This window comes from Atractosteus spatula, chromosome 4 (genome assembly GCF_055471065.1).
Source record: "Atractosteus spatula isolate fAtrSpa1 chromosome 4, fAtrSpa1.hap1, whole genome shotgun sequence".
NCBI classification, from domain to species: Eukaryota; Metazoa; Chordata; class Actinopteri; order Semionotiformes; family Lepisosteidae; genus Atractosteus; species Atractosteus spatula.
In genome coordinates this window covers 57,164,451-57,432,799 of record NC_142709.1, presented here as the reverse complement: position 1 = coordinate 57,432,799, position 268,349 = coordinate 57,164,451, and the positions used below count along the sequence as shown (strand labels likewise).

The 268,349-nt window shown below is 46.5% G+C and overlaps 14 protein-coding genes across 34 annotated transcripts in view; 4 read left to right on the top strand and 10 right to left on the bottom strand.

Annotated features, from left to right (window-relative positions):
- Positions 1-3,293: 3,293 nt before the first annotated feature.
- On the bottom strand, positions 3,294-26,223 carry ap2m1b (adaptor related protein complex 2 subunit mu 1b). Its single transcript, XM_088912894.1, has 12 exons — positions 26,021-26,223; positions 20,903-21,021; positions 15,137-15,402; positions 12,985-13,067; positions 11,217-11,222; positions 10,212-10,347; positions 9,776-9,917; positions 6,844-6,963; positions 6,351-6,486; positions 5,942-6,039; positions 5,428-5,539; positions 3,294-5,309 (listed from the first exon to the last, which is right to left on the bottom strand). The coding sequence occupies exons 2-12, from the start codon at positions 20,974-20,976 to the stop codon at positions 5,175-5,177; spliced, it is 1,308 nt and encodes a 435-aa protein (XP_088769020.1). The 5' UTR covers positions 20,977-21,021; positions 26,021-26,223; the 3' UTR covers positions 3,294-5,174.
- Positions 26,224-29,267: 3,044 nt separating this feature from the next.
- Positions 29,268-57,985, bottom strand: dvl3b (dishevelled segment polarity protein 3b). Of its 2 annotated transcripts, XM_088913221.1 has the most exons (16): positions 57,464-57,985; positions 43,845-43,914; positions 41,080-41,201; positions 39,545-39,651; positions 39,043-39,178; positions 38,254-38,347; positions 37,967-38,036; positions 37,738-37,877; positions 37,378-37,454; positions 37,115-37,182; positions 36,906-36,941; positions 36,209-36,358; positions 34,356-34,487; positions 32,887-33,054; positions 32,497-32,712; positions 29,268-32,061 (listed from the first exon to the last, which is right to left on the bottom strand). In XM_088913221.1, exons 1-16 carry the CDS (start codon positions 57,622-57,624, stop codon positions 31,604-31,606), a joined length of 2,205 nt encoding a protein of 734 aa, XP_088769347.1. In that variant the 5' UTR covers positions 57,625-57,985; the 3' UTR covers positions 29,268-31,603. The 2 variants fall into 2 exon arrangements, with proteins under 2 accessions (XP_088769347.1, XP_088769348.1); XM_088913222.1 differs by lacking the exon at positions 36,906-36,941.
- A 3,941-nt stretch (positions 57,986-61,926) lies between these two features.
- Positions 61,927-76,609, bottom strand: rnpepl1 (arginyl aminopeptidase like 1). The gene is made up of 11 exons (XM_088913220.1): positions 75,712-76,609; positions 72,686-72,826; positions 71,528-71,679; positions 71,221-71,337; positions 70,680-70,915; positions 69,800-69,913; positions 69,037-69,149; positions 68,293-68,401; positions 67,008-67,232; positions 65,316-65,458; positions 61,927-64,548 (listed from the first exon to the last, which is right to left on the bottom strand). The coding sequence occupies exons 1-11, from the start codon at positions 76,171-76,173 to the stop codon at positions 64,300-64,302; spliced, it is 2,061 nt and encodes a 686-aa protein (XP_088769346.1). The 5' UTR covers positions 76,174-76,609; the 3' UTR covers positions 61,927-64,299.
- Positions 76,610-79,746: 3,137 nt separating this feature from the next.
- abcc5 (ATP binding cassette subfamily C member 5) lies at positions 79,747-109,311 on the bottom strand. The gene is made up of 30 exons (XM_088913219.1): positions 109,275-109,311; positions 107,632-107,796; positions 102,115-102,275; positions 101,791-101,946; positions 100,248-100,392; positions 95,570-95,803; positions 94,612-94,785; positions 93,866-94,013; positions 93,381-93,529; positions 92,140-92,247; positions 90,715-91,050; positions 90,250-90,321; positions 89,669-89,793; positions 89,513-89,585; positions 88,986-89,189; positions 88,251-88,394; positions 87,923-88,022; positions 86,750-86,934; positions 86,451-86,597; positions 85,576-85,705; positions 84,954-85,107; positions 84,424-84,552; positions 83,942-84,128; positions 83,486-83,575; positions 83,189-83,378; positions 82,786-82,945; positions 82,262-82,340; positions 82,031-82,144; positions 81,202-81,366; positions 79,747-81,076 (listed from the first exon to the last, which is right to left on the bottom strand). The coding sequence occupies exons 2-30, from the start codon at positions 107,749-107,751 to the stop codon at positions 80,975-80,977; spliced, it is 4,281 nt and encodes a 1,426-aa protein (XP_088769345.1). The 5' UTR covers positions 107,752-107,796; positions 109,275-109,311; the 3' UTR covers positions 79,747-80,974.
- Positions 109,312-113,467: 4,156 nt separating this feature from the next.
- On the bottom strand, positions 113,468-117,928 carry rpl35a (ribosomal protein L35a). Its single transcript, XM_088913217.1, has 5 exons — positions 117,867-117,928; positions 116,796-116,838; positions 115,704-115,856; positions 114,167-114,311; positions 113,468-113,537 (listed from the first exon to the last, which is right to left on the bottom strand). The coding sequence occupies exons 2-5, from the start codon at positions 116,804-116,806 to the stop codon at positions 113,514-113,516; spliced, it is 333 nt and encodes a 110-aa protein (XP_088769343.1). The 5' UTR covers positions 116,807-116,838; positions 117,867-117,928; the 3' UTR covers positions 113,468-113,513.
- Positions 117,929-118,874: 946 nt separating this feature from the next.
- Positions 118,875-122,899, top strand: drc9 (dynein regulatory complex subunit 9). Its single transcript, XM_088913216.1, has 9 exons — positions 118,875-119,000; positions 119,337-119,461; positions 120,183-120,311; positions 120,425-120,506; positions 120,700-120,861; positions 121,076-121,150; positions 121,647-121,778; positions 122,308-122,409; positions 122,666-122,899. Exons 1-9 carry the CDS (start codon positions 118,875-118,877, stop codon positions 122,780-122,782), a joined length of 1,050 nt encoding a protein of 349 aa, XP_088769342.1. The 3' UTR covers positions 122,783-122,899.
- A 1,237-nt stretch (positions 122,900-124,136) lies between these two features.
- Positions 124,137-160,411, bottom strand: lrch3 (leucine-rich repeats and calponin homology (CH) domain containing 3). Of its 11 annotated transcripts, none has more exons than XM_088913205.1 (22): positions 160,166-160,406; positions 149,098-149,242; positions 147,701-147,827; positions 146,533-146,638; positions 146,096-146,232; positions 145,896-146,005; positions 142,536-142,629; positions 140,550-140,670; positions 140,064-140,206; positions 138,809-138,888; positions 138,481-138,529; positions 138,254-138,373; positions 137,836-137,883; positions 136,952-137,005; positions 135,708-135,788; positions 134,757-134,855; positions 134,204-134,357; positions 133,753-133,866; positions 132,105-132,205; positions 131,344-131,481; positions 130,901-130,978; positions 124,137-126,749 (listed from the first exon to the last, which is right to left on the bottom strand). In XM_088913205.1, the coding sequence occupies exons 1-22, from the start codon at positions 160,386-160,388 to the stop codon at positions 126,630-126,632; spliced, it is 2,442 nt and encodes an 813-aa protein (XP_088769331.1). In that variant the 5' UTR covers positions 160,389-160,406; the 3' UTR covers positions 124,137-126,629. The 11 variants fall into 11 exon arrangements, with proteins under 11 accessions (XP_088769331.1, XP_088769333.1, XP_088769335.1 ...); XM_088913207.1 differs by having other exon boundaries at positions 134,309-134,357; XM_088913215.1 differs by lacking the exon at positions 124,137-126,749 and adding an exon at positions 129,960-130,154 and having other exon boundaries at positions 134,309-134,357.
- Positions 160,412-160,662: 251 nt separating this feature from the next.
- On the bottom strand, positions 160,663-167,409 carry LOC148836647 (UAP56-interacting factor-like). The gene is made up of 9 exons (XM_088914493.1): positions 167,184-167,409; positions 166,077-166,211; positions 165,568-165,716; positions 164,680-164,843; positions 164,452-164,539; positions 164,178-164,233; positions 163,846-163,920; positions 162,704-162,830; positions 160,663-162,168 (listed from the first exon to the last, which is right to left on the bottom strand). The coding sequence occupies exons 1-9, from the start codon at positions 167,284-167,286 to the stop codon at positions 162,070-162,072; spliced, it is 996 nt and encodes a 331-aa protein (XP_088770619.1). The 5' UTR covers positions 167,287-167,409; the 3' UTR covers positions 160,663-162,069.
- A 1,724-nt stretch (positions 167,410-169,133) lies between these two features.
- rubcn (rubicon autophagy regulator) lies at positions 169,134-189,340 on the top strand. 7 transcript variants are annotated; one of them, XM_088914395.1, is made up of 22 exons: positions 169,219-169,365; positions 173,453-173,606; positions 174,169-174,252; positions 174,370-174,523; positions 176,347-176,453; positions 176,795-176,951; positions 177,507-177,926; positions 178,193-178,237; positions 179,302-179,397; positions 179,499-179,614; positions 179,817-180,012; positions 180,166-180,270; positions 181,148-181,222; positions 183,021-183,087; positions 183,284-183,416; positions 184,105-184,250; positions 184,985-185,049; positions 185,529-185,767; positions 186,447-186,508; positions 186,599-186,752; positions 187,016-187,109; positions 187,976-189,340. In XM_088914395.1, exons 1-22 carry the CDS (start codon positions 169,331-169,333, stop codon positions 188,122-188,124), a joined length of 2,853 nt encoding a protein of 950 aa, XP_088770521.1. In that variant the 5' UTR covers positions 169,219-169,330; the 3' UTR covers positions 188,125-189,340. The 7 variants fall into 7 exon arrangements, with proteins under 7 accessions (XP_088770522.1, XP_088770518.1, XP_088770521.1 ...); XM_088914394.1 differs by having other exon boundaries at positions 178,190-178,237; XM_088914396.1 differs by lacking the exon at positions 178,193-178,237 and having other exon boundaries at positions 169,134-169,365.
- A 934-nt stretch (positions 189,341-190,274) lies between these two features.
- Positions 190,275-206,216, bottom strand: LOC148836645 (uncharacterized). The gene is made up of 18 exons (XM_088914195.1): positions 205,862-206,216; positions 205,101-205,270; positions 204,967-205,011; positions 203,998-204,104; positions 202,476-202,645; positions 201,546-201,706; positions 199,638-199,848; positions 198,944-199,156; positions 198,215-198,477; positions 197,457-197,463; positions 195,425-195,555; positions 194,463-194,507; positions 193,956-194,065; positions 193,438-193,607; positions 192,422-192,582; positions 191,359-191,569; positions 190,808-191,107; positions 190,275-190,489 (listed from the first exon to the last, which is right to left on the bottom strand). The coding sequence occupies exons 1-18, from the start codon at positions 206,214-206,216 to the stop codon at positions 190,275-190,277; spliced, it is 3,045 nt and encodes a 1,014-aa protein (XP_088770321.1).
- Positions 206,217-208,073: 1,857 nt separating this feature from the next.
- Positions 208,074-217,366, top strand: cpdp (CPD photolyase). Its single transcript, XM_088914374.1, has 10 exons — positions 208,074-208,325; positions 209,026-209,447; positions 209,713-209,858; positions 210,367-210,549; positions 211,172-211,330; positions 211,697-211,895; positions 212,709-212,861; positions 213,119-213,240; positions 215,120-215,279; positions 216,386-217,366. The coding sequence occupies exons 1-10, from the start codon at positions 208,312-208,314 to the stop codon at positions 216,568-216,570; spliced, it is 1,743 nt and encodes a 580-aa protein (XP_088770500.1). The 5' UTR covers positions 208,074-208,311; the 3' UTR covers positions 216,571-217,366.
- Positions 217,367-218,178: 812 nt separating this feature from the next.
- Positions 218,179-219,847, bottom strand: LOC148836643 (receptor-transporting protein 3-like). Its single transcript, XM_088914021.1, has 2 exons — positions 219,600-219,847; positions 218,179-219,108 (listed from the first exon to the last, which is right to left on the bottom strand). Exons 1-2 carry the CDS (start codon positions 219,746-219,748, stop codon positions 218,766-218,768), a joined length of 492 nt encoding a protein of 163 aa, XP_088770147.1. The 5' UTR covers positions 219,749-219,847; the 3' UTR covers positions 218,179-218,765.
- An 8,367-nt stretch (positions 219,848-228,214) lies between these two features.
- LOC148836642 (uncharacterized) lies at positions 228,215-244,155 on the bottom strand. 2 transcript variants are annotated; one of them, XM_088913487.1, is made up of 5 exons: positions 244,004-244,155; positions 233,806-234,150; positions 233,072-233,206; positions 230,291-230,337; positions 228,215-230,015 (listed from the first exon to the last, which is right to left on the bottom strand). In XM_088913487.1, exons 1-5 carry the CDS (start codon positions 244,059-244,061, stop codon positions 229,809-229,811), a joined length of 792 nt encoding a protein of 263 aa, XP_088769613.1. In that variant the 5' UTR covers positions 244,062-244,155; the 3' UTR covers positions 228,215-229,808. The 2 variants fall into 2 exon arrangements, with proteins under 2 accessions (XP_088769613.1, XP_088769611.1); XM_088913485.1 differs by lacking the exon at positions 244,004-244,155 and adding an exon at positions 242,422-242,699.
- A 20,966-nt stretch (positions 244,156-265,121) lies between these two features.
- Positions 265,122-268,349, top strand: part of dynlt2b (dynein light chain Tctex-type 2B) — a 3,674-nt gene continuing 446 nt past the window's right edge. For 2 of the 3 annotated variants that reach the window (XM_088913773.1, XM_088913774.1), the window contains exons 1-4: positions 265,122-265,365; positions 266,308-266,441; positions 267,619-267,688; positions 268,114-268,177. In XM_088913773.1, coding sequence (XP_088769899.1) covers positions 265,298-265,365; positions 266,308-266,441; positions 267,619-267,688; positions 268,114-268,177 — 336 coding nt within the window. In that variant the 5' untranslated portion in view covers positions 265,122-265,297. The remainder of the gene's footprint in view (positions 265,366-266,307; positions 266,442-267,618; positions 267,689-268,113; positions 268,178-268,349) is intronic. The other variant, XM_088913775.1, reaches the window with a different exon arrangement.

Below are 268,349 nucleotides of genomic sequence, written 5' to 3'. Positions count from 1 at the left end.
TCGCTGGCGGCGTCTCAAGCTCGCGTCCGCGGGCGGCCGAGTCTGTCGCCCTGGTAACGGCGGAGCGCCCTCCCGCCCTGCTCCCGGGAGCGGTCCTCATTAAAGACACTCACGCGCAAGCACGCGCGCCCCTGCGCTTCTGTCTCTGGGGCAACTTCACTCTAGTTCTCTGCCAGACGTGGAAAAAAAAAGTTTGGGGCACTTTTTACATTTGAAAAGAGAATGAATAATGGATGTCCTAACCCTTTTTGTCAATTAGGAGCTGTTTTTTTGTGGGGACATCTCAAGTATTGTTTATTTGAGATAGTAACATGTGTCCAGAGAAACGTAAACTCTCTCTCCCACACCTTCCTAGAAGCGCAAACAAACTTGTGTATACATACAGGAGGTGATAAAGTACACTAGGTATTCCACAAAAGTTGAACTTGACAAACTACAATGTGAAGGATGAGAGGAAGCAATTTTTGCTCATCTGCCTTACATGAGCTATTTTTCGACAGGTTTCCCAGGCAGTAAAGGCCAGCCCCTGCAGGACATGGGAAAGTCCACTTTCTCCTATAGGTGAGTCCAGTTCTGCTCAGTTCATTGCTCGCTGCTTTGAAGAGGGCAGTCCTTTGCTGACCCCTCCCCACAATGTGATGGTATAGCCCCGAGCACACTCAGCATGTGGGATCTAGGTTTGATACATCTGGATTCCATAGAACAGGACTCCAGATGTTCTTATTTTCCTTGGAAAAGGAAGCTATTCCTAACATATGTTGAAACTGCTCACTTGTTCTCTTGAACTCTCACCCCCATCTCCTCACCCATGTCAAAAGCAACACTCCCTTTGCTGCTAAAAATGGTGCTAATTTTTCATAGAAACTTAACAGTCTACATGCCACTTAAGTCATTATCCTGCATTTTAGGATTAAACAGAGAGCGCAGTGGAGTCCCGATGGTAGGAGATATTTTCAGTGTTCCTGTACAACACTAGTAGGGATATTTTTGGCTGTCTTGATTTTGTCAAGGTATGTGATGTCTGCACTGAGTTCACTCAGTGATTAAAATTAGCGATGTTAATCTAGGAAAACCTAGAATTTCATCTGAATGCAAAACACCATAATACAACACTGACTTTCCAGCTAAGGGGGTGTGTAAGTCTGCTTATTTTAACCTGCTGGCCATCCATAAACACTTGCAATTTATAACACATTTTTTCACAAGTACATGAAGACGTGCAAATATTCGTCAGTTGAGGCAAAGTGGATGTGGTTTCCGTTTTCATCTCTAATTTGTAGTTTTGGGCTGTGATTTTCTTCCCCTTGGACAGACTACAACAGGCAGGATACTTTCTTACTCTCTATTAGAGTCACTCTCTCCCAGCATTCCCAGTGTCTGCCTCCCGGTCTCTTGTCTCTCACCATTCCCAGTCTCCCTGCCTCCCTGTCCCTATGTGCCTTCTCTTCTCTGTACGTCATCAGCTGAGTGACGATAACAGGCTCCAGCTGTGTGGCTGCTCACCCAGGGGACCAGGGCACGGGGCTCTTACTCACTGTTACTGAGGTGTGAGCTCAAGTTCAGTTCGTTCACTGGCACGACCAGCCCAGCCTGCAACACCGAAGACGCGTGAGCCTGCGGCTCGACCCGGTGGACTCTGCAGGTCAGCCTTTTCAGTCTGTTCCCTGTCAGACCTGCGGCTGGACCCGTCTCGCACTGCTCTTGATGAACTGAAAGATACGAGGCTTTCTGTCTTCTGTAAGTTGCTGTAAGAGCAAACCTATCAAGAGGCCCCGCAGGTGAAACCGAGCATAAAGAGCCCGCCAGTTTCTTCCCACAAGCTGTCAGATTAACTCTACCCCTACCACTGGCGCACACTGATGTTTTTTTTTCCTCAAACTGCTTGTCTGACTTTTTTTTTAAAGCTGTATGTTATTTGACTTGTTGCCGTTGCTGCTGTTCTGTGTTTGTTTTTGGTGATTCCTTTAATGTCTTTTATTGGAGCATATGTGCAAATAAGCATTTCATTGCATGTGACCAATAAACTGAACTGAGTAAGTTCTCTTTCCCTTTTGCAAGTGGAACAAGAGCAGCACACCTTCGCCTCAGTGCCCACCCCTCTGTCAGGGAGATTACCCCAGCTGCCCTCCCCCCACTGTGGAGGACTGTATTTGGATTGGGGGGCCCTGAATGTCCCGTGACTGGGGCTCCTTGCCAGATCACACTTCCCTGGCTACCAGGTCACTCCTCCGGTTCTCCCAGCATGTGAGCGGAGACCAGGTGCCCTTAGCCCAGCGTGGGTGAGGAGAGGCTGCAGTGCCGCTGGCAACGCAGGCCAGCAGGAGAGACACAGAGAAGAGCCGCCCAGAGCCGACAGCTGCCTGCGGAAACTGAGACGCCCTTCACAGTATGGAACTCCAGTCTCACAGCTCAGCCTCAACAGAACGAGCCCTTCGATTAAACAGACCTTTCTTCATCTCAGATTTCAGACTCAAGAAACTTTGCGACCAGGAACTAAGCTGGAATAGGAAATGGGCTTGCAAATCCCTAGTTTAGGTCTGTGCTCAGAAAGCCCTGAGGAGCAGGAGGAATGTGCATGACCTGTTAGTGCGTGTGTGCTTCAAGCTTCATGTAATAAAATGTATTGCCGATAATATATTCAACTTGTTTTAATCACATTAAAAATGCAGTGTAAAAAATTGCCTAGATGGTGAACTAATCATGAGAAGACGATCCACTCCATTTCTACACACATGTACAATTTATACTGTACATGGTACAATGTAATGGCAAACGTTTGTGGAAGTTTCATGGAAAACCAATCACTTCCATACAAAAGCAACCAAAGCTAAAAGGAACCTGTGCAGTTTGAGAAGAGTCAAAGGAGGCTGAGGCTGAGGCTCAGCAATAGTAGCTGTGGGTCTAGAGAAACCATCACTCAGAATTGACCAGCAACTCCTGCCTCATGTTACTGTACTAAGAGCACATGATTGAGTTTAGTGATTTAGAGCTAGTATGGAAGAGCTTGTGGATTTCCAGGACCAGGGCTGGACAGGTTTGGTGCAGAGAACTGACAGCACATTCACACCAGTCTTCACCCTTTCAAACCTAGTGCATGAAACAGAGGCCAAATAGAAAACCCATAATGGATGTGAACCATCACTGGCCGGCACCCCCATTTCAGATAGGTCCTAAATACATCAATTCCGAGACTCATGCAACGACAGACACACAGACAGAACTATATTTTCCTATCATCTGCATCAAAGGAAAAACATCTGCAAAATAAAATACAAATGAAAGCACACTAGAGTGGTTCTATAATGTTTTATTAGGATTAACTGGACGATCACAAAGTTACCAAATGGAGATCAAACACGGAAGCAAAGGGAGCTGGTGCAGGCAGCACACTGACAATCTCTCACAGAGGGATGGTACGTAGCATGACCGCAGGGCAAAGAGCTGCAGTGGGAGAGTGGGCAACTGAGATCCATTCTGGGGTCGAGAGAGTGTATTTGCAAGCATACAGGGAGTAAGGACTGTTGTGAGCAAGAGGCATGTAGTGTTAAACCATGTGAAACAAGAATGGAGTTTTGCTACCACTCTCATACAGAAGAGTATAGTCAGACTGGGTGGCAAATAAGCTACTTGGATCAATGCAGCAAATCCTCTGAATATTTCCAGGGTAGTAACCCCTTAGCAGCACTCTGTGAATGCTGTTAAATGGCTGTGAAATGACTGGCTGGGAAAACTGTGATAGTGTCTCCACCACTCACTTGACTGTTTCTGCAGTGGCTGCAATTCCTGCCCTGGCAAGAGGGAGGAGAGATCCAGTGCATTGCCAGGTGGATTGCTGGGTGGAGCACCACAGGGAGGTGAACAACCTGGTCAGCTGTGACTGAAACACAGGCTAGTGCCTCTTGGCACGCAAACCCCACAACACTCAACAGACTAAGCCTACACACACAGCAAGAAGTGGGAGAGGACCTAAGGGATTTAGGTGAATGATAACCAGGGGGGCTGGGGTAGTGTTCTGCAGTGATCAAGATTTTAGAACAGTCCTTTTGGTCGGGCAGGCAGTGTGGGGGGAGACCCTGTCCATAGCTCAGATGAGAGATGGCCAGAGAGCTGCCACAGCTGATGCCTGCACACACGTACATACCAGGCCGACTGGAACTGTCACACGGAAACGAGAAAACTCCCACCATAGCGCTGCTGCTCAGCTTTTTTTTAAAAAAAAACAGATACAGATTTTTATTTCTTTTTCCTTAATATTCTGAGAATTTGGTCACGAGAGTGAAACACTGTAGCACTGAAAACTGAAAACCACAGTATATAAGTACTAGACAATCATAATATTGAGAGAAATAGGCTTAAGATAGGGGGAGAAGGAAAAAAACACGGAATGAGGGATTCCGAGAAGGGGGAATTACCCTTCTCTGCGCAGAATGTGCTACTTTGCCATCACATTGCGACTATCCCTAAATGTCACGCTTGTAGAGGGAAGAGAATAAAAAAAATCCAGAACAGCTACTTAAAAAAAATATAACTCCATACTGATGCGTCCAGTTGCTGACTAAACACTAGATCTACGATACGGTTACACAGAGATGGGGAGAGCAGGTTGGCAGGGGAGACAGGAAGAGAGAAAGTTATACTTCAATAAGACACAGATGGAGAGAGAGGACAGGCTGGGGGAGGGGGAGGGATGACTGCATCCTATAACAGCAGCAGGCCAGGGGCAGGGTAACTGTTCGCTGGGAAAGAGGGAATTGGGGCATTAAAAAATTAAAATAAACAAAATCAGGATTAACGCAGAGAGATGATGAGGGCAGGGTGGGCATGTGTCTGTGAAGCCCCTTTCTCTGGTTTACAGATTGGAAGGTGGGGGATGGGAAGGGGGGTTTGCATCTCTCCTGGTACACACCCCCTGGCATAGAGAGAGTCCTGATCTGTCATTCAGAATTCTTCAGTGATGGAACATTTTCCACAGGACCAGTTTTGCATTTATATATCATTTCTGTGTAAAACTTGTTGCCAGCACTCAAGGACAGAGGGTAAAGGTGTGAGGGAGGAAGGGATCTGGAGAGCAGAGGACATGATGTGATGGGAACAGGGAACCCTGCTGCCTTCCCCTCCCTCCCCCAGATCTCTCCTTCTCCCTCACTCCTTCCCTCTCTCTCCCTCTCGAGCTGTTAGCAGCGTGTCTCATAGATGCCGCTGCGCCCAATGTAGCGCACCCATTTGATGACGTCATGGTCGCTGTAGTTAAGCTTTGGCTCGAACACCTTCAGGTAGCGCACCTTGAGCCCTGAGGGAGCGAAGGGGACCTGTGTGAAAGACCAGGGGAGGAAACCGTTAATAAATGCAGGAAATACCTAACTGGCCTGACCCACAGAGTGACAGATGCAACTCTCACGGACAGCATAAGACAAAAAAGGCACACACCTCAAAGTTCATAGAGATGGGGGGACGAGCCCACTTCTTCTTGTCGTTGGTAGGCAGCAGCTCGATCTCTGCACTGATCTGGGATTCCTTCATGCCTGCCATCCGCTTAATCCTGGAGTGGGAGAGGAAGAGTGGGGGGAAAAATCACTATTCCACGTAGATCAACACAGTGTAAACACAAACTCTACAGTTGTCTCCTGAAATAGGCTCTCGTACACTGAATCCACACAGCCAACAAAATTAACCACAGCCCTGGAGAAAGTCTTAGTGATGACACTGAGGCCACAGGGCCAGGCCAAACTCCAAAGGCCCTTGGTTGGTTTTTGTGGTACCAGTTTGGGAATCAGTGATTGGAGTATCCCTATATAAGCGTAAGGAATTATTATTATTAATAATTAATATTAGTCCTACTCTAAGCTATTTTGTTAGTTCATCAACCTTAAAGTAGAAGGCCACCTCAGATATCTTGCCGTGTACAAGTACTGAACTAGTACTAGGTGTTCAGAGCACTCACTTCCAGACGATGGCATTCTCACTGGCCTTGTACTTGGCTTTGCCCTTCATGCAGATCACTTGCACTCCACTGGTGTTGAGAGGGGTGGGGATGCGCACCTGGGGGTAAAAAAAAAAACAAGTTGGGGGGCAGAGAGGGAGAGATAAGTTTCAGGATCTAATAGGGGTCTCAAAGACCTGCCATTCACTAGACTGACTTCTTGCCTTTAAAATTCCTGGTTAATAAGCTGTATAGCTTTGGGAATGGAATATGTCTATTACAAAGTTACTATAGGCTGCTACTGTAACAGAATTGTTCTACATAATTAAGACAGGCCTCTATGGTAAAGGGACTATTTTATTGCACTGTTACTATAGCACATAGTGGAACATGCAGCACTGTGAAGCAATTTAATAAGCTAGGCACACACCTCAATCTTCTGGGCCAGCAGGGAGGGCTTAAAGTTCGACTTGATGACGACCTTGACCTCCAGCTTGGTGCGGCCAACCTCTCTGACTAATGGGATGACCCGGAAGGGCAGGATAATGTCCTTGGTAGTGCGATACCTGTAGCCCAAATACACACACGGGTCAGATTTAGACTTTTGTCTGTAAGCGAAAAGCTGTTGGTAACACTGTTAATTTAAACAAATATGAGTAGACAGACATGAAGACATGAAAATCCTAAACAGCTGCAATTCTGCTTTGGCAATGTTATATTTGACAGACCTTGTGCAAGAAGGCAATAAAGAAATGTAGTAAAGTAGGGAGGGATAGGAAGTAGGAACCTGCTCCCCACCTCCAGCTATATATATTTCAGGCCTGGTCAACAGAAATCAGTTCATAGAAATGCACTAAAACGGGGCAGGCTGAGGCCAAACATTATGCCAGCAAAGGCAAACGACATCAAAGGAGGAGACAAACCTCATGAGCTCAAACTCGCCATCAGGGGGAATGAAGCTGATGCTCCTCTCAGAGTCAAACTTACTGAGACGAACACACTGGTGGAACGTGCAGTCGTCGATTGCAATAGACTGCTTCCCGCTGCAGGGAGAGGGAAGGAGAGAAAGAAAAGTAGCATGAGAGAGAAAATGGAAGGAGGGGGGGGGAGAGAAAGAGAATGTTACAAACCTTCAGATCATAATTCTCTGTACCCTATGTCTCTGCAGTAGAAGACAAAACAGCTCAGTGATACGAGAGGAAAAGGAAATTACAGTCACAACACCAGACACCCTCACATCACACAGCAGGACCACTGTGTGATGGGACAAGGCTCCTGATAAATGCTGCGCACAAAGTTAATGGGTCTTGTCTGTTTCAGCCTAAGAGGAAATGCAAAGACTGAAACACAGCCCTGATTACGGAAAGCACCCGAGTCTGTGAGCAGCAGAGCATGAGTTTTTTCAACATGCTCTGGGGTCTTCACAGTTAATAAGAACTGTCTTGGGAACTGGATACCCACTCTACCGCCAAATAAATCATCAGTGTTTATCTTAACATACGTGAAAGTGCAGCCTTTGCTCAGTTGAGGAAAAATGTGCTAAAAAAATCAACACACAGGATCATTTACAGGAGATGCATCAAGACACCGATGTGGCATCAAGGTTGCCTGTGGAAAAACTTTTGAAATCGGTCTGAAGATGGACACGCCAACATTAGAAACCTTTCTCAAGCAAATACCATGTGAATCGAGGCCACAATCATCCAATATGAGCTCTTCTGGACCAATCACATTGCCAAGACATCCAGCTCTAGACTCTCAAAGCAAGTTATGTTCTCCCAGATCATACAAGGGAAAGGAGCAAAAGAAGGGCAGAGAACAAGCTAAAGGTTTTCAAGGCTAAAATGCGGAAATGAAACACCAATTTATGGGAGATCGTTGGGCGTGTCCCCCCAGTGGGGGAAAGTGTACAAGGACCTCAGCAATTGGAAAACCTATAAATAAAAAAGCAGAAAAGTGGGAGCAGCAGACACCACATATGACTGACCAAACCAACAACCCAGGGCTGCCTACAATGTTCAAAAACACACCACAGCCAAGCCTGACAATCCCAGATTAGCCTCAACAGCCATCTACAGGCCCAGTGATTAAACAGCCATGGAAGTCAACCTCCCTTGATTGAGATTCATTCTGTCCTCAGCTACTTGTGTGTGTCCCCAAGTCAGTGAAATACTTAAGCTCCATCTCTCAAACCTGATGTCAAGCTGATATCCTGTCAGTGCCAGAAGCCGTTGTTGATCCCATGGTTTGCTACTTTGCAAGTGGCTTTAGATAATGTACCTGCTAAATATCATATAAAAGCTACACTACATTAATTGGTTTTTATTCCTTTCATCCTGATACAAGTACAATTAAGGTATCTTGCCTAGTGCAGCTCTTAAAGTCAGGATGATCTATTATTGAAAAATGTTTGATGGAATCAAATCTGAATCTTGAGCACAAACCTTGAGGACAGAGCAGGCTGACAAAGGACTAAAGACCAGGAAAGTCCAAAAACTGAGCACAGATAAATCACCATATATGGTAGCTCAGCTTTGTGTATCAATGGAGGCCTGAAACATATGTTTATGCACTAAACATGTCACGTGTGGAAGGATCATGGGAAAGTGTTTTGGGTGAGATCAGTTTGTCTGATTAGACAAGGGATAACTTGCACCAACCTCTGTCCTGCTCTAAAAGCAACCTACAGGTGTGTCCATTCAGGTTAAGCTTAAGGGACAAGCATAATGAAGCCAAGGAGTGAAGGGGAGGCAATCAAGCAGACCAACACTGATCACAGCTGCAGGGCAACAAAAATGGTTTACTCTAAAATATGCAGAAGGAACTCAAATGTGAGAAGATGTGAGCTGAGGTGGGTTTGTTCACATGCACAAAAACAGCACAACAAGAATGAATGCACACATGCGCGCACACCCAACACACACACACACCCTGACACGCGTACACCCACACACAGAGAGGTACGCTACCTGCCCCCCAACTCACTGCGGTCCAGCACACAGAGAGAGGGGAGAAAACAAAATAAACAATAACAGAAAAATCAAAAGAACCTGAATTCGCCACACAATAAAATGCACCCAGCATTGCTGAAAATAAAACAGCTTTACAACTCTACACAGCAAACTACAGCACGGCATATTCCACAGGGTGAGAACGTTAGCAGAAATAAAAATCATAACAGCCTGCCAAAGAGAGGGTGAATGGAAACCAACATTTAGAACAGCAGAGGGGCTGGCATTGCAGTCAGATGTGCTGCTGAAATAAACTTCACATGCGGCACCAGACAAGGAGTACCTGCAACAGGGCTATTCACAAATTCAGCAACTGCAACAGTTAAAGTACTCCAACTGGTCAGTGATGACACAAGATAAATAGTAAATCATTCATTCTGCTAACATTAAAAAATACTTTAAATAAAAACCTTAAAGGTAATAAAAAATGGGAACAGTACAACTTAAACTGGAAACAATAACAGAAATGCAAAGAGAATTGTGTCAGAGCTGACACCAGACACTGAGATACTTTGAGAGACAGGGTTAAGTGAGTCTTTCAACTGCATAGAAAGAAATGTGTAAATGAAGCCATAAGCCCAAATAAACCTTTCCCCTTATTACTGAGGCTTAGTTCCATGTAACAGAGTATCACGCCTATTCTCTATGACAGGTGTTGGCACAAAGTGAAAATCTACAGGTTCTGATGTGACGCTGTGCCCTGCTGACCACAGTGCTGCGAGTGTGCTGATCCAGCAGAGACATGAGACTACATGTGCTGCGAGTGATGTGTCTGCATTCACGGTGTAATCAAGGTGATCAAGGTGTCATCAGTCCTTAGGCCACCGTATGCGTGCCCTCTCACCTCTTGCCAGTCTCATCTGCGGTGCCCTTGCCCTGTTTGTCGATGACAATCTTGTCGTTCATCCCGAACTTACACTCCGGCATGCCGCTCAGGTAGCTCTTCATCACCACCCGGCCGGACACATGGGCACTCAGGACTTGACCTGGGGAGGGGCGACACGGAAGAGAAGATAGGGCAGGACAGGAGGGGGAGGTCAAGGGGACGAGAGAAAAGAGGGGAACAGGGAAAGGGGCATTAACATACAGGTCAAGTTATGACACTTGGCTTCTGCAGTTCTGCTACTGAAGCCAAGGGAAAAACAGGATGTGACGACTGGAACAGCAGCAAAGAGAACAGAGTGATGGGGCACAGGGCATGTAACACTGTATGGAAGGCAACAGGAGGCGCAGGACGTTAAACACCCTGTGGGGGGTGACAGGGGAGCACTGAGTTTTACCTTGTGGTGACATGAGCAGATTAACACTCTCCAACACATCCAGGAAGAGCTCGTTGCGGCGGTACTTGATTCCCTCACGGCGCCAACCAATCTGCCCAGTCACCTGACTGGTGATCTGAGACTGCTCCTCCTTTGTCTGAAAGAGGGAACAGGAGGAAAGGAGGAAATTAGTTGAGCCCCTACGCTGCGGTGTGGTATCAGTCTTTTTTTTTAGGGTAGTGTAGGTTAGTGTACCTTAAATTAGTAATGCTGTTCTGGCCAAAAGCCACAGTGACATCATGTGAAGGCTAGATAGCATGAACCAACAATATCAGATTTAATATAATCAGTAAAAAATCCAACATCCCATTTTATGGGCATTAACTATGAATGAACTGTTCAGGTTGTTTCAGTGCAGCATTACAGCAAATAGACCAAACAGCACCACCTACTGGGTATATATTGAAATACATAACCAGCAAAGCCACTTTCCTGACCAACTGAAGAACCTCAGTAACAAGCATGCACTATTCTGAATCTTCAAGCAATTTCTTAACTGTGGTGAGCTGGAACAGGTGGAGTACCTCAAGCTCTGGAGAACATGCCCCACCAAATTGCTATTCTCTGAGCCAGTTAAAGCAAATGAGTCACTCCATTGGAGAAAAGGGCTTCAGTACCAGAGTCTGAAGTGTAGCTCCTCAGAACACTCATGTGGCTTTTCACTTAAAGCCACACACACTGGTTATGGTTTGCTCAGCTGTACTTTTTGCAAAACATGTTCACAAGAAATGTGTCATCAGAAAGGCCTTCAGTTTGTACTAATAATGTGCTGTCGTTGCGGTGAAAAATCCAATTTCTCTGCTTGAGACAAATGTGAAAAGATGGAACAATATAAAGCAAAGCACAGATAATACGATTGACTACTGCTCTTTTGTTAGAGGACATAAGCGTTATTCTTAGCCAAGCTGGTATTGGAATTGGTGATTGCCAGGTTAGGTGTACATACAGCACGAAGGCTGATCTTACCTGGTGCTGGAGTCCATGTCATTCCCAACAGGCAGGAAGGATCCACACAGCATGGAGGAGTACAGAAAGGAGATAAAGAGGGAAGAGGATCAAAACCTTCAAGAAGCACAAATGTCAGTTGCTTGTTGGTCCCCAGGGAGGATGGGTGTACCAATAGTTCACTGAAACTCAACCTTTAAATTTACAGGTTAAAAAAACTATTACCGAGTGTGATACTACAGTGCCCTCCAGAATTATTGGCACCCTTGGTAAAGATGAGCAAAAAAGGCTATGAAAAAATGTCTTTATCAGCTTGATCTTACACTGAAAATAAGAGAAACCTAACCTTTCAGTGAGGTAAAATTAAATGAAAAAATAATCCTCATTAAAAAATATTTTTTACAAAAACACATCACAATTATTGGCTCCCCTGCATTTAGTAGATGGTGCACCCTCCCTTTGCCAAGATAACAGCACTGAGTCTTCTCTAATAATGCTGGATGAGGTGGGAGAACATGTATAAAGCGATCCAAGACCATTCCTCCATACAAAATCTCTCCAGATCCTTTAGAGTCCTTGGTCCTCGCTTGTGGACTCTCCTCTTCAGCTCACCCCACAGGTTTTCAATGGGGTTCAGGTCAGGGGACTGGGATGGCCACTACAAAAGCTTGATTCTGTGGTCAGTGAACCATTTTTGTGTGGATTTGGATCATTGTCCTGCTGGAAGATCCAACCATGACCCAGTCTTAGCCTCCTGGCAGAGGCAGACAGTTTTTGATCTAAAATCTCCTGGTATTTGATGGAGTCCATGATTCCATGTATCCTAACAAGATTCCTAGGGCCTTTGGAAGAAAAACAGCCCTACCACCATACTTCACAGTGAGGATTAGGTTCTTTTCTGCATGACCTTGACTCTTTTTAAGCCAAACCCACCTCTGGCATTTGTTGCCAAAAAGCTCTCTGTCTCATCTGACCATAGAACCCAGTGTGTCACCTCATATTTATACCCCAGTGAAACAGGAAGTCATGGATGACCACTTAGGAGTTCCTCAAGACTCAGGTGTGCTTAAAAAAGGTCAAATATGAAGGGAATATATGTCAATTAGATTTTGTTCATAGAAATTGCCAATAATTGTGATGTGTTTTTGAGAAAAAATGTTTATTTTTTTATGAAGATTTTTTTCTTTGAACAATTTTACCTCATTGAAAGGTTAGATTTCTCTCATATTTCCAGTTTCAGATCAAGCTGATAGACATTTCTTCATAGCCTTTTTTGGTCATCTTTACCGAGGGTGCCAATAATTCTGAAGGGCACAGTAGGTTTTACTTCTATCTTTTAATTTTTTCCCTTATTATTGTGGACAGCATTGATGTAATAAACATGCATGTGGTTAACCCATATTTGGTTATTTCTCCTTGTATTCACAGACATTCTGAGTTTGCAATCTTTCAGTAATTTCTCAAGCTCTTAGAAATCATGCTGAAGATCCAAAACTGAACTGCATTGCCACTGATTACGTCAACAAATACAATTCTTAAAAGCAACACCCATGATAACAAAAGTGTCCTGTTCATTGTGTAGGAGGGGAATGAGAGGTCAATCTGCATGAAAGGAAACCAAAATAAATGAGATGGAGGCAAGGACAAAGCAGGCACTGAAAGAACTGAACGAGGACCAGAAAGTAAGGAGGGGGGACTGCGCTGAGAGAAGTAACACAACAGAGGCTAAAGCTACTTGTCTTTTGTATTGAATATCACTAACTGCTTCTCTGCCCCTCCCAGCTCTTACCTGGCTCTTGATTCCCTGCTGCGTGATGAACGTCTTCAGGGCTCCAGTCTCAGAGTTCTGGGGATATCCAAAATCCAAGATTTCTGAGGACAAAGAGAAAAAATGCAGTTACACTGAAGCTGTCTAAAGCAAGCAAGCCCCTGCCATAACGCCAGAGCTTACACAGGCTCTTCCAAGTCTCTCCAATTGAGCCTTACACCCTATTCCCTGTACACCACCCCGCCATTCTCCCTGTTGTATAAAACAGACAGCACTGATGAAGGATTACTTCTGAGATACCAGTTCAATGTGAAGTAATTTTCATTATGACGAATGTTCAAGACACTCAGTGATCCCATTCCTCTTGAGAGGTATCAATCCTTCACAATAGGATAGGGTACCAGGAGACATTTCTGCAGCATGGCTGATGGCAGGGTGAAAGGTTAGGATACACAGGGGTGCAATCTGTCACACATATACACATATTCCTCATTGGCACACCAATACTAATCCCACACTCAACACACTACACCTCTAGGGCACTTATGAGCGCAGACATCCAACCTCACAAACTTTACACCCATTAAAACACCAACCATCAGACTTTCAAACACAGGATAGCACACAAACTAGAAAGGCACACAATACAAACACCAGCACAGCCAACGCAGATGCAGATGTGCACACATTCGTATTCATATAATCGCGAGGACTTCACAATTCCTTTATTTACGATTCTGAACTCCACTCAAAAAAAGCACTGCATGAAAACAAACCAAGAGCAAATACTTTTTGCACGTTCAGATTCAGAACACTGCTTGTTTTATTAAATAAAAGTTATGACCATTTTGGGGGATGTCCTCCCTGTTCAGCAGGAGCTTCCATACAGATAGCAACACAGCAGACCCACACACAGACCGGAGATCCATCAGACAGAAGAACGCTCTCAACTGAGGACTGGAATTTCAGTCCCTTGAGTGACTCAGAGCTGCAGGATCAATTTGCACCACTTTTCACAGCAAAATAAGCACAGAACTATAAGGTAAAATTAAAAGGGTCCCTCTCCTATAAATGTGTAATGTGACTGGAAAACACAAAGGCTGAAAGCAGAGGCGGCTATGTTCAGGACAGGATGCCTGTTCAAAGCCCCCTATTCCCCACTCCCTTCCACTCTTAGCCCTACATTGAACAAACCCACTTGACTGAAATCCTTCAAAAAGCACCCTGACGAGGTCTTCAGAGCAACAAGCTACTAGCTGACTGAACGAGCTAGAGGAGCCAAAAGGAGATCTTTCATGTGGGACCAACCTTGTGTTCTGTCAATACCTCCCAGAGACTCCACTTTAACAACACAGTAACAAACAATGCCAAAAAAGGAAATCTGAAATCCCTCTCTACCAGAGCCTAATGGGCCAACCATGTAACACAACAATGCTGGCCAGTGGAAGAGCCCTCCTTGTTCAATGAGAAACCTACAGCAATTCAAAAAAACGACTTGTAGCGAGGAGTATGACAAGAAAAAAATACTGGAAGTGGGGGAGGGAATGGGTGGTGATTTGAAAGAGAGTCTAAGAGTAATAAAGGGTACAAATTAATAAAAACCAATAAAAAGTATAATGATCTCCTTCAGATGGCCACTGATGGACAGTCTGGCTGTGCAATATTTTCTTTAGGTTTTGATTTTCTCATCTGAATTCAATAAAAATCAAAACCTAAAAAAACTACAGCAAAGCAGAAACACTTGACGCATCCTATAATAATGCTTTTAAAAAGTGGACAAAAAGCAGGCCTCTCCTCACCCCCTGGGAGAGAGCAGGCTATCCAACCACAGAGTACAGGCACCACAATACCAGCCTCTCTCACTGCAGCTGAACTACCACTACTGACAAGCCACAGAAGCTTGGCAACTTAAAGGCAAAACAGAGACAGTGAGATGACCCAAGAGACACCCTCAGAATGGCATACTTACAAAGACAAGAGTGCCCACATAGACAGACCTACAAGCCACAGAGTGATAGAGACCCTATACAGAGATAAGGGCCCAAAGACACACCTATAGAGAGGGGTATCTTCACTAAGACAAAACCACGTACATAGGGACAGTGACATGTAAAAAAGACAGCGCGAGACCTACACAGAGACCCAGAAAGAGGAAAAAGGAGCACTACGTTACCATCCAGCAGCTCATAGATGAGGACGAAATTGTTCTTGATGTTCTCCTCACTGATCTTTCCAAAATAGGCAGTCATGACGTCGCACATCTTGTAGAGGAACTCGAACACCATGGCGGCATTGACATTCTGCTTGGTGACGGCCGCCAGCCAGATGTTGGAGCGCTTGACATGGAAGAAGCTGGTGCGCGCAATGTTGGTGACGGGGGAGCGCACCTGCTGCCGGGCGTGGATGACATTGACGCGGAACGCATCCACAGCGTTCCGTCTGGGAAAGAGAGGAGGGAGGGAAAACAAGGACAAAGAAAGAAGGATGAAGAAAGAAAAGGTGAGAGAGAAAAAAAGACCAAGTCAAAACCCCAGCGGTCACTCACGTCCATAATCAAACCACAGCTTGCATTTCCTGATATGGACTGGGTAGCTGGAGGGCTGAGTCATGCACATCTCCACTAGAAAATGAGGATAGATCAATGCAAAAAAAAAAGTGATTAAATTCAGAATTTTGAGAACAGGAGTGTGAAGTACCAGTATGTTAGATCTCACACATACTCTTACAGCAGTCTTGCTCTCACCTCTCCTCTCTCTTATTCACACAGGGTCTTTTTCACCTTAGTGACCACGGTCTTCAAACCAGAATCTGCTGACTTGTAAGCATCTGATCGGATATGACCAAGAGCTGAACTGTAACAAATGGCTGTCCAGTAAATAATTAAAAAGAGGAAGTGCTCCCCCCTGCCTCCGTTATGCTCCGATCGCAAGGAGCAGTCTGCACCGTGAACAGCTGTCATTACTGCCGAGTACTGCAGTAGTGTGAGTCAATCCACGAACACTGCCACCCCCTTGCTCAACAATTCCAGTTAACATGCTGTGCAGACAGATGAGACCCAGCCCCAAAACCAGGTGGAAAGATGTCAATGTAAACGCATAAATCTTTTTATGCGTGTAGCGTCTTCAAACTTGGTTTCCCAATTCATAATTATTGTTTATGTTTCTGCTACCTACATGAAACACACTGCTCTTTATTTAATGTTGTCTGCCAGGTGCTTTCCCCAGTCTCGAATTTTATTGAACTTTTTAAATTTCCTTTGTAGCTTCTACAGTATTTGCAAATCCTATCACAGCATTGTCTGCAAACCTGACTAGCTTCCAACATCAGAATCTAGAACAGGGGTGGTCAACCCTGGTTCTGGAAAGCCATAATGCAGCAGGTTTTATAGGTCACCCTCACCCCCCACATCACTTATTAGTATGTATCAAGTGGACTCAATTGGTTAGGTCAAATTAGTAAATTAAGTGATCCAATTAAGACCACATTTGGCCAGTCTCTGTCCTTAAGAGCTATAGGATATGGATATTCTAATTTAGTCTTGATACAATGCTTACACAAACCACCTAACTTGCATGTTTAGAAATTGATTTAAGAGTGGTAAATGAAACCAATCGAACCCTGGCTCTCTGGGACAAGGATTGGTCAACCCAATCTAGATGGATTATATAAATTAAGAGCAGCATTGGTCCTAGAGGTGCTCCAATAATATTGCCATAATCTGAGCCCTTAACTGTACTGTTTTCCAACCATTAACTATCATTAAGTGGAAACATTTTTTAAGTTTTGTGCTACAATTGATGTTTATTATTTGAAGCAATTTCCCAAATCAGGTCTCCACTCACACACCATTGAGAAGCCTTGGTCTAGAGATCTAGTAAAATCGCCCTCTCTGCCTGCAGCCTTTCAGGAGTGGAGCTGGATACTCCTGACAGAACTGAATGCATGAGCCAACTGAGCTGGATCAAGGATGGTGAACCAGAATACTGATACACAAGTCCTCACACACAGCCTTCTGTTGTCACTTTACAGACAAAAAGGAAAAAAAATAATTATAGTTTAATAGCAGCAGGAGAGAGTCATCAAAAACAGAAATAGTTCTGGGAGGGGGTCACCCTGCCCCTTACAGTGCCTAGGGAGCACAATAGTGTGACCAATCCAAAGCTGCAACAGTGTTACAATGAACAGTTACCAGGGGAGGAAATAATGACCCTCTGCACATCAGCCAGATCCATTCCAGTCCAGATTCACCAGCCACTGACTACACAGGCTGTCAAAACTAAAAGGAACTGCCCAACAAGTACCATGTTGAGCATCGGCAAACAGAAGGCATAATTTGAAGGGGGTGTACCGAGTAGCTTCAACAAGGTTTCAGTGTACCCGGAGCTGAATATCATTCCATGATGGCCTTCAGGGAGTGCTGTGATGAGGGTAACTGGGTGTGGCACGGACATTTCAATTCTGCAAGTTTTCAACGGAAGTTCCAAAACATTCTGAACACATTTGCAAGGGCGCTTGTGGTTAAAAAAAATGAATATTTGCATGTGTTCAAATCAGGACAAAAGGCTATGCTGGTGAGAATCCCAAAATGGACAAGGCTGCTGTGCTATGGGGTCTCTCTTCGTTTTCCGTGTGACCATTTGTAAAACGCTGAAAACAAGTGTCAGTCATTCCGTGGCACCATGCCATGACACAGGGAGGGGGAACGCACTGCCTTCCTAAAGCTGTGCCCAGGAGGTGGTGGGGGGGGGGGGGGGAGAGGGGCACTGCAGTGGGCATGCTTTAGGCAATCATCAGATGCCATGTGGCTCTTACCTATTCCTACAGCAGCCAATGGAGAGATGGAGATGGACAGAAATGGCACCAGCGAAGGGAAGGAAGGAGGGAGAGGAGTAACAGATCAAGAGAGAGGGTTAGAGAAAACCACAAGCACGCACACATGTATGCAAGGCTATTACACACACCCACGTAGGCTCACAAAAAGCAAAGCGACATCACCCTTAAAAAAAAATAAAAGAAAGACCGCCATCTTCATGACAGAAGACGGCAACAGCTCACTACAAGGCAGCACAAAAACGAACAGATCCAACGCTGTGAGGATCGGGAACAGAAAAGGAAGTGCGCAGCGCTGCACTGCAGCACAGATCAGTGTCTAAGCACAGGACAACAGAAACAGCTCACTACAGAAAACAGCTTCAGTTCATTTTTTGTGGGGGAGAAGCTCACAGTGCTGATTAACATACAGTGTGTACTATGCTAAAAGATCCACATTTAAGACTGAAGGAGGCCCATGCAGCCAGCACCTGACTTGCAGAGTAGACTCCAGGTTTTAACGTCTGTAGCCTTCTTAAATCGGCACTGATGAAACATAAGTAAATATACTGATCGTGTTTTAAGATGAAATCTTTGTATGTCTATTTCCTTAAGCTAAGGAAACAAAAAGGATTCACCCAGCACCTCGTGGCACCTCACATACAGAAGCCTGCAGCTGGAAAAAGCTGGAGTAGATCGGATTGCTGTGCAATATGAGTCCTATCAGTTTATCCACAGCTGTTAGTGCAGGACTGCTCAGCGCAGAGCACCAGTCTTCAGACAAAAAGAGAGTGAGATATTTCCACACATACTGAAACTGATATGGCTATTCTACTGTATACTATGTAGCTGGAGAGGAGCTTAATTTTAATTTCTAACGACTATCTTTTTTGCAGAGAACCAGATGCAAAGAGTTGAGCCCACCCATGTTGATAAGAACTGTACATTATCCAACAGTAACAACCACAGATAATGAGCCAGAAAAACAGAGGGAAGCAGTACTCGGTCATAGTTCCATGGGGAGTCACGACTACTTCTCTGAGTCTCTAAAGTTCCTTTTTGCCACCAAAAAGAAAACTTTAAATGTGAATGCTCAAGCAAGTTTTCATGTTACATCTTGTCACTTCAAAGTTGTAGTTTTGAAGAATTAATACACAAAGAACTACAATCCAGCCCCTGGCCCACCAGCCCAAAACAGTAAACGGAGAAAGATGTCAGCACAATTCACAGAGTCACCCCTGTTCCCGTCTGCAGTGTCATACCCTAGGACTGTTGCTGAAGCTCCAAAATAACACTGTTACCAGAGCGCTGCAGACATTGTTCGGGGATGATACGGACTACAGCTCTCTAGACCCATTACATTATTTGAATTCTTTCAGAACATGTGAGGAATAATAGATTTTAAACTGGGAAGTCATTTGACTTTTAACAGATTCTTGCCTCCCCATGCACTCTAACAGTGACAACTGTGATTAATCAAATGTCACAATGGACCACAGTCTTGACACTTTTAGACAAAGACTTCATGAATGCATCTGTAATTGTCAAAGTACAAGTGTCAATCAAAATGCATGGAAAGCTTAGGTCTGTCACAAAAGTTAAAAAACAAAACAAAAAGCTTTGTCAAAACAAACTCTGGAACCAGCTCCTTCAAGACCTTACAATTATCTGGCCCCAGACAAAACATCTGACTGGCTCTTCTGCTAAAGATATTCTGATTACCCACTCACTGCTCCTATACTGCACTACATCCTCTGCATCCTTTGTAAATCCTTATTGAAAAGTCCTTTTTAAATGTCTTTTTAAGCAGATATACAAATGAGAGTAAGTTTGTTTGAAATGTGAATTTTTAACATGTTCTTACTGTTTCAGAGTTATTTTTCTACATTATTTCCATATTTAATTTTTTTTAAATCCATCATGTGACCACTGTATATGTTGTAAAGAATGCAAGGTAGAATAGCTTAGGGCACTGCTGCACAGAGGGGAAACAATAAAAAGAGGCTGGAGCAAGAGGGGTGGAGAAGCTCTTAACAGGGAAAAGCCAGCCCCCCCACAGCCAGACAGTCTTCCTGGCCCGCGTGCCCCGACCTGCACACGGCAGCTTCGCTCTATAAATGCAGGTTGCTAATACGACAACATGAGAAAGGTCAGAAAAGAGGAGCGGGCCATTCTGTCCATCATGATTGTTTGGTTACTAACAACTAACTGATGTGAGAAACTGATCCAGGTATTTCTTGAAAGCAGCCAAGTACAAGCTTTGACAACGTGGCTGGGAAGCTTGTACATGTTCCCCACATCTTTGAGTAAATAAAAACTGCTTCAAGTTCTTTTAAATGCACTGTTTCCTCTACTTCATTCAAATATTGGTAGAGGAAACGGATAAGACACTGCACTGCAAAGGGCACCGATCCTGATCGAGTTACGTGCTGTGGGACTCTACGTGCTGACTGTGCCAATGAAGCAGAAAAAGGAAACATTTTAAACAGTGAACCTGTAGTAAGGTTAACAACTATAACCTTACTGTAACCGCTTCTAAATCTGTTACGAACACTCCAGAGCTGTATGGACATAAATAGGAGATCCCTGCAGCTGATAATAGGTGGATTCAATCAAACTGAGGCAAAATAGGAGGGTTTCTACCATTAACACCACACCTTGCTTGAGAAAGAGAGAGCCTCTCCATTTATGGCTGGGAGAGGTCTTGTACAAATGCGACTGCTGGAGTTTTACAGGAGTGAAGGACAAAGTATAGTTAGCAGAAGGTTCACAGTTCAGATACTACCCCAGTAACTGCTGATAAACAGTTCTAGCAGATTTGGATAAATGTCTATGCCTACAACCTGACTGACCAGAAGCAGGGACTGGAGGAGGTCTGTACGAGATGGACATCCACATACTGCAGAACTAAACACTATACAGAACACCAGAAATGGGTCATCTGGTTCTGCAAGACTGCAGAGATCAAAACAGATGTTACACCCACGTCAAATATTTCTCAAAATATGCTCTGTTAATATTACTAGAGAATATTATTTTCATTTCAGAACAGGATAAATTCTACAACAGGTCTTAACAATGAAGGCCCTCTGCATCACAGTGCCCCCCACCTCACAGGCCTCCCACTCACCCGATGTCATCGCGGTACACCCGGGAGATCAGTACCTCCCCCTTGTGGTTGTAGATGAACAGTCCTCCGATCATGGTGAGACTGCCTCAGTCCTCAAGGCCCATGATTATCACAGCAGCCTGAAGACAGGAAATGGAGGAACAATATGCCAGAACATGGAGAGTGCAATTTATGAAGGGGGGGGGGGGGGGGGAGAGAGAAGTGAAAAGAGACAAAAGGGAAAAAAAAATTAATTGCATTGTTTAAAAGGAAGCTTCCGCCTGGGTCCCAGGCAGACTGGCAAGAGTGACATACAGTACACCAATGTAATAAGACCCCAAGAACAACAGACTACTTAAATCGATAAGATATTTTTATGGACACACATTTTTATGTACATTTAAATAGAATGCAAACAAAAAAAAAAGAAGAAAACCACTGATATAAACAGCTACAAGCATAAGAAGGCCAATAGGCACATTCTGCTCACTTGGCTGGCAACTGCAAAGTGCAATAGTCTACACTAACACTGTCACAGGAAAGATCAGTAAGGTGGGAGAGTACCTTTAATTGGTTTAATTCAATTTTCCAGAATCTCATTCTAAAGCAACACGTGAACTTCTACCCCTCCCTATCAAGGATTATGCCTTGTCTGATTCCATAATCCAGCTCCCGGAAAAACAGAAGACAGGCCACATATACACATTGATTCGATTACAACACCTACGTTGCACCAAAGAAGGTGAAAGTGTAACAAAAGCAAGAAAGAGGGGCTACAAATGGGAAGACAATACCGGGTAAAGGAGAGAAGAACCAGACAATGGTGTGTAATGGCAGAAGACAGGCATGAGCTGTGAAAGAGAACAGGAGACTGCATGCAAAGGAAAAAAGAACAAGAGGCAGGAGAACTGCAGGGCAGTGGCTGGAGAGAGGAAGGGAGCCACCCTCTCCACTGTCAGTTCTTAGAAAAAGGAAGATCAACGGCCATCTCCGATTACTCAGAAGACACACCAGTCAGGACACACCTCGCAGACGCTGGCAGGAGAGGGAAAGCTGCACACGACACACACACACCACTGGTGTTCATATGAAACGCAACATTTTGTTATTAATGTTTTTAGAAAGAAATCACTGGATTGGTAATATTACCAATAGACTATTTTCATTAACAACCTTATGTTACCTGTATTTGGCTCAATGCAGCTGAGCCTTATGCTTGACAGCACGGCGCTGAACAGTCAGCGACAATCCGTTTTGTAATTAAGCAAACAAGGACAGTGACGGGGAGAGAAAGGGAAACAGTTCAGACCGTCACAGTTCAGAGCTTTGACCCATTTCAGGTCTTACTATCTGTTGGCTCCTATTGCTAATGCAGAATATCAACAGATTTTATGTTGCGTTAACCTCACAGACCCAAATGTGAAAATTCACCCAGAATAAGGTCATGTATTTGAAGAAGGCAGTCTGGGGAAAGCCTGAAATAGAACAAACTAAGCAAGATGTTTTGTTCCAGTGTTAATCCTCACATCAGCCACAAATGTATCTTTTTGAACCCATTCAATCTGGCTTCAGACAGTTACACAGCACTTGAACACTGCAAATGGGTCAGGTGCACTACTAATCAATCCTCTTAGATGTCAGCATTATATTCAATATTTTAAATCATGACATCCCATTTTCTTGGCATCTATGGGCAGAGCCATTAAATGGCTTAAGTCCTACCTTGCTGAGAGTCAATACTACTTGTCAATGGTCTTAGTTACAATGTTGAGCTGTATGCTGCGGGGCTCAAAAATGGATCCTCTGCTACTTAGGATCTGAACAAGAGGAAACAAGGTTACACAGTCTGAGTGATCACTTCACACCATGTAAATCTATGTCTGCACAAAAGCCGATACATATGCAGTTTTAATGCACACTGGTTGCATTCCTGACATAAAAGCAATCATGAGCAATCTGTACTGAAAGTTTTCAAAGGATAGCTATTTGGACATTAATTCATTAACAGTCTTTATTTTGTGCCATTAATCCCAACCACCTCAAAGCTCTAAAAAACACCGGAGAGATAGGCCCTTTTGCATGAACAGTATCATCCTCACAAACAGCTTAAGGATAGCAGGGCAGTAAGGGACTGTGGCTGACAGCTCAACTCACTCAAAAGGTTCTTTTAGTTTACCAACTCCTGCTTTAACAATGTTTAATAGCTCAGCAACAGTCCCAATGTCTGTTTCTGAATAGGCCTGTTCACATATTCGGGATATACGTCTATGGAGAAAGGGTAACAGATCCACTCCATGTTTCACTAGCAGCAGGTTCTTGTACAAACTATACTGGTGGAGCAGAAAAGGCAAACATTTAATTTTTACTCCGCATCTATGCAATATTAAGAAAAACAAAAACATCCGGGTCTCCTGCACTGCTTCCCAGACCTGTAAGGCAACTGACAGAATTTGCCCAGGGTCTATGTGATTAAGGACAAACAGATGGAAGATAAAGACTTTTACAAGAATGAAAATAATTCAGAAACTTTCTTGCGGAGACCCTCACAGAGAGCCTGTATCCGGGATCACGGATCTTAGCATGCAGTTGGGACCAGTGCTGATCCCAGACGAAGTCCATGCCAGGATGGTGCAGGGCTCTGAACTGAGAGAGCTGCACAAGTCTGCTATACCACTAACCCTAGAGTCTCACACCCATGTAGCACTGTCTGTGAGGCATCTATATAGAACATTTCATGAGGATCAGGCCAGCAGCAGTCAAATTAAACATCCTAGAGAGAGACCGCCAGGAAACATCAACACCAGCATGTCTGCTGCCTCAGCAGAATTAATATCCTGTGTTGCTGGGGCCTCTCTCACATTCAGAAGCTCAATTTCAGATGATTTAAGAATACGAAAACGTGCGTATCCTGGGGGTGTTCGATACACAAATTGCTTGCTGCACAAGAGCTAAATGACAGCACTCATCGTATGTCCTCTAGACAGATAATATCAGAGCTGGGAAAACATCCAAATTAACACTATGACATGCTGTAAGACAACACTAGGGTGTTCGAGATGATTAGAATTATCTGTGAACAGAAACGACGCATGATAAGGGGACAGATCATTGCATCGTAGCACTTTGCCAGGAACAGCTGATGCTGAAGAAAGGTGGACTGTTCGTGTGATGATATACCCCCCTGCTTGCAGGAGCTACTGCAGAGCACAGAAAATTCCAGTGAAACAATGAACATCCTGAATGTTCTAAAATCTTGAAGACCACTTCTGAAACAAATACTGTGCATTTTGTCCGGTGCCAAGATGGACAACTCAACACGAACCACTCAGCTGAGGGGCCCCATCCCTTGGACCTCACACACCTGATAAGGGCCCAGCCAGCCCACACGGGATCAAGCTCAGGCTCCCATACGGCTCCAAACCACCAGGAGAGAGACTCGAGGTGCAGGAAGAGGGCAAATCAGCTTCATTACAGCAAGCAGAGGGATGGGCAGCAGAACACCATGGAGTCAAGGTCACACCTTAGTTTCTTCTGGATTTGAATCCATCTCCGCTCTTAATTACATAATTGAACAAACATTTATATGCTATGCTTTCCTGGTATGCAGTACCAAACAGAACTTGAGGATGCACAGCTTTAGGGGTGAAAAGGATTCTCCTGTTTTTAGAAGTGAACAAGTCAGAGACAGCCGTTCATGCAACCATTCACTGCGGACTGCAATCGCCAATCTCCAGTTGGTTAATTCCATAGAAAACCTACATACCCACTGGTTAGATGAAGGCATGGAGCATCTGAAGTTCAAATATGCACAGCCTGTACAGTGCTGACAGCAGGGGAGGAGCTTGCCCTGGCACTGAAGGCACAGTTACTCATTCTTACCTCCACAGAGAAGCAGCAGCAGAAGAATTACACAACCTCTTCACACCCTGAACCCCACACAGGGTGATACAGGAAATTGAAGACCAGGCTGGAAATATAGGATATCCATACCCACATACACAGAGCTGTGCACCAGCTCAAATCCATCTCATAGACTACCGCTCCAGACCAACGGAGACACTGACAGACTCCTCAACAATTCTGTTAAGAGCATGAATCTCCTTGTAAATTACAGATTTGATACGAAGTCAAAGTACATTACCTCTGCTTCCTGTGCAGTCACTGCACCGACTGCGGCGCAACGTGCCTCGCAGACATCACGATTCAAGTCAGTGCTACGAGGAGGATAATGCGCAAAGAGCCTCACTGTACTAAATATATAAATATCCCGCGATAGTCAATTCCAAAATGTCTGCTCCCGCTACCTCTGCCTTCGATTTCAAAGCACGATCCGAAGGTTGAGTTTTACTGCTGATTACGTCCATGATTATGCTACTGACACACAGGTCGTGATACACACGTACAGCAAAAGGCCTCGTCCGGGGCTGCACGGACAGGGGCTTTAAATACAGACTGTGTGCGTGTTATTGGGGGCGGACGGGAGGGCAGGGGCTTTGGGGAGACATCGCCGAATGGCGGGGGAATCGGCATCGCATTTAGACCAACGCAGCACGCCACACAGCCTCGGATGGCCACCTGCAACATTAAATCGCTAGGGAGCCGTGGCTAGGGAAGAACATTTGTAATCAGGATCCCCGCGTGAAAACCACCCCCCGAGAGATACGAGTCACCCCGAATCCGTTACTAACATGTCCGCTACAGAGCCCGAGAGCCGCCGCCGCCGGCTCCCCCCTCCTCCCCACCACCCCGCCGCACAGGGCTGCACCCGGACACCCCGACAGCATCGCCGCCCCAGCATCGCCCTGGCTCGGCGCTGACAATCTCATCTCAACGCCTTTTTTGTATCAGGGCGAAGCTGATCTAAGCACTATAGCGGCGAGAATGACAGACCAAGATGTCTGCCTCGCCGGAAAACACCCTCCTACCGACGCCGTGGTCTGTGCGCTTTCACTGTACTCATCTTTCAGTTCCTCAGCTGCCTTCCCCGGCTCAGTGAAGGAAAAACAATCCCTTCAAATACAATCCCACTCCCTTTTGAGATTACCGCTTTTCCCCTCGGACCGTTACATCAACTAAAATAATGTCCCGGCTCGCCCGATACTGTTGGTCTTTCTACCGTGTGGCAAGCACTGCTCTTACCTTTCTCTCTCTCTATTTGCCTTCCTCGGCACAGAGCCGTTGCTCTTTCACCCAAGGTGCGAGGTACGACTTCCCTTTCGCCGCCGGGGCTCCTCAGCTCTCTGCCTCTCGTCACTCGTTCCCTCCCTCTCCCTTTCTCCAATCCAAGATGTCCGCCGCTCCTTCCTCCTTCAGAGAGCCGCTCCGTCAGCTGACCGGCGTCACGACGTCGTGACGTCACGGGCTGAAATAAAGGGGGAGGGGCTGGAGGTGTCAGTAACGCCCCGCCTCGAAGACGCGACCAACTTGATCTGAATTGAACATTAAAAGGGTAAATACGTTTTCTTCGTTCCTTAATGAAAGATTGTGGTAGGGCCCTTAGGGCGTGAACTGCGAAATAGAGAAGTGTAAAAACGAGAGATTGCACAAAGTGTAAATCAAATATATGCCCTTAAAACCTTAAAAAAACGTTTAACATGAAAAATAACAAAATAAGTTGCCTGTCCCCGTGCTAGAGCCTTCGCGGTTCCAAACAATTTGTATGGAGTGAACTTCCTAACAGGTGAGTGATACCTGATTCTTTGCTTCCTACTGGCCTTAACAGTGCGGAAGAGATCTCTGGCCTACCGCTCGCTCCTGAATTAGGGCAGCCCAGATTCCTGGCAAGACAGCAGGTGTTGTTTCTGGCGGGTACCCCATTAGCCCGTGGGCATGATTAGGGTGACCTGAGCCTCACCAAATTCCCTCTAGAGCAGAGCAGGTCTGCTAAGCACTGAAGTCCTGTTACACTTATCAGCGGGCTGGTCGTATAAAACTGCTGCTGAGCGGGATTCTGCCAAGGTTTAGTAACATTAGTTTGGAAGTCAGCGGAAAACCCCCAACACCACTTACAGTGACAGCCTTTACCATTTTTCATTCAGCATTCCTTCATGTCTGTATAAGCTCTGTATGAGATTAGTACCGGTACCCGTTCCTCTGTGTCTGTAGCAAGACCTGCACAATCCTGCCAAATGAAGTTCACTTGATTTGACCCGTGTTCAGCTCACAGGCCACAGGTGAGCCTCTCTCAGGAGAGATTCGGAGTTCAAAGCCGTCAGTCCTGATCCCGCAGACAGCAACTCCACTCTCATGGCTCCTCAGCCAAGCACAGCGACTGTGTCTGGACCTGCCATTTCTCTCACGCCGAGCAGGATTACCGGTGCAAGAACTCGTCTCATGAGGGTCTAAACCAAGTTCATGTTCCCTTTGAGTGGGCGAACAATCCAAACTTCGACGAATTCTTCTTCACCATGACGTTGAAAGGCAGAGGTGCTATGACTCAGTGGCAGCAGCGTCAGCACAGTTGTCGAAGTTGTGCTAGTAAAGTAAAGTCATTGGTGGGCCTTTGAGACCCCTGGCACAGCTTTATGTCCAGCAGATCCTGATGAAGGCCTGTGCCATCACTGAAGACCCACCTCATAGCCTTCACTCTTCTGAACTTGTGCCTCCAGGCAGAAGGTTTTGCTGAGCACAGTACCAGACAAATCAAATAAAATTAAGCTTTGTTCCAGAGCACAAACAGCAACTGTAATGGTTTATCAATACAATGTCTATTAGAGTCCCCTCTACAAAAATGCACGTACATTAATACCTTCTTAAATGTTACTTTCAATCATTATACTCTGTTGCTGTTTTTATGTATATTTTTTAGTAATGTTTTGTTATTGTAAGTTGTGCCACTTGCTTCTTAAATTGCCCCCCCCAGGGGTGAATAAGATGCATGAGATTATCGGACAGAATGTGCCTCTTCCTCAGGCCAGCCAGCGCACACCGCAAGTCAACCCGATGGCCGGTGCCAGGGCCTTCCTCTCCGCCGGCCTCCAGTTCTGTGTGCTCAGCAGGAAGGCCGGCAGCGCTGCACCCCGATAACCCCGCCGTCTTCCTGCGTCCTTCCTGGCTGAGCTCTGCTGACTCCGCGCAGCCTCCTGCTGCACAAGCGCATCGCCACTCTCCTAGTGTCGGAGTCCCGCCGGCCTCTCTCGTGTCCCATGGAGCAGGGGGTACAGAGCTGGGGGTCTCCATCTTGTTAGATCGGTGCCGCTCGGCCGGTAGGCACAGCTGACGTCACCTCAACCAGCCGAGGGATGGCATCCATTTCTAACCCCTGGACGCCCAACAGGAATAAAACCTGCACATGGATTGGTGAATAGATTGAGGCATGATTTAATCCAGACTTTCCTGATTACTAATCTTGAAATCCTTAATTTCTACAACAGGCTCTGTATATATATATAAAAAAAGGAATGCAGTCTGTCCTGGTTTTCCCAGTCTGTTTTTACAGCAATGGGAGACAGAGCTGTTTTGCATGTTTCTGGAGTTTTAGAAGCCATGCAGAGAGGACACTCACGGCAGGACAGCACGGAGACATTTCATCTCCGCAGCATGTCTCTGTGAGGTCGTAAAAAGGTGGGGTACCTACTCAAGACCTTTCCAAACTCCCATAAATAATATCCCAGGCTAATCGAACCCACAAGTTTAATACTCTACATTTTTTTATAAAACCCCTACGATGGGCACCTCCCTCCAAACTTTAACGTGCTAGAAGCGGAGAAGAACGGTGGATCTGCGCCTGTCGCTGGAAGGTTGCTGGTTCAAATCCCGTGGCTGGCAGAGGAAATCCTACTCCCTTGGGCCCCTGAGCAAGGCCCTTAATGCCAGCTGCTCCAGGGGCGCTGTACAATGGCAGACCCTGCGCTCTTACCCTTCTCTCTCCCCGTCCGTGTACCTGTGTAGGGTATGCGAAAACACAAATTCCTAATGCACGAAATTGTATATGGCCAATAAAGTGATCTCTCTTAGAAGCATTTGTCCCACCGCTGTGACATCACACAGCAGCTTTGAGTAGTTAACTGGCTGCAGACCTCCTCTGGGCACAGCTGAGCTACACCGTCTGGAGGAAGAAGTGCTAAACACAGCTGCTTCCACGTCCCCTGCATTGCTCATGGGGTTCAATGGGTTGAGCATGGAGCAGGATTAAACAGTATAAAACAGTATAAGTATAAAACTGCTGTGGAAACACACCCCTCTCCACCTCTACTCAGCTGCCCAGAGCCAGATGTGCATGGAAAATGGAGTCAGAGGCACCTCTGTACAGCTTCAAATTTGTTGAAGCTGCTAAAGAAAAGTAGGTTTTGGTGAGATTTGTGGACTTATTAGCTGCTAGCATTATGGGCTCAATGCACTGGTTTGTGACCCTTTTTAAGTTCTCAGGACACGAGACAACAGACACTTTAGGCAATAAAACTATGTTTATAAATAAAAACAATTTTTCATAAAACCGCGTACAGTACAGCGTGTATGAAACTGAACCGTTCATCACTATACATTATCAGTTGCTAATTAAAAACTGTAGGTATAAAGGTACTCGGAGAAAAAAAATTAAAAATGAAAATAAGTTTACAAAGTTACAATGAAACATTAAGCCTTGTAAAGTATACAGGGTGTTAACGTTAGAAAAGAGAAAAATAAAAAATAAAAAAACGCTGAAATGTAAAGGAGAGAAAGAGACCCTCAGACAGGGTCTTTTTTTCCAGCATCGGACCTCAAGCACAAGCCTCCCTCACAGACGCCGCTTAACAAGGATCCTGGATCCCAGCCGAGAGGAAACGAGTTGGACACACTGCGCTGCCTTCCGCAGGGAAGGGGTTGCAGGAACGTCTCCTGTTATTTAAAGGGACAATCCGATTCAAATGGAGAAGCAGCCCGCCCTGGACGAAACCAGGAGTCCAGCAGGCGCAGGGACGAGCACTCAGCGTCGCCCGTCCGCTCCGAGCCGAAATGGCGAATAAGGCTGAAAGGTATCAGCAGCTCAAGGAGGGTACAGAGAGGCAGCTAGGTTCGTTGCAGATTCTTGTGCTTACAGCTCAGAAACCACACCACCGGGTCGAAGCAGGCGCGAAGGGAACGCGGCACAATCGAAAACGAGAATCAATCTCCGGCGAACCGCAGGCGACAGCCGGTCGCGCTGCGAGGCGCTGAGGGCGTGTGCTCCCGACGGGAGCTCCAGCCGCCCCACGCTGACCTACAGGCCGCCGCGGTCACCCCGGAACTCCGGAACATCCATCACCTGCTCGACTGATGACGCCCGGAATCCGTGCACCGCCGTTCCCATGGCAGCCGGCCCGACGGGGTGTCTCTGCTGGTGCCGGGCAGCAAGAGAACACCTGGGACTGAGATTCAGGGATCCAGGGAAAAACTACAAATCGGAGAGTGAGAGTACTGGAAAGAGCACCTGACCACCGCCCATCTCAGGTCGCAGAAGCACATTCTCACGAGCCCAGCCTCCAGTATAACAAGAGCAAAAAGCTTTAATTCACTCCGACATGACTGTCATTTATGAAATTGTACCTGGATACAGAAAACTGAACTCGATACCACTATTTTCAGACTACACCAAACCAGAAATCGTCGTCCAGGGGCCAAAAGCTCATACTAATTCTGTCCTCTTAACGCAACAGGTTAATGCGAGTAACAGATCTGGGGTGGAAAAAAACCAAAGCCCTAGAGTTTTCAAGGAGTAACAGCAGAGACCCTGGCTCTGCAGTAACCCAATCAGGGCGAATCGTTCAGGTGAAAACGCTGCACCCCCTTTCATGGAAAAAACACTAAAACTCTCTGCTTGCCAGGTGGTTAGCCTGTCAGAAAATAATTCTGGGACCCCCCCCATCTTAAGAGCCCATGTCCATCTGGGACTCTCTCTTTCTCCCCTTCAATAATGAAAACCAAAGTAAAAACACCTTCTCTCAGTCTCTGCGTTAGTGTACTTTGTTTTTGTTTGTTACGCAGTTAGTTCATCCAGACAGTACGAGACCACGAGGGAAGCAGTGGGGGGGAACAGTTTCTCCTCCTCCTCAGGGTCCTGCAGCTACTGGTTCAGTTCATTCTGAAAGAGAAGGGAAATCCGGACCGGAGAGGAGCCCAGAGCTGCAGGAAGTGATGATTCGCACGCCAGGAAGAGTCGGGCCATTGATCAGCTGCTGGGTTCTTGCAATCCAACAAATCAAGTGAACATTACCATCTTAATTCAAACCGGTTTTTCATTTAATGAGGAACAACAAGGGCAGTTTAAAACACAGTCCTCCTCTGTCTTTATCAGGCAAATTGGCTTCACTACAGAGTCTGGCAACTGCTCCTCCAGGGTGTCAGAGTCATTCCTACCCCCTCCCAAAAACACTATCCCAACAACGGAATAATGGAATGATCAGTTCCTGCAGCCCCCGGAAACGTGGGACCTATAAGCAGAGCGTTGGTGTTGTCGGAGCCCCGTCTCCAACAACAGAAAACAGCAAGCAAGCGGTTTCAGGTTCGAGTTCCTTCCTCTCCCCCTTCCCATGAGCACTTGAGGCCTCAGTTAATGCGTTAAGGCAGAACCGACCGGCAGGCGTCAAGAAAGCCAGCGCCTACCTTCTTCACTGAAGAAACGAGCTGGCGCCGGCGTGCCTGGAGGGGAGGAGGAAGAGGAAGGAGAGAAAACCTTTCCTCGTCTCGTTAACTAATCAGCCCCCCCACCCCACTCTCCCCCAGCGTGGCAGTCTGCTGCTGTCTGGGCGTTTGGACGGCGTGCGGTCACATGACGTCGACGAAGAACTCGCTGGGGTTGCCCATGGCCATGCGGAAGGACTGGCGGCTGGCGGTCAGCTCGGGCGGCACGGAGCCCAGGTCGCGGCTGGGAGGGGCGCCAGGGGGAGCGGCGGAAGATCCCATCAGGCCCATGGGGGGCTGGGGGAAGGGCGGGGGCGGCAGGCCAGGGGGGCCGTAGGCATGGCTGTGCGAACTGCGCAGGCTGTGGCCGCTGCGCACGCTGTGCTCGCTGCGCACGCTGTGCTCGCTGGGGGGCGCCGCCGAGCGCTCGCTGGGCGCCCTCTCCCGCCGGACCGTCGTGCTGCGCGTGGTGTGATCCGACTCGCTCCCGCTGCCTCCTGACTTCGGCTCGCTGGCCCCGCCTGCCTTCACCGGCCCCGCCCCCTCCTTCTCCTTGCGGCGCTGCTCGCTGCCACTACGGTTAGAGCCGCTGCTGCGACTCCCTGCGGACAACAGCACAGGACAGGCAAGACGTGAGCGGCAGCACGTGACAGACCTGCAGTGCGCACGGCCTGCAGAGAACACAAGGGTGTGCAGTGTGCACAGAGCACGAGGGTGTGCAGTGTGCACAGAGCACGAGGGTGTGCAGTGTGCGCGTGCATGTGAGAGTGCGTGAGCACGAGGGTGTATGTGTGCGCGTGCATGTGAGAGTGCGTGAGCACGAGGGTGTATGTGTGTGTGTGTGTGTGCGCGCATGTGTGCACAGAACACGAAGCTGTGCAGTGTGCATATAGCGCAAGGGTGCGTGCACTGAAAAATGTCTCCTGCCCAGCTAGTGACCTTTGGTCTGCACAATAACCGCACACTTAGTGTCTCAGTGCGCCCGCATGTCTGTGGCTCTGTCTATCCAGCAGTCCGTGTGCCTCCAGAGCACTCACCTTCGCTGTGCTGGGAGCCGGCGCTACCCCCTCCGCCCCCATAGCTGAAGGCTGGGTCATGCAGGGGGTGAGGGTTGTAGGGATGGGGGACGGGGTACTGGTAAGGGAAGGCCAGGGGCCACGGGGCTGCCCCGGGATGGGGCAGGGGGGCCAGGGTGTCCTGGTCCGACGCCCCGCTGGAGCCATCGTGGTCGTGGAGAGAGAGATTGGCCATGTCTGTGAAAGAGGAAGGGGTGGGGGGGGGGAGACGGAGAAGACAGCGAGAGGGAGAGGAGGGCGTTACTCACTGGCTCACTGAAAACCAACAGAATTAAGAGCCTCTTCGAGGAGAGTGCAGGCACAAGTAGGGAGAGAGAAGACGAGGACAGAGAGAGGGAGGGGGAGACTCACTGCCACACAGATCCCCGAAGATGTAGTAGCACTGCTCAGAGAAGGTGATCTTGTTGACAGTGTGCCGGATGTAGCCGGCCTTCAGCAGGTTGCTGGCGTATTTCCTCGCCTCCCGTCGGTCTGTGAAACCCTCCACATGGTGATAGAGCCAGTCTACCACATCGGAGCCTGGAAAGAGAGACAGGACGAATGACTTAGGGGGTATCTAACCTAGGGGGTCTTCTTTGTTTACCTCTGCACCAGGACTCAGAGAAATACTTCCTCAGACGTCTGAAAAGTGGACAGATATTGCGAATGACACTTATATAATGAAAATGGTAACATTCTCTTAATTTAGGAAGGTTAAGCAAATACTAGTTGACCTAAAAAAATGTATGTCCCATTATACAAGTCCACCCTTCTACCATCACAATGTACTACGGTGTATAGTATGCATGGTTAAAAGACACAAGTACCCTTCCCTTATAGAATAATTAAAGTATTAATCCATTGGCTTTAAGTTAATTTAAATAACGCTGATCAGGTAAAAGCAGGAGTAATCACAAAACTTGCAGAAATCAGCTAAAATTAACAACATCTCTCCCTCCTCTGCCTCCAGCCCGCACTTTCTCTCTCTGCCTGTGTGATAAGCATGCCCCGCTGTAATTAAAAGGGCACTAAAACTGTCAGGAAGCCTGTAAAATCATCTCCCCAACGCTGCAGACACAGAACCTGGAGCATTCGTTACCACATAAAAACAAGACCCTGTTAAGAAAGGATGCTGGGTAGTGGGTACTGGGGCAGACGGCAGAGAGGGGCTCACTCCTAGCGAGATTCATCTTGCTAGTCTACTGCGCCGCCAATTCGCCAATTGGTTAGTTGAGCTTAACACCCTTCAGCTCGGTTTCACCCCCCTCTGCTCTTCTTTGATAGCAGACCCCGTCGGCCAGAACGAAATCACCAGTTATCAAATTCACCATGTTAAATTCGCAAGACTTCAAGACCGTGCTCTAGAATTCTGAAGTGTTACTGTACATTAAACCGAAATGATGACGGAGGAAAAAAACCCCAAGAAACCCCGTATGCACATCTTACACGGAGAAGTAAGTTAAAAAGAAGAGCTCCTCAGACGGGGCTCCAGCCTGGGCGGGGCCAGTAGTCCTCGCTGGCCAGGGCTCTCCGAGCGGTGCTCGCCATGAGGGAACCCCAGGGCCTGCCAGGAGCCACACCTCTCCTCCCTCCTCCGGGCCACGGCACTTCTCCTGCAAGAGCAGCGGGACTCGCGGCAGGAAGGGGGGCGTCCCCGTGAGTGTAGCTCCCTCAGCACTCGTGGGGAGGACCGACGCACTTCCCACTGGCAATGCCGGCTGAGGAAGGCGCTACTGTGCCACAAGAGAGGATACCCTGGGCTGACCCCACCAACCTGGCAGCACTCCCAGGGAGGGCGAGTCACAGAGACAGAGGGAAGCAAAGCGAAGAGAGACAAGTACCTATGAAGGCGTTGGGGATGGTGATCTTCAGCCACATCCTGTCTCGCACCTCCAGGCCGGACTCGGGAGAGGCCATCGCCTTGGCAACAGTGGCCATGTCGCTGTGGATGGACAGGTGGAAATCGTCGAAGCCTGCGGAACGGGGGACAGGGGTCAGACGGGCTCGCGGGTACCGTGAGACTGGAGCACTGTCCCCCAGCACCGCACTGTGCTGCAACTTACAGTCAGTTGTACATCTTATAGGGATGTTCAGTAAGGGCTCCAACACAAAGAACACTGCCAGGATGGTCAGTAGCAAGTTGTAGCAAGCAGTTGTGGATGAGTAGAAACAATGTTATAATGTGAATGACTAACCACACTCAGCCCCAGTGCAGCATGAAGCTCTTCTTGATGAAGGATTTAACCCTTGTGACCAAGCATGCAGAGTGGGTGGGGTTTGTCGAACCCTCTACTGTCATCTTGACTACAGGGATAGCCGGACACCCTTTCTCAAAAGCAGCATCACTCGGATAATATATTAAAGATTAATTAAAGGGCAACTTTAATCCTTAGCTGACATTTACTAGTGAAAGACATAAGGTTTGGTGATCTCACATTTCTGCAAAATTTTAAGGTGGCCAGGCATGGTGCAAAACACCCTGGCCAGACAACGCTGAGAAGAGGCAGGCCGACGTGCTGAACAGCACCATACAGCCAGACTGGCCACTAGAATGGCCGGGATCTGTGAAAATGACCAGAGATCACTTGTGGGGGTTGGGGGCAGAGGTGTTTGAGACAAATCAGGAGGCACATTTTTGCACAGAATTGCAGGCAGCAGGAACAGACTGACCTGAAACTGTTGAAATCCGATTCATCCATCCATTATTCAAATGATCTCGGTGATTTTCTGTGATCAGTAACTGGGCTGTGATCAGGCCAGCGCGCTCAATGAGCTAGATGGGCAGACGGCCCCCTATCCACACAAACCCTTCTCATGCTGCGAAGGGGGATGGAGGGTATGAGGGGCACAGCAGGTCACGGTGACAGCAGGGAAACAGGAAGCAGCACAGAAACCCGGCATGGACAGGAGAGCGGGTCTATGTGTCAGCGTGTGCAATTAACAGGGTGGTCAAGTGTAACTGGGCGAATGTGTGTTCATGTATCGGTGTCCGCAATTAGTGGTGCGATTGAGCGTTTTAACAGGGAGAAGGAGTGTTAATGAATCAGTACCTGCAATTAACAGAGTGTACAATTGTTCCCAGGTGTGTTAAAGGGAAACTGCAGTCCCAATTTCTCAGCGATATGTAATGCGATACGCGAGTGAGTAAGTACAGGTTGTGCAGCAGACATTTCACCGCAGAAATGTTAACTCTGCATGCAGATCACGCTGGAACAAGTAAGTTGTATTTGTCTCAAAATCGAGAGAGACAGCTTCAAAAGCCTGCTTGTTTACAATTTCACATCACGCCACCGCAGGTTTAGTTGTCTCATTCCGAATTGCAGAACATGGCACTGCGCAGACCTGGAAATCACACCGGTTTTGTGACATAAATTGGAGGCCTGTACAAGTTACTGTACAGATTATACTTCTACTGTGGTTTGAAATGCATTCAATGCCGATTCCTTCTAACCCCGGAATATAAAAACAATGTTGCAGTTCCCTGCTAGTGACGGAGTGTATAAACGTGTGTTCCTGAATCGGTGTTGGCGGGTGAACGAGTGTGTTAACCAGTCTTACCAGGTCTGTTGGTAAGTGAACAAGAGGGTGTCGGAGTGGAAGTGTGAGGGGCGAGCGAGCCCTCGACGGGGGACAGAAGCGCGGCGCTCTCTCGGCCGCGGGGAGCCAGGCAGCGCGGGGACGCCACGACACTTACGCTCGGTCTCTGGGATGGAGCTGGTGATGGAGGAGCTGGTGGAGGTGATGGTGCTCATGGAAGGGCTCATACCGTACACCGGGTACCCCCCCGTCATCGCCGCCGTGTGGGACACCCAGGCTGCAGGGTCTATGGGCCGGATCGGCTCGCCTGAGGAGAGGGTGAGGGAGACCCGTTGGAGGGACGCAGAGGCTGGTAGAGGCAGACAGGAGGACAAGGGAGATGGATACCGATTTCACTGGGGCAGACAGAGCCAGTGAGCTGACATTTCTTGGGCCGGGGGAGGAGCAAGGTGCACTGCACACCCACCACACAAGCATGTGCCTAAAGACCTCCACAGTCTATCTGCACAAATACAGAAGCTTGTGTCTTCCTGAAAACGCATGCAGATGCATGGGCAAACACAAACTGGCAACCTTGGTCAGATTTTCTTACTACCAAAGCAGCACCACAATCACATCAACACAACACTATTAAACGAGTAGTGAGAAAAAACGCTTCAGCTCAGCCACTCCCGGCTTAGAAACCAAACGGGGCGATCTGTATCGCCCAGAAGATCCTGAGAGCACCAAGTATAGCAGCTCTCAGCACAACGCTCAGTCAGACTAGATCTCAGTTGATTAATATCTCTAGATTCCAGACTAGATCCCTGTGCTGCAGCCAAGCAGTGCAGGAAGCACAGGAGGCAGCGGGGTACCTGTGTGGGGGGAGCAGTACACCACATAGCCGACCACTGTGGGGGGGAAAGATCGGTCAGCACTGCCCAGTCAGGGCCTCCCACAGTCCCCAACACACATCACAATCATCCCAGCTCCACCCACAATCACACACCACACGAGCGCGTGTTCACAAGTGTGGGCGCTGCGTGTGCAATACGTGTTAAAGGCGAGGGTGTCTTGCACTCACTCCTGGGCAGGGTGAAGCAGCCTCTTGGATTGGGGTCCCAGCACTTGGCCACAGTCAGAGTGATGGGTCTGTGAACAGACAGCACGGAAAGTGACAGAGGGCCAGAACCGAGGCCTGACACCTCCTTCACTCACACATAGACCAGGGCCATTCGAGCCCTCACTCGACACAGAACAAACCACAGAATAATCAAGACTCCTGGCTGTGCCAGCCTCACCCCGAGTGTGCATGTCTGGGTGTGGGTGTCAGTGTGGTGATCTCACCCTGGTTTGTGCACGATCTCCCGCAGCACTCTCACTGCATCATCGTTACTCATGTTCTCGAAGTTGATATCGTTCACCTGGAGGCCACAAAGATAAATACATATATCACCACCAAAAGACCTTCACTCGACTCTCAGCTCCCCCGCCTGACCTGTCTCTCACATGCAGCCAGTCTCACTTGCATTTAGGCCACACCCACTCCCTCACAGCCCCTCCTCTACCCTTACAGTACAGTCGTAGAACCCCATCCCTCCCTTTAAGACACATTCGCCTTGGAGCCCCACCTACACTCTCTCACCCACCTTGGAGTCCTGCCCACACTCATCTCCAGCTCTCTATATCCCAGCCCCTGGCCCTCACCTGCAACAGCATGTCTCCCGGCTCTATCCTCCCATCCGCCGCCACAGCGCCCCCCTTCATGATGGAGCCGATGTAGATGCCCCCATCTCCACGCTCGTTACTCTGGCCCACAATGCTGATGCCCAGGAAATTGTATTTCTCTGCAGACAAAGAGACAGCTCAGACAAGTCCGCCTGGTAAGCAAAATATGAAATACCAACCAGCACACAGATGTGTGTAATGTACTCACCCATGTTTAAAGTGACAGTGATGATGTTGAGAGACATGGTGGAGTCCGTGATACTGCTGAACGACGAGGACTGGAGGGGGAGAGAGAGGGCGAGAGAAAATCAAATTTCATTTTTGAATTTCTCACCCAGAATGTGTCTGAATATCTGACCACCTGACAACAGACACACCCTCCATCACAGCATCTGAACACATGTCCGAGAGTCTGTCCAAATGTCTGAGTCTCTGTTCGTCAGTTCATCAAAGCATTTTTCCCCAAGTCCTTGCCCGTGTATCCATCTTTCCTACCCTCTCCATGCGTGGTGCCTTGGGTTTCCGGCGCCGGCGGCGGTGTCGTCTCATGAGCCGTGAGGAGCTACTCTGCTCTGTGGAGCTGCTGAACCTGGGGAGGCAGTCAAAGGTGACATCAATGCTGTGACATCACACAACGCTATGACATCACTAACTGTGCAAATGACAACTCGGCAGGTGAGCGTTTTAGGTTAACCAGGAGGGAACTGCACCAAAAACTGAATTACAGTAAGTTGGCAGCGAACTAGAATTAGACTCCGCGCCACGGTAATAATGCAGCCAAGGGGACAATTGAAAAGCCACAGGAATCCAAAGTAATGCAGATGCATAGATGGAGAGCTGATCAACAAACAGGAAACAGAACAGCACCACAAGGCTCCCCTTTGGTCCCTTTGTCCTCAAACCAATCCCAGTTGCGACAACATTCTTCACAACCAGCATTGCACAGAATGCATGTGTGCAGGTTTAAATCTACTCAAAGAAAAGGAATGATCCGCCTGCGAACCAGCTTCGGGACCCTTGTGCCACCGGCGCAGAAGAGAGGAAGACACTGCACCCGACTCCGGGAGACACACGCTCAAGCGATCTCCTCCAGATCCTTCCGCCAGCCCCAGAGCGAGGGCACTCGAGCTCTCCCCAATAACGCCGACCGTCACAGCAAACCCACTCGCCTACAGCAAGAATAACTGACCAATGCCCCCGGGGAACCCCGCTCCCCAGCCAGCAGCGATGGAAGGCCCTGCACTCCCAGCCCTGGGCTGTGTCACCGGGGCAGAGCAGCCTTACCGGCTGGCCGAGTCGTCTTCCTCGGAGTCGAAGAAGCTGGTGGTCTCCAGTTCACTGCTCATCAGCGTGGAGGAGCTCTCGTACCCGCCCAGCTCCTGCCGCCTCTCCGGCCGCGTGTGCCCGTTCACCCGCGGCCCTGCAGGGGGCGACAGAGACAATGCAAAGCTCAGAGGAGAGCATAAGAGTGAGCTCTGATCAATTACTTCCTGCACATAGAAGACAAAGGTCATACCGCTGAGTGATCTACAGTCCCAGTACAGGAGTTCAGTCTCGTCACAGAAAGGGCTACAGTCCCAGTACAGGAGACCAGTCCTGTTACAGAAGGGGCTACAGTCCCAGTACAGGAGATCAGTCCTGTTACAGAAGGGGCTACAGTCCCAGTACAGGCCAGCAGTAACAGGTGTGTGAATCTGGTATGTTATCTACAGTGCTGGGTAATGCAGTGAACTCGCTGGACGCTGGCGATCGCGGGCTGGAGGGCGGAACAGAGCACTTCGCTTACCGTGGTCGTGCACATCTCTCCGCCGGGGCCTCTCCTTCCGCAGGGACACCACTGACTCGGTCTCCGTCTCATTGTCCAGATTGTCCTGACTGCCCACAGCATTCGCACTGAGAGAGAGAAAAGAGCACCAGGACAGGGATCAGAGCGCAGGACTGGGCCACGTTTGTGCACACGGGAACACCAGCCTGCTGGATAACTCCCTGCAGACCTTCCGGACAACAGAAATAAAGAGACGTGTGGAAAAGAAACCAAGGTTATGGCCTTCAGCTCAGAAGCCTCAAGAGGGAGGATAATAAATCACTTTCATCAAAAACTACAACTACAATTCCACATGAACATACAGAAACATAAAAAGTAACAAAAATCCTCATCTTTACTGCACAGCCCGGGAAAGCATGTACAGGATGTGTTCTGCAGCGGGAGATATTTGTGGGTGTTTTCTAGGTTTTCCAACTCTGAGCCTCTGCTGTCAGGGGCTGTATTCTCCCCGATGGTCTTCGCAGATGTGTAACCATGGAAACGCAGCTCTGCTGCAGCAGTGTGGAAGGAGATGTTTCTGCAGTAGCTGCACGCAATAAAAGCCACAGAGCAACAGAGTTCATAGATTGTTTTTACTGTCCTGACATCGTGCCCTGTTTTGACTGAAGAGCCCTAGACAGGGTGTTCCAGGAATGTGTGTAGGGAGGGGCTGTTTGTTCCCAGGACACTCGTAACTACAGCCTCCAGGGGGTCTGAGTGTGATTGCTGTACAGTGACACAGCCTGCCACTAGAGGGAGACAAACACCACACGCGTAGCCCCGCACAGAGGCCAGGAGGGCACAGCTGCCAGCTCAGCGGCTCAGGTGGCTCACAAGTCTGTCTAACCCACAGCCAACCAGGCAGCGACCAGCTGCCAGCCAAAACGCCAGCCACACAGATAGCCACAGAAGAGCAGACAGGGAAAACAGCGCCATTGAGGCTCCTGACTACAGGTTGAAACACTCCAGGTCAGCTTCCAGACACTGCCTCATGTAGGGCTAAGCAGAGCACAGAATATGAGCCTGAGGAATATAACTGGAAATCCCAATTTTTTCCCCAAGATCTATCCAGATCAAGCAATCTGAACCTCGTAATCTAAGCAAGGGCCACCAGCACTGGGATGTTGCAACCCCTGATGAAAACCAGGTCGCTTCTGTAGGTGTGTTGGTGGACCAGTTGGTGGTGCTCTTCCCTCTAGACTAGAACTCCCTAGCATGGTGAATGGGGACCAGTGTGCTGTGGGACAGCATCCTTCAGATGAGTAGTGAAACCACAGTCATTAGAGATCAGATGGTATTGATCATAAGAGCATGTCTATCCCCAGTGTGCTAACCCAGAGTTTCGTGAAATCAGTCTGGCTTCCCCAAGTTTCCTCCTGAACTCCACTGGAGAAGCCATTTGCCAGCCCTCCACCTGCTCTGCTGTGCAGTGGGACTGCAGGTGCAGAAAGGCAGGGAACCCAGGCTGCTGCAGACACATGCGGGTGAGCGCAGCACGTACACAGACAACTACTCACTGGAAAGACGGGGGTCTGGAGTCTCCGATGCCCCCGGTCCTCTCGATCGGAGGGGGAAGGTCCGATTGGCTGTCGGCACAGACCGAGCCCCCATCTGAGTGTGACCCATCAGCCGACACCAGCTGCGGACAGAAAGACAGGCAGACCATCAGACTAACACATCCAGAGACTGGGGGACAGGGAGCCCCAGAGCTTCGACTGCACCTGGCTTGTCCTGTCCTTCCTAACGGCTCGTTCAGCCCTGCGCTGCAGCCTGCTCACCAGTAGACACCCTGGGGGACACCAGCGGCCCACGGAGAGGAGCTGTGCACACACAGCACCCCCCCCCCTCACCCAGGAATGTGCCATTTGCCTGTTTGTTTTCCTGCACAGATTCAATGTTCTCATTAGCCTGCGATATTCTGGGAGCGGCATCGGCGTCCTGTGACTCCAGTTAGCTAACTCAATCAGGCGGCTCTGCTGGGGGGGGTCATCCGCCCCCCCCTCTGTTCTGACCACTCTGCAGACAGGCTAGTTACAAAGTTCTCTGGTTTGCAAACAGACTGATGCAATTTCACATTGTGGCCACCAGGGGTCTCCTTCTCCCTGGTTGCTCATCACCCTTGTCAGGCAGCATGTTCAGCATTTTTGAAACCCCCAGCAGTGCTCTAGTATGCGTGTTTGAGAGTGTCCCAGTGGGTAAGGTAGTGCTGTCAGGCTTGTGCTGGGGCTTGTGGGTTTTAGCAGTGCTGTCCTGAGGGAGGCTGGTGGCACTGTGGCTCAGGGCCGAGAGCTTCAGGACCAGCCAGCTGTGGGAGCTCTTCTTAGGCTCAGCAGGGCTGTACAGTGGTGGGAGTAACCACTACTTCATTTTTCTCTTCTGTATGTTTACCAGTGGGTATTTACCTAATTCAGCCCTTCACAATGGTTCAGAAAGGAAATGGAAGGAGAGAAACTACTTCTGTCTTCCTGCCCTGGTCCTGCAAGAACCAGATGGAAAAGATCCTTGGAACAACAAGCCAGGAGCTCCCTGAAGTCCGACAGGTCTAATGGCCTTCTGTAGTTCACACGCCACGGCCTGCACTCTCCTTCAAGGTGCACCCAGTCCCCCCAGTGCTCTGTGGGGTGTCCGGCCACACACAGGCACTGGAAAAGGGGGACACAGCAAGGGTCCGAGACTCGGAACACAAGGCAACACTGCTCAGCAAAAAATACGACACGGGTCTCTAGAAGAAAAATTCTATGTATGAAACACAGTATCATCAGTCTTACAGGATGTTTTGTCTCTTCAGATACTTGCGCAAGTGGTGGTCAGTTCTCAAAGAAATCCAGCATGAGGGCTTCACTGCAAGATTACACAACACTACAAGACGGAGACACCGCGCGGGCCTGCTGGAGAGGCGAGCTGGTCGTGCTGCAGCAGCACGGGGGACAGGAACAAAAATGGGACACGCCAGCTCATCGTGACCGTCCATCTGATCCAGACAGCCCATGTTAAAAGCTCAGAAAATGCGAGCAGGAAGGGTTTTGATTCGTCTGCAATATTAGCGCTTGCAGATAGGTGACTTTAGTTTGTATCAGCCTGTGTGCGTTTACAGTCTGGATAACGCACATTTCCAGACTCCAAGACTCGTCCTGTTCTTCTTCAGGGAGTACCTGGCAGCTGGAAATTAAAAAAAGGTCTGAAAAGCAGGACTCCATCTGGGATACATGTCAGGAGTGGGCTAACACAATTAACACACTCACAGTACAGAGGAGCGTGCAGAAACTTGTACATACAACAGTCTGCCACAGCCCCTGCCTGGCCCTCTGTCCAGCGTGCGAGAGAGAGAGAGAGATGCGGACCAGCTGCACTGTAATTGAAAAAAACTCTCATGCAAGCAATTAACCCAGAAATGCCAAGCTCAGGACAAACAGAGACCGTGCCATGACATAGGGGGAGAAGTTAAGAGAGAAAGGGGACATTAAACTCACCATGTAACCCATCTAATTCGTTTGCTTTTTCAGTAACTCGTTAATCTGAAGCTCCTACTTATCTGCTTCTTAAAATAATATAGGGTGCGCCCGTCAACAACAGGGCTGGGCAACACTCCCACAACCCTTTACTAAAAAGTACTAAATTCAAAGTGAGCGTGGATGTTCTTGACCTCATCCAGGAAATTGCTGGCTCAGTCTGATCCTCCACATTTTATACAACCCTGTTAGATGTTCTAGGTCCTGTTGAGCTTCATTCAGCAGAGAATGTGCACCCTGTTTCATTGTCTCTGACACCCTCAGCCAACCTGCAGTTAACCTGTAACAAAGGAATTCTGGGAGAGGCCGCTCCCTGTTCTGGTGCAACTCCATGACCAAGGGTTAGAGTCCTGCAGGGTCTACAAGCAGTTTTCAATTAGCAACTGATTAAAAGCTAAAAAAAGAGTGTCTGACTTCCCATCCAGATAATTAGTTTGATTAAGTAAGATCAGAGGGCCCCTCGAGGTCTGGAGCTGCCTGTCTCTAGACTAATGACCGACCTATCAGACAGGCAGCTATTAAACACGGGGGAGGCACGACGATGCACCCATCACCAGCCTTCGCACGTGCTGAGAAGCAGCTGTGAAAGCATCAGGATAGTTTCGACAGGATAAAACAAACATGGTGTCCAGTTCAGCTGGGCCGGACAGGTGGGTTTTCAAAATGTCAACCTCCCCACCCCCCCCAAAGTGGCAGCGGAAGAGGGGCTGCAGGGTCATCCCGCTGCGAGCGGACAGGACCCCAGAGAGGAGGGGGTGGGGCACGCCACTCACCCAGGACACAACCCGGCCGTTGAAACAGGGCAGCTTGGCGTTGTCATCCGAGATCTCCTCCTTCACCACCCTGAAAGAGAGAGAGAGAGGGAGCGAGAGCACAGGTCAGGTCAGCCATCACAGCCACCCGCACGGAGGGGGTTGCCAAAATGTTTTCACGCAGCAAGAGGAGGCTCGGGCATCACTTGCGGTTTGGCAGGAGGGACGCGGCTGGCTGATGGCGAGCCGGGGCCGGGTAAGACGCAGCAGAAAGAACACAAGCCAAGTGGGTCCGCAAGAACTCCACATCGCCGCGCGCCGGGTGGCTCTATCTCGTCACATGACGGGAGGGGTTCGCAAAGGTTCTGCACCAGGATCCACAACAAGCAGGCATTCGCCAAGATCAAAGAGACTTGATCACTGTCCAGGAGGCAAAAGCTTCTTGCTTCCGTTTCCTCATCTTCACAGCACTGTCAGCTCTTCCCAAACACGCCAGCCCGGCAAAAATGATCAAGAGGCACCTAGCTTTCCTTGTTTATTTTGTTACCAAAAACGGTTTGAAACAGATTCCTTCTTTTTATTTATGTGGGATCTTTTGCCAGTTCATTTACAAGAAATTCCCCCCCGCCCCCCCCAATCATCCAAGGAAAATTTAGTTTTTTCTCATGAAGGGCCTGCGACAAAATGCAAAATCCACTGAGCACCCATTGTGTTGCTGGAAATGACTCTGGTTAAATTAACGACCCGCATCGGCACACACAGGTTACCGCAGCACAGCTCCGCACGCGCTGCACACGCACACAGCAGTGCAGGGGAACAATACAGCACAGCCCCAAGCGCACAGGCCCCGCCACTTGAAAGCGGGACCAGCGGAGCAGTATTTGACAGCAGTGCAAAGCAAACAGCGAGGAACCCCCCGCCGCCCCCCCTCTTAACGACCCTCACAGCTGCTTCGTGAAAAGGTGGTGACCCCACGTGACCCCCCCCCCCGTTCCCATGGAAACCCGCTGCAGCCTGTCAGCCGGGCCTACAGGGACAGCTGTGTAGCACAGAGCAGTCAGGGGACCGGGCAGGGGGGAGGAACAATAAAAACACAATGCACGACACGCTCTCTGTGGGGAAGCAGACCAGAGCAGGGTGCGCAGACCAGCCCGAGGTCAGCCTCTGTGCTGTGACCCCCCCAGCCCTGGGCTGGGAGTGGATCCTGTGTCCCGGTTCCAGTTCCTTTCCTGTTCAAATCCGACTCCCAGGTCAGTGGTACAGACTGAAGGCTCTGGACTCTTTAGATGTCCAAATGGACCTACATATAGGCAGAACCACCTGGAATCCTTGACTTCTGCTCACTGACTTCCCTTGAATGTGTGGAGCTTACCAAGAGCTAGACACAGGCCTGTCTTCATATCAAGAACTCCAGCTGCAGGGCTTCTTGGACTTTTATCAATATTGCTTTGAGACAACAAAAGCCACTGCAGAACAATCCCATTACAATAGGAGCTACAGTCCCAGTACAGTCCTTTTAGAATAAGACATTATACCGAAAGCCCAGAGGAAGATTCAGGAAGCAATGAACAAAAACTACAAGACTATCACACTAGTGATAAAGGCTCAATTCAAAATAAGTCCTTGGAGTATTTCCTCCACAGGGTCATGTTTATAGAAGCCAGCAGCAAGATGGCGTCAGCGTGAGTGTGTCAACACAGCACCCTGCGCCACTGCGGACTGAGCAAACACTGAAGGACCAGCGGGCCACACAGACGCAGATCAACACTCGCGTCAGTTACACACACCTGAACACCGAAGCCAACTCAGAAACTGAACACACTGCCAATTCAAACCCGACGGAAGTGGAGGGTAGTGGCCCGGGGTCACGCTGAAGCCCCCGCCTCTGTCTTCTGGCGAACAGCGACACCTGCCCGAGCTCTCAGACCTGGGACGCCGGGGCGCTATTGTATCAACACACCGAGACGTGCGAACTCACCCACACGTCAGCGGCCTGAGAAACACAGACGTTTCTAAGCCGTTACATGTGTAAATAAACAATATGAAGAAAGCACTTAGAAGTAACTGTCATCAGCCAAACTAAACACTACAACTGGCTCCATTTCCAGGCAATTTACCAAACACCCAGCACCACCCTCCCCACCGGCACACACACTGCAGGGAGGGGTAAGAGAGAGAAACAGACAGGACTCCAGCAGGAGAGGGGGGGTGGTAAGAGAGATAGACAGGGCCCAAGCAGGGGTGGGGGGCAAGAGAGAGACAGACAGGACCCCAGCAGGAGGGGGGGTGGTAAGAGAGATAGACACGGCCCCAGCAGGGGTGGGGGGCAAGAGAGAGAGAGAGACAGGATCCCCGCGGGAGGGGGGGGTGGTAAGAGAGATAGACAATGCCCCAGCAGGGGTGGGGGGCAAGAGAGAGAGAGAGAGACAGGACCCCGGCAGGAGGGGGGAATGGGGGTAAGAGAGACAGAGTCCAAGGGAACATGGTGACAGGACAATGGTCTACTCCAGCTTCTACCAGCTGTGCTCCTTTATTTTTTCATCTTTCCACCCAACCCCCCCCCACAACCAGGGGGCTGCCAAACTTCACGCAAGCAAGCAGATGCAGCTCTCACAAACAGGGGCTCCACAGAGCAGCACACTCGTACCCACAGCACTGCCCCCAGACCCTTCCTGGACTCACTTCAAAGACTGTGAAAACCCACAGGAGCCTGTGCTGCAGCCGGTAAAACCTGGAGTGGACTGAACTGCTGCACAGTGGGAGTCTCAACCACCAGCTTTGTGGCTTTGCTGCTTAGGGGAATCTTCACATTTCGGGCGGAGATTAACAAACAAAACTATTTATAAAGTCATCAATAATGCACCTTCCGCAGAGAAGCACGCTGTTAGCATCTGGCACTCTGGTGGAAGGAGGCGGGAGAGAGGCTCAATCAGAGCGCAGACGTGTTAAAAGAAGTGGTGTCACCACCGTGGAGGAGACAGGAGAGGTGTGGATCACATCAGAGGGATGAACCCGTCGCCGTCAATACCGGGATAGGTTATGTATCATTACTTAAAGCTCCACTGGTCTCTAAGCAAAGCAGTTAAGCCGTGACCTTGGGCACACAGGCATGCTGAGACCCTCCACCTAATCTGGACTCAGACCAGACAGTTCCCGACCGAGCAGGACACGTTTGTATACCTACACGTGCCTGCAGACCCTCACATGCCTCACACGTCATTTCCTCATCACGCCTAACTGAAACGCCAAGCTGGCCGGAAACAGATCCGGCAATTTAGATTATTAAAGATTCGATTTTATACTCCTCCCCCCCCCCCCCAAAACAAAAAACAGTCTTCCCCAGTGCTTACACAGAGCCCCTTCTCAAATATAGTAGCTCTGGAGGGGACACCTTCTCCAGTCCGGTCATCCCAAATATAGGCATACCTGCACGCGCACAGCCCGGAGCGCAGGCAGCTGCCGCCTGATGCGTTTTCCACGTGTGGCTGGAATGCGCGTGAGGGGCGGAGGGGAGGAGGAGGAGGGGGATTTCCAGATACGTCTTGGCCCCAGCATCTCCGATCTCAGTTCATTCGCAAAAACAAACTCCAGGACGGACTCCCAGCAACTCACTGTGTCCTGCTTCCTAAATGAACAAACCGCAAGGGTATTCCGGACAGGAAGCGCCCGGCTGAAGGCCTTGCGGAGGCAGTTTCCACAGAGCCGGGAGGGACGAGGGCTTGACGTCCAGGACTCGCGAGGAGAGGGAAAGCTGAGCTCTGCTCCGCCTGTTCTGGCGGCACCCGAGATGAGCTCTATTAACCCAGACGGAGGGAAAAAGTGCCCAGCTGACCACAGGGGAGCGCCCGCACCCACCCCTGCCCCCAACGGGTACCAATAACCTGCGGGTACACGGGACGCCCCCCTGTGCTCCAAACAGAAGGCTGGTTAACCCATGGGGCACTGAAACTGGCGGACAGCGCACGCCTGGAATTCCACTCGGCGCCCAGTTCTTTCAAGCAGCCTTGCAGGACGTTAGTTATTATTCCTTTTCCTGGCCGGTTCTACCTCGTGAAACTGGATCTGTATCCCAGTCACGCCGCTGTGTGTGCCTGGGCTGTCCGAGCCCCACCGCGGAGGAACAGCTGCCTCAGCACCCCGGCATGCCGACGCCACCAGCTAGCTGAAGGGCCTGGGCCGGGGCTCGGCTCAGGCGATGCGTGATCCCTCTGCATCGGGCACGCTGCCGCGGCACAGCGTGGCTCTGCGCCACAGGTTGATTCAGCTGCAGGGCAGAGGAGGGCTGGTTGCACAAGACCTGGCCCGACCGAAGGAAGAGAGAGGGGTCTACCCCTGTCCCGCTGGAAATCCAACGAGAGAAACAGCTGGCGGAGAAGGGGCTCGGCCCACGCACTGGACGGAAACGGCCCAGAGCAGGCTCGCTGCATGGAAACACACCAGACTCCTGCTGTGCAGCAGTCTGAGCCGCTCCAAGCTTTAGCAGCTGCAGAGCTCTTGTAAGCAAGCTAATGCCAGGTGCAGATTTGGAGCCTGGAAGCTGATTTTGAATAAATCTGCACAGACGCACACGAGATAAAATAAACTAAATAGTCACCTTTTTTACTTGATCCATACAGGTTGCAGATTGGCCCAGAGTAAAACCTGGAGTGGATCAGACTGAAGTGCAATGGGAGTCTGACCTTCCTTTGCACAAATATCACAAAGAGGAGCTTCTGTTATAAGGGACATCGCTCACCTTAAGACCACAGTGGATTTGACTGTGGAAATGAATGCCCGATGAAAGAACATGATTTTCAGTTTACTGGGAAGAATTTTTTTGAGGGAGTACCAAGGTGCTCATTTCTCCAGTCTCTTCCCATTGCCAATGAAAACTGAATGGCTTTAACTGCAGTTTTCCCTGGTGTTTTGTTAAAACCCGAACACATGATTGAGAAGACCTGCCGGTTCTCCAAAGTGCTGACTGATCGGTACAATTCGAGGGTCACCCTAACACCCCGTCCCAATAACAGCAGGTCTGGTGGGAGGTATCTGATTGGGCCAGGTCCAGTATTTATGACGCGCTCACTCGCAGTGAAAGGCAGTCGGACCGAGACGACGTCACCACACTGACCGATAGCAGCCAGTCATTGAGCAGAGGCTGGCCCAGGGTGGGGAGACGAGCTGGGGGACAGGTGCTGCTCTGGCTCTAGACTCCCGATTCAGGGGCTCAGAGCGCAGCAAGTCACCCTCCCAGCAGCCCCCACTGGGTCAGCCCACCCTGCGCAAAACCCTGGACCGCAGTCCTGTGAGGAACGCTGAGCCCCGGGCCTCTGCACGTCCTGTAGGTCACCAGGGCACCAGTTTTATTCTTCAGTCCCTCTACAGGGCCAGGCCACTCTGGGAAGACACGTTTTTCTTACATAGAGAGCAGCCAAATGCCTTGATAACTCTTTCCCTGAGAGGGAAACGACCCCCTCTCGTCTGCCCTCCCTCTTGGCATAGAGACAACCACTTCTCTCGGCTGCCCCCTCCAAGCAAACACTACCGCCCCATCGCCTACCCTCTCCCAGACAACTACCCCCTCAGTACACCACAGTGCTAGGAGAGCGAGTGTACTAGAGCTCTTTCTGGTTCCTGTTCTGCGTAAGCATGGTAGTTAGGGGCTCACTCTAACTAACATCTCCGTCTCCATAATCCTCTCGCTGGGCAATCCAGTTATCCCCCCCCCCACCCCCAAGACAGCTCGTTAACACTGCCACCTTCAGACTAGCACTGCACTGCAGCCACTAACATCGTCACATTACAGAAACGGTTCTGCTGCAAGGGTCCAGTACTGACAACACCTTTCGTTTTTTTACCGCTTTTTTATTCGATCCTGCTGCTGCTGGGGTTCAGAAGAAGGCGTTCCACTGCTCTGTGCCACACGGTTTTCACAACACCCCGGCTAACTTCACAAGCAGCCTGTACTGACATCCTCAGGGCTAGCGCAGACAGCCATTTTACACCCCCCCTTGGTGTCTAGAAACAAGGCACTACCCAAGTGCCTCTCCTTCAGGGCTGCCCTGTCTGCGCACTCCTCAGGCTTGGGCAGGTGGCTGCACTAAGGATTGCTTCCACCCCCCCCACCCCCACACACAGTCTGGCTCTGCTCTAGATGCCCTTATAAGTCTACCCTTTGCCCCCTCTGGGCAGGTATAGTGCTGTGCCAACCTCCCCTGCTCCATTAGCGCCACCACGAGGCACTGCTGTGCCAGTATCCCAGAACTCCCCCTGGGCTCCTCTCTTCTTCATCAGCACTTCCCCTCTCACCATCTACATCTGGGGCACGCTGTCAGGGTGACACCTGAACGACTGGCAAGGGTGGCGATATACAAAGGAGGACAGATAACAGCCGTGGGTCTGTCCTGCCCCCCGGAGAGTTCCCACGTCAAACAGAGGTGGGCATCTTGGGGCTGACCCGCTGAACGGAAGGGCAATGGGAACAAATGCCCCCTGTACCCCCACACAGGGCCCAGCAAGGCTGACCTTCGGAGAAGAGGCAGGCTCCCCCAGTCCTCTCTCTTTCTGCAGATGTTCTGCTTGACCAGTGAGCCCAAACACTCCCTGTCGACTTCAACACAGAACTGTCACAACAAAGAGGGTCAGGCGTGCTCACAGGCACCGGAGAATTAATCGCCAACACTTCACTCAGAGCAGGACTGGATAAGAGGCGCAGCGCAGAGAAACCAACATGGCCGCCGAAAGAGGGACAGGGCGCGCCAGCCCTCAGGACAGACGAGCAAGGACGCAGGGATGGAGGTGTGGGTGCAGCTCGTCACAGGAGCAGCCCGCAGGTCTCTCGCTAACACACTCGCTCGCGTCAGGCAGATGAAAGCGGAGAAGAGAAGGAGCAGAAAGTAGGTCAGCCTCTTTTTTTTTTTTTAACGTCCCTGATTCAGAGGCCGAAAGCAAAACCGCATTTAAGTGCGGATCCTCCAGGACCTCAACTCCACCGGTGACCAGCTCCGGTTACACAGCCCCTCACACTCCTGCATCGCCGAGCTCGTGAGCACCTTCCACCGGCTCCCTACCGTCATTCACTGCTTTCTCTGCCGGCCAAACGAAACAATACAAGCAAACTCAAACCAGTACGGGCGTTTTTCAGGTTTTAAATATGCCGCCAAGGTGCCAATAGCACTCTGAAGCCTGATCTCATCAGAGGTTCATCAGGGCTCTCTGGCTCAGCAGAACGCCAGGTTAACGCAGTGAGTGGTTGTTGGTGGACCAGCAGTCAGCGCTCTTGCCTCTGGACCAGAGCTCCCCACCCCAATGCCCCAGAAAGTCACCGGGGACGCTGGGCTGTAAGAAGTGCAGTCCTCCAGATGAGACAGACAACTGAAATGGACCAAACTGAGGTCCATACTACATGGTCACTAAAGGATCCCTTGGCACTGTTCATAGACAGACGGGTGTAGGTGTGGACACCCCAATGTCCTGACGTAAGTCCGTGCTGGGCCTGAACAACATGACCTAGCTCCAGCTCCCACACTCAAACTGAAGAAGACCCCAGGGGCTGCAGTATTTAAGAGTGGGAAGGTGTAAAACACTTGGGGTTCCTCTGACATGAGAAGCGCTACGTAACGGCAATTCATTTCCCCTGCGAGGGCTTCCTGCTCGCCTCCCAGGAGTTCCCGTCTTCCCCCGCAAGCCTGCTGTGGGAAGACTGTCGAACACGGCACAGGCCAGCCTCACTACCCCCTCGGCCCCAGGCAGCACAGCCGGCAGGACCCAGGACGCCGGAGAAAAGAGCCGCGGCTGAGGTGGGACCTGCCGGCGCGCTGTCGCCAGCCGAACCGGTCAAATTCCAGAGCGCTCCCCCCTGTCCCGTCAGCAGCGGAGGCTGGAAATCCAGCATGGCCCCACACAGGCCACAGATGCCAACCAGCAAAGTCACCGCACTTCCCATAATTCCCTTTCGCTCTGAGAGGGAGAGCGTGAGGAAGCAGGGCGAGAAGGCCGGGCGGACGCAGGCAGCCCTGCCAGGAGCACAGGGGAGGTTGTGGGCACTCAGGTTGCCTTGAGCTTCCTGCCACAGTGAGTCTCTCCCAGCTGTTTCCTAGACAATGGCAGGAGCCGGCAGCAACACCACGACCAGCTGCCAGGCCAGCCCTCACCGCTCCGACAGCCGCAGGCACCAGGAGAGGAAGGAGAGAGGAAAAGATCTGAAAGGGAAGCCGTCACAGAAGAAGCAAAGCCAGACCTTTTCGTTCCAGTCCCTGGCATCTCATCCCATAACCCCCCCCTCCCTCCCTCCCTCTGCCGGGTGATTAAGAGGAGGTGTCGGATTACAGGCTAACAAGATCAGGGCCAGGAGCTCAGGGAGTTGCAGACGCGGGGGTTCACTTTGCAGGTTCACCGGGAGGCAAAGGGAGGTTGACCCCAGGAGGGGTCAGCAGCAGAACTCAAGGACTCGGACTCATTAAAAGCCAATTTCCTTCTCGACCCGGAGAATTTTCCACCTCCGAGTCGGCTGCCAGGGTACCGCGCAGAGGAAGAGGGACTGGGATCTCTCCCGGCTCTGCCAGGATGGTACACAAGCCACGAGCTCTCGTTGGCTGAAGAGCCGTTTAACTTCTGTGTTACTACGTTCAAGGACACACTAAAAGCAAGTCAGTTGATCAAGCAGTCCTTATAAAAAAAAAAGCTCATTTTTAGTTGAAATTCCCCTGAACGTGTCAATGACAAAACACTTGAGCAGTGCTTGATGCTGGCAGCAGCGTGGAGCAGTTAGACTGGCAGTCCTCACTACTCTGAGCTCTGGCACTGTCCCTCTGCCTTCCTCCAGCTCACGATCTGGCACAGAGCAGCTCAGCACATGGAAGTCGAAAGCCTGATTAAAGGAAAAGGATCCTTCCTAATTATTTCTATATTATTTAATTGGGGCCTGGTGCAGAGTAGCCTGAGGCTCTCTGGTTTTCCGAGCTCTTAATTACTTAATTGGATGCATTACCGACTTCAGTGGCTTAATCCACCCCTGCATCCAAGCCTGCAGCTCGGCTGGGGAATTTCACTTCGAGAAGCCAGAGTTCATGGGGGCCACAGCGTCTGGCTACTGACCACACCTGGTCTCAGGGACATCACTGGTCATTTCTCTAATTACATAAAAAAACCATTTCTCCTGCTCCTGGATTGAACAGCACATGACTGACCAACATATGTAAATTCACTTATATTTGCTTTATGCCAACGAAGAATTCGAAAGCTCTTTAGACGGTTCAGCTCAGCATTGTGAACAGCCTCAATTAATATTCATTCCCATAATCTGTTGCGACTGCAAGCTCTTAGAAGATAACATGTCCAGCGCTGTGTCCAGGGACAGGCCAGCAGACTGCGACAGCTCTGCTGTCCGTCGACGTCGAGAGTGTGACAGCATGCTGCTCTGATGGACGCGTGTAGCAGCTTTGCATGATGGGCCTGTGGTCAACGCTGTGCCCAGGAGTCAAGGCTAAAGAACTGTACAGGTACACACATTTTGTGAACGACACACTCACTCCAGGACGTTTTTTTCTGGAAAGCCTGAATTCTGTTATCATTTAGTGCTTCTTTCACATCGTGAAGCTTGTTATTTTGCCACTGATCTTCTTCATTAAGCAAGCAAAGAATCTGACACCTCATTAAACCCTTCAGGGCACACCCTGCCCACAAGCATGACCATTTCACAGGCCTGACTGAGCCCAGTGCGGGTCCTGAGAGTCAACATGCTGAACACCACTTCTGGGAAGGTTTACCTGCTTCTGAAAGGGAGCATAAACAGAAGTAAATACTGCAGTGTGTACAATTCTTATTGGAGTTTATGTATGTGGTGGAAGAGTGGGTCCCTTTGTTAAATATGTAAATGGGTTTGGGATCTTAAATGCCATATAAATGCAAGAAATGACTTCTTTGCCTGACATAGTATTCAAGGCTGAAGCTGTCCTCCAGCATGTTGCTTTTCTCTGCTGCTCTCAGCTGTGGGATGTTAAGAATAAGAAAAATATCAGGGGAAATATTCAAGGTGCTGACTGCCAAGTGTTCACTTTCCTCCCACACACCCCTCAGTAAGGGCTGGACGATCAGAAATAGGGTCACTCCTACAGCGGCAGCACTGTGTCAATCAGTGTGGCATGCATGGTTTGGCACATGCTGGGTTACAGGTACTATCCAGTCACCTCTAGTCTGGCAGAGCTTGAAATGACCAAGCTGCCTTCACAGTGGCAGTGTGGTCAGAGAGGCATCTTTAAAGATTCTGGGCTTGAGTCCATATGTGTGGAGTCTGCATACTCAGTCCTGCTCAATTATATACTGTACGATATAGTCAATTCGTAAAGACACTGACACAGGACACCATCTGTATCCATAACGGAACAGAGGACATGGAAATGAAGAGCATTTATTTTGAAGTCTGAACAAGAGGTATTTCTTTACATCAAGGGGTCTGGAACATGCGATCCAGAAGTAAAATAGATTGCCCTATGTCTTCTCGACTGAAGTTTGGATGAGATCTTTAGGTCAGACAGGCATGACTTCATGACAGTCCAATTCCAGATCAGACATGACCCACCATTCTCCATTGCTGTAAATGCAGTTGTTGAAAACATACTTACCCTAAAAGAAAAAAAACACACAGCTGCCCCAGACCACAACTGAGAAAGGATGTGGTTTAGCACCAGACCTGGGCTGCCCAAGCCAGACTGTCAGCCGGGGCTGGAGAAAGACAGTCTTGAGAAAGTGATGTGTGCGACCAGAGTCTGAAATCTGACCAGGGCAGCACAGACCGCCTAAGCCTCTTAAAGAGAGAAACAGGGGGAGAGAGACTTCACAGACCCCCCTGAAATCACGGGAGCCCCAGACCATCGCAGGACTGCAACCTGGAGAGACTCTTCTCTGCCCTAGCATGGTCATCTGGCAGCCCTTCAATACCAACATCTCAGCAGGCTGCTTCCTGATGACCTCCCAGTAAAAATAAAATACACAGAGAACCAGCAGTCTTAGTCATTTCATTACGTGCTGCAGTCCAAGCAAACTTTGTACAGTTTTCAGAGCTTATCGCCATGGTATGAGCACATCTGGACAGTGAAACAATTTTTTTAGCTCAAGCGGTTGGCAAGACCTGCCATAGGTCAGTTTCCCCCCCCCCCCTCACAGGCTCAAAATCCGAAGGAGTTGTAGAAACAGGCCTGAAAACCCAACTGACAAATTGTTCTGCTCTCTCACTTGGATCAGAAAACTGTCACGGCTTTCAGACAGGCCTGCTTCAAGACGTCTTTTGACAAGCTTTTCACGTACACTCCTAAGCCTTCGGGCTCCCAGCAGGCTCTCCTGAGGAAAGGACTCTTTCCACCACACCCAGCTGCTGCTCCGGCTTCTCTTCAGTGTGACTCTTAGCTCCACTCTACTCATCGTTTAAAAAAACAAACAGTGCATACGAGCAACGGCGTGGGTCTGCTGGAACAGGCCATGAACAACACTCTATAGACAAGAGCAGAAGGGACAGTTCACTGTGGAAACACACGGGATAGGAGCTTTTCAGACTACTGATTCTCAACGGCCCCCCAGCCAGCACCTACCAGACCAGGGGAAGAGAACAGCTCTTGAAAGAGACAGCCCTGCAGGGTTACAGGCAACCATGGCTCCACACAGAGCCTCCTGCCAGATCCCAGACAAATCACAAACCCACAGCCTGGTGTGGAGCAGGTCAGATCCACCCAGAAAAGGGGGCATTTTGGACCAATTAGGCCAATTATAGAGTCATTAAGCTACAAAGATCTAAGGTTTAATATAAACCAGTGTCTCTTGAGGAAAGTGCTGGTTTGCCTCCTGTTTAGCTCAAGTAAGACACAAAGCAGGTCCACTTCCCTGACCTCCTCCTGCACAGCACCTGACACCAACCAGCCTTATTAAACACCCTCTTAACCAATGGGGCAGGACAGTCAACAACAAAAACACAAAGACCGCTCTTCGCTGGCTGGACTACCTAGTCACCTAACTCTCAGAATCCTATTTTGTAAAAAGTAACGTGAAAGAATTCCACATCTGGGTTCGCCTGCTTTTTCCCCCCCACCAAACTTCTGCGTCTTGATACTAACACTCTCTTTCTCTCTGTGATTATGCAGGAGGCCTGCTGGCAGCGGTGTGAGGTAAAAGGCCTGGTCAGCCAGGTAGTGAGAGCTGTGTCAAAGACCAGCCTGAGCGGTCAGACAATGGAACTGAGACAACGTCACCTAAAGACCTCTGAGGCGGCCGCCCGGCCTGCCCTGCATGTGTCAAACAGCTGATGTTCGGCGTTCAGTGCGTGCTGCGCTGAATTTGGAAGACATCCGAAGATGCCAGGCACCTCTTTGTTTCAGTCTGAGCCCGGCCTCATATGTGTGCAGATCAAGGGCAGAGAGGGTGAGCGGCGCGGAGCTGACAGCGAGCTGCTGTGCGGACTGCGGCTCCTCCGGGTTCACAGTTTTCCCAAAACCCACATTCCAGGCCGGCGAGGCAGCCCGACCTCGCCGGGCAGAGAAGCTGCGCCGCGCACACAACGCAGGCCAAGGCCCCCGAGAGAGGGAGGAGAGAGCGGCTCCGTGTGTGAGAAACTAATGGGGGACAAAAGATTTTTTTTCCTCGTTCTTTTCTTTTCACAACAAAAGAGTCCCGTCCGTCAAAACCAGGACCAGCCACCCCCACCTCTCCACACTCGTATCCGCCATTTTCACTCCCGAGTGCAGAGAGACGCCGCACAAAACGCACGGCAAGCGGCAAGCGCTCGGGGTAGTAAAATTCCCCTCCTTTTTAACGTTAGGGTGCAAGAGCAAGAAATTGAATCAATAATCGCGCGTAATGCTGAAACAAAAACCTTCCTGCATTCAAATTGAAAAGGTACTCGGCTGTAGTTATGTGAAACATGACTGTTGTTGCCTTTAAAACTAATCCTTCCCCTCTGCTTTCTGATTTAAGATTGAAGGTGATGTCACCGGCCCCCTACTGAACTTGTGGCGAGATTGTTGGGATTTCTTTCGTGTAGGACCTTCCCACCATCTCTCTCTTTCGCTCACTCCCTCGATTCTTGTTGGACTTTATTTTCCACCAAAAATGCACCACCAGCTCCGTCTGACCTCAGTCCTGCAACCCCCACCCCCGCCAGAACCAAACCCCCTTCCAGAGCCTGTAACTGAATCCCAGGCTCCGGCCACACAGAGAGCTGCTCACTCCCCCTATCCAGGCGCTCTCCTGCGCTCACCCCCCCTGCCAGCGCAGGCAATAACCTTATATAGGGCTCCTCCATTTCCAAAATGGACGCTGTCGATATGGAAAAAAAAATCTGGCTTCCGCGACATTTTTTAAAATCCTTTCTGCAAACCGCACCAAGCACCGAGTGTCCAAGCGCTCCCATCTCTCTCCTTCCCTCCCTCCCCAGCTCCAGCTCCGGGACCGGGGGTCAGTCTCTCCCCGCACACCGGGGAGGGGAGCCGGGAGCGGCGGCGGCGGCGGCGGCGGGGTTGGAAGAGGAGGGGGTGAGGGGACGGGCAAGAACAGAAGTAGTTGGATTGCAAAGAAAAATAAAGGAGGAAAAAAAACAATAACACGGACAATTGTCACCCAGAGTTGAAACAATTAACAACAACAAAACAAACCGTGCAGGTGTCCTGCCGCCTTACCCAAAATCGTCGTCCATAGATTTGAAGAAAAACTTGTAGCTGGGTTTATTGAGGACATTTTTGAAGTCTGCCAAAGTGACCCTGTCGGCGGGGATGGGCAGCTTGACCAGGTACGGGGTCTCCTGGTCGTCGATGTGGTAGATGATCTTGGTCTCCCCCATAGCGAGCCGCTGGGGAGGGGCAGGCCAGGCGCATCCAGCCCGGGGGCCGCCGGCTCTCCGCTGCGCTTCTCCGGGTCCCCCCCGAACACCGACCGGCGAGCTCTAATCCTCTGGCTCGGCAAGCCGGAGAGACCGCGGCGGCGTCTTGCCCCCACACACAAACACAGAAAAACGCAACAGCTCCGGTGCGAGAATAAACCAATCCCTTCTGGTTCAATCCCCTCTTCTTTTCTCCGAATTAAAAAAAAAAATACAGAAAAAGTTTTCCTTCTTTCCAAACCTACTGTTTATACGGGATCTCCAGATCCGTGCTCTCCGATCCCTTTCTCTCTCGCTCGCCCCCCCCTTTTCTCTCCCAGTAGCAGCTGTCCGTCTTTCTCTCGTTATTCCAGGATACTCCCTCTGCAGGAGGAGGGGAAAAAAGAATGGAGAAAAAATCAATGGAAATGCACACTGGTCGATCAGCGCCCCCCAGCGTCACTAGGCAAACTATTCCCCGGAACAATACATTTTCCCATTCTTCCTCAATTAAAGCTTCAGCATAAGCGGACCTGCATCAGGGTCAGGCTGGATCAGATACAGAGGGTGCTCCGTTCTGTGCGTGTGTCGGCTAGTGTACAGGCCACAACACGGCTTGTTCTCATGACAGAATAGACGAGGAGGAGTTGAGAGCGATTGATCCCATCAACTGATCGATGTTGATCAATTATGAGATTTATTAATACAATTTGGGGAACTGCGTGGAATTAGTTGGTTACTTATGTGTCGCCAATAGTAACGTTTTAATGTTTGAAACCTGGCGAATAGTGCTATTTTTTTTTATTACCAAAAAGCTGCTTAATCCTGGCACAGGACACATGGACTTCCATCGCAGGCCAGACACTCAGGGATAATTTATGGTACAATAATACTTTATTGTCTGATTCCTCCGAAATTTGTCTTGCATTAAATCAGCTGTCTGTCTACCACAGACAGAAACGTGCAAATAGTACATGTAAACATTACATAAAAGACATCTACCCATATTCATCCCACACCGCTCCCACAGGAATCCACACAGCTACTCCAGAACCGATCATTTCTATCCGCTTAATACTGTGGCTGTGGGGGAGCCGGAGCCTGTCCTGGCCAGGCAGGGCACACCCTGGACAGGACGCCAGTCCACCACATAGCAGCTGTACAGACACACTCACACCAGGGCCAGTTTTCCAGAAGCCATTTAACCTACCAGCATGTCTTTGGACTGAGGGAAGAAACCAGAAGGAAAGGGAGGAAACCCACATAATCATGGGGAGAACATACAACCTCCACATAGATAGCACCCCAGGAATTGAACCCAGAACCCCAGCACTGCGAGGCAGCAAGGCTAAGTACTGCACCACCAAGCTGCCCTATACCTTAACCCTGAAAATACATTCCTCCCATGGTTACACTAAGCCTGTGTGATTACACATTACCCCTTCACTTCTGTACACTTCCCCCTGATTGCATTTGCCCGTAGCTCATTTATAGTGAATTCATTGATTGATTCAGTATGGCTCGATTGAGCGTAGGACTGATCCAGTTATTTCTTGAAAAAACTGGGTTTCTGAATGCTATAATCGGGTCCTCTTGAAATCTTCTCTGCTGGAGAGTATAATATGGCCAGCAGCTATATCACTCTGCAACTCACAACTGGCTCACACCTGAAGCTAAGCAGGTGTGAGCCTGGTCAGTACCTGGATGGGAGACCTCCTGGGAAAAACTAAGGTTGCTGCTGGAAGAGGTGTTAGTGGGGCCAGCAGGGGGCGCTCACCCTGTGGTCTGTGTGGGTCCTAATGCCCCCAGTATAGTGACAGGGATGCTATACTATAAAAAGGTGCTGTCCTTCGAAAGAGACGTAAAACCAAGGTCCTGACTCTCTGTAGTCATTAGAAATCCCAGGGTGTTTCTCAAAAAGAGTAGGGGTGTAACCCCGGCGTCCTGGCTGAATTTCCCATTGGCCCTTACCAATCATGGCCTCCTAATAATCCCCCTCTATGAATTGGCTTCATCACTCTGCCCTCCTCCCCACTGATAGCTGGTGTGTGGTGAGCGTTCTGGCACACTATGGCTGCTGTCGCATCATCCAGATGGTGGTGGAGGGGAGTCCCCATTACCTGTAAAGCGCTTTGAGGGGAGTGTCCTATATTATATTACACTATATAAGTGTAAGCAACTATTTTTATTATAATAATATTCAGTTCCTTCAGCCTGTCAGTGCCCAGCTGTGTCTGGTTACTCTAATCTGGACTGATTTCTGAGCAGATATTCCTGATTTGCATGTGGAGTCAAGTTGTACACACTATTCTAATGGAGACCTGAAGACCTGAATGCACACCTGAAGAAGGCTCCACGGCCGAAACGTTTCTTCTTTTTTTCAGCATGGAATAAACCTATTACTTGTTCCTTTGCAGCCTACGCATGCTGACGCAGCTCCCCACCTGAACTACTATTCTAATGGAGGTCTAACTAGTGCATTGCACAATTTTAACAACCTCTCCAGCTATTTTTTATATTAAACTAACTTGTTTGCCCAGCTATTGCTTTGTCTACATTGTCAGGAAGATTAAAATGATGTGTCAGTATAACCTATTGTTACCTACACCTACAATTGCTGAAAACTGTAAAAGCAATTTGTGAATTAGCATGTGCTGCTGAGGGGCAGCTGTGCAGGTCAATGAAAAACAGACTTCACCTGGCAGGGGTCAGTACTGTCCAATACACACAACCAGAGAGAGAGAGAGATTTCCTTTGCTCCGTCCCGTAAAATAATTTAACTCCTTTCTGTTCATGAAAAAGACCTTTCAAACCAGTCATACCATTCTGGAATCTTTAAAGAACTTATCTGGGATGCAGGAGAAGGACCCCTTGCAAATAACTGTAACCCCAATTAAAGCAGGCACTTATTTTCTTTTATGCTGAAAAGCTTGTAGTGGCTGCTGACTCACCTGCTACCCTGCTGAAGACCAGACAGGGATGTGTGGGAACCTGGATTGTTAGAAAGTGTGGAGCCCTTCCGCAATGAAAGACGCAGCCGACTCAATTCACTTTAAAAAGTGCCCATACTGACCCGTTAATGTGCCACTCATCTCTTGGCGGACCAATCTCACCCTCTAGTGGACAGAGCTGGTTACTGCAGCTTTGTCTAGGAGCATCTCTGGACCTGCTCTTCTCCAGAGCTCACCCTGCGGGCTGCTGTGTCTCTGTGCCGGGGTCACACAGCTCCAGAGCTCTCCCTGTAGTTCGCCGTGTCTCTGTGTGGGTGTCACACAGCTCCAGAGCTCACCCTGCGGTGCCACTGTGTCTCTGTGCTGGTGTGACACAGCTCCAGAGCTCACCCTGTAGTTCGCCGTGTCTCTGTGCCGGTGTCACACAGCTCCAGAGCTCACCCTGTAGTTCGCCGTGTCTCTGTGCCGGTGTCACACAGCTCCAGAGCTCACCCTGCGGACTGCTGTGTTTCTGTGCCGGGGTCACACAGCTCCAGAGCTCACCCTGTAGTTCGCCGTGTCTCTGTGCCGGTGTCACACAGCTCCAGACCACTCTCTACTGGTATTGCACAGGTTCTGTGCTGGTGTTTTAACCCCTGCCTCAGCTATTTCCAGGTATTGGCTTAACTGCATCAGTAGAGCACAGCTGAGGTTTAAGCTAGCGCTTCACAGAGACCAGCTGGATCTGATGGACTATGGGCCTCCAGGACAAGGCTTGTCCAGCTGGGGACCCGGTCAATCTAGCTTAACTCTTGACTTCTCTGAAATAATGACTAATTCTTAAAAGTCTTGGACATAAGTTAATTTGTGAAATTATATACGGTATATGACTTAAACTTTAAGAGATTAGGCACGTAAAAGCAAAACCTGGAGGCCTAAGGCCAATTCCGATCTTAATTAAGGGCATCGACGCATTTGAGTAAGAGTTTGGCAGGGATGGCAGCTTCCAGACATCGGGGTCGCAGGCCTTGGGTATGGGAAAGCTGGATGGCATCCCTCTCTCTACTTGGCCGATTCTTCCGGTCACTCCAAGTGGTTGCTTCAGTATTGAGTCGCTGGCTTTAAAGCACTGCGGTGGGGTGGGATGGAAGAGTGTGTGTCTGTGGACAGACAGACGTTTGTGCTGGTGGCAGGGTGCAAGATCTGCAAGTGATCGACACCTGCAGGGTGTACAGGGCGGCTTTCTGTGTACAGACACCGAGAGACTGAGTGTGCCAGACAGACAAGGCGAAAAGAGACGACAGCTACACATTCCCCAAAGAGTGTGTAAAAAACTCAAACCATCCCGGACAGCTTTCTTCAGAGCAGGACACTCCCTGCGTTTATTTCAAATATAAAGAATTAAAATACACTAGTGTTTCATTTTGTGCAAAATCAGTAAGGCTTCTGACAAGGCCTCATATTGGTAAATTACACCACGCCAACCCCCCCATCCCCTGCTACCTCGACAATACAGCCTGTTAAAACACAAACATTGTATATCTTTTTTCTAAACTTCCATCAGAATCGTTAAGGCAGGCTGTGAGGTCCATTATCATCCATGAACTCAGTGACGATAAACAAATTCCACAAAATTAACGTAAATTACTATATTCTGAAATTCTCCCATTAATTAGGTTGCTTGCTTTTTTTAAAAAAAAAGTTTTTTCTTTCTCCAATCAGGGAAACACAGGCAGACAGGTGGAGCCAATCAGGAAGAGAGTCTGTCCGGACCGGGGGGGGGGGGGGGCGGGCTCATTTCATAAATGGGTGTGGCTGAAGCAGCAATTGGCCAGTCACGCTCCAAACTAGTAGCTGAAGGACTGCATGGCACCAGTGTGGCTCAGCCCCCTCCTGCTGAGCGGCAGGCTGGAGAATAAGGTGGGAGGAGCTACTTTAGCACCAGGAATTAAGGCAAGACCATCCAGTCCAAACGCTACGAAAGTTGCAGTGTCCTCTATTTATAGATCCATCCCCAAGCACTTCATTAACTCAATTTGTTTTATTACAAAACATTAGAAAGAATAGCCCATGAGGGGCTCTCAACCCGCAAAGGTCTGCTTAGGACACCCCCACAAGGAGCTATGTCATCAGCCAGCTGTGGTCAGGATTCCCCAAGCAGAGCGACACAGCTGACTGGGGGCTTTTAAAACAAGCAGGCTGTGTGGTCTGGACCCCTGTGACCTCGCGAGTCACCCGGGAGAGCTGCCCAGGCCCCCTGTCCCATGTTAACTCTGACTAGCTACAACATGTCCTTTCTCAAGAGACCATCCCACAAGCCAACAGAGCTCTGCTGGCATCCACCTGGACAAGGCACAGCTCCTGTCCTTTGAATCGCACACGCCCACAGCAACCCACGCTCCAGGAGGCCTTGACCAAGCCACGTGCCCACGAGGGCTGGGCACTAAGACCCAGCGGACGCTGTCGGGTCTGTGGGAGCTCAGCCCAAACCCCCAGCAGTCTGCTGGTCTCCCATTCCTGTTCCCTGAGTCTCTTAGGAAAATCGCTGTCAAATCCATTCTGTTAACATTCCACAGCAATGATTAATGACCAGCAGCGACTGTGGATTAAAAGTACCAGGAGGTGCGTGATCGCGCCAGACGCAACGTTTCGGAAGCGTTTCTGGCACAGCACAGTGGAGGAGGACACGGCGAGGACAGGAAGGGTCTACGGCTGTAGCACCAGGGAACTTGTGTCTGAAGGACTGGAGCCTGGAGCTGCGCAGGGACTGGTCAGCTGGTCTGTGTGCTGGGGGGTTCACACACACCACAAACTCTCACACACTAGTATTTCTAGACTTTCTAGACTCTTTATCTTGTTATTCACTGCTACACTCAAATCAATCTCCACAGGTGGAGAAAAGAGACCCCAAATAAATATTTTCGGCACTTTTAGACTTAAAAATAAAACACTGTATTATGATTTTTCTTTTTTTAAAAAAAAAGTCATTTATATTTTGTGGACATCCTTATGTTGTTACTATCAAAGGGGACACATTTTCTCAAACTTTGTCCCCACCTTGTTAGTAATGCGCACAGCAAAAAGTGCCACTGCACTGCAGGCTCCCGTCTCTCACTCACACTCATCCCGGTCTTGTGAGCCAGGATCTGGGTCGCAGAGTGCGAACGGAGAGCCCCTTTACAGCCAGGTGCCTTTACAAAAGAAGACAGGTGGCACACAAGCCTCCACACTGCAGAAATTCACAACTCGAGACCTTGAAGCCCACCGTCTCTTCAGGTTTTTATTTATTACATAATTGAATTAATTTTTGACTTAACTGAATCACTGCAGCCCTTTTTCCCAGGTTCTAAACTGTTGAGATTTAAAGAGGCCTATCAGCCTCCCAGGCCCCGAGCTGTGCATCCCTGTTGTACAGAGCAGTCAGTGGAGAAAAAAAAATCAAACATTATGACACATTTCAATAAATAATGGGCTTTGTGCGGGTTCTGTTAATGCTCCTTCAAGCGGTTCTCTCTCTACAAAGCTCCTGTGCAGTTTAGGCCTGTCCAGCACAGTCACGTCCTGTGTACTCAGTCAGCGGCTCGTCCTGCCAGCCTCGCGCGCTGTTGTTACCTTCCACCTGGTTTTCTACACCCCTTTCTTCCGATGCTCTTCTCCTACGCTCTGGTGGGCCTGTCAGCCTGTCCGTGGTTCCGGCTCTGCCCGTTTCCGCGCCCTCTTCTGGGCGTCAGGCCGACACGTTGACGTCTCGCAGCGCGATGGTGCTGCCGGGAGGGGCGTCGGTGGGGCGGTCGGGCGCCGGGGTTGGCGGGGCCAGCAGTGGGGGTGCGCTGCTCTGGGACAGGATCTGCTGCAGCGTGCGCCGCAGGTTGGGGTGCAGGCGGCCCTGGGTCTGGTAGAACACCTCCACCGCGAAGGACTTCATCACGCCGGAGCACAGGTCCTCGTACAGCGGCACCGTGTACATCCGAGAGGTCTGGGAGAGGGCCAGTGGGATGGAGCAGGAGAGGTTTAGAGAGGGAGAGGGAAAAAGATCGGCATTGTCATTTCCTTACCCCAATAACTGTCCTCCTCCTCCTCCCCCATCCCCCCTTTCCTTTTACCTCATTTCAATTCAAGATGCTTTACTGGCATGACCAATGAATAAAATAATTGTTTCCAAAGCAATACAAACACAATTAACATAAAATCTACAGACACATCATAATATATTTACAAACATATGGAGTATTATTGGGAGACAGTTGAACTGGCATCCCAGTATGTGATCTCCTTTCACAGCGTGAGGAACAGTGAGCCTGAGTTCCCTCCTCCCCCTCCCACTAGGATTGGGAGTTGTTGTGATTCTGGCAGGTTTGGGAATTTTGGGATTAGATTTGTAAATTTAGAGAAGAGTGTTTGTCTTATCCCAGAATATCTGTCACAGTGCAGCATCTCTGTCTCCGTTTCTCCCCGCTGGCAGTGGGAGCACAGCCTGTCCTCTCTGGGCAGCCAGGTCTGCCTGTGTCACCCAGTTTCTATGGCCTGGCTGTGGTCACTGAGCCTGTACTTCGTCAGGGTCTGTTTCTTTTCGCTGTTTCTTACTTTGGTCGCATATTCGGTTAGTGTGTAGTGCGTGTTTACTTTCACAATCTCTGCCCTCTATTCCTCTCCTCCTCTTCCCATCTTCATCTTGCTTTCTGTCCCCCTTCTGTCCCCACGCTCCCTCTCCAGTGTCCCGCCCTCTTACTCCCCCCTGCTCACATGTGTGTGTAGAAAGCTCCGCACTTGGGACAGGTCCGGATAGAAGCCATTCCGCACCACGATCTGCAGCCAGCGGATCCGCACCTCGGCGTTCATCCCGTCCAGCAGCACGGAGTAACAGCGGGACAGGCGGGACATCACCTCTGGGAGACGCACAGATAACTCCGTCACAGAGAGTTCGATTTCTCTCCCCCTCCACCCCCAACATGCCGCAAGGTCACTGGGGCGTCTCAGAGAAACACCTTACCTTCAGGGAGGCGATTTACAACGCCTGCCGCCAAGAAAAATGTAAAGAAGAAATCCTTTGTTGCCTGTGCGATGGGTATAGCACAGCTAAGCGACTATTCCCTGTACGCAGCTGTCGGGTTAGTGTGACGGGACTGTAATATGGGCAGAGCAAGATTTGTGTATATGTACTGTTGCATCTCTGAGAACAGCATCTGTTTTTAATATGTATTTATCTTGCTTTGAGCGTTGCTTTTTGTAGTTTTCTATGGTGATACCAAAGACAAATTTCCACCCTTCTGGGTGGACAATAAAGTTCGATCTTAATGAACAGCTCCTCTGTCCGTGTCGCCTTCGCAGTGTATCTAAAGACGGACCCTTACAGGTGGGGGTGTCAGAGGAGCACGTGTTTCTTTCCTGAGCATGTGATGGAGTCGCTGCTGGAGAGCCACTCTCTTGTTCAAAACAATCGGTGATCCCCAGATGGGAGTGCGTGTGCAGTAACTAAAAAAGAGAATATTCCCTGAAGGCCATCAGGAGGTAGAATTCACAGGTCACTTGTCTGGTGCAAAAACTGCACCCAGTTGGTTACCCCACCATTCACCCCCTGGCATGCTTGCTCACTCAATATCAGTGGAAAACACACTGAATTGTTATGGGCTATTGAGTCTGTGAACCAGCCATAAGCCCACCTGTTCAGACAGCAGTGTGGAAGCACAGGGTCAGGAGCTAGCTAGGGCCAGGACAGAGTACGCCAGAGCGAAAAGAACACAAATGGTGAAAGCAGGCTGCATCAGCCTTAGTGTGATTTAGTGTACTTAATAAGGCTCTCTAGATGACCGACAAGCAAAAGCATCGATTGCAAAGAGGTGATGGAGTCATAAGTGCTCTGTGGCCATCAAATCAAAGGTCACTCACAGCACTGCTCTTAGATTGTTCTTTAGAGTTAGAGAGACTGCGGGGAGCAATTAAAAACATTTTTTTTCCCAGATGGTGCACCTTCTAGGCACAAAGTTGGAGATTTGTTTTTAAAACAGTTTTACTCACTGGCAGTGAGTATTGTATTAAACAACGCACCCCTTTAAATCACTTCAGCACAGGTACGTCTCTCACCTGCTTATCAACAGCGACACGTTGTTTGGTTTCAGGTGTTTTTCAAGCCAAGAGACTGGATCTCCATGTCACTGTGACTATCAGTTACTTATCCAATGAAATGGCAGCAGACTCGAGCTCTGTTAATGTTGTGCCTGTGATGCTGCAGTAGCAGCGCACACACACAGCCCACTGCTGCTTCCAAACTGGCAGGCTTCGGCGACAGCCGGAGACACTATTTATTTATGACAGCAGGTTGCGGATGTACTTTTCATGGACCCGTTTACCTGCTGCACGAGCCCCAGCTTCAAGCCTTACCTATGACCCTGCCCCCCACTGCACGGTGCCCCCAGTTTGCCCCCCCCCCACAGGTACCGTGTGGCAGGGGTGAGCGGTCCAGCAGTCGGTCCAGGAACAGCACGATTTGGAAGGTGCTCCAGGTTGAGAGGTCGAAAGTCGCAATCGTCAGGAGGTCGAGAGGGTCTACGCTCCACAGCTCACAGAGCTGCTTGACCGGACCGGTCAGGACCGACCCAGCGGACAGATCCGGCTCAGACAGGGGGGGGCCACAGCCATTCAGCCAGCGCTCAAACTCCAGACCTGAGAGACGGGGGAAGAGGGAGAGGGGAAGGTGATCTTCTTTGACATCCATCACTCAGGGCATCCATCACTCTGGCTACTGGTGCTAAGTGGGATATGTTGTACTGATCGGACATGTCACACACGCCCCAAAGAGGAAGCAACTGCTGCTTCACAATCTATTTGAGTAATCTGTGCCAAGGGGATAAACTGGATGACCCCCCCCCCCCATCAACCCCCCTGGCACAGCTTGCTCACTCAATATCTGTGCAGATTCTGCAACAGCTGCTTCCTCTGTGAGATCTCTGATATATTTAGGGGAACTGAAGTCCCAATTTAGGGAAACTGAAGTCCCAATTTCTCAGACCGGTTATAAAAATTGTGGTAACAAAGTAAATTTGTTAACGTTATAGAAAAAAATTATACATTTTGTATTAAGCACAATATTGTGAACTTTGTGAGAGTACTGTAAGTTCCCATGTTGTCGCAAATTTGCATTCGAGGTTCCACGGATTGCGACATGATTAGGCCCTTCCTGCTCACTAGTCTCCATAAAGAATACTGTAATGTGATGTGATGTACGAGTGTATAAATACAGGTTGTGCAGCAGACATATTACCGCAGAAATGTTCCAGTGTGATCTGCATGCAGAGTTAACAAATAAGTAGTATTTGTCAGCAGAACTGTATCGAAATCAAAAGCAATATTTCTATTGGATTGAAAGAGACATATTCACAAGCCTGCTTCTGTGCAATGGCACAAGGCTGCATACATCACCAGAAGTTTTGTTACCGCGTTCTGAATCGAAGAACATTGCGCTGCGCATACCTGCAAATTGTGGTCTGAAACGCACTCATCGCTGCCAATTCTTTCTAACCCCGAAATATAAAAAAAGATTTGCATTTCCCCTTTACATAGTAAAAACATAAACTTAACAAGTGCCTTGTGTTCTTTCAAGAGACTCCTCTTACGCTGCTGAAACACACACTCCCACTGCTCACCCCCTCCCCACCCTTACTCATTCTCCTCTCCCACTTCTTTCACCCTCGCCCTCGCCCCTGCCCCCGCCCCCGCCTCTCACCCTCTCTCTGGGCCACAGAGCTTTCCTTCAGCTCCGGGAAGAATCCCAGGAAGAACTCCAGGAGGTCGTGCGCCACCACGCTGGTGAACTTGAACTTCTCGGTGTAGGCCTGGGGAGAGGAGGAGGCTCGGTGAGGCGGACCGGAAGACCGACAGGAGCCAGAGAGAGGGCGGGGGAGAACCCAGAGAGTCAGAGCTAAACCATGAGTCCAGCGCCCAGCTGAAGGGTGAGAGGCAACAAGCTTGACAATGAGCTGTACACTTAACAGGCTTTGCAGCCGATGACAAACGAGTCGTAGAGCTATCTGGACCTTGAGGGCAGGTCAGATCCCACCCGAAGCCCAATCTCCCTTCGGTTGTTTTCTCCCCAGTTAAGATATGACATAATAAACTGCACTAACTTCTACTGAACTAGCCAACATCAAAAGCATCCCCAGATGACAGCTAGGCATAAATAAAGAAACTAAACCTAAAACTGAATTGCTGTAACCAACCAAGCAGTTGGCCAAGCTGTGGTTATTATTGCAGAGGCAGCCCAATAGAAAATCTGTAATTGATTAATGGGCCTGATAGGGAAATCATTAACAAGCCTAGGAATATTTCATCAATGATGCCGAGTAATAAATGATCAAGATGCTTCAAAAAATAATTGATTAAGGAATCTCACTGCTACTGGCTTAATAAAGTTACAAATAACAGAATAATGAATATATGGGTTGCAGAGATCAGTGCATGTCTATCTCACCCGCAGGAAGGCATCAAAGCGCTGGGTGTCCCCACACAACTGCGACAGGTAGGAGACAAAGCAGTAGCCCTTCTCATAGGTGAAGAGGTTCATCAGGCTGCTGGGATTTACACCTGGACAGCACACGCACAGAGTCAGACACAGCCGGACAGCACACGCGCAGCGCCCAGACACAGCCGGACAGCACACGCGCAGCGCCCAGACACAGCCGGACAGCACACGCGCAGCGCCCAGACACAGCGTCCAGACACAGCTGGTGCCTGCTGGACAACATACACAAAGGTTTTCTGGGTTTTCTATTGAGTCCTAATCTAATATATTTTACAACTCTCTACTCAGCTGAAATTAAACCACATACTCAACCATCACACAAGCAGAACAGAACCAAATGTTTAGGTATTTTTGGATTTAAAATGAAATGCCATTTGGGTGGTAAAAAAGTAATCTCCTTTGTGCAGATGTCCACACTGTCAGAAGTTACTGTGTTTTTGTGGACATTTTCATAATCTTGAGCTGCTCCACACTGAACAGCAGCTTGACCAATTTGTTGCACACCCCTGAAAGTATTATACAGAAAAGCAGACACAAACGAAAATGGTAACATTGTTCTTGAACTGAGAGGCCTGTGCAAATCTACTAAAAGTCAGGAGCAAAGTCCAAAATGACCAACAGCTAGTTAACTAGCCAATAGCCAGACAGTTTGAAATGCACACTGTCATCACACATTGCCAAAGCACAGGCAGTGCAGGTGTGCTCAGTGTACCTGGCTCGAATTTGACCTGCAGTTTGCTGACAGGATTGTTGTCTCCCAGCAGCCTCATCTGCCTGTGAAGAGCATCCAGGCGGAACACTGTCTCAAGACAGGTGAATGCAGCACCTGAGGGGAAGAGAAAGGGAACTGAAGAGGGAGCTAGTCTGTAAGATAGCAGATGAGGAACATAGTGTCAGTGACTGAGTGTGACATTCACATTAGGCCTCAGCTGTGTGTCTCTGTTACAGATCAACATGCCTGTGATTGTGTCAGTGCCCTGCCTCTGTGTACAGGTCAGCATGCCTGTGATTGTGTCAGTGCCCTGTCTCAATAAACAGCTCTGAATGCCTGTGATTATGCGAGTGCCCTGTCTCTATGCACAGCTCAGCATGCCTGTGATTGTGTAAGTGTGTCAGTCTCCTGCCTCTGTGCACAGATCAGCTTGCCTGTGATTGTGTCAGTGGCCTGTCTCTATGCACGGCTCAGCATGCCTGTGATTGTGTCAGTGGCCTGTCTCTATGCACAGCTCAACATGCCTGTGAGTGTGTGAGTGTGTCAGTGTCCTGCCTCTGTGCACAGCTCAGCATGTCTGTGATTGTGCGTCAGTGCCCTGTCTCTATACACAGCTCTTAATGCCTGTGATTGTGAGTCAGTACCCTGCCTCTGTGTACAGGTCAGCATGCCTGCGATTGTGTCAGTGCCCTGTCTCAATAAACAGCTCTGAATGCCTGTGATTGTGCAAGTGCCCTGTCTCTATGCACAGCTCAGCATGCCTGTGATTGCGTAAGTGTGTCAGTCTCCTGCCTCTGTGCACAGCTCAGCATGCCTGTGAGTGTGTGAGTGTTTCAGTGTCCTGCCTCTGTGCACAGCTCAGGTGCCTCAGTGTTCTCACCATAGGCCTCAGTAGTGATGCGTCTCTGTGCGTATGTGGCCAGCCCCTCGCTCAGCCACATCTCCTCCCAGGTGGCATTAGTAACAGCGTTGCCGAACCAGCCGTGCGCAATCTCGTGAATCACGTCAATCACCAGGAACTCTCGGCTCTCGAGGATCGAGGAGATGATGAATGTCAGACACGGGTTTTCCATGGCAACGATGGGGAAGGAGGGGGGAAGGAATACTATGTCGTACCTGCAGGGGAAGCCAACACAGCAGTGCAGTGAAGTACCACGGTCTAATACAGTAGTGCTATATTAGTGCTGCAGTGTCTTACACTAGTATAACAAAGGAAAGAAGTACAGTACTACAAGCCCTAAAATGTATAGTAGAGTGCAGTAAAATACAATGTAGTGCAGTGGTGTGCAAAACAGTGAAGAGCCAAACTGTACAATATGGTTCAACGGTGAGCAGTGTATTATGTGCACCGTTGACCCATATATAGTACAGCAACTTTATTATATGTGCAGATATATAACAGAGATGGGTTGGTCTCTCACCTGCCCCAGACATACGGTCCAAACAGCCCCTCCGCCACTGCCAGCCAGCGCTCCACACTGCCCCCCAGCTTATTGACAGCAGAACTCAGCACACAGGGCTCTGCCCACACTCGGCTCCTGACGGAGAGCGACAGGGGTCAACACACTGCCCGGCGGAGAGGCAGAGGGGTTAACACACACAGTGCACCAAGAGAAAACCCCGCCATCAGACGCAAGGCTTCAGAGGCTGGACAGCAAGCTCCAGTGTAATTAAAATAAATACATAAAACTGTGATGATAAAATCAACTTCCCTCCCTGCTAACTCACCGGGGGCCAATGTCGGCGGGCTGCAGGTCTCCTGCCACCAGAGCCACCAGGTAGGCTGGCACAGGGAACTCCATGGAGAACTGATAGGCCTGCTCCTGCTGACTGAAAACACTGTGCGTGGCGCTCATCAGCACCGTCACTCCCTCGGGCACCTGGGCACAGCACACACCGTCAATACACACGGCAACCAACACAAAAACACCGCCCTCAGCACACCAACTGCCATCAACATCACACGCCTTCACACAGTGCCCAAACACTGTACACGATGATACACTCAGCATACACACGGTCAATACACACTAAACCACACTGTCAACACAACACACGCTCCATCAGTGCCGTGCTCCTGTGAAAATACTGACAGTCACTGTGAAATGGTATTGACAGTGAGCCTGTCAATATATGAAGTAATACTGACCTGAAGTGTGCGAGTGATTCTGTGTTTATACGTGAGGCACTGCTGTCAGTGGGAGCGAGGGAGAGTGAGAAACATGAGTGTTCACTCACTTTGTCCCCAGGTTATTTACACAGAGTGATCAAGGGGCTGTTCAGCCAGAACCCACTGCCCTGAAACTACTGACACATGCAGCGACTGTCCAAACAGTCTGTGTCTACACAGGGAGGAGAGAGGGAGTCCTACACATGGAGGAGACAGACCAGGTCAGGGAATGTAGAGTGAGATAGACTATGGGATAGACTGTTACACATACAAGAAACTGACGAGGTCAGAAGGTGGAGAGCATGAGACATTGAGGGACATGGAGTCTCATACTTAAAGAGACAGAGCAGATCAGGGAATGGACAGTAAGAGACACTGAGGGACATGAACGTGTACACATACAGGAGACAGAGCAGACTAGGAAATGGACAGTGAGAGACACTGAGGGGTCATGAACGTGTACACATACAGGAGACAGAGCAGATCAGGAAATGGACAGTGAGAGACACTGAGGGACATGGACACGTACACATATAGGAGACAGATCAGTTCAGAGAATGGACAGTGAGAGACACTGAGGGACATGGACACGTACACATACAGGAGACAGAGCAGATCAGGGAATAGACAGTGAGAGACACTGAGGGAGGAGGAGTCTTACACAGACCAGGACAGGGGATGGGGAGTGAGAGACAGTGAGGGAGCAAGAGACTCACGCGGATAGTGGCGGAATAGGTGCTCTTGACAGCGGGCGTGTCGAAGCAGGGGAAGAAGGACCGGTTGCACACGGAGTGACCCTGAGTGAAGACCAGCGGCCGCGTCTGGCCACACGTCAGCTCCGAGTCCAGCCACCAGATCTGTGGGACAGACAGAGACGAGGTAAGCAGAGAGAAGGAGAGAAGGCCGGAAGAGAAAGACAGGGAAAAGTGGTATGATCGCAGCACTGAGACACTCCCATTGACACACAGCTGGCATCCTGGATTACTGTGGTAAGAAGACAATCTCTTGCCACTGCAGTGTGGGTGCAGCACGGACCAGAGCTGAGGCGGGGTCCATAATATAATAACTACACAAGCAGCCGTCAGGCACTGAGCAGGGCAGAGGTACTGTGTGGCAGTTCACAGCCGACAGAGAGATGCCATCTGCACCAGCCTAACACATGGACTGCTTGTGCCTCTAACCAGCCAGGGGAAAAACAGAGGGGTACCGAAATAAGCCGCAGATGAATCCAAGTGCACAAATAGAATGTTCCTTGAAAATGACAGCTGTCAGAAACGTAAAGCTCATGTCGCAGCGAGGACCGCAGATATACACCACCTGGACTGATTTATCGAAGGAGGAGGAATGATGATGGGTTGTGTGGAAACAGCCCCAGTCCCCCAGAGACCAGCCCCCTGCGGCAGGGGAGACCGCGAGAGAGGTGCCCCCAAACAGCAACCTGCTTTCACAACTTTTGGCAAACCGATGACTAACCGGAAGGATAGGATTTCCCTGAATGAACACGTGTAACACCTGCATCTCCCGAGTCCCGGCTGGTCCAAAACCTTGGTTCTCCAGTCCAGGTCCGCTGTGTCCCGGGTGACATCAGAGCCCACAGCGCCAGCCACCGGCCTGGACCACCCCACCAGCCCTGAGGGCATGCCCCTTCCCCCCTGCCAGTGCCCCCAACAGGGCCCTGGCATCACAGCACAACCCGGCCTCTGCTTTGAGAGACAAATGTATGGAAATCAGGCTGAGAGACAGAAGAAACCCTGTCGCTGAAAAGAGAGTTTATGCTGAGAGAGCACAAACGGATCCTTCATCAGCACCTGGGGGGAGAGAGACACTGCGGCACTGTTAACCTCTGTGCTCCCCCTCTCCGTGAAGACGCCTGGTGCTGAGCTTGATCAAACGTCTTCTGTTTCCAATCCAGGCTGCAGGAAATGGGCCCAGCACAGGCACATCAGTAGGCCGTCCAGACCGCAGACAACATCGAGGAAGAAAGCAGAGACCAGCGTCGCCCTTCCGCAGGCCCGGCGCAGGAGCCAAGCACAGGACCCACTGCCCTGACACTACTGGGTGCCCTGAGTTGATGCCTCCTCCTCACCCAGACACCCTCCACCTCTGGAACAGCAGTTACCCCCGTGGGTGGACTGACATATCAGGGAAGACCAGCTGAGCCCTGAAACACACCATGGGCCCCAGAGTCAACACCCCCAGAAACCTGCAGCACCTGCACAGAACACAAACTACAGTTCATTTGCACCTCTGCCTAAAGCTTCATAGCTGGCAGACAGCGGAACCCAGGGACAAAAAGACAGCGTCTGGGGCCCTTTCTTTGATAAGCAAGTCAGAACACTGACAGAAGCAAACCTCTTTCTAACCCCTAATAACGGCTACAGGCATGAATCTCCAAGGACCTGACACACTGCGCCAGGGTTTCGTAGATCCCGAGTCGCTTCTGAAAAAAGTTATTTCTTAAGATGCAGCTCAGGCACAAACAGCAATCGAGCACGTTGCCACCGTGACCAACGAAACCGACTGACAGCCTGGCACTCTTTCGTTCTTTTTCTCATCCCCGATGTTAAAGGCATGGGGAGACAGAAAGCCTGGGGCGGACTGGCGTCACTGGCCCTGTCAGCGCTGGGAGTGTCCCCCGATTCCCACAGGGGGCTTTACCTCAGCTGGGTTTCAGGTCCTTAACTGGACTGATCACTGGGTCAGCGGCCTGCATGTAATAACGACTGACGCATTTAAAAGAGGCACAGCTGCTGATTATCACAGCTATGGCTGCAGGGACTTAACTGAACCGATTGCTTCATCATCTGGCTATGTCTGACTCTAGGTCTTCAGCAACAAAGGAATTAAGAGCAATGAGGAAGCTTAATGCCCAGGACTGAACGCGGGCGGACTCCTCAGCACAGCCCCTCCTGCCCCAGGCTACAGTTTCTCCTGACTCCCCTGTCCTGACCTGAGGCACAGCCCCTGTTAATAAAGTTTTCAGTGGCTGACCCCCCCCCCCCTCCAGGAGTGCAGGAGTGGTAACAGCCCTGTGACAGGACCCTTCCCATGCTGGGCTGTTCAGCACACCGCCTGCACAGAAAGAGTTCAGACAGCCAGGGCTTCCAAAGTAATTCAGAAATACTGCCTCTGGCAAACAAGGCAGACACTTAGAAAAACAAGCGGCTGTTGTTGTCCTTAACCATATTAGTTGAAGAGACTGCTTATCACTCTAACAAAAAAAGAACAAAAAATATTCATGAGACCTTTTTAGGACTTGATGAGGACACTAAGAAGAATAGAATAAATGGATATCACTTACTGTATATACCTATACCTGACACTGCAGGGTGATGATGACACGTCCCGGAGGGGGGAAAAAAGGAAACTCCAGGGTAGAAATAACTGGAGTGTAAAACAGGCCGGCAAGCCGACCCGTTGAACAGCGTGCACACCATCATCATCCTCATACAGCTGTCATCACTGCTACTGTGATTACTCGTCTCCGTTGCTAACATTACTACACACGCAGGGAGGTGCATATTAATAAACTATGACTAAAGACTATGAGCAGCTGTGAGGCAGCTGAAGATACTTCCCTAAAGTTGCACAGTGCGCTGGGAGTTTTTTCCTGACATTCCAACCATCCAGATGAGTGCAAAAACCGTACACAAGCACTACAACACCGTTCACACATACGCTCCGCGTACTTACAGGCTACTACGACCAGAGCTACTGCTGCCGGTACGGGCGGCTGTCTTACCGCCGGGCCGTCGGTCGTGGTGTAGCGCACGGTGATCTGGAAGGCTTGGTGCGGCCGGAGCGCGGCGGCCGGCAGGCAGATGTTGAGCGAGGAGCCGTAGTCGGTGAACGGGTCGACCCGGTAGGTGAGAGAGGTGCTGGTGTCCGGGGCGCCGCCGGTACCGAACACCTTGCAGTCAATGGAATGGATGAGCAGAGACGGGTGGGTGTCCAGAACCAGGGTCTGGATCCCGGGCTGGACCGACACCAGCTCCAAGACCTGCCAGCCCGTCATCTCCTTGTCGACGAAGCTGAGGCGCAGGTCGAGGTGGAAGTGGCGGAGCTTGAAGCTGTGGAAGTTGGACGCCGAGGCGATGTCGACCCGCTGGCAGTGACCCGGCGCCGGGCCGCCGTCACAGGACTTGCTGGGCACCGTCAGAACTTTCCGGCAACAGCACAGCGTCGGCCGCTGGAAGTCAGACATGGCTCCGGAGTTGTAAAATAAATTAAAAGACTAATAAAAGTTATTTAAACACAGGGAAATAAAAAAAAAAGATCAATAATAAAACACGCTGGCAGCCGACGAGACCAGAGGTAGCTGTGGGGGGCGATGAAGACGCAAAGCTGCTGAAAACTGAGGTTGAAAAAAAGAGAAAATATTCAGGGGAAAAGTGAATAAAAGTGATCCTGGCTACGTGAAATCCATCAGGGCCGGAGAGAAAAGCGAGTCCAGCATTTTCCACTGCCCACCGAAACGGACGGAGGGAGAGCAAAGAAGTTGTTTTGTTTTAGAGTTTAGTTAAAACAAACGGAAAATAAAGTCCAATAAAACAAAAGGGAAACAGGACGCGCAGAGGAGAATTAAAAGTTAAAATGAAAGAGGCTGAGCTGTGACTCCCTTTGAAAACAGGAAGTAAAACGGGAGGAAATCGGTTTCGGAGGAAAGTTTGGGAGCCACAGGGGGGCGCTGGAGAGCCGGGAGCAGGCCGAGGAGATAGCGGCGCCCTCACGCTGTCCGTCCCTGGGGCGGGCGCTCTTGCTGGGGTACTGTCTCACAGTCAACAGCTGGCGTCGTGTTGGAGCAGCATCATCTGAAGTAAGTTTACTCTGATTCCAGCTCATACTGGAGTTTTCACTTCGTCGACATGACTCCAGCTGTGCCCAAACCATTGTAGACGCCGCATACAAAGGGTTCCCACATACAAAAAATATGTTTACAAATCCGAAGCACGAAATTCCATGTTACTCCCGTGGGGCATTAGGACCATAATGTATTCCAATGCATGTAAAGAGAAAATTGACCTAACAGAGTAACAGAAAACCTAAAAATTTGCCGTAGTTTCCAGTTTACACGTGTTGGCCAAGCGCGAGTTTAGCCCGAGCTCAGTCCAGAGGATTGAGAATCGTGTCCTTTGCAGGACAATTGCACAGCCCCGTCCCGAAGTAAAAGCCTGGTACCCGGCTCAGTGCAGTAACGGGAGCGCTGGCTGTAACCCCGGGCTGCTCACGAAGGGGTTGGTTTTAAAATCACCTACCGGAGAACGAGCCCCCCGGGCAGCCGGTCTAGCTCGACGGCTCACACTGGGGACCGGCCAGAGAGGACGAGCAGGCGGATCGCATGAGTGTTACTGCTACACTTCAGTAGCACCTTCCATGATTCCCGTGTAGAAGATTTAGAACCATTACTCGCTACACTCTGCCCGTAACAGCTCCAGATGTATTTAGAAGTGAGAAATCTGGCGTATAAATACCTCAAATATTCCAAAGCCTGGATGCTACCAACACAGCCCTCAGGACTAAGTGTGAAACAAAGACTTGAAGATACCAGCAGTAATTAATTGGATGTACATTTAAAACATGTGGAACAATAATTAAAGCAGTTGTTTGGAACTCTTTGGAAGTTGTTTGGAACAAGTTGCAAATCCACAATGTTAAATGATCTCCTGGCATCCTTTAAGAAAAGACTAGATGAGATCTCCAAGACACCAACAGCTGCTAGCTCTGGTCAGCAGGTTTAGAACGAGAGTTTTTAACAAGCACAATTCCCCGCCTGTGCTCCAACAGTATATGTCCAGGTCAGATGAGCTCCTGGCAACTTTAAATGAACCCAGGAAGAGCTACTGGGCACTGAATCCTAAATTTACAGTAGCTTTAACATCAGACTCCATTTATCCTGGTATTAAATGCACAGTTATTGTTGGTTTTGTCTTTTGCAATTCAGACCTCTATTTGTAACTTTTAAGAAATAGAAAATTGGCCACCAGTTGAGACTATGTTCATGTTGAGAAGATCAGCCTGTTGATGTCGCCATCAGAACACAACATAGAGCCGTTTGACCCCACCACCACCCCTAGCACACAGAGTTTACAGGGTAAGTGCTTATTATATCAGGGAAGAACACAGGGATGTTGCTAATGGTTATGGGCAGTAAATAACATTGGTTTGTTGTTCTGATCATTACTATCATTCCTATAATCTTGAATATAGAGGAGAATGTTTTTGAGAGCTGGTGACACTGCTACACAGGATGCTACCCTTGAGCTACTTTGGTATTTCCTTTACCTCTTAAGCCATTTTCATATTCAGACCCTGCGCTCTGACCCCAAGCTTCTCTCCCTGTCTGTGTGTCTGTGTCTCCATGGAGAAAAGCTGGGGTATGCGAAAAGACGAATTCCTAATGCAAGAAATTGTATAGGGCTAATAAAGAAACATTATTATTATTATATTATTATTATTATTCCTCGACCATTAGAAATAAACACCCAGAGTACAATGCAGTAAGCAAATGGCATCACTGCTCTATGTAAAAATTCAAGACGTTCACATTCAGATTTTAAGTTTTAGGACATAGGGCTATGAAGACCCTTAATTGGCCTGCTAACTTGTCAAGAGCAGTTCCCCAAAAATCATATGATAATAAATTGCAGATTTAAAATTGTAAAGGTTTGTAGGTAGCAAGGTTCCAAGGAGCAGACTTGGCTGTATCCCGGGTTCAGTTGGTCACAGAGCACCCCTGGAACAGAAGACCCTGCACAAGAAGAAGGGCACTCCTGCACCCACAGAGGGCAGAGAGACCCGGGCTGTTCTGGGTGGCACTAGGGAGGGGTCCCAGGAAGATTATCTGAGCAGTAGATTTCAAGTGCCTGTATTATCCAAGTACAGGCAAAAAGCATGGAAAGAAAATGAACACAAGGGTCCATCAAAAGCAGCATGGGCTCTTGGTTAACCTTGCTTCAAAATATTTACACACCCAAGTGTTCAGAAATTGCTTTGCCCATACTAACAGTATTAAAACACCAGTTTTAATTGCTGAACATTCTTTTGATTTCCCTCAACTCAGCCTTCCCACGTTTTAGCATCTCCATTTCTCTACAACATTTTTTACATTTAGTACGCATCTTAAGTTGAAAACATTTAAGTTCTGGAAAGATGGATTAACTTCTTGTTGGCTAGTGTATTATAGGTGTTGATGTGGAAGATGACATCCACTACAGCCTTAATCAAGAGTGAAAACCTAGATAATTGGACTGAATTGGCCTTTGCACCTGGGTGAATGCAAATGCAAAAGAAGTCTCAGTATTTTCTTATCTTATTACCCTCCATTTGGCTTCTAAGACACTGAAAGAATGTAGTTCCTGCACACAAGTCCAGATGCCAGTTTTCACATCACAGAACTCAAACAATTGTCTCATCCAACAACTATGTGCATAATCTTAAACGCATGCAAATAATTAAAAAGATGCAGTTTTGTATAGTTTTAACTTATAAACAAGTAGCCCCCAAAGCTTGCTCACAAGGGCTACAATCCAAAAATTTCCAGGCATCTCATTTACAGTATTAGCTTGAGTATGGATCAAAGGTTTAACTTGACCCAGTCAGGCCCCATTAGTATAGAGCCTCAGATGTTAAAAAGAGACCTAGGAAACTGGTGAATTAATGAACAGAAGGACATACTGCATTGAGGGCTCTCGTGGCACAAGTGGCCACAAACTGAAGCAGATTAACAATCTAGTTACTAACGCCAGTCATGATAATTAAGACTTCCAACACAGAATAAACTCCCAAAATAATTTTAATATTTTGTTCTCATCTCTCCTCTTTCTCTCACAAGGCAATAATGTAGTCATGCTAAGGCTATAAAAAGTCAAAAAAAACAAAACAAACAACAAACAGACATTCAGCCGGGCCTCCTGGGAAGCCACTACAGTTACAGTACGAACCCATGAAAGGGTACAGAACCTTAAGACAACTTCCATGGGAACAGCACACACCTGACTCTCTGATGTTACAGCACAGCTGTGGTTACGCTATACAGCGAGACTGCCCCCAGCAGGCAGAAGAGTATTACTACAGTCTAGAAAGGGCTCTGGGATGTGAACAATCCCGCTATTGAGCCTTGATTGGATCCTGCAAGCACACCGCCTGAGTGGCGGACGGCTGGGATCCCACACTCCTTGACAGGGAGGAGACAATTACGACACTGTAATCAACGGGTCAATAAGACACTCAACAACAAAGGACGATTTCCTGAAGACTAAACACAGAAGGTTAAAACAATCTGTCCGCAGACAAGGCCTCTCGTAGAGGTCGCACCTCAGCAAGACTTGAGTCATTGGCCCTGAAACAGCACAGACCTGCAGTGCTGAAAGCCTGGTGCAGACTTGGAGAACCGCTCCCAGTCTAACAGTGCAATGACAAGTCACATACCTTCTCAAAAAAAAAAAAAAGACCACCTCAGAGCCTGGGGCAGAGACAGGTTGGAGAGAGCAGCTCTACCCAGCAGTAGAAGTGGGTGGAAAAGCATTTCATCAGGTGCTGGATACCAGATGACAAGCACATAATTATACATTTTATAAGATGTTAAAATTCTAAATACAAATATCAGACTACAAGGCTGAAACATAAAAATATGAAATCAAGAACATGTTACATCCAGTGAATATGTACATATAAAGTCAGTACAAAATAAACTTAGCTTACATTTACATTTCACTGTAAATATATATATTCTATAAAACAGACCTGTGTAAATATAGCTACACATGTAAAGCTTTGTTTTGATAGAAACTCAAACATTACAGTATCGCTGGTTCCCTGACTGGATCAGTTCAGAGTGCGTTTCAGATCAACGGCAGAGGAGGCAGTTCAGTCAGGACCGTGTCCAGAGGCAACATTTATGTGCCACTCGGGTCCCTGTACTGGCGGAGCACAGCGCCCCCTGCAGTGTGTGGTGTGAACATCGGGCAGGATGCTCTTCTCCCCTCGTGGGCGTGGGCGCACGACCTTCAGCCTCTCACGGTGATCTTGTTTTCCACAGCAGCCAGCATGGCACCGAAGCGCGAGTTCTCATTCAGCAGGAGCTTGGATGGCTCGTCAAACTCCACCACCTGAAGAGACCAGATTCAGGCTCAGTCAGGCGAAGGGACGAATGGACTTGTGAAAGCAGGAGGGGGGAGTCTGTGAGGTGGGGGCATGCGGCAGGAGTGATGCAAGGCGAGGAATGTGCGAGTACCTGTCCCTGGTTGAGCACCATGATGCGATCACAGTTCAGCACGGTGTGCAGCCGGTGCGCAATGGTGAGCATGGTGCAGTCCTCGAACGCCTCGCGGATTGTCTCCTGGATCAGGGAATCCGTCTCCGTGTCCATCGCTGCCGTGGCCTCATCCAGGATCAGGATCTAGGGAACAGTCGACACCGAATTACACAGACGCTGCGCTAAGGGTCAGACGCCCACAACTGGGTGAGGTTTGAGTCTCTTGGTGGTTAACCTGGATGCATTTTTACACAGATTTTACTTGTATCCATTTCTTTTGTCAAGTTAAAAAATAATAAGAGTAGGCATAGCTCTACCTATAAAAACGAGAAATTCTTAGCATCTTGTAAGTGGTGGCTTAAGAATAGCTTTCTGAACTCATCTCATCTTTAATGAGATGGCTGCTTTGTTGCAGATGAAACAACGTGATTAAAGGTCATTATTTTGCTATGCTGGAGGTGCGCAAGAGTTTCTGAAACTCTTTAATCATGCAAGAGTTTCAGAAGAACAGAAACACGTACACAATTGGATTGTAACCGATCACTTCTATAACACAAGAATAATTTTGGGGGGGGAACAGAATTTAGCTTTATGTTATATTTATCTTTCTGATATTCAGCGAATCTTCCAACAAACTGATTTTCATAAACCCTTTTTACAGACATTCAGACTGGTATAACCAATATCCAGTCTTTATAACAATGGTATAATATTCATCTAATAGTGACCAACAAGTTTCACCTTGGCGTTCAACCCAGCGTTGCCCTGCGTGTGAGCACTGTGCAGAGCGGTTTGGAAAAGCGCTTACTTTGCAGCGACGCAGCAGGGCCCGGGCCACACACAGCAGCTGTCGCTCCCCCACGGAGAAGTTCTCTCCATTCTCCACCACCTCCGACTCCAGCTTCAGGGGCAGCTGAGTGATCTGGAAGGAAAACTACGAGTCAGCAAGCTGCTTTAACATGTCTGGCTTGAAAGCGAACACCTGAGTCAGAGCGCATCCCGCTCTCGCGCTCCCCCCTCGCTAACACCAGACACTCACACACTCCTTCATGTGCGTCCTCTCCAGTGCGTCCCAGATCTGCTGCTCCTCGTACTGATTGAAGGGGTCCAGGTTTGACCTGCGGGAGGGGGGGGGAAGAGCTGAGCAAACCCCACAAGGAGATAAAACACCTCTGCGATCAGACACTTTGAAATGAACTAGAGGCAAAAAACAATTAAAAATGACCATCAAGCAACAAATTGTAACCAAAGCTTATTTTAGAACACCACAGATTAAAGCCAACCTGTCTCAGACAGCAGGGGCTCATCCACACAGCAGTGAGAACATGTGATTGCTGAAACATGCTGGACTGGAGCTTCGGAGTCGCTCAATGACTGCTTTTAAATAGTGGTTTAGACTCAGTTTTTGGGCTTGGGTTTTAATAATGTGTGACTTGCAGAATGAAGTGGATCCTCCTCTGCACTGTGAAGTTCTCTGTGATGCTTGACGAAGGAGCCACAGCTGGGGTTTAAGAAGCTGCTGTTACTCTGTTCTGCAATGGCAGTGCCCCTCGGCGCCCCCACCTGACAGTGCCGCTGAACAGCACGGGCTCCTGCGGCATGATGGACAGCTTGCTGCGCAGGTCCGCCAGGCCGATGTCGCAGATATTCACACCATCGATCTTGATGGAGCCGCCACAGGGTTCCACTAACCGGAACAGCACCATGCCGAGAGAGGACTTCCCTGCAAACACACACAGGAACAATGACACCGCTACCTGCCTGAATCACAGGCCTTTTTCACTCTCTTTGCTACACTATTGAAAGATATCCAAATGAGCCAACACAAAAAAGGGGGCTTTCAGAGTAACAGAGGCAGATCTCTATGTTTTCAATGAAATGTTCACCAGAGTTCACCGATTCCAAATATTTAGATGACATTCCTCTTTCACAAGCAGAGAGTTGGACCATGAAGATTAATACAGACCTGACCCAGTCCTGCCCACAATGCCAATCTTCTCCTTAGGCCGGATAGTGCAGCAGATCTTCTTTAGCACCAGGGGCAGGTTCTCTCGGTACCTCATCTCTGTGTTGTCAAACACAATCTCGCCCTCCTGCGGCCATTCCTTTGGAGGGGCCTTGTTTTTAATGCGGGCAGGAGCTTCAAGGTCCAGAGACTGCAGAGAGATAAACAATGAAGGCAAAAGTTCAGAGGTTAGGGGACTGGTCTATGCCTTATACAGGACTGGGCTGATCTATTTGAAGAAAGATGTCCGCTCTGTACCTTGATGTAATGGTTTATTCTCTGCACGGAGGTGAAGCGAGCTTCGGTCTCAGAGGCCAGACGCACAGTGAACTGGAAGAGCCCCGTGAGCTGAGATAAACAGACAAAGGAAGGAGAGTTTCAGATGTCTTACATTGTCAGTCAACTAAAGCACAGGGCCATAATCGTTCTGAACATTCACTGGAGATCTCAAGTTAACAGCAGAAAAATGTTACATTACACAAAGCTATATAAGCACCCAATGATTAGAATTTACCCTGGTTTAAATTCACCCAGAAAACACATTAAAACAGTTTGTCGATATTTAGGCTTTTGTTTAAAATCACACCGCAATCCCTTCTGAATGAAGCAATGGCGAGTGCTCTTAACAAGGGGGATCGCAATAGAGTGAGCAAAATAAACCGCTACTGGGGCTCAGAGCGCAAGAGATACCCCTGATGCAAAACCAGGACACACCTGCACAGCATAGGAGATGGCCAGACCAGCGTAGGCAGGGGGGATCTGGCCGTGCATGAGAACAATCATGAGGCCGGTGATGCTGATGAGAGCCACACTGATGACATCCAGACGCACAGCCAGCCAGCGCATCGCGCAGTTGAATAGGTAGACGGGTGCCTGGTTCTCATCCAGCAGCTCCTGGTACCTGAAAATACACGTTACAGTCGGAGTGCTGGGACTGTCACATTCCTGAAGGAGGCTACACCATATTCTGGTCACAAAACAGACCACGGATGTGCAGCTGCTCAATACACCTAACAAGACTGAGCCTACACAGCACTTTTAGCAGCTGGCACAAACTAAATATCCAGTAACCTTTTATAAAAAAATGCAGTAGCTTTTATCAAAGCTCAAAGTGGGTAAACCTTGCTGGGCTGTGGGTGTCTGTTTTGTTACCTGCTCTAGCCATCATTTGCCAAATGCCGAAGTGCAGCACTCACCTGTACAAGAACTCCTCGCCCTTGTTGTAGGCGTGCACCGTGGTCAGGCCCTGGATGCTGGAGGTGATGTGGGAGAGGAAGGGAGACTGGGTGATGTTGTCCAGGCGCTTCAGCTCTCTGATGAACACCCTGTGAGGAGCCAGACATCACACCTCATCAGTACCGACACACAACCTTGGTCTTGGTTTCCCCGGGAACAGCTCTGCATCGCTCAAAGAGCACAGGCAGCCGGCAGAACCTGACAGCGCTAATGGCACCATCTGGATACAGTAACCAGTCAGCCAAACAGCAGAATCCCAGGACCAGTTTAAAACACTGCATTAAATGAGTAATAAACACATTGTGAATCTGAATGTTGGGTAGAGGTTTAATGAGAAAAGCATCAGATGAGTGCAGAAATCTATTAATTCTACTCATTTCATCCAATGAAAAACGGCAAAAAGCTTTTAGAAAACAGATAATGGAGTTTAATGAGCATTCTATATTCAAAACAGAATGAGAGGGACAGTTTAAATCTCAAGGCTGTGTACCTGGAAACCATGTGCAGGACGGTGAAAAGGATGACCAGAGGACCCACTGCAACCAGGAACCACGGGAACACGCAGGAAATCACCCCCAGGCAGAAGAACACCAGGATCACGTTCTGAATAAACATCTCTGCCTGGAAGGGCAGCCGGGTGTCCACTGTGCAGAGAGAGAGGGCAGGAGTGAGACTTCATACAGGTAGTTAGCATAACCTGCGCTAAACCAAACGTCCACTCTTATTAAGAAACGACACTCCAGGACTGTGATAGCAACCAGGGTTTCAGCTGTCAGCAGAACATCAACTTTGTGTGGCATCTCATAAAAAAAAAACATGGGAGGAACCAGAAAAATCCTTTTAAAAGGATTTTTTCTTAAGATTATAGTTGCAATTTAAGGCAATAATAACAAATAGGTTAAGTGCTTTAAGACATATCCCCCTTCATTAAGTCTGCTGCAACATTCCTGTGCAATGCTTTTTCAAGCTGCATGCTGTGTAAGCTCAGGTACTCTACATTTGTGCAACATCATGTTTCCCAGTGGTCATGGAGCACTTCTGTTTAGGCAATGGCAGGGTAGTGCCAGCCAGCTGAACGCAGCTCTAGAGCAGAGAGGGGCGGAGGTCTTCACCTTCGTCCATGTCCTTGGAGAAGCGGTTGAGAATGCGCCCAGTGGGGGTCGTGTCGAAGAACTTCATGGGGCTGCGCAGGATCTTGCGGAAGAGTTCGTCATGCAGCCTGGAGGAAGCACGCAGGGTACCCTGTCCAGAAACAGGGAGATGGGACTCAGACCAGATGCTTCAATTTGGTCAGAATCACCAAATCACCCTCCCACAACACAAATACATTAAGACACACTTGTAGTGTGTTTGAGGTATCAAGACAATCTAAAAGATCAATTGTTCTTCCCCTTGAGTTAAGTCAGGACTATGATGGGAGAAGCCAGTTTAGGCAAGAATATCAGCATCAAAGTTTACTAGTAGTCAGCTATAGCCTTTCAGGAATAAGAAGTTAGAGATCCCAAAGGAAGGTTCCTCTAGACCAAAGAATTTTACCAAGTGTTAGATATTTATACGGCAGCAATTGGGGACAATAATCATTGATCAGTTAGACCTAGAGAATTTGTTTTAATACAGAAGTAAGAGCATGGATTAAGGGACATCATCCAGCAATGACAGCTGAGACCTATCAGTAGACAGATTCTTTCCTGGTCACCCATGAGAAGTGAAGGGTGGCAATTCCAAAGCTACCACTTCTCTACAACAGACCATTGCCTCTAAGACTTCTGGCTTTTGGAAGGAGTTGGGTCAGCCAATCTTGAGCCATCACTAAATATCCTAGGAGAGGTAGTCAGATGTAGACTGATCAGATGTTAATGGTCTTATCACTGGCACAACTCAGCCTGTGTTGAGAGATCCAGTTGTTGAAGTCCCTTAACCCAACAAATTGAACAGGGCAGCAGACAGTACTGCTGTTGTGAACCTGAAGGGGTTTGGAGGACCTTACCTTCACAAATGCTATCCCGCGCACAAACTTGAAAATGAGCATGATGGCCATAGAGAGAGCGTAGATGCCGGCATAGTATTGCATCAGAGGGTTATCCTTCATGCTGTCACTCACCACTGTGTCATTACCCAGAAACACAGAGGTGTTCTACCAGAGAATAAGAAACATACACTGGGTTAGGAAACAGCAACTCTTCTATCATGTATTTTGAAGTTCATCTAAACAGAACTTCATAAAGCAATGGTTTACATGCAGCACCATGTCATTTCTGAGTGTTCTTTGTCCGAGACGTGATTTACCCCACTGCCTTGCTTGATCCAGTAGCTGAGCCACCAGTTGCTGAAGGCTGTACTGCCCACATTGAGCATGAAAAGAGACAGGAGGATAAAGAAGACCAGGGGGCCACCAGCAGCCTGGATATAAATGCCATACACTGACCAGGGCACAGAACCCTTCCCCTTCTCCTCCACCTGCATCAGCTGGCCTGGGGAGACAGGGTAGGAACAGTCAACAGCAGCAAAGACAGACTCCTGCAGTGCAACCGGTCACATGCGTGTGCAGCTACAAGCTTGTAAAAGATGACTGAAAACAAAACATGTTAAATAAAACACCTGTAACAATCATAAACACCATCATGAATAGCTTCGGCAATGTAGATCTATGGTGCTCGTTGTCAGGTATCTAATTAACCTTACTTTAATGCTGTTGTAGATTGTAAATGATCTACAGAGGCAATCAAAATGCCCTGCCTACACACAAAAACTAAGACCAGTTCCTTTGAGAATCAAGTCCCAAGATGAACGCACAAGGTGCTGATGCTTTTATAGCTAATTATAACTGTGCCAGCTAGCAACAAGCTTGGAGGGGGAAAAACCTTTTTAAACAAAACATTTAAAATCAGAGCACTAAGTTTCTCTATAACAGTTTTGTTTAAAACTTGCTTCAGATGTTGTAAAGATATAAGTTAAGCTAAAAATAAGCACATTATAGAAACGTTTTGTGATTTTTCAAAAATTAAAGCGTAGAAAAGTAAAATCTCTTTTGTTCTATACCTGGTTTCAGCACATAGCCCTGACCATGATCTTCTCTAATAATCTATTCAAATATATTCCACACCTCGGACTTCAAACTCAATACACGACTTCTATGTCCACTGGCTTTTAACAGCCGAGCTCTCAATTTTGGGGCTCCAGCCCTCAAAGTCCATACACATCTTTTAAGTCATTTTTAAATATCTTCATTCTACTTTCCAGCTGAGTAAAAAATCAGTGACCAAGACCTACAGTTGGCACAACTCCCGAAAGACAGTGCATTTCCTGAGGACTGGAGTTCAAGAACCCTACACGAAATGATCCGAGTGCAGAGACAACAGGCACAGATGAACAAAGGGCTTATTTCAAGCTTTGGACAAAAGAAGTAAGTGAATCCAGACAACATAATAGTTCAGCTCTCCCACAACCTGAAGAACTTACCGTCATCCTTGCTGACAGGCTTGTCCTTCTTTACAGAGCTAGCCTTAGCTACTTTCTCAGAAGGCTTCTTCAAGGAGTTGCTTGTGTTCTTGTTACTCATCTGCTCACAGAAAAAGCATTAACACACAACTGCTATGGAGATTTTCCTTTAAAGGAAAGGTTGTAAGATAGCAATAAATTGCAGCATTTTTAATGTGAGATTCATGTCATACATTATGGATGCCCTTCAAAATAGAGTGAACACGAATGATCAACTTCATGGCAAAACATCCAGCACCCATCTTCACTCTACCCACACAGGATGTGCAGATGAAGTGGTGGAACTGACCTCAATGCAGGGGGCGTCCCCCAGCTGCAGGTTGTTGAACATGGCAGCATAGTCTCCATTGAGCTGCATCAGGTCCTCGTGGCTGCCCTTCTCCGTGATACAGCCATCCTTCATGAAGAGCACATCGTCACAGTCCACCAGGTACTGCACACAGACAGGACACATAGAGGGAAAAAAAGAGTGGTTACTCTGCATATTACCCTTTCTTCTCCATTTCAACAACCCCTTGTTATAATGGATCTCATTATGTCACAGTATCAAGATTTATACCAGATCCTCACATAAGGGGGAGGCTTATAGAAATTAAAAAGTTCCAAGTCATATGGTTTATATTAATATATTAATATTGTTTGTAAACATGGAGGCTGGCTCTGCAGACCCATTGCCTCTTTCCTTACACACACTCCCCACAGTCAACTCCACAGATTGTCTGGTAACACTGTGTGGCACTCTAGCAAACTGGACCAAACAGGAAAGTCTGCACAGTGCCATGCTTATGAATACAAAGATGTCTTGCGTATTTCTTCAAAGAAGAGAAAAAAGGTTTGAAGAAAACATAAAAACATCAAACATATTCAAGAGACTTTAGATTCAGATTAGCAAGTCTGTGCTATTTTAATCTCCATTTGTCTATAGAAACGGCCGAGGAGGGTTTTAGAGTTTTAACTGTGATCAGTGCCTTGGGGAACGAGGTTCGAGTTGCAGGGAGAAAATGAGGAGCTGTGGAGTGGGTACCTGCAGTTGGTGGGTGACGAACAAGATGGTCTTCTGCTTGAGCTGTTTCTTGATGGCATGGTTGAAGATGTGGTTGCCCACATGTGCGTCCAGAGCACTGAGGGGGTCATCCAGGATGTAGATGGCCCTATTGCTGTACAAAGCCCGTGCCAGGCTGATTCTCTGACGCTGACCCCCACTCAGGTTAGCACCGCGCTCCCCAATCTACAGGGAAGATGAAAGCAGAACCTGGCATCGGTCTCCATGCTCCTTCGTGCATATAGTTTATTTTCCTCTCCCATTCCAAATTTTTGATGCAATACTCCATTTTGACCAGTTAGATTTTTAACTGGGCAAGAAAAGGAAGCCACTGTGTGATGCACGTTTGTATGTGCTCAAATTGGAGTTCCAAGATTGGTGTATGGGAACATCATACGTAATGTGCATGTCAATGTGCGCTTTTAGCAGGAAAATTGTGCAACCAAGCAACAGGGTTAACAGACGTTCTGGGCATTATTTCTTAACCAGCCTTAGTACAGCTTACTAACCTCTGTCATGTCACCATTGGGGAGAATAGCCAGGTCAGGCCTCAGGCAGCACGCATTCAGCACAGCATTGAACCTGAAAAACAGTGCTGGTATTAGTTACTGCTGCAGAAATAGAGGTACCAATGAGTTACTGCAGTTATACTGTGTTTACTACACCTCTCCTCCTCGTATTCTTTCCCAAACAGGATGTTGTCTCTCAAGGTGGCGTTCAGTATCCAGGCCTGTTGTGCCACATAGGCAAAGTCCCCATTTACTGCAATACTGCCCTCCTGCAGTGTCATCTAGGGAGGGAAAGACAGCCCAAGAGGGGAGTCAGCCTTTACAAGCCCCAATTCTTCACACGTAATACATAGTAAAGAACCATTCCAAAAGAAAACTGCTTTTCTCTTCATTTGGATACAGTAGAAATCACTACCAACTGCAGGACAATTAATCCAATTGGGTTTGTGGTCCTGGTATTTGAACAAGTGTAACCTAGTTCATTTTCAAAGAACAGAATTTTCTCTCTAGTAAACTGGGACACGCAAACAGACAACTAGCTAGTGTTTTTCCAGTCATTCTGATCTCACTGCCAATAGATTATTTTCCTCTTCAAAACAGCTGCAGTGTCCTTCCTTATTACATTGGATTGCAGTTAAGCCCATGATTGTAAACATAGGTTTTTTATCGCCTTAGAAACTATGACTTGTGACCCTTGGTGGGCATGAAGACCAACAGATTACTAACAGGACTCTTACCTGTCCCAGAATAGCAGAGATCAGGGAGGTCTTTCCACTCCCCACACTTCCACAGATTCCAACCAGTTTGCCCTGATCAGAAACACAAAAGATAACACACATCATCACAAGTGCAAAGACAGGGGCAGAGTCTATCAAACCTACTGCTTCAGACTTCGCTACTGCTTACATTTTGCACTGCAACTACATCTTTAAGACAAACAACCAAAATTAGTACCATTGAGACAAACATACGTACTTTAAAAAAGCTTCCCTTACCCTCTCTACCTCAAACTCACATGGCAAAATTACACTGATCACGAACACTTGACACTCACCCCTAGCCTGGTCTGAAACGCACATCCCTCTGGACCCACAGACACACACATACAACTCTCACCCCATTACCCCCAGACTGGACCCACAGACACACACACAACTCTCACCCCAGTGCCCCCCAGTCTGGCTCTGACAGTTTCAGTTCACCTGCTGCACTGTGAGGTCAATGCAGTGCAGAATCGTATGCAGTCGCAGGCTGATGGTCGGGATGGCTCGGCCCTCATCCTCAGGACTGGACGGCTCCTCGTTTTCCATCAGTAACTGGCCTCTCTGCTCCGCTAGCGCCGCCTGCTCCACCTTCTCCTCCTCCCTGTGCGGCCTCTTGCGCTTGCCTGCGCTAACCTTGGGGGTGCCCCGGGGCGAGGGTTGGACACTGGAGCTGACCGAGTCCCACGCGAAACTTGTGCCTATCAGCTCGATGACATTGTGGGGGCTCGCTGGTTTAGCCCTAATCATTTGAACCTCCTCCATTAGAAATAAACTCTAAAGAGAGTTGTGAAAAAGGTGCAAACATGAAAGCTAGTCAAGAGAGGGCACAAGCCATAGACACAAGCAGCAACAACAACACTGGGCCTGAGGTGTGAGCTGAAGACTTCCTGCAGTACTGACGCTCCAAGCCCCTGTGGCCTGCCCTCACACAGCTCCGTGACAGTGCTTCTCCTGCAACTACACAACTGATTGTTCCCGTTAAGTTGTTCCAGTCCAGAGTCATTTTTAGTAACCTTACAATCACAGCCCCTCAACATAACAGGCATCAATATTGTAAAACACGGTCATGTATTAAGTCTGCATGTCCTGCTCCTTGCAGTATCTGATGCTTCTCATTTTAACTAAACACTGAGACAAAGATATCTTCAGATGTTTTTTTCAACAAACAGAGGAGTTTTTTTAGTTTTTAATTAATTAAGGGCTGAAAGTCAGAACTTAGCTGGAAAAAAACAGATGGTAGGGTATAAATGACAAGGATTAGGACGAACCAGAATGTTTTGAAACATTAGCAAAACCCGTTTGGTTTTAAAACATTTTGCCTTAATCCATATTTGCATGCAATGCACTTTATTAATTGCATTTCCCCTTTTTTTTCTGAGCAGTTGTTTAGTTCCTTAAAGTGTGATGAATCTTCAGTACTTAAAGAGACTAGAAACAATAACTCATCATATGAAGCAATGCTGGCAATGTGACTCTCTGGCTGACCAGTCAACCCCAGCAAAAACAAGACCAGTGTGGTACACTACAACAATGAGTAGCATGACTCTGCACTGCACTGGAGACATTCCAAGCATTCCCTGTGTTAAGAGGTCCTTGAATAGTGCATATACTCTGCTCAGTGTCCTTCTTAGTGATAAAAGTCCTTAAACAATGAAGCACTTGTAAGGAATAGTACACGTCAGTAGTTCTATAAGTTACAGAAGCTTATAGTCATGACAAAGACTGTGCATAAATAAACCCCGAAGGCTCTTCTTGCCCAGCGCAGAAAAGCTGAAAAAGAGAATTGCCAGGCATAGCGTGTATTTTAGAGCACTAGAATAGAAGGCTGCATCTCAGCTCAGCAGTGGTTGAGTGATCTCTCACCTTAAACCGCTCCATAGCCACAGAGGCCTCTGAGAGGGACTTCACTGAGAATGGGGTGACTTTGAGAGCGAAGGTCATGGCGTTGAAGACTGTGACCACTGTGAAGGCCTGAAGGCAAGAAAAAATATCTTTAATTAAAACATGCTGAGCACCACCACTCTGTTAAAATAATAACAAAACCAGCACATCATAACCGAGTGGGTTCATCCCCACAATTTAAGCAACATTTGAAACTTGGGAGTCTTTTGAGGGATATCCATGGACTGGGGAATTGCTAAAGCAGTGCCCAACCATAAAATCAAGCAATTACAGAGCTAAGACAATATGGTTTATTATAAATGATAGAAATTACACTTTTAGTTTGTTTGTTTAGCAATAGGAGACAGTCAACATGGATTAAAAAAATCTCAATCTTGTTTTGACTTGGAACAAACCACAGTCATAATGGATACATATAGAGCATAAGGTTTCTGACAAACGTAGTAGACATTAAGAAAACTGGCCAAATTACAGGGAACTAAAGACATAAATAGCAAGTGAATGCTCAAATTGGCATGATGTCATTACTGGGGTACCACAGGGATCTATATTATAACCACTAATTTAGACTGTAGACAAGTCCACAGACCATACCGTAATGGTAAGTTTAACAAATACTACAGAAGCTGAAATTAATTACAACAACCAAAAAGACTGGGAAAACTGCTATATATTACATATTCTACTCTTTTAATTATGTCATCCTAAAATTGTTCAATACGTTAATAAAGCATCATTTAGAATATAGTGCGAAATGTTCTAAAACAAGATATTGCTGAGATAGAATCAGTCCAGATAACATCTGCCAGAATTTACTGGTCTCAAAGAAACATCTTCAACTGGTAGGAGAAAGAAAAGAAGCGTTTTTGTGTTGAATGGAGATGGCCAGTGGGGGGCCAGTTTCAAGTATTCAGAATACTTAAAGGCACTAATAAAGCCAACACTGTGGACTGACAACAAACTACAGGAGACGCTCACAAACGGACACAAAGCAAACTACCAAGGTGTTCTTGAAGCCACTACCATGGCTTGTTTTCAGGAAAAGGCTGGAGGAGAGCCTTGTACTAATTAGCTAGGTGGTCTGAATGGGCTCCTCCCTTTAGTGATTTCCCTTCTGTTTACGAGTATTGAATAGTCAAAAACTGAATGAGGGTTAACAGGAAATCCCCACAAAGAGCAATACAAGCTGGCGTGTGCTGTACCTGAGCAGCAGTTAGGTCGTAGCCCAGCAGCATGTGTATGGAGAAGGTGGCCACACTGGCGATGACCACTACAATAGGCGCTACACCCACAGTGATGCTCTGGAAGTAACCAGCACGCTCCAAGATCCTGCGCTCCTCCTCACGAACTCCTGTATCGCACAGCATAGTCAGATATTACACTGTGCACAAGAACCCGAACAGCACCAACAGTCAGCTTGGGGACAGACATCACACAGATTGTAGCCTTGACGGCAATGGCCCCGTTTATGGTCTTGAAAGTGGCTGTGCCTGGTAATATGGAAATATTACAGGTACATTACATAAAGCTGCAGCACAACTGTTCAGAACCTTATTACGAGCTCCTGAAGAGACGACCTGTGTAGTTCTAATTGTTACAAAAAAACAGAGGCAATTCACAGGGGCAGTGATTACTCAGACAGAGTAGTGCTCTGCAAAGCAGCGGAGGACCAGAAGCAAGCACTTACTCTGTACTCCATGAGAGAAGGCCTTCACCCAGGCGTACATCTTTATAAACTTGATGTAGTTGAGAATTTCGTTCATCTTCTGAACCCGTATATCAGTCACAGACACTCCCTTCCTTCTGAAATAAGCTGTAAGCCTACAGACAAACATCTGAAGAGCAGGCAGGACAGGTTACATGAGCCAGGAACATTTAGCTGTAAAGTCTTACATGTGCCACACTGAAACCTGTTCACATTTTCGAAAACTACAGAATTCCGGATTAAGTGGTTTGCTGCAAAATAAATAGTGATTTTCTGGTTTACATTCTTCAGTTAACCAAAGACATTAAATAAGATCTTTACAAATAATTTTTTAATTCAGATTTAAACTTGCATCGAAACAGAGGGAGAACTGGTTTTGGTCTCTTGAAACATGCAGGAAGCCCACTACTGGAATTACAGTCCTAAACACACCAGTATCTTATTTAAAGATGCAAAAATCTATCTGTTCTAACACAATTAATTTAATCAAAGGCAAGAAGAATATATCAAAGTCTTTTTTCTGAATTAAAAGAAACACCTTGTATGTTTTCATAGAAAGAAGGCAGTAAAAAATATCCAAATATGTGCTTAACACAGAAAGAATCACTGATTCATTAAATAGCCTGGAAAGTAGATAATAATGTGTTCAACATAACATTAAGTGCTTAAACTGCACTTTTAAAGTGGTCTCTATGTAAGAGAAAAGACGACAGGCCGTGGCCTCTCACCATAGCAGGGTAGAAGAGAATGAAGACTGCAGAGCCCAGCAGTGAGGTGGGCCCCAGGATGATCATGTTGTACACCATGCCCAGGATGGCAATAAGAGGGCCACCAGCCAGCAGACTGCCAACTGCTGCCGCCTCGAACATCCTCTGCCCGTCGCTCGAGCACATGTTGATCAGCTGTTGGCGATAACCAGTTCAGTCCAGTTAATAACGCTTTAGTATGTCATGCAAGCCGTGACTATTTAGGATGTAAAACTCTTTGAAGGGGGGAGCAACCGTCAGGCCTGGTACCCACACAGGTACCAGAGAGGCTTTTGTTTTCCTCTCCGGTGCTGTTGTTGCTATACAATCCTGTCAAATGCTCTGTGGCAAACTATTGCTAAGGCAATGTAGCAAAAAAAAAACCCCATCCCAGTTGTTATTAGGCACGCACTGGTTTTACTTGGTTATTTCAGCTGGCCAGGTTTTTGGAAACAATGTTGTTTTCTTTAATCGTACAAAATGCAATATACTCTTGTACTTTTCTGTGTGAAGAAGACTTTAATGATTTTGCAGTTTTGCAAATGAGATTTGTCCCCTTCTGAACACTTACCACAGATGGACCAGCTTCACATCTAGACAACTCCAAGTCTTCCCATAATCAAAGACTTAAACTGCATTCTGCAGATCTACTTCCCCATTATCTGAAGATCAGAAGGTGCTGTGTTCATGGTTTGGACAGCCTGACCCTCTTCACAAAAACAAGCTCCAGAAAGGAGAAGTGGGGATTTCGAGTGTGACTATGACATAGTGAACTGCAGTTGTGCTGACAAGGCCCTGAAATCTCACATAGAGCTGACTGGGTAGAAAAATGTTTTTGCCGCATTTCTGAAGACATGCTTCTTTGGGGTATCTGGCAGAGTCCCGTGTCTGGGACTGAGAAGCCACAGGACAGTGTCACTGCCACCAGCGCGTGCCTCACCTCGCCCATGGACTTGTCCCTGATGTTCTTGAGCCGCAGGATCTTGTGGAAGGCCATGGTGAGGATGGCACCTCGCAGCCGGGTGGCGGTGCGGTAGTTGAGAGCCCAGGTGAGCGCCAGGGACCAGGAGCGCACGACCTCGGTGGTGAGCAGGCCCAGGACCAGGAGCAAGCCGTAGGGCAGGTCGGGCTGGCTCTGCTGCGTGTACTCCAGCAGGCGCTTCACCACAAAGGCCTGTGGGAAGGGGGGAGACAACACGCAGGGCGTGAGCAGCCATCCCCAGACGCCAGTCACTGCAACACCAGCTTGTACGTTTCAAATGAGTAAAGAAATGAATAAACAAAGGATGGAACCCTATTCAACAACAGCAGTACTGAGTACTGGTTAAAGTCTACACACTACCCTTTTTTGAGGTAAAAAGAAAAGGAAAAAATAAGAAAATACAACCTCTTTGGAAATATACAGTGAAGAGTTACCTTTGGGTAAATTGCTTCTCTATTAAGATCTTTAAAGAGAACAAAGAAACAATGAAAATACTGACATGACTATTTGTAACAAAGGCAAGACAAGGCACATTCCACTACGTGACTGAGTACAGTTTTTCTGTTCTGTTTGTGCGGATATAAAGACATTGTACCTACAGTCAGACTGGGGAAGAGGGAGAGGGCGCAGTTTTTTTATGCCTGAAAATAAACATCAGCAGTTTAATGATACAGAGACAATACGAGCAGAAAGAAAGAGAAAACGACAGCTCAGCAACAGTCAAGAATCTCACGGAAAAGGCTCTCTTTTCAATGTGCTTCTCACCTCTAAGTGCAGAGGACCTGAGGAATCTGGGGAAACAGCCTCCCCTTTCGCGCCTGCGAAACAGTTCTGTATTTCTAGAATACAATTACCGAGATGCACACAGACAGGCATCGCCACCAGCTCACAGCTAACAGGCATTACCCAAGGAAGGGAAGTGCCATCAAACCATACATACACAGTTCAGGACAACAGCATGCTTTTATTGCTTTCAGATTTTTTTTAAAAAAGCAAAATAAAGAGTGCATCAAAACCATCTCTACCATTTGCGAAAAAATGTGCATTGAGTACAAACACTTGGTACACGGTTATATAAAAAAAAAAGCAGAAAAGACAAAACAAATGCTGAGGACACAGCTTATAGACACAAACGCTGTCCCTCCAAGTGTGACATTAGCAATGCCATGAAGTGAAGACAGGACTCTGCTGAAAATATGACTTCAGTCTCCCGACATTCATTTCTATACTATTCTGGTGTTTCTGGACAGCAACAGCACTATATAAGTTGTTCAAGTCCAGCTTCATCGCTTCCAGGAGAGCGAGCGCGACGAATTTAACCCCAGGGTGCCGATGTCGAATAACTGTTCTTTCAGCCTCCCAGAAGTGCGGAACCTCAAAACTAAACAAAGGAGGAGCCACAGAGAGAACTGGCTTGCAGAAACAGCCAAGGCACCGGGGTGGCAACATGATGGCACAGCACTGGCACAGGTCCTGAGCCTGGTAGAGCAGGGTGGCTCCTCATCACTCCCAGCTTGTCCCTCTTCCCTTATGCCTCAGGCATGTCTTACAACCAAGCAAACTGCTGCATGAGTCCCATGATCCCTCAGTTACATTGCTAAAGAGAGGAAGCCCTTTCCCAGAAGTCTGTTGGAGGACAGGAGCTGATGCGTTTTTAGTCTTTTGCAGTTGTCCTTTGGCAGTTAAGTGTCCAGTATCCATAAGAAAATGTATTGCATCCCCCCCCCAAAATTAAAAACCAAGACCATGAGCCTCTCTTATAAAGCAACAAACATCTTCATTTTTAAAATGGAAACTGACCAGCAGTGCTTTACAAAGAAATCAAACAGGCTAGAAAAAAGTAGGATTAGTGGATAAAACATCTGTCATGGCTTTTCGGCTATGAATTATTTCTATGCAGAGAAAAACATACATTAAAAAAAAACAAGACCCTGTTAGCTGTAGGCATTCCTGGGTAATAAATATGCCCTTACCTCTCAGGCTTTTGGCAGTGGTTTCTGCGCGGTTCGCCCTCTATTTCTCTCCACAGTATAGGGACAGCCTGTGAATTCTAAAGAACAGCTTCTGTCACTTGCTCCACTGTTGGGATAGTAGTGAATCTCTCCTCCTGTGCCTTTCCACCCCCAGCCTGTTCAGCCGGCACGGAGACTGGGCCCCATGCAGGCCTCAGACAAACCTGGAACAATGAAGGCCGTCGCCATCGCCAAGGCACTGAGTCAGCCATCAGGCCTTAATTCAGGGGGTAGCTGTTCCTCTGCACACTAGCTCCAGCCATCTACCAGGACTTTGGACTACTGTACACAGCCGACTCTTGCAGAAAGAGCTCACAAACGTATGCTTGTTGCTTGGGAGATGGCCCTAGAGTTTCAAGTAGCCGTGTTGGCCAAGAGACCATCTTCGTGGGCACTTCTACAAGAAACTTCTGAATGTCGCTACCTAACCTCTGCAATACAGCATCTTTGTGGGCTTCTTTGCATCCTGAAACTCAGTTTGTATGATTTTGACATGCAAATACACAAACAAAGGCACTTAAGACTTACGGGGTAACTTGAAATGGTATAGAACACCTGTAAGCTTTTAAAATGATAATAAACATAACTGGGTTGTACATCCTCCACTCTTAATGTCTTATGAAGAGACCAGTCTGGGTCAGATTTGGTTCTCATTTGCCTGAAAAACTCCAAAATGAAGTGACAAGCCTATAAACAGACACTGGTAGCGTGTTAATCTACACATCAGAGGCTCTAAGGAAGAAACAGGGATTAACATTTAGGACACATGGCTAGTCTCCTTACCCTTACCTCTAAACTGAGGACAGCTCCTTCTTACGCTTAAATTTTAAAAGTTTCCTTGAACACATTCTGCTCGCCTTACATATGCCAAAAAGCAATAAATGAAGTACCCATAGAATAAAGGACACTGCCTTCTTGAGCATATAAGCTAATACACAGGCCGACATACCTTCATTTTTCCAGATTTTTTCACAGCCCTACTGCAGATCAAATAGGGCCTCCTGAGGTGAACTCTACAGAGCGAGCTCAGCTCCAATGCCTTTCAAAGTCATTCACACACCCGAGAGGGCTTGGCTGTGGGACTGACGCACCCATGGGTGTTAATTGTGTAGTTTTTCATAGGAGGGACTGGGTCAGGAGGAGGTGGGGCACATTAGTAGGATTGCTCCTGGCAGAAAGATTAACACAAGAAGCCATGTCTGGAAACCACACTATAGTTAATGCTAACCAGAGAGCAACTCCTAATTTCTACACCCTGACAGCCTGCTGACACAGGGGAGGGAAACACTGGTGTAGGGCTATGATCTTGGACTCCTGATACTTTAAGGCTCTGGCCCTGCACCAAGGTGTTAATAAAGACAATGAAGGAAATAAACTCACTACGTACCCCGCAGTGGAGCAGTGACAGAAGCTCTTCTTGGCAAAGATGGTGTGTTAACCCTGACACCCGCAGAGAGAACTCTAGATCTGAAAAAAGTCTTGCACTTTTGCAGTTTTCACAGTATCAAGAACAACAACAACAACAAATACCTATTCAATACATATGTACAAAAATAAACGTATTATGTGCAATTAAATAAAAGGGGATAGATTTCCATCAGTGGAAGGAAATTAAAGGAAATAGGGTGCTGAAAACAAATGAAAGAAGCAAAAGGTGTGGCTTTATTTTAAAAAGGTTACTATTTGTCAAAATAAAGTGGCTTCTAAGGTTCTACCTGATCCCAGATAAGACAGAAGTTAACAAGAATTACCCTAGCTTCTTGACTAGTCTAAATTACAAGAATTAGTTCAAAATACTTTAAGATGAAATGTTACCTATAGACAACCTTGATCTACCAAGCTCAATTTACTTACCCAGGACCAGAACCCTTGAGATAATTTACAAGGGGTTTCCTGGCAGAATGTAAAGTTACAGGAATAGAGGTTACAAGTCACATTCAAGCAGGTGCTTTTGCAAAGAAGGTCAATATCACTCTGCAATTAAACATGCTGAAAGCCGTAAAGTTAAGGCCAGGTCTTAAACAGTCAGCATGGTTCTGAACACCCAGAGAAATTAAACAAAATGGGTTTATTTCAGACTGAAGCTCTAGTTAACCTGGTCAGCCTCTAATCCAGACTGACCTCACCTCGTTGTCAAACAAGTCAGAGTTCAAGTGATTTCCACATAATGACATAGATCTCCCACTACTCTAACATAAGGAGCACTTCAATAGTATCCAGCCCAAGTCCAGAATCACTGAAGGAGAAACGCTATTAATTTAACAATCGCTGTTCTGCTTTAGTTAAGATCTGAAAATAAAATAAAAAAGTCAAGCTGACTACAGCATGGTATCGTCTTCCATTACCCTTACCAAAAATACATGCATCCAATTGTAGTCATGCAACCATTTATCCAGTTCATAGCCTCCCAGTAAGGTCAGATGCTTTGCTTTTGGCATATGGAGTGCGAAAGCCCAGCACGCGCAGCCCAGGTGGTGCAGATGTGCGTTTTGGTAAAGGTAAGTGTAGTCGATGTCAGGCTCACCACTCACCTTTCACCCCTCACCTTGGCGCTCTTGCAAGGGTGAGCCGCCAGGGGGCAGTGTGAGTACAGTTAGTGGAGAGATGGGGATGGTATTACTTACTGGTCCACTGAAGCCCGCGAGCTGCGTGATCATGAGGCACACTATAGACAGGAGCAGCCTGGTGCGGCAGAAACTCCAGGCCACGGCGTGCAGGGAGGCCTCGTCCCCGCGGCTCTTCAGCTCCACCTGCCACAGTGCCGCCAGCCTGCGCACACAGAGCACTGGGAACTCAGGACAACCACTGAAATTGTTTGGGGTGGAGGCTTCTATTTTGTGGGCTGCTGACGGGAAGTATTTTCAGCCCGTGTTCAGTAAATTACTTTGTTTCAAATGCAATACATACCATCTGACTTTTATATTGTAAGACAGCTTGGCAAACCCACCCTCAAACTGATAATTAGCCAAGACCTGAAAACGGGGCCCAGAGGAGAGAGACCCCATAGTTCTGCCACTCATGATCAGGGAAGGGGAACCCAGCTAGACCTTTACTAAATTAAAGGTTACACCAAACTGATTTTATGACATTATAAGTTGGTAAGGGGCTTCCTGCAGGAAAATCTTCCACACAACAGGCTCTAGTCGGGTAATGGGAAAAGTCAGTGTTAGATCCTCTAGAAAGTCCACGTTCCAAGAGAGTGAAATTGTAACGGGGACACATCCACCCATTTTCTATCTGCTTCATCCAATTCAGGGTCCCGGGGGAGCCGAAGCCCATCTCGGCAAGCAAAGAACACAAGTCAGAGTACACCTTGGATGGGACGCCAGTCCATCGCAGGGCAGATTGGCACAGACAAGCACACACTCACAACAGGGCCAATTTTCCCAGAAGCTAATCAATCTACCAGCATCTCTTTGGACTCCTGCGTAAGGAGACCAGAACATCCAGAGGAAACCAAAACAAATGCAGGGAGAACATACAAACTCCACACAGATTGAATTGAACCAGGGCCCCGGCGCTGCAAGGCAGCAGTGCTAACCACCGAGCCCCCATGCCTCTCTGTAACAGAGATGGTAGTCTGGAACTCTAGCCTGATCTCACCAGATCTCAGAAGCTCAACAAGGCTGCAAGCCCTCCAGGAAAACCCACATTGCTACCGTAAGTGCAAGTGTAGAAGCAGTAGGTGGTGTTCTTTCCCCTAGATCACAATTTTTAAAAAACAATGCTTCAGTACAGTTAGCAGGGACAGTGCTGTACCATCTTTGTTTAATGTTTTTAAGCCAAAAGACCCTGACTACTTGTTTATTAAAAAGCCAAAGGTACCATCCCTAATAATTGAGGCTATAATCCTGGTGTTTAACCAACTTTTCCCTTAATTCAGTTAGTACAACAATTTTTCACTTCTCCACTTTTATCAGCTGTGTAGTGGCACAGATACCTTAAGTGGATGCTGCACAGCAGTGAAGAAAGTGGATCCCTCACTTAAGGAAAGCATCATATAAATACAATTGTAATAGGTTAATGGCTGACTTAACTGAAGTACAGCAGTTTCCATGAGAAAGTTAGCATTAGAGACTTTTCTGGTATGTTGTTGCTTGTGTGCTTGTAAACATAGTGTAAAGAATGATCAATGGGTCAAATCCACAGTCTGCCCTGACTACTGACCTCCTGCTGTTGTGCTCCGAACTCTCCCACTTGGACAATGCCCAGATGTCATCCATGAAGAGCTGCCCTTTCTTATGAGCTTTGGAGGCCAGAGGAGTGAGCCAGTTGAAGGTCATAAAAGAAAATAGACCAGCATTGTCTACAGGATGTTGGTGTCTAGAAAACAAAGAAGAGAATATCTTGGTCACTGACATCTATTACAATTTATCAGATCCTGATGACCATGTGCTAGAGGAAGTGCTCAAGGCAGAGAGAGGAGCAAGAACATTACTGGGATACGGTGAAGGACCGGGCATGCTCTTAACTGCTGCAGTGCTGGCTTACTTGTTAGTGGAGCGGATGGGCTTGAGGAGGCTGAGGCTGTGGTGGTACTTGCTCCTGTGCCTGTCTTCCTCCAGCTCTTTCAGGTGAGGAAGGGTCATGGTATCCAGAGGCAGACCCTCAGCCCGTGCTGCTGTCTCCAAGGCATCCTGGCACAAAGGGCGCTGCAGAAGACACACACATTTATTCAGGAAAGCATTCATTCACTTAACACACAAAGGAGGTAGTTTGTATAAAGCAATGCACTTTGCTAAACAAATAAAATGTCCCAGGTTCACAGAAGCAGTCAGAATCTCCTTTTAAATTCAAACTTTCGCTCAGTTCTATTTTAAAAAAATGTTGCAAATCCATACCACAGCTGTCTTTTTGGCAATAGGAGCAGAGCTTAGAAAATAAATGCGGGTTATTTCTCCAGGGGTAAAAGTCATATTTTAGGATGAGGTTAGCTTACTCATTGCTGGGATCACGTGCAGGTCCCTTACGAACAGGGAGAACTTGTTCACCAAACCAGAACAACCAGATTGGACCCTTCTGTCGTGCCACCTAAGGAAAGTTCTTGCCTGCAGCTCAAAAGACACTCGATCAGACATTTCTGATGCCTGGAGGAAAGACGAGTGTGGTGCATTGAAAACGAAGGCAGCTAAATGGCTTCCTCACCAAAAGCACCCATTCTTGTAAAACAGCTCAGTGACATTTCACTTTAGTTTAAAACCTACATGCTGCATCAAAAAAGCTCATTGAAAAAACTCCTCATTGCTCAAGCACCAAATTCCCTTCAGTTAAATGCAACATGGTTTGTGAACCCCTTAGGATTTTCACAGAATTGAAAGCTAAAATATTATTACACCTTCATTTGCGTTCTAACAATAGATGAAGTTAACCAGATGAAACAAATGACAAAAACAAATGTTCTGTCAACATTTATTGACTCTGAAATAATATGATTCTCAATTTCAAAGTGTGACAAAGAATGTGAATCTTCAGATTCAGTAACTGGTGGTTCCTCCTTGAGCAGCAATAACCACAACTAAATGTTTCCTGGAACCACTGATCCAAACAGGTTTTGAACAACTTTGGCCCATTACTCCATACAGATCTTCTTCAGCTGGATGACATCTGGGAGCTGCCCTGCTTGGACAGTGCGCTTCAGGTCCTGCCATAGCTTGGCATCAGCAATATATCCCCCCCCCCAACCCACAACTAGCAGCTCACTGAAGCTAAGCAAGTGTGAGCCTGGCCTGTACCTGGATGGAAGACCTCCTGGGAAAGCTAAGGTTGCTGCTGGAAGAATAATTATAAGGTAAAAGGGTATAATAATGACCCTGTATAGTGGCAGTATACTGTAAAAAGGTGATATCTTTTGGATGTGCCGTAAAACCGAGGTCCTGATTCTCTGTGGTCATTAAAAATCCTAAGATGTTTCTTGAAAAGAGCAGAGGTGTTATCCTAGTGTCCTGGCCAAATTTCCCATTGGCCTTCACCAATCATGGCCTCCTAATAAACCCCATCTCTTCATTACTCTGGTATATCCCCCACTAGTAGCTGATGTGTGATCAGCATAGTGGTGCACTTTGTCTGTCATCACATCATCCAGGTAGGTGCTGCACATTGGTGGTGGTGGAGGAGAGGAGTCCCCATTACCTTTAAAGTGGTATGTAAGTGTAAGGATGATATTATGTAAGTGGGGGTTTTAGTCCAGCCTTTGCCTAGGCCATTGTAAAACACAGAATTCCTCTTCTGCAGCCATCCATTTATAGAGCCGCTTATATGTTGAGGATTATGGTCTTGCTGCAAAGCCCACTTTCTCTTCAGCTTCAGACAGACAGTCTCATTCTCTACAATCTCCTGCTGAAATGCAGAATTCATGGTTGTGTGAATGTTAGCAAGTTGTCCAGGGCCTTAGGCAGCAAAGCAGCCCCAAATCATCACACTCCCACCACCATGTGTGGAGCAGAGCAGTGGCTCTGGGGCTAAGGCTCTGCGCCTGTGGCTGGAAGGTTGCCAGTTCAAATCCCGGAGCCGGCAGAGGAATTCTACTCCGTTGGGCCCCTGCGCAAGGCCCTTAACTCCAACTGCTCCAGGGGTGCTGTACAATGGCTGACCCTGTGCTCTGACCCCAAGCTTCTCTCTCCCTGTGTCTCATGGAGAGCAAGCTGGGGTATGCAAAAAGACTAATTCCTAATGCAAGACATTGTAAAGGGGCTAATAAAGTGATGTTATGTTAGACAGCTGGAATGTGGCTCTTCTGTTGAAAAGCAGCATTGCATTTTTCCCCAAAGAAAACATTTCTCATTGAGGTCCAAGACTTGACCTTTGACCCATCTGTCCTGAGAAAACTCTCTAGTAAGCCTTGTGGATCTTTTACATGCTCTCTGCAAAAGCTTCGGAGGGGCAGTAATGTTCTTTCTCCTTGCGATCTGTCGATGAGCATCATTCTTGTTCAGTCATTTTGCCACATTAGCCCAGGGAAGAGGGGCCTACAGTTCTTCGGATGTAACTTTGTTTCAGCGACTGGATTGTAGAGGCCCAAAACATTTTTTCCCCCCAAGGTCCTCAGCCATTAAAGATCATGACATTTTCACAGTGAAGACTAAACTCCCTTGGCATCTGATCTTAATATTTTCCAAACTCAGCCTCCAACATCTACCCAATTATTTAAATACCTGATTGAGCTTAGGAGTTTAGTTACTTTTTCACATGTCCTGTACCTTACTCAATTTAATTTTTTACATTTTGTTTCAAAAGACATGGAATTGGTTACTCTAAACCCTATTGGATATTAACAAAGATGGGTTTAGATTCAAGAAGGCTATTGCGGTAAAACTATAACATTTCCACACTTTCTTTGGGGGTTTACAAACTTTTTCTTGGCACTTGTAGACCTCATTAGATAGATTAGGCAGGATGTTTTCAGCTTATGATTGTTTGAATGTTGTTTGCGTGTGGCCTGGGAAATAGCTAATTAAGACCAGTTTTTTTCCATGCTTTATACTACACAAATATTCTAGTGGACCAGTGAAACATTGCTCTACATTAAAAACCATCCCTTACAAGAGAAAAATTGTAAGATGGTAGTATATGGGTCAACACCAACACCTTTATATGCAAATGAAACTGGAATTCACTCCACCCTGTAAGTTAGGGCTATAAAAGGTATTCATTATATTACTCGTTATTGGCAATTTGGGCATGTAGCTTACAAGCGTATATAGGTTCTTTAATCGGCCAAGTGACTGAGGGTACACAAGGAGTTAATCCAAAGGTTGACAAAAGATAAATAATTCAGTACATCTCATTTCTTCGCAAACAATGCATTATACTATACACGCATACATATAAACATTAGCTGTATTTAAATATACACAATTTGAGTATATACGCATGCATATCTACCATGACAACAGGACAGCAGAGGGATAAATGTTCCCGAAAGCTTTTACTGTAATAAATCTTTCAAGTATCTTCCAGACAAAGCAAATGGTTTCTCAGAGAGACCGAGATAAGCCGTAGACGTCTTCCTGGACTTGGGACATCCTGGTAGTCAGTTCAGCAGGCAGTGCAGCATGAGAAAAATTCGCGACCACTGTTCAATATGAAAATAAAACACTGCGTGCGACTTTTGCCGATTAGATACCACTGCACAGCAAGTTCTGAAGAAAATGGATTCCTAGTTTTAGCAGATCCTAATGGTTTGGATGAAAGCCCATGTCCTCCCTGCACATTTCAACCAGCGCTGCCAAAAAGCAGGTTGGATTATCAGTGTCCTCTGCACATGCTGCACTGCGAAACAGTTCTTTAGGAACGAAAGCAGCTTCTCAAGGATAAAGTTCCAATCCTTCCTCAGGATTGAAAGCAGAAGGCATAGGTTTGCTTTCCCCCCCCCCCTGTGTGGGCTCATCAAATCCATATGTCTGCCAGAACAATGCCTCAGTCAAGAAATGCAAACCTTGAGAATTACCCTTGAAGAGTCTGATTTTGGTGGCGAGGTTAAAAAAAAAACTCCAAACTAGATAGCACTTAAAGGAACAATTTCTAGAATGCCATAGCAACAAGCTGTAACAGAACAAAGGAAGTGTTGAAAGGAGGGTCTAGCAGAGCCAGCCTTGAGTGAGGAGGGGGCCCTATAAAGCCCATGTGCAAACAAAATAAAAACAGGGAGGGACAAGTCCACGTTGAAGTCTTGCCTCTAACAAAGGGATGGTGCAATGCTGTAAAGCACCTTTGAAAATCCCGATTCAAGCAGGACTTTCATCCTGCTTCGCAGCAGCACACCGAACAGTGGCACTGCACAGCATGTGCAGGGCTGGCAGCCCACAGTCACGTTTTGCTAATGCTCTCACGTTGCACATACAGACAGCAAGACCGAACCCTGAAGTGCCAGACAGCCAATTGGGCCGTCAGCGAGACGCTCCATCTCGTCTACCTGCAGCGCCACTGGCTGCGCTGACAGGCTGAGAGCCAATGGGAAGGCAGCTGTTATGTAAATAATTCAACCCAGGCGGGGCAGGCAGCAATTGGTGGGCCGGCTGCTGGTCTGGTAGCCAATGGGCACACAGCAGTGTGGAGAGGACCTCCAGGGAAGAGGCAGCAGAGCAGCGCAGTCCCAGCCCCATCCTGCTGACTCAATGTAACACAGACCAGGGGGGGAAAAGCCTCCCAGCACTCCCACTCCAGATGCAACTCTGAACAGGCATCAGCTGAGGGCCTGCTGGAACTGTTCGAGTGGAGGTCTCTGCGCCGCAGCACAAGACCGGTTAATACTAAAACTCAATTTAGACATTGCTTCAGTCCCCATGTTCCACGAGTTTCCTCATCCTGCCTTCAGCACATTCAGCTCTCTCTACTTTTGCTGCTGGCTGTGAAGTCGAGGAAAAGCACGTCCTGCGTTGCCCCCAGACACAAGCAGCCAGAAATACCGCAGTAAGCCGGCACTGCGCTTAAACACTCAACGCACTGCAATACAGCCCCCCCCCAGTACAAACACCTAGACCACGTTCCCCCCCCCCCCCCAACATCACACCTCCAGCCAAGACAAAAGGCTTCAAGGCCTGGCTTTGTGAGACTTTCTAGGTCTTCTTAAATACTGGCAAGGATTACAGACTGTTAGAGGACTGAACCAGGCATTCCTGCCTAAACTCGTTTAGAGCTCACATGGTTGGCTTGTTTAATTCCGAGTTTGGGTGCCTGACAATCAAAAACGTTCGGTACGCTGGTCAAATCACAGCTGCCCGCCCTCCTCATCTCACTTTCCTCCCATAGCCCAGAGACCCCTCATCCCCGAGATGTCCACAGATTCCCAGACAGGGGGGGGACCCACAAAGAGCAGAAGGACTCAAGGGAAAACTCCAGCAACGCCCAGCACCCCAAGCAGCTACGCTCAATAATAAACAGACCCGATTCCAAGAGAAGATCTAAGCACGAAGGCCGGCATGGACCTGTCAGTTTCCAGCGAGTCAGCACCAGAACCTCAATCAGCCAGATCCGCTGCTCAGGCTGAACAGCAGCTACGGGCACACTCACCTGCACCTTGGGTAAGTGGTACTTGCTGCAGTCCTTGGGCTGCTGCGCGTCCCTGCAGGAAACTCCCCTGTACCCAGGGCTCGGGAGCACATAGTCCTTTCCCAGCTCAAGGTCTTTCATAGTCTCTTGCCAACAGCCCAGACCTGCGGACAGTTCTCAGGGACACTGCAAGGAAAAACAGATACCACAGCACATAATCATTAAGCACTTTCCCTTCTCTATAAAGATGCCTTTCAGCTTCCCACAGGACACTCTCGGCAGTTCTCAGGGTCAAGGCCTGATAAAGATAAATTAGTCAGAACCCCATGACCCATCACGGAAAAAAAACAAACCAACTTAACCGTAAGAGGGATACCAGAAGGTAAAGCCTTTAACTAGAGACTACTGGTGTTCGCCCCTGCAAAACATATTGAATTAGCTCGTCTCTACGAATAGGAATCTTAAGGCGGCTGCCTTTTACAATGATCCCAGTGCCGCGATCTTGAGCGTTTCTTCCCCAAATATATCCAGGCGGACCGTTTCTGCGAAATGGCGAGAGGCAGCCGTGAGACACCACTGTCCCAGGACGGTGTCCCCTCTTCCGCACCCCTGCTGTCTCAGTCCTAACAGAGACTCCCCACGGTCTCTTCCAACATCCTTCACTGGACGGGAAGCGTGCCGTTTTAAGCCAGTTAGGTACTGGAGACGAGAGACCCGGATGAGCTGTTAGTTAGCCGGTACAAGTTCCCCAACTTGCCTTGATCCTTTTACTAGCTCACCGCTATCGAGAACGGGGCTAGCCCCACACTGACAACCGGGGTGTACAGAGCTCCCCAGCATCACCGAGACCTGCTTCCTTTCACGACGGCTACACGGAGAACAGGTCCGTTCCCACAAGGAAGAAACGAGCAGAAAATGCCGCCCCACAACGAGTAATGAATAATAACCCCAGCCCCCACACCCTCTCTTCCGAGAACCGGAGATATTCAGTCCCCCGGCTTTCATCTGAAACCAACAGGTCCGCGGTATGAAACCTGCACATCGACGTCTTCGTGCGGATTCAAGTTTTCAGCTATTTCATTGTCATCCGTGGTAACGGCTACTTTTAATATTTAATTTCAGTTCTAGTATTGAACATTGGTGCATAACGTTAAAAGCCTATAAAACGATATAATTGGGCAAACTAACGGCGTTATTAAGTTAAAATTTAGCGTCAGTTTCATAATGATCATATTGATACGATGAAAATCAGGTCGTCATACTCCTGCTCATTAAAATCAAGATATCCACCATGACGAAGCCAAAACAGGAAACATAACCACACATACGTAAGTGTAGTTTAAAAAAAAGTATAGTTATATAACGGTGTACAGTGAACTACATGTAATGTTAGCAATTGCTTTGTTAAGTACAATAAAGCATACGATAAATTCATATCAATAAAGAATATGACTGAAGCATCCGGGGGCTTTATATTTCCGATGTACCGCAAATCGCTTCCCAGTCGGATTTTTATCCAAAACAGTTTTTCTTTTGACAATATATGTTTTTTAATTTTGATCTTTAATAACCGTCGTTCAATGAACCAGAAGACTTTCAATGCAAACATAAATTCCAGATTATCAATTTTTATCCCCCACCCGCCGCAGCCTAGCAACAGATACCTGCTCTTCTGCCTTCCAACGCAGATCCCAGATCATCTACCACAGCCAAAACAAACGCCTTATAAAGGAGCTGCCGAGACCTATTGAGCCGATAAGACTCTTCGGGAAATGTAGTTCACTAAAAACCCCGCTCACTACGAATCCGTGGAGCAAGACCTAAAAGAAAAACTACAACTCCCGCAAAACCCTTCGATCAAGACAAGGGTGTGGTTAAGTGTAAACGTCATCAGCGTTACGGGCACGCGAGGTCCGAGTCGTGCTCGCTCCTTCAGCTAGAAAAGTCTTCAGAATAAAGACCGCGTGCACGCGAGTGCGGGGTCGAGCGGTATTTTTTTTTACCTTTTGCGTGAATGAATACAGCATTTTATTTATATAAAATAAATGTACATATTCTAAAGGTATTCGTCCGAAAAACATATCATCATATTACAACAATTACGCAGAAAAAAATTATGTTTTCCTGTGCAATTTTCTGTGTTGTCGGTTACGTACTTTTCAACATTTATATTTCTGAAATACACTTAATAACGTATAAATAATTAGCCTTTTAGTATATGAGGTTGTGTTAATTTGCTTGACATCTTGATTAACAGTCCTGAAGATGTCAGCGCTTGGCAAATAAAATGTCGTTAGTCCACCTTTGACGAGGCGATTTAATTTCGCGATTACTCTCCACTAAAAAAGCATTAAGAGCTCGTTAATTGTCCGTACCCTAAAACAGAGAAGCCTCTGCTGACAATCAGTTAACATGGTTAAAGGTGTTTTACTTCGGTGTTTGCGTAAATGTTTCATAGGGGCTATTTTTGTGCTTGTAATGAGGTAGCAAAAATGCATATTAAAATTAATTCTGAAGACGAATCTATCTAAAGCGTCATTCGCTATTGTGTTACTTTAGATAGGTATAAAAGAAAATCACTTTTTATTAGCAATTAAGACAAAATTGCATGTCCGTTACAATTGTTTCTTTGCAATGATGATATGCCAGTTACATTTCTCGTCACACGTCACGTATGATCAAATGTTCCATCTTCTGAACAGTCTTCACAGCGGAATCACTGAAACAGGCGACTGAATTCGCTTCCTTCGGGCACAGAGAAAGAACGGGTTTAACGACACGCTGGCAGGACGGCTTGAACGCTGTTATTTGCGGTGAAAATGACCTATGAATCGAAACAGAGGGAAGAGGCCTGCGGCCTGCCTTCCGCCGAGGTGCCGTAAAGGTAGTAGCAGCGCTGCTGCTGCAGCTGCGCCTCAGATCGCAGATGGGCGGCCTGCGCGCGCCGGCCCGGCTGCGCATTGTCGTGCACGGAGCTGGGAGCCGAGGGCCGCAGTCTCGCCGCCGCAGAGACTCGGTACTTTTCCACTCACTGCGGCGCCTCCTGCTCTTCCACAGGCGGAACAGAGCGCTGGAGGACTAGGCCGCCGAGCTGCTGCACACCTATAAATCTATACTTGCAAAATATGTTTCTAACAGAACCAACGACACAGCTTTATTTCTGTTTAATATCAGTTACGGTACTATACATATTAAATAGTATCGTATAGTGCTTTAGAAAAAATAGACTGCAAGGAAAAAATGTTCATCTGTAGTTCAATTGACTTGAACCGAACTGCAGATGAACATTTTTCATGTTAGCACTTGCTAACATGATGCTCCACAACTTGCTAACTTTCATGTTAGCAGTTACTAGGTTTGCCACAGTTCGAAGACCTACAGCAGCAAGGGTGCCTATCTTGTGTATTCTTATGATTAGAAAAATATTTAAAACACTTAAGTGTGTATTTGAGTGAGTATGTAGTTACAGAATAGGAACAGCTGTTGTGCAGAAATATTACTGCAAAATAAAATGGTTAAGGCCAATGTTAGACTACAACTGGATGTGGAATATAGTAGATAGATAAGACTTTATTGATCCCAAGTGAAATTGAGGTGTTACAGCAGCCCAGCCCAAGACAAGCAAAAACAGACATCAGAGTAGACTAAAAATTAAAATATGTACAGTAATACAAAATAAATATAAAATAGGTGTGTGCAAAATATGCTCCTAGTCACTGTAAAAATAAAATAAAATGTGCAAAGTGTGCATAGGTATATACCGATTGAGTGTCCAAAAAGTACAATAGTGCAACATGCTGTCCATAGACGAGCAGATGAAGGGATAGCAGTCCTAGCCTAGGGCAGTGTTAAACATCCCGACAGCCGCCCTGATAGTAACACCCTGACAGTAACGCCTATATATAACTTTGCTAATTAATTTTAAGCCCCCAGTTATAATCCTCAATTACACAAGGATTGCAAAAATGAAGTTACTTAATTGATACACTTTGAAAATGTGTGAAACTACACAATAATGTAATTCTCCCCCAATATAACTGGGTTATCTGCCCACAGTAGCTGAAGAGAGCCCCCTAGTGGACAACGACTTCACTGCAGTTCTGAAACGACAAGCCAAGGCCTCCAAACGTGAGTTTAACATAATAATTGCTTACACTTATATAGGGCTTTTCTGGACACTCCACTCAAAGCGCTTTACAAGTAATAGGGACTCCCCTCCCCCACCACCAATGTGCAGCATCCACCTGGATGATGCGACGGCAGCCATAGTGCGCCAGAACGCTCACCACACACCAGCTATCAGTGGGGAGGAGAGCAGAGTAATGAAGCCAATTCATATAGGGGGATTATTAGGAGGCCATGATTGGTAAGGGCTAATGGGAAATTTGGCCAGGACGCTGGGGTTACACCCCTACTCTTTTCGAGAAACGCCCTGGGATTTTTAATGACCACAGAGTCAAGACCTCGGTTTTACATCTCATCCGAAGGACGGCGCCTGTTTACAGTATAGTGTCCCCGTCACTATACTGGGGCATTAGGACCCACATGGACCGCAGGGTAAGCGCCCCCTGCTGGCCCCACTAACACCTCTTCCAGGTGTTATACATAAAATACACGGGAAGTCCATTCTTCACCAGTCCAGAGGCTGGAATCCATTAGGTCCTTAAAACCAGAAATAGCTTCAGATTTCTGGGTAAGCAATGACCTGGTGAAATCTGAACCTTTGCCACAGGCCTTGGGATTGTACATAATTTTCAAAGGCCTGCTGGTTTTGTTGTCCTTCCAGGACCAAGACAGGGGAATGCTGTGACAGACTCTGATTAAAAAACTGGAGCTGCTGAGTTCCTGGGTTACTGTAAGATTTTAGTCATCTGAAGTACTCCTAATTAGCATGTAAATGGCTCTTACAAAAACCAGAATAACCTTCATATCTTACTCCTAAACAAGTCCATCTCAACCAAGACACTCCCCGAGTCAGGCAAGGAGAAATCTGAAAAGTTATTTCGGTTGTTGCAGTTAAATCCTTCATAATGCTGCTGGCATCTCCCTGCAACAAAAGTCAAATGTAACAGAAATGTCTGCGCATCAGAAACCTGGTGAAAACATCCACTGCTCACTTCTGACAGTGAACACCTTTTTTCAGTCATATCGGACAATCCCTTTTGTTCAAGTGTCTAAAAACTTTCCACTGCTTTTCAGTGTTATGGGAGAAAACTGCACCAAACGTGCCTTTTTATGAATGCTTATAGTGGTCAAAAAATAAAAATGCTCTCTAATAAACATGGGCAAATTGGATAAATCAGGATTTTATGTTCCAAAGCTCTAGTCCCACTGGGGGGTGTGAATTTCATGTTACCTCATTGATTCAGTGATTTAAACAAGTGTTTCATCGAGTTTCCCAGCTTTCCCAGCTTCCCAGGGAAAGCTTTCCCAGCCAAGTCTTCTGCACCTCATTAGAGACACCACAGCAGAGCTAACCCGTGGTCTACCTCAGAGAATTACAAAGAACTAGAGGCAAAATCAGGAAAAAAAGCGAGAATCAAACATCAGGCACTCTGTCCAAAACAGAAATAAGGCCAAGCCACCGCCATCTTAACCAAGATGCAAGATACAAGCCCGGTTTGTAACAGATACTGTATCTCGAGAAACCCAGTAAAATGAAACTGCAGGTGTAAAAGGAAGCCACGGAAAATCAGCCCCACAATTGATAGTGATGCCCCTGCTTGTCTAAGACAGCCCCAGTCTACGGGCACACAGATACATTCCTCGAGGAAGTGCTCTCTACTGCAGCTTCTCAGCACATCAGACCTGCACAGCAGCAGACAGCTCCTTCAGAAAGAAACACTGCAGACACCACTTGATTTGGACCAGTCCTTTTATTGTATGTACACAACCACAGCACATTACACCCGTGATGGATACAGCATCTGCAAGAGAAGGAAAGGGATTAACAGTGACAGTGCAGTGTGATGCCGCAGGTCTTGGAGCTACATGGGGGAAGTACAGCTGTCAAGCAGGAAGAAGATGGCTGCCTGCGACAGGTGAGCTGCATGTTGGTCAAATGCTTTAGCAAACTTGCCTTACAGTGTCCAATTACTGTAAATTACAGCTGCTTAACCAACAGCCCATGCAATCCATTTTAATAACATACTCATCTCCAATCATGTCCCTAATTGATTATTTAAAGGATTAATATAATAACAGTGGAGGTCGCCAGAAAGACTGGCTGGAAAAATTTTAAGCAACAAAATCTACACTTCTTTCTCACTCACCCTGCGTTACAGTGGTATTACCGGGAAGAGGTGGGTGCATGGAAAGGGACAGGCAGAAAAGGGGAGAATCTGAGTCTGATGTCATTTCAGATGGGCGACAGAATGACAACACAAAGTTAAGGAGCGATGAAGGAGGCTGACCAGTGTATAAGTGACCGCAGCTTTGGAAGGAGGGATGAAGAGGGTGTCGTTCACCCTCCCTCCTGTAGCTCACCCGGTGGTTGTAATGATGAAGAGGCGAGAGACAGACGCAAGTAAGAGCACAGCAAAGGCTGGACACTCACCACTCTGATCCTGTGCCCAATGGCCTTGGCGGGCAGGTTGCTGCTGAACTTGGCGCGGATCATGCCGCTGTTTCCGTGAGCGCGCATCACCTTGCCCCAGATCACGCGCGTCTTGCTGGGCTTGCCACCAGGAGTCACTGTGTTCCTTGAGACAGAGGGAGAGCGAGAGAAGCCTCGGTCAAACAGCAATTATTCAGGCAGCTCCAAAACTGCAGATATCTTCAAACACGTAATGAAAACGAGCACAGACATAATCAAGCAAACGTGACCCCCGCTAACACAAAACTATATAAGCTACAACTCTTTAATTTGAATGAGCAACGGAGGGTGTATGAAGTGATCTGAAGACAGTGACAGGAAAGAGAGAAGAGCTGTGAGGGACAGCGAGAAGGCTAATGTCAATCTTGATAAAAAAGGCATCTGTTTCTATGCAAACGATAATCTGATAACAAGGGAACAAAAGCCAACCCACCACTAAATGCAGCTACACATCCCCTAACTAACGGTCTTTGACAGAAATGATTTTATTCTTTATTTGAAAGCTGCTCTTCCTTGCTGCCTGTAATCAGTCATATTCAATACACCACAATTCTGTGTGACACAGGGCTATAAACAAAAACAAGAACCATATTTTAAGCAAGAGAAAAAAGGCAGTTTGCAAGGGAAACTGCACTGACACACAAACACATTCAATGAAAAATTTAGTACTGGCCCTGTCTACGAAACAGTGGTAAGTAAATTAAATGTTAAATGTTAATTGCATTATTACACATCCCTTATATGTCAGGAACACCTATTCCTTTAATATTTAATGCCTTTTTTGCAATAACAAGTGGCAGGCAAGATGATCAAGTGCCTGCAGGTACAGAGACAAGACAGTTCTACATGCAGATGTGTATTACCGAGCTGCTAGCAGTATGCCACATATGTAAATAAGTTTAACCTTCTCCAATTATTAAACACATCATACAGATAAAAAAATCTTAACACTGTTCCAGCTGTGCTTTGTTTCAACAACGCCAGTTCAATCCTCCTGAAACAGACGCCAGACACAAAATCTGTGTTTGCTGCTGCACTTAGAGGGCCAGCAGGACTTGGCAGCACATCCACTTCAAGTCCAGCAGCAAAAAAACAAATATGGACGATGCCATAAAACTATAGAGCATAGCAGCACCATAACTGTGTTTGGTTTTTCAGAACAGATCTCTAAACAAAGAAGCATGTTTCCTGTTACCAAATGCCTAAACCTTACCGTCCACTAACTGGATTCAATAACTGAAACTGGAAGACTGGAAATCTGTCTGCTTAAAGAAAACGAAATAGAGAGCACTAAAGCAGCTGGACGAGGCCTTCTATATACAACATATATACACACATGAGGACTTCCCACTATCCACTAGTAAATGTGGACCCAGGTTGGGGAACTGGCTTAAGAGAGCTTATCGGCTTCTCTCTGCAACACTGAAATGGCATACCAAGAAGAAACTTCACAGGCGCACCCAGTTTAACACTGGCGTGCCGGCAGCGTCGGACTCACTTCTTGGCCTTGTAGACATAGGCGCAGCGCTTGCCCAGGTAGAACTCGGTCTCCTCGCGCGTGTACACACCCTCGATCTTCAGCAGCGCCGTGTGCTCGCGCTGGTTCCGGAGGCCTCGCTTGTACCCTGTGAAGATCGCCTTGCACCACAGTCTGGGGGGGAAAGAGACCAAGAGCTCTTGTCAGAAGACAATCACAGCCCCAACAAGAGACTGTCCACCCTGCAGCACGATCCACACTCTTCATTGCCCCTTGCAGACACTGTTTGCATATTTTTTTAATTGTATTAGATAAGATCACGGTTTTGATACAAACTAGGTATCTTAAGTGAAGAGCCAACTGGCAGAGGTCACTACTGACTGCAAGGAGAAAAGACAGCACTCTGATCCGTGTCAGGTTTTTAACTGCAGCCTCCTATACAAAGTGGGAAAGCGATGCTTATCGCACAGTACTGCTGAAGGATAAGCAATCTAGGAACTGAAGACTGAACCTGAAATCACTGCACTGCATTGCAGTGGCCAAGCTAGGGACACCAGAATCACTTACCGAAGGAGTAATTAGCAACCAAAGGCTCCCACTTGGATATTAAACTTCACATCTACTTTCTTCAAATACTTGAATCTGCATTGCACTTTTCATCCTATTTTGCATATAGCAGGGGATCTATTTCATCCATCAACTGAGACAGCTGCAACTTTCTGCAACCCCACCTCACTGTAGATCAGGTGGAAAAGTCAGAAGAGCATGTGGAAGTTAAAAATCACTGAAATGCATCACACCGGGTAATACAGGCAATCACTCAATTCAGAACTGAGCTCTGCTTGTGTGTAAAATAGCCTGCTGTTTTAAAGGGTATATCCCAAGAAATAAAGCACATTGGAGAAGTGTTAGTTTAAACCAGAGATAACCCACCAGTTTGCCACAGTACAGTACCGATCAAACACAAACCCTTCTGCTTCCAAAAAGAACTGATTCTGTTCCTGTTACACTCCCACTGCAGGAAGGTCGATTTTTTAATGTATTATTCAGCAATGCTCACTAATAAAAAGGCAGCTCCAAGAATACCTGATTAGTGAAAAACAAAGGACTCACCTTCCTGGCATTGTGAAGCTTGAGTATTCAGTCACAGCCAAGCCTGGAGATGGACAGGGAGCACATAATCAGCACACAATACAAACATGTTATTCTAAAACACAAGGAGCTATACACAGATGACCACTTCTAGGTACGAAAGTTACTTTGGGGGAAAAAACAACACAACCCAGCTAAGAGAGCTGGACCACGGCTGAGGATTTTAGCTCTACATCACCGTAACGCACACTGTATCAATAGTGACAGCTCCTGTGGGAAATCGCAAAGAACATCGGTTTTCTTTGAACACGTACACATTTGCACGAGGAAACACTATCTACGCGAAACACATGTAAATTACTTCAAAAGACACTCATGCTGAAGGTTCAAGGTCCGGGCAACACTGTGCACTTTCACGATTCTACCTATCTGAGCTGTGAGGGACATGTAACTGTGCTTGGAAAAACTGGAACAAGTTTAGCCATGATATTACATTTATGAAAAGGGCCTGACCGCCACAGTTCCGGTTAGACACAATCGGAAGCAAATAAGGTATCGGAGTCGGCAGTCGAGATACGAGAATTCATACATGCACCCAAAACAGCAGCAACCGGGGACGTATATGATTTCGGGGTACAAATACCGTGTATATGACTACACACTGGATAACAGCTCCCACCATTAACACTCACTGACCATACAGCAAAACTTTAGTCAGCAAGGCAGAAATGAATAAAGCCACCATTTTATAAGAAAGATAAATGGTTTCTAATTTTAAAAATCACACCAGGGTTTTGACAGTTACAGGGATCGGAGACATTCTTGTATTTTTAAATGGGAATCCAATGAATAAAATTGAGTTTGAACGGCCGAGGCTCAGCTCCTGCGAAGCCGGGGCATTTTCATTTCACCCGAGGGATTCCAAGCTAAATCCACTGAGTATCTCTGCCATCTTCAGCTCAAAGGCTACGGCACTGGTAAAACAAGCCGTATAAGACTCACGGCTGTTTAAGAGAAGTAATATTATAGTTACTATACTTTTAAAAACTATTTAAAAACCGGTTGATTCTAAACGCTGTTTATCTCTCTCACCTGTACTGATATCCAAGATGGAGGAAAAAGGGGGGTCCTTAGGGCATGCTGGGAAATCAACACCATCGTCGCACGAGTCGTGACTGAAACAGCGCCTGACTAGAAATGTGCTTTTAAAAGACGTACACTAGTTTCTTAAAAACATTTTTTCATTTTAAAAAATCTCAGAAAATATTTAAGTTCCATATGTCCTAAACTAAGCATTCGCTTTGCGTTTACAATTTGTTGTAACAGGCAATTTTATAGACTAGCCTTTTTACTTCGCTTCCTTGCATTTGTTACTCAGAAACAAAATAAAGTTTCTTGTCCACTAAAATAAACTAAACATTAAGCTTAAAATATATAATTGTATTTACTAATTTAACATAAACATAAAAAGTACATACAACTGTTAAGCTTGCTCACCACGGTTGTGCGGTTGCCATGGTGATCGGTGTCAACATCGAGCAATTTTCACGAGTTGGAAAAGTAACCTGACTGAAACGGTGATTAATCTTTGCGACAGTATTATTATTTTGTCTTTGAAGTTTTAGGAAAGTTATTGATCGGCAGTTACAGACATCTATTTTAACATATCGGATGGATTCATTTCATTTTTCTTTCAGCAGAATTTCGATTTTGAGATTGGTAGAAATTGGTAACCTATTTGAAAGTGTTAAAAGACTCTATTTGAAGTCGCTAATGGGGAATGGGAAGTATCTATTGGACCTGCAATGCTTACTGACCTTTCCAGCGTGCACACTGTTAATATTACAACTTTGATTAGATTCCGGTTTTTAGTGCCGAGTGGGCTTTAGACGGGACGCCCTGAGACAAACTGTACTGTCAGTTACATTGATATTGACTTTGTCAGTCACACCGACTGTACAGTATTAACGTATAATATCATTCAATCTGAGTTTACAGTATCTGCGTAAGTGACAACATCATTGAAGCAAACTGCATAATTGTACAATCTGCACACAGATCATTTGTACTTAGTTCTCAGTTGCATTTGCAGTGCACACGATGTCTCTCCAGTCGTATGTGGAGCAAATCCGGCTGTGCACGGTTCTAGAAGACGGCGCAGATCAGCTGGCCGTGCTGGGTCACATCATGCCTGCCACGTACGAGGGGCGGCCTGACGCTGGCTTGGTACTCTCTCACCCACAAGTTTGTATCTGTCTCAATGTGTCATGTCTGTCAATGCGTCTCTCGGTGTGTCTCGATGTGTTTTCCTTTCTGACATGTTGTCTTCGTGTACCAATATACAGTATGTCTCAGAACCTGTAACCATTGTGTGAGTCATTGTGTGAGTCTCTCAGATTATGCTAGGTCAGGTGTCTCAGTTTCTCTCTCTAGCTTTATGTTGTTCTTTATGTTGTCTAGGTGTCTCAGTGTGTTTGTCTATCAGATTGTGTCTGCTCACTTTGGGCAGGTGTTGCAGCAGCAGGGGCAGAGCTGTATTTCACGGAGATGATGTAATTGCAGTTGCAGGAGAGGGCAAAGCTGGCACAGGTCACAGGGGCGCTGCAGAGGACCAAGGTGGAGCTGAGCCGCATGCTTGAGCACGACCCCCTGACCCCCGAGCACCTGGTCAAAGTGCAAAGAGACAGGTCAGTTTTGCAGTGAATGGGCTCTCTCTCTCCTGCTGTCCTACTGTCTCTCTAATTCCTCTCAATTTCTGGCTCTCTAGCTCTGCAAAAATCCCACATGCGTTACGGAATTGCATATAACCATAATCCACTGACCTACTCCTCTGCGCGGCATTCCTGTAGGTCAGAAGTCTGACAAATACAAATAAAAAATATATATGATAAAATGTTGAAATGGCAATTTATTTTTGACCCTTCCCAATCTGTTATTGACAGTTGTGAATGAATGTGGCACACACCATTTGATATGCTCTCTATCCCATCTAGATGTGCTGCTTGCAAGCTCTCTAGTGCCTTACAGGAGTACTGGCACTGATTGAACAAACATTATGACTCTCATTGATGGTGCTGTAGGGTCTCCTGCTCGGCCAGCTCAAACCCACCGAATGCTACTGGCATCTAGCATGCTGGGAATCCAGGCATTGAAGAAAATCAAGATTCTAGCCCGAATTGTATTGGATACAGGACTTAATCTATGATTCAGGATGGTGTTTTTGCAATTAAGCCACCTGTGAGATGAAATTAAAGTTAAATTTAAACATTGAACAATCAAATCCCTTTGCTTCTCTCTCCCTTTTCTTTCCTTACTGTAATTGTCTGTCCGTCTCCATCTCACTCCTCTCTCTGCCTTTTGCTCTCTGTCCCTCTTTCTCCTCTCTCTGTCTTTCTGTTCCTGTCTCAGGCAGTTTGCAGCACAGGTGATCTCCGATGCCCTGGCTGAGCTGCAGGAAAAGGGCACATTCCAGAGCTTGCTTTTGGCTGTCCAAGCAGAAAAGGAGAGGAAGGCACACCTCCATGACATCATAGTGAGGTCAGCCTCTCAGTTCTAGTCTTCAGCAAGCTTTGGTCTCAGTACCAGGCAAAGTGGACATCGGACATTGACAATGACTTCGTGTGGGCGTGTCTGCATGCGCTTTTTGGCAGGGAAGAGGAGGGCAGACGCAGAACCAGAGCTCTGCAGAGACAGCTTTTGGATATCCGCAAAGAGAAAGAGCTTGAGCTGCAGGTATAAAAACACATTCCAATGAGTGACATACACTATTACAGTATAATAACTCAAACATGCCCTTGCAAGGATGTACCATATTATAGTGTAATAACATGGGCATGCCATCATTACATACAGTAATAGCTATGCTTTATAACTTATCTGCTCTGTGTCTGACATGTCTCTCTCTCTCCTCACCCCTCACCCCCAGAAGCGAGAGGAGATGATCGCCCACATGAAGGACCAGCTGCAGGAGATGAAGGCCAAAACTGGGCTGGAGGGGAAGTATGTGAAGAGCAGCGCGGAGCTGCAGGTGTACCAGGGCCAGAAGGTCAATGGACATGCTGAGCAGCAACTGCAGGAGCAGATTCAGGTCTGCGCACAGTGCGTGTGGGTCTTGGCGTGTGCATGTGTCAGTGTGTCGGTCAGAAGATTAATACAGTCACTGCTCCAACAGATCCGGTAGCAGCTAATCACAACGTGTTCTTATCCGAACACAGTGAAGGAGTCAAAAAAAAAGACCAACACAGTGCTGAAATACAAAGTCATTGTCAAACAGACAGTAACCCCCTTTGTTCTGGTGTTAGCGGCTGCAGGATAAGATTGACCAGGAGACCCGCGTTCACATTGAGATGGAGAGCTTCCTGAAGGAACACCAGAGCGTGAGTGTCCTGTGTCTTTATACAGTGCCTTTCACGCTCACTCACACCGACTACTGCATTAGTCCCTGTCTCCTAGCTGATCTTTTCCAAGTTCTTGAAGCCCTTTCCTCCAGAGCTAACCCCCAGTCTCACAGAGGAGCTTGCATACCCAGACACTGCAGTCCTTCTTAGGGAATGAAACTACAAGCTCACAAGACATATGTGATGACATAAAGAAACAGTTTTTGCTGTAACCTTGATACCTTTTCATGCTAAAAACAAGTGTTTTTGACACTTGGAACTTCCTGATTGCACTATACAGGAATTTGAAGATGAGTGCTGGACAGATCTTTGGTTTGAAAGCTTATTGATAAAACAGTCAAGAGTTGGGTGCTGACAAGCTGCACTGTGTATGAAGCAATAAGAATGGATTTTCTGTGAATGTGACAGTGCAGCTGAATGGCAGGTTTAAGTATGATGTGAGGTTGGACTGGGCGTATCCTGGTGTGCCTTGCAGAGACTGGAGGAGAAGCTAGAGGTGTGGATGGAGCGGTACGAGAGAGACATGGAGGCCAAACAGCAGGAGCTCAACCTGCTGAAAAGCAACAAGACCAGCAACCTGACCCGCCTGCAGGAGCTCGCCAAGCAGGTACACACTACATACATACTACACACTGTAGACGTAGAAGCTACATACAGCACTGTACATACTGTAGATGTAGACTGGACACTCTACAGAAACATGTACCCATTACTGATGCACTATAGAAACACTACACACTAGAAAAACACTACATACTTCACATTTAACATACAGTCTTCACCACAAACTATCTATATACAAATTACACAAAAATACAGCAAAAGAGAAACACAGCATACTATTCACACCACTATAAACTGCAGATACACATGACACGCTGTAAATATACACACTAATATCTACATGATACATTCACAAAACCTGAGGCAGGAGTTCAGCAAATCCTATAACTCTCCTGCAGGATTCTCTGAGTTTGAAGAGTTTGAAGGAGTCCTACAGGGCTACTGCAGTAAACCATGAAGATGTCAAGCCCTGAACACCACTTCTGGGTTGTTTTGAAAGGAGTTCACACTAGAAGCATCTTGACTATACAATGTAGACACTGTGCACACTGACCTGGCTGTGTGTGTGTCAGTACAGGGAGTGTGAGCAAGTGGTGATCGAGGACCGTGTGGAGAAAGAGAAAGCTCGGAAACAGAGGGAGCAAGAGGAGACGGAGCACAGGGCTGCAGTCAAGGTCGGTACACATTTCACACCACCTTTCACTTTAATGCCACATAAGGTAACAGCACTCTCTGAGAACAGTAATACCACTGTGATTAAATTAATACTTCACTGATCACATTAATAGCACTGCGATGAAACTGATCTCACTCTGTATTCTTACCCAGTGTTTTTATTACTGTCTCCCTAGGTATCCGTATCTGTCTTTCTAATACCTCTCTCTCTAGGTATTAACATGCTTCCTTCTCTATATGAATGCCACTCTGCAGATCCAGTCATGGTGGCGTGGCACACTGGTGCGGCGGGGTCTGGGCCCCTTCCAGAAGGGCAAAAAGGGGAAGGGCAAGGAGAAGGGTAGAGGCAAGAAGAAGAGTAAGAAGAAGTGAGGAGGACGACGAGGACAAGGACTAAGGAGACGCCAGGCATGCCCACTGTGGTTCATCTCACTCCAGGGGAGGATGTGTGTGTGTGGGGGGGCATAAAGCATTGCTGTTCACTGAGAGTCAAAATTAAAACTGCACTAATACATCTTCATTTCCCTGGTCTGTGTGTGGGCAGATGGTCACTGATTGCAGTGCACAGTGTGTCACATTAAGCCCTGAATTGCCTGGATAAGAAAACAACAGTGGGAATAGGCGAATTCCCAGATTTACTGGATGTTTGTTACTGCTGCTGGCACACACCTGTATTATAATTGGGAAGCCAGGTACATCAGCAGAATTCACAGGATATGTAATTCAAGAAGTACAAGAAGAACTGCAAGCAAAGTTCACAAAATATTAAGACCAAGAAAAAGGCCAGAGGCATTCATCGCATTGGGGGTTAAAATAGTTTTTTCAGCACTATAACAGCAAGAAACAATGAAGGATGAAGTGATTTGGGATACTTTATGGAAAACAAATTGTAAAGAACAAACAACATTCCTGGAAAATGTTCTAAATTATATGTACTTTTAATATTCATGATCTGTATTCTGGCATTATGAGTAAAGTACTTTTTTTGGTGAAAAAGATGACAAATGATACCAAATTGGAAGAGATTAGTAAACACTGCTGAAGATGCAAATGCAATTTAAAATGACTTGACAAAATCTGTATCTTGGCAAACACCTGGCACATTTAATGTAGTGAAGGAGAGTACAAATAAAAGCTCCTTTCATTTATATAGTGCTTTTCATGCCAAAAGATCTTGTAATGCTTTACAGAAAGGCTAAAAAAGTAATAGAATGTTAGCATGGTGAAAGTGCCCTTTTTTAACTAGGGATATTGCATTGCAATTGTAAAGTGCACTAGTAATACATGATTTTAGAATATTTTTGTAGAATTTAGTCACCATTACACTTGCTCCTGAATCAGAGAAGAATGATCAAATACATTCCCAGGCTCAAAGGAATGTTCCAGAGAACTCAATTTTTTTTATCATGAAAATAGAAGACCATGAGGGAAAGTGATTCATGCATTCAAAACTCTCCATGGCATTACCCACAATACCCAGCCGTGGTGTCAATATAGCTAAATTAGGTCTTTACTTTGATATGTTCTAATGATGTGTACATGAGTTCTTATGATAATTCTGTGATTAGGTTTGAATGTGACAGACAGACTGACACTGTCAGTGCACCTAGCGAGAGGAAGATCAGCTTCAGAGGTCACAGTCTGATGTGGGCTTGTAACACAGCAGGATGCTGGAGGGTCAGATCCCCAGAACCTGAAAGAAAGCATCACGGGACAAACCTCTACATAGGCTTGGAAAACTTATTTTATTTCTTTTTAAATTACACTGAATATTAATTTCAAAAGTCATAAAAATGTTTTCGACTGGTTATATACTTATGTTTTTTTTCTCTAAATTCTAAAAAAACTCAAAATAACCAAAGGGGATTTTAAAATAACATAATATATATAATAAGCAGTACATACTTGTAAACGTATGGAATGTATTTATTTACTGTACAGAGTCACGCAGGGGACGAGCCCTGCACCAGGGACATCGCATGATCACCAACCTCACACCCAGATTAGCTAAAACAGCTGAAAATATATATACAGGAAGAAAATAACATTTAGAACAATAATAGGAAGAGATGACAGCTGTAACATCCCTTTTTAAAAACCCTGCCAATTAAAAAGGTAATAAATGGTTAAAAACTGTAATTCTTGCAAAATTTAAACACTTGAAAAGACTTGCTCTGCCTGGACAGCGGTGTTCCCATTAACACAGAGGAACCTGGGTGGGGTGGGGTGGAGCACACATGATCTGTGAGTTACACATGCATGATTCCCAACATGTATGTGGTTGAGCCACAAACACAAAAAAGCCCATTTGTGTTACTGGCCATTCCTCCCAGGTCATTCACAAGTCCTACCTGTCTTGTGCACAGCGAACGAACTTAGACTAGAAAGTAGACACCGTTTCAATGATAAAAATTGCCAACAATTTGCTGTAAACTTTTGGTTGCAGCCTTGACATGGCAACAAAGTGAGAAAGTCAGCCTGTTGCAGTAATGTCTGTGGAGACAAGTCAGCATATGGGTCAGTAACAAGTTTCATCTGAGCAGCCAGCACATGCACATACGCTGATCTCATCTTCGTGCTGTCACGTGTCAGATCTTTAACAGCTCTGTAAACATTCATTCATTTTTTTTAAATGACGAAAGTTTATATACATTGCATATTCAAAATTGAAAACCAGAGTTCTCTTTAAAGACAGAGACTCTGAGAACTCTGTCTTTAACTTTAAAGACAAGTCTCGCTTATCTGGTTTCCACTAGTCAGAACAAAGTGAGTCTGGTTCGGACTTGTGGACACCTCAGGCAGCCCTGAGGTCCTACAGGGTTCCCCACATGCAAACATGCAACCACCCTGAGACCCCCCACCTGAGAGTGGGTGGTGACAGTCACTAGGTATCCTAAAGGACTCCCTTTAGAAAGTCTTGAATCAACACATCTTAGAGCTGGGGAGAAGATGGCTGCCCTGTGCTCTTGCAACAACAGCAGGCTAGACGTGCACCTACCGACGCTGGTTCAGGATTTCAAATGAATATAAAATCCAGTTTAAGTGCTCCCTGTATTTTTCCCTTCATCTCCAGGGATTGTCTGATCCTGATTTCACTCCCTGGAGCTGTGGGACATCCTAATGCCAAGATCAGGAAGGGAAAATGAAAGCTTAATTTTAAAAAAAATAACCGTGCTGGATTTGCTTTGTGTTTCAAACAGTGAGCTCTGTGCAGAAGTCTGTATCCCCCTCTCACCCCAGGGTTACCTAGCTGGGTAAGGGGGGGAAAACCCAGCAGGTACAAACCTTTGCAAAGCAAAGGAGCATGGTCATTAGGAAAGGCTGGCTTCCTTTTTAAATGCAGCCACCATTAGTATCATGAGCTGCAGCAGTAACTGTTCAATGCAGTGGTCACTCCATAGTGCTGCCGTTATTGCAAAGTACTAACCTTCCCCTGTGGTCCTGCACCTCTGTAGCTCCTAAAGAAGCTAGGGTCTGTGCGGTGATGTAACCCCATCGTTGTGTCAGTCCTGCAATAGTGTCTTTAGCTCTATGTGAAGGGTTACTTGCTGGCTGAGCGTGAGAACTGCAACTCATCTCAAAAGCCAGTAATCTCACAGCTAGCAGCAGAGGGAACTACATGAATGTAATAGAATACAAAAACCCTAGAATATAAAGAATACCCACCAACCCATATCCCCTACAACACACAAGGCACTGATCACTAGAAAATACTTTAAAATAATGTTAATCTTAATATAATACAAAAAACAACAGTGCCAAAAGTCATCCTTGAGAGAGAGAGTGGGGGAGCGAGCAGAGAGATGTGGTGTAAATATAAAGATAAAACCGTATCGTAAAGGGACTAACTGGGCCTCCCTCCCTTCTGTTCTCTCACCCTCTCTCTCCTTTTACAGTTCCATCTCCGTTAGCATCTGTCTGTCCACCCTGGCGCAGGTCACACAGACAAGAGTGGAGCCTCCACATCCCCTCTATCGCTCAGCAGGAGGTGTCAGGCAATCCCCCCATCTGCTGTACCTCTCTGGCTGTGTAGCTGCAGGACCAGAGACTCTGCAGGGTGGCGGGGCAGCAGGGGTGTGCCGTAAGGGGAATTTGGTGCCTCTCTGTTCCAGTCTTGGGGGTGTCAGTGTGAGTCCGGCAGAAGTGAGGGAGGGGTGTGTTGCCGTCAGTCTCTCTAGGTTCATGAGTTGGGCTGATCGGGGTCGGCAGGGAGGAAGTCCTAGATGGGTGAGGTGGGGGGATGTTTCGGGGGGGCCAGCTCCAACAATGCTTGGACTGTTCCAGCCACCTGGGCCAAACCACGCTCCTCCAGGATGTGCAGTGGCAGACACAGCTGGGCCTACAGACAGACACAGGAGGGACAGACCCACACAAAACAGGCAGAGAAACAGGGGCACACATGGGAAAGACAACACAGGAGCACAGGCACACGCAGAGAAGGACAGACACAGACAGATGCACAGGGTGATGGGATGGGGATAGGGAACAAAAATTAAACAGAAAAAACAAAACAAAATGCCAGGTCAATGGATAAATAAAAGTTAAAACAACAATAACAAAAGCTGCAAAAAGTGAATCAACTCTAATGGAAATGAAAGAAATTATATGGAAAAAGAGGAAGGAGTAGGGGTGAAGCCAGCTGCTCAGCCCTGAGCCACTTCAGGGTGCTCATGTCAGATGAGGCCAGGCCATCACTCAGCCCATATAATACTGGTTGTGATTTCTAACTGGAGCCCCAACTCATCACTACGTGCATCATGTTAAAATACAGGCCTACAATCCTATCACAGGGGGCTGAAGTAGAGGTGCAGTAGAACAATTGGAAACAAATAAACAGCACAGTAATTCTGTTTTGGTAGATTCCCTTACTGCTCAATAGAATAGGCCTGAGTTTAAGTCTGTGCCCAGAGCTTAGGGTGGCAGCCTAGGGTTAGCATAAAGAAAGAAGAATGCAGGAAGAGGGATGAAAAAACAGCAGGAGTGAAGAGAAATCAAGTCAGTGTCACAAACCAGAATTCAGCCAGGCAGAGTTTGAGAGGTCAGAGAGCCTGTAGGCATTGTGTTTATGAACTGCATCAGTGTTGGACCCCTAACAGTATGTGAAAAACAGATGCTGCGAGAATCAGATTTGATTTGATTTTTTTATTTTTATTTTTTTAGGAAAAAGGGCAGAGCCCTGGGAAGAGAGACTGTTAGGTAAACCTTACACAGGAGAAGAGGCACATAGTAGAGAACCAGAGGCACACAGACAGATGGACAGGTCAAGATTATGACAAGCATAAACAGAACAAGCAGTCAGTGACACAGAGGGAAAGGGTATGTAAGCCTATTTAATCCATTTACCTCCCTCTGTTTTTCACACACACACTGCAACACTGTTTCACTGGACCTGTCTGACACACTCTCGCTTGCAGCGCAATCAAACTCATTCCCTGATTTCTTCATTTAGTTAAAAAAAAACGCTGCACATCATAACTGTGAAGATACGTTGCACATTCTATAGCAGGCATACTGTGAGCACACCAGTGTGTTAGTGGAATCAACGTGTGCACAGAGTCAAAGTTTGGGAGTCATATAAGCAGTGTGTAGTGGTCAAGGGGCATTGGGGACTGTCAGCTCTCTGCTGGTCAGGGTCTGACCCCCTGTATCACTGTGGAGAGGAAGGGCAGAAGAGAGCTGGTTGGTGGTCAGGTTTGAGGCAGCTAGCAGGGCCTCTTCTCCAAACAACTTTCTGAACGCCCAAAAGGAGAAATACCAGTACAACATGCACCTGCAAGACTTCTCACTCACAGAGACTCACAAGAAGAAATAAAGAAATAAAACTGAACAGGTCTTCGCAGAAGAATCCACACTGGTATTTGCTCCCACATAAAAAATCTGTTGGAGAGCAGCTGACCTTCTTTGAGAAAACACTGCCAGTCCTCTGTGCACAGCAGTGTCCTGAACTGACCAGCACCCCAGCTGCATTTACACACGATAAGGCACAGGGGGCAGCAGGGAGCGGGTGACAGGGGCCGCAGGGAGAACACTACTTGTGAAAAGTCTCCACACACCAAAGCCAGGGACTGGGGCCTGGGAAATATTACTATTTCCATCATCCTTCTTAGGGAAAATAGTGATAACAGTCAACGAGAAGATCTGCCACTTCAAAACAAACACTCCCAAAATTAGTGCAATTCTCTTATTTTCGAGAACACTTCCAAAACTGCTTTTTTGTAAAATACCAGCCTTCCTCTTTGAATGTCTGTCAGGCACAAGATGCACAAGGCTGAGTTTCCAGACACTTGTGTGTGCAGCGGAGCAGTCTGCCCAGAGGTCTGGAAGAGGTTTGTGACTAGATGCTGCTCTTTGCATCACGGCGCTCTTTCTAGCTCGCAAAAACATCACCCAGTTGAGTCCCACAGATGGAGTCTCCAAAGAGCTAGAGGCTAGCAAAAGATTCAGCAAGTGCAGGCAGGTCAAATAATTCACACCACATGTCAATGGCATCAGTGCCCTTCTATAAATCTTTCTGAAACCTTGTCTTGAACAAGAATGGGAAAGCGTGATCCATCAGTGCAAAGGAATAAAGGTACAAGACATATTATAGCTGAGTAACAAGGGACCAGAAGAGTCTTAGTGTCCTGTTTCAGTTAGGAGTGTTGTAAATACTGTCACCCTGACGGTGCTGGTTGCTGCGATTGCTGGGGGTCAGGGTTCACCATAATAGTGACAAGAAGAGAGACAGAGAAGAGTGACAGCAGTGGTCCCGTCAAAGCACAGTCCAACTTGTGGTGGGGGCTACAGGGTTGCCTTTTCAGGATGGGACAGGCTGTAGTGTAGGCCAGGCAGAGTTCACGGGAGACTGCAGATGTGCACAGGGGTTGAATGGGGGCGTTTTCAGTATGGTATATGTGTGATGTGTCTTTGTGTGGTGGTTTGAAAGACATAATCTAATACAGTATATCTAAGGTGCATAAAACTGGAATGGGTGCACAGCTGTTTGTGCAAATAGAGGTGTCTGCATTAGGCGCAGTGCTATACAAATATGTTTATCTCTCCCCACAAGTCTAATTTGTTGTGCTTGTAACAGATCCTGTCTGAGGACATGATACTAGGATGCCGTGTGCTCAGTGCACAGGGAAACAGTCTCATGGAAGGAGTCTTGGGGACACATTTTCATGTTTGCCTGTATCGGCACTCTGTAACTGAATGAGGGTCAGGAGGTCCACACACTACTTGTGAAACTCCAAAAAGACATTAGGATGGAACCGTTTTTTTTTTTAAAAGTGCACATAAAACAAGTGAGAGTGAATGCTATATGCCCATGAATGCCCTCTGCTTTAAAACTTCAGGCTGCGATGGGCCATACACAAGCTATGTGTTATGCTTGAGAAAAATCCCTTACTTTCCAGCCTGTGTCTGTGTGTCCACCTGCTGGGCAGGAATGATGCATGATTGGCTTTTGTGCTTTGTGCTTGCCTGATTTCTAGACAAGTAAGAATGTGTGTGTGCGCAACTGTGCATATCGTGCACATATACCGTGTGACAGAGCACAGTGCGTGCCAGTTCAGAAGCGTGGCACCAGGTGGCAGTAGAGGGCACACAGCAGCGACATGACGGAGAGGTAGAAGAGGGCAAAGCAGGCCAGCTGGCCAGGGGGGGCTGCTGAGGGGGGTGTGCTGAGAGACAGAAGAGCCTCTAGTGTATGATACACGCAGCCCCCCTCACCTCCCAACACTGCACCCACCGAGCACAGTTGTTCCTGGCCCACAGAGGAAGGAGAGAGAGTGGGTGTGAGAGAACAGGAGTGGAAGGGAGAAATGGGATGAGAGATGGAATATTCACACATGTTGGTAGGGATGATGAAGAATGACAATTTGGAAAAGATGGGAGAGGATGAAGAGGAGGAGAGATAAGAGTGGCAGAATCAGACAAAATCAGGGCAGCAGAGAAAACACAGGGACAGGAAAGGGGGGAAAAAGTGAGAGAGGGTCCGGGACAGACAGAGCAGAGCAGAGAGGGTGAGACAGTAAGAGGGAGGAATGGAGAAAGACAGAGCAGGTGAGATGGAGAATGAAGTAAAAAGGAGGAGGAAGAAAAGGGGTTAGAGAAGGGGAGAGAGAAAGAGAGAAAGCCTGTTAGTAGCATACAGCAGGCCACGGTTAATACAATAAATCTCTATATTCACTACAACTACAAGAGTCAAACAGTGTTGGTATACAGACCTGTCACGTACACGTACACACTCAATCAACATATTTCATTTCAGACCTTCGCAAGTCTGGATGTGTACTACAGAATCAACAACTGCCAGCGCAGGGTCTCTGACAACAGGACCTGACCTGTAATGTCTGTGTTCATCGCATCAGTGCCTGTCAGTCAGGCAGTGTGTTTGCCAGTTTCAGTGTCTGTCAGTCAGATCAAGTGTGAATCTGTCAGTCAGCTATCAGTCAGGAGGTGTGTCTGGTTCGTCAGCCAGGGAGAGCATCTGTTCCTCTTTGCCCTTACCTGTGGCACTCCAATCCTCCGACACGCTTCTAAGAAGTTTTCGACGTTCCGCCGACACTTCGCCATTGTCAGTTTGGGCTGCAGAGTCAGAGACAGGCATTTTGACAAGGTTACACAGAGGCTGGCAAAGACAACGCAGGTGGAGAGACAGGGCAAGATGTGTAGAGGTGGAGAGCAGGAGATGGTCACAGCAAAGAGCCAGAAAAACTGATGATGAGATGACAAAAAGAGAGGTCAGCTGACAGAGGAAACTGACCACATACTCCCAAAATGACAGACTTGCAAAGATGTTACTGGTGGACAAAGGCATGAACAGGTAGAAATGGAGACAAACAGATCTATGAGCAAATGACACTGGCTGCCAAGAAAGACAAAACTGATACACAGCCAGTTAGAAGGGCTGAAACGGACAGAAAGACTCTTAAGGAGACGGAAGTACTGACCACAGCAGGCGAGGGCACGTGGATACTGGGCACAGAACGAGGCCGGACATGGTTGGCCAGGTGGCAGAGCACCACGCCGTCCGTCAATGCTGCCCCCAGGTCGCTGGGCAGTGACACCTTCAGCCGGGACTCGATGCTCTGGGGGACACAACACGGCTGTGAGAGGGTATCTCTCTGCAGTTCTGTGCACAACTGTGGGATTGGCCATCAGGCACGTACTTGAGCTGCATCACCCACCACACCAGAGCCGCCCAGGCCAATTCTGCAGCAGGCTTGCAGATGGCAAAGCTGAGGCTAATGTGTGGAGTGATGATGTAGTGGGAGCAACAGCATCATTTTTAATTTAAAACAAAAATTTAAGGTCTCATACAACCAACGTTAACGTGGTCAAGATATTAAATATGCATTATTTTAACCTATTAGTTTCGTTGGAGTACTTTAACGAATTAACAGTTCAGAGGGAATGCTTTCTTGGACTTACAGAAGAGCAGTGGTTGAGCTGTTTCTAAGATCAAAACTAAATACCCAATTTAATTTCATCTACAGCAACTACTATTTCTATGGGTGACCAAATTATCTTTACATGAATGGTCATGCTGAGGATTGTAACTTTTATTTTCTCCCTCGTATAAACCTCACCTATTATCATCGCATCACTGCAGCTTTCACGGGTGATCACAAGCAGAAGAAAAACAAACGTTTAATCTTAAGATGACAGAATCATGACCAGCACAGAGTCTGAGCAGAACGGAGAAACACACCTTGCGCAGCTGCTCCACTAGCTCAGCCTCCTCCCCCTGCGCAGCACTGCTGGGAGGGCTCACGCTGCCTGACTCTGGCCTGGCGGCCGCTGACGCTGCCACTAGGAGCAAGAGAGAGAGAGACGCTCAGACTTGGAGCCTCCGAGAGACCCTACACAACACACAAATTCAATTCCTGCTCTACACAGACATCCAGGTCCCGCTGTCACCCACACAGTGGGGCTGAGACAGAGACAACATTTAAAAACCAACAAAGGTCATGGTCTTCCAAAAAAAAAAGGCCAGGAGCTAGGAAAACCAGTACCACGTTATCCTGGGTAACACCACCTTAGAGCACTTCAAGAGTTACAACTTGACCTGATGATGATGTAATCTTTAGTGTTATCCTGCCTACTGCGCAATACAGAAATGAGGTTTGAGGTGCATTCAGTCAGCAGGACTACACACAAAGGGACAAGCGCTCAGCACAAACGCTGTTCACAGAAGTCTACCAAATCACTGTAAGCAAAAAGTGAAGCAAAAAAAATACTTAAGGCACGCAGAGCTGAATTAGGCCATCACCCACATACAAGTAACCCAAATTACTCCTGTTTAAAACGAAGAACTCAGTCTCAAGAGTCCTCTCAGATAGCAGGCCCTGAACCCCACTGCAGCCTGTCACAGCCTGAGGGACACAGTGAGACCCTCTACACACACAAATCCCAGGGGTTAAACATGTCACGTCTGAGAGACACAGTGAGAAACTCCACACAGAGACACCCCTGGGGTTCAAAGTGTCATAGTCTGAAGGACAGAGTGGGGACTCTGCACAGAGACACCTCTGTGGTTCATACTCAATGTTAAGGGTTACTGCTGGTAACACATTTTTATTTTACATTACTACAGAATATTGTTGATTCTTCAGTCATTGCTATTATATCCTTACTTTGTATTTGCCTATTTGCTCTGGCATGTAATTTTGTATTTTATTGTTATAATGAACAAATCTCTTTAACACTTTTATGTATGTTATGCTTGTAAGGCATTTCTGAATCTGAGAATTTAAAAACTCAGAAGAGACTGAGAAAAGCACACAGACACAGTTAGAATGGACTTACTTTCCCTCTTACATACAAGTTTATATTGCTATGTACTGGTTTATAAAAAAGTCATTTGCATTTAAAATGAAGTCTCCACCGTCATATGTTTATCAGGAGTTCTGATCTTTGTGGGGATATCTGCTGCAATTTTATCTCCACATTGACAGATACACTGTATATACACACAATGAGGCTACATGCACTGGCTATTCAGACAAACAGTTTGAATAACTATGCTCAACTCCATTTTGCAGTGCTGATGTTCCATGTAGGCAGATTGTTCTCATGGTGTGAATTTTTTGTCCCGTGTACAAATCTAACAATAACCACTTTGTTGCTCTACTCCTATGTTTGGCGACTTTGAAACAAATGCAGCCCTGGCACCAACCTTTGTTTAAGTTCACCAGCATAAAGTTCATTTACAGCTCATCAAATGGGAATACAAAGGATGGCACCTGGTTGGACTACATCGCAAGTTCTGGTACTGGAGGCAAATGCAGGGTTACACATAATACCTCCCATACAAAAGCTTGCATGCAGAGGTCAGAGGTCATGACCTCCAGACCTACCTCTCCTACTCTCCTCTCTCTTGCTGAGGCGGAACAGGAAACTGTCAGGTCGGAGGGCGGGACCTCGGAAAGGGGGCGGGGCAGCAGAGCCAGGGTAGGAAGGTGATTGGAGGGCTGCAGGAAGACAGGAAGCAGATGCACAGGAAAGGGGCAGGGTAACAGCAGGGTGATCGACACAAGAAGGCTAGGGAGAAAATGCTAGAGCAGCTGGGCAGCGCAGCTGGGGAACAAATTAAAACATACAGGCTCACAAACACACACAATCCCCCTACAGGCCCATCATTGAATCTGCAGACAGTGCTTTATCCCATATAGAACATGCTGAAACATCTTACTCTTAATCAGCGCTGCGACCATTACATAAACCAAAACTAAAGAACAGATTAGAGTAAATCTTTAAAAAAAACAACAAAGATTGTGAATAAATCCAAAAAGGAAAATTATAAAGTACATAGTAATAGACGTGTGTGCAGCAGAGGGTCCTGGCTCAGAGATGTGGTGTCTGTGTCCACACAATCCTCTTCCTCTCTGGGGCTGCAGTGTCTGGCACTCTTACCTGAGGGTGGAAGAGACGAGCTGGGAGACAGGGGAGAGCGGTCTTCACTCTACAGGGAGAGGTAGAGAACAGCAGACAGTTATTCAACCAGGATTGAATGACAGTGTAAGTGTTTCAAAACCCAAGCAGATGAGAAAGAGATAGAGAGACAATAACAAAAAATGAATGTCTGAATAAAGATCAGTTTCAAAAAAGCACAAAGTCTGTAAAGACTGTGTACAAAGTGTAAAAATGTCTGCATGGTGTCCAATGAATGTGTAATGTGTTGTATGTATAGTGTTGTGTCATTGATTTATTTTGGTATGCTGTGTGTGAAAAAATGTGCTTTGTGTATGGTGTGCAGTGTGGTTTTGCTGTGTCGTGTGTGTCTGTGATGCGGTGTGCGTACACTGACTGCAGTATGTTCGTCCTGTAACAAGTATGCCATGATTGACACTAGGTGCAATACCTGCAACGAACAGGAGAGGGCAGCCTGCGGAAGCTTAGCAGCAGAAACATCAGGAGGAGAATGCGGAGTACAGCCATCATGGGATGTCCCAGAGAGAGACTGAAGAACAGAAGGTAGCAAAGATCAAAGTGAGAAACAAAAACAAAATGACAGAATCTGAATGGGAAGAAAAGAGTAGAAGATAAGAACAAAAGAAAAAGGAGAGAGAAGAAAAAGGGCCAGCCACAACCAAAGAGTAGGCAGGTACAGAACAAGGGTGTCACAGTAACAGCAAGAAATAACACTGTATGAGCACAGTGCGGGCAACCATGGCACAGTATATTACTTTTTACACAAGCAGTGTGTATTGTGTACAAACACAGGCAGAAGTATACATGTGTCACAGTGTACAGACGCAAGCAATGTGTATGTCACTGGCACAGGCAGAAGTGCATGCGTGTCACTATACAGACACAGGCAGTAAGTGTGAGCACATCTGCACATCTATGTACAGATGCAAGCAGTGTGTGTCACTGAGTATAGGCACAGGCAGTGTGAATGGAACTGTACAGATGCAGGCAGTGTGTGTAACTGTACAGACACAGGCAGTGTGAGCACATCACTATGTACAGACACAAAAAGTGTGTGTCACTGAGTACAGACAGTGGCAGTATGAGTGTAAATGTACAGATGCAGAGAGTGTGTGTAACTATGTACAGACAGGCAGTAAGTGTGAGCACTTCACTGTGTACAGATGCAGGCAGTGTGTGTGCCACTGTGTAAAGTTGCTGGCAGTGTATGTGTTACTGTACAGACACAAGCAGTAGTGTGCTCATGTCACTGTGTACAGTCACAGGAAGTGTGTAACTGTGTAGAGACGAGGGCAGTAAGTGTGAGCACATCACTGTCTAGAGATGCAGCCAGTGTGTGTGTCACTACATACAGATGCAGGCAGTGAGTAACTCAAGTCACCTGCTTGTGGGTGCCCGGTCTCCTCTTTATGGTGTTGGTGTTATTGTCTATCTCAAACACCATGAGGGGCTGATAGCCGTTCTGCGCAGAGTCAAGGTCAGAGGAACAACAGACAGAAACAGAAGAACAGAGAGGCTCTGAAAGGCAGTACAGACCGAAAAGCAGATGTACAGAGCAGAGAGGACAGGGCAGCTGTCATTCAAGTCAGTCAGGCGATGGGTGAAGGCCCAGCACAGAGCCAGCACAGCTGTGGGGAGCTGCGCTGCAGAGACACTGACGATATAACAGGACATTTATATTTTTCCCCCGAGTCATGCAAGCTGCATTCTCTTAGATCAGGACATCTGTAACAGAGAGAGATGGGTTTGTCTGGTCGGGCTAGAAACATAGCTGTGGCAAGACAAATTGGAGCGCTGTCAATCATAAAAAATATGTTGATTTCTTTTGTGTTGAACAGATGTGTGATAACAGATACTTCCACAATTCTGCACGCACTCCACACCTCAAGCAGAGCAGTTTGTGAACCAAGCACACAAGCACCTGTGAGTCAGATTGGGTTAGCCCTCAGAGACACATGCTTATGTTTCACAGTGGGCTAACTGTCCACTCCAGAGAACTTGAATCAGATGACTAATTTGCCCACAACAGAAATGGGAACCTCTCAGTGCCTGACCCCACTAACACACTGGGCAGTGGGGTTTAGGCTGGTACAAGCCACTGCCCTGGGCTTTTAAAATCCAGATATGCCATCCTGGGGCAATAAGTACACACAACACGAAGAAGAGGGAGGGAAAAATGGAGGGTGACAGAGGGAGATGTTGAAAGAATGAAAGGGGAAGGGCTGTGGCTTTGTGGTGCTCAGGTTTCAAGACAAAAGAGAGGGTAGAGTTGCTGCATGCAGAGTCAGGGCTGGACATGCAACGAGAGCCCCAGTCTCCAGGATAGTCACGTGGGCAGAGGGATAAGCAACCAGCCAATCAGACACAGGGGCTACAGCTGCAGCCCCCTTCTCTGCGCACAAGCTGGACAGTCAATGAGAGCTCCTCGGCACTACACTGGAGACAAGAGTGACTGTTGGCCAGACAGAGAGACCAACATACAGATACAAAGACTCTCTGATCAATTTATTGATTGTTCCATCGATATGCATGCAAATTTTAATCACTATGTTGGTGGCAGAGGCAACTACAAGCTAAAGACTGAGAGAGATGGATTGGCATCACTCTGTGGAGGCATGCTCTTACCATGAAGAGGGCGGAGTCGTCCGTGTGTGTGGAGCGCCTGGAGGGGAATGAGCTCTGGGGGGGGAGGGGAGACAGGGAGTGAGGTCATATAGAGGGAGGGACAGTCAGGTGGGCAGAAGAGGTAATGCAGGGGAGCCTGGGACACGTACAGTCATATTCACAAAATAAGTCCTGCTACTACAGGATCTCTTTTTCCCTTCACCAGTGTGAAACGCCTCTGCCCCACAGTAGGAACCCCCCACCCATCAGATGGATGCACTAAGAGCTCTGCAAGCGCAGGAAGAGTAGCACGTCTCTCACCGACCTCACTGCATGCCTGCAGGCGCCCACCAAGAAGCTGCACTATTTATTGGAAAACTGAGAGAGCCCAGCATGAGTAATTCCAACCCAACAGAAATGTTACCACTTTCTCACAGCTGTGTTACCACCTTAGAGCCCAACTCAGTGTTACTCCCGGTCAGCACTGGGCAGGGAGACCTCAAAGGAAAACCCAGCTGCTGCTGTAATTAGTGGACCTTCTGGAGAAAGTCTAAACCATTATGCATACCATGGGTCGACAGTACAGGTGTTGTCAGAGATACTGTCCTTTGGCTGACACATTAAACCATGGCTCTGACTACTTGGCTATTAAAGATCCCATGGCACTGTTCATAAAAGTAGGGGTGTTAATCACCATGCCCTGGCCAAATTCCACTCTGAGCTTATAAAATCTGGCCTCCCAAAAAGTTCTGAGGTCCCCAGGAGTGAATTCCCTCCCTCAGGCACTCTTGGAAAGAAGCATTTAAAAAAAGAAGTATGAAAAAGGGAAATGGTATGAGAGTGCGGGAGATGGAAAGAGTGAATATGAATACGAGACAGCAAGACAGCAGTCTAGAGCAACTCACCTCGCTATCTGTGGGACTCTGCTTTGAGGGACTCTGAACTGCTTTGTGCTGAAGAGTAGAAAAACAAAACCATTATGTCACAGTGGAGTGCGACCAGCGCCCTGTAATGTGTCAGAGGGGATAGGGCCCCCTTTAAATCACTGGCATAAGCTGGGGGCCAGTTTAAACCAGTGTTGCATAGACCCGATGTGTAACTTGTAATTATTTGTAATCTTCAGATATTTGAGAAAATGGTATTTGATCAATATCTGCTTCTAATCAAGTGACCTGCTTGTTTCACACTGTGACCCCTCCCTTCTGCTTTAGCTCGTACAAAATGTTTCTCAGCACTAGTTTAGACTCTTCTCCACGGGTGTCTTGTGTTTTAGTGCTAGTGGTATAGCACATCTGTGTTTCTTGGTGTCAGTGCGTCTCTGACCTTGACATAGCTGAGCATGGCGTCTCTCTGCAGGTGCCGTGTTCGTTGCCTCTCCTCCTCGTACTGCAGCGCAGCAATCTGGGCCTCCCGTCGCACCCTCTCCACCCCTCCTGACATCCGCTGAGACGGAGGGACAGGGGAGAGCAAAGAAATGGGCATGGAATTCACCGACCCATGGGAACCCAATTATTGTCACACATGTACACACACCAAGAATTTTGCAGTACCTGGCTCTGAGCAGTAGAGGGCGATGTACTCCCACTGTCCACTAGGCTTCTGGGAAAGACCGAAAAAGGATGAGAGAAGTTAGGCAAGAGCCCACAGCTCTGAGCTTTATGAGACGTGCTCTTTGTGTTCAGTACTGGCACAGTGAGTGCACAGTATACTGTCTGCACAGGTGTAGGGTGTTCTCTGTGTGTATAGTATCAGTGTAGTGTCTGGTGTGCTCTATACATACAATATTAATACAGCATGGAGTGCGTCTTTCCCTGCTGTGCAGTATGGGAGGAGCTCTTAGAACAGTGTTAGTACAGTTGAACGGTATGGTTTCTGCACCTGCTGTGGAGTATAGGGTGTCTCCGGGGGTCATCTGTCCGCACTGGGTCTCTGGTTGGACTGGACTTTACTGGAGAGCCCTGGAACCACATAAGAGGGTCAGCTCAATGTTTCACTACCCCATCCTGTTCTTACACACTCCATCTCACTTAAACGCCACAGACCTCTTAAGGTTTTTTTTAGCGCTAGCCACTCACAACTAAACAAAAGTTAAGGTTGTAATTTCAAATCTTTATGGTCCAATAAAAAATACGAGCTTCAAGTTCTCTTCTCTGTAATAATGTAACCAGCTGCATTCTTTCAGCCAGGGTGGCTAGGATTAACACTATGGTTCTGGTGAAGGTGCAGGAGTTCTACTGCTTACAGCAGCTGTTGCCTTGTGTATATATGATAACTGTGCATGCCATTAGCTCAGAATGTATGGAACTCAGCTGCTTAGAAAGTCAATTAAGATGCACTCTTCCAATGAGTCAGAAGATATTGCACTACAGTTCCCAAGACAATCTGATATGAGATGTTTAAGATGCACTTTCTGCACAGATACTTATTCTCACAGCCTATACAGTCAAAACAAAATCCTCCCACAATATAACTATGGTTCTCTGGAATTTTCTTAAATATTTCTATTGGCCTTTTGATGTAGGTTACATTTGTAAGCTACTGATTATTTTTACTAACCAAGATGAAAGATTTGTTTGTAGGGCTTCATCGCCTCTCACTCACTCCCAGTCATCCTCAAACTTTCTCTCCACTAACACCTCTCACCTACACACCTCGCCACCTTACTTAGCTTACTACATACTAATTTATTTGGATGACCTTTATATCCCAGATGATTTACGCTTGCACCTCTTAATACAGCTTGGTATATTAGTGGAACAGTTCAGGTTTCAGTAATTCCTTGCTCTCACCTGGGATTTGAACCCACCACCTTCCGGTTACAACTCAGGAATCCTAACCCTATACCCCTTTCAGTGCAAAGCAGGCTTTCTCCCCTGCAGTGCCTCCTGTACTGCCTTTTTCTGCACCACACTCACTGTATCATTCCTTTCATGTGCTTGTTCTCCTAGCTTTCAAGTTCACAAACATCCGCTTAACGCTCCTTTCTTTCCATCTCTCCCGCTACCTTCTCCAAACCCCTCCCTTGTTTTTCCCATTCTCCTCCCCCCTACCCCCTCCCTCTTCCACCTGCGGCTCCCTCTCTTACTTCATCTCACACACATCCTCTCATGTCTCCACTCCCCCTTCTCTCTACCTCTCTGGTAATCCTCCTCTCTATGTAAGCCATGAACTGTGAGCTGAGGCTGGCTGGCTCCGCCCCTCTGTGCCGAGACTCCTCCTCCTCGTCCTCCCCTGCGCAGCTGTCAATGAAGTCTATCTGTTCCAGCTCCGCCTCCACTGGGACACATGGACAAACCAACACAGTGAGACATTCTGACACAAAGACTGAGAGACAGACGCAGAGAACCGACGGTAAGACATAGACATGTGAAACTGATTATAAAATGAGACAAGCAGATATACATGGGGTGGAAAGATGCAGTAAGACAAAACACAATGAAATCAGCTGATGAACAGATAAATGATGAGACAGTTACACTGAAGCACAGACAATGGTATAGTTGGACACTGAGACGGTCAATCACAGAGACAGAAGGGTAACCAGCCCAAACACATACAGATAATTAGAGATAGAGGTGCAGAGAGTTAGGTGCAAATTCCCCCAATCACTTTTTCTCACCTGTACCATTGGATACCAGTGCCCCAGTCCTACTCTCCTCCCTTTCCCTCTCTCTCCGCTGTCTCTGCTCTTTTGTGATCTCCGCCACTCGCAAGGGAAGGTCTGTCAGCTCATCTGTGGGCTGGGGAGACGAGGAGAGGGAAACGGAGGAAAGGTGGAAAGAGTGAATGAGATGACTAAGAAAGGAAAAGCAGAGTGAAGACAGGGCAGATCTCATATAGGAGTTAAGAGAAAGAAAGAGGAAACCTGACACCTCACCAGTGGGACACACAAACAGTGCTGTGAAAAAGTATACCCCATGAAAAGGTGTGTGTTTTTCAACATATTTGCATGTATGGATATTTGATATTCATTTCAACAATATTGATAGATAAAGGTGATCTAATTTAACAAATAACATTCTTTGCAATCATTTATTCAACAAAAAAGTCAGACATGCAATTGTGCATGTACTGCCCCATTTCAAGTGCCCCCACAGCATTTCTATGTGGTTAAGATCTGGGCTTTGACTTGACCATTCCATAACCCTCCATTTCGTCTTTTTGAGCCATTCTTCTGTGGATTTGCTTGAGTGTTTTGGGTCATTGTCTTGCTGCAAGGTCCACTTATGGTTCAGCTTCAGCTTTTTGACATATGGACTTGCCTGTAAATCCCTCAATGTTATCCTGGGGTTCTTAGAGACTTCCTGCAGCATCTTTCGGTCAGCTCTTGGGCTGAATTTGGTGGGGCGACCTGGCCTGAATATATTGCCATTGAAATTGTCTCCATTTGTAGATGATCTTTTGGACAGTGGAGTGATTGACTACAAATTGCTTGGAAATGGCTTTAAAACCCTTCCCAGACTCACAGGCATCAACAATCTTTCTTGTGGGGGCCTTAGAAAGCTCTTTTGATCTTGACATGATGTAGCCACACACCTCAATTGCTAAGACCAAACCAGACCACAGGTTTCGGATGTTTATATAAGGCAGTGCCCTCCAAGTTACTCTCTAATGATTTTCTATTCATTTGCACCTGTTTTGGTGCACCTGATCCTAATTTTAGGCATCTGATGCAATGATACAGGTAGGGGTGTACTAACTTTTTCAGCACAAGGAAATTTAATTTCTGTTTATTTAAATAGTACAAATGAGTGCAAAATGTGATTTTTCAATGCTATTTTTAATACTAAGTCACCTTTATCTATCAGTATTGTTGAAATGACGATCAAATATCCTTTTGTCTAAAAATGTAAAAAAAAGACAAACCTTTTCATTGGGTGTACTTACCTTTTCACACCACTGTACATAAACATAACACAAACTGGAATTCTACAAGGACCTAAAATGAACATACATGCTGGCTGAGCATCTGACCAAGATGAGAGACGACAAGGAGAACAAGACCCAGACAAAGTACAAGCTAAGTAACTACAGCCTGGACACAGAAACCAAGTGGCACAAGCAGATCTGTGTGTGCAGAGAAGGGCAGGCTGTACTCTGCCAGCAGAGGAAAGCAGAGAGAGAGCTGCACTTTCTGCTACACAGCAAGAAATATCATGGGATTAGACAATGTTTTCTCAAAATAACCACCCATCCCAGAATTTCCAGACATGCCACAATCAGAAGATTTTCCACTCCTATCGGGGGAGGAAGGAGGAAACTCAATACAGCTGGCAGTCCAGCATGTGATCTCCTGTCACCACCAGAGGAACAGACAGTGAGCCTTTTAATAATTATTATTATTACGGGGGACAAGGTAATGGGAGAGGAAAAGGGGAGGGAGTTACACACAGAAGACAAAAACAGGCCAGTAAAGGCAGATAGTAAATGAGGACAGTGTGAGGGATATGACCAACTGCTTTAAGCATTCGAACTGTTAATAAGTGTAGTTCAGAACATCATTTTTACTCCTCAGTTTGTGTTTGCATTATGGAGTGTACTCTCAGCCTGCAGCTGTCTTACAGGATGTATCCTCAGACAGTGTATGTGCTTGTGGTCCTCTCACCTCGTTCCCTGACCACCGCTTGTCCCCACTGTCCACACTGTTGAACCCGGAGTCCAATGCTCCATATAGCCGGCCAGGATAGAGATCCTCCATGCTGAACGAGAGAGGGGGGCATAAATGTAAACTACACTCGTTATCAGGAGGTTCCTACAACTGTGAACATTCACTATGTCATGCAATGCAAATATAAAGCAACGTTTGTCAGAACAGCATTTAAAGTGGTACACTAGTGTGCTGAACAACATGTGTATTGTTATAATTGATTTGTGATAGGATGGTGTTTAAACTGGGGAAAAATGTTTTTTAGATTTTAATTTGATTTTAAAATTAAATGTTGTTATACTGGTTTTATACTAATATTTGAACCCTGTTTGTGCAGTATATGTGCATTTTCAGTACATAAATCAGCAGTTATTACATTATTCTCACACACATATACTCGTTTAAGGACATGGGACCAGCATTGAACAACTTAAGTAAAAATCACCCTTATTGTTTACTGTGATACTCTCAAAACAGGAAAAAAAAACAGACCAAGCAGTTCCAGGCAGGTAAATAATGATGGTCAGCCCTGCAATCTGATTAGCAGCAGAATCAGCTTGTCTTAAACTTAAGACACACTAAATTGTACAATTCTGTGTTCCCTTAAGCTAAAGCATTTTGTTTAAAGAATGCTGCACTTCCAAGTATTGTAAGTCCTCCATCAATTAAAAGAAACAAATTAAAGGGTAACCCAGTGGCATTTATGTCAAGAATTACGATAAGGCAGTTTTTGTCTTCATGGGAATGCCTTCGGGTTCCTGTACTGCTGGCCTGCCTTGTGCCAGACTGACTCAATCTGGCTTTACTCTGTAGTTTTGAGAATCAGGCCTTTGTTCGGCCCTGAGTGTAAACTCTATGAAATCATGCACATGCTCCTCTGGAGACACTGCCTGTCTGTGAGGCAGCATGCTGATGCCCTCCCCGCAGAAGTGCAGCTGCACTGTGCTGACTGCAGACTTTCAGTTCATTGCTTAACACTTTCTGTGGACCCAAGATATTTTAAGCTGGGCCTGTGTGACCTAGAGAACCTGGCACTTTTAAATATTTGCATCAAACACCTGAAGATAATGTCCCCTCAGCTCTTGGAGCTGTTAGGTGTTGCACAGGGCAGCTGAACACACTGAAACTAACAACGTAGTGAAGAAAAGACCCAGGTATTTTTATAAATTTGAGACTACCTTTATTTTAGTTTTTACTCCCAACCATTTTGGAATGGCCTGGCTCTGGACTCCTGACCTGAGAAAGGTGCTGTACCCTTCGGTAGGGTGCTTTGCCCAAATTGTTCCAGCTACTTTGGAGAAAAGCAGCAGATAACTCGGCAAAATATTCATCATGTGACTTGGCATTACAGCTGTTCCTCCCGCTGCGCTCGGGCGAGATTCAGACATGCGGGTGTGCCAATATGCCCACCTGTCAGAGTCATTCCTGCCATGACACACTGCAGGCTCCCCGGAGCCTGACAGGAAAAGTCCGTTCTTAGTGGAGGAAAGGCACATCTTTTATTGATCTTCCTGCGGTCATCGCAAGCTTGCAGGAGCTTGGAGAGTCCCAGGAGACCTGGCCCAAACAACTGTTTTGGCTTATTGGGCACTGCTGCCTGGGGAAAGGCTGTCACAGACTGCTAGTGACACGGCCCAGGCTGGAACCAGAGCTGTCAGGACCGAGTAATACCGTCAATATAAGTCAACACCGTGGTGGGGTGGAAAGGATCCATATTCAATACCAGTGGTGATTTAAACAACCAGGCCTAGTTAAGTATTCCCCTTACGTAGACACTGGGCTGGACTGAATGTAACTAGACTCAGGTGGGTGTGACCAGACTGCTATAAGGTTCCCACTTGTCCACACCTTCCCAAATGTCTCTCCATCTATCTGGATTCTCCTTTCTTGTTTCTCTCTCTCCTCAGGACCCTTCCTCTTACAACTGTTTTTGTTATTTTCTCTATCCACCTCTCCATGTTTCCTGCCCCATCCCTGCCCAGCCGTCTCTGTCTGTTTCTGTTCCTGTCTCTCACTCTCTCCGACATCCTGTGAATTTCCAGCAGGGAGACCCTGTTATTACCCCCTCCCCCAGCCCAGCTGTCTCTCAGAGTGGCACAGCTGTTTCCTGGGCTGCCTCTCTCTCCCGCGCCCTCTGTTCCTTATCCTCGCTCTTTCATTCTTATCCTGTCTCCCTCCCTCTCATACCTTCCCTCCTGCACTCCTTCCCTCTCTCATTGTCTCTCTCTTCCTCATTATTAAGCTGTGGGCAGAGGGGTGGGTGTGAAGTGAGCATTTAAAATTAGTATATACAGAGTGAATGCAATAAGTCAATTCAGTATGCACTTACAGTGCTCTTCACGGGTGCTATGCAGTAGTATCAATGGAAAGTTAATTAAAAAAACCTTAGCCAATTGATCCTAACCCACCCAACTTGAAGTGTTTTTCATTTTGACATTAACAGTTAATGAACTAAGATACCAGAACTGTATACAAATGCCTGTGTGTGCAGTATTATTAAAGCATGTGTCTGTGTTTGTACATCATTAGTATTTGTGTGTACAGTGTGAAAGAGTCTAGTGTGTGTGAAGGTACCTGTAGCCTGCGTCTGCTTTGTTAAAATCTGTTTGTACAGCGTTAGCCTGTGCGAATATTTTATCCAGACAAAAAAAAGTGCTTCAAAAGTTGCACTGCTTTGCAGTTCAGTGTGTTAGCATGCTGTGTGAAAAGTACATTAAGAATGTATGTGTCCAGCATTAGAGAGCTTGTCATGTGTGTACAGCATGTCAGAGCCTGCCTGTGAAGTGTGTCAGTGTTTACAGCATCAGTCCTTTAGTCTGTTAGTGTATACAGTGTTATAACATGTCTGTGCACACTGTAAAACGTAAGAAGACAAAAAAAAACACTTCAGCAGAGGATTCTCTTCAGTTATGTTTGATCTTCACAGCTGAAACATTGATTTTGTTTTTGCAGAACCTTTATGCAGAATGTGCAAGGTGTATGTAGTAGTGTGTATACTGGGAGAAAAGTGTGTGATGTACAGTATGTATAGTGATGTAGCAGTAAACAGTGTGTAAATCTGAGTAATAGTCTGTGTGTGACTGATCATGTACTGCCACCAATATGATACCGCAGGGACAACCCCATAATTAAATTTTTTTATAACCCCGCTGTACCTTAGTGTAAGTTACCAAGTGTCAACATCATGTGTTTTGGGCCTACTTTCACTCCAGTGGTGTTTTTGAGTGCAGTTAAGTAGTAAATAAAAACAGAATGGGAGACAAAGGGAAGTCCCTACTGAAGCAGGAATACAGTGTACAGTGTGAGCAGCAAAGTTACCAGGAGCCGAAGCCTAGAGGCCGGCGGTCATAGTCGGGCAGGTCGGCCACATTCTTACACGCCTCCATGTTCAGGTACTTGAATATATGGATCTTCCCCTTGATGCAGATCTGGAAGACAGGCAACAATGCTACAGTGCACAGAATTTCAACCACTCAGTGGATAAAGGGGTTTGTCTGCGCAGTCAGTGTGTGTGTTACCTGTGCGGGGGGGCTCTGCAAGGGGTTGTTGTCTAGGACAATGCTCTGAAGGTGCCGTAGATTGCGGTAACACACTGGGATCGTTGTCACTTTGTTACAGGAGAAGTCTAGCCGAACCAGGGGAAGTTCAGCCAGCTCTGCACATACAACATAAGGTACATTACATTCAATGACACACTGCTGCACAACACATAACACTATTTTTCAGCATTCTACAGTGGACAGTGGCAGCCTCCTGTGCAGTGCAGGCATCCACAGTGGACAGTGGCAGCCTCCTGCGCAGTGCAGGCATCCACAGCGGACAGTGGCAGCCTCCTGTGCAGTGCAGGCATCCACAGTGGACAGTGGCAGCCTCCTGCGCAATGCAGGCATCTAGAGTGCACTGGGAAAGCCTACGGTACAGTGCATTGGTCCACAATGCAGCTTAGAGCTCTGACCTGGGGGTAGTCGTGCTAGGTGGTTCCTGCGAATGTTGAGGTCTCGTAATGACTCTAACTGTCCCATCTGAGAAGGCAGCATTTGGATCTCATTGCAGCTAACATCCTGAGAAACAGACAAGGAAGAAAAGAGGAAGATCTGTAAATGACAGTGTGTATACAGGGCAGAATATACCATAGTGCAGTACTGCTAAGCCCACCAAACACTGATTCTTCATCTGCTGATTCACGAACATATCACCACTAATCTCATACATAGATTTGGAGTTTCCATTGCCAGTTACTTACAATCATGTCAAAAGGAAGCAGTCAATGCAGATGAAAAACTCTGGACCTGCTTTACTTTGTGTTGAAAACATTATTTTAATATTCAAATGTGCTATGCCTATATATTTCTGTATTCATAAACATGCAGTATACAGTGCATAAAAAGCGCAAACATTTATAGTACAATGCCTTTAATAGTGCATTAAATATTTTGTGTCAGCAGAAAACTACAAGAAAACAATAAAACAACTACACAGCAGACCTCAAGAAACAGTAAGATTAAATTAGTATGTGCATTATTTATTTTCTTATATTGCATGAATATATTTCCCAAGAACTATTTTCTTTTTGTGCACTGTTATAGCATTAGGGAGAAGAATACCAAAATACTAACATATTTCCTATTTGAGTGTTTAAATTGTATTTCTGAGTCCCAGAACCGATCCCCCACTTTTATATTAATCTTTATAAACAAAAGAGATTTGTTATCCTTTGATTCGCTATATATTGCACTTTCATAGAATGCACCTCTTACCTTTATTACCTACCTTTAACTGGTCCTCAACAAGTCAAAACAGTAGATAAATGTAAACTCAAGTGACCACAGAGGGTGTACTTTTTCACATCACTGTATACTGTATGCTCGGATACGACTTGGATTCGTGTACCAGTGTACAATGTAGTACGGTATATACAGCACAGTATAAGGTATAGTAGACAATGGCGTAGTAAACAGTAAATATAGGGTGTAATGCATTGAGTATACAGTGCAGTGTAGAAAGTAGCATACTGAAAACACAGTAAAGTGAATAGCAAGCATACAGTTGAATGTGAAAACCTAAGTCTATAGTGCAGTGTAGAGTAAATAAGTAGTGTGTTAAACAGCACATTGGAGACTCACTAGCTCTGTGAGCTGCCGCAGCTGTCCAATTTCCTCCGGCAGAGAGACTAGTTTGTTGTTACAGGCGATGAGGACCTTGAGGGGCAGACCGCACACCAGAGCTGGTAGTGTGGACAGCTGGTTACGACTGGGAGAAAGAGAGAAAGAGAGATGGAACAGGAGAGATAGTGGCTGATCCCACCTAACTCTGACATGACAGTGGTATCCTACCTGGTGCTGAGATGTGACTGGTATGTTACCAGATGCTGAGGAGTGATTAGTATCTCACAGGATGCTGAAATGTGATTGGCATCTTAGCTAATGCTGACGTGTGATCGGTATATTACCCTTATACTGAGGTGTGACTGGAGTGTTATCACACACTCAAGTGTGGCTGGTATGTTACCTGACTTTGAGGGGTAGTGTTACCTTACGAGGTGTGTTATCTGAAGCTGAGTGTGACCGGTATATTGCCTAAAGGGGAACTGTAGTCCCAATTTCTCAGATTGGTTATTAGATCTCTGTAACAAAATAAATAGAATATATATATAATTTATATAGAAAAACTTTATAAATTTAGAATTAAGCACAAAATCATGAACTTTGTGAAAGTATTGTAAATTGTCGTGTTGTTGCAAACCCCTGGTCTCACCACAGGCGAGAGCAAAAGATCCCTCAAATTGTGATGTGATGCAGCCGTTCCTGCTCACTAGTCACTGTAATGACCAATGTAATGTGTTGTACGAGCGAATAAGTACAGGTTGTGCAGCAGAAGATTCACTGCACTGCAGAAATGTTCCAGTGTGATCTGCATGCAGAGTTAAGAAGTAAGTAGTATTTGTCAGCAAAACAGTCTGGAAATCGAGAACAATATTTCTATTGGATTAAAAGAAATGTATTCATAAGCCTGTTTATTTACAATGTTATTGGGCTGCATCACATCACTGGACGTTTTGTTGCCTTGTTCTGAATCACAAAACTTGATGCTGTGCAGGCCTGGAAATTTAGTTTATTTTGCGATTGAAATTGGAGATTTTTACATGTTACTGTATTACCTATGGTTTGAAATGCACTCACCAATGCCGATTCTTTCTAACCCTGAAATATAAAAATAGCATTGCAATTCCCCTCTAAAGCTGATGGGCTGTAACAGTTATGTGAAGCTGGGGTGTGGCTGGTATTTTACCTGAAGCTGGGGTGTGGCTGAAGTGCTATCTGACACTGAGTGCGGCTGGTATACTACCTGAAGCCGGAGTGCGGCTGGTATACTAACTGAAGCCGGAGTGCGGCTGGTATACTAACTGAAGCCGGAGTGTGGCTGGTATACTAACTGAAGCCGGAGTGTTGCTGGTATACTAACTGAAGCCGGAGTGTGGCTGGTATACTAACTGAAGCCGGAGTGTGGCCTAAAATTTTACCTGATGTTGAGGTAGGTGAGAGCCTGCAGGTTGAGCATGGTCTCAGGGAGGGTGCGGATGCAGTTTTGGTATAGGTTCAGGCTCTCCAATGAGACGAACAGGCACACCTCCACAGGAAGTTCTGACAGGCGATTCCGCGACAGGTCTGCAAACAGGGACAGCGGTGAAATACACACTGCACATGCATTTCACATACTAACTAAATACAGCAGACAGTCGCGACTATCCGACATTCCGTTTTATCTGACACAGCCAATCACACAGTCTATCACCATAGTGTACAGTATATCAGTATATACTGTACACTATGCGTGCGCGTGCATAATATTTTGCCCAGTCCGATGCTGCTCTGTCTCTCCGTGCGTCACGTACTGCAGTTGACGTAGCTTCGCCTGCTGATTTCGCGCTTGTGATTATTATTTTTCCTATTGTATTTTCCTTTAATATAACTTTATGACAATGAAGTTGATGAAGATGACGACGCTGGGTCTGCACTGGGAGTAGACAGATCTGAAAGAATCAGGCACAGCGAAGGGGTCAAGGCTCTCGAAGCGAGACTAGCTTACGTTGAGCAACAAGAGGAGGCAACTGCTACTGATGTCATGTTACTAACACGCTGGCAAGACCTTGCTGCAAGGAAGAGAAGCACATCTGAAACAGATTCCAATCGCTCATTTTTTTAAATAATAACTAACAACAGTTCTGTACTCTGTTATTTTAGTATTACAGTAGATTAATAAACCAAATTTCATACTTATACTGCGCTTCCATTAATCTATGATTTGTCTACTCAGTTTCCGCATTATCCAACATTTTCAATTATCCGACATACTATTGGTCCTGTTTAGGTCGGATAATCGTGACTCCACTGTAATGTGAAATGCCCTGTACATACTAAGTATAGATACCACTCACGACTCATAAGCCTACCGTATGTACGATAAACACACATTGTACTTCAATCTATCAAGGTTGTGTGTTAAAGACACTCCCCTAGTGGTTTTAAAATATAAACATCAGAAGCTTATGAACTGCAACAGAAGATCAAAATACCGATTTTATTGTAGTTCTTACACTGCTGTATTCAAAATCTAGCTTATAGCTAGAGACATATATTATTTATGAAACCCCTATTATTTGCATTTTTCTTTCTAAAACTAAAAACAAACTGATAATGTCCTAAACACGTGTAAAACACCATAGTTCAGAACAAACATACCTATACTGGCTGGCACTATGGCCAAGCACCACGACAAGCCAAAAAAGAAACTCAATAGTGTAACCAGCTAAGACACAACCCACACATTTTTGTAGTGGGACAAACACAGGGTGACAGACTGACACATGGACATGCAAGAAAATGAAACATTTGCAAGCAGACTCGATTCTGTCAACACATGCACACACTCCCCCATGAAAACACTGTGGGCGTCTGTGCAGCTGAGTGCCCAAGCACAGCCAGGCATCGCCACCTATGGATTTCGGTGGATGTCTGTGTGCGTTTGAGTCAGTCTTGATGTTGGGTGCACACACCTGTACCTGCGTCTGTGTGTGTCACCCGGGGCTGCAAGAATGTCTGAGAGTGTGAATGTATGGTCTTGACATCTCATTAAAGAGAGACAGGATGCATCTAAAGGGCTTTTGCAGGAGGTGTTGTGTGAACAATACAATGCAGCATAATTGTGCACAATGTTGTTGAACTATACACACATTAGCACTGCTGTGCTTGATGATGGGTTTCCCTGCCTAGGTCTATATTTAACTGTGCAGCTGTGAGAGGGAAACAGGAAGAGTTGCTCTCAGCACAGGCTGCTTCCTCCTGCGAGTCGTACAAGGACCAGAATCTTATTTCATTAGGAGACTGAGGACAGACTGCACTGAGACCAAGACACTTGGGATATACAGCACTGAGACAGAGAGATGTCCAGAGATCAGACAATGAAACAGACTCCATGTTTTATATTTCTCTCTCTCTCTGTCATTTATTAACCCCAATAACCCTACCCTGTCCTAATCAGGCAGCCACCTGAGATGGTCACCCTCCCTTCTTTTATCTAACTTTAACCTTGCATTTTACAATCCCATCTCAGCCTCTTCATTTTTGCCTTGCTCGAGTGGGTAGTGTCTGTCATCCTATCCCATTTGCTCTTCTGTTCACAAGAGAAGCTCTTACTATCAGAATCCTTTTATATATCTCTGCCAATATGATAACAGACCTATTACTGTGTATCCTTCAATGTTTCTGGGACAAAGTTCATCAACACAACACTATTGAGGGTAATAATCTGTGTCCATGATCAACTGTCTTACAGCTCTACACTTGCTGTCTGATGTGGTCCCTGTCGTACATCCCAGATTGTAAGGAATTATACCTCTCAGAAATATATATTGGCTGAGAACAAAATACCATAATAATGTAGTGACATTTTAATTTACAACTTTAATGTTCAATTGTTTAAGCCTGTAAATATATCTGGGTGTCAGAAAATTTGAAGGCTGGTTTTCACCTGTACAGCTGATAGCATAGCCGAGATGTGTTAGGACTTGTAGCTGAAATATTCAGAAAATGTGGAAGTTTATGATTCTGCCCTTTTCATTCTTACAATGGAGCATACTAGAAGGGTACAAAGATTCGGATTAAAATTTCCAATACAGTGACTTGACAATGACAGCACAATAATAATATGTAATATGAAAAATAGCTAATAAAAATGTAATGTTATAGTCAAATAAGCTCTCCACCCTGCAGTCAGACTGGGAATATCACTAACAGAAGCCAAGGTCAGCTACAATTGACAACTATCTTTAGAGGGTGAGGGCTTATTACAGTATTTTGTGGCGAAGCCTGAATTACAGATGTTTTAAACATAGGAAGGCGTGTGTGCTTTATCTACACTGCAATGTATCTGCACTGTGTAAACACCTGCCCTGTGTTTCTTGGAAATCCTAATTGCGGACTCCATCCTTTTGTGGAGCCTGTCTCAATAAACGACAACCCTGCAAAATTCCAGGACCATCCAGTTCTCCTGCAACACTCCCAGGCCTGTGGTACAAACACCAGTCTTCAGCCTGATCCTCTAAATCAGACCCTGTCTGCTGCGCAAGACTGGGCTGGATCATATACAGAGGTGTCTGAGAGTTTCGTTCATGGTGCCCTCACAGTTATTTGTCTCTGTATTAAGGCATCTATTTTAAAAAGGCTAGTTTCTACAACCGCGTGTGCACGTGTTTATATATACACACATCGTGGGCTAGGCGTACAAAACATCTGTAACAAGATTTCAGCTCTCACCTGCTATTTTAAGCACCGCATCAACTGTAAATATAAATGTTTTTCAAGTAGACTAGAACTAAGAAGCCGTTTCTACTTGAACAGTACTGCACACAGTAAATCCAAAGACAAGTTTACTATCAAACCTTTCCATTTTATAAAATAAAACATTTATTGATAAGCTAAATGTCATGAGCATTTCACATATCTCACTTGTAATTAGTCTTGAAGTACAACTATACCAGAGAGCCCTTGTAACACATGAAAAGTACACAATTCAGAATTAAGACGTTCAAAGATATTTTTTATAAGTTGAGAGTTGAAATACGTTTATGGTTATTGGCATGATGCTGTCAAATCAGCTAACTTTAGGAAAGAAAATCAAGATACCAGCTAGACCTCAACAAATTATCCAAATGTACACACATTTGGATAATTTGCTGAGAAAGCACTGCAAAGAAAAGAAGTATCCCCAAATGACCGATGGGTCAGTTTGTCTTACTCACAAAGTCAGCAACACTCCTCTCCCAGTTCACAATGTGCTTTGCTTTCTCTTCAGGAGATAAACCAAGCTACTGCAGGTAACACAGTAAGGGAGCTGCATGTTTCAAATGTGCTGCAAACGAGGGCAAAAAAATCAGATGAAACTGCTTACTCTATAAATCTTAATGTTGTGAGGGTGAATGAGCTCTCCTGTTTGTTTTTTACACAAGGATCCTAAATACCAGCACCTGCCATTACATTTAGCTAGTACTTTTTAGGCAGCTGCTTTTCTGCTGTGAACTGGCATTTAAACACTAAATCCAGCTAAAGACGATATTTCAAGTCTGGTTTAAATGTTACCCGACTCTTGGGACCCCTAAATAAAAAAATGCTGTCCCCCAAAGTTTTTTCCTGGGCGCTATTGGCTTTCTCATTACATGCTCCCTAGGCCCTCAAATGTTCGTTCAACACCTTTTTATGCAAATATTATTTGGATGAACCTTAAATTGTCCTCTGTTTTCCATCCACCAGAACTCCTGTATCCGCCTCTAACCCTGCCTGTGTCACAGTCATCCCCTCCTGGATACACTCTTATCATCATAAAATCATCCTCACAAAGTCTCATCTTCTTTTCTTCCCTTGCTCTTCTTCCCCATGAAAAACTCTCCAAATCTCTGCTGGACTCCACCACTGTCTCGTCCCCCTCATTCTCTGTCAAGACCCCCAGTGTTAACTCTTGACCTCTGCCTCCCTTCACCCAACACGCATCTTCTCTGGCACACTCCTGCCACTCCTTCGTGAGCACCACCCTCAGATCCCCGCTTTCCTCACCAACTACAGAACTCCTTGTCCAGGTGCAGGTACTATCCTGCCTGGATTACTGTAGCTCCCTCTTAATCCCTCTCTCCCTGCCAACACCATCCACCCTCTCCAGCTCATCCACAGTCTTCATCTTGCCTTCTTTTCTCTCCACTGCTCCCACGATTCTCCACTACTCCTGTACTCCTATTGTCTCCCAATTGCTGGACACATCTGACTGAAAAACCATAGTCCCCGACTACCAGCATCTCAACCCCTCGGACTGTCATCTCTCCCTCCACCTCCTCCCTCCCTCTCAGATCTCCTCCTTCCACAGTGTCTGTGCTCTCCACTCCTGCCCACAGTGGAGGGTTGAACTACCCAAACCAATCAGATCTGCTTGGTCTCCAGCCACCTTTCAGCCACAGTTCAGGGCTTATCTGTTTTGAAAGCACCGGTGATCGCTCAGTCACATCCTTCAGAAACCCTTATGCTGTACTGTACTATTGTGTTTAATTCTCAGACTGGTAATGTAACTGTTTAATTACACTTATTTACTGTAAACAAGGAAGACATACTTGCAGGGTGTTCACACCACTGCTCTGTGTCCACACTATCTGTACAATGTTTATACTCTGATGAAACAATTTTGTGTGGCACCTGTGTTGATCTTCCAGCTTGTTCTAATATCACTGCCATTATTAATTAAATTTACGTTTTTTATTATAGCTTATTGTACCTGCAAATCATTTGCTTCTACTTATAGGAAGTATTTTTTCTACATTACATGTCATCCTGGATAAGAGAACAATAATAACAGATTGTGAGGCTCTGCATTCTATAATGGTTTTAACACTTGAAGTCTAATTTGGATAATTTTTTCAATTGTGAACACAAGTTAGATTCATTGTGACACAAGGAAGTGCTGGTATTGTGCTAAGTGGTCCTGAAGAGCAGACAGTCTAAAACCAAACAATGCCGAAGCACAGCTAAGCAGAAATTAAGCACAGGAAATACTGCACCTATCCATATACAGAGTAACAGTCTGGACTCCTAAACACCTTTGGCTGGGCTTTACCAGCTTTAACCTCAAGTACAGAAGAACCTCAAGTTGTTTTTTTTCACACAGGTGGAAATTCAAGTAATCCTTTATTTACAAAGCATAATGTTTGTTTCACAAAGATCTCCACAGTCTGTATAATCTACAGTATAATCACAAACAAAATAAAGATAAATGTATACCTCTCTGTTTAGCCCTAGCTTGATTGCAAAACACAGTCCTACATAAAGGGCTAGTAGGTCACCCCCACCAACTGAGCAAACATTAGTGACATTTTCTACAGGTTTATATACATATGATACAGCAGTTCCTTTAACCTTTATCCAGCTCATTGACAATTCAAGCAGAAGTCCAGTGTTTCCACTTCTGCTCCTGGAACAAACAAGGACCTGTTCGCCTAGTTATATACAAAGGCCTACACTAATAAGAATATAAGTACAGTTCCAAATGAGAGGAGGCTATTCATCCTTTCTAGCCTGTTAGAAAGCTTGCAGCTAACTGATCAGAAGATTTGATCTAGTTGTTTCCTGAAAAAAGCCAGGTTAGCAGCTTGAACAACATGGCTTAGCAGCTTGTTCCAGACCCCCACACCAGAATACTACGTTTGTTTTGTAGCACAGGCCACCAAAAGGTTTCACGTTCTTCTGGGACTTGTAGTTTCAGCTCTCCATGCCAACCCTGGGGAAGTACAATTTTTGGCAGACAAGGTAACAAAAGTTAAGCACTTGCAACTTTGGCCCAGTGTACACCTCTTTTATAAACTTGCCCTTTAGTCATAAACCAAATAAGTACAAGTACAGATTTACAGACATATTGATAAACATGCAAAAAAAACCTATATAAATCATTTGTATTTTTAACATTTCTGACACTTACAAATTGCTTTGAATAAAAAGGTAATATGCAAGAGAACGCATAATGACAACCATGCCTGAAGGGATAACTCCATTAGTTCTGTTTACTAGGAGCAGATACAAATGAGTGTGTAATTTATATGCAGATTTTCCTGTTTTTCCTGTCATGTTGTTCCAGTTAAGTAATCAGAGGCAAACTGCCATTTGAAACATAGTTTTTAATTTGAATAAAACAAACAAAGAAAGCTTCAGAGAAAGTATAACCAATAAGAATCCCTCAGTTCTCTTTCCCCAGGTGAATCGGATGTTTTAGTTTCTCCCCACTGAGACCCGATATATCAACAGTCTCACATCTGTCCTGTTAACCTCTGAAGTCAGAATAGTCCTATACCCTACCATATTGCACCCCGTCAACAATCCAACAACAATTTCAAGCAGTTCCCTATCTCATCAAGTCCTAATGATTCTCAACACAATGTGCTCAATCCAGACCAACCAAACCCTCCGCCCACTCACACTCCCTCTGTGTGACAGTGGGCCTGTTGTTGCAGTGTGGCAGTCACAGCGAGCACACACAGAGGGCAGCACGCTATAACTGCCCTGAGAACAGCGCATACAGATGGGGGGCTGAGGGACGCCGAACAATCACAATCAGTCATTTCACAGAAATTGCACTCAAAACGTGACTGACAGAGACTTGAGGGTGAAGGCTGTCCCAACAACAGTTGCTGCAGAGTCTCTTAACAACAGGATCTCAGTCTTACTTCTCAGCAGAAGGATGGAGCACATGAGGGTTCTATAACTGGACACACAGTGACTCAGGAGTACAGATAGGGAACATGAACAAGACATCGCCGGTAAACAAGGCCTTTAACCTGACCTCCTAGAACAACTCTCCTGCTGATAACCTAGAATTACACCGCTTTCTTCACACCCTCATCCTCCTGCTTTACTGCAGGTTAATGCAGACAATTTTTTCATTTAAATAAATGCGATTGTCTCTTTCAAAACCAATATTCATTTGCAGCTAATATGCAAGATGGACATTTTTGCACAAAAAAGGCTGGATCTTACAAAAGCTTTGACTGTACAAAGACAGTATTAGCCACAAGGATAAAGGCCAGAGCTGCTTGCTTTGGCTACTGTACAGCTTTATTTTATTGCCTGACAGTAAAATGACAATGAAGTACCGAGAGCCCATGCCTTGGCTGAGCAGATTACACATCTGCAGGACATGTCTGCAGACCAGCCTCTCCGCTGTGGGTTGGCAGTGTAGCAGCGGGTGCTCTTCTACAGCCTACCTTCGAGTGCAACAGTGCAGGGGGCAGCAAAGAGTATCCAGAGCACAGGCTCCCTGTCTAGTGCCTCGGATGGCACGCAAGGAAACACTGCTAAATTCAGACCCAAACTTCACTAAACAGAAAAGCATTTCAATCCTTAACCCAAGTTGCAAAGTTAACATGCTGACCCAGACCTGTCAGGCTTTTCAGCTAACCTGTGTTACACAGCCCGTCTACATAGCTTTTTTTGCATAGCTTAGCTCTGAGGTACCCAAGCGAACACTTAATTGTACGGACCACAAGCAAAAATATTTTTACTAGTCCTCAGCTGTTAAACAGCTGCAGATTTTCCAATGTTATTACAGGTACCCTGCAAGTTCCAACTGTTTGAGGCCTAAGAGGCATGGAAGAGGGAAAGAGCTCAGCTGGACCGAGCAGGCAGCTGACTCTGGGATCCCAGGGAGCAAGACCGGAGACCCACTGGCCGCCAGCTGATGTCTAACCCTGAGTCACTTAAAGCAGCTTCTCCTTGTACGTCCCCAGAGAGATTTTCTGAATCTTATCTGTATTGCTAGGTAAAACAGCCTAATGAATATTTTTTACAAGTACCACAACACAAAATCAACTTTCTGTGACAGGTGTGTGTAGGACTAAGAGCCTGATGTGTCTGCATAGCAGCCAAAGACAGAGAGAGTGTATGGCTGGGGAGAGGAGCTGAGGTTATGACTTTCTGCTAGCTAAAGAATATCCCAACAACTACCAACATCTCAGCTGAACATTAAATGCCGAAACACCATGGACAGCTTCGCTTTTTGGAAGTGTGGAGGGTTCAACCCACAAACTAGCCACAGTGCCAATCCCCGTTTATGGCAGCAATCAATATCACTAGGCCATTTCTGCGGATTTAAATAAGCCCCATTACCAAGTCATTGTCAGAGGCTGTATCTTTACTTCAACCCCATGCGGTAAAAAGACTTGTCGCTTCCCCTTTTCGTAAAGGGATGAGCCGGTGTACGTGCAGACTCTCAGCCCCTGAACTGCGGGCAGCTCACCCTGGGGCACGCGCACCAGGAAATTTCCTGCCTTTCCCCTCTCATTACAGTCCAGACATCTTCGCCTTCGCTGGCATCACCGACCTCCACATGAGGCCTCTTTCCTTTTTTGAGTCAACGCCAGCAGGTGAGATCTGGCACAAGCTAGCAGCCTGTAGCAAGGGAGATGAAATCACAGTCATTTCTTCAATCCGACACTGTCAGTTCCTTATTTGTGGTAAACGTGCCGCTGTACAAACTGAGAGCATCACATGACTCTTGTGATAAACCCTTTATCACCCTTGCAGGGACCGCCACCCTGTTCCTGACATGCAGCACTGCATATTATTATTAGAACAATTTATTGAAGCAGGGATTTAATTGAAATGTCTACCACACTTTAGAAATGTTAGTCCATTTCTTTTTTTTCCTCACATATCACCCTGTCTCTCTATTCCCAAAAAAAGAAACAATACCCACAAGCAAATGAAACACTGAGCACACTCCCCCCTGTCAGATGAGGTGCCAGTTTACACAGATAGGGGCTGTTGCTTGAGAATAACTGCACGGTCCCTCTGATCAATAGGTGACTGCCGCCCGAGCTAGATGCACAGAACTGACCTACATACACTGACAGATCATCACACGCACACATTCAATAACCTCCAATCTCTGTTACATATTGTACCGGTGTCCTGGCCAAATTTCCCATTGGCCCTTACCAATCATGGCCTCCTAATAATCCCCATCTATGAATTGGCTTCATTATTCTGCTCTCCTCCCCACTGATAGCTGGTGTGTGGTGAGCGTTCTGGCACACTATGGCTGCCGTCGCATCATCCAGGTGGATGCTGCACATTGGTGGTGGTGGAGGGGAGTCCCCATTACCTGTAAAGCGCTTTGAGTGGAGTGTCCAGAAAAGCGCTATATAAGTGTAAGCAATTATTATTATTATTAATTACTTTAACACTACTGATATGAATTGCCGATCGGGTGGGGGACTGTGCGGAGAGAGCTATCCGTCCTCAGATCTCAGCGCGAATCCCTTCTGACTCCAGAATGTTCAGAGGAAAAAACGAATGAGCACCTCACTAGATTCTATGCTGCAAGGCACAGCCAAATAATTCAAAGATCTCTAATCCTGATATATCAAGTGAAAAAGAGCCAGCTCCGTTGTCGGTCTTCCGGTGCCCCACAAAACACACCATAACCGTGCCAGGAGAGCTCTGCCTCAGCCTTTCCCATCATTTAATACATTCTGACTCACTACTAAGCACAAAGAAACATCCCACAGCGCTGCCAGGAGCAAAGCGCTTCTGTCTCACTCAGCCGACTGTCCCTCTGAACAACGTGACAGGTGGATTCCTGGGCTAGGCTGGCAGTCTGCACACTGTGTGGGTGTGTGTACACAGCCAGTGTCATTCTGCGTGAAAGCATACAAGCCTGTTTTACACAAAGTCAGTGTGCGTCTTTTGTGTGCCATCTCCCCACCCCATCCACGAACATCCACACCCAGGACTGCCACACTCTCCACAGGGGTGTCAACAACGGGACTGCCAGAAACTGATCAAAATAAAGTTATCCCTGTCACATACACAAACAAATTAGCAATGGAGCAAGACATCCAGAGAGGCTTATCTATGCATATTAGTCCGCTAGGTGTTACGACCCCCCCACACATCCCGGCTCCCATAGGGCTGTGGGTAGTGTTTACATCACGAGGGCTATTTCCACAGTGGACTCACGGCTGCCGAGTGGGTGGAGGGGTGTCTTATACTCCACAAGGCAAAGCCAAAATCGTGATTGTTCTCCAGTCATTCCGCTACTCTATGCGTGGGGAGACAGGGATCTCCCACGAACTGGCGCTGTCCTGCGTGGATTATCACGGCAACGAACACATTGCTCCGCCACAGCCCAACTCCGACAAACTTCACAACAGCTACAACAGCTCCAAAGGAACCGTAATGCTCTCCCAGCCACGACTAAACACCTCTTGTTAATAATTCATGATAATATGATCAGCCACGAATTGCAATGTAACTAATAACACGCGTTAGCCGAGCTGTTTTTCCATTCCACCATCCTTCAAAACAGCTGTCTGACGGAGCGGCTACTAAACATGTCAAGCAACTGCAGACGCTCAGTAACGCGCACAGACCCCGTCTCTCCCCGCCTGCAAACCGCTCGCAGAGCCGCACATTCTCGGTCTATAATTTAGGGAGTGCCCGGACTATTTTCCCGGCCCCCCGGTCTCTTCCAGCATCTCTCAGCGGCCCTCGGGCGCTGCCTACCGGCCTGGGTCGTGTCCGTGAGGTCGTGGTTGGCGGCACTCCTCGGAAACTCCTTTAGCTTTCTGCCGCTGAGGTTGAGGAACCCCGTTACTGCAGCCTCTTCCAGGGCTCGGTCCAGTGAGCGGTTCCAGGAGGCGGGTCCCGCTACTCCTGGTCCGCTACCAGGGACTCCTGGCACACCGGGACCGGGGCCCTCAGCCGACAGCAAGACCGCAGCCGCCATTATAGAGCTAACTCCCACCGTCTCTCAGTCGGTGGGACTGAACATACTTTGCGTCTGCGCAGCAACTGAGGGCGTTCTGAAGCCACTGGCAGGGGAGATTCTAGTGTGGGCAAGGAGCATGCGTATAAAAGCTCGGCTTTAGGGCATAGAGCATGCGTGGTGCCTGAACATGAAAGCGAGTAGGGAATTGACTGAGTGTGGGCAAGGCGCATAGTCTTAATAGTATGAATTTATTTGCGCAGGAAAACACTGACTACAGAAAATAATTCATTGAAATGGTTAAACATTTTTACATTTATTTAGTTTGTTTTTTTTAGAAAATACCCTGCACGTTTTTTTGTCTACGTGAACATCTTCCATAAAGACCAATAACAGATCAAAAATGTCATGAAAAAAAAACATCCACACACAAACAACAAAAGTAGAATTAAAAACAACACTGAAGCCCACGTCAGAGCTGGGTGAGGTGAAGCAAAGTCACAAAACTATAACCAAAATAAAATACATGCCTATAAAACCAGAGAACATTAGTGTTGCCATGCAAATACCAGGCCAACCTGCTTGACTCGGGAGTCTGGCATTTCGGAAAACAGCACTTCTTAGCCGGCAGGGGTAACAGCTGGTCAGACTCGCAGTCATCGATACCTGCAGTGACTGTCCTGCAACAGGAGGCCGAACAACAGCAGTGTTACTCTGCCTCAGGGACAGGCAGCTCTGGAGTCCTGCAGGGCTTCCAGGTATGTTCCAATTGGCAACATCATAAAGTATAAAATAGGTGAACTCGTTATGCAAATAATCAGTTCTTCATGATTGGAGGCGGAATGAAATCCAGAGGACCAGAACTACCCATCACTGCTCTAAAGCCAAGACACTCCATGTGCAGCCCTTCCAGTGTACCCTTCATTCACAGTAATCAATACAATACTGCTGACATTCCTCATGGAGTCGAAGTCAAAAGAGCTGGTGCTGATGGAAGTGTGAGATCTGGAGTGTACTGGAAGGGCCTCAGGTTACGTAGGTAGATTCCATGCTGTAAAGAAACACAGACTCTTCAAAATAAAAGCAGCCCTTTTCTGAATTGTCTTTGATAAAGAAAATCTAGATAACTCAAAATGATAAAGTCTAAAAAAACCGAACAGAATTTCAATGCCCCCACCTGCTGGAACACCACCACCCCCCACTCCCTCCCCCTCCCAGAACACAAACTGAGTGTGCGTCAGAGCATCGTCCTCAGCCAACTTCCCTTTGCTATTCAGAACACCGAAAACATCCCTGAACGTACACAGTAACAAATATCAAATATGAGAATAACAGGATCAATGCAAAAAAACAACAAGGGAGAATAACTATATCCAACAGGAACGCCAAAACTCTTTCAGCGATGGGAGGGAGAGCTGCAGCATTTTCTGTTATTACAACTTTTTCTCTCTCGTTTCCTCATTTCCAGATCCCCTCCCTCCTCTGCCCCTCCCCCCATGAGTCAACCAAAAGCACACAGGAGGGTCTGTGTCTGGTGCCCGACCTCAGAGGGGGCCTGTGCTTCCCTGCCGGGGCAGGACTGTCCACCCCCTCCTCGCCTCTCCCCCTGGGTCCGGCGCATGTGAGAGTGAGAGTGTTGGCTGGGGGGATGGGAGGGGTCTATGAGTAGCATCTCTCTCTGACTGGCTGCCTCGGTATACTGTTATCCCACGGTGACAAATCGGCTGCTCTTGCTGCTCTGCGCCACCTCTGAGCGCTGGTCCTTCAGGATGCGGAATCGCTCATTCAGGGTCATGGCCGTCTGCCCGGGGAAAGCAGGGTTAGCACAGTGCCCACAGTGATGAACAGCACACTGGCACCAGCGTATCCAAGGGCACGCAGTGATGAACTGCACTGTCACAGACAGATACAACACAGTTCCACCCAAACGCACACACACAGTGACAAATTACACACGGGGGCACGCAGTGATGAACTGCACAGTCACAGACACAGATACAACACAGTCCCAGTCCCACCCAAACGCACGCACACAGTGACAAATTACACATGAGTGCATGCAGTAATGAACTACACGGTCACAGACACAGATACAACACAGTCCCACCCAAACACACACACACAACCTCCCAGATCAACAGAAAATCAGAGCTTCTGAAATGATGATTAGAAAGACTGACACCTGGTGGTGAAAAAATAAACCATGAGACAGCTGCATACAATGGGCGGCAGGGCGGGGAGCTTTGTCTCTGCTCAGGGTCTCCTGGGTTTCCCCATGAGCTGCCATGAACACAGTGTCAACAGGGATAAAAGGCCACAGAGGAGGGCGTAATTACCTGCTTGCCCACACTGTTAATGTCAAACTGCAGTGCCACACCCTTGGGGGTCTTCCGCAGCTCTGGCTCCTCCTGCTTGAGAGGGGTGGGGGGCAGGGGGGGGCGCAGCACACGAGTTCGGGGGGGGCTGTGGAGAGAGAGAAAGCTGGATGGTAACATGAGGGGGAAGGTGTATGTGACAATAAGGATCAGATCAGATCACTTTATTAGCCACATACAATTTCTTGCATTAGGAATTCATCTTTTCGCAAACACACAGACACACAAGACAGGGAGAGAAGCTTGGGGTCAGAGCGCAGGATCAGCCATTGTACAGCGCCCCTGGAGCAGCTGGGGTTAAGGGCCTTGCTCAGGGGCCCAACGGAGTAGGATTCCTCTGCCGGCCACGGGATTTGAACCAGCAACCTTCCAGCCACAGGCGCCCCAAGGAGGGACAAAAATACAAATTCTTCCACAGTGCTCTAGACAAAATGTTTTACCCAAGGAGACACTTGTTTTCAAATCAGATCAAAAGGGCATTAGATCCAGTTGTTGTGTGCCAAATATGTCAGTCGGGGGAGCCAGGTACACTGTGGTTTAAAGGAGGAGTTCCCTTTGCTTGTTTTCTTCAGTGTAGTGAGGAGAGAACACCCCTCACTCATTTTTCACTTTCAGTGTGGGATAAATACCGTTCATACCCGCGACGCATGAGGAAGAGCTGCTTGTTGGTACTCTTCAGTTTATTTTAAAGGCAAAGACACCATTAGCTCCAGATGGCAATGTTAACAAGTCTTAAAATGAGCACATCACTTGGCCACAGTTGTGACCGCTTAAGTTTCAGTCTGGGGCCTTGTCATACAATGCTTTTTGTTCATTACCCTAATGTTTGGACAGTATTCTACTGTGCCGTTACCAAACACACAGTAAACCCACCTGGGAGTTACAATAAGTGCAAAAAGGGGACTGGAACTAAAAAAGTGGAGCTTATTACATGGCCCATTGTATATGGTCTGCTCTCTTCCCAGAGGAAGAAAACCATGATTTTAAACCACTCTATATTTGTACTAGGACAGGTATTAACATAGCCTCCATTGTACCATTGTAAAAAAAAACAATTTTATAGACCACTATTGCAACGTCTATAATGGAGTGTTGTGACTCACTCTGACGGTATTCTGGCAGTGGGGTTGTCAATGGATATGGTCAGGATTCCTCCGCTAGTGGTCGATGTGCGCCACCTAGAGCAAAGGGCAATACAGCAAATTGTACAGAACTGGAAAGAACTGCATACGCAATCAGGATCCACACATTCACAAGACTGGAATGAGACTGGATTATGGCTTACAAATCTGAGCTGCATTACATTGATTCATATTATTTTATGACTGAATCAGAACTGAGTCGCAGTGGGAGGACTCACAGCCTTTCCACTTAACGCACATGCACTCAAGTGTCTGCTGTTAAATCCAGCAATGAGACGAAGAAGCAGACTTACGGCCGTGTCCTCTGGGTTGCTGGGGACAAGACAGGGTTCTGAACTTGGGCCTGAACCTGAGAGAGAAAGAAACAGAAAGGCACAAAGTAATTACAACTATATCAGGGAATTCAATGCAATTTTGCAGTGGTGTTTCATTCTGGAGCCTTCTGACACTGACATGAGAAAGCCCTGCAGAGGAGGAGGGGAGGGGGCAGAAGGGGTTTTAAGGATGAGTGTAAGGGGGAGAAGGAGGAAAAAGAGGGGAGAGGGCAAGAGAAAAAGAGGTGCGTACCTTTAGGCCACGTCGGAATAGAAAGGTGGCCTGACGAGCCTCTCTCTGGGCATGGTGAGAGGCAGGCGGCCATGTGGGGAGTATGTTCCTGCAGAGAGAGAGCAGGTGATCAGAGAGAGAACACAGTGACAAAGCACAAAATAGAGCAGCTGAGCCTGAGAGACAGGATGAGAGGACGGTGAACACAAAACTGTGCTTAATGGCTGTTTAACATGTTTCTCTGCTCACCGTCGGCGGAGATGTACGGGTCTGTGCAGGGGCTGGCCCTGGCTCCTCTGCGTGTCCACCTGTCCATACGGCTGTCGCTGGGAATCTACCTGCCGGTATGTTCGCCACTGGGCATCCGTCTGTCTGTATGGGACTGCCCTGCGCTGAAGAAGAGGCCGTGGTCTCTGGCAGAGGCAGGGACAGAGAAAAAGAGAGGAGGAGAGGTAGAGGAGAGTGAGGGACGGAGGAGGTGTGAAGGAATCAAAGAGGCCATAAACATATAGAAGATATAGCGAGAGGCTAATAGAAGCTACACTGCTCAGCAGAAATAACAGACACATAAACAAAAATAATCCTACTCACACACAGACCAAACACTCAATTCACTGCCCTTTCCTTCCAAAGGCAAATATACAGAGGAATTCCTAGTGACAAGCACATTTCATCTAAAATTTTGGATTTTGGATTCACTTACTTTTCTTATTAGAAACCTTAATAAGGAATTGCCAATTATCATTATTAACTCATCCATGCGGAAGGACTCTCTTATGCATAGGACAGAGATGGTGACTGCATGTACCTTCTGATACATTCAAGGTAAAGATCAGCAGGCTGTGTCTCATGCCACCTACAGCACAGCTGTCGCCTTGGAGAGGGCCGATGCAGGCAAACACATCAAGCTCACTGTCGTCAGGCAGGATTCAGCTGAAGCACACCCTGACCAACTGTCCAGCCTTGACAATGGTCCAAGTCCCTATCGCACCCGACATAGCTTTTAAATTGACATCACACACTTGTTCACAGACACACTGACACTGTACGTGCACTTAAAAGGCCTCCCAGCTCTAAGACATGATCGCTCTGTCCTCTTTCCATTCCTCTCTGCACACACACCCTCTCACTCCGTACCTGTGTGAGCGGCGGTCGGTTCAAGGGGCTGATCCCCTTGAGCAGCGCAGCATTCCTGCGGGCGGCCAACCCGGTAACAACACCTTGACCCCGACGGCGGACAACGGGGGCCACCCCCCTCCGGCCTCGAGCTCCCAGGTATCCCACACCTCCCGGGAGGAAGAGGACAAGAGAGGAAACAGACGAGAAGGAGCGAGAAAAAGAGAGGAAAAAGAGATGGGGGTGACAGATGTGGCAGAGACAGGAAATAAGGAAGGGAGACAGAAAAATGTTGAGACAACACACGCCAAAGGCATCTCCCACAATCTTCAATAAGGGTATATTGTTTAATGCAACACTGCTAATAGACTTTATTTTATACAGCACCATTAAAAGTGGCTTCTCAAAGTCCTTTGCAGGCATCTCAACAATTACAATGCTTCCCCGCTTATCAGTGAATCAGTACCAGTATGTACCCTGCGAGTCTATTAACATGTGTGACACACAACAGGGTATCGGCACATAGCTACCTCTCTGCTGCTGACCCCCTGCCCAGGCGGGCCCTCGCCAGCCCTGGGTGAGCCGGCCATTTACACGGGGCCTCCGGGGGCCAGCGCCAGCCCACTGGGTCCTCTGCTCCTTCCTGTTCAGTCGGATGATATCATCTGCGGGGGGAGAGGACAAGGAGAGGAGGAGTGTGAGATAATAAAGAGTGCCTGAGAGAGGATGGGAAAAGAGACATGCATTGCATGTACACAGACTGACTGCACACGCTGCAGACAGACTTTATAACATCATGGACAAGGTAAATTGACATGTACGTACTATGTGTAGGTACACCGTTCACTATATACAGACTATGAGAAACGCTGTACTCTGTATAGACCAGCACTAAACACTGAATAAGGAGACTATGCATATATAAACAGCATTCTGTAGAAGACCAGAAAACTGTACCCAGACAACTCACACATGCTGTAGAGACTCTATAAAGACGCTGTGCACACTGCGCACACACTTTACTATGCAGAAAACTAGATTGAAATGCACGCTGTATGCACACCGCTTAGGGAAACGTGTTGTATGTAGACCCCTCTATAACTATAAGGGGTGGTGAAAGGGTCCCCTACATACTGAACGTTTTTTCAGACCCTTAGGGTATTAGGCGCTATACAAATGAGGTTTGGATAAATACAGTAATTGGCCATTTCTGACTTACTCGAGCCAACATCCTGAGCTTCACGGTATTGAGCGTTGTCGCTTCTCTTTCTGTCGTGATCTCTGAACTATTGACTAGAACTCTGAACTGTTCAACAACCCACTTAAAAGTGGTTGAACCGAAATTGGTCGAAGCCCTTGCTAACTGGTGATTTAAGGGTGACCCGAAAAAACTGTCCTATTGGACTGCCACACTACACAACTCACACAAACCGGACAACCACACACACACCGCTGGACCTGCTGTTACTGCGAGCTCTTTAACCACAAGTCTCTCGGTGGCTGGAGCTTTCCGTACAGTCACGAAAGTAGTAATACCGTTATCCCCATCCCCCTGGTGTTTACCGCAGCGCTGCTGTCTAAGAACACTAAAGCGGGCTCCCTCCCAACCTGGAGTCCCCGGCTCCGTGCGGCCTTACCCAGCGACATGTCAATCTTATCCAGGCCGTCCGAGCCGCCGCTGGTCCCCGGGCCGTTCCTCAAGGCAGGGACACCGCCAGACTTGAACCCGATGCCGCTCATGTCAGGGCTGTGCCAGGCCTTTGTGTATACGTCTGTATTTTGGACTGGATGGCACGGTGCAAGCTAACCCCCCACCTCCTTCTTCTCCCCGTGTCCATTCAGACACGAAAACCGCTCTGCGCAGGCGCGCACAACACGTCACAGCCAATAACAGGAGACAACAGCTTTCTGAGGGGACAGGCTGTGCTCCCACTGCCAGCGGGGAGAAACAGGCAGAGTTGCTCAACTGCGACAGATATTCTGGGATTAGACAAACACTCTTCCCTAAATTTACAAATCTAATCCCAGAATTCCCTCACCTGCCAGAATCACAACAACTCCCAATCCTACTGGGAGAGGGAGGAGGGAACTCAGTTGAACTGGCAGCCCAGTATGTGATCTCCTGTCACAGCCTGAGGAACAGTGAGCCTGTCTCCCAATAATGTTCCATATGTCATGTCATTCACCTCTTTATACCATATGGTGTTGGGGGAAGCCGAAGCCTACCCAGCAAGCAACAGGCGCAAGGCAGGGTACACCCTGGACAGGGCAGGGCGATCATACATGGGAACAGTTTGGAGCCACAGTAAAGGCAGAGGGGGAAAATTTGGCCCAGACACCAGGATAACTTCCTACTCTTTCCGAGAAATGCCTGGGGAATCTTTAATGACCACTGAGTGCCAGGACCTCGGTTTAACGTCTCATCCGTATCAGCGCCCACTACAGTACAGTGTCCCCGCCACTATACCGGGGCGTTAGGACCCACACAGACCGCAGGGGGGGGCCCCCCAGTCCCACTAACACCACCTCCAGCAACAACCATAGCTTCCCAGGAGGTCTCCCATCCTGGTACTGACCAGGCTCAACCCTGCTTAGCTTTAGTGGGTAGCCAGTTGAGAGCTGCAGGGTGATATGGATGCTGGCTATGTGTTCCATATGTTTATATGTAAATAATTTATGATTGCGTATTCATTGTAAATGTCTCTAGATTTTTGTTTTATGGTAATTGCATTTGTTTTGCTTTGGCAACACTGATTTTATTCATTGATCATGCCAATAAAGCATCTTGAATTCAATTGAATTGAAGTGGCTTGCAGTCCCGTTTCTGGCCTTCAGGGCACTGGCTGGAGGAATAGATGTGTCGGTGTCCTCACATCTCCTCGTAATGGATAAAAAGGCGTATTGCACAATAGCCTGAGGTGTATGCATACAACTGCGAAAGGATCCTTGTGTAAAAGGATGTTTCATTAAGCTTTTTTTTAAATTAAGCCTTTGGTGTGTTAAACATTGCCAGCAATACATTTTTTCTGGTACATATATCTTTTTTTTTAAAAAGAGGGTAATAAAATAGTAAATACTTTTTGTTAGAATTCCACTATGTTACCAACACCGATGCCTCGTAGGATCTTTGGCCTTCACTGTTTCAGAGTTCATATACAATTATTTGTGTGAATTGTTGGCCTAACGGGTCTCTATCACTTCTGTTGACACATACTTAGCCAGTTTTTTGTGCTCACCCATTATGTTATTTGTAAGGAAAGGGGTGCCCTCCTGAAACTACCTTTTTAATTCAATTTAATCCTCTTGTATAAGGGGACTGCACTTGTTAATGCTGGGTGAAGAGGTCCCCTATATATAAAATCTTTTGAGATCCTTAAGGACAATAGGCACTATACCAATACAATGAAGAAGTATTTATAAAATGTATAACCTACAGACAGCAGTCCAAACCAAAACTGAAGGGAATATCACTAGCCGTGTTGGTGCTGATAATAGTTTTTCTCAAAACAAATTAAATTAAGCCGTCCATGTCGCTGAGACCTCTGGGTTTTGTAGTTCTACTTTCCTCCCGCCCCAACCGGAAGAAGGAAGTCGGCGGTGAGATAGAGGAGGGGTTGGAGCTGGTCTTATCGTTTTGCGTTACATTCCTGACCCTGAAGGCTGGGGCTGATTGGATTGCGGCTGAAGGCGAAGGCACCGCGCAGTCTGAGAAGCCAGGTAGAGGGGTACTCTGGCTCGGTTTCCCCAGTCCCAGCGCTTCGTGCCGCAGCACCGGTACATCAGCATGGAGATTCAGGAGGCGGAGGCCGGGGACCGCAGGTGAGTGACCACCCGCAGCCGGACCTGCGGTTCTGCGGGGTTCTAGAACAGTCTCGGCGGAATAAACGCATGTTTGAGACAGGGGGACTGTGAGGGTGCGGTCCGGGTGTTTGTTTTTTTGCCCCAGCCGTGTGTGTTGAGTGTGGGCTGGCGTTCACTGAGCTATTATTAGGCTCGGGGAAAGCGGGCTTGTGTGGGCTGCAGATGCCCTCTGAACACGCACCGGCACAGATGATCGTGCCATTAAAGCCGGGTGCGCAGCTGTCGGGAGGAGTAATTGCATTACCGGGGAGAAACCTGGGAAGAGAACCGAGGCGCTGGGGGAGATGGACTGCTGACAGCCGTTTTTTCCCTGGACGATGTGGACCAACGCAGGCTGGAACTGTCTTTTGCCCTGCCGACACTAGCGGGAAGCTGTAACATCATCGGCCGGCCGTGTGTCGCTGTGCTGTCCGTCAGCTCTGTGCGTTGCTGCGGGGGCGGGAGGTGAACACGGTGACCCTTGGCCAAGGCAGGAGGAGGTCACCGCTGTCATGTGTCCCAGTGTGTCCCAGTCGCTCTTACTGGGCAGTATCCTGTACTGCATTGACGCCCCAGGCGGTTGTGAAGGAAGAGTACTCGCCTAGCATCCCCACAAACCGTATGGTTAGTCATCCTGTAAGACTGCAGTGCCACTAAATGCCTTAGAATGTGTCAAAGCTCTGGCATCTTCCTTACTGCTGGTCGGTTTATTGACTGATCTGCCTCTGGCTTGTATTTCCTGACCCACAGTTGTGCTGTCACCCTGACAAAACCAGCACCTTCTTCATCGCTGTGACTGTGGACCTGTTAAGTGCTTCAGGATGCAGACTGGAGCCAGGCTTTGCAGCCTACTGGTCTTTGCTATAGATGTTATGAAGGGGAATGAATTTCTTCTTCCCAGTCTTCTAAGGAAACAGGGGGGATGTAAATCTGGGGACGGGGGGCTTGCTTAGTCCAGATTGCAGCAGTGAGGCCCGGAGGTTTGTTACTTCTTATGTGGGGGAAAAAAAGTCTGTCTCGCGCAGGGCGAGACTGGAGTGTGCGCCGGTGCTGGGAGGGGTTTTGTCCGCTGGTACTCTCGCTGCGCAGGACTTCCTTGTTCCTTGTGCTGAAAAGTCCAGTGGTGGTGGGGGAGTTTCCTAGGGGCTGGCCCGGCGTATTTACCCCCTCTGCTGCGGTCAGGCCGAGGGAGGGAGGGGAAGTTGCTAAAGCGCTGTACCGTGTCACCGCGGGCAACGCTGGCGCTCAGACTCCCGTTGCACAGCAGTTGAATCCATTCTTGCATTTGCTTTCTGCCAGCATTTGCTTATCCACCCATGATGCCATCTTCTCTACTTGCGGTATTTGCATACTTCTGAAACTGGCCTTGGATTTTCATACTTTTTTTTTATTTTTTATGGTTAACTGCATGTAATTAAGGCCAATGGCTTAGGTTTATGACAGTTATTGTAGTTTTCGGCGACTTCTCGGCTTAGTTGACTGGACTCCGCAGACTTTGATCAAGAAAGTCTTCCGTGTTGTCACAGTATCAACAGTCAGGTACAGTACAGCAGGTTACAGAGGAGAGTCCAGTCCTCATATACTGTATATCTGTAGTCTGTACAGGCTGTCGGGGTGTGTTTGTTTGAGCAGTGTGTGTGTGCCCGCTCTCAGGGTGTGTGTCTGTGAGTGTGCCTGCTGCCGGGGTGTGTGTGTGGCCACCGTCAGTACTGTATGTCAGTGTGCCTGTAAAGGGCCTGTGTTGTGTGATATTTGCGAAGTGATTTGGGATCTCTGATCGGGATCTAATGAGAGTGATTTGGCATCTCTCTCTGCCAGCTGAGCAGGACATGCTATTGGACCGCTCCTCCCTCATCAGCTTCCTCAGGTCCTTTGACATTCTGCGTGCAGCTGCTGAATGTGTCACCACCCTGGCAGAGCCTGGTGGACTGCGGCTGCTGCTGACCTCATCTCGGGGACTTGCGATTGCTTGTGTCTTTTTCACAAAGCGGATGCCCACTTAGCATCTCCCACTCCCGCCCACTGATCTCTAGCCAGTGTCGGAGTGAATCAGGAGAGAAGGCTGAAACGCTTATTGCCTTCACAGTTCCATGCAGAAGTGACCTCTGCAGCAGCAGCTGATAGTGCCTGCACTTCCCTCTCGGCTAATCTGACACCCTTTCCTGCTCCGTGCTGTTAGTTCGAGGCTACTGTGTCAGCAAGCAACCAAAAACGGAAACCATTGTGCTTGTGCAAGAGCACCCTCTCGCAGCGAAGGAGTGTGACTGAGGGTGAAAGCCGAGTGCTTTCTGCTTCGCCTGTCGGTTTAAGACCCCTGCACGACGCTCAGGCCCCCAGGGAGCTCGCAGTGCGGCAGGCGCGGGGTCAACGTGAACCGCACTACTCTCCTCCCGTCTTTCCAGTGTGCTGTCCTCTTCGTCTCTCCACAGTGGCTGCTCAGTCTCAGCCTCCTCCCCCCGGCTCGGCTCTGGACAAAGAGAGTCTGTCTGCCCCCTTTAATTTTTAGTTTTATTTGTGGTTGTTTACAAACTCGAGGCCACAACGTTCAGTCTGCTGGCGTTCAGGAACCCACCCGGTCAGGAGCTCACGCTGCTTTCCATACCTGCAGATCCTGTTGGGTCCCTCTGCTTCTCCTTGCCAGCAGCGCCGTGTTCAAGTCCTTAAACTGGAGCTTGTGTCTGATGTGGCTGTGGCAGCAGACCTCGCTACTGTCAGCTGCTGCAAGGCCGCCCCCGCCCCCCATCCCAGCGAGTTGTAATTCCCACGATGAGCTGAGCGAGCTGAATCAAGGCACAGGGCTCAAGCCACCTGGCGAGCTGCTGCCTGTGACCGCAGCTCCGGGCCTGCGCTCGTGAGGGCCGGAGTCGCGAAAAGAGCCACACGGAGGAGCAGCTTGAAGGCGGGTGTCGTCAGGACAGGCATTTAAGTCCTTGCAAAACAAATGACCTTTTTAAAAAATGAAACGGCATCCTATGAAATCTCTACAGGAGCCCAGTTTATGTCTCGGAGGTCTGCTTTCAGTCCTTATCAGGTTTTGTGTCGGTGGAATGTTGACGAGTAAATAAAAACAGAAGGAGTCAATGAGACGTCCCCACAAAAGTGTAACTGGAGTGCGTGTGTGTAGCTATATGCTGTGTGTGAGTGTGCACCTCCATGAAGACAGCAGTACTCCTCCGTCTGTGTATGTGCTATACTTAGTGTCAGATTGCTGACTCAGGGGAAGCTCCAGGAAATCCAGGAAGCGAGTCGGCAGGAATCGCTGCACACTGCTTTTATTTTCCTCTTTTTATCTTGGTTTTTCTGGTCCTTGTAGAAGAGGTGCTGTAAGCAGCTTTTGTTGACACTTATGACCTCTCTTATATCTCCCTGTCGCTCCCCCTGCTCCTCTGTCCTTCTGTATCCGCTGTCCTCAGCCTGTGATCCTGAGCTGTCTTGTTTGTCTCTATCCCTGGTCTCACTGCTCCTCTGTCCCTCTGTATCTGCTGTGCTCAGCCCCTGACCCTGAGCTGTCTTGTCTCTCCCCCCTCACCTCACTGTACCTCTGTCCCTCTGTATCTGCTGTGCTCAGCCTCTGACCCTGAGCTATCTTGTCTCTCCCCCTTCACCTCACTTTGCCTCTGTCCCTCTGTATCTGCTGTGCTCAGCCTCTGACCCTGAGCTATCTTGTCTCTCCCCCCTCACCTCACTGTGCCTCTGTCCCTCTGTATCTGCTGTGCTCAGCCTCTGACCCTGAGCTATCTTGTCTCTCCCCCCTCACCTCACTGTACCTCTGTCCCTCTGTATCTGCTGTGCTCAGCCTCTGACCCTGAGCTATCTTGTCTCTCCCCCCTCACCTCACTGTGCCTCTGTCCCTCTGTATCTGCTGTGCTCAGCCTCTGACCCTGAGCTATCTTGTCTCTCCCCCCTCACCTCACTGTGCCACTGTCCCTCTGTATCTGCTGTGCTCAGCCTCTGACCCCGAGCTATCTTGTCTCTCCCCCCTCACCTCACTGTGCCTCTGTCCCTCTGTATCTGCTGTGCTCAGCCTCTGACCTTGAGGTGTCTTGTCTCTCCCCCTCCTCCACAGGCGAGAGCACTGGAAGCTGCTGTACAGCCTGAAGACAACAGTGGAGGGGCTGCTGTCCACTAACAACCCCAATGTGTGGTCTCGCTATGGTGGCCTGCAGCGGCTGCACAAGGACATGAACAACATCCTGAGTCACGGGCTGAAGCATGACCAGGTACAGTGGGGTCAGAGCGGGGCTGTCTGGCTGCGCTGAGAGCGCAGTGCACACAAGTACTGTCCATGTGTCCGTGCTAGGGTGCTATTAATAGGAGCACTTGTCTACAGTAACTGCTGGCAGAGGAGTATTACTAACACTGCTCCTTGTGTACACTCATCATTTTTATTGCTGACTGCATTCCTGTTCAAACTATAAACTGTAAAATTAGTTCAGCGGACTTTCCTCCTGGAAACAGCAGACAATCTGTTGAATTCTGGCCATGAGTTTTTGTGCCAGTTGTGTTCCTGGTTCTCCTGACAGCATTGCACGAAATGTTGCTCTGTGTGCCGTGTGTGCGCGTACTGCAGTAGTGTGCAGTGTCACTGCCGTGTGTGCGCGTACTGCAGTGTGTGTGCAGTGTCACTGCCGTGTGTGCGCGTACTGCAGTGTGTGTGCAGTGTGTGTGCAGTGTGTGTGCAGTGTGTGTGTGTGTGCGCGCGCCATGCAGCCGTGTGCCGTGTGTATGTGTGCGCCATGCAGCCGTGTGACGGTACCATGTGTGATGTTGTGTGTTTTGCAGGTGTACTGTAAGCAGAAGGATTACTGGCGCTTTGTGTGGTGTGTGCGCAGGATCAGCCCCCACCTGGCGGAGCATGTAGAGAAGGTACAGTACTGCGTGTGTTTCCAGCCATGCTGTCATTGAGCAGAACACTCGCTGTGCCATCCACCGAGGAGTCACTCAGCAGTTCTCCACATCACGTCACTGTTTCCTCTCCTGCAGTTCAGTCGTCTGGAGCCGGTGCTGGGGCTCTCTTCTGGAGGGGAGGGGCACAAGGCAGAGCGCTGGCTGCTGCACAGCCTGCAGGTGCACCGCCTGTCTGCTCAGCTGCGCCCCCTGCTGTGCCACGCTCATCATACCCGAAAGTACTACAACGGTAAGACACTGTGCCTGCCGCTGCATGAGAGTGTTGGTGGGGTGGGTACAGCACCTGTTTGTTAGTACCAGAAGAATGTCTAGATGGCTAGAGCAGGGTTTCTCAATCCCACACTTACTGGATTCCTTAACTGAGTCAGCAAGTTGCTTGGTTGCAAGCTTTTGCAGGTTTGTTTTTCTACTCTGAAGTTGAAGATAAGATACGAAAGGAACACAGCAGTAAAAAGTCAACATCCTACATGTTTAGTAACTAAAAACAATCAGAGTTCAAATATCAAATGTATTATTTGGTCTACAAAGATGTCAGTTATTTGAGTGCCCAGGTGGAACAAAAACCACCATCAAAGACTGGGAGCCTCTTTTTTATAGGGATAGCAGAGAAATGGATCAGATACCCTTTGCACAGGAGCTTGAGCCACTTCATACTTTAAAAGCTCCAGAATGAAAAAACGTGCTGAACGGAGCAATAGTTTTTAATATAAGTGCAACTTGCTTTTGTTCAACAGATCTATCCAAAAGTTCACAGGCATTACACATTTTGTATCCTCCTTCTAGTGACAGGTTTTCTAAAAGCCCATAGCTTGTAAAACCTACAATGGCTGCTATGCAGTGAGAGTCTGAGCTGCTCCCAGGGACATTCAGTTTGAGTTTTAAGGAAGACAGATCTTGTCTAACTATTTTGAGCAATTCCAGTACTAGTTATGAGCTGAGCAATTTCCACATCACTTATGATTAAACTTGTTGTAAAAGATTGTTCCTTAAATAGTAATCTCAAGAAACGTGCAGCTTGCCTGTGGGTTGGGATCTGGTGCAGAACAAGTTCCTTGGTGATCTGTTAATACGATAGTGCAGTTCGTGAAGTCGTCCCATTTGCTGTAGTAGCAACAGCAGAAAAGCAAATACAAATGTCTGGCAAACAGTGTCTTAAAGTGAAAACTCCTGTTTGCACGTAGCAAGAATGGGCTCCGGTAATGTCAGGTCAGTGGGAATTGAAAGATGGGGCCAATTAAATCGAGTTAATGTTGATTCATTATGGCTGTCATTTAGACAATGTGTGGAAGTGATGTGATAAGGTCTGCTGCTGAGATACAGGCAGTATAGAGTAAATAGCTATTCAACAGAAGCCATGTGAGGTCTTTAAAGATCCCTGAGAACTGTTTTACAAAAACAGACGCTGGTCTTCACTGTTCAAAGAGGGTGTTGCTGCCCTGGAAGTAGCTCAGAGAAGACTAACCAAGCAAGCAGAAGGCTGTCTGGGCTCCTCTTGGATAAAAACAAATCCTCTGTCACAGCCCTTCCACTCAAGCAGGGTAGTCCCTGGGGCCAAGAGCTGTCAAGTCCTCAGGTCTGTACTGTAGATCTTTTCCGCACGGCAACAAAAGGAAAGCAACCAAAAATCCCAACCACCACTAGCACCATGCATGTCCTTTAAATACCGAGCAAAAATCCTAATTAACCCCATGTGAGTGAAATGCGTAGAAACAACCTTCACTACTAATCTAGCCACTTATCACCCAGTGTGAGGCTATTTACAAAGATTTAAAAGATGTGTAGTGGCCTCGAGTGGCAGGTCAGCTGTAATTACAGCTCCTTAGCCGGTAAGCCGCACTAAGGCTCCGATTCTCACAGCAGTGTTTTGGTGTCAGTATGCAGTATATACTGTATACAGGTCTGTCTTTAATTTTATTGGCATAAAGAACAGTAAATAAATGCTAAATGTGAGAGCCAGTGGGAGGTCCTCACCAGTACATGCATGCAAACGGACATGCGTGTCGGACATGGTAGTTTCAGTGTCACCCGTCTCTCCTCCCCTCCCTGTCCCAGAGGGTGCCTTCCTGCTCAGTGAGCCACACGTCTCAGCCATGTTTCAGTGCTTGGAGGCGGTGGAGCAGAACGACCCCCGACTGCTGGCCCTGATTGACACTGGCAGGGTAAGCAGTGCCGCTGCTGCCATCTCTCTTTCTGTCTCTCCTGGTGTCTCACTGTCGCGATCGCCGAAGAAAATCAAAACGTTTCGCTGTTGTGGTTTTAGTTTTGCAAGATGAAAAAATTCATTCTTTTTCTTAGCTTCTTCAAGGTCCATGATTCCCATTTTACATTTCTAGTCAGTTTTTACTACCTGTGTGTACCATTATGTGCCTAACTGCATTTCAAGAGACGTTTTCCCAGTCTTGAATTTCCACTGAGTTCCTCTAACTTTCCTGGTTTCTCTCTTACTGTCTCTGGCACCTTGACACCACCAGTCATGTTGTTACTGTCTCCCTCTCTGCAGTTATCTCACCTGCAGCAGACACCACTGTGTCTGTTGAAGACTCAGGGTCTGTGTGCACTGCCAGGCTTAAGGGACAGAGAGGTGTCCTGCCCCCCACACATCAAAGTACCCCAACGCCACACTGCCACAAACTCCACCCTAATGGAGACGGAGAAAGGTATCATGTGTACTCAACTTCAGACGCTGTGTGAGTGGGAGAGGGGGGTTGTGGGTCTGTCGGGCACCGTGCAGGCCGGAGGAGGGGGGTTGTGGGTCTGTTGGGCGCCATGGGTCTGTTGGGCGCCGTGCGGGCCGGAGGACGGGGGTTGTGGGTCTGTCGGGCGCCGTGTGGGCCGGAGGAGGAGTGAGACTGTCGGGCGCTGTGCGGGCTGGAGGAGGGGGGTTGTGGGTCTGTCGGGCGCCGTGTGGGCCAGAGGAGGAGTGAGACTGTCAGGTGCTGTGCGGGCCGGAGGAGGGGGGTTGTGGGTCTGTTGGGTGCCGTTGGGGCCGGAGGAGGGGGGTTGTGGGTCTGTTGGGTGCCATGTGGGCTGGAGGAGGGGGGGTTGTGGGTCTGTCGGGTGCCGTGCGGGCCGGAGGAGGAGTGAGACTGTTGGGTGCTGTGCGGGCCGGAGGAGGAGGGGGTTGGGTGCTTGTAGTGCCTGCATGCTAAAGGGGGAGGCAAATGTATGCTCACACGTTAACTGTCTCGCTCGACCACCCCCACTCTCTCCAGGTGTCTCCTTGTGTCACAGTGTGTCTGGTGCCCCCTGGATGTGTGGGGTTGGGCAGCAGGATAGTGCCTCAACTCCCTTGGGGCCCCCCATGGTCCCCCACATCTCCCTGACGGAGCCCAGCTCCCCTGCCTGGATTGGCGAGGGGGGTGAAGGGGTCGAGGCGGGGGAAGGTGACTTTGATGACGGACCAGAGTACCTGGCCATCGGTAACCTGGGCCAGCGCCGGCGCCGAGGCTCCGCCAACAGCTCCACCACTAGCGACCTGGTGGAGGGCTCTGTTGCCAGGCGTGGCCCCCTAGCAACGTCCCCCCGACGCTCCTCGTTCTCAGAAGGGCAGGGGCCCGACCGGTGTGGAGGGGCCAAGCAGGGGCACGCCCGCTCCCTGTCCGACACCGGGGTCATGCAGAAACGAAGCAACGGTGAGGAGGGTTTTGGGGGTCACTCTGTGGACTGTTGTGGGGGTGGGCGCGTCTGGGTGGGTGTGTGTGTAGGATATCTGTGTAGCTAGGGGTGTGTCTGCCTGCTGAGCTCTGTCTGTGGCTGCATGTATCTCTCACAGTTTAATTTTTAACTGAAGATTGTCTGTTTATCTTGGCTTTCTCTGTTTCTCTCTAACTCTGTGTTCCACTCTCCCTCCCCCCTGCTCTCTCCTCTAACCCCTCTCTCTTTGTACTCTATGAAGCAGGGGGACACAGGAGCATCACCATTATAATAGAGGACCCTGTGGCAGGTTGGCGGTGCTCACACTGCGCTTTCCATCTCCCTTTCTCCATCTCCCCTCTCTCGCTGCATGCCTCACCTTCACTGCACTCTCCTGGCTTCTCACAGTGATGTTTTACACAGCCCTGGTGCATCAAAAGGAACTGCCTTGGTTTACTCACATACAGTTTCTCGGAATGAAAAGCACTGTATAAATGCAAGAAATTATGAGCATTAGTAGAATCATCATGGCAATAATATCGCATTATTCAGGAGACAGCCTTATCCAAAGAGCTGCTCTCAGGCTAGCAGGGCACTCTGGGAATCACATTTGCTGCTGCAGAGCCTCCATCTATACTGTGCTTGCTTTGAAGTCTCATCCTAGGGGGTAAGCCCAGCGAGGTTCTGTAACTCACTGAAGGAGCACAGGCAGTCTTGAGCATCCTTACCAATGGGCCACAAGGCCTCCTTTGCTGCCCCTTTGGTAGACGGCAAGCAGAGAGCAGGGCAGGCACGTGCACATCTGTGTCTTGTAAGGGGTGCAGGGTCTGACACAGACGCTTCAGAAGAGGGTGACATTGAGAGCCCTTTCCTGGAAGTGCTGTGAGAAAACGGGACCATCCGGCTCAACTTGAGGTGGCGTGAGTTTTAATACAGCAGGGCTGTGCGGTCATTATTTTACCCCTTTGTCATGGCCTGGGGGCAGGGGGCAGAGGAAGTGGAAAGAGGAGGGAAGTTTGGAGGAGGTGTGAAAAGGTGCCTCTCAGCCCAGGCCATGGTTCAGAGCCAAGCTAATTCATCGTATTGACAGAATTGTTTTGTTTCTTCATTACTGAACGTTTTTTCTTTTTTCCCCTTTGAGGAATAATCTTGTTTGCCGGATGCAATGATTAATTGTGTTTTAAAACCACCTCATTCTGGTGTTTCTGTGTTGTACAGTGGTGATAGCATGCGTACCCACAAAACACCCATGAGTGGCTATCAAGGCCGTACAGCTGCACCTTCACGTCCATGCAGATATCCTTGTCGCAGAGTTGCTACCCAGTACAGCATCTTCCCTGTGTGTGCACTGACCTGTGTGTGTATGTGTGTCAGAGTCACGGGCCGAGGTGTGTGGAGCGAAAGAGTACAGCGCCTTCTCCCCCCAGAGCAGCGAGGACAGCAGCCCCAGCTCTCTGTATATGGAGTCGGGTAGGTGTGGCACTTGGACCAAATCAAAGTTCTTGGCAGTTTTGCATGCACATGCATGTCAGTCTGTATGTGGGGCTTGACGCGTCTCCTGCGTCTTGTAGATGGGTCTCAGAACAGCAGTGTTTCTGACGGCATGTTTCGCCGGCCATCCGAGGGACAGAGCCTCATCAGCTACCTCTCCGAGCAAGACTTTGGCAGCTGTGCTGACCTGGAGAAGGTGAGGCGTGGCTGCAGGTGGAGTTGACTCAGGCAAGAGGGGTGGGCTGGTGGCTGAAGCTGAGGAACTGGGAGAACTGGGAGAGGGGAAGGGAGGGAGCAGAGGGTCTGGGAGAACTGGGAGAGGGGGGTGGGGAGGCTGTGGGAGCAGAGGAACTGGGAGAGAGAATGTGATAGTAATAGCGCCCCCTGTCTGCCTGCAGGAGAATGCACACTTCAGTATTTCAGAGTCCCTTATCGCGGCCATTGAGCTGATGAAGTGTAACCTGCGACTGCGTGCCGAGGCAGAGGAGGAGGAAGAGAGTGACTCCGAGATCCAGCAGCTGAAACAGAAGATTCGTCTGCGCAGGCAGCAGATCAGGAAGAGCCGGCAGCAGCCAGCAGTGCAGTCACAGCACAGTGCGTTACTGCCTGTTACACCTTCTCAGCACCATCCTACACCTTCACTCGCCTCTCTGTCCCACTCCTTGGCCCTGTCCCTGAATAACTGTGTATTCTATGTTGTATGACAAAGCAAGATCTCTCATATTTGTCTCTTTACCCCCATTCCAGCATTTCCAACTTCTGACAGTGGTGACTCCCAGCATAGCTCCCAGGATTCCCTGCACCTCTCTGACTCTGGCTCTGCTGAGGAGGTGGAGGAGTGCGAACTGAGAGGTATGGAGAGGGGAAAGAAATTGGGATTGATTGAGCATCACAGAGAGGAGTAATGAGGGAGAGGCAGCGAGGCTAAGAGGAGTGGTGTTTATTACTTCCAGAGATCTGTGCATGTAGTGTTACCGTGGTGCTGTCCGAAAACCTTACCCCAGCGTGATTCCTGGTTTTTCACTCCCCAACTCATTTCTTTAAGGAAGAGAGCAGACCTGAGTTTGTCCCTTGTGTAAAGATTTAAAGTTTATGGAATTTCTTCAAACACTTTATGGGGATATTTTTTTTAAAACGTTCATTAATGCAAAATGGAGAGAGACACCACCTTATCAAAGAGAAATGGAAAGTGTGCCTATCTGCAGTCTGGACACTAGCTCAATCCTCTGACTTGCACTCGTGTTAAGTCATTTAAGATCTGTTAAGTCTGTCACTCCTGTCTTTAGGCTGTGTGTATATGTGCTCAGTAGTGGACTGGTATCCAGTTCATGGTTTAGTCCTGCCTTGTGCCCTACACTTCTAGGATAGGTTCCAGGCTCATTTACACATATGTATGGTTGAAACAAAATCATAGAAATGTAGATAATTCCTTTCCTCTGTTTTTCCAACCAGATCAGCCAGCAGATCAGTGGGGAGTCTGAAAGCTGTTTTAGAGTCTCTGCGTCACTCTAACAGGCCTCCCTGTAATAGAATAAAAGACTTGTGGTCCAGTATAGCTCCAGGGCAGGGCTGTGTCTCTGGGAGGATGTTGCAGTGTTGCCAGGGTTTACAGAATGGGGATGAGTTGAGCGGGTTTGGGAGTGCTGTTTCCGAGTGAGAGTGTGTATAGGGAGGTTATGGGGGGCACTGCCATGGAAATGGTGCCCAGTGAAGTGTTGTTGTCCCTCAGATGGAAGCGAGGGGGGGTCCCTACTGGCGGTGTCGAGGAGTGGACTTTCACTGTCCCTCGCCTCCCTGTTCTCAGGTACCTGCTACTGCCCCTGCCCCTGCACTGCAGAGTGACTGAATGTGTGAGAGGCTGAGAGACGTATTACAGTCTGTATGACTGTATTAAAAGCAACCTCACAGAAGAAAATGACAAACAGAGACTGCACATGGTTTGGACTTGTCACAAGAAACACTGGTGGAGTGTAGACCTGCTACTGTGACATAGGAGACCAGGAGGGGAGTAGACTGCCTACTGTGACACAGGAGACCTGGAGGGGTGTAGACCAGCTGCTGTGACTCAGGAGACATGGAGGGGTGTAGACCAGCTGCTGTGACTCAGGAGACCGGGAGGGGTGTAGACTGCCTACTGTGACTCAGGAGACCTGGAGGGGTGTAGACTGCCTACTGTGACTCAGGAGACCTGGAGGGGTGTAGACCAGCTACTGTGACATAGGAGACCTGGAGGGGTGTAGACTGCCTACTGTGACTCAGGAGACCTGGAGGGGTGTAGACCAGCTACTGTGACTCAGGAGACCTGGAGGGGTGTAGACTGCCTACTGTGACACAGGTGACCGCGAGGGGTGTAGACCAGCTGCTGTGACACAGGAGACCGGGAGGGGTGTACGCTGCCTACTGTGACACAGGAGACCGGGAGGGGTGTGGACCAGCTGCTGTGACACAGGAGACCGGGAGGGGTGTAGACTGCCTACTGTGACACAGGAGACTGGGAGGGGTGTGGACCAGCTGCTGTGACACAGGAGACCGGGAGGGGTGTAGACCAGCTACTGTGACTCAGGAGACCAGGTGGCAGGCATTAGACCGCCTACAGTGACGGTGTACTGTGAGTGTGTCTGTATGTAAGTTAGTGTGAGAGGCCTTTGCTGTGGGGCTGCAGTAGATCATAGTTGCTTTGGGGTGTGCTGCTGTTTTGGGATAGAGCTAGCTAGCTTACTAACAATGATTCTTTAACTCCCTTTCTGGCTGTGTCTTGGATCGTCCTTCCTCTCCAGCTGACCCTGACACTGTGGTTGGGAGTGCACTGGTTAGCTTCCTGAGTCACAACCGTTCTAGGTGGTGAAGGGATTTGATGCCTGATGGTTCAGGGGTGCCTCCAATAGGAGTTTTTTTCTGTGCAGCTGTGCACTTCATGTAGCAGTGAGGACAGTGGAGAAGGGGATAAGAAGGTGCAGGGTTCGATCACAGACACAGACGCTCACCCACCTCTTACTTTATCTATCCTGCTCTGTCTCTCGCTTGTTGGAGAATGGAGCCACTCAAGGTAGCAGTCGGTAGCCATGTGGAGTCCTTGCAGAGCCTAGCTTCCTGCCCTTGCTGCTCTTGGTGTTGCTCGTGGCCACCTGACTGTTTGTCCGTCTGCCTGATTTTCTGTTGCCTTACCAGCCAAACTGTTACACTCATCGTTTCTCCCTTCTTGCATGGTGCCCCTTTGACTTCTTTCCCCCTCATAACATAATGAAATAGTTCATCCTAACATATTTAAGCCAGGTATTATAATAAATGCATTTTGTAACCCCAGCTTGTGGCTGCTGTATGCTATTAATTGACAGCACAGGGGTACTTTATGAGACTGTGGATTATTTTGCAGGTTGATGTTTTAGAAGAGATTAGACTTGGAGGATCTAAGCAGGGTGTCACATTGTATTGCTACTTCCCCCATTGTTGTTTATAGGTGTCCTGGGTCCATCCTGTATCACAAACTGGCAGCAACACGTTTTAGATGTGGCTGTCTCCATCTGGCTTGTGTGTGCTCCTGTGTATATCCCAGTGTCCCGCCTGCTGAATTGTTTTCCCCTTCTTCCTCTCGCTCTCCGCAGACGCTGACATCAAGCGCAATGTGACCGGCAGCACCAACAGCCGATCATTCCTCAGCTCAGAGTCTCCGTAAGTCCTCTCTCGCCTCGCTCCTCTCCTCTCTTCCTCCCCCCTGCCCCCCTTTCTCTCAGCCCCTCGTCTCTCTGACCGTCACGAGTGCTTTGTCTTGCCTGCTCCTGTTTCTCCGTTGGCCTTGCTCCAGTCTTGTGCACGCTGTGTCTTCCAGTACCTGTGTTCTTTGTGGCTCACGCTCCTCTCTCTGCAGCTCCCACTCGTTCCTGCAGTCCAACTCTGCGGAGTCCGTCGCGATGGGGCTCCTGCGGCAGTTCGAGGGGATGCAGCTGCCTGCCGCCTCCGAGCTGGAGTGGCTGGTCCCCGAGCATGATGCCCCTCAGAAGGTAGGGGGGGCTGTGGCTACGAACCCGCCACTCTGCAGCACAGCATGGGGTAGAAACCCACACAAGTACAGTGTAAGACTTTACAGGACAGCAATGTCATATAGAAGAGCACAGATCCCTGGTTCTGTTCGCTACAGGAGTTCAAGGTACAATAAGCAAACAAAAACTGAAGTGAAAAATCATCTTGACTATTGTGTTGCCTTGCTGGCTCCTTAAAACATATCTTTAAAACTTTAGCTAGTTTCAGTTTATCCAGCTTTCTTTCCAAAATCATTGGGTTGATTTTAAAACAAAGTCTTGTGCTTGCCAGTTGCTCATTTCGCACCCTGCTTGTGCTCACCACAATATGGTACAGTGGATTGCATCATGGTGCGGGGTCTACAGATGTACAGGTCTACAAAACAGAATACAGTGCAGGACTGTAGAACAGACTACATCACGGTCAAGTGTATTGCATTACAAATCAAAAACCGTGGATAAATGGCGACTCTGGAGACAAGGACACATACAGAAAATCAAGATCCCATCTCAGAAAAGCCATCAAAAAAATCCAAATATAACTACAGGGTAAAACTGGAATCGCACTATAACGACGACCGGGACACTCGGAATCCACACCATCACAGATTACAAAGTGAAACACATAACACAGAATTACATGGAATGGCATTACACTGTGCTTCCCCAGCTCCTGCCCATCCCTGACTCACTGCCCATCTCTCCTGATGACGGCGAACACGCTGACATCTACAAGCTCCGCATCAGAGTCCGGGGAAACCTGGAGTGGGCTCCCCCTCGCCCCCAGATCATCTTCAACATCCACCCTGCACCCAAGTAAGTTTGTACCATCTGTGTTTGGTGGCAAGGGCAGGCGACAGCTGGAGGCTACAGCAGGGAGGGGTCAAAGCTGGAGGGCGGTCCTGGGGGGGACGGAGGCGGTGGGAAGGGTCACAGCTGGAGCGGGGTCCTGGGGGAGGGGTGCAGGTGGCGGGGAGTTTCACAGCTGGAGCGGGGTCCTGGGGGAGGGGTCACAGCTGGAGCGGGGTCCTGGGGGAGGGTCACAGCTGGAGCGGGGTCCTGGGGGAGGGGTCACAGCTGGAGCGGGGTCCTGGGGGAGGGGTGCAGGTGGCGGGGAGTTTCACAGCTGGAGCGGGGTCCTGGGGGAGGGGTCACAGCTGGAGCGGGGTCCTGGGGGAGGGGTGCAGGTGGCGGGGAGTTTCACAGCTGGAGCGGGGTCCTGGGGGAGGGTCACAGCTGGAGTGGGGTCCTGGGGGAGGGGTGCAGGTCGGCGGGGAGGGTCACAGCTGGAGGGGGGCCCTGGGGGAGGGGCGCAGGTCGCCAGGGAGGGTCACAGCTGGAGCTGAAGGGGGTCAGTAGGTGGGAGAGACAGCTGTCCTCCAAACAGTTCAGGCAGCACAGGCCTGAAGGAAAGCCAAATTTGACTATAGAGTGGAGAGATGTTGCCAGTGTTATCTGTGCAGAAAGTCTTCAACAAGGAGAAGAGAAGATACTGCAGGGGAATACATTGCCAGTCTAACAGCTCTCTTTGTCCCTCCACCCTCTCTCAGGAGAAAGGTAGTGGTTGCCAAACAGAACTACAGGTGTGCAGGCTGTGGGACCCGTGTTGATCCAGGTGAGCAGACTCTCTAAGATCAGGCAGGCAGAGAGAGACTAAACAACATCAGAGATATTGACAGGAAAGATATGGCCATTCAGTCCATCCTGCTGGTTTGATTGTCTCCTACTGAGCCCTACAGACAGCCTACTGTCCAAAGGGTCATTGCCTGGGAAATAATTCTAGGTAAAGTGACTTGTTTCATTTTGCCTGTCTTTTTGTGATATGGCTTGGAAAGCAGGAATTGTGCCAGATGCTGTCCCATTAAACTAACCAGCCATTAAACGGCAATGTCCCTTCTGTAGCACAGATCCCAAATCTGATGCTGTGTGCTAAATGATACTGTGTCCTTCTAATGCACTAATTTTAAATTAGCCCAGCCTAGTTTTCAGTGCACTGCTAGAGTGTATGTGTGAGATAGTGCATGATGTTTGAGTATCTATCTTCCATGTCTTTAATCCTCCTGCTTGTCACACTCTTGCCTGTCTCCTTCTCAGACTACATCAAGCGACTGCGGTACTGCGAGTACCTGGGCAGGTATTTCTGCCAGTGCTGCCATGAGAACTCCCAGGCTGTGGTTCCGGGTCGTGTACTGCGCCGCTGGGACTTCAGCAAACAACCTGTCAGCAATTTTGCCCGTGACCTGCTGGGCAAGATTGCTGGAGATCCCCTCTTCAACTTGCAGGACATCAACAGCGCCCTCTACAAGAAGGTCAAGGCGCTGGAGCAAGTCCGGGTAGGCAGGAAGGCATATCTTTTGGGACATGCACCAAAAAAATAATGATAATAATAATTGCTTACACATATATAGCGCTTTCCTGGACACTCCACTCAAAGCACTTTACAGGTAATGGGGACTCCCCTCCACCACCACGTTTTACGTCTCATCCGAAGGACAGTGCCTTTTTACAGTATAATGTCCCCGTTGCTATACTGGGGCATTAGGACCCACATAGACTGCAGGGTGTGCGCCCCCTGCTGGGCCAACTAACATCTCTTTCAGCAGCAACCTTCATTTTTCTCCCATCCAGGTACTGGCTAGGCTCACACCTGCTTAATTTCATTGGGTGGCCAGCTGTGAGTTGCAGGGTGATGTGGTTGCTAGAAAAAGTCCACACTCTTACACTCAAACACGCTGATGCATGCATGATTACACACTGATGTGCAACGATACACACGTTCAAGGTACATATTGAACACAATATTAGTAGTGTTGTCTGCTTCATGTTTGTGAAAATTAATGAAGTAGTAAACCACTCTGAGTCAAACACTCACTGACGGACACACTGGTAGTGCAGACTGGTTTACACATTCACACCATTTATTAAATATGATTTTCATTTTCACTATTATCGAATTTCCATGTAGAAGAAATCTTAATAGTAATGCCCTGATAACTCTTCTATCTCCCTCAGCTCCTGAGGCTCCAGCTGTTCCACATGAAGAACATGTTTAAGACCTGCCGTCTGGCCAAAGAGTAAGTGCCCAGGGGTCTAACACTGGGGAGTGTATGGTATACTGGGGTAAAACCCTTCCTTACTGTGTGTCCTCCCTCTCCTATCCGCAGGGTGCTGAATCAGTTCGACTTGGTCCCAGGTCACCTGACAGAGGACCTGCACCTCTTCTCCCTAAATGATCTCAGCGCGGTGCGCTGTGGAGACCTGGCCCCCCGGCTACGAGAGCTGCTGCGCCTGGGTTCCACCCATGTCTCAGGCTGCATGGTGAGTAGCACTCTCGCATGTCTGCGCTTTGAGGTACACAGTCGTTTATAAATTCTCCTTTGCACATGCGACCAACCGTGCGCGCACAACAGATCGACACATCCACAAAGTGCTACAAAACTGTGATGGTCTCTGTGAGTGTGATAGTCATGTAATGCAAAACTGAGCATGTGCAGGTGTGTTGTCTGTTGTACACCAGCCTCATTCTCTCCCTCGGTCTCCTTCCATCCCTTGATTTCTCCTCTGTCCTCCTCCCTCTCCAGCTGTGCCAGGCGAAGGGCTTTGTCTGCGAGTTCTGTGGGAACGACAAGGACATCATCTTCCCCTTCGAGCTGAACAAGTGCCGGCGCTGTGAAGGTGAGGTGATGGAGACGCGGCTCTCCTTGCTTAACTGTGTCCAGACAGCTGGCGGGCACAGCTCTGCCCCTCCTGATGAACCTGGGAATTATATCCACCCAGGCAGCCTGCCAAGTGCCTACCACGGGGCAGGAGAGAAGGGAGGAAGGCAAGACAGTTGCAAGATGAGAGTACAGAGAACTGACTTCCCTCTGACCTGGGGGTGGAAAGGGGGCGCTGTGCTCAGTGTTGAGGGGAGGCAGAGGATAGGCTGGAAAGGATAAGCTGGTAGCACTGCTGGTGCCGGGACTGTATTTGCAGGACGGTAGTTTGTTAAAATAGTCAGTTTCTGAGGGTGTCTGTTGTGGAGGGGGTGGCCAATTTCGACAATTGGAAAAGGGATACCTTCACCTCCAGAGCCATCCAACTAGGTGGTATCTTGGCACGAAGGGACGGATAGATACTTTGTCCACTGCTGTGGAAGTTTGTCTTTGGCTTCTAAAATAAAGTACAAAACACACGAGCAAAAAGAGTCACATGAAATCACAACAGTATGTGATGCATAAATAGATAGTAGAGGAGGGAATACATTTACATACATTCATTGATTTGTCTTACTGCAGAGGGGACAAAAACTTCTTATAAATGTTTTGATTTGAATTTGGTACCCTATACCGTCTTCCTGATGGGAGTATGAATTGAGAATGGAAATCGCATGCCTTGGTCAAGGCGAAGGGAGGTATTTAATGCTGCAGTCTTTCAGATGAGAGTTAGGTGTGGGAAGTCCTCCTCGCGGGGCTGCCTCCCTGGGAGGCGCATGGGCTGGATGCTGCAGTGCGTTTCGGAGGTTTCGCCAACGCCGCTGCCGCGGTCTCTCTCTGTCCCAGATTGCAAGGCCTGCTATCACCGCGCCTGCTTCCGGGGGGAGCGCCCGTGCCCGAAGTGCCAGCGCCTGGCGGAGCGGCGGGAGAGGCTGGCGCGCCGCAACATGGAGGAGCAGCAGGACGAGGGGGAGGACGAGGGTGGGGGGGAGTAGGCCACCCCTCCGGAGAGAGGTTAGCGGGCTGGGGGGGGGGGAGGGGGCAGAACGCACAAAGCTCAACTGCAGAGACAGTTGGGTGTGCCCCCCACCCCTCCCCTTGACCACTTCTGCTAGATTGCACACACTGGAATGCAGAGCTGCACTAGAGACTTGAAACTGCGCCCCCTGGCTGCAGCACTGGGGTCCTGCAGTTTTTTTTTTTACCCCCATCCAAACTCTGCTCTTTTTCCAGACTACAGAGGAAAAATGATTCAGGGAGGGGGCAGCTCATTCCTCCTGGGATTTTTTTTGGGGGGTGTCCTAACCCCATGTTGCACACTGTCGCTTGTATTCGCTTCTGGACCGTACTGGGAATGTATTTATGTTGTCAGGTTGTGCTGCTAGTGTCCACGTGTGGGCTATGACTGGGCACTGTGCTCCGAGCTCCGCTGGGTGAGGGCAGGGTGGGGCGTCAGGGGTTACAGAGGCACAGGTACTCGGAGTCCGGAGCCGCGGAGCCCCTCAGGAAGAAGAGGCGTCAGTCGGCGGTCGCTCCGGACGAGGATAGAGACTGCGTCTGTCTCCCTGTCTCATCTCCGTTCCACTCCGCTGCCAAAGTCGCACTGTCGCGGAGTCTCATGAAAAGTCGTTTTATTTTTTAATTCATTTTATTGCTGGTTTTTTTTTTAAGTGAAGCGATTTTGGAATTTGGCTTTGTCTGTCACTAAGTCGTGCTGCAGGGCTGCTGAGGTTCCTCTGAGGAGGCGCCAGTGAAGCTGCCGGGTTCGTCCCCCCCTGGGCACCTCTGTGCGCTGGGCTGGGGTGGGCTGGGGTGTCCCCCAGGTTATGAGGGTGATACCAAAGCTTCTCGACAAAGTCGAGTCCGGTTCCACGGCGAACAAAATCCCATCTCCTCTGCAGACAGTGACCTGATTTTGGGTGTGAGAATTGTCCATGCGTCACTGCCTCTGAAACACCGTCTTTAGTATTTCTAAGGTCTTCCACACTGTCAGCGAGCTGTGCTCTCCCTCTGCGCCCTCCTGCCTTGGTGCTACTCTGTGGGGCGATTGTGTCTGGAGACGGCCCTCGGCCTGTAAGGAGTGCGAAGAGGAAAGGGAAGGGGGAGGGAAGGGCGGTTTGAGCTGAAGCGTGGAGGACGTCCTGCCTGCACTATCAGAAAACCGTCCTGTATGACAATTGAGATTATTAAAAGATGTGGTAACTGAAAAAATCTTTCTGTGTTTGAATCGTTTTTTAAAGGACCTCCTAGTGTGCGTTTGCAAGAGACTGGTGGATTGCGCTGGAGAAGTGGGAGTGTTTGTGCTTTCGGTGCTCAGAGGATATAGTGTGGAGCTGAGGTCAGGCTTGTAACGTGAAAAAACATGATCTGGGTTCATCTGGATGGGTATCAGGCCCCCTGAGGTTGTGGGTATGATGATGTATAATTGATAAGGAGCTCTACCTCCCCTCAGGAAGGTTTTCAACGTCTTCAGGTGCTGTGCTGTGTGAAAGGTTGGGCCTCCATAAATGATAAAGTTCTCAGACTCGCTTGGAAGTGAGGGCCAGCACATCAACCAGGATGTCTGTGACTTCTGTATCTTCCGTGTTTAACTCCATTACTAAATGAACCTCACGCCCAGTTGACTGCAGAAAATTTGTTTCCAGAAGAAGCGTGCAGCTCCAACCGGGAGTGAAGAAGGATGTGGGAGACGGGCTCCCCTCCCCTGTCCGAATTGTAAGTTTGTTTTTCCTGCTTGAAAGAGAGTGGAAGGGGGGAAGCTGGTTGTTTTGGAAAGCTGCACCAGTGATACCAGGGCACTGAGAAGGTGCTAATGAGGCACCTGGTGAATAAGCACATGGGAAAACCCCGACCGAGGTCCGTTATAGTACACAACACAGAGCTGCATTTGTTCTTGCGTTTATTTAGGTACACATGGAAAGATCTGGAAATCCCTCTCTGCTTCAGGTGTTTTGGATCACAAACTGCATCCTCTTCAGCATGGAACAGCATGAGCAGGGACTGGGAAATAGCATGGAGATCATGGGGTAACCTAGCGTTACCCTGAAGACTGCAGGGGGGTTCTAGAAATAGCCTACAGGGAATTAGGGCAGCTTGCTGGGGGGAGGGTAATTGGCTATATTTGGGATGGCACAGGGGTCAGTGGTCACAGGTTGTACCAGACGCACCACATGCAGATGATGACCAGGGCATACAGGGTGATGAGCAGCAGGTAGATGCGGAACAGCAGGTAGTCCAGCACATATCCCACGTGTCCCCACTGATCCCGCAGGGCGCTCTCCTTCTGCAGGGAAGTCAGGTGGGCGCGCATGGTCCCCAGGTCCTGTGAGATCTGCTGCAGTTCCGGTATCACGGGCATTGCTGGGAGGGCACGGTCACCTTGCAGCCCCTCCCTGTGGTCTGACAGCACTGAGGAGGAACAGGGCAGAGAACAGAATGATGCACCAACCTTCTCAAGCATGTGGAATAACTGGGAATGCAGGGAGTTCTGCGAATGTAAGTAAATTAGGCGTGCATTACGAACAAATAATGTTAGAAACGCATGCAAACTCTAGTCACATGGGTGTGCATCTCTGTATCCTTTGCTGTGTGATTCAGTATGTCTGCATTTGATGTGGCTCCCTGAACACTACAGCGTGCACGACTGTGTTTGCATGAGGGAGACATGGCGCACAGGACTCTCACCGATCCTGTGATTTGCAGTTTGGCTGTTCCTGGCCAGCATTGCGGGGGTGGAGGGCTTTGTGATCCAGGGGTCTGGAGCTCTGAGGGTTTCTGTAGGTTGTTCAGGGGGGTCAGCGGGGGGGTCAATTGGCTGGCGGTAGCAGATGAGGCGGGCGATGTAGTGTAGTACGATCAGGCGGATCCAACGTGGCACAGAGCGGTATTTCATGGCACTGTGGTGGAGCACATTGGTGATGATGACTGTCTCCAGCAGACTGATCACCATCAGGCCCAGGCACACTGAGAAATAAATACCTGAGACACGCAAACACCAACAGGTAAGCGCACATTTGAGAAACACAGACCAGTAAACACATTAGAGATACATTGCCAGGCCAATACATGCACCTGAGACACACAAACAGATAAATACACCTGAGATATTCTGACAAAGACAATACTCACACCTGAGACACACAAACAGATAAACACGCACTAGAGACTTGACTGTTCACGAAGATCTGTAGAGAGCACAGAAAGAATTTGCTCTTTCATCAGTTTCTGACCGATGAGTGGCGTGCCGTTGGCCGTGCTAGGCAGCAGGTCGTTCATGATCAGCAGGAAGACAGTGTAGCCCAGGATCAGAGTCATCTTGAAGGAAGCGCGGTCCACGCTGTGGGGGGGCAGGTAGAAACTCAGGATGTCGATCACCATGAGGAAGGAGCTGGGGATCAGCAGGTTCACCACGTACAGCACAGGCCGCCGCTTGATCACCACCTGCAGGGAGGAAACAGAAGTGCCGGGCATCCATCTTCACACAGGGTAGAGAGAGAGCATAATTCACAAACACTTCCACAGGGCAGAGACAGAGAGGAAGACAGAACATTTCCAAAAGAGGAAAGGAGAGTAGAGTTATACAGAACTGCTGAATAACCAGTTCTCCACAGGGAGAGTTCCCTTGGCCAGCTGGTACTGCGTTATGTACCAAACGCTTTCCACACCCCGAAGTGGACACTGACTCTCTCCATATCCTCAGTCACAGAGGCTGGACAGTAGGGGAGAACAGCTCTTCCATGCTCTGAGGGACATTGCATGGACATCATATCTCTTCAGAGTCACACTATAAGTGTGTGGGGAAGGATAACTCTGTCCGTCTATCTGAAATGTTCCTTAACATTAGGGAGTGGTTACTGTGTACTGTATATAAATATAAATACATTTATATTTATATTTATATTGTGCATTACAACTGTTTTTGTGTACTGTTCTGTTCTGGTTTGTTCTTTGTGTCTTCTGGACTGTGAGTAACTCTTCTTAGTGCACTTCTCACTGTACTGATTATATTGTATGTATTGTATTATTATTATTGTATCATTCATTACACTGTTGCTGTGTTGTCTGTGTTAAGCTGCTGTTGCACTGCAATTTCCCTCATGGGATCAATAAAGTATCTATCTATCTACGTGACAGAGTATTGCTTTTGGAATTTTATTAGCTTCCTCACAGTATCTGGGCTGTGCAATACTGCACTAGAACACAAGACAAGTGTCTGGGCAAGTCCCAGTTCCTCTGCTCGCCTCCTCTCTTTTTTCAGACTCTCATCCCTATCGCTCTCTCTTCCTCTCTTACCCAGAAGGTGATGATGTCCCACTCATCGATGCCGAACTTCAGGATGTCCGCTGAGCCCTCAATCACCACCAGCTCCCATTCCCCGCTGGTCTCTAGGTACTGCTTGGAGTTCCCGGAGATCTGCTCGAAGGGCAGGGCAGGGCTCACTCGCACATCCCGGACTGAGGGGACAGAAAGTGGGAAACAGCGAAATGAGAGCCACATTTGAAAGAGATCTGGCTCATTTTCTCTTCCTTCTTCCTAGTTTGCTTTCTCTTTTGCTAACATCACTGCAGGATCAGCCCTGCAGTGACTGCCTCCCTCAAGCTAATTCTGAGCTACCGTGTCTGGGTATGATAGCATACCGCTCATGGTACTTTCAGTGCCTTATTTCCGATGTGTTAAACCTGCCTGATGGCGGCCCTGCCTGAAAGAGAGAGATTACACAGGAGTGACGTTATAGTGCGTTGAACAGAGCAGTCCCCCGCTCCTGAAGTTTAGTAGGATCCTAATTTTCACCATTATTTTACTTAGTCTGAACCAGATGAACAAGATCCTGAAACAAATCCACTACAAAACCAAAGACAATGGTTACTTGCGTTCTATAATTATGTTCTAACATTAACTGCAAAGCAACAACAAACAGTTTAGAGAGAGATCTTTACCTAACATTATCTTAACCTATCAGAATTGACAGAAACTATAGACTGTGCACTATCATGTGAGCAAAAACTCCAAGACTTAGTATTACCAGTCCTCTTTTGACATTTCACAGAATGCTCTTGGACATTCTAGCTATGTATACAAAAGTGTCTAGTTGATAGAATTACAGGTTACTGGTGTGTCATGTAGAGAGAGATGGTAGAGGGAGAGACAGTTACTGGTGTGTGTCCCGTAGAGAGAGACGGTGGAGGGAGAGAGACAGTTACTGGTGTGTGTCCTGTAGAGAGAGAGAGTTACTGGTCTGTGTGTGGTAGAGGGATAGTTACTGGTGTGTGTCTGGTAGAGAGAGACGGTGGAGGGAGGGAGACAGTTACTGGTGTGCATGTAAGATCCAAAGGTCAGGGAGCAGTTCTGCACATCGAAGGGGAAGTTGAAGATCTCCAGGTTACAGGAGCTCACAACCCGCAGCATCCTGTCGTAGCGGATGTGTCCTGTGTGATTGACATAGACGTAGGGACAGCGCTGGGACTTGTCTTCATCTATACTGGGAGAGGAAAGGAGAGAAGATGAGGAAGGGTGATTAAAAGAAATAGGAGAAAGAAATAGATGAGAGGGAGAGATGGACTGTCAGAGACAGGTAAAGGGGTGAGGGAGAAAGGTCAGTATATACTGTACAAATACCCATGTGTGCAGTGCCTCCAGTTTTCCAGCTGTACTGAGAGAACTAGGCAGAGAGGCAGGAAGACAGATGGACAGAGAGGAAGAGTGAGACAGTGAAAGTGCAGAGTCAAAGAATGAGGGAGGTGCAGTATGGCAGACCTGCAGAGCTGAAGTGACCATGAAAGGGTGGACAGCTCACAAGTGGCCAGGGGAAGTTAGACTGGACACTCACAACTCGTAGACAATGATGTCAGGGGTCCACAGGTCCTCCACTGGCAGCGAGATCCTGGTGACACCCCCACACTCATGAGGATCCCACTGCAGGAACTCGTGGAACCAGTACTGCAACACACACATGCTGGAATAACACCACAGGCCTCACAACAGCCCCAATCCAAACCATAATCACAAGCCACCAAAGTGTAATTTATAAAAATGAATTGCATTTATATAGGAGTGTCTCATCCTTAAGGACTTAACATATAGGAAGGGATCCACTTTACTCTAACACTGAAGGTACAGCTCCACCTGGTTGATGGACAACATCTGTTCTGCACTAGCATCCCCACTACACAGCAGATCAGGAAGAGGAGCAAGAAACTTCTTCATCAGGTGAATTAAGTGGAAATTTCAGGCAGGTCATGTGCCAGCCCATGATGGAATTTAGCCCGTACACCAAAAAATGTTGCTCAGCTATACAGCAAGCTGTTTAGTGTGTGGCAGCACAGTTCTCTCTTACCAGCCGCAGCCACAGGAAAGTGGTGAGGATCTGAGTCTTTTCATTCTGAAATGAGATAGGACTGTTGTTGTTGAACAGCTATAATGGCTACATTGTACCAGTACACACTGATCTCCAGCAACACAGCTGAGACACTCCACACGTATTCATTTACAACAACACAGCTGAGACACTCCATCACACACACTGATCTCCAGCAACACAGCTGAAACACTCCATCACACACACTGATCTACAGCTGAGACACTCTATCACACACACTGATCTACAGCAACACGGCTGAGACACTCCATCACACATATTCATTTTACAGCAACACAGCTGAAACACCGTCACACACTGATCTACAGCTGAGACACTCCATCACACACACTGATCTACGGTATAGCAACACAGCTGAGACACTCTGTCACACATACTGATCTACAGCAACACAGCTGAGACACTCCATCACACACATTGATCTATAGCAACACAGCTGAGACACTCTGTCACACATACTGATCTACGGTATAGCAACACAGCTGAGACACTCTGTCACAGATACTGATCTACAGCAACACAGCTGAGACACTCCATCACACACGCTGATCTATAGCAACACAGCTGAGACACTCTGTCACACATACTGATCTACAGCAACACAGCTGAGACATTCCATTAAAACACAGTGATCTACAGCTACACTGCTGAGACATTGTGAGAACATGGTGGTTATCTCAATAGTAATATCTCAGTGATCTCATGGTGGATATCTCAATACATGATGCTGATGTAACCAGATTTCCCTGCCTATAAATTGTTTAAATTTACTGTTTTTCAGAGGCATTTCTTCCACTCAGAAAAAACATTGTGAAGCTGAAGTAAGTACATGGGAATGCAAATCTTCCTGGTGTTTTTTTGTGTGCTGTTGGAACACAAGAGCAGTGGCACTGACAGGAACATCTGCTCAGGCTACTCACCACCCCAAGCACAGCATACAGAGTGAAGGAGATGTTGGCCAGGGTGGGGTTACTGAGATTGAAGGCTGGGCGGAAGGCCTTCCTGTCGAAGACTTGCTGCATGGACTCGTAGGTCGGTCCGCTGTGGCCTTCTGAACAGGACAGCCGGCAGAGAGCGCGGGGGGCTCGGGGACAGGGAAGGGGGAAGAGTAAAACAGACGAGGAGGCAGAGACTCTTCAGCAGGAAGTAACTATTCCACCAAATATATAAACTGCAGCCCCACAAAGTCAACCGTGTGAAAATGAGCATCTTCATCTTCCAGAAAAACACCAGACTTAAAGATTCACATTTAACAGCACAAGCCTGTTAGTGCTTGAAGATGCACTGGGCAACACTTACCTAGGCTTGTTAATTAGCTCATCAGGGAATTTCTGTCTAGCAGTAATAACAGTGGCAGAAAGAGCACAAAGGAAATATTATAAAACAAAAGAGAAGCTGTCCAAATCCTTTGACAGTGAGATCCTGAGCATCCTGCTGTACCGCCTCCTGACAGCGAATTCCGGGTTCCTACTCCAAAATTTAACATGGAAAAATGGAAAATACACCCCACTGAAAATTGGCACTGGATTCCTGGAGCTTTCCACTGGTCACAGACAAAAACCTCAAATAGTGGCTGTTCCTGGACTGGGTTGACCGAGACACCTGCTGCTACAGAGCTCTGGGGCAGCAGGTGCTGTGCCCCTCAGCCAGCAGATAAAATATCTGAATTTCCAGAACTCAGTCTCGCCTGTCCTCTGCACGGCAGCAGACACAAGTGCTGATCTTGCCATGCTAACAGCAGAATCTGTTCTTGTCTTTGTAAGAACGCTGTGACCTGTGGTTAATTGCATCTTCGAGCCGATGGGACACACTCCTCGTTCCATTTTCTATTGCCCTTGTGTTTGTAGGAGAAACTAAGAAATGTGACGATTACTACAACTCGTGTTCCATTTGGTTAGCAATTATATTACTGTCATATTTTGTTTTTCACCTGTTTTATTACCCGTTCAGTTCCCATTATTGTCCTGTACTACACGTTTCAATAGGTTATGGTGGCTCCCTGACAAATGATGTTTAACCTCCACTTTAATGCATAGCAACATGTGAAACTGTGATTTTAAGCAAGGTTGGTTTGGATAATGGCATTTACCAAACAATCAGATTTTAGAAAAACAAATGTATTTTGTTTTCAGTTTTGACATTTGGGTGAGAAGGTTAGTCCCAATATACTTGTTGGGTCCATTTGACATGTGGACCATAAGCTTTATTTGAGATAATTGATGTGCTTTGCCCTCTGAAGACTTCTCGATGGACTTCTGGTCAGTCCATTGAAGAGCGTGCTTTTAATGTCTCAGTTTGTAGAATGCCACAAGATTAATGCCATAATGATAAAAACCAATGACCAATGTTATCAGGTTAGCATTTTAGTGTTTAATTTAGCAAAAGCAAGTATTGTTTTAGATTTATTGTCCGAGTATTTCAAGCAGGTTTCGTAAAAGTACACATTATAAAGACTCAACGGATATGAAACAGTAGTGTTCTGCCCACATATCAAAACACTTTTCATGAAGGATTTATAGAACTAGCATTTTACAGTATGTTTGTATTATGGAGGGCTATGGATTGGATTTAATCCCAATTTAAAAGGCTTACCTGTGAGTAGAAAACAGCATACAGAGAGTAAGAGACCCAGCCGATTCCACATTGCAGTTACTGAGGGGGAAATTTTAGAGTGGAATTTTTTTAGAATGGCCCAGGTGCCTGCTGTACTAACTGCCCTGATCTCAGTACAAAAATGGGTGCCAGGCGCCTGCAGTCCTAAAGGTCCAGATCTCACCCTTACAATTGCTATATATACCCAGTGGCAACAGGTTCATGACCAACGTGATGCATTAGGCACCTGCAGTAATAACTTTGTGAAGCTGTTTTGTGTTAGATTCTGTTTACTCCTGGGGAGAAACCCTCATTCAGTTAACAGATAAAAAAACATAATAAGACTGATTCAGCTGTTACCATTTTCCTATTAACACATTAACAGATTAACAAGCACACATGGACTCCAAATAGTGGCAGAACATTAATTGTGCACCTGTACAACAATGAAGAAAGTCATTTCAGGAAATTAATAACAGGGTGGCTAAGCAGCTGAGCAGTAGTAACCATATCTCTTTCAGTGTATGTTTATTAACCAGACTTTGCCTTAATCTGATTTTAATGCCCTTTTACTTTTTAAAACAGCCTTGTTCCACAAAGCTAAGGACAAAATTCCCCATAATTCTGTATTTCATCAATCAACACATTACCAGAAAGGCAAAGAACACACACATGACACACACATGAGTCCTACAGTTCTTGCATTGCTTATGATAAAATACCAACAACTTTATTTTAAAGTTAAGAAGAGTTTAAGATTTTGAGATCATAATACATTCCAGTCTGGGGATACTCAACCAGGTTTGAGGAACAAATTTGTGAAACACATCCAGCTTAATTCCTCGTCGTGTGAGACAGAATTAGAAGTGAAGAAGCCCATAAAAACAGATCTCAGTGGTCCAAAGGTAAACGGTGTCAATGCCCTTTCCTGCTTCACCTATTCCCACGCAGCAGCGAGTATACTATGCAGACAGGCTGAGAGTAAGAAATTCTTATTTTTGAAGTGGAAGAATTTAAAGTAAGGGTTATATGGACATAAAGAGCTTGAGAAGGTCCTGGCAGTGTGGCGAGTGGGCCTTGGACAGAAGCTGCCAGTCTTATGTCCTGAACCACCCCACCCAGATGGCCAGGATGACGATGAACGAGCCACAGATGAAGACGATGTAAATTGCAAAGAGCAGCCTGTCTAGGATGTGCCCGATCTGGGACCACTCCTCGGCGGAGTCGCTGCGCTTGAAGTGTTTTTCCGCGTGCTGCCTGATGGCCTGGAGGTCCCGGCTCAGCCTCTTCAGCAGCTCCACGGCAGCCTGGTCCAGCTGGCTCTCCGGCGTCTGGCATGGGACATTCCCGCCCCCTTCCGGACTCTTCACCACCTGCACGTCTGGAACACAAGAGCAGCGGCGCGGTTAACAGCCTCAGGAGGAGCAAAAGGCATACATCAGCTCAAGAAGGACTCAGTCCCACATGGGCAATGGCTGCTTCTGGGTTCACTAAAGCTCACCTTTAAACTGCTTGGGTGGCTAATTATTATTAGCTAAGTATGTGCTTTCTAGGTCAAAGCAAACAGTGGAGTTTCCAATGAAAGATGCCTCTAAAGCCTACTGAAGTTTAGCCCCTGTAAGACTTGGTTGATCAGCTTTGAAAAGGCTTTAACTGATTTATCCTTTCCAAGGTTAGTACTATATATCTGAATTTGATTTAATTGTTTATCTAAAATCAAGCCAGAGGTCTCTCTCAGCTGTTCCCTGCTGAGCTCTTGTTACTGTTCCTGTTATGATGAGGACTGTACTCTCACTTAGATCAGGCCCTGTGATAGGAAGTGACTGGCTCATGTCTGGCAGAGTTACCCTGCACTCCAGGGTTGAGGAAGACTGTGACTCTGTTGCTTTGGGATGTTTTCTGAGGCAGCAGGACAAGGCGGGAGAGGTACTGCAGGACGAGGATGCGGATCCAGTGTGGGACATTGGGATACTGGCCAGAGCTGTACAAGATGTTTGTGATGAGCACAGTCTCCAGCAGACTGGTCACCATCAGTGCCAGGCAGATGGAGAAGAACACATCTATGAAGAAGACACGAAGAGTGAGGTGGTAAGGGTGAGAGAGAAGTATCTGCGCTGTCAAGTGGAACACAGTCTTCATAGCCACCTTCCTATAACTGCTTTTCAAGGCATTTCCAAACAAGTTCCTGCTCTCTGAAGTCTACCACAATCTGAGTGAGTCCAACACTAAACAGATGTGTTTGGAGAAACCTTTTCAGATTTTGGCAAGGACTGCAGGTCAGAAGAGAAGCCATGGAACTGGAGACATATACAGGACTGGGAGCTGAAAATAGAATTGCATAAGACTTCTACTCTTCAAAGACAGAGATGTAGCTGCTGGACCAAATACTACTTAAGGCTCTTAAATAAATGCATTTTTTAGTTGCACAGTACAGATTAATGCTCTTATCCTTAGATTAAAGAGGGGTTTTTAGGATTTACATCTTTTTTCTTAGGTGATCAGAGCCAGCTCCTGACTCTTTCTTCCCACACATATACTAACTGATAAGAGGGGTTCTGCTGCCTGTGGCTGGCAGCAGGTCATTCATGATGAGCAGGAAGACGGTGTAGCCCAGGATCAGAGTCATCTTGAAGGCAGATCTGTCGACACTCTCTGGGGGCAGGAGGAAGCTGAAGAGGTCCACTGTGATGAGGAAACAGCTGGGGATCAGCAGGTTCACCACATACTGCATGGGCCTGCGCTTTATGGTCAGCTGCAGACACGGAACGAGAGTGAGAGGGGGTGTGGTCAGAAAGTGAGGAAGACAACGGACTCATGTGGACCACAGCTGCAGTGCCTTGCAAAACTGTTCACCCCCTTCCGATGGTGTCCTATTGTGTTGAATTATAAATGATTAACATACATATTTAAAATAAATCTTCAGAACACGAGGGCTCAAGCTGAACACTTTTGATGGGTGAAAGAAGCTCAATGTAAGTAAGAATTGCAATGGAAGAACCCAAAAAATCTAAAAAACATTTTGATTGCATATAAATTCACCTTTGCAGAGACAAAGCTAAAATAGTTATCTGGCACAAAATGACTTTGATAAGTCACACAGGTAGCTGTGTGTGTGTGGGTGCAATAATAACCGCTCACATGACTTCATCTGTCTGTCGGTCTGTCTGTCTATCTAAATACCCCTTTATCTGTTAAGTCTAGCAAAGAATCATCTAGAAGGCATCCAGACACTGCCTTGATGAGGGTGTCACTCCAAACTGAGCTGCTAGGCAAGGAGCCATTGTGAGACCAACAGTGACTTTGAAAGAGCTACAGAGTTCAATGGTTGAGATTCTAGAAAGTGTCTAAGAGTCAAAGCTTGCTTGTAAGGCATTGGTAGGGAATCCATTACTGAATAAGTAACATGTGATGGCATTGTGTTACATTACAAACATCTGACAAAAGGTTTGATAGTAAAGTCAGATCAAATTGGAACAAAGTTTTGGTCTAAAAGCATTACCTCTGTCATTAACCCGATACGGCCCATCACCCATTCAGCACTGTTAAGTATAGTGTTGGCACCTGCATGTTATGGGCTTACTTCTAATCGGCAGGGACTGGAAAGCTTGCCAAGAATTAATGGAAAATGGATGGAGCAATGCACTGGTAAATTGTAGAGGAAAACTTGCTTTAGTTTGCTGAGGCCCGACAACTGGGAAGAAAATTCACCTTTCTATAGAACAATGAGCCAAAGCATGAGGCTACAGTGGAGAAGCTTAACAAGCACAAAACAAAACTCCCTAAGTGGCCCAAAGTCCTGACTTAAATCTGTTAGAAAATGTGTGGCAAAACACATGAAAATTGCTGTTCATCAACTATCCCCAGCAAATGTGACAGAGCAGCTTTACAGAGCCATTTTGCAAAGAGGAATAGCTGAAAACTGCACCATCCAGGTGTGCAACAAGAGTGGACACTTATCCAAAACGACTTAAAGATGTAAATGCTGTCAAAGGTGCTTCAACCAATTATTATCTCCGTCAATATTATTGTTTTATTGATGTTTACTAATGCTTATTTATGTTTTTGCCATAGTGTATATTTTTGGTCTATCATTTGTACAGGATACAGAAAATGTCTTTGCAGAACAAAGCCCTGATGTCATTTGATGAATATGATCATTATTGAAGATGTGAGTGCAACATGGAGCTGTACCATTGACGCACAGCTAAAAGAGGTCTCTCACTGAAAAGATAGACACAAGTGCAAGAATACAAGTAAGACTGTTTCCTCTGGTCTTGGCTTGCGCAAGCACAAATGACACTGCTTGTGATTTCAATATCCCTTCCCTGGAGAAAGCTGATACAAGAAATCAATTCTACAGAGCCCTGATCAGCTATTCAAAACACCTTTCACATCTCTCCATCTTCCACTGAAAACAAAAGTGCTTCAGCTCTCCTAAGGCCCACTTACATTGTAGACCACCATGTCATAGGTGCTGTTGCTTGTCACGAGTGTTTGGTCCATGACGCTGATATTGACCAGCTCCCATTCCCCTGTATCCTGCATCACGTTCAGGGACTCCTCCAGGATGTTCTCTACTGGCTGCCCCTGACTGATTGTCACATCTGTGGCTGTAAGGATAGACACAATCCAAAGGGTCACAAACCCATGTGTGAGGAATGAACTTCTCAAATCCTCATCGATTTTCATAATTTTATATGCCAATAAACCATCCATCCATTTTCTAACAGCGTTATCCAATTCAGGGTCGCGGAATAGCCAGAGCCTATGAAGACAAGCAATGGGCATAAATCAGAATTCACCCTAGAGAGGACGCCAGTCCACGGCAGGGGACACAAACAGACAAAGACACACACACATTCACAGCAGGGTTAATTTTCACATAACCTAACACTATGTCTTTGAACTGTAGGAGGACATCAGAGCACCCAGAGGAAACACATGCGAAAATGAAGAGGATATGCAAACTCCACGCAGATAGTACCCCAGGAATTGAACCCTGGGCCCCAGCAATGCTAACCACTGGGCCACCATGCTGCTCCACATCACTATAACCTGCTATGCAAAGTTCTAAGACATTCATCATCTTTTTTTACTCTTTCCATTCTTCATGCAGAAACACAATTTTATTGGCCACCTTCTACTTAGCTTCTTCTCACCAAACTAAGCTGTATTAAAAATAAAAGTGGGATAATATGAGTATAAAACACCAGCAGAGATGATAAATTCATTATCAATGCTCATAACATACATAAATTGTAACTCCTGAGCAATGGATGTGCAGGAAATACATTGCATAGCATGCTAGTTTTGAGCATTGCACCACTCTGCAGCTCTGCTCGAGTCTTTATCCCGAGTGCCAGGATCTAGTTGCCTCACCATAATGCAGGTAGGACCCAAAGGAGAAGCTGCAGATCTGTACATCGAAGGGGAAGTTGTAGATATCGAGACTGCAGGAGCTGTCCACTCTCAAAGGCCTGTCATCGTACACGTGGCCTGTGTGGTCGATATACACGTAGGGGCTCTGAGGTGATTTGTTTTCACTCATGCTACGTAAGAAACAAATAAGGTTGAATTAAACATCCAATAAGCACTGCTTGTAATTATTGTTCTGGGAGGCACTACAATAAATAAGCACTCTAACAAGTGCCGGGGATCATTTCAGTAAATTTCACACTCCTAACATTTTAAAATGTCTGAGATATACAGTACTTTGCGTGCTTTACCTTCAAAACATGTTCAACAGATTGTGACACAGTTCCATAACAAAAGCATTTTTTTTATCGCATCCATTATCTGATCACGGTTTTCTTTAAGCTGGCCTGCAGTGAGAACAGGGTGTCTAACAATGGCAATGGTCTCACGTGTCCCCAAGGTGGAAATACTGTTTCTGTCCAGATTTATGCACGGCTCCATACCAGCTTTGTGAGGTGCAGGTTCAGCCCTCTACCAGCTTCCAAAACTACAGACCTTCCTCGGCCATGTTTTTCTAAGCAGGAATGAAACATTTCAGGTCAGACGAAAGTGTGACGACTCCACCAGCCGGAAGAGTTTGGCTTGCAAATTTACTTGCATGCTTCGCCACAGTCAGTAATGTGGTGGTGAGAGTGGAAGTTCCAGTGACGCTGTGGGACAGTTAGCCTCCAGAGGCTCAGGTGGACATGCAGAGTGACGCAGGCTGACATGGAAGTCTGTTACAAAGGCCTGCATGGGGGACATGGCCTTGTACAAATCCCTCCTGGGGTGACATGACGGGTGACGTCTGGTGGGAGCTTGGAGTCACTGGAGAGACGGGTGTCTTTATTTCTTGAAAGAGGCACTCAGCTCTGCCTCAGGTCCGAGACCACCCCTGAATTAAGTTCTTGGTGTTACAGGCAGAGTGCAGTTTAGGGCACGTAGGGGACATGTCCTTGCTCGTGTTTTTTGGGCTGGGCATTTGGACAGGAAGTGAGAGTTTGGCATGCCTGTGACACGGTTCATATGCCACTGAAGGTGGCAGAGCTGGAAGAAGCTCTGATTGAAACCAGGCCTTGGCTGACAGGCCACAGCCTATTTATTGACATCTTTTAACTAAACACAGCATCACAGGAAATGAGAAGGCAAAGGCCAGTGCTTAATTTTATAAGTCAAGAGGCACTGGAGCTCGAAGAGGAGAGCGCGGATGTAGAGTAGAAGGGGCAATGGAGGTATCAGAGCACTTCACCGGAGCGAATATTACATGCTACAGTTTCAAGTGTGCTTAGAGTTCCTTGATCACAGATAGACTCAGATTGAGATGTACTGGAAATGTGTTCCCACGCGCTCTGGCACAAATTAAACACTGCTAAATGGCACGTATTATTCATCTGAAGTTCTTTTTTCATCACCCAGGCCATGCTGTGGCCATTACAGCTGTACTTACAACTCACTGATCAGGATATCAGGCACCCAGATCATCACCCTGGGCAGGGAGACTCTCTCAGTTCCACACTGCTCTGGATCCCAGCTCAGATATTCAATATCCCACTCCTAGAAAACACATAGATTAACACAACGAGAAACACACAAGAGACTGATTATTCTGAAACTGGAATGAGGCTGTTTTCAAAGAGGCATTGCTAAACATGAAATATGAAGACAATCCATTATAGGTGAGATGATAACTCTTTGGTAGCTGTAGGCAACATGTCTTTCTGCAACAGAGTAAAGTAATTGCTGCACAGGAAGCTGGAGATATGATAAATATGAAGAAAAATAAATATTCAGAGAAATCAGTATAATACATTTTAAAACAAATTGCTCTTATATAGTGCTTTTCACTTTTCAAGTGATCTGCATATAAACTTGAGTAATGTGAACCAGCTACCCCACCACAGAGCAGGTAGAGAAGAGAGAAACAGCTATAGCCAAATGAATGAAAAGGGGGAACTTTAGGAAGGTCAGATAGTAGAAGCCCAATGAAAAACTTAGCAAGGACACTGGAGTTAACACCAAAGCTCTCACAAATAGTACCATGGGATCTAATGACCAAACACTCAGGACCTGGGTTTAATGTTTAACATGGAGGATGTCTCCTTGTACAGCACCATATTCCCAGTCATCATGCTTGGGAGCATCTATGGAAACTATGGTTCAGAGGGAAGAGTTACTTACTAGACCACCAACACCACCCACAACATGAACCTGGTTTTCCTAGGAGGTCTCTCATCTCAGTACTGACAAGGTCTAGCCTTGCTTAGCTTCTGAAATCAGATGAGACCAGACTACAAGGTCTTTCCCTTGTAAGACACTCTATCAACAGTGGCAGAAACCTCATCAAAAATTAATATAAGTAATTTCTAATAGTACAATGAATAAAGCAAAAGGAATACAATAGTTCCAGGAAACTTACCAATACTTGCCAAATGAAGGTTGTTAATAACTGTTGTTTGTCATCCTACAAAAAAACACATTTAGTTTCCTTTTAATCACAGCTTTTTAAATCCACATCAATTATTATATTTGATTAACAGAGGCAGGACTCACCACTCCCAAGATGCTATAGAGTGTGAAGGAGACATTGACGTTGGTGGGGGTCTTTAAGCTAATGACTGGGCGGAGAGCACTGTTATTCAGGGCAGCATCAAGGACTGTGTAGAGAGAATACGTGTCTCGTCTGGAGCAATTCACATTCACCGCAGCAACACAGCTCTGCTCTGTGGAGCACAAACAACACTTTTTGGCCTTCACCTCTCATCTACAAACTTGTGGCAGGGACAAAAAGTGAATAGCTTATTTTATGCTTACAGCTCTAAATAGGCACAGTTAAGCCATTAAGACAAAATGCTCACCGCTAAAATGCTAAACTGCTGGATTACAGTGGGTTCTTTGTATATTTCATCTAAAAATCTGAACATTCCCATATGAGAATCATTCAATTTCTCATCTTCCCAAGATAACTTCAAGACAATGCCATTGAATAATACTGGAAGCCTCAACTATCTGTCTGGCACTATTTGAAACAGTCCATTTGGCTTAAAGTAATCTCTGCATTCCACAGCAAAAGGATCTGTCTGAGGTGACCATGCTGTGTATGTGTCCTCATAGACCCTCTACAGACCACGCACTACTGAAAAAAGCTTTCTTCCTCCTCCTGTTGGTGATGTGTACTGTACTCACATGAGATACTGAGCTCCTGACTTTCTGTGACCCTTACATGGCTCAAGTGACTTTCTGATATTGGATGGATGTGTTTTAAAGTTGAGGAAGCCATTGTGACACAGACACAGGCAGGGCAGAGCTCTTACCTTGGAGAAGCAGACAGCAGCTGGCGAACAGCACCAGCTGGCAAGCAGCAAGCTTTTTTGGGCTGGACGGTCCTGGGAGAGGAGCCCCCCTTGGTCCTCCCCAGCTTCCCTGCCCCCATGAGCCACAGGAGGGTCTGATCGCCATGGAAATCCTCCTGAAGGAGCATACCTGGGAGACGGGGGCTTCCAGCTTCACCTCTCTCAGCAGCACGGCTGTGATCTCGGAGCTGTCCTGGACAGGACAGTGGGGCCCCTCTGAGGGGCTCTTCGGTCTCCCTCTTATCTTCACAGGCTGCGACGCGTGCCGGCCTTCCTCTCCAACTGCCTTGCTCGGAAGGGCAAATAAGTCAGCCATGTCTCCACGGTCACCGTGCAAGTAGTTTTATCCAGTTTTCTAGGAAAAGAAAAGAACATGTGTGAGTGTTACTCCCCAGGTGTGCACAAGTAGTCAGAAGTGCTGCTGCAAAGTGGAATTTACATACATGCAAAGCCACTGCCATCAGTATGGGGTACATGAAATGCAAACAACAAGAAGACAGGGTACATCACTCCCTTTGTCTTCAGGGCAGGAAGCCCACAGTCTCTCACTTTAAATTAACCAATTCAGCCTTCTGTGTGGAATTTGAATATTCTCCCTGTATTTGTGTGGGTTTTCCCCCGGTGATCTCCCATTTTCCAAAGACAGGGGCTACGTTAACTGGTGTGTGTGTGAACTCTGCGATGGACTGGCAACCTGTTCAGGGTATAGTCCTGTCTTGCGCCCCCTGTCTGGCAGTCCAGGTAAGGACTTGATCCTCCTCAGGGTGAAGTGTTTATGTACAGTACAGTGGAAGGATGTGTCGGTAGTTGGATGTGTCAGTTTTCAAGTTTTCAATTCAATTCAAGGTGCTTTATTGGCATGACTGATGAGTACAATCAGTGTTGCCAAAGCAAAACAAATACAATTAACATAAAACAAAAATAAAGTTGTGGTGCTCTAGCAGTGCTGTCCTAAGACTGGCTGGTGTCGGTGTGCCTCAGGACTTTAAAGAGGGCTCTTTGTTGGGCTCAGCTCTTGGCTCAGCAAGGCTTTGTGGTGCTAGGAGTTTTGGTCGCTGTTCTTTAGGTGTAGCCAATACTTTAATACTCTCCTGTTTTTTTATTAATAGTGGGTATTGGCCTGATTCGGCCCTGCACGCATTGTTAGGTGTTTTTCTCTACACATGGAGGTTATCTCTGTCAAGGAGTGATAAGACTGCCAGAGCTGTGACATCACTGAAAAGTCCAGCAGAATGAGGAAGTGGTTCTGCTCCCATTGTGTTTAAGCATTCTGTCTGCAGGGCATGTCAGGTTTATTGAGCTTCAATCAAATCAAACTGACTGCCCATGTCTTTCGTCAGTCCAGCTTCCCAGCCCGGGTACTGTATGGCAATGAAGTGAAGCGTGGCAGATAGCTCTGGTGCCTCACAGCTGCTGGGTGGTGGGTTCAATTCCCGAGTAGGGAGCTTGCATTTCTCCGCATGTTTGGGTGACTTCTCTCCAGGAGCTCTGGTTTCCTCATACCTTCCGAAGACATGATGCCCACGATGGCCTGGCATCTCCTACCGGGTGCCGTCCTGTCCCGTGCCTTGTGTTTCCTGGATGGGCAGTGGGTTGTTATGACTCCGTTCAGGTTCTAGTGAATTGTGGAGGATGGCAATCAGGGTTGGTATTGAAACAATTTATCGTACAGTGTCATTCTAATCGACTGTATGACACAGGAAAGCTATACAGTATGTTGGATTTACCGCAGTCACGGTGCTGCCTAGCCCCTTATTATTTTGGCATAAATGTTTTGTGTATGAATCTAACGTTCGTTTATACTTTTTTTGCTTGGTTATAACAGTGCAGATCTGTAAAAATGTATCACGCTTATTGAGTCATAAATAATATAAATAATGTAAAAATAATTATTAAAAGGGGGGAAAAAAAGGTTTTCCGAGCCAGATGTGTGTGGATCGCAAAGCGGTAGAGCATCATTAACTAATACTTGAAATTAAGGCACACTTGTCTGCAACTAACCAAAGTTGGCGTCTTGTTTATTAATATCGCCCACTTGAGCTAAAATGGTCATAAATGCTAAATTTAAAACCTACAGAGGTGACGTACACATATATAATACTACACTTCTCACTAACAGCAACATTCTGAAAAAACACCCATCGAAAAGTCTGCAGGCGTTTTTTGATGACGCAATCTTAACCTTCTCTATACCGCAGAATGGAGTTTGTGTAATCATCACTGATGAGTTCTACGCAAACTAGGAAATAGGAAGGGGTGAACGCTTGTAATTTGAGCAATTGCATAACGTGCTGTTACAAAACGGGTAAATTGAGAAGCCTACGTAAGGCAATTTGTAGCGGGGTTAGCGGAGGAGGTATTGTTTATCAGTAGGATAGGCGATACACAAACTGAGCTAGAGCACTGGCTGTATGCTACACTGCAGGTAAGGAAGCAGAGCATGCTATCAGTTTATATAAAGCTAATAGAGGAGTTGTTCTCTGTTAACTAATTTGTTGTATAATGTTGCCTGCATACGCACTGGTATTCCTGTCTGACCGTCCGATTTTGTCTGCCAGTAAACGTGGTTTGCTTATATTTAGCGACACAACGCATCTGCAGATAAGAGCATTGCCTTCCTGTGTGTGAAAGTGCTAATCGTTAATTTACTGAATATTTCTCTTAAAGTGTTGGTTTAGTCGAGTTAATCGAGCAGTAATTCATCCTGGCAAACTACAGTGCGCTGAACCAAGTACACTAGTTTAAATTGCAGGAATACGTTTGCAGCCGTGAATATCGCACGTGTAAACGTGCTTTTTGTCTGCTTCATTGTCATTTGATGCTCTGCTCGGGCCATATCAATGACTAAGTCAGCTGGCTGATGCTTTTCTCAAGAGTGACTCGCATTGGCACCCCCCATTCCTCCATCTGGTTGTCTATTTCACTGGAGCAATCTGAGTGAAGTCCCTAGGGTCCCACCGGAGTCCAGAGCCCCAGGCACTGCTCCACACTGCTGCTGGCCCATTTCATTCCAGTAGCCCCCTGGCACTGGCTCTGGTTTGCTGGAGAAGATTGGAGCTCTGTGCGTCCGCTTTAAAACAGCAGAGGAGCCCGGCGGTGACCCCCGGTTTGCTTCTGTTTCCCAGGCTGCAGCTGCTGCGCCAGTCGAGCGGAGCTGCTCTTGGTTGTGTCCCGTTGTTGTCTGCCAGGGAGTCCGGTATCGCCTCCTCCTCTTCCTCCTCCCCCCATTGGCCCCAGACGCAGAGCACCGGCATGTCGGGCAGGGCGCCACCGTCACCACAGGGGGGCGCTGCAGGCCGGGGAGCGGCCAAGCGAAACCTGCAGGGCGGCGAGGGAGCTGGCGAGAAGAAGGCGAAGAAGACGGCGCCCGAGCAGGGGGCTGGCTGGCTGGCGGAGGCTGTGGTGCAGTCGAGGCGCCAGGCTGGGCTCTCAGTGCAGGGCTTCGGGTTCGACAAGAGGCGGATGCGCGTGCTGTCCAAGGCCAGTGCTGTGAAGGGGGCCTCCGAGGGGGTTCTGTACTGGATGTCCCGGGACCAGAGGGTCCAAGGTGAGTCACGCTGAGCAAGTTGCAGATTTCCAAAGGAGCAAAACAATGTTGTGCATCATGGAAAGCGTAAGTTTTCTGTGATTTGCTTGCAGCTTCACAAATGCTTAAGCTGACGGGTTGATTACAGTCTTTCAAGACGGCAACTTTTCTCTGCTAGGTTTTTTTAATCATATCAGTGGGCTCTCCCTGACCTGCCCGCCTCTCTCTCTCTCTCTCTCTCTCTCTCTCTCTCTCTCTCTCTCTCTCTCTCTCTCTCCGGCTGTAGATAACTGGGCATTGCTGTATGCCCAGCAGCTGGCCCTGGAGGAACAGCTGCCCCTGCATGTGTGTTTCTGCCTGGTGCCACACTTCTTGGACGCCACCATCCGCCAGTTCGGTTTCCTGCTGAGAGGCCTAGAGGAGGTCGCCAAGGTCAGGCCACTCACTGCACTGCTTTCCTGGAAAAACCCAAGACCCTCTGCCAACAGTGGCATCTGTAAAACCCTCACCAGCCCGCTGGCCTCTGTAAAACACGTCCGACAAACCCACCTTGGCAAGCTGTGGCTCGCAAAGTGTTTGTGGAACAAGCTGCCCGGCCATGTTATTGAAGCTGTTACCTTCAAAAACCAGTTAGATGAGCTTCTCTGATGAAATATCTACCTGTAGCCAAATGAGCTCGATGGCCTCTTGCTGATTGTGCCCCTTCTTATAACTGTCTTCACAACTGTCTCTTGAAAGGAAAAAAAGTCAGAACAGCCTTCTGACAGCATCTGGTGCTCTGTACTGTCGATCAACTGTAATATATAACTCTGTTAAAATCTGTTCATATGGTACTTGAATATTTGGTTTTTGTGAGGAGACGGCTGCAATCTGACAGCAGCACTGCCCTAATTTTCCTCTGTCTGCGTCAGTAAGGGATTTTCCTCTCTGTCTGTGGCAGGAGTGCTCTGCTCTGGGGCTGGAGTTCCACCTGCTGCGGGGCTCTGCTGGTGAGGTGCTGCCGCAGTTCGTGCAGAAGCAGGGCCTGGGCGCTGTGGTGACAGACTTCGCGCCCCTCAGGCTCCCGCTGCAGTGGGTGGAAGAGGTGAAGGAGCAGCTCCCTCAGGACATTCCTCTCATTCAGGTCTGGTCATCTCGGTGTGCGGGGCTGCTGTTCCCCCTTTCCACCACTGTGTGGCGCTGCTGTCTGTGTTCCCCGCACCACCTGCTGCGTGTCTGCTCATAGCTGCTGTGGGGTGTGTGTGGCTGTGTGTACCCCTCGTGCTCTGTCTCCGTCAGTCTGTAGTCAAACTGCTGTACTGCTGACGGAGACACTATCTGAAATATGGCAGCCTTTGCTGAGATCTCTTACATTTCTTTGATGTATTTTATCAGTTCTTCTGGCCTAATCTTACAAAAATTAAAGTCAGCTGTACTGTGGCATTGCTACTTGCTGTCTGATACTGTGTTGCCCTGCAACAAGTGCATTATCTTGAAACTGTATCTTGAGTTTTCTTTTCACACTTTGTCCTCCACATTAAGTTTGAATCATTAGTTTAGATTTTAATTGAATCTTTAGTTTTGAGAGAAAAATATTTTTTTTTTCTAAGTGTAGCTGCAACTTTCAAGTCATACTGTATTCTAACCTGTTTTAAACTCTGACAGGTGACATTCTGATGGGGTAGCTCAGTGTCTCACTGTACCATCGCGTGTGCCCATCCTACTTTGTCCTCCACCTGTCACTCACTGTCCTGAACACCCCCCAGGTGGATGCCCATAATGTAGTGCCCTGCTGGGTGGCATCTGATAAGCAGGAGTACTCAGCCAAGACAATTCGCAAGAAGATCACCAGCAAGCTTCCAGATTTCCTGAAAGAGTTCCCCCTGGTGGCCGAACATCCCCACCGTGCCTCCAAGCCTGCGAAGGTCAGTGTGCACGCAGCAGGACTGTATTTTAACACTTAGCGTCTGTGTGTTGTTACTTTTGTGTTGTGCTTGTGCAATACAATATTGTAATAAGACTGTGTTTACTGCATCTATATTTGCAGATGAAAGAGGGCACTGCCTTGTTAAAATGCGTAAATCTAGCATGCTAACCTATCTGTGACATGGCCTCTGAGAAACAATGGAGCAACAGGTCAGTCACCTGTGTGCAGAGGAGCTGCAGTTTTCAAAACGGACGGGAAGAGCTGTAGTAAATTGGCTCAAGACCCCGTACCTATGGGAAGTTATTTACATGCCGGTGTCTTGGCTCTGTATCGGCCCCTGAGGCTGTCTCTCTGCCACCTGCAGCCCATCGACTGGGAGCAGGCCCGGTCCAATCTGGCAGTGGACCGCAGCGTGAAGGAGGTGTCCTGGGCCTGTCCCGGTGCAGCAGCTGGGCTAGAGGTCCTGGAGTCCTTCATCGACCACCGGCTGAAGGATTTTGCAACCCAGCGCAACAACCCCAACATGGAAGCCCTGAGCAACCTGTCCCCCTGGCTGCACTTCGGTCAGTGTACTGAACATCTGTCACTCCGGTAACTCGCTGAAGGTCTGATCATTCATACAGCGCGTCTGTATGAATGAATAGAGCTGCAGGTTTAAGAGACTCTGCCTCTCAGTTTAAAGACATCTGAGTCCTCTGTCAGTCTGTTTCAGTCTTCATTGCGCTTGTAACAGTGCTACCCTGTTACAACCACACGTTAGAATGCAGGCTGGGCACTAATGACCCTGAATTAGATGTAGTCTTATTCATGTTGTTTCTGCTGGAATATTAACAGGGAGCCCAGAACTGCTGTGTGCCTTTCTTACAAGTGGAAAACATTTCATTCTTCATGCTTATATACACGTTTACCGTGAATTATGCTAAAAATTGTAATGTCAAAAAAAGTCAAAGAAACCTTTAACACTGATTTTGTTTCTTCATTACTGCATTAATCACATTTCAGTGGCAACTGGAACATAAAGTACTTGGAACGGCCCGTTTGCACTGTAGATTTCTTCTTTGGCACTGCAGATGTGCCAAAAAAAGAAACAAAACAATTGGGTATATATGGTCTTGGGTGTGTTTACAAAACACATTTATGGCTAGATGTACAGTATAAATCCAATCTTGTAGAATGATGTGTTTAAGAATTTTAATTTGAGAATTGCAAATCGGTTCTCGGGAACAAAAATGCCAATATAATTTACAGCCACATCTTGTTCAGATCATGGACACCAGTAACCTCACTGTAACAGGGTAGCGCTGTAGTCGGATTTGGTTTCGTCCTGTCCTGTATCACACGTGCTGCTCTGACCCCTGACTCTGTGATTGCCGCAGGCCAGGTGTCGGCCCAGCGCGTGGTTCTGGAGGTCCGGCGCTACGGCCGGCGGTGGCCGCAGTCCGTGGACGTGTTCGTGGAGGAGGTTGTGGTTCGCCGGGAGCTGGCGGACAACTTCTGCTTCTACAACAAGAAGTACGACCGTGTGGACGGTGAGAGAGGCAGACGGACAGGGAGGGAAAGGGCTGGACTGCGGGAGGGCCGGTTTGTGAGTGGCGGTTCTGACTACCTGGCTAACCTGGCAGTAGCCTTGCATGGGTGTGCAGACACAGCCAGAGGGCAGCACAGTAACTGAGGAGGGAAAAGGCTGAATTTCCTTTGGAAATAGATCCAAATATGGAGACTAATGAGAGGGACTCAGACTAGGAGCACTGTCCTTAGGGTTAGCAGTGTGTCCCTCCCCTTGCAGGAGCTTATGAGTGGGCACAGAAGACCCTGAGAGAGCACGCCAAAGACCGCCGACCTTATCTGTACTCCCGCGGCGAGCTGGAGGCCTTCAGGACTCATGACAAGCTCTGGAATGCAGCTCAGGTATTGAAAGCACTGTAGTCTAAAACAGCTCAAGATTCCCAACACCGTTCGTCCCCGGCCTCGCGCACTGAACGCCACTCCCTCCAGAGCATGGCAGCGGTAGTGAACACTGCTCGCCCCCGGACTCGTACACTGATCCCAGCTCTCTGAAGAGCATGGCTGCGTTACCAAATGTCTCTTAAAGTGCTGCTTGTACAGAAGTACTTGTCGTGCAGTGGGAGTTTAACAATGACATGTTTCAATTTTGCATTGACATAAAATACATATTTGCTCTTGACAAACAAATTCATGGACGTTACCACTCCATAGCAAAACATGTGAAGCACAAGCTATCCTCCCTGGACTGTGTGTCCTGCAGGTTTCTGAGATGCTGTAAACCTGTCTATTGCTACATTATCTACTGCTACTAAAAGTAATCAGCATTGACTAGTACCAGATTAGGAAGGAAAATTATTGCTCCTAAAACTTTGATATATTTGGCATTTTTTCTGTAATGTAATCTCCAGAAGTCTGGCATTGTACCAACACTGACATTTCTTACAGTTTAACAGATTTTGTATTTCAATAAGTATTTAATGATTTGTGTATCAGTGAAAACAAATCGGTGTCTGTACATTGTCATAGCCCAAAAATCAAATAGATGCTATAGATAAATGTGAACACATTTCTGCAGCTTAACTGTAAAGAGAAAAGATATTACCTTGTGTCTGAATACAGCCTCTGGCACCATTAGCAGGATGAAGAAGAACTTCGGATGTCTGCAATGTTTGTCATAGAAGTCATTCAATTTCTTTTAAAAAGTCAAAATTCTGTAGTGAGACACTGGGGAAGGGAAGACATGGTGATTAGCTTAAGATGGGACAATTTCAAGAGCTGTCTGTGGTGTATAGGAGCTATTTATTATAAGTGGCTGTCTTATTTGCTTAAATAAACAAGGATGTTCTACTTGAGAGGCTGTTTCTAAAAGCAGAAAGTTTGCGTTAAGCACTATGATTTGACTCTTGAGAGGCAGAGAGCGGAGCTGGACTTCCAGTCGCCACAGATCAGCCTTCTGCTGAGCAGACCGGACTGTTGCCACGCTGTGATTCATGCCTGGGCCCAGCTACTGCTAGCTTTACTCCAGTTTTATTTTTCTATGTGGCTCTTGTGCACAATTATTATTATTATTATTATTATTATTATTATAACAGTAAGAGATTTGTGGGTGACCCAGTGGTTGAGGCCCAAACTCTGGGCTATCTCATGAAATGGCCGGATCAAGCTGGTCAGGCCAGCTCTCTGATCTTTCCCAAGCCTGTGCTAAGTGATCCTTGCAGATGGGTGTGCTGCTCACACATGGACATTGTATAGGTCACTGTGTGCCTATGAACCTTGCTCATGCTTTGTGCGTGTTGTTGAATTACCAGTTATTTTCTCTTCTTGAAACTGGAATTCTCATTATTACCTACTCAGCTTGATGAGTTCAACCCTTGTAGTGCATGGTTAGTATTAGGATCTGTACACACCCCTCACTGACACGCCCATCTGTATGAGATCGCCGCTGCCTTACAGGTACTAAGCATAGATGTTTCTGTCACTGCAAACTCTGAGGCTTCTCTTGGAGTGAAAGCTAGCTGACTACAGGACATCCAGCCCCTCTGGTGCTGGCTACTTGTTCGGTATCTCATTGCCATCTAATTAACCTGCCCTCTGCAAAAGCACCTCATTCAACCATTAAACTTCATTACACCAATGGTGAACTCTGGTGGGTTCATTACACACAGCACCCATGAGGAAGTCGGGGATCAACAGATCAGGTGGCACTCCAAGGACTCGTTTTGGTGACACTGCTGCTCTATTTGAACTCTCTCTCTGCCCTCTGGATTTCTGTGGCCTTTAGTTCCAGATGGTGTCTGAGGGAAAGATGCATGGGTTCCTCCGGATGTACTGGGCCAAGAAGATCCTGGAGTGGACAGCGTCACCGGAAGAGGCTCTGGCCACTGCCATATACCTCAATGACCGCTACGAGCTGGACGGTCGCGACCCCAACGGATACGTAGGTCAGTGCAGGGGCAGGGCTAGGTCAGTGCTGTTCTGTGATGATGATCAACACGGTCATTGGTCATGCATACACCATTCATATCTTGTATAGGCTGAGCCTTAATGCAGATCAGCCTGCGCTCTTGTTGTGGTTAAAGTATGCACACAGTTCAGTTCCCACCAGCAGCGATGGTCACACTGCTTGCACCTGCATAAAGCAAATCTCTCCCTCTTGTTTCTCCCCTTCGATATTGTGCTTTTCCTCTCCTTCACTACCCTGCCCTCATGCCGTTTTTCTCTTTTTTTTAAATCTGAATACTTTTTAACAGCTTTTACCTATGTTTTTTCCTCGCTGAAGAAATTTGAACAGCTTTAGAGTTGAAGGTCAGGAGAGTCAAGATGATCTTACTGCATTCAACTCTCTGGTGACATGTGCCGTTGAAGTTGATAAACTCACAAATAGACAGTCCCGTGTTTAACCTGTGGTGTTATTTTCATTTGGTGTTTTGGGATTAGACTCTTCTCTTGCCTTTTTTAATATTGCTTGAAAATGTGAATGACGGTGATGTCAATGAAACAAAATTACAGTATATGCAGATTATAGCTTTGATATCAAGCTGTTCTCCCAACTTTTCTTAAAGTCTTTCTCCACAAAACACTACCAACCACTTCTTTCACCCTACAGTAAAGATGATGTTTAATCACAAAGCACCTCCCTGTTTAGATTCAACCAATTACAGATTCACTGCTTGATATTTAAACCCCGGGCAAGAGCGTAAATAGCTAGATGTCACTGTAATGCTGCCAACACAAAAGATTCACGCGCAGTCCTGATTAGGATATCACAAGTAAGTCAAAACACGACTGTTTAAATATTTACAATGGATGGAGCTTATACTTATGTACAAAAGTATGTGTGTGTTTTGTTTGTCTGTCTCTAATTGTGTCCCACCTGCTTTATCCACACCTCTTGTCTGTCGGCGGTGATACACGGGGAATGGTGATTCAGGTGAATTTGTTTTTCGGTGTTTGTCTTGTTTTTATGGTTGCCACGTCAATGCTGTCTCTGATCGATGGTTTAGGGTTGTAGCTTAATGCCTCTGTCTCCCCCCCCTCTCGCTCTCAGGCTGTATGTGGTCCATCTGCGGGATCCATGACCAGGGCTGGAAAGAGAGGGAGATATTTGGGAAAGTGCGCTACATGAACTACGCCGGGTGCACCCGCAAGTTTAATGTTCCGAAGTTTGAGATCAAGTACAACCCCAAACGATGTGATGACGAAGATGGAAATAGGAAAAGGGGGGGTGATTGAGCACTCAATGCCAACCTTCTACAGTACCTCTGAACTCTGACCTCTGACCTCTGTACTATGAACTCAGAGCCTTGCCTTTTTCTCACTTGGTCAGAGCACTCTTCTCTTCCACCAAGTGGAGGGGCTGTGTTCACTCCCACTCTGAAGTGTGCAGCGATGGTTTTATCGTCCATTGTTGTGGCGCGGAGGAGCAATGGGACAGGGATTGCCGGTAAATTCCTTACACCTTTCATAAAGCATGAGCTGAGCAGCACCCGTTCTGAGATACTCGGAGTCATTTTTCTGACTGTTAATAAGGATAGACCCTTGACTTTCTCTTGGTTGGTAAAGCCATAATCTCCTTGGCACTGAGCTGTGATTTTTAAAATACACTGTCACTGTTGGGGCTGAAGTCTTCCTCATTTCCTGTATTTTCACAGCTGTTCTTTCTGACAGTGCGAGTTACTTCAGTGTGGGTGGTGACTCCTTTTCTTTACATCTTCTGCAACTCCCTTTTTGCTGGGCAGTGACACCTTTCTCTTGTGTGTCTCTATGGATCTCCAGCTTGAATAAATGGAGTATTTTCTTATTTCTGTCTCACCTGTCATTCTCCCTAAGTTGCTGAAGCTCTGTTTTTGTTAAAGCCAAAAGGCTTCCATGGCATGTTTTTTTTTATATATATACTGTACAGGACTATTTTGTATTGTGTTAAAGCACTCTAAAGTAAGAACTTTTTTTCATACTGCTCTGTGCCATTTCAGAGTCTATAGCTATTAGCTGATACTTCTTGTAGATTAAATATGTTCATTTGAAAAAATGCTTCCTGTCCTGATTCATCGTCTTTTTTGGTGTGTTTATAACATGTAGTGTTTTTTTTTATGAAGGGTGAATATCCTGAAATTCCAGGGATGTTCTCCAGTTGGTGCTGTACCTCCTGCAAGGGGCTATAGTATTTCTGTGTGAAAAGGGGAGTGGCTTGTACAGTAGGCGGATAAATGGGAGGAGCCTGTACGTCCTTATTCTCCCCTGTGTGCTGTTGCAGGGTTTGTATCTGTGAGCTGAAATGCAGTTGGCTATTCCAAACTGGGTGAGAATAACAAAAGTAACTGGCCATCCTAAATTTATTTAAAATAAACAATATATTTAATTAATACATATAATTGGATCCTCTGAAATATTTATGGAGCCCATATCTACACCTGTAAACCCATCATTCAGCACCTTTACTTCTCAAGCTTGATCAAAGGCTCTTAATTTTAACTGTTTAAGAATTATGTTCAGGAAATTTCAAATCTTATATTCAGTTTCTTTCAAATAATATGTGGTATAGTGCCCTTGAGCACTTTCATAAAGTGTTAATCAGTATAATTACATCAATGTAATTATCAAAGGCAAGGGAAGAGAAAATTTAACAAAAATAAATCTCTAAAGTCTAGCATAATTCCCTCCAGGCAGTAAATCATGAGTGTTAAAGGTGACTGGCTAGGAGTGAGTTAATTTAATCTGACAGAGGACTTATGCATACTCTTGTAAAGGGTTCACGTTGTGCAAGTTGGACAGGTTGTAGGATGTGTCTAATGATTAGTGTTTTTGTTTTTTTCATCATTATCATTTCTGCAAGGAGCAACATTTTTCTGATACACCAAAAGCTTTATTGTATCTTTGTAAAATAAATTAATATAATTTTCGGAACTGTATAGAGTTTTTGGAAGCATTAAAATACAGGAAAAAAACGTATATAGAACCTTAATTTTCACAGTATTCAGTAGAAACCACCCTGAGAACAAGCTGCCCCCTTTAGCTTATTGCTTAAAACATTTTCTACAAGGGGAAAAAAAACACACCCTCCTGTTTCCTGTTTTTTGAGGATATTGCCCCTATATACAACCATTCACCCTGCAGGGAAACGGTTCAGACTCACAAAGCACAGCAGTCTGACCCAGCCATTTTTTTACTGGCTGCGGTTTTTACTGCCTGTGGGTTCTTGTATTGAAGCTATCACCAGGTGTTTGGTCTTTCCAGCTTGTTCTATTTTCCGGAAATATGCCTGTGCAGATTTGTGAAAAAGGTATAAATATATTTGGCAACCATCATTGGCATTCATGAAAGAAACTATAGTTGGAAACACCAGGAGTGGATCAAACTGCTGTGGAACAGGAGTCTTTCCCTGATTCCGGCACAAGTGAATGCCATTTGCTTTCCATCCCAGGTGGCACTCAGGTGGTCCTTTGGCAGATGCCCTTGAAACACGCTTCACAGTGTGCCTTCTCGTGTGGCCCCTCCCGTTCCCCTTCGACGTAGAAGTATCTGTTTTTCTCTCCGGTGTTTTCATTGTAGCACTTGGAAAGGATCTTCTCCATCAGCTTGTCCAGCAGGACCTCGACATTGTCACGTTTGATCTGCGGCTCCTCGAAGTTGGCATTCTGACACTTTCGGCACTTCTGCTTGTACCAGCGCACCTTGACGGTCCCCTGGCCTTGGGCCTGGTTCAGCCGCATGTGGAAGACCACTGGCACCTGGGCTGAGGCCCACGTGTTCCTGCACATTGTGCAGGAGAACCTGAGGAGAGCAGAGAGGGCAGGGACTGCGGTTAGCAAAGACAGCTTCCACCACAGGGCAGGATGTGGAGATAACCAGCTGTCTCGAAGTATTCAAGAACTGTACATATAAACCTTCTTCCACACCCTCCGCAGATTAATTAATGGAAATTCTGTTTACTCAAAAACAATGTGCATGTTTTTCTTTTGACTGTTTTATGTGCTTTTTGGTGGAACGTAGAGATACTGTATAATGCATGCACCCATGGTATTTTTTTCCAATCAGAAATAATCAGCTATAGATTTTACAGAAGTGAAAGTCACATTACAGATGCACAATGTGGCTGTGGTTTGAAATCATCATCTGTGTGAGTATATGGCTGTATAATGAGACTGCAGTTTACTGCTGTTGCCTGAAGAAAATGCTGTCTCTGCTGCTGTCCAGCTCTCTAATGCTGGGCTCCTGGACACACGGCAGCCCAGTGACCCTAGTTTCTCTCCGTGCGGTCTTACCATGCAAACACTTTCCGGATGTACTGCTGCCAGCCTGCCGCCTGCTGATCCACCTCAATGCTGTTGTCAAACTCGATCCACCAGCTGTGCCCTTTATTCAGATCGCAAATCTTGCTTTGAAAGATACTGATCCATTCCTGGTTTATCATTTTTAAGTTTTGCAATTAATTTAGTTTAACCAGCCCTAATTTCTTATCCAGTATTGACAGCTCCTGTGTGTGTGTTTCTCCCAGCTCAGCAGTGAATTCACTCTGAGCTGCTAACCAGGGTATTTAAGTCCTTATGTCATGTGGGTGGCTGCCTATATTCCTCATTCTCTGCCAGTCAGCTGAGCTGTTTGGCAGCAGAGGAAGCGAAACTGAAACTGTTTTCATTCACTTTTGTTTCACCTGTGTGCTGTCCCCTGGCCTGAGCTTCTGCATGTTGGTATCAGGACTGCTGTCCATGTCGGTGCTGGTGGGGTGAGTGCTGTTCTCTCGAGCTGTGTCAGAGCTCCCCTGCACCAGAGCCTATGTGTAGTAGAGCACCTCTCTTCTACATGACCGTTATTTACGGTTTTCACAATGCTATAAACTGTAACACCAGTTCTGTGATGTTTTCTGCATGTCTTTGACTGCAATAAAAAATAGAGAAAGTATTTTTATAAATTGTAATTTTGAAAGTGATCTTCAGGATTTTTACATTTATTCTGTTGCAATAATCCTTCACTGACAACCTTGACCCACCATTAATCCACGTCTTTACATGAAAATGTGTATATTATGTGCTGTTTAAAAAATGATTGTTAGACTTGCTGTAATCTTCTATTATAGGTCTGAAGGGTGATGTTGGTTAATTCACCAAAAGCTGATTTTATATGACATAAACCCATCTCAAAGTGAAAAACAGCTGGCAGGCATTGTGAATTTATAGTACAAAAGTCCTGTTACAATAGGGGCCTGTTACAGAACAGTAAAACACTCCTGTTACAATAGGAGCTACAGTCCCAGTACAGTAGAACAGTCCTGTTACTTTAGGGGCTACAGTTATAGTACAGTAGAACAGTCCCATTACAATAAGAGGCTACAGTAAAAGTACAGAAGAACAGTGTTTCAGAAACTACTACACAAACTCGGACTCTGTGTTGCTACCTGGCTGGATTTTGACTGTTTTTTTTTGTTGTGCTTGCAGAATGCCAGTTAAATATATAAAATGGCAAATTAAGTTATTTATATATTTGTGACACTTGAAGCACAGATGAGCAGGATAGACAAGCTCTGTGTAGATAGTAATCTTGTTTGTTTGTCCTGAGAATTGCCTAGTTACAGTAAGTAACAGCAGATGAAAACTATGCAGTGTGTCAGAGGGGATTAAAATAGCAGGGAGGGTTAGGTTTTGTTTTGCTCTACTGTCTATATCCCTGTTTGCAATGAAAAGGAAAGTTACCAATAAAACAGAACTAAAATTGTTAGGAAATTCATAAAAAATAAAGAAAAAATAAGGACCAGTATAAATTACTGTAAGTGCAACTTATACTGACCTAATGAGTAAATATTTGAAGGTTTTGTTTCATCTGGACACAAGAACAAATGCATGCACAGACAAAATCTTTAAAATAAGGTACTGTTTGAAGAGGGACTCCACTCTGAAACATCTGGCTGATGTCTGAGGGGATGGGGAAAAAAAAAAACATGCAGTGACGGGACACCCACAGTGTTCTAGGGCACTTAAAACACCTGACCTGTGAGTATCCAGGTGGACCAATTACTGTCTGTCATACAGCAACCAGAACGAGCTGACGTGGGGCCATGCACATTGAACCAATACAACAGGCAATAAAAACCAACATTCTCCTTTTCCCACGATCCTGACACCAGGAATGCCACGAGGAATTTGCTTTTAATTCTACAAGTGGCAACTTGTGATATAAGCAGTTATGGACCCAATTTTCTACATTAACAGTTCCCAGATAATTTAGCTTTCACGTGTTTAAACTGTCCTGTAAAACCTAGAGAATCATCACGGAGATCTAGAGTGAGAAACCCTTAAAGCTGTTAATGGCTAGCAGATGTTGTCTGTGATAAAAGGAACTGGAACAATGCCAAAATCAACGGCTTATTATGGAATTGATAAAATTGTGTTGTTCTTGTGTTTGTGTGGGAATCATCAGAAGTAGCTGCTTGGCCTTTTGTGCTATGTGGACATGCTGATTTATTGGACAATATGAGGACAGAATGAAAAGCAAAATGTTTACATGGAACCAAAAGGTCCAGTACAGAAAACAACGGATTAGATCTAATTAAGAAAGCAGCTCCATGGACTGAGTCATTATCCGACGGATGTGAGGTGTATTTAAGTTAGCAGGGGGGGGTCAGCTTTTCACACATCACCCCAGGGGCGTAGCCACGGGTGGGCCTGATTGAGCCTAGGCTTACCCAATCAGTCCAAAGTAATTTAAGATTTTTTTCCCTTGTCTGCGTTACATGATTTGCTTTTTAATGTTGCGTGTTTGATTTTTATTTCATCGTATGTGATTTGCTATTGTCTCGCTGTATCTTTTGTGACCAATAAGACAATTATGTAAATATAGTGGGGCGGTGTATACGTAGCCGTAGCCTAATTGGCTATCATTGTCGTCAGACTCTCTTAGAGCTATCTAGCGTTAAGTTTTTCGTTTTTTAGCCAACATGGCAAAACAAATGTATATACGTTTTTGAAAAAGCCTCGTGTAGATGACCAGACCAGGTAGGCATGTTGGGTTTTAAGGAGTACAGCCTGGCTTCCAGAATACAAGCGTTTGATCAGATCGCCTCTAAATGCCCTGCAGTATATTAAGTTAACGACGTTCACGGAGCTAAAATACATCCAAAGTATGTATTTGACGCATTTATTAGTAGAGCATTCTTGCAATTAAAGGTACGATGAATTGGTTAGCACTGTAATGCGACAATAACAATTCAGTGTTAAGTCTTGTGGGAAGTCACGTTTTTTTAAATTAGGTGTCTTTTGGCATCGAAAATAGAATACTTTAACGCAATGGGGGCTCAGGCGGGCGCCCTTGCCGCATTAGGTCGGCCCCGCACCGTCGGGGACTCGAACCCGGGACTCCCGCGTCGCTCAGCAGGGACCCAGCCCGGTGAGCCAAAGAGAGATCTTTCTACAGCACACGGGCTGTGGTCCTGCTATTACTGGGAAGGGCGGTGACGTCACCTGCTCTGGTAAGCCGGCTCTTACACAGTACCTGTCGGCCGTAAGCGTTACACTCCGCTTACCCCCGCTTAAATCGCCGTCCCCGGCGAAGGGCTATCCCACCCCGCTTCTGACACCAATGTAACGCAACGGGGGCTCAGGCGGGCGCCCTTGCCGCATTAGGTCGGCCGTAAGCGTTACAATACTAATTTTGTGGGTTTCATACAAGTTTAAATGATCATGAAGGATCAAACAAGATCTTCAGAACTTAATATTTTAATACCTTCGCAGTTTTTATTCTCATTCCGCCTCACTCAATATTACCCTTAGGGCGATGCATTTACTCCAACCTCTGAAACCCATGCATGCGTGCACGTTCTTCTGGTATGTTATGCTCAAGCCGCTGAATATTTAAAGGCAAGGTAAAAGCTCCGTGAAGTTGCCCCCCCTACAGACAGCACAAACGATTAAACCGATTAAACAAACGATTAAACTTAGATGTGAATAATACTAAGACATGACGCATGCCAACAAGTTAACCATCTATGACATAAACCTGTGGTTGTATGTAAAATCACCGTGATTGCAAGATCTATGGTTTTTATTTTCTAAGGCATGTTTTCCTTTTCTTTCCCTACCATGACACGCTGTTGCGAAACGCATAACTGTGGGATACCATCGCGACAAGACCTCCACAGGGTGTCATGATAGGGATCCCATCGCATATATCGCGGCCGTGTATATCACGACTGGCGCCTTGCTTCCATGCCACCCTGGCACCACTGTCGCAACAAAGGTCTCATATCAGGACATGATATACCCAGATATGACGTGTCATGGACTCCATGTCGCGACATGGGGGTGGCGCACTTTGTCGGGGTATGTCATATCGCGATATATGGGCTTCATGTCGCGACATGGGGTGGTGCATTTTGTCGGGGTATGTCATATCGCGATATATGGGCTTCGTGTCGCGACATGGGCATGACGGGTTTTATCATATCGCGATATATGGACTTCATGTTGCGACATGGGGGGGGGTGGGTGTTTTGGCTGGGGATGTCATATCGCGATATGTGGCCTTTCATGTCGCGACATGGGGCGGGGCATTTTTGCCGGGGTATGTTATATCGCGATAAACGGGCTTCATATCGCGATATAGGCCCTTTCAAGTCGCGACATGGCGGGGACATTTTTGACGATGTGTGTCATATCGCGATATATGGACTTAATGTCGCGACAGTGGCTCGCAATGGGTATCGTGATGTGATCGTGATGCGCGCACTCGTGAGATGCTATTGGAGTCCTGAACGCGCTGTGGATGCCATGAAATTCTTTGTGTGCTATTCAGTTTTGACCTCAGTGCAACTTTGCTTAGATTGATCAGTAATTGGAAACCAATGGATCTGTTACTGTATATCCAGTGTGCTCATACAACACACACGGTTGACCGGGCGACAGTATTTGGACCAAGAAGAATATCCATCATCTAACCAGCTACATGTTCTCGGAACTTCCGCTGTGGCGCTTTACCCAATCAGAGTGCCGATTCTCACTCCTCACCCAATCGCGGCACGAACTGTTCGGGGGTTTAGCCAGTCACGGGTCTGAGAGCTGTTCAAGCTAGCAGCGCCAGGTGGATCGGCGTATTTACTGTCAGTGAGAATCTGTTTTTAAAATGCTTTACTTATTTGCAAAATAACTATACGGCTTATTTTTTAACGTCTTTATTCATTCACAATTTCCCGTACTTTTCTAAATAAATACATTTTTATTTGCAATATATATTTATTTGCAATGTATTTCAAAAATGAACAGAAATATGAAGTCTATGATTATTATATTATTATGCTCGTGCTTTCAGTTTTATTTTTTATTGTTACATTATATCGATCTTGAAATCAATACCTAAAAATGTGAATATGGGCTCTCGTGTTGTACCAGCGGTAATTTGGAAACTGGTGTCTCTTCACCAAAGAAAGGAGTACACAAGCAATACATTTTCGAGAACATAGTTAAAAATTAAAAGAAAACACCTAACCCAAGACTGTTTATTCGCGTAAAGGCTGCAAAGTTTGGGGTGAACTGATCAAAAGATCACAACTGAAAGATCTGGTGGTCGTGACTTTGCTGTTTTGTACGTCACCGAGTGACATCACAGCCAGGAAAAGAAAGCGCTTTATTTAAATATATTGAAACATCCACCCCACCCGACCAGACAGACTCCGACAACAAACTGCCCCAATTTTTTAAAATCACAATCAGGAGTTCAAGTACCGAGTTTGTTGGTACATGTAAACATTCTTATAGATAGTTACGTGATTACCCGAAAACGGAAACGAAAGCAGCACAAAGGCTACTTAAAGCAACACAAACGCAGCACTAACGATTGCGGTGAGGTGCCCCTATGCTGGCAGGACGGTCAGTTAGAGCCTGGGCCACCCACTTTTGCACATGCCCACCCAAAAATCAATTCCTGGCTACGCCCCTGCATCACCCCCGTTATGGGACCGCGAAACAAAAGATAATTGGAAATGTCCTATATTACAAAGAGATCACTTCCTTAAACGTCTCAGCTTTCCTCGGTATTTAATTGCGTATTTGGCTCACAGCCCCTGCAGAGCATGGTGCCAAATATTTCGCATTAGGTTGCGTGTTTTTCTTTGTCCAGGAAGTCAGAGCAGGGTGTGTTCCCAAATCCAGCACTTTCTTTCTGTTTCTGTTTTCTCACCTGAGCCTCAGGCTTCGCAGGGATGACGTGACGGTTCGCCGATGGGATCCCCGTGCTTGGAGTGTGTCATCACGTAGTCGTACGGGGTGTGTTCGGCGATAACACCCCTTACGATACGGCAGTACCGAGATATTGTACATCTGAAGCCAGATCTGCTTTATTTTGAGGTGCGCTAAGGTTCTCTGTGTGAACCGCGATGGGGTTTCTTTCACCATTCGCTGCACTCCTATACGGGCGCTCACAAGTCAATAAAAGACACAGTAACAGAGACTCACCTCAATAATGTCGGGAAACAAAAGAAGGAGTTTTTGTCGTCTTGTGATTACCATACTGCGTTATTTTCAGAATGAAATAATTTTGTTTACAAAACTGTCCAAGCAAATTGGGTTTGAGAGTACATATTGGTAGCAGGTGGATGCTGCACATTGGTGGTGGTGGAGGGGAGTCCCCATTACCTGTAAAGCGCTTTGAGTGGAGTGTCCAGAAAAGCGCTATATAAGTGTAAGCAATTATTATTAATTATTATAATTATATTCTTGGTGATTATGGGAACCCTATTATAATATTCCATATTAGTTATATTGTCTAATTTCATGTCATTTCTGTTTTTGGGCAAGAAAGTTGTCTATCATGGCAGCACTATAATAAAGTTCTGTACAATGACTGCAGTCAAGTAAACACATATATTGTAATAATGACAGGCTGCACGCCTTTTCTAGGGCGGTTCTAACCAGTCCTGATGCAGACACACCTTGACTTTTCTGAAATGTCCCAGAAGTGCCGTCTGTTGAAGCTGCATGTACTGTATGTTACGTAAACAAGCGAGGTGGAACATGTGGGTTAGAGCAAGTCATGGTTTTGTAGATTTAATTCTATTACCTGTACACCGCTTCTAATCCTGGACAGTTCATCCCAGTTTCACCAGACATCTGCTTGACTGGAGTGTTATCTGTTAATCCAGTGTTAATCCAGTAGTGGTTCAGCTGACACAGACCAGAGCTGCCACCTGGTGGACAGAGTGGTGCTTGTGCAGAGCGGTTGCGCTGCTGTGTGACGGCTGTCACTCCAGGTCAGCTGGGACTGTGCTGGTGAAGCCAGAAGGAATCTCGACAGCTGCACTGTGTTGGCACCACTGCTACCAGTAGGGTAGCTGTCTCTGTTGGGGAAAAACCATACGCTACTGAAACTGAGAGTGTGTGCCTCTTTGGTGGCTGGCCTCCTGTGGCCCTGGGAGATTTATTCTTGCTGCTTCCTCTTGGGTTCAGCTGGGCGAGTTCTTTGAAATCGGTGACAGAGACAGACCTCAATTGCAGAGTGCGGGGAATCGCGGCTGCCCACGCGCTGAGGCCAGGGGCGGGTCGTGTCTACTGGCGTTAAATTCTTATTGCCTTGTGAGAGAGTTCTCCCAGAGCCCCCTCTGTGGCAACACTATCTTGGCCTGCAGTGTGGAGACAGGTGAGGATGGCAGAAAGGCCTGATGTATGGGAAATGTGGTCATCAGCATCAGGGATGGCTTGGATGTTCCAGTGTTGTCTTGGATGTTGGTCTGTAACAGTAACTAAAAAAACATGGGAAAATTCAGTCCATCCTCCACCTGTGCACAGTGATGCACTGTGGGGGCATTTCTCTGGCTGTACCCTATGAAAAATTGATTGTAATTACATGTCAAACCCAAGCCTGAACCATTTTCTTTCTTGTTTGTATAAAGCTGTATATGTAATTTATGCTCACTGCCCACACTTTCCCAAATACACATACATACATACCCACAACAGTGTCTTGCTCTCCCTTGGTGGAAATGCTGAGACATGGAAAGACATTGTGGCCATTCAGCTTGCCAAGGTTTGCTCACTTAACCTTAGCTGGAAATGTGGTTGGGTTGTGCATTTCAAACGTGCCAGAGACAATCACATCATTGCCAAGTAAAGTCATTATACTCACAGTATTGAATGTAAAGTCCAAAAACTCCCAGTACTGCCAAGTAAAGACCAGGGACTCCCAGCATTACCAAGTAAAGTCCTAATACTCACAATATTACCAAGTAAAGTCCAAGGACTCAGTATTGCCAAGTAAAGACCTGTTTACCTGATCATAATTTTGAACTACTTAAAAAATAATTAATTGTGACTTTCTCAATTAACCAGTCTTCACCTTTACTTTAATATAGCATCTCCAAAGGGTTCAGGAACATAACAGTAATGTTCAAAACTGAAAAATATAAAACATTGCAGCTCATCTTAAACTTTTCTGCTATATTTGACTTAACATAAAATGGTGGCTTAAAAGGCCTGCTTACCTATATGAATAATGAATAAATAGATACCATTTAATAGCAACTTGAAAAGAATTTCAAAAAGAGCTAAAATATACAAGATATTCTATATAGGTCTAGTCTAGAAGACTAGAATAAATCTGGATTAAAAACAGATTTTTTAGTGTGAAATGTATCAGTGGAGCCTTCCCATAGCTCAGGAGCTCTGAATCTCAAAGCTCTGCCCCTTTAGCCTTCTGAATCCTGAGAGTTTTTAGCTAGCCAGCCTGTAGTCCAAAACTATCTTCTGTCATGGAAAACATATTTCTCATTGTTGTTCCTCTGAGCTTTATTCCTCTTGAGAATCCAGAAGAGCATCAGACGGGTAGCGTGTCCTGCTCTTGTTACTGCTTGGTCTCAAAAATCAATCCACTCACAAGAAAAGGTACACACGCATACGACAGATTTTAATGAACAGAAACACAAACTTTATTATGTGTAACATCTGTAAATAAATTAAGGAAAATGCTGCACAGTGAGTCACTGAGCTCTGCCAGAGGGAGTTCTAACAACACACGGTGTGATTGTATGTTCTCGGCAAGCAGCTGTGTGCACTGACAGTGCAGAAAAGTCCTCTGGGCCTGGGGGACAGGGAAGAAAGCAACGACAGTAGTACCATGAGAAAATTACAAACATAATGCTCTACACAATGGTGTGCATCACTGTAAAGGCTGCAGATGAAACAGTCTAGCTAGGTTTGTCGCCCAGTCCTGTCTGGTGACTCCACATTCTTGTTGGTTCTTCTCCTGCCTGCACAACCTGTGTGAAACAGCACCAGCATGCCTCCTATGCAACATGACACTTTAACATGACACTCCACAAAACTAACATAGAATATAAACTTTCATTTTTTCATTTTCTATTTTTCCACAATTCCAGGGCACACCTTGGAACCTGTAAAGAGAATGACAACTTCGCAACTAAATTAACAACGGAGAGTTCACGTGGAATAAAAATCAGAAGGCCCTCCAGAGACTGAGGGTGAGACCCCTGTGCTACAGGCTGATGAAAAGCAGTGAACCAGAAGGGTCCACGTTCCACAGCTCTGAACATCAATTGCATGGCTCCAGGTATTTTTTTAAAAGCCAGTTGGATGTTAATCTTTGATCAGTAGTGTTGCTTTTGGGCAGGTCACCCCAGTCTGGTCCTTGAGGGAAACAGCCCATCACGCTCTGTAGTTCTCCTAAATTAATCAGCTCTGCTAGACCTCTTACTGTGGGGTAAATTAGGCTCAATTAAGACTTAAATAGAACACTTGAACTCTCCTGTTCAGATGGGAAGCTGGTGCACAACTCCAATCTTGGAGGGCAAGAAGATTTCTGGTTTTCTTTCCACCTGTGCCCCCAACTCATTAATTGCTTAATTGGACATGTTGAAGCCTTTCTTTGTTCTCAAGGAGCTGGAGTAGTAAAGAGACCTATCATCCTTGCAGGACAGCAGCCCTTGAGGACTGGAGATTAGGAGTCCTGCTGATGTGCAAACAGGCTGCTCATCCTGAGATTTTCACACACATCCACCACAGACACTGATCATTCCCTCCGCAGACAGTAGCAATGCTTGGAGACGTTACTGATTACTGATTCCTGATTCCCACACACATTCAAAAAGTGTGAAGTGTTCATATGCAAAAAGCAGTTTTATCTGTTACAGTAAAAATTTGGGGCAGTTTAGTGAACTAGATGCAGCATGTACAGTATGTGCACAGTCCTCTTTAGAGACATGGAGATAAGGGCCATGCTTCCCTGCCCTTGTCATGAGTGTTTGCGAGAGCTGCAGTCCCAGCGTCTTCACTCAGGCTTTGTACAGCACTATTAGCTCTGTGCAGTGTGCAGTCAACATTCAGACCAGCTGGCCAAGTGTCGTCCCTCAGCTCTGCTCAGACACCTGTGTCCAGTCTCCCAGTGGTTGGTGCTGTGCATGTTCAGCCAGTGCGATGCTGCTGCAGATGACTTGCACAGCAACGTGCACAGTCTGAGTCTGCAGCCCTGTGATCGCGCTGCTATCGCACTCGACCACAGCAGAGCTGCGACTGCGCCCCACGACCGGCCCTGGGGTTCTGGCAGGGGGGGAAGGTGATGGTGGCGTACTCCACATTGTCCTGTGCAACTGGCTGTCCCTCCCCCTCGACACGTCTCTCCGCGCTGGGGAACTCCAGTACGCCATACTCTATGGAGTAGACCGGCAGCCCCCTGGACATCTCGCCATCCTGCAATGAGGAAATAAGTTCAGTGAACACTTGGAAACAACATGTTTTCACAGCAGCACGGACCCGGAGGGAACACGGTCTCAGCCCTATGTTGAAAAACTGCAGTCGCAGGAACGCTCACAGACATTCAAAGTCACACAAATCTAGTAGCAATGAGGAAGTTGCTTATCAGGGTCAAACATGGAAAGTCAGACCTTCTCTGGAGCAGAATGGCTGCTGTGTGAGGTTCAGAGCTTGGAAACTAAGATCAGAATAAAGACAGCAGGCAGACTCACCTGGATCTTAGTTCTGGGTGCTGGGTTGGTCAGAGCAGCTGGTGGGCCTGGAAGGAGAGAACAATAGTTAGGGGTGAAGTGGTGCTTTTTAATCATACACTGCTTCCCTGGGTTAAATATTACTTGATGGAAGTTTAGCTTTGTGTAAAATCTCCCATAGTTCCAATGCAAAAGCCTTCAAGTTACGGAAAGTTCAACTCACAACTGACAACCCACTGAAGCTAAGTAGGTGTGAGCCTGGTCAGTCCCTGGATGAGAGACCTCCTGGGAAAAAACTAAGGTTGCTGCTGGAACCCGGTGTTAGTGGGGCCAGTAGGGGGCACTCACACTGCTGTCTGTGTGGGTCCTAATGTCCCCTTCTGCATTCTTCGGATGAGACGTAAAACCAAAGTCCTGACTCTCTGTTTTCATTACAAATCTCAGGGCGTTTCCCGTAGACCTCCTAATAATCTCCATCCATGAACTGGCTTCATCACTCTGTTCTCCTCCCCACTGGTTAGCTGAAGTGTGGTGAGCGTTCTGGTGCACTATGGCTGCCGTCGCATCATCCAAGTGGGGGCTGCACATTAGTGGTTACTACAGTACAATACAGTACGCACAAGTGATATTCTTTTAGTTAAGTTTTTAATTTCCAAAGGGGGGTTCCCAAAGTGCAGTTACAGGTTATGTTGTTCCATTATTATTGAATAGTGAAGTTCTTGATAATGTTTTTCATGATCTCTGATGTGAGAGCATATCTTGCTCAAATCTAATTGGTTGATACCAAAGCTTTCCAAGTAAACCATTTTACTCACTAGTTTTCCCTAAGTGCCTTTAAGTTCTAGACATGGCTATATTGTTGTATTTCTCCTGTGGCTTTCATTTTTATGTGTTATTGTTTTGAAAAAAACAGTATTTTCCAATTTTATGAAAAGGGGTTTATGCTGACTCTCAATGTAGCGCCTCCCCGCCCTCGAGTTTCGGTCTTGAAAGTGTGCATGTTTTTCTCCGTGTCTGGTGCACCGCAGTTTTGTGGGGGCTTGCCGTTGTGGTGCTCGGGTGGAGACCACGTGCTTGCAGCCCATGTTAGCCTGTCAGCGCTGAATGGACCTTTTCTGCCGGCTGCCCACCTAGCCTTCACATCTCAGGAAAAGGAGACCAAACCGTTAAGTTACTTGTTTTCTTCGTAGATAGAAAATGGCTCAACTAATCTGCTTAAGTAGTTTTTAAATGCATATGAGTTACTTACACCCACACATTTTGTTACTAAAATTAAAATGACAGGACAATAGAACAATTGGATAAGACAGTGATAAAACTGTGCACGACATGAGAAAAAAAATGAAACGGGCCACTGGCATATAAGCATTTTAGTGGACTGAATTTGAGTTTGAATATGTACTCAATTTGCTGTCTTCAAATGTTTACAGCCTAGAGGATTGATTTTTTTGCATGAAATTTCCAGCCCTTGTCAGAAATACAGTTATTCCTGTTATTTCTAGCTGCTATTCCTACTACCTTCTGGGACAAGAAGTCAGGTTTAGACTATGGGTGCCTTTCTAGTCCAATTAATTAATTGGCCCGTTTGCAGGAACTTTTTAAAATCATTTTATTAGCCGTTACCTTAATGAAGGAGTTTTCATCTGTATTAGGCTTTGGACAAGGCTATATGAAATAGAGAATCATTTTCTTTAATTTGATCGCATTGATGACAGTCACTGAAAAATAGTCACTTGTCTGGCAACTTAAGCACTTAAATTTTGCTAACATAGCGTTTTTGCAAAGTTGCTTGTAGTGATGGAGAGCAGAGCGAGTCAGTATCTGGGTGCTTCTTGGGTACGAGGGTGCATGCAGGTGGGCTGAAGAATCCTGTCATCCTTGTGTGTGAGTGTACAGTGTTTTTAGCTCTAGAAGTAATGAGGTTTGGGGAGGGAGGGGGTTTTAGATCAGTGCAGGCATGTGTAGGTGTTTACCTTCATTAGCAAGTCATGCTTCCCACTACATCTCCCTCCTACCTCCTCCCACTGTCACTTTGTTCCACGGCTCACTGTGTGCTACTCTGCTCCTGTCCGCACTACATTGACAGCTCCTCCTCAGTTCACTGCTCCATAGCTGCCATAGCTGTGCTCCTAGATTACACCTCGGCCAGGCCAGGGTGAGGACCAGCCAGGTGGCCACACAGTAGCCTGCAGTATTGAGTCTATCTGGGTCAGTGACAGGGAGGGTCGGTTTTTACTCCTGAATGATGGAGAGAAGGAAGCTCAGGGGATAGTACATTAGTTCCAGCCCTTCAATGGCTGTACAAAGGACTTATTTTCATTCAGGAAGCTCCACTATCACCATCCTCATTTTCAGATTCTAGTCAATTCCCATTGCACTTTTGTAACTCATATCTGTAGGAGTAGGAAGAGATGACAGTGATTGTGCATGAGTCATAAGAGATAACGTGTGAGAAATTCTTGCTGAACTGGGATTAATAAAGATCTTTTCTCATTCTCTAAACCACCTTACTGCAGCTCCTCTACGCTGCCTTACTCAAATGGTGCTTGTAGACATTATAGTTTGTTTGTCTCACATGCCATGAACTGTACTTCTGCTCTGGTCCCAGTACTTTGCAATCTCCTGAACTTTGCGCAGGCAGACTCTGCTTTGTAACTGGTTGCTCTTTGGCACATTTTCTAACTGTGAAGTATTGCTCCTCAGGAGAAGCCTTCAGCAGAATAAATGAATGAAAGTAAAAGTCTAATGCCATGTCCCCCAGTAAGAGATTTGCGAAACTCAGAGGGGCTTCCGAAGTCTCACCTGTGTTCTTGTGGGTGGCCAGGTACAGGCCATACCCCACGACAACAAGCAGCACCAGGACTGTGGCCCCTGAAGCTATGATGATGTAGGAGATCTGGTTTGGTATATCTTCTTGCGTCGGTGTTGTTGGAGCCTCTGGAAGGAACATGTCAGCAAGACGTTAATGTCCTGAACTCTAACCTAATCTCATCTTCATAAAGGCTCAATGCCTGCCCAGCTGAAAGAGTAAAACATGAATTGTTACACATCTGCATGTGTTCTCTAATATATCATGTCAAATTACTGCATTTTAAAAGTGCAGTTTTGAAGGATTTCTTAAAATGCAAAGGCTTCTGTCTTGCACAACTGCACTTGAACTGCAACAGCTTTTAATTTTACCATCTCAATCACAGTCCTCAGTTAAAAGCTCAGCAGTTCATAAAAGACAATGATTCTCATACTCAAATATGATCAGTTTCTTGACTCAAGGCTTAAAAATGATGTTTCGGCTATTGCACCTCAACTTGGCGTGAACACCTAAACAATATAAGTCACAACTTGAGCCCAGCAGCATTTTAAATTGCGTTTTTTAATCTGCAAGGCAAAAACGCAGTTTGCTTCCTAGTAGAATTGCCTCTCATGCCATGTGTCTGTTCCCTAACAGACTTGGCATCTCTGCTCCAATGCCATCTGAGGGCCGTGTCCCTGGACTTGGAGCTGTGTGACCAGCTGGCAGCGTCGGCGAACACACCTACCTGTTCCATTTCCTCTCTCACTGACCGTCAGGTTGACTTTGCCACTGAGCGTGAGGGGATCTGTTGTGATGCTGCGAGACAAGCCGATGTGATAAACTCCAGAGTCGCTGAGCTGCAGACTGTTAAACCTCACTGTGACGTTGTTGCCTTCCAGCTTGATTAGTATCCTGTGGTGTTCCATGGACTGGCCGCCTTTAATACACTCATTGATTTTTTTTTCATCTTTGTACAGACCAGCCCCTTTTATTGACGACGGAGCAATACTGGAATTGAAAACAAATCGCAGGTTGAAGCGTTGGCCTTCTGTCCCACGGAAGGCTTCCATCTTTTCGTCTTGTAGGTTCGCTAAAGAGGATAACGGAGAGAAAGAATTCAGGGTGTGAATGTATGAGCAGAGCTTGTAGCCATCCAAGGTTCACACTGGTCTGAGCCAAGCATGCCTGGAGCAGGAGAGTCAAGGGTTATAGTCAGTGTGTGTGCATGCATATTGGTATACTGTGTATAGTTAATAATAACTGTCTCTAACACTTACTGTATGTAGCACTTTTCTGGATGCTCCACTCAAAGCACTTTACAGGTAATGGGGACTCCCCTCCATCACCAATGGAGGGGAGTCCCTGGATGATGTGACGGCAGCCATAGTGTGCCAGTACACTCCAGAATACCAGCTATCAGTGGGGAGGAGAAGAGAATAATGAAGCCAATATCTAGATGGGGATTTTTAGAAAGCCATAATAAGTAAAGGCCAGGGGGAAATTTGGCCAGGACACTGGGGTAACACCCTTACTCTTTCTGAGAATTGGCCTGGGATTTTTAATGACCACAGAAAGGACCTCGTTTTTATGTGTCATGTGGAGAATGGCACCTTTTTTTTTACAGTATAGTGTCTCTGTTACTATACTGGGGCATTAGGACCCACACAGACTGCAGTGGCACCACTAATACCTCTTTCAGCAGCTTTCCCATTTGGGTACTGACCAGGCTCACACCTGCTTAGCTTCGGTGGGCTGCCAGTTGTGAGTTGCAGGGTGATATACTGTAGCTGCTGGATATATGGTATATGGCATTCTCCCCCTTTCTCCGCATGTTATTCTAGACTCAAATACATTATGCGTGTCTGCTGGAGATAGTATCTGTGAGCAACAGAATGCAGGAGGCAGTAAGCTGTGTAAAGCTGTAGGGCTGTGTGTCTGTGTCGGGGAGTGAGTGAGGCAAAGGAGTTTGCGTGTTTATGTGTGTGTGTTCAGGATGCACCACGTCGCTGTGTGCCAAACCCCAGTCCGCTGTGTATCCTGTCTCAGCGCTCTCAGCACAGCACTGACATCACACCTGTGGTTAACCTGGCGATGCTGCATGCATTTCCTCTGATTATTAATAAAACAGTTCAAACAGAAACAGGAACCTTCCACTGGTGATTCAGTGGTTCAGTTACCGTAAGCTGACGGTTCCTGCACACATGGACGAGTGAAAGGTCTCCGTACTGAACAACACCTATAACTGTTCTGCACTTGTTACGGTAACCCATGCAAGGTGGGAAAGACAGCAGATCTGCAATGTAACACATTTATATCCTTTTCTATTCTATTGTACTGTTACAAATCTTCACTGCCTGTGCTGCAGCTTCACATTACCTGCTCTTTGAAATTCAATCATTTTTAATCATGTGCTCGCCCAAAATGAAATTGCCAGTTGGCTTTTTTATGACTCGGATCACAGCAGCAAGGATTATGACAGGTAATAACTGGCCAGCTGTTGAGCCATTCATCTTTTGTAATAGACTCAATCCTGACCAGGAAAGAGCTATATACATTAGCGTGGAGAATTGAACATCATGGTATTTCTTGTGCGATTGTATGCAAAACTTTAAACTGTATGTAAAGTTTCAGGCTTGATGGTTTTCGTGTAGTTCTCTAGTTTATTTCCTGTCATCCCAGCAGGCACCAGTAGGCTAAGAATAAGCCAAATGAGTGACTGAATCCGTTAATCCTTTGTGCTGCGTTCTGTGCTGAAGAAAAAGTCACTAAGTGATACACAACTCTGCTTTCCGAAAGGCATTGTGGTTACGAATTGTGTGGCCTGTTCTCCCAAACCAATCTCTTTGAGGTTAACACTCACGGTCATGTTTTTCATTGTGGCAGATTTGTTCTTGAAAGTATCCTGACTTTATCGTATCCGCACAAGCAGTAGATGACTGCAGTATTGACTGTGTCCCTTTCAAAGCTCTCCAGGAGCTTTTGTTGGCAAGGTTAATCGATAAATGTTAAGAATTCACCTTGAAAAGTGTAATTTCGGTTCACATCCAATTTATCCGCACTGAGAAGTTTCACCTGTGTTTCATCTTTCACTCACAGGGAGTGTGTAAAAGAGGACTAACACTTCAGGCACAGTGGCTATAGACCCGGTAAACACTGAACTGAGCTGAAAAGGGGTTTTGCAGACTGCCTTGGAACCAATTTCTTATCACTGATAGTCAAATTGGGCCCACAAACCTCTTTTTAAACTAGACGCACATTAAAAGGAGCAAAGCCACAACTTGTCCTAAAAGAAGAACATCCACAACTGCACTCCAGGAATTTTGAATGAAAGTTTATCTTATTGCCAGTATTTCTGCCGAAAAGAACTTCACCACTGTGTCAAAACCTTGGTGTCCTGTAAATTAAAAATTGGCCCTGTGACTTTTTGTCCTGTCCACTCACAAAGTTTGTGAAGAGGTGATACTGTGGCAGGATGAGTTACAGCCCTGAGCTGGTTAGTCATTATAAGACTAAACGCATTCCTACACAGAACACAGACTCCCTGCATCTTCAAAGCTCAACGAAGCTCAATTTTAAAAAATTGTACTTGTAGGTTATTCATCCATCTGTTTTCAAACCACTTATCCAAAATAGGATTGAGGGTGAGCCAGAGCCTATCCCCGGCAAACAATGGACACTAGGCAGGGTACACACGGGAGGGGACAATATAAGCTACACTAACTCAAAGACACTGAATATTAAGGAGTACGTCAGACAGAAAACTGTTGACTTTGCAGAAAAGCCTGCTAAAAATAAGATGGGTATACATATTTGTAGCTGCATTACACGCAAGTAGCTGAAATTTGACAGTATGATATACAGAACTTTGAAGACAACAGACACAATGAAATTAAAGTTAACCACATACCAGTATCGATATATACAAACATACACCATGAATGCAAAAGTTAAAATTCATCATCCACACAGGTTTAACATTTAAAACATACTGCCCTGCAAAAAGGAAGTGCATGGAATGTCACAGTGGTAAATTGCAGCAGTGTAGGATGCACAAAGTAACAAAGTCTCCAGTTGATTATTTTCTAAAGCAGGGTGAACAACTCAGTCTTCCACAGCACATAGTGGACATGCAAATCTGTAACTTGTACTCCACCCTTGGCAGTGATGACTGTCAGGGCTCGGTGCCTCATGAGCCCTGTCCATCTGTCTGGCGCGGTCACCACCTGAAGGAGTTCACAGGTTAACCCCTCTCCTGTTACTCCAAAAGAACCAGAATGGTTCAGGCTGAAGCACACAGGACCCATGCTATAGTTTTCTGTCATCATTGATTAAAATAATTTAAAAAACATGAGACCATGTCATTTCCATGCTTGCAGCTTGATCAATATCATCCCATCACTTCTTCTCAATCTCACAAATCATCCATATGATCTTGCTCCTAATATAAATTAATGTACCTTTGTATTTACTGCATAGCAGTGTGAGCTCTGGTATGACCAAAACAACACTGACCAGTAAATGATGGGACTCCTGCCCATCGTAGAACCTCATGCTTATCATGATGACCTTGTCTGACACTGTAAAGGACAAGTGGGTTTTACTCAACACCCCAGAGAAGTGGTGCCTAGCCAAGTCTTAGCCATTGGACACTCTTTACAGCACACACATAATTAATACGCTCCCTGCACTGACAGAGACAACTTTCTTTTGCTGCTTGCTCTGCCGGTTCCAGCAGTGTGCTCCAGCTCACTGGAGTCAAAGCTCATCAATCGTTTTTCTGGTTTTAATATGAATGAATAATTATAGCGGCTGAACATTTTCTAGCTGTGATGTTGACAGCGTGTTCAGCTGAGCTAGAAGTAGGCAGAGGACAATTGCGCAAATGAGGTGATGGGGTGATACCTTTCACAGCCCCCAATATAGAAATAACATGGTTTAGTTTTTTAGTTAAGATTTTTTTCAGTGATGGCAGAAAATTAAAGCAGGGGGGCCAATGTGTTTCGGTCTGAACTGTTCTGGTTCTTTTGGAGAGCTGTGCTATGGTAATAGTTGAGTGGTTAAATTTGTGCAGTTCTGAGATGAGTAAGTTACTGACTTCTTGTTGACAGTCCTTCCTGTGCTCTCGTGATAGAAGTGTGTCTGAGTGTGATCTGGTGTGGCAGCCCTAACTTCGCGTGACCTCTTCTCTCGGGTCCGAGGCAGCACTGGCCAAGCTCTTCACCTGTGGCTTTTAGCACCTAGGCCATTTTTTTTATTTTTTCTGAGTTCTCCTTATATAAAAATCATCAGAAATGCCCCTGCTGACCTTGTCAGCTACTCTGCTCTGGTTTTGTGACATTTGTGTTTCCGTTACTGTCACAGACATTGCTCAAACCGTCCAGCGGAGGAAATCAAGGTCGGTATATCTTGCACATAAAGCAAATAACAAAGCTCACAGAAAATTTCCGATAGTCCGGATCCTTATACCAGCCACGCCTTTGATCCAAAATACTGTTTCGTCTTTACTTTTTAATTTTCCGTCCATTGGCGGTAAGAGTGATGGAATCACTGTGTCAGGCTAAGGTCTATTAACGTCAGACTGCAATGATCAAGAAAGAAGAGGAACAGTTTTTGAGTCAAAGTAATTATTCACCCACGTCTTCGTGCAAACACACTGTTTTGTTTTTCCCTTACATCTCTGTGCCTGCTGTCCACTGCAAGTGTCCAAGCTGAGACCTCTGGACCCAAACCTCAGAATTTATTTTGTTTTACTATGTTCTACTTTCCCTGAAATATCCTGAGATCCTGAGTGACACACAGGGCTGGGCTATACCTACAGAAGAATGCCACCAACTGCAAAATACAGGCAGCGCAGGACAGTGCATCGCAGTGCCTGTTAATCAACTCGAAGTGGTCCGCTTTTCATGCCAGTGGCCTTGAGCTGAATCTCCCCTTGGGTTCCCCTTGAATGCTTATGACTTTTCACCCTAGTAAAGTAGGAACAAACTAAGGGAAAAGGATCTGTTTTTAACACTGAAGGTAGTACATGGAATAAGCGCCAGCTGTCTTCAGTCCTGAGATCATTTAAGACCAAGACCATTTACCTGTAAGTATTAAATACTTTACCCCTTAACCAGGCTAATGCTCCAGTGCATTCAGCTGCTCTGTGCCAGATCCTTGACTTTAATGAGCACTTAAGGGAAAAAACTAAGAGGAAATGTGACTCAAAGAGCTTCATCCAATTGTGCACTGGTCTCCTGTGTCCTCTGGTGGTCTTTCCAGCTGATCATTTAACTTCTTAACAGAACCTGTAACAGGACCCTGAGAGCTGAAGACAACATTAAGTTGATAGCTCAATTACTTGGTCATTAATTAAGAAATGTCAGGATTTCATAACAAGTCCTTGTTTTTCAAAGTCTTTGCACTTCTATTTCTCTGTGACTGAATGCAGGGACTTGAGGTAGATTTAATTAATCTACATATAAACACACAGATACAAAATAAAAAAGACAGCTAACTAATTGAAAGATTGAAATGGAGAAGCTCCTGATCTCATTGAGACAGAAATTAACAGGTGTGAAAGTCATTTTAAACAAAACAGTTCATTTTAAAAGGTGAATGTTATAATTCACAAAAATACAGGCTTAATTATAAATCAGATTTGCTAAATGTTTAATGGTTATTATTGTGACTATGAAGTGTACTCCTGCTGAGCCACACAAATTGATATTGGCAATTGATATTCCTTGCCAACAGTAGCTGCCATCTTCAATGTACTGTAAGTCTGTTGCTTGGTCTGGCTTGTGGGGAGGTTATCTCAACCCTTGGTATGTGGAGACCAGCGTTAGGCCAGTGCCTGCGACTAATGCTATTGAATTACAGTATCAGAGGATAGAACCTGCTAATAACACAAATAGTACAATGCAGTTGTGTCACAGCCTGCCTGCTTCATTTTCACAGCTGTGATGCTTGAACCATTAACACTTAGACCTTGCCTATAATTGCCTCTTTTATGTTTTATATATAATTGCGTTAATTGCCTATGGTGAAGATATAATGAGCAGCAAAAGAAAATTCTTACTAACATATGCAAAACAATTTTTATAAAGTTATTGTCAGGAAATTGACAACATAAGTTTTGTAGCTTGTGCACCAACATTGTTCCGAACAGACATGACACACGCACGCTGACTAAAATGTCTCATCAACAGAGCTGATCCCTGCCATCTACTCTGAAAGTCACAGGTAGTAGTGTCTGGCCAGTGTCAAAAGCAACACAAGTTGTACGTCTGCGACACGTACTTTTCACCAGGCTACAGGTGTTGTCTTGTGAGATTCTGCCCTACACATTTTGAAGAGTCTTGACTCTTCACTTGCCTCTGATTTGTGAAGGTCGCACATCATTCCAGCTTATCCCACAGTTGTTCAAAAGGACTCAGAATTCTCATCTTGTAAGAAAGCTGTTGTTTCAAAAGCAGCATGATCTGTATTCCTGCTGGAAGCCCACAGGAAGGGCAGAGAGAGATCCCAGCAGGAGGTATGATTTATCGGTTCACTGCAGGCGAGCCCTCCAACATACTGATGACACAAAAGCACGGTTCTCTTGATAAGCACAGGAAATTAATTGTTTTCTGTGGTGCTTTTTCTTGTTCTTTAGCAGGCTTGAAATTCAACAGGTAGAATTACCTCATCACCTGTGCCTGGTGAGCTCTTACAGCTGAAGTAATTTAGTGCTTATGCAAAAGTACCTCATGGTCAGTCATGAGTGATCAATTATTAAAATTATGCCAAATAATTTAATCAACATCCACAATCTGTGAACGTTGTTTTGAAAACCTGCAAGCCACAAGGCTCTTCGTGATTCTGATTGGACTGTGGTGATTAAACACAAAAGCTATCGACATCTAGATCTTTCTTGCTTTTAATATGTGACGACCTGAATATTTCTTCACCTCAGCACTACCTGCAATTCCCCGAAGAGCTGATTGGTTATTTCTAGCAATACCGTACAGAGACATTTTGAAATAATTACTAAAAATGGCAAAAACTATACAAAGGAACATAAAGTGTATTAGCTAACTAGTAAAAAGCAAGTTAGAAATGTTGTGATATCATACCAGCACTTCAGAGGAATCCAAAAGCTAGTTGAATCGGTGACTGAACATTGTGTTAGGTGTTTTCCCCTTGCTGGCCATCACTGCACGGCTCCTGGCCGGGCTTTTGAAATACTATGTGAACTCCTCTGGGACTTTATCTCCCGAAAGCATGATCAATACCGACACCTGCGGCGCCTTTTCCACTGAGAATGTCACGGCCGGAGGTTCCGAGCAGAGCGGCTCTTTCCCTTTCAAGTGGAAACAGAAGTGACAGAAGACTGGAACTGAAAGTGAGCTGGTGAGGTGTTTGTCTTCTGATGGAGCACATTCCCTACAGCAGTGGCAGCTTTTCAGGTGGTTGCTGTTGTTGTTGTTGTTGTTGTTTGGAAAGGACTGATATTGGTAGAAAGCTGCACCTCAATGGAAACAAGACTGACGGAGAAGAAAACCCCCCACAAAATAACAGCCGAATAACAGTCGGCAAAAGAGAAAGACGCGGCAAAGAGCCAGGAAGGGGCAGGAAGCGGCTCTGTCCGCTCTGACCGGCTTGCTACACCATCAGCTGCTGCTCCAAAGCTCGGAGTTTGACGCGACAGTACGGGGCGTGACTGTTCGAGGGGCTACACATCACAACTGACCGGAATCTTTCACTTGCAACATGTTATCTGCCACAGCAACAATAAGCCACACAAATGTTTCCTTGGTATATTACTGTATGTAACAGAGGTTTACCCTTTCAGGTCACTGAAACAAAGTCTAACTCCTCACTCGGAGCTGTAGTTCACTTCCCAACTCTGAGAACTGTCTTTGTCCTCTAAATGTACTTCCGCAGCAAACACACAGGGATTCAAGTCTTTCCCAAAGAAAAAAGTCGAAGGTGCTGTGCTTGCCCTGCCCTTTTATAGATTGAGAAACAAGCTAATTGTCAATATCTGAGACTCAAGAATGCAATATTCCACAGATTAATCATTGAAGAGTGATCTGCTCTTTCATAATCAAGGTCAATGTTCTGTGATTCTTTTGGCGTTCTTCTAATCCTACGCATAAACTCTGAAAGAAAGCTTTCAGGGAGCTACTGCATTGCCAGAAACTTGTATCTTTATTAAAAACTGAAACATGCTTGTGAAACCACCTTGTTGACACTTGGTTTTGGAAGAGTGTGTCCTGTATACACCATACTCCACTCCACAGTGCATGGTCTGTGGCATGCCATACCCGATCTGTATTTGTAATGTTCATTAGTCAGTAGTTAGACCGAGGTTGTCAATGACAAATGGAATTCTTACCCGAAGCGCCATGTGAGGACATCCTGATGCAGAGGCCAGCTGACAGACACAGCAGAATGACCCTGAAACGGCCGAGCCCAGGCACGAGAACACCAGCCATGGTGGCGCCCTACCCTACAGCGCGTCTGATGTTTCTCCCTCCCCGCTGGAACGTGATCCCCCCACAGTCCGAGAGGTCTTCCTGGCTGGGGTCCCACCTGCAGCTCAGGTTTGTTCCCCAGCGGCGCTCTGACACCGGCAGCTCCCTAGCTCCGCGCTCCACGCTCTCTGACTGACTCGAGGATCTCTCGGGACTGAGACCAAGAACATCAGACAGAATCAACAACAACAAGACGCTCCAAAAAAGGAAAACGAAACTGTTAAAAACAGAAGCAGTTTCAGGAACGAAATAAAAAAAGAAAAATATGAGCTGATTAAGAGAAAAAGTGCAATCAGCGAAAAACCCTGCAGTGGCGTTCTCTGTCAGACTTTCCACGAGCAGCGACCACGGAGAGAGGTGGAAGAGAAACCCGAGGGGTTGGGTTAGAACTCTGCCTCATGCTGTCTCTCTCTGCCTTCCTTGTGCTGGTGCTGTACAGCATGTGCACATGAGCCGCTGTCTGTCACGAAATGAAGAGGCTAAAGCCTAATCTTTAGAATGAGAACGAGAGTTTGAGGAAAGTCCGCACTGATCTTTCATATTGCCAGAGCTCCAGTCCCAGCCCTGTGACCTCAGTCATCCTGAAACCGTGTGCATAAACAGCTCTTCAAGCCTTCCAATCTCTTACACAAAGACAAGCCTTTCCAAGATTGATTCAATTCTTTATACTTTCCCTTTCACAGCAAGGACAGAGTGTGAAAATCCTCAAGGTTTTCAGTGATTAAGAACAATGTCCGATCTCTCACCTTAAGCTGATGCATCAAAAGACTGGAGAGTTCCCACAGCAGCAACGAGAACACAGAATGTTTTGTTCAGGAGAGCAGTTCTGCTGCCCTTTCTTAAATCTCCTGAAAGTAGTTAGAATGTTTTAACCTGCCTTGCACAGTCTGCCAGATTTCTGTATTTTCAAGTGGCAGTATATTCCACAGCTTGTATCGGAGTGTGAGACACCGGCAGATTAATCAGACTTGGGCTTCAGTGTGACAGCACTCCACTGCCCTTCGCACATGGACGAGATTAGAAGACTATTAGAAGACGTGGTTTTCTGTGGTTGTGGCTAGTTCTGATCATGTTCTTTTGCGGTTGTTTGGTGTGAGGGACAGCCCTCTGTGTTTAGGTGGGGGTAACAGAGACCAGACTTCCCAATTCTCTCAGCTGCGGGATTACTGGTTTTTACTGCTTTTTAAATTGATAATTAAGACTTGAGATTAAAGAGATGGTTGCACCAGAGACCCACTCTGGCATGAATTGACAATTCCAGTACTTGGCTAATTTCTTCTCCAAAGACTTTTCTTACAAAGGCGCTTCAGATGCTCAGCTCAGTGATTCTTGTAGTGCGCCGCAGTGGGAGCTAGCTTGTCTAGCCAGAGCGCTCTGGACTGCCCTGACTGGTGTTGGTGTGAGTCTGTGGTGCAGTGTGCAGCTCAGCAGGTGGTGTCTTACCGTTGGGAAGCAGCAGTAGCAGGGAAAGCATGGAGAGCCAGCTGGCTGGGTGGCTCATGGCCTCTCTGGACTGGGGCTTGGGGAGAGATGAAAGCCTGGATTTCTTCTGAGACACCCTCTCCCTCTGATACTCCGATATCTCTCTCCCTTCCCTCTCTGTCTGTGTTCTTTCTTTCTCTTTCAGCCTCCTCTGTCTCTCTCTCTTCCTTTCCTCTGAGGTTGCGAAGAAAAGAGGTTTTCAAGAGGGGGAGGCGCAAACAGGAACTCGGGCAAAACCTCGTCACAGCTCAAGTGCTCTGTGCCTTGATTTCAGAAAAACAAAACAAAGTCTTGTGTCTGAAAGGTGGCCAACATCTGTGCCACAGCTGCCACACAGCTAGGGGAGCCTTGAGGAGGACAGAGCATCCCTGGGAGTCATGGCTGTGTCCCTGGGCCACTGTCAATGAGAGACACATGAACTCTCTCTGAGCTTTCAAACTATCTAGTGCAAAGCCTGAACAAATTAAATCACAGTTGGAAGGCTTGTTGAAATACTTTGAAGCTTGTGGTTTCGTACTGAATTGATTATAATTAAAGCACTCTGCGATAAAAAAAAATTCTGTGTAATGTCCCAATCAAGAGCCCTTTTGGAGCTTAACAATTCTGAAATGTATCTGAATGTTATTCCCTTTGAGGCTTTAATGACTTTTTTACTCCATATTACCTGACTGACCAGTTTCATTTTGCGATAAACTTGAAGAGGTTCAGCAGAAGTAAATGAACACGTGTGGTCACTGAGGGTTGCACTGGTTCAGAAATAAATGTTGGCCCGTTTGTGGTGTCTGTAACAGGGACATTCCCTATTTCATTAATGCTTATGAGTCTTGTTAGCTATTTATGCAGATTCACCTCATACAGTATTATCCCATTGAGCTGTAGCTGAACATGGTCTTGTGGATGAATTAAATTATGGAGGAGGTTGACAATACCTGTGTTAATGACTGTCTGTTCCTAAGATGCACTGGTGCTTCGATAAGGAGCGTGAAACACAGTCGTGTCCTCCAACATACTGATGATGGACAGTCGGTGTCTATGTCAGGAGACAGGACAGGAGACGACTTGCATGCTGGTGTGTGGTGTGTGTTTGTGATCATCAATTGGCGTACTTTCATGATAAAATTGAGATAATGAAATGGCCTTCTAGTGTGTTGCTGTGTTAATTTGATCCAGTTCTACTGAAGAGTAATAATGTTAATGTGCATTTGCAGTGAATTGTGTTGCTGCCAGCATGCTAGGGTTGTTATCTCAGTGTGTTGGTGTCAATGTTTGTGCCTCTGTCGTCTTGTGCCTTTAGAGATGTACCTGAGAATCTGCTTTAGTCCTGCTATGTCAATCTGTGTGTCAGTGCGACAGTCTGGTGGCGGCTCTTGTGGTCTCAGTTTTAACCAGGGTGTGATTCCTCCTGCGGCCCCTTTCACCGCTTTTCTCACAGGCCTCCTCCCCCCGAACCACAGCCTGACCACAGACACCCATGCAGGGGGGCTCTCGCTCCTGGGCTGCTGTGCCTGCTCTCCCACCTTGCGCAGGACCCTGAGGCTGCAGTGGCAGACGGAGTGTGGGCCTTCTACAGACAGACCGCAGGGGGCAGGAGTGCTCTCTCACAGTGCTGCAGGGGGAGCTGTCCGAAACACGAAAACACACGCCTGGGAAAAAGACAACACACAGACACCGCTTCCATCATCAGTATGTGCACACAGACACTGCTTCCATCATCAGTATTTGCACACAGACACCGCTTCCGTCATCAGCATGGATACAGACACTGAATCTGGGACTGACAGGCTCCGGTTCATTAAAGGCAATCCAAGTCTTTCAGACTATGTAAGGAAGAAATGGTGTACTTATGTTTATCAGTGGTAATGTGGATTTTGCAGGCTTTGACAGAGCTCTTGTGAAAGCTAACACCGACTTTAGAAAACAACACAGTCTGTCTGCTGCAGAACAACACTGTATTTCCAAGAGAGTCAGTTTGTGATGGGTCAGTACTAAGGACCTCGACGAGAAGGGTTTACCTTTCTTCTGAGAACAGAGCAAAGACTCCAGTAAAGAGGTGGCCTGATTCACATTCTGTAATAATTCAGCAACAGTTTATAAATCTGGTATGTCTGATGGTGTTCTCCCTGTGTGAGATAGGATCACCTGAAACCTTGGTTGCTTTCCCCAAAGACATCACTGCAATGGGGTAAGACCAAGCTATCCTGAGACATACTGTGCCTGCCCTGTTCACAGAGTAACCAGAGTCACATACTGTGGGAGCATGATGTGCTCTTATAATGGACTTTCCAGCGTAAATTTGTGTCACAGTGTGACTCAGAGTCAGTATCAGCGTTGCTGTCCTGGAAAAGAAAGTGTGACTGAAAGAGAGAGTAGCTTGGATGCGGGGGTGTTCCCCAAAACTCTCTGTATCTCTTTGAGGACGTGTGTTGCCCCACACATTATACCTGCTTTGGGGAAAGAAGTAATTGGTATATATATATATTTATGATAACCAGAAACCGGAACAGTTTCAAACCACAAGGAAGGAGAACCATCTAAAAAGAACTCAAATTCTGCCTCATCAATTAAATCAAAACAAGAAAACAGCAGAGGAATCATCAGTGTGGTTAAACTGAGTCCAGATCAGTGAAACAGATTTAATACTGTTCTTATAAGAAACATGGATCAGTTCCGATATTTTGAAGAGCAGATAATGGTCTGTACAAATTAAGAACCTTTTATTGTGCTTCACATGATGTTAAGTCATAATAAACATTGGTAGAATAGGTTTTCAGATAAAAAAAAACATTTTAATATCTATTTTAAGAAATCCTTAAAGAGAAGCCAAATTTAAGTAATGTTTCATATACATACAATCAGACATACAGTATCAGAAATTTTCATAATTAAAAAAAAATAATGCTATTCAAATTTGTACAATTTCAAGAACACTGAGGCCTTTTTCAGTAAAGCACTTTTGCTGGTTGGTTATGTCACACTGATGCCTCATATTTTCAAACCTTTAGGAAAGAAAAGACACTTTGAAGTGTGTTACCATTACCCCCACCCCCTGCCTACTGTATCTCCAGGTGACACTAAGGATGAGTTTTCTTGTGTTTCTCTGTGGGCTGCGTCTGCAGTGGAGCAGTGTGGCAGTGGGCTGTTCTCAGCGCAGGTCGCAGGGCTGTTTTCACAGGGTGTCACGTCATCTCTCACTTTCAGGCTGAGTGATAGAAAATGATGCGGCCTGGCTCCTCACTACTGACCAGTTTGACAGCCAAAACAACAACAACAACAATGGCAGCAGCAGAGGAGCGTCCTGGCAACAGTGCTTTGGACGTGTCGTAGTCATGGAACCCTCTGCACTCCAGTGGGTCTGATTTTCTCTCTGTCCCACTGCAGATCGTGGTTTTGCTTTCCTTAAATTACTGTATTTATTGTTCTTTGCTCAAAGCATTTCAAACTATCTAGTCTGGGCTGAAATCTCCTGAAGCCTGAGCTGTTTTCTCTTTCAGATTTTCCTAGCTACCCTTGCAGCTGGAGCTCTCTAAATTACTCTAAATTATCTCTCAGTAAAAGGGTGGTATCTGACTTCCCCAACTTTATGGACAAGTTCTTGTTCACCCCAATAAAGGTCACTGTTCAAATCATGTCTCTTCTTCACCTTAATCCTGGCTTTAATCAGGGTATCACCAAACTGCTGAATTCACTAGCAAATATTAGACTGATTATATATATATTTTACAATTGAATGTTTTTGACTAATATATCGTAAATAAGGATAATGGATATGTTTTATAAAACTAACCTTGTAAGAAGTGTTACTCGAACTGTTCCTCTAGGTTTGCTTATTCTAACAAATGATGGACACGGTGAACTAACTTCAGACATAGAGTGGCAGGACTTGTGTGCTTCTGACACCCTGCCACATCAAAACTGGACTTCCTCCAGAAATAGTCATATCAAAAATTAAAATTTTACTGATCAGGAATCAGTGCAAAGAAGAGCAACCATTTATGTTTCCAGGCTTAAAGGAATGTTTTACGAAGAACTGAATATTTTTAGCCTTGAACAGAGAAGATTATGGGCAGACCTGATTCAAGCATTCAAAATCCTCATAAGTACTGACTTTTGCCAACCCAGAAGACGTCTTTGGAATTAACAGGGAAACACAAACCAGATGGCACAAGAGGAAACTATCCTCCTTGTATAACTGGTCTCATGTTCTTAGTGCAACACTCTTTGACCCATAACCAGAGTATAATTTTAGGCTTCTGAAACTGTGTCATACCCTGCATGATGTACGAGGGGAAATCTTAGCACCATACCAATACATTTCCTCTGTATTGTGCTTGGTGCTGAGTTACAGTTGTTTTATATTTCTGTCAAGACTGCTTGTTGTGAATACGACTTCTTAATATGAGGGCTTGGCATTTATTAGACATTACACCGCAACCAGACAGTAATATGTGTAATACTATGTCACAGGTCAGGCATGAGGTAGCAAGGTTTTCCACTGCTGCAGTGTCATAGTGAAACACAACTGCACAGTGGCATTATTTCACAGAGTGGAGTGGCAGTGGGGCTCTTACAGTCTGTGTGCAGGCGTTTCTGTTAAGGCTGTGCTGTGTACGCTGTGCTAGCACCACAGTCTCCCTGACAGTTCCCTTGCAGCTGTGGGTTATTTCCATTCGATGTACTGTGTGCTCTTTTGTCTTCGTTCATTTGTTATTTGAATATATTGGTGTAGCAGTCTGTGGTAATGGTGGAATGTTGAAATATTTCTTACACTGTGACTCGTACAAATCGTTCACCAGTCAGGGAGGGAAAGTGCAGTGGCTATGAGAAGCTATATTGGTGAGGAAGGGATCCGCTGACTTGATTAGCCAGTCCTGCACACCTCAGTAGAGCCGGCCTGGATAACCCTGTCATCTCTTGCCCCCCTCTGTTTCCCCTGGCTCTGCTGTCCTTCTCATTTTCTCTGGCTCTTCCTAACCCCCTCTCTATCCCCCGTCTTTAGAAACCCTTCAAATTCTGCTGGTCACTCCCCTTCTTCTGCTCTCTAACCGTACTCTTTTCTCTATTATTCTTTTCCTATGTAGTAAGCTATCTCTGTTTCTCTGTGACCTTTGTTGTGCCAAACACAATGACAGCAATTCGGGAGTTTGTGTAGCAGAAGTCTACACAGAGGCAGTGGTTCTTTTAACTGGAAACACCTCAACCCACCGGGAAAACAGATCCACCATCACTAAGAGTCCAGTTTTCCCTTACATACTGGCAAGCTACAGTAGTCAATTTACCAGTGCATGAAAGTTTCCTCAGGGGCAGGTCGTCTGAGAGGTGGCACCCGCACCTGAGCTGTAGTTGAGTTCTTTTTGCACGCATCACATTGAGATACCATACCACGTCAGTGGCTACTGCTGCAAACCTAGTTCCTGGTTCCTGGTTGGGACAACCAGCATACCATTGGACTCACAACCGGGTGTCCGACGGAATGCATTTGTCAAGCAACAAAGAGCATTAAGCTGTGAGGGCATGAAGGGGGCCACAGTCTGCTGGCAGCGCCACACCCCATCATCATGCAGCCCCACATTGTTTTCTAACCATGTCAATTTCTCTGTTTTGGAGGCCTCAGCCTGAATGTCCTGTAGCTGTCCTTTCTTCACCAGCAGAGGTCTCAGAGAGGGCTCAGACTCCTGCTCCCCCAGGGCCACTCGCCTGGCAGCCGCATCTGCAAAGTTGTTCCCTCGAGTTACAGGCAACACTTCTTTATTGTGTTCCTTACACTTCACCACAGCTACTTCAATCGGCAGCTGCAAAACTTCTAACAACTCAGAGACCGATCCAGCATTCTTAACTGGAGTCCCTGCCGCGGTGAGGAAATCCCTATTCCTCCACAGCCATCCAAAATCGTGGCATACACCAAATGTATATATAGAATCTGTATGAATTGTTACAGTTGTCCATTTAGCATTTTTACAAGCTTCAGTTAAATCTTTTCATTCGGCCTGCTGGTCTAGCACCAGATTATTCACAGCTTGTACAGCCAGGCAGATAGCCTGTACAGCCCTGAAACATGGCCCCCGCCCCTTGGCCACCACATCGAGGGGTCCTGAATAATAACCCACTGGGAGATGCCTACCTCCATGCTCCTGCGCCAGCACAGCAGCCCAAGACCCAATTCTTTCACTTACATACAGAAATAAAAACACTTGATCCGTCTGAGGGAATCCATCCCAGGGCCAGTGCCTGCAAAAGAGCTTGTTTCAAATCATTAAAAACCATTTCTGCTGCAGGAGTCAAGGCAATTTTGCCCTTAGACTGCACTACCCTTCACTTAAGCAAGTCTGTCACCAGTTGAGCCCGTCCTGAAAAGGAATCCACCCAGGCTCTGTTAAAATTACACAGACACAGAACTTATCACAATTCCTTCACAATCTTTGGTACTGGAAACCCTCAGATAGCCTGAGATCTATCCTCAGGGAGTTCCCTTTTTTCTTCACTAATCTTTTGTCCAAGATAGATCACGGTTTCCGAACAGATTTGTGCTTTATCGTAACTAGCTTTATGCCCTTTCTTTGTCAGAAGATCTAATACTTGGAGCAGCTTGGCCTTATGGATTCCCTCGTCAGGGGAAAGAATCAGAATATCATCAACATATTGAATGACCACAGTGTCCCACAATAGGGAAACTGGGACACCATTTACTGTACACTGCAAAATGAGCTCCCTTTTGTTTAAATTCTGAGTTAGCGAGGCTACAAGGGGGCTTCCTACTGTAGCGGCGAGGCTTAATAATAAGGCAGAATTAAGTGTTTCTGAGCTTCCCAAATGAGGCCCCATTTCTCTGTTCATCTCTGTGGTGCAGCCACAGAGAGACCATTAGTGCAGGGTGATTTAAGGTTTCCTAGGACAGCTCCCAAAGGGGGATGCACTTAGCTAAGTCTGGCTATCATGATCAATGGTCATCCACTGGCGCCTATCAGTCTAGGGAGTGCCGGATGGACATCTGGACTGCATTACTAAGTGTCAGGACTAAGTGACTCATATCTCACCTTGATCAACCAATCAGGGACTGGTAGGGCTGAGTAACCCACGTGGGACTCTGATGCCCATGGAACTTTCAGCCAATCAACAAGCTGAAGTTCCTCCAGGTAAAAACAGGCAACACAGGCCTGGAGATTCAGATTCAATGAGAGCCTGGGAGATTCAGTAAGATTCTGGAGAGGATTCTGTGGACTGTTCTAAAGGGAATTCAAAGGAGAATTCCAGGGCAGGACGGCCCAGGAGCAGAAGGCTCCCAAGGGCAGGACATTCTCGCAGCGCGCCTCCTGACCATCCCGAGACTCAGCCCGGACAACCACGGAACGGCCAGTGTGTCCGAGTGCCAGAACTTTCCTTTGTTCTAAGAGTCTAGAGTGGAGGTTGCCAGAGAGTAACCAGCAGCAGGCCTCGTGGACAGGTCAGAACTGTGGACAGCTGAATCACTATTCAGAACTAGCTCTTCATCAGGAACGAACCGGTCCTCTTCCTGACTTGCTGGGATCCACAGTCATCTTTTCTCCTGTGCACAAACTTTGCTAGTTAAAGCCAACACTAACTAGCCGGTCAGTGAGCATCAGCAGCGCACCGTCGCAAGCCGCACAGCACAGCCTGGCACGGAGCCAGAGAGCGCGGATTGGACAGCAACAAGCCTGCAGCTGATTGTTTGTGCCCGCAGGAGATCTGAATTCCCAAGAAATTGGATGAGTATTCAACTTCAATGCATTACAGCTCGAGAATTCAATTGTTATCCCAACCAGTTGATATCAATTTAATTCCTAAGAGTTATGTACTTGTTTTGAGTATCTAATGTAGAAGTTATAACCAAGTTCATTTATGAAACGGTCTTAATGAATGATATACTGAACGTATGTCCTCTTGATATGTGTAACACTTCGTAACTGATTGAATATATACCTTTTGTATTCTGATAACCCTCTCGATAAGATCTGTTAGGTTTATATGCATATTCTATGTATTAATAAATGTATCCTCGTGTATTAGTACCTGCGTGTGTGCGTTGTTTGAGTTATGTCGCATGGTTGGATTCTAAAGCCATCAAAAGAATCAACTTTGTGATTTACTGCTACAATTGATAATTGTCACAGTAAATGCCCAAACCCTACAGAACTGGTGCCTTCAGAGAGCCACTATGATTACATATTTGGCGTCCCTGAACGGCTATGAAACACTACACTACTTTAAATCCAGTATCTCACACATGGCTCTCTTTTCAGCTTCTGACAGGTTCTTTAACTGTGAAATCAAGCCTCTTTGCCCTTCTCTATCGGTCAGGTTATCAAGGGGCACCCTTTCCCTGTTTGCTTTATTTTGTTCTTCTACTTCCAGCCTTTTCTTTCAATTTCTCCATAAAAGCCCTGGTTTTGCACAGTAATTGCACACCAGCTTATTAGTAGTTTTATCTTTGGGGTTTTGTCCCCCTTTTCCCACAGGCCCAGTAACCGCACCCCCCATTTGGATATGGCCAATCGGTATTTATCCAAGTCCTCATTTTTTCCTTGAAGAAGGCCTTATATCTGGGTATAATTTTGGGGTTGCACTGCAATTGTGATATTTCTCAAATAAGGAATTTTTCTGCCTTTTCATTATCAGTGAATAAGGTCTCATTTCTTTCTGCCTTCGCTTTAAGTTTTTCGGTTAGAGACTTTTGTGTCTCATCCCATTTTGTTTTCTCAATAGTATTTTGTCATGCCCTCAAATGTTTCCCTAACGTCAGTCCAGTTTTGGTCTGTTTATTCTTATTCCATTGTTCATGCACCTTTCTGCATTCATGTTCGCCATATACCATCTGACAACCCATATTTCTTTTTCAACTTGTCCTCACACTCACCAAGTTTCTTCTTTTCTGACACCCAGTCAGACACTTTCGCTAACTTTTCCTTACACCAACTCATTCTGTCTAACCTCCGCCTCCCACGCTTGCCAGGCAAACTTTCAGGTGAGGCAACCCTTCTGGCGAGGCAACTGAGATCCCTGGCTTTACTGCAACACGAACACCAAATTACCCACCCTTGGCACTATTGTGTCCGCGCACCAGGTTATACTCCCCTGGTATTACCGCGTCGACAGGGCAGAACACAAACTTACAATTACAGTTCCTCTATCTCTTCCCTGCCTCTTTGCATCCCGGGACCTATCATACATATGGTACCACAGTTCCAGATGTCTACTAACACACACACCACAAACTCATTGTTCTTTTGTACCTGCTCTCCAGCGGCTCTCCCGCTCTCCTCTTTACAAGCTTTTCCTCATGTGGAGAGAGCGACAGACAAGGAGACAAACTGTGCCGTTGAAAGTGTTTGTTCCACTTTCATCTGCGGTCAGTATTTTTTGAAAAAGAAAAGCCGTCCTGTGAAGGCAGGTGAATCTGAGTGAAAAAAAGAGAGAGAGACCGACGTGAGAAACAGAAAACATCGGTACTGTTAGCGCACAACCGCCCTCCGCCTCCTCGCTTTCTCCCTTGAGTGGGGGGGCAGGTGGGAACTCACCCCACAGTTACAGTAACCCCCGTGCACACCCCTCCCTCCTGCAGCGCTCTCATGCATCTGTACTGTGTTCTCCTGCTGTCGCTGCAGCACATTCACTCACGCACCCGCAACTACATGCACACACAATCACATACTGTATACAGCTACATTTGCACACAACTACGCACACAGTCACACACATACTCACTTATGCACACACAAACACAATTACCTATCCACACCAACATACTGTACACACACACACACACACACACAAACACAAAAGCAATTGGACATTCACACCTGCAAACATCTAACATCTTCACAGACAATCACAGACACAAATAAAATCACTCATCCATACCTACATACACACACATCTACACACATACAATAACATATGCAGTGCCGAGGAAAATGTTTGTGAACCTCATAGTTTTACCATGATAACCTTTTTGAATCAAAACCACTCATTATACACATGTAAATATCCAATAGAGTTTACAGTAACCAATTCCATGCCTCTTGAAACAAACTGATGTATGAATTTAAAAAAATCAATGAGCAAAATACAGGGGATGTGAGGAAGTAGGTGAACCTGTAGTTTCGTTAGCTCAATTAAGGTAATAATTAGAACCAGATGTTTAAATAATTAGGTAGATACTGGGGGCTGAGTTTGGAGGATATAAAGATCAGAAACATTGTGAATTTGGTCCCATGTGTGTGAAGACAAATTAAGCCATGATCTTAGGAAATCTCTGAGGACCTCAAAAAAAGTTGATACTCATCAATGTGGAAGGGACTAAAAAACATTGCTAAGGATTTGGGATTCCACCTGTCAAACAAATAGTTTACAAATAGGCCACAGTCTTGACCTCTCTCCAGGAGGAATCATCCTATCAAAATGTATCCAAGAACAAAATGTATCCAGTATCCAAATGTATCCAAGAACAAAATAGACAGTTGTCTGAGTGTTACAAAGAAGAACAGAATAACCTCCAGGGAACTGTAGCCCACTCTCACTATGGCTAATGCGACTCAACTGTCAGAAAACGACCAAACAAGAATGGTGTTCCTGGAAGGATAGCAAGGAGAAAAGCACCGATCTCCAAAAAATCACTGCTGCCTGTCTGAAGAGTCCCAAAGAGATAATACATGTTCTCTGGACAGATGAGTCAAAGGTAGAAAGAACTTGTTGGTCTCAAAGAGACGTCTGGTGAAGACCAAACACTGCTTTTGAACAGCAGAACCTCATCCCAACTGTCAAGCATGGTGGTGGGAGTGTGATGATTTGGGGCTGCTTTGCTGCCTAAGGCCCTGGACAACTTGCTCTCCTAAAGCACTTAGGAAGAACCGTACCATACAAGAGTCATGAAGATTAAAAAACAGCATTCACAAACAGAAGCAGCATTTTTAAAAATAGTTAGTAATACAACTAAACTTTACTTTCTTGGTTCCACACAGAAAAAAACGGAAAGTAAAAGACATTTCCAGAAATTGCCCACAGCAGCAACGCAGAGAGAGATGTGGCTCTTATTCATTGCAATGCGAGCTCGCAGGTTCCCACTGTCACACAGCCGGCTGAGGGCCCATTGAAGACCACCCTGCCAAAGCACAGCACGTGAGCTTTAATCCCATAGTTTCATAGTGGTGATAGTATAGCTTTGCTGTGTTTCCCTGAGGTACTAATGAGTCTTCTCTGTGTTCGACTACACCGGACAGACCTACGTCTAGTTAGCAGAACCTGTATGTGACAGGTAAGGTGCTGGGGGCAGGCCAGGTGCTGGTGGGTCAAGGGACCCAGCTCCAGCTGCGACAACTTCCCACGACAGTATTTATATGAGGGCAGATAGACTGGGAAAAGGCTTTGTGTTTCTTCGTTAAGGCTTTTGGGCTGTTTTGGGTTTCTGAGCTATTCCTAACTGCTTTATTTTGTTTTCTTTTCCACGAATAAAATCATTACTTCGAAACCATGGGCTTGAGCATGTCACAGCATTTTATACCTGAGGCCTGGTGACTGCCCACAGGCCTCACAACCAGTCCACCAGAGCATGATATTACATGACGACTCAGGAGATGCAAATGAGAACGACCTGAAAATGCATTTAAAACCGAGAACCAGGGTTGTGGGGGTTTGTAACAAGCTGCCCAGTCATGTAATTGAAGAAGATAGCCTGTCTCTTTAAAGAAAGAGGTGGACCAGATCCTTAGATCAATTAACTATAGCAAAGGGAATAGAGGGGCTGAATCTCGTCCTCTTGTTTGTAACCTGTAGAGAGCGGCCGAATGAGCTTTATAATTATGTACGGTGATATAGTATGGTGAAAGCATAAAAAAGAGACTCCAGGCATAGTGGCTTCTTGCATTAAGTGCAACACAGTTCTGATACAAACTGCAAAGCCCCTTATGGTACAAGCAATGTTGACTGCAGCAGAAATACCTTGGAAAACTGCTGTGCCTTTCTGAAGCTTGTGCCCCTGTCTGCTCGTGTGTCCCTGCAGCTTCTCTACTGCTGTGAAAGCCAGAGACTCAGCGAGAGAGAGAGACTCACACCCCAGGGACCCCTTCTGGCTCCGCAGCTGTGGGCGTTCTCGGCGGACTCGAGCTCAGAAGAGTTTTTTTTTCCGTTGCCGCCTGGGGTTTGTCGCAGCTCCCCCGGCCCCCGCGCCTCCACGCTGCGCTCTTTGAAATGCAAATGGTTTCAAAATAAACAGAAAGCGGTAAAAAAAATGCAACTCCACACAAGGTGCAGAGAGTCTTACACCCTGCACATACAGTAAGAGCTCCGCGTGTTCAGAGGCAGCATGACTATACATCTCCTAATTTTAAATTAGGGGACAAAATTAGCTCAGTTCAGTGCAAAGATCTGATAGACAACCAGTGGAAAGGTTTTAAAATGAATATTATCTAGTGGCGTTGTACCTTCACCTTTACAGTATATCCTGTTGCACTTGGAAAACACTGCAGTTGTTTTCCGCAGGCTGGAAAGATTTATAAATATGCAAATGCTTCCACTTGAAGAAATACAGTTAAGAAATGTAGAGAAGTCAGCGGAAAATATAAGCTCAGGCCATGTCTCACCAGGGCTATTGCTGCCTGTGTAGGCCAGAGCAGAAACGACACTGGATTCTCTGCTAAATCGTCAAATTGGATTTCCAGACACGGGTGCATGTTTATAAATCTGTCAAAGTGACAACTCACTGCATGGGAGTTTGCAAACTTAACAATCATGAGGATACCGAGACAAAAATATACAAGTAGTGACAAAGGGAAGAGGAAATAAGTAATGGAATCCAGAAAGGTAGAAATCTGAGAGATGAATTCCAGGGGATCGATGGTAGATGGAAATCTGTCAATTTAAAGATTTTTAGAATGAATTTAATTGATCATGCAGGGCTTGGAGCAGGCATGAACAAAGTTTAAGCACAATTTCTGGTGTTCTTCTGGAGTAAGAATCTTTGAATGTATGAAAAGGGACATAGACTGAAAACTCGTTGTAATCACAGTTGGGCGAAATAAACTGTGGATTAGTGGCTTGAAGAGATCTCCGGTCCTCACTAATGGTCTGACATGACAGGACCACTCCTTGAAACACATGGACAATTTTCCTCCTGTTTCACCAATGCAAACTACAAGGTAATTTCTGCAAGAAATGCTATAGGTGACATTGTTGGACAAACATGATGCCCTCTGGAAGGTCTAATAAACACATAATCACACCAAACACCAAATTAAAATAATCAATTCTTATTATGAAGACACCTTTGGTAGTTTGGGAGTTAGAATTACTATAAGAACAAAAAAAGCAAATATTATCTGAAATATCCTGATGTTCTTTCCGTAAGCAATTATAATTTGAAAGCTTTTGAACTTTAGAGCGGGGGTGTCCAACCTTTTTTAATGTAAGATCTACTTTTTCATTTGCCAGTCAAAATCTACTAGTGTGAATTTGAAGTTCTGATATAGGAAAAACAGACTGGGCACATCAGTAAGTACACTAACGATACCCATCACTAAAATGACAGCAAATACAAGCAAGTGACTCATGCTATAGAGAACAAGTAATGTTCACCATTTTAGAAAACAGAATATCCTACATAAATGTGAGCATTGGAACTGAGAAGCTTACTTGAGAACACTTGTAATTTTTTAACGTAACGTGTTGACACTGCTGATCATGTCGATTACATTTTTATTGTGTCCCTGCAGCTCGACAGCAGTTCAGTCAAGTCTGTGAGGAATGCTAAATCCAGAAGCCACTGATCATCCTCTAATTGGGCATGTTCAACATGTTTGGATGACTTGAGAAACTCTGGTTTCAGGCAACAGCTGTCTGAACCTTGCCAAAAATGTTTGTTTTTGAAATCTCCAAACAGCAAGTCAGCAGCCTCAGCAAATGCTTTTTAAAAATTACTTCTCTATTCCTGAATGACTTTTTGTGTTTAGCCAGGACTTGGCTCACACGGAACGATGCGATGATTGCTGCTTTCCCTCTTGTATTAGGCCTCGTGAAAACCTGACTGCTGCTAGTTGAGATTTAATTTTTTCCACTTTTCTTTTCCGTAACTCACTTTTAGCGGGAAAGTGCACACCATATGTTTTGTGTGCAGTTTTGAAATGTTGTTCCATGTTTCCCTTTTTCACTTAGATGCTAGAATTGCAGATTTGAATGCGAAAGTACAAAAAATAATCATGCTCCCATTCCATTCCTGGTAATGGTATGTTTTCGGTCCCTTTGCTTAATCATTTTCGCTCAAACACTACAACTATCAAAAAGACAATCACATTTATCAAACTGTGGCGAATTTGTCACGTCCAGTCTGTTTCGCTCCACTATGCAATGTAGCGAATGTGGGGTTCGTGCGGCAATAACCAAGAGAACGTTCTTGGGTAGCCCACACAACACTCTATTTACGGAGCTCCTGTAGCCTTTTTTCCAGTGTCAGCCAGCACTCAGGGAAGAGACCTTTACAACCTATTCGATAATGGTTAAACACACACATGGGCAGTAAAATATATGACATTACACGCACAGATCTGAATTAATTTTTAGGCTATTGAAAAAAGTAAATAGTCAAATAGCCCATTTGTTTTTTTATTTATTTCTTGGTAGATCGCGATCGACTGGTTGGGCACCCCTGCTTTAGAGTGCTAAAAGACTCATTTTTGGATTTAGAGTCTGAATCCTTAACTTTGACAGCTACAGCAGTTACCAGAGCAATAGCAAGGGCTGCTGAGGGGTCAGACTCCTCATTGATCTGCTCTGTCCAACGCCAGGTTGATTCTGAAGTTAACAAAATGCAAAAGCTTTCTCCATTACTGTGCTTGACTTCGAAAATAAATAAAATTATAGGATAATAAGCTTTAAATCCTGTTTATTACAATTGAGTTTTAAAATAATAATAAATTAAACATACTGTACATGCACATAATCATATATTAACATTTCAAAACATTTGCGTACAGAAATGCCATTTTCATTTATTTACATGAATGTTTTTAAATGGCATTCCCATCCAGATATTCCGAGAGTGTTGTTTTTTCCGGGTATGGGTCACAGTAACCAGAGCCCATCCCAGAACATTAGAGTTAAGGTGGGGCCGTGCCTTGTACGGGAACAACCTGGAATCTCCCGGTCATCTAGCCGGGATGACTTTGGAACTTGGTTGGAGACCAGAGCCACCAGTGAAATCCCAAGGGAACATCGGGAATCGGAGATCATGCAAAATCATGCAGAGTCTGGCGTGGATTGAATTTATTATTAATCTAATTATTGAATGCTTATTGTATTATTTTTAAATAATATTCACTTTATGGAAGTCAATATTCGGAAGTTTTAGATAAAATATATATGTATATGGAAGTTTATGTTTTTAAATATGTAAGTTGCAGGGGGCACAGTGGTTCGCATTGCTGCCTGCAGAGCTGGGGCCCTGGGTTCAGTTCCAGACCTGGGGTACTATCTGTGTGGAGATCGTATATTCTCCCCATGGACATGTGGGTTCCCTCCAGGTTCTCTAGTTTCTTCATACAGCCCAAAGGCATGCTGGTAGGTTAATTGGCTTCTGGGAAAACTGGCCCTGGTGTGTGAGTGTGAGGTCTGTGTGTGCCCTGCGATGGACTGGTGTCCTATTCAGGCTGTATCCTGCCTTGTGCACATTGCTTGCCAGCGTCAGCTCTGTCTCCCTTGTGACCCTGAATTGGGTTAAGTGGTTAACACCGTTCATTAATCTTCTTTCAGGCCAGCATTACCCACTTACTGTAGCATGGGGATCAAAACTGTGTACAGTGTTCTAAGGACAGATTTCCCAGTGTGTGGTAAAATTTAAAGGCAATTTCGCTCGGTTTGTTTACCAGGAGGTTTAGGTGAAGTACCAGCCAGGTAATGGCGTCTTCCAGTCGCAGAGCTGGTGTGCGAGCTGCTTGTGCAGACCGAGATGAAAGAAGAGTCACATGTGGCCTGTTGTGGTTGCACATGTAGCCATGAACAGCACTCCTGGCAGATCTCCACTTCAGTACAGGCTCTCTGTGCCCTGAGGGTTTGCCTGCTCAGTCACTGTTAACTTCACGGATTTGGCGTCAAACACTCGGAACCTCTTGAGAGCGACTTGCGAAACAACATCAGCCCACAAAATGTTTCAACATCTGTTCTCTCTGAAGAAGCTGAGGGCAGAACTGCAATGCCTGGGTCACCTGGCGTCATGTTGTTTTCAGATTTCAAAGGCTTTATCTAAAAAATGACAGGGTAGAGGAAGCAGGGGCGAAGGCTTAGTTTTTCCATTCTGTGCTCAGTTTATACAGACCTCAAGGTCTAAAATTAACTCCATCGGAGTCTGAAAGGCAGACCTAGAAAAACAGCCATGTTTGATATTTAACTTAAAATATCACCTGTTTCACAAAGTCAAAATATTCATATCTGTCTTCATAAATTACATTTGTTTTTCTTCCAAAGTACATACATCCATTTGTCTAATTTCCTTTCTTTAATATCCATGTAATTACTCTGTAATAATCCCGTTAAGATGGATACCAGTAATTATTCCAATTTAAATACTTTGGAATAAAAGCCTGATTTATGGCAATTTTCAGGTGTTTTATGCCTCTAACTGTCCTAATAATAGAGTAATTAAATTGACTGACATTTTAGTTTATTTCAATTGATCCAATATATCTGAAATTGTTTAATGTAGTCTATATAGAATGCATCAAATACCCTTCATGGGAATTAAAATAAAAAGGTGGCAGGGTGACACAGTGCTTAGCACTGCCTTGCAGTGCTGGGGCTCTTTGTTCAGTATTGGACCTGGGGTGCTCTCTGTATAGGGCTTGAATGTTGTCCCTGTATTTTGAGTGGGTTTCCTATAGGTGCTCTGCTTTCCTCCCACAGTCCAAAGTCACACTGGTACTGTAGGTCAACCGGCTTTTGGAAAAACTGTCCCTGGTGTGAGTGTGTGTGTTTGTGTGTCTGCCCTGCGATAGACTGGCATGCTGTCCAGGGTTTATCCTGCTTTGCACTCAGTGCTTACCGTGATAGGCTCTGGCTGCCCCGCGACCCTGAATTGGAAGAAGCAGTTAAAAAATGGGTGGGTGGATGAGGGAAAAATAAACTTCTCTTTCACATCAGTGATACACATCAGTCCCATTCCGTCAAAACATGAAACAAAGCACTATATCTGTGGAATCATGCATTTTACTCTAACAATAAATATCCCGAAACAGTGAAAATGATTGGTGTTCACCCAGTGATACATTATCGTTAGAAGACTTTATAATTGTATTTAAATAGTTAATCATTCAGTGGTCAAAGCAGGAAATATAAGATAACGTCTGTGTGATGACGCATATTTTTGAGATATATTTCTGATTAAACAAAAAGGAACAAATACTATCACTTTCCCCACTAATGATACATTAATTGTAGTAGAAATTATGCACATTTACACAATGAAACTAAACTGTTGCCATGACATTACTCGGTGATTTTATGGTAATCATGGTACATTTATGAAAAGTGCCGAAGTGGCTGGAGTTTAAACTACAGAAAAGGAGCAGAATCTCTTTCATCTTGAACGGAGGGCACTGAAGCATCTCTTCTGGCCTGTATTGTTTCACTAAAGGAAAATTTTATTAATAATTATCTGTTCCCACATGTGCTGACATATCCTGTTTTGCATACTTGAAATGTGTTATTCTGAGTTGTGGAAACCGACATGCAAGGATTGAAGATGATTTTCTTTTCCACTGAGTAGGCATTTCACCTTTGAAGGGAAGCAGCTCCGTGCGCAACATGCTGATGTTTGTGACTGGAAAGAGGAAAGCCAGCGGGCTTGATCATCTGCGCCGTGCGTGGAAGAACAGGTAACAGTGTTCCCGAATGGCAGCCTGCTGCTCTCTGTGTTTGCTCTTCTCAGAATTCACAGCCATGTTGCGCCCTACAGTGCAAACACAACAACCTTATCTCACAGGATCAAAACACTGATCATGTGTGTGGGTAAATAATGCATTTATCAATCAGTTCGTTACACAGATGAAGGAAGGGGAGGGGTGGGGGTGAGCACAGATCCTGCAAAGCTCAGCACCTATTTGCTGTCGCAAAATTTCCAGAGTGTTCAGCTATGACTGAAGTCCAAGCTGAAATGCAAATTAGGGGCAGAGGCATCAGTTCGGAAATGTACACTATAGTTTACAGGGCTTTGGAAAGAGAAAACAGAGTGTGTCAGTGTCAGTACCAAGGTGAGAATATACTTTTTCAGTGTCAGTATTAAAGAGAAAATGGAGTGTCTCACTGTCAGTATTAGGGAATGAATGGAGTGACTCAGTGTCAGTGTTAAGGTGAGAAAGGAGTGTTGGTATTAATACTTCAGTAATTAGTATTAAGTACTTCAGTAATCGGTATTAGGGAGAGAATGGAGTGTCTTAGTATCAGAATGGAGAGTGATTCCCTAAGCAACTTGAGAGAGCTTGAGCAAATCTGCCAAGAAGAATTTTCCAAAAATATTTAGGAATTACTACCAGAGGTGCTTCCACCAAATATTGAGATCTGAATACTTATGCAATCAACACATTTCAGTTTTTCTCTCAGGTTTTTGTTGACATTTACCATGACTTATCTTACCCTTCAAAGTCTTCTTACCCTTCAAGGTTTTGAGATTCAGCATTGATGTTTTAAATAAAATGTTTAAAAAATGGATATGCTAGATTTTGTACTTTAACAAAATAGGACACAAAAGAAAGAGTCTTACTTTTACCAGGTACTGTAGCGCTCTAGCCTGTGCTGTGACAGCAGTTACCACCTGGTAGAGTGATCTTGTCAGATCTTAAAAGCTACAGAAAGGCTGAACCTCGTCAGGCCTCGACCAAGAGACCTCCAAAGAAAACCAGGAGTAATGTGGAGAGAAAATCTTATTGCCAAATGTACATGTACATCGGAATTCTTATTCGCGATAATCTCTCAGGACATGCACGGTATGGCAGATGACACAGTACAACAGACAACACCACACAATGTAGACAGTACATTACAAACATAATAAAAAATAACAACCAGAGCAATACTGTAAATGTGTCATAGAGAACAATAAATATGTCGTAATGAAAAAACAAAACAAAACACATGGTACTCCTTGCAAAAAGTGCATAGTGCAGAGGTGCATTGAGTTCTGAGGCATTGTAGTTAGCTTTTAAGGATGTATACTGCAGTGGGATAGAAGCTGTTCTTGAGTCTAGTGGTCTGTGCTTTAATAGTGCGGTACTGTTTGCCAGAATGTGCGGGAAGGGGGGGGGGGACAGTTTGTGGCCAGGATGGTTGGGATCCTGAAAAATGGATTGGGCTTCATTGAGATAGCAGATTGTGTGAATCTCGCCGATTGATGGTAAATCACGTCCTCTAATTCCCCGTGTCGTTCCCACAACCCCTTAAAGTCCATTTTTGTCGTGCACGGTAGTATTGCTGTACCAAACAGGATGGGTGGTGAACCAGTAGGTGGCACTCTTCCCTCCGGACCAGAATTTCCAAATGCCCCGGTATGATTTCTGGTGGTGGTACGTCCTTCAGATGAGACTTTTAAACCAAGGTCCCTGCTATTGGATTATGAGATGTCCCATGGCACTTTTAAAAGAGCATAAGTTTGAACCCTAGACTTAAGTTAAATTCCACTCTGGGGTTGCATAGTCTGGGTTCTCCTTGGAATTAACTTGCTCACTTCACCCACTCTGCTGTATACAGCGCCTGCTGGCACAGGACTGCTGCCACACATGGACCCAGTGATTGCTGCCCATCAGTGGGAGATAATGTGGGTCCTCGCCTGTGTGCAAGGTGCTTTTGGATCTGCTTTGGGATCTCTTGGGATGAAAGAGTTGTGTACTTGCAATGAATTACTAGCATTAATATTAATGGTTCACAACTCACAACAAGTCAACAAGTTCCTGGGTTTAATTGCAGCCTGGACTGCCTTCTGTGTGGATTTTGAAGTCCTCCCTGCATTTGCCTTGGTTTTCCCAGGTGCTCCAGCTTCCTCCCACAGTTCAAAGACATGCTGTCTAAAAGTGGCATTTTGCACTGGACCTATTGAATACTGCTGGATTCCAGCTATTCAGTCTTCAGAACCCATGTGGGCATGTCTATGTGTTACAATATTTTGTTGTTAGATTTAGATTTACTGTAAAGTTAGATTTACTGGGGGGACGGGACATGGTGGTGCAGTCGTTAACATTGCTGCCTCGCAGTGCTGTGGTTTAATTCTTGGGGTGCTATCCATGTGTAGTTCGTACTGTATGTTCACATGAGTGTGTCCAAGACTTCAGCTGTATCTGTCTGATGGCTCAAGTTCGTCTTTGACACTGTTTTGGATGAATTGATTGGGAAGTGAATGGAAAGATTTATTGTACAGATTTTCTTGATAATAAAACAAAGCAAAACCTTTGTTGGAATTTACCTGCACTTCACTCATTTCATATCTAGTGTCTGCAATCAGCCAATGTTAAAGTTTCGGGGACACATCTAGGCGTTTTTAAGGCTAGAGGACAGATAGCATTTGCGTTTGATGCGCTTCAAATATTTTTTTAAAAACTCGTTAAGCTGAGCAAGGTGTGAAAAATACTTATCAAAATGTAACCATCTTCATAGTTTAACCTTTCCGCCTCTGCTTGATCCAAGTATGACGATAAATCAATACGAGTTATCAACAGGTGCGCTAGATGCGTCATATTTGATCCACAGTGCCTCCGTGTTTTTTTAAACTTTGTTTTTGAGAAATAATTTTAAAAAACGTCGTTCCCTGTTACTAAAATCTAAACCTTTGATCTTATCAGAAATAATTACGCATGTCGCCTGTTTTTCATCCATATTATTAGTACCTAACTATATTTTGTGGTTTTAAACATCTTTGTTATCTTGATGAAATATGTAAATAGATGGGAAACAGACGAGAGCCAACCGCTAGTCACAATATAAAAAGGCTTTACATTAGAGATATAACCAAGCGCACTTCAACCGTAAAAAGCGCGTAGAAACAGACTACAGAGACACGATCACAGTCACCCTTATCACATGACTCGGTACAGGGAAGCTTCACAATCACATCCCCGGATGAGGAAACCTTGTTGTTATGACAACGGCAGTTGCTTCTGCGTGTAGTGAATTCAGTTCGCGATGGAGTAGTCGGACTTTAGATGATCATAGATATCCCCTAATTTATTAACACACGTTTTTAATTAAACGTTGTACCGCCAGGTTGCTGGGTTTGCGATGGCGAGTGGTGATGTTGCAGAGGCCGTGGAGAATTCCTACATCATCCGACCCAACTACCAACACAAGTAAGGCAAATCAACGTTCTGTGTTCTGCTGGCCAGGCTGGTTTGTTGCTTGGAACAGGACACTCCGCAACTTTAAAAGGAGTTTTCGTGTTAAAGAAAACAGCACAAGTTAAGTAAGAAAACACGGCAACGAATGCGCAAAATCACCGTGAAAGCGCAGGAAAACTATTTACTATGATAAATTTTCATGAAGGGTTGTCTAGGTATTTAGGGTTGTGAAGGTGCTATAATGTTTGTCTCCGAGTGACAGGAATTAGTGTGCTCATGTGCATTTCGGTGTGTGTGTGTAGCAAAAGAGGGAAACTGATGAAACTACGATTGCAATCCTGTTTTGCCAAGGTACATTGTTAAATATTGTTATCTTCCAGTGTTCTGTGAGTAACAGCAAGATTGTTTTCTTTAGTGAATAAGCCAGTTACAGATCATGCTGGGATCCACAGGATGTTCTTTATTATTGATTTAAAAAAACAGTCTACATGAAGATAATAGTTCCAGTTAAAATATTTCTATACAGTCTTTCAGAAGTTGCAAAATTACTGATGTTTAAAAAATATTTCTGAAGTACATGTACAGCACATATACGTTGATAACAGTCCAAATGAAAAATAAAAAAACCCCAGCATATTTAGTAAATTATTTTTTCTCTTGTATTGCTTGTCTGCATAAGGATATTAGCTACATATGTCAATATTATTATTGTTAATAATAATAATAATGAAAATCGACCAGCACTAAATTAAAAATCTTTGTTGCAATCCCTGTTGCAGAAACAACAAGGTTTTTCCATATAATTTCGAATTACATTTTGTAGTTTTTGCAGAGGACGTAAACATGGATCAGTGCACTCTGCATCTGTGTTTGCTGTTTCAATGATTCGATTCCCTGCATGTGTTTCTGTGTGTTTCACTCCATGCATCCTCTGATGGTGTCTCTGGCTGTCAGGTTGAAGCCGGGAGTGGTGAAGGAGTGTATCCATCAGGTCCTGAAGGCGGAGCTGGCGAGCCGGCAGTTCGACCCTGAGGAGGTGCCCGTGCTCACCCGCTCCCTGTCGGACTCCATCAAGGACAGGGTCAAAGGTCAGCACCCTGCTTCCAAATGCTGAGATCTCATTTGGAAACCAAAGCTGGATAAATCAATTAACCTATTTATTAGTCTGTTAATTAATTTAAACCATATTTATATTTGCATAATTGAGGTATTTATTGAATTCTTTTAACAGTGCCTTTCTATAACGTCTGATTGAAATCTGATGGAATTTGAAGCTGTCTGATATACATCGAGATTTATATCCTCTCAGTTTATGCGCTTTGGTGTTTAAAAATGTAGGAGATTTTACTGTGTCGTAATGTTATTTGCCTGTTTGTTTTTACAAGGTGAGTGTGAATGGCTGTGGATTCTACTGCAGGGGAAGAGAAAGATAGCCCATAGCCATTTCCCATAGCCCTGGTGCTTGGTCGAATTCTATATATTACAAATCTCCCTTTTACTTTGGACATTCCAGTTCAGACTGGGATTGAGACTCTGGAAATGTTTGGCATTCAATGTTGTATTGTACTGTATTGTGTCCTGACCAAGTGGACAGCCAACTGGATGTTAGAAAACTAAAATAATTAAAGTAAAATACACCTCTCTCCTTTATAATAGTCTTTTCTTACATAATGCCTGTCTTTCTCTTGGAATGATTTTTCTCCAGTTTATAACTGTCCTTGAATCATGGCTGGGTAGCTTGTTCCAGACTCCCAGAAACCTTTGGTAGAACGGTGCCTTCTAGTCTCACTTCCAAGTGCTCTTACTCTGAGTTACCACAGTGTCCTCTGGTTTGTGTTTTACTGTTGAAAAAGTCCTTTCTATTGCCTTGGCGCTTTGGAGCCTTGGAAAATGTTGAATACTTATATCTGATTCCCTCATAGTGTTCCCTGTTTAAAACTAAAAACAGCCCATTGTTTTGCCCTGTTGAATTAGAACATTCTTTTAAGCCCGGGAACTCCTCAGGTCATTCTTCTTCTTGATCAAGATATTATCACAATGTTATTGTAATTTAATAATTGAATAGGCTTTTTGCATCTTTTAATGTTTTCCATGTTGTGACAACTTGGGATTTACCCCAAAATCCCAACTAGTGAATATGGCTCTTGGGTGCTCACATTTCAATATTGTTAATGTATTTAAAAAGATGCATTGTAAATTTGTATCATGTTACCCTTCCACGCACTTCATGACTAGAGAGAGGTGTGTGTGTCTTGTCTTGCACAGAGATGGGCTTCGACAGGTACAAGCTGGTGGTACAGGTGGTGATTGGAGAGCAGCGAGGAGAGGGTGTCAAGTGAGTGACTTGCCTAACCTGTCTTCACTCCGAGCCAAGGACTGTCTGTCTTCAAACGCGAGAAACACTGTAAAGGCACCCCTGCCTCTTCCACACCACTCATCTGCAAATCTGTACAGTGCAACAGGGAGAAACCTGTAGGGCTCGAGGCAGCTGGCTGCCCAAACAATTGCAGTAGCTTGTGAACAGATTGACAGCTAATATAAGCATATTGAGTGGAGTAGTAGCAAGACAGCGAACAGTGAAAGAAAAGTAACAATGACACTTTTGTCACTGTGGCTTCATTGTAATAGATTAAATAGTCATTTAATGGTAATTTAAATAGGACATTTGAATTTTCATGAAAGGTGAAGTGAATAAAATGACCCCCCAGCGGTGATTCTGTACGGAGCGCTCAGTTTTGTCTTGCCTGGCTTGCATGGCAGGATGGCTGCGCGCTGCTTCTGGGATGAAGACACAGACAGCTATGCCCAAGATGTCTTCATGAATGTGAGTTCTTTCAGTGAGTTGAGATATAACACTAATTAAAGCTTATGTGGATTTTATTGCAATGACTCCTATGTGTGGTACTGTCTGGTGAACAGTAATTACTGCTTGGCCCCGCAAATAGTATGGATTTGTTTTGATGTGCCTAACTCGGGGAATGCTCAGACCTATCAGT

Coding starts and splice junctions, on each gene's coding strand:
- LOC148836645 (XM_088914195.1), bottom strand. CDS start 206,216: ATGGCTGACTTATTTGCCCTTCCGAGCAAGGCAGTTGGAGAGGAAGGC. Junction 205,012..205,100: donor TCTATAGCATCTTGGGAGTG/GTGAGTCCTGCC, acceptor GTTTTTTTGTAG/GATGACAAACAACAGTTATT. Junction 204,105..204,966: donor CCTTCATTTGGCAAGTATTG/GTAAGTTTCCTG, acceptor TGTGTTTTCTAG/GAGTGGGATATTGAATATCT.
- abcc5 (XM_088913219.1), bottom strand. CDS start 107,751: ATGAAAGACCTTGAGCTGGGAAAGGACTATGTGCTCCCGAGCCCTGGG. Junction 94,786..95,569: donor GGGACAAGTCCATGGGCGAG/GTGAGGCACGCG, acceptor TATCGCCAACAG/CTGATCAACATGTGCTCGAG. Junction 84,129..84,423: donor GGCGAGGAGTTCTTGTACAG/GTGAGTGCTGCA, acceptor GTGTATTTTCAG/GTACCAGGAGCTGCTGGATG.
- drc9 (XM_088913216.1), top strand. CDS start 118,875: ATGTCTCTCCAGTCGTATGTGGAGCAAATCCGGCTGTGCACGGTTCTA. Junction 119,462..120,182: donor GTCAAAGTGCAAAGAGACAG/GTCAGTTTTGCA, acceptor TTCCTGTCTCAG/GCAGTTTGCAGCACAGGTGA. Junction 120,312..120,424: donor CTCCATGACATCATAGTGAG/GTCAGCCTCTCA, acceptor GCTTTTTGGCAG/GGAAGAGGAGGGCAGACGCA.
- rubcn (XM_088914391.1), top strand. CDS start 169,331: ATGGAGATTCAGGAGGCGGAGGCCGGGGACCGCAG. Junction 178,238..179,301: donor AATAGAGGACCCTGTGGCAG/GTTGGCGGTGCT, acceptor TATGTGTGTCAG/AGTCACGGGCCGAGGTGTGT. Junction 179,398..179,498: donor CTCTCTGTATATGGAGTCGG/GTAGGTGTGGCA, acceptor TGCGTCTTGTAG/ATGGGTCTCAGAACAGCAGT.
- LOC148836643 (XM_088914021.1), bottom strand. CDS start 219,748: ATGATAAACCAGGAATGGATCAGTATCTTTCAAAGCAAGATTTGCGAT. Junction 219,109..219,599: donor ATCCGGAAAGTGTTTGCATG/GTAAGACCGCAC, acceptor TGCTCTCCTCAG/GTTCTCCTGCACAATGTGCA.
- rnpepl1 (XM_088913220.1), bottom strand. CDS start 76,173: ATGTCTGACTTCCAGCGGCCGACGCTGTGCTGTTGCCGGAAAGTTCTG. Junction 72,827..75,711: donor CCACGACCGACGGCCCGGCG/GTAAGACAGCCG, acceptor TCTGTCCCACAG/ATCTGGTGGCTGGACTCGGA. Junction 64,549..65,315: donor GGAGCTTTCTACACACACAT/GTGAGCAGGGGG, acceptor GCCCTCTCCCAG/ACCTCTCGGATGTACACGGT.
- ap2m1b (XM_088912894.1), bottom strand. CDS start 20,976: ATGATCGGAGGACTGTTCATCTACAACCACAAGGGGGAGGTACTGATC. Junction 15,403..20,902: donor GTGTACCGCGATGACATCGG/GTGAGTGGGAGG, acceptor TCTCTTTCCCAG/ACGGAACGCTGTGGATGCGT. Junction 6,964..9,775: donor GCAGATGAGACTGGCAAGAG/GTGAGAGGGCAC, acceptor CTCTCCCTGCAG/CGGGAAGCAGTCTATTGCAA.
- rpl35a (XM_088913217.1), bottom strand. Junction 114,312..115,703: donor TATGTCTACAAGGCCAAGAA/GTGAGTCCGACG, acceptor CTCTGTCTCAAG/GAACACAGTGACTCCTGGTG. Junction 113,538..114,166: donor TTGGGCACAGGATCAGAGTG/GTGAGTGTCCAG, acceptor CTTCTCTTGCAG/ATGCTGTATCCATCACGGGT.
- LOC148836647 (XM_088914493.1), bottom strand. CDS start 167,286: ATGAGCGGCATCGGGTTCAAGTCTGGCGGTGTCCCTGCCTTGAGGAAC. Junction 164,540..164,679: donor CCCGTACATCTCCGCCGACG/GTGAGCAGAGAA, acceptor CTCTCTCTGCAG/GAACATACTCCCCACATGGC. Junction 162,169..162,703: donor TTAACAGTGTGGGCAAGCAG/GTAATTACGCCC, acceptor TTCCCCGGGCAG/ACGGCCATGACCCTGAATGA.
- cpdp (XM_088914374.1), top strand. Junction 211,896..212,708: donor GTCCCCCTGGCTGCACTTCG/GTCAGTGTACTG, acceptor TGATTGCCGCAG/GCCAGGTGTCGGCCCAGCGC. Junction 215,280..216,385: donor CGACCCCAACGGATACGTAG/GTCAGTGCAGGG, acceptor TCTCGCTCTCAG/GCTGTATGTGGTCCATCTGC.
- dvl3b (XM_088913221.1), bottom strand. CDS start 57,624: ATGGGGGAGACCAAGATCATCTACCACATCGACGACCAGGAGACCCCG. Junction 39,652..41,079: donor TCCAGACCCCCGTCTTTCCA/GTGAGTAGTTGT, acceptor TCTCTCTCTCAG/TGCGAATGCTGTGGGCAGTC. Junction 39,179..39,544: donor GAGAGATGTGCACGACCACG/GTAAGCGAAGTG, acceptor CGCCCCCTGCAG/GGCCGCGGGTGAACGGGCAC.
- LOC148836642 (XM_088913485.1), bottom strand. CDS start 242,521: ATGGCTGGTGTTCTCGTGCCTGGGCTCGGCCGTTTCAGGGTCATTCTG. Junction 233,207..233,805: donor TGAGAGAGGAAATGGAACAG/GTAGGTGTGTTC, acceptor TGTTCCTTCCAG/AGGCTCCAACAACACCGACG. Junction 230,016..230,290: donor CACCCAGAACTAAGATCCAG/GTGAGTCTGCCT, acceptor TCCTCATTGCAG/GATGGCGAGATGTCCAGGGG.
- lrch3 (XM_088913205.1), bottom strand. CDS start 160,388: ATGGCGGCTGCGGTCTTGCTGTCGGCTGAGGGCCCCGGTCCCGGTGTG. Junction 135,789..136,951: donor ACGACTCCGCCCTCTTCATG/GTAAGAGCATGC, acceptor GACTCTGCGCAG/AACGGCTATCAGCCCCTCAT. Junction 134,358..134,756: donor CCCTCTCCTGTTCGTTGCAG/GTATTGCACCTA, acceptor CTCTCCCTGTAG/AGTGAAGACCGCTCTCCCCT.